The following is a 288,358-nucleotide window of genomic DNA, read 5'->3' as shown; positions in this document are numbered from 1 at the left end:
TAGTACAAGACTGTCAGCATCACTTTGAGGTCATTTGAAACTTTCACTCAATTATTGTTAGCATCATTTCGAGTTCATTAGCAATTCTTATTACATCACTGTCGCATCATTTTGAGAACATCAGCAATTCTTACGACATCATTGTCGCATCATTTTGAGATCATTAGCAATTCTTACGACATCACTGTCACATTTTTTTGGGATCATTAGCAATTCTTCCGACATCACTTTCGCGTTATTTTGAGGTTTGTAGCAACTCTAACTAAATGACTGTCAGCATCACTTGTGGTTATTATAAACTTTCACGACATTACTGTTCGCATCATTTTGAGTTTATTTGCAATTCTTCCAACTGTATTTCAAATCATAAGCAATTCTTACTACATCACTGTCAAATCATTTTGAAGTTCGTAGTAACTCTTACTACATTAGTGTTGCATTATTTTAAGGTTCGTAGCAACTCTTCCTACATGACTGTCAGCATCACTTTGAGGTTATTCGAAACTTTCACTACATTACAGTTAGTATCATTTTGAGTTCATTACAATTCTTACTACGTCACTGTCGCATCATTTTGAGTTCATTAGCAATTCTTACGACATCACTGTCGCATCATGTTGACATCATTACCGAGTCTTCTGAAATCACTCTCGCACTATTTTGAGGTTCATAGAAACTCTTACTACATTACTGTTGCATTATTTTTAGGTTCATAGCAACTCCTACTACATTACTGTCAGCATCACTTTGAGGTTATTCGAAACTTTCACTTCCATACTGTTAGCATCATTTTGAGTTCATTAGCAATTCTTACGACATCACTGTCGCATCATTTTTAGATGATTAGCAATTCTTACGACATCACTGTAGCATTATTTTGAGGTTCGTAGCAACTCTTACTACATTACTGTCAGCATCATTTTTAGGTTACTCGCAACTCTGACCACATGACTGTCAGCATCACTTTGAGGTTGTTCAAAACACTTACTACATTACTGTAAGCATCACTGAGTTTATTAGGAACTATCTCTACATTACCGTCAGCATCATTTAGAGTTTATTAGCAATTCTTACGAAATAACTGTCGCATTATTTTGAGGTTCGTAGCAACTCTTCCTACATGACTGTCAGCATCACTCTGAGGTTATTCGAAACTTTCACTCCATTACTGTTAGCATCATTTTGAGTTCATTAGCAATTCTTACTACATCACTGTCACATCATTTTGAGATCATTAGCAATTCTTCAGACATCACTGTCGCATTATTCGGAGGTTCGGAGCAACTCTTCCTACATTACTGTTGCATTATTTTGAGGTTTGTAGCAACTCTTACTACATGACTGTCAGCATCATTTTGAGGTTGTTCGAAACACTGACTACATTACTGTAAGCATCACAGAGTTGATTAGCAACTATCACTACATTACTGTTAGCATCATTTTGAGTTCATTAGCAACTCTTACGACATCACTGTAGCATCATTTTGAGGTTAGTTTCAACTCTTCCTACATTACCGTTAGCATAATTTTTAGTTTATTAGCAATTCTTACGACATCACTGTCGCATCATTTTTAGATCATTAGCAATTCTTCTGACATCACTGTCGCATTATTTGGAGGTTCGTAGCAACTCTTACTACATGACTGTCAGCATCACTTTGAGTTTATTGGCAACTTTCACTACATTACTGTTACTATCATTTTGAGTTCATGAGCAATTCTTACTAAATCACTGTCGCATCAATTTGATATCATTATCAAGTCTTTGGACATCACTGTAGCATTATTTTGAGTTCATTAGCAAATCTTACTACATTACGTTTGCATTATTTTGAGGTTAGTAACAACTCTGACTACATGACTGTCAGAATCACTTTGAGGTTATTCGAAACTCTTACTACATTACTGTAAGCATCACTGAGTTTATTAAGAACTATCACTACATTACTTTTAGCATCATTTTGAGTTCATTAGCAATTCTTACTAAATCACTGTAGCATCATTTTGAGATCATTAGCAATTCTTCTGACATCACTGTAGCATCATTTTTAAGTTCTTAGTAACTATCACTACGTTACTGTCAGCATCATTTTAAGTTCATTAGCAATTCTTTCAACATCACTGTCAGCATCATTTTGAGTTCATTAGCAATTCTTCTGACATCACTGTCGCAATATTATGAGGTTCGTCGCAACTTTTCCTACATTACTGTCGCATTTTTTTGAGGTTCGTAGCAACTTTTACTACATTACTGTCACATTATTTTGAGGTTCGTAGCAACTCTTACTATTTGACTGTCAGCATCACTTTGAGGTTATTCGAAAGTTTCACTCCATTACTGTTAGCATCATTTTGAGTTCATTAGCAATTCTTACTACATCACTGTCGCATCATTTTGAGATCATTCGCAATTCTTCCGACATCACTGTCGCAATATTTTGAGGTTCGTAGCAACTCTTACTACATTATTGTTGCATTATTTTAAGGTTCGTAGCAACTCTTACTACATTACTTTCAGCATCACTTTGAGTTTATTAGCAACTATCACTACATTGCTGTAAGCATCATTTTGAGTTGTTGAGCAATTCTCACGACATCACTGTAGCATTAAATTGAGTTCATTAGCAATTCTTACTAAATTACTGTCAGCATCACTTTGAGGTTGTTCGAAACTCTTACTACATTACTTTAAGCATCACTGAGTTTCTTTGCAACTATCACTACATTACTGTTAGCATCATCTTGAGTTCATTAGCAATTCTTCCGACATCACTGTCGCATTATTTTGAGGTTCGTAGCAACTCTTAGTACAAGACTGTCAGCATCACTTTGAGGTTGTTCGAAACGTTCACTCCATCACTGTCGCATCATTTTAAGATCTTTAGCAATTCTTCTGACATCACTGTCACATTGTTTTGAGGTTCGTAGCAACTCTTACTACATGACTGTCACCATCACTTTGAGGTTTTTCGAAACACTAACTACATTACTGTAAGCATCACTGACCTGATTAGCAACTATCACTACATTACTGTTATCATCATTTTGAGTTCATTAGCAATTCTTACTACATCACTGTCGCATCATTTTGTCATCATTAGCAATTCTTCCGACATCACTGTCACATTGTTTTGAGGTTCGTAGCAACTCTTACTACATTATTGTTGCATTATTTTAAGGTTCGTAGCAACTCTTACTACATTACTGTCAGCATCACTTTGAGTTTATTTGCAACTATCACTACATTACTGTTAGCATCATTTTGAGTTTTTGAGCAATTCTCACGAAATCACTGTAGCACTGAACTGAGTTCATTAGCAACTCTTACTAAATGACTGTCAGCATCACTTTGAGGTTGTTCGAAACTCTTACTACATTACTGTAAGCATCATTGAGTTTCTTAGCAACTATCACAACATTCCTGTTAGCATCATCTTAAGTTCATTAGCAATTCTTCCGAAATCACTGTCGCAATATTTTGAGGTTCGTAGCAACTTTTACTACATTACTGTCGCATTATTTTGAGGTTTGTAGCAACACTTACTACATGACTGTCAGCATCACTTTGAAGTTATTTGAAACACTTACTACATTACTGTAAGCATCACTGAGTTGATTAGCAACTATCACTACATTACTGTTAGCATCATTTTGAGTTCATTAGCATTTCTTCCGACATCACTGTCGCAATATTTTGAGGTTCATAGCAACTTTTCCTACATGACTGTCGCATTTTTTTTAAGGTTCGTAGCAACTTTTACTACATGACTGTCAGCATCACTTTGAGGTTGTTCGAAAGTTTCACTCCATTACTGTTAGCATCATTTTGAGTTCATTAGCAATTCTTACTACATCACTGTCGCATCATTTTGAGATCATTAGCATTTCTTCCGACATCACTGTAGCAATATTTTGAGGTTCGTAGCAACTCTTACTACATTATTGTTGCATTTTTTTAAGGTTCGTAGCAACTCTTACTACATTACTGTCAGCATCACTTTGAGTTTATTAGCAACTATCACTACATTGCTGTTAGCATCATTTTGAGTTGTTGAGCAATTCTCACGACATCACTGTAGCATTAAATTGAGTTCATTAGCAATTCTTACTAAATTACTGTCAGCATCACTTTGAGGTTGTTCGAAACTTTTACTACATTACTTTAAGCATCACTGAGTTTCTTAGCAACTATCACTACATTACTGTTAGCATCATTTTGAGTTCATGAGCAATTCTTCCGACATCACTGTCGCAATATTTTGAGGTTCGTAGCAACTTTTACTACATTACTTTTGCATTATTTTGAGGTTTGTAGCAACACTTACTACATGACTGTAAGCATCACTTTGAGGTTATTCGAAACACTTACTACATTACTGTAAGCATCACTGAGTTGATTAGCAACTATCATTACATTACTGTTAGCATCATTTTGAGTTCACTCGCATTTCTTCCGACATCACTGTCGCAATATTTTGAGGTTCGTAGCAACTTTTCCTACATTAGTCGCATTTTTTTGAGGTTCGTAGCAACTTTTACTACATTACTGTCACATTATTTTGAGGTTCGTAGCAACTCTTACTACATGACTGTCAGCATCACTTTGAGGTTATTCGAAAGTTTCACTCCATTACTGTTAGCATCATTTTGAGTTCATTAGCAATTCTTACTACATCACTGTCGCATCATTTTGAGTTTATGAGCAATTCTCACGACATCACTGTAGCATTGAATTGAGTTCATTAGCAACTCTTACTAAATGACTGTCAGCATCACTTTGAGGTTGTTCGAAACTCTTCCTACATTGCTGTAACCATCACTGAGTTGATTAGCAACAATCACTACATTACTGTTTGCATCATTTTGAGTTCATTAGCAATTCTTCCGACATCACTGTCGCAATATTTTGAGGTTCGTAGCAACTTTTACTACATTACTGTCAGCATCACTTTGAGTTTTTTAGCAACTATCACTACATTACTGTTAGCATCATTTTGAGTTCATTAGCATTTCTTCCGACATCACTGTCGCAATATTTTGAGGTTCGTAGCAACTTTTCCTACATTACTGTCGCATTTTTTTTAAGGTACGTAGCAAATTTTACTACATTACTGTCACATTATTTTGAGGTTCGTAGCAACTCTTACTACATGACTGTCAGCATCACTTTGAGGTTATTCGAAAGTTTGACTCCATTACTGTTCGCATCATTTTGAGTTCATTAGCAATTCTTACTACATTACTGTCGCATTATTTTGAGGTTCGTAGCAACATTTCCTACATTACTGTCACATTATTTTGAGGTTCGTAGCAACTCTTACTACATTACTGTTGAATTATTTTAAGTTTCGTAGCAACTCTTACTACATTATTGTTGCATTATTTTAAGGTTCGTACCAACTCTTACTACATTACTGTCAGCATCACTTTGAGTTTTTTAGCAGCAATCACTACATTACTGTTAGCATCATTTTGAGTTGTTGAGCAATTCTCACGACATCACTGTCGCACTAAATTGAGTTCATTAGCAACTCTTACTAAATGACTGTCGGCATCACTTTGAGGTTGTTCGAAACTCTTCCTACATTACTGTAAGCATCACTGAGTTGATTAGCAACTATCACTACATTACTGTCAGCATCATTTTGAGTTAATTAGCAATTCTTCCGACATCACTGTCGCAATATTTTGAGGTTCGTAGCAACACTTACTACATAACTGTAAGTATCACTTTGAGGTTATTGGAAACTTTCACTCCATTACTTTTAGCATCATTTTGACTTCATTTGCAACTCTTACTAAATGACTGTCAGCATCACTTTGAGGTTGTTCGAAACTCTTCCTACATTACTGTAAGCATCACTGAGTTGATTAGCAACTATCACTACATTACTGTCAGCATCATTTTGAGTTAATTAGCAATTCTTCCGACATCACTGTCGCAATATTTTGAGGTTCGTAGCAACACTTACTACATAACTGTAAGTATCACTTTGAGGTTATTGGAAACTTTCACTCCATTACTTTTAGCATCATTTTGACTTCATTTGCAACTCTTACTAAATGACTGTCAGCATCACTTTGAGGTTTTTCGAAACTCTTAAGACATTACTGTAAGCATCACTGAGTTTCTTAGCAACTATCACTACATTACGGTTAGCATCATCTTGAGTTCATTAGCAATTCTTCCGACATCACTGTCGCATTATTTTGAGGTTCGTAGCAACTCTTAGTACAAGACTGTCAGCATCACTTTGAGGTTATTCGAAACGTTCACTCCATTACTGTTAGCATCATTTTGAGTTCATGAGCAATTCTTCCGACATCACTGTCGCAATATTTTGAGGTTCGTGGCAACTTTTACTACATAACTGTCGCATTGTTTTGAGGTTCGTAGCAACTCTTACTACATGACTGTCAGCATCACTTTGAGGTTATTGGAAACTTTCACTCCATTACTTTTAGCATCATTTTGAGTTCATTAGCAATTCTTACTACATCACTGTCGCATCATTTTTAGATCATCAGCAATTCTTCTGACATCACTGTCACATTATTTTGAGGTACGTAGCATCTCTTAGTACATGACTGTCAGCATCACATTGAGTCTTTTAGCAACTATCACTACATTACTGTTAGCATCATTTTGAGTTGTTGAGCAATTCTCACGACATCACTGTAGCATTAAATTGAGTTCATTAGCAACTCTTACTAAATGACTATCAGCATCACTTTGAGGTTTTTCGAAACTCTTACTACATTACTGTAAGCATCACTGAGTTGAATAGCAACTATCACTACATTACTGTTAGCATCATTTTGAGTTCATTAGCAATTCTTCCGACATCACTGTCGCAATATTTTGAGGTTCGTAGCAACTTTTACTACATTACTGTCGCATTATTTTGAGGTTCGTAGCAACTCTTAGTACATGACTGTCAGCATCACTTTGAGGTTATTGGAAACTTTCACTCCATTACTGTTAGCATCATTTTCAGTTCATTAGCAATTCTTACTACATCACTGTCGCATCATTTTGAGATCATTAGCAACTCTTACGACATCACTGTCGCATCATTTTGAGATCATTACCAATTCTTCCGACATCACTGTCGCAATATTTTGAGGTTCGTAGCAACTTTTACTACATTACTGTCGCATTATTTTGAGGTTCGTAGCAACACTTACTACATGACTGTAAGCATCACTTTGAGGTTATTCGAAAGTTTCACTCCATTAATGTTAGCATCATCTTGAGTTCATGAGCAATTCTTCCGACATCACTGTCGCAATATTTTGAGGTTGTAGCAACTTTTACGACATTACTGTCGCATTATTTTGAGATTCGTAGCAACTCTTAGTACATGACTGTCAGCATCACTTTCAGGCTATTCGAAACTTTCACTCCATTACTGTTAGCATCATTTTCAGTTCATTAGCAATTCTTACTACATCACTGTCGCATCATTTTGAGATCATTAGCAATTCTTACGACATCACTGTCGCATCATTTTGAGATCATTACCAATTCTTCCGACATCACTGTCGCAATATTTTGAGGTTCGTAGCAACTTTTACTACATTACTGTCGCATTATTTTGAGGTTCGTAGCAACACTTACTACATGACTGTAAGCATCACTTTGAGGTTATTCGAAAGTTTCACTCCATTACTGTTAGCATCATCTTGAGTTCATGAGCAATTCTTCCGACATCACTGTCGCAATATTTTGGGGTTGTAGCAACTTTTACGACATTACTGTCGCATTATTTTGAGATTCGTAGCAACTCTTAGTACATGACTGTCAGCATCACTTTCAGGTTATTCGAAACGTTCACTCCATTACTGTTAGCATCATTTTGAGATCATTACCAATTCTTCTGACATCACTGTCGCATCATTTCGAGATCTTTAGCAATTCTTCCGACATCACTGTCGCATTATTTTGAGGTTCGTAGCAACTCTTACTACATGACTGTCAGCATCACTTTGAGGTTGTTCGAAACACTTACTACATTACTGTAAGCATCACTGACTTGATTAGCAACTACCACTACATTACTGTTAGCATCATCTTGAGTTCATCAGCAATTCTTCCGACATCACTGTCGCAATATTTTTAGGTCTGTAGCAACTTTTACTACATTACTGTCGCATGATTTTGAGGTTCGTAGCAACACTTACTACATGACTGTCAGCATCACTTTGAGGTTATTCGAAAGTATCACTCCATTACTGTTTGCATCATTTTGAGATCTTTAGCAATTCTTCTGACGTCACTGTCACATTATTTTGAGGTTCGTAGCAACTCTTACTACATTATTGTTGCATTATTTTAAGGTTCGTAGCAACTCTTACTACATTACTGTCAGCATTACTTTGAGTTTATTAGCAACTATCACTACATTACTGTTAGCATCATTTTGAGTTCATGAGCAATTCTCACGACATCACTGTAGCATTGAATTGAGTTCATTAGCAACTCTTACTAATTGACTGTCAGCATCACTTTGAGGTTGTTCGAAACTCTTACTACATTACTGTTAGCATCACTGAGTTTCTTAGCAACTATCACGACATTACTGTTAGCATCATTTTGAGTTTATTAGCAATTCTTCCGACATCACTGTCGCAATATTTTGAGGTTTGTAGCAACTCTTACTACATTACTGTTGAATTATTTTAAGGTTCGTAGCAACTCCTACTACATTATTGTTGCATTATTTTAAGGTTCGTAGCAACTCTTACTACATGACTGTCAGCATCACTTTGAGGTTATTCGAAACACTTACTACATTACTGTAAGCATGACTGAGTTGATTAGCAACTATCACTACATTACTGTTAGCATCATTTTGAGTTCATTAGCAATTCTTCCGACATCACTGTCGCAATATTTTGAGGTTCGTAGCAACTCTAACTACATTACTGTAAGCATCACTGAGTTGATTAGCAAGTGTCACTACATTACTGTTAGCATCATTTTGAGTTCATTAGCAATTCTTCCGACATCACTGTCGCAATATTTTGAGGTTTGTAGCAACTCTTACTACATTACTGTTGAATTATTTTAAGGTTCGTAGCAACTCCTACTACATTACAGTCAGCATCACTTTGAGTTTATTAGCAACTATCACTACATTACTGTTAGCATCATTTTGAGTTTTTGAGCAATTCTCACGACATCATTGTAGCATTAAATTGAGTTCATTAGCAACTCTTACTAAATGACTGTCAGCATCACTTTGAGGTTGTTCGAAACTCTTACTACATTACTGTAAGCATCACTGAGTTTCTTAGCAACTATCACTACATTACTGTTAGCATCATCTTTAATTCATTAGCAATTCTTCCGACATCACTGTCGCATTATTTTGAGGTTCGAAGCAACACTTACTACATGACTGTCAGCATCAGTTTGAGGTTATTCGAAAGTTTCACTCCATTACTGTTAGCATCATTTTGAGTTCATTAGCAATTCTTTCTAGATCACTGTCGCATCATTTTGAGATCATCAGCAATGCTTCCGACACCACTGTCGCATTATTTTGAGGTTCGTAGCAACTCTTCCTACATGACTGTCACCATCACTTTGAGGTTATTCGAAACACTTACTACATTACTGGAAGCATCACTGAGTTGATTAGCAACTATCACTACATTACTGTTAGCATCATTTTAAGTTCATTAGCAATTCTTCCGACATCACTGTCGCAATATTTTGAGGTTCGTAGCAACTTTTACTATATAACTGTCGCATTATTTTGAGGTTCGTAGCAACTCTTACTACATGACTGTCAGCATCACTTAGAGGTTATTCGAAACAATTACTACATTACTGTAAGCATCACTGACTTGATTAGCAACTATCACTACATTACTGTTAGCATCATTTTAAGTTCATGAGCAATTCTTACTACATTACTGTCGCATCATTTTAAGATCTTTAGTAATTCTTCTGACATAACTGTCGCATTATTTTGAGGTTCGTAGCAACTCTTCCTCATGACTGTCACCATCACTTTGAGGTTATTCAAAACACTTACTACATTACTGTAAGCATCACTGAGTTTCTTAGCAACTATCACTACATGACTGTTAGCATCATTTTGAGTTCATTAGCAATTCTTCCGACATAAATGTCGCAATATTTTGAGGTTCGTAGCAACTCTAACTACATTACTGTAAGCATCACTGAGTTTATTAGCAAGTATCACTACATTACTGTTAGCATCATTTTGAGTTCATTAGCAATTCTTCCGACATCACTGTCACATTATTTTGAGGTTCGTAGCAACTTTTACTACATTACTGTTGCATTATTTTAAGGTTCGTAGCAACTCCTACTACATTACTGTCAGCATCACTTTGAGTTTATTAGCAACTATCACTACATTACTGTTAGCATCATTTTGAGTTGTTGAGCAATTCTCATGACATCACTGTAGCATTAAATTGAGTTCATTAGCAACTCTTACTAAATGACTGTCAGCATCACTTTGAGGTTGTTCGAAACTCTTACTACATTACTGTAAGCATCACTGAGTTTCTGAGCAACTATCACTACATTACTTTAAGCATCCTCTTGAGTTTATTAGCAATTCTTCCGACATAGCTGTCGCATTACTTTGAGGTTCGAAGCAACACTTACTACATGACTGTCAGCATCACTTTGAGGTTATTCGAAAGTTTCACTCCATTACTGTTAGCATCATCTTGAGTTCATTAGCAATTCTTCCGACATCACTGTCGCATAATTTTGAGATCATCAGCAATGCTTCCGACACCACTGTCGCATTATTTTGAGGTTCGTAGCAACTCTTCCTACATGACTGTCACCATCACTTTGAGGTTATTCGAAACACTTACTACATTACTGGAAGCATCACTGAGTTGATTAGCAACTATCACTACATTACTGTTAGCATCATATTAAGTTCATTAGCAATTCTTCCGACATCACTGTCGCAATATTTTGAGGTTCGTAGCAACTTTTACTATATTACTGTCGCATTATTTTGAGGTTCGTAGCAACTCTTACTACATGAGTGTCAGCATCACTTAGAGGTTATTCGAAACAATTACTACATTACTGTAAGCATCACTGACTTGATTAGCAACTATCACTACATTACTGTTAGCATCATTTTTAGTTCATGAGCAATTCTTACTACATCACTGTCGCATCATTTTAAGATCTTTAGCAATTCTTCTGACATCACTGTCGCATTATTTTGAGGTTCGTAGCACCTCTTCCTTATGACTGTCACCATCACTTTGAGGTTATTCAAAACACTTACTACATTACTGTAAGCATCACTGAGTTTCTTAGCAACTATCACTACATTACTGTTAGCATCATCTTGAGTTCATTAGCAATTCTTTCTAAATCACTGTCGCATCATTTTGAGATCATCAGCAATGCTTCCGACATCACTGTCGCATTATTTTGAGGTTCGTAGCAACTCTTACTACATTATTGTTGCATTATTTTAAGGTTCGTAGCAACTCTTACTACATTACTGTCAGCATTACTTTGAGTTTATTAGCAACTATCACTACATTACTGTTAGCATCATTTTGAGTTCATTAGCAATTCTTTCTACATCACTGTCGCAACATTTTGAGATCATTAGCAATTCTTCTGACATCACTGTCACATTATTTTGAGGTTCGCAGCAACTCTTAGTACATGACTGTCAACATCACTTTGAGGTTATTCGAAACACTTACTACATTACTGTTAGCATCATCTTAGCATTAGCAATTCTTCCGACATCACAGTCACATTATTTTGAGGTTCGTAGTAACTCTTACTACATTATTGTTGCATTATTTTAAGGTTCGTAGCAACTCTTACTACATGACTGTCAGCATCACTTTGAGGTTATTCGAAACACTTACTACATTACTGTAAGCATGACTTAGTTGATTAGCAATTATCACTACATTACTGTTAGCATCATTTTGAGTTAATTAGCAATTCTTCCAACATCACTGTCGCAATATTTTGAGGTTCGTAGCAACTCTTACTACATTACTGTTGCATTATTTTAAGGTTCGTAGCAACTCCTACTACATTACTGTCAGCATCACTTTGAGTTTATTAGCAACTATCACTACATTACTGTTAGCATCATTTTGAGTTGTTGAGCAATTATCACGACATCACTGTAGCATTAAATTGAGTTCATTAGCAACTCTTACTAAATGACTGTCAGCATCACTTTGAGGTTGTTCGAAACTCTTACTACATTACTGTAAGCATCATTGAGTTTCTGAGCAACTATCACTACATTACTTTTAGCATCCTCTTGAATTTATTAGCAATTCTTCCGACACCACTGTCGCATTACTTTCAGGTTCGTAGCAACTCTTCCTACATGACTGTCACCATCACTTTGAGGTTATTCAAAACACTTACTACATTACTGTAAGCATCACTGAGTTTCTTAGCAACTATCACTACATTACTGTTAGCATCATTTTAAGTTCATTAGCAATTCTTCCGACATCACTGTCGCAATATTTTGAGGTTCGTAGCAACTTTTACTATATTACTGTCGCATTATTTTGAGGTTCGTAGCAACTCTTACTACATGACTGTCAGCATCACTTAGAGGTTATTCGAAACAATTACTACATTACTGTAAGCATCACTGACTTGATTAGCAACTATCACTACATTACTGTTAGCATCATTTTTAGTTCATGAGCAATTCTTACTACATCACTGTCGCATCATTTTAAGATCTTTAGCAATTCTTCTGACATCACTGTCGCATTATTTTGAGGTTCGTAGCAACACTTACTACATGACTGTAAGCATCACTTTGAGGTTATTCGAAACGTTCACTCCATTACTGTTAGCATCGTTTTGAGTTTATTAGCAATTCTTACTAAATCACTGTCGCATCATTTTGAGATCATTAGCAATTCTTCTGACATCACTGTCATATTATTTTGAGGTTCGTAGCAACTCTTACAACATTATTGTTGCATTATTTTGAGGTTCGTAGCAACTCTTACTACATTATTGTTGCATTATTTTAAGGTTCGTAGCAACTCTTACTACATGACTGTCAGCATCACTTTGAGGTTATTCGAAAGTTTCACTCCATTACTCTTAGCATCATCTTGAGTTCATTAGCAATTCTTACTACATCACTGTCGCATCATTTTGAGATCTTTAGCAATTCTTCTGACATCACTGTCACATTATTTTGAAGTTCGTAGCAACTCTTACTACATTATTGTTGCATTATTTAAAGGTTCGTAGCAACTCTTACTACATTACTGTCAGCATGACTTTGAGTTTATTAGCAACTATCACTACATTACTGTTGGCATCATTTTGAGTTTATTAGCAATTCTCACGACATCACTGTAGCATTGAATTGAGTTCATTCGCAACTCTTACTAAATGACTGTCAGCATCACTTTGAGGTTGTTCGAAACACTTACTACATTACTGTAAGCATCACTGAGTTGATTAGCAACTACCACTACATTACTGTTAGCATCATCTTGAGTTCATTAGCAATTCTTCCGACGTCACTGTCGCAATATTTTGAGGTTCGTTGCAACTTTTACTATATTACTTTCGCATTATTTTGAGGTTCGTAGCAACTCTTACTACATGACTGTCAGCATCACTTTGAGGTTATTCGAAAGTTTCACTGCATTACTGTTAGCATCATCTTGAGTTCATTAGCAATTCTTCCGACATCACTGTCGCATCATTTTGAGATCATTAGCAATTCTTCTGACATCTTGTTCACATTATTTTGAGGTTCGTAGCAACTCTTAGTACATTATTGTTGCCTTATTTTGAGGTTATTCGAAACACTTACTACATTACTGTAAGCATCACTTTGAGGTTATTTGAAAGTTTCACTGCATTACTGTTAGCATCATTTTGAGTTCATTAGCAATTCTTACTACATCACTGTCGCAACATTTTGAGATCATTAGCAATTCTTCTGACATCACTGTTACATTATTTTGAGGTTCGTAGCAACTCTTAGTACATTATTGTTGCATTATTTTAAGGTTCGTAGCAACTCTTACTACATTACTGTCAGCATCACTTTGAGGTTATTTGAAACATTCACTCTATTACTGTTAGCATCATTTTGAGTTCATTAGCAATTCTTACTACATCACTGTCACCTTATATTGAGGTTCGTAGCAACTCTTACTATATTATTGTTGCATTATTTTAAGGTTCGTAGCAACTCTTACTAGATTACTGTCAGCATCATTTTGAGTTCATGAGCAATTCTCACGACATCACTGTAGCATTGAATTGAGTTCATTAGCAACTCTTACTAAATGACTGTCAGCATCACTTTGAGGTTGTTCGAAACTCTTACTACATTACTGTAAGCATCACTGAGTTTCTTAGCAACTATAACTACATGACTGTTAGCATCATCTTGAGTTCATTTGCAATTCTTCCGACATCACTGTCGCAATATTTTTAGGTTCGTAGCAACTTTAACTACATCACTGTCGCAATATTTTGAGGTTCGTAGCAACTCTAACTACATTACTGTAAGCATCACTGAGTTGATTAGCAAGTATCACTACATTACTGTTCGCATCATTTTGAGTTAATTAGCAATTCTTCCGACATCACTGTCGCAATATTTTGAGGTTCGTAGCAACTCTTACTACATTACTGTTGCATTATTTTAAGGTTCGTAGCAACTCCTACTACATTACTGTCAGCATCACTTTGAGTTTATTGGCAACTATCACTACATTACTGTTAGCATCATTTTGAGTTGTTGAGCAATTCTCACGACATCACTGTAGCATTAAATTGAGTTCATTAGCAACTCTTACTAAATGACTGTCAGCATCACTTTGAGGTTGTTCGAAACTCTTACTACATTACTGTAAGCATCACTGAGTTTCTCAGCAACTATCACTACATTACTGTTAGCATCATCTTGAGTTCATTAGCAATTTTTCCAACATCACTGTCGCAATATTTTGAGGTTCGTAGCAACTTTTACTACATTACTGTCGCATTATTTTGAGGTTCGTAGCAACTCTTACTACATGACTGTCAGCATCACTTTGAGGTTATTCGAAAGTTTCACTCCATTACTGTTAGCATCATCTTGAGTTCATTAGCAATTCTTCCGACATCACTGTCGCATCATTTTTAGATCATCAGCAATTCTTCCGACATCACTGTCGCATTATTTTGAGGTTCGTAGCAACTCTTCCTACATGACTGTCACCATCACTTTGAGGTTATTCGAAACACTTACTACATTACTGTAAGCATCACTTTGAGGTTATTTGAAAGTTTCACTGCATTACTGTTAGCATCATTTTGAGTTCATTAGCAATTCTTACTACATCACTGTTGCAACATTTTGAGATCATTAGCAATTCTTCTGACATCACTGTCACATTATTTTGAGGTTCGTAGCAAGTCTTAGTACATTATTGTTGCATTATTTTAAGGTTCGTAGCAACTCTTACTACATTACTGTCAGCATCACTTTGAGGTTATTCGAAACATTCACTCCATTACTTTTAGCATCATTGTGAGTTCATTAGCAATTCTTACTACATCACTGTCACCTTATATTGAGGTTCGTAGCAACTCTTACTACATTATTGTTGCATTATTTTAAGGTTCGTAGCAACTCTTACTAGATTACTGTCAGCATCATTTTGAGTTCATGAGCAATTCTCACGACATCACTGTAGCATTGAATTGAGTTCATTAGCAACTCTTACTAAATGACTGTCAGCATCACTTTGAGGTTGTTCGAAACTCTTACTACATTACTGTAAGCATCACTGAGTTTCTTAGCAACTATCACTACATGACTGTTAGCATCATCTTGAGTTCATGAGCAATTCTTCCGACATCACTGTCGCAATATTTTGAGGTTCGTAGCAACTTTAACTACATTACTGTCGCATTATTTTGAGGTTCGTAGAACTCTTTGTACATGACTGTCAGCATGACTTTGAGGTTATTCGAAACGTTCACTCCATTACTGTTAGCATCATTTTGAGTTCATTAGCAATTCTTACTAAATCACTGTCGCATCATTTTGAGTTCATTAGCAATTCTTCTGACATCACTGTCACATTATTTTGGGGTTCGTAGCAACTCTTACTACATGATTGTTTCATTATTTTAAGGTTCGTAGCAACTCTTACTACATTACTGTCAGCATCACTTTGAGTTTATTAGCAACTATCACTACATTACTGTTTGCATCATTTTGAGTTTATCAGCAATTCTCACGACATCACATTAGCATTGAATTGAGTTCATTAGCAACTCTTACTCAATGACTGTCAGCATCACTTTGAGGTTGTTCGAAACTCTTACTACATTACTGTAAGCATCACTGAGTTTCTTCGCAACTATCACTACATTACTGTTAGCATCATCTTGAGTTCATTAGCAATTCTTCCGACATCACTGTCGCAATATTTTGAGGTTCGTAGCAACTTTTACTACATTATTGTTGCATTATTTTAAGGTTCGTAGCAACTCTTACTACAAGACTGTCAGCATCACTTTGAGGTTATTGGAAACTTTCACTCCATTACTTTTAGCATCATTTTGACTTCATTTGCAACTCTTACTAAATGACTGTCAGCATCACTTTGAGGTTGTTCGAAACTCTTAAGACATTACTGTAAGCATCACTGAGTTTCTTAGCAACTATCACTACATTACGGTTAGCATCATCTTGAGTTCATTAGCAATTCTTCCGACATCACTGTCGCATTATTTTGAGGTTCGTAGCAACTCTTACTACATGACTGTCAGCATCACTTTGAGGTTATTGGAAACTTTCACTCCATTACTTTTAGCATCGTTTTGAGTTCATTAGCAATTCTTACTACATCACTGTCGCATCATTTTTAGATCATTAGCAATTCTTCTGACATCACTGTCACATTATTTTGAGGTTCGTAGCATTTCTTAGTACATGACTGTCAGCATCACATTGAGTCTTTTAGCAACTATCACTACATTACTGTTAGCATCATTTTGAGTTGTTGAGCAATTCTCACGACATCACTGTAGCATTAAATTGAGTTCATTAGCAACTCTTACTAAATGACTATCAGCATCACTTTGAGGTTTTTCGAAACTCTTACTACATTACTGTAAGCATCACTGAGTTGAATAGCAACTATCACTACATTACTGTTAGCATCATTTTGAGTTCATTAGCAATTCTTCCGACATCACTGTCGCAATATTTTGAGGTTCGTAGCAACTTTTACTACATTACTGTCGCATTATTTTGAGGTTCGTAGCAACTCTTAGTACATGACTGTCAGCATCACTTTGAGGTTATTGGAAACTTTCACTCCATTACTGTTAGCATCATTTTCAGTTCATTAGCAATTCTTACTACATCACTGTCGCATCATTTTGAGATCATTAGCAATTCTTACGACATCACTGTCGCATCATTTTGAGATCATTACCAATTCTTCCGACATCACTGTCGCAATATTTTGAGGTTCGTAGCAACTTTTACTACATTACTGTCGCATTATTTTGAGGTTCGTAGCAACACTTACTACATGACTGTAAGCATCACTTTGAGGTTATTCGAAAGTTTCACTCCATTACTGTTAGCATCATCTTGAGTTCATGAGCAATTCTTCCGACATCACTGTCGCAATATTTTGAGGTTGTAGCAACTTTTACGACATTACTGTCGCATTATTTTGAGATTCGTAGCAACTCTTAGTACATGACTGTCAGCATCACTTTCAGGTTATTCGAAACGTTCACTCCATTACTGTTAGCATCATTTTGAGATCATTACCAATTCTTCTGACATCACTGTCGCATCATTTCGAGATCTTTAGCAATTCTTCCGACATCACTGTCGCATTATTTTGAGGTTCGTAGCAACTCTTACTACATGACTGTCAGCATCACTTTGTGGTTGTTCGAAACACTTACTACATTACTGTAAGCATCACTGACTTGATTAGCAACTACCACTACATTACTGTTAGCATCATCTTGAGTTCATCAGCAATTCTTCCGACATCACTGTCGCAATATTTTTAGGTCTGTAGCAACTTTTACTACATTACTGTCGCATGATTTTGAGGTTCGTAGCAACACTTACTACATGACTGTCAGCATCACTTTGAGGTTATTCGAAACACTTACTACATTACTGTAAGCATCACTGAGTTGATTAGCAAAAATCACTACATTACTGTTAGCATCATTTTGAGTTTATTAGCAATTCTTCCGACATCACTGTCGCAATATTTTGACGTTCATAGCAACTTTTACTACATTACTGTCGCATTATTTTGAGGTTCGTAGCAACTCTTAGTACATGACTGTCAGCATCACTTTGAGGTTATTCGAAAAACTTACTACATTAGTGTTAGCATCATCTTGAGTTCATTAGCAATTCTTCCGACATCACTGTCAGCATCATTTTGGGATCTTTAGCTATTCTTCTGAAATCACTGTCACATTATTTTAAGGTTCGTAGCAACTCTTACTACATGACTGTCAGCATTACTTTGAGTTTATTAGCAACTATCACTACATTACTGTTAGCATCATTTTGAGTTTATTAGCAACTATCACTACATTACTTTTAGCATCATTTTGAGTTCATGAGCAATTCTTACTAAATCACTGTCGCATCATTTTGAGATCATTAGCAATTCTTCTGACATCACTGTCGCATTATTTTGAGGTTCGTAGCAACTCTTACTACATTATTGTTACATTATTTTAAGATTCGAAGCAACTCTTACTACATTACTGTCAGCATCACTTTGATTTTTATAGCAACTATCACTACATTACTGTTAGCATCATTTTGAGTTCATTAGCAATTCTTCCGACATCACTGTCGCAATATTTTGAGGTTCGTAGCAACTTTTACTACATTACCGTCGCATTATTTTGAGGTTCGTAGCAACACTTCCTACATGACTGTCAGCATCACTTTGAGGTTATTCGAAAGTTTCACTCCATTACTGTTAGCATCATTTTGAGTTCATTAACAATTCTTACTACATCACTGTTGCATCATTTGGAGATCATTAGCAATTCTTCTGACATCACTGTCACTTTATTTTGAGGTTCGTAGCAACTCTTAGTACATTATTGTTGCATTATTTTAAGGTTTGTAGCAACTCTTAGTACATTACTGTCAGCATCACTTTGAGGTTATCTGAAACATTCACTCCATTACTGTTAGCATCATTTTGAGTTCATTAGCAATTCTTACTACATCACTGTCACATTATTTTGAGGTTCGTAGCAACTCTTACTACATTATTGTTGCATTATTTTAAGGTTCGTAGCAACTCTTACTACATTATTGTTGCATTATTTTAAGATTCGAAGCAACTCTTCCTACATTACTGTCAGCATCACTTTGAGTTTATTAGCAACTATCACAACATTACTGTTTGCATCATTTTGAGTTGTTGAGCAATTCTCACGACATCACAGTAGCATTAACTGAGTTAATTAGCGACTCTTACTAAATGACTGTCAGCATCACTTTGAGGTTGTTCGAAACTCTTACTACATTACTGTAAGCATCACTGAGTTTCTTAGCAACTATCACTACATTACTGTTAGCATCATCTTGAGTTCATTAGCAATTCTTACTACATCACTGTCGCATCATTTTAAGATCTTTAGCAATTCTTCTGACATCACTGTCGCATTATTTTGAGGTTCGTAGCAACTCTTACTACATTACTGTAAGCATCACTTTGAGGTTATTCGAAAAACTTACTACATTACCTTTAGCATCATCTTGAGTTCATTAGCAATTCTTCCGACATCACTGTCGCATCATTTTGAGATCTTTAGCAATTCTTCCGACATCACTGTCGCATCATTTTTAGATCATCAGCAATTCTTCCGACATCACTGTCGCATTATTTTGAGGTTCGTAGCAACTCTTCCTACATGACTGTCACCATCACTTTGAGGTTTTTCGAAACACTTACTACATTACTGTAAGCATCACTTTGAGGTTATTTGAAAGTTTCACTGCATTACTGTTAGCATCATTTTGAGTTCATTAGCAATTCTTACTACATCACTGTCGCAACATTTTGAGATCATTAGCAATTCTTCTGACATCACTGTCACATTATTTTGAGGTTCGTAGCAACTCTTAGTACATTATTGTTGCATTATTTTAAGGTTCGTAGCAACTCTTACTACATTACTGTCAGCATCACTTTGAGGTTATTCGAAACATTCACTCCATTACTGTTAGCATCATTGTGAGTTCATTAGCAATTCTAACTACATCACTGTCACCTTATATTGAGGTTCGTAGCAACTCTTACTGCATTATTGTTGCATTATTTTAAGGTTCGTAGCAACTCTTACTAGATTACTGTCAGCATCATTTTGAGTTCATGAGCAATTCTCACGACATCACTGTAGCATTGAATTGAGTTCATTAGCAACTCTTACTAAATGACTGTCAGCATCACTTTGAGGTTGTTCGAAACTCTTACTACATTACTGTAAGCATCACTGAGTTTCTTAGCAACTATCACTACATGACTGTTAGCATCATTTTGAGTTCATTAGCAATTCTTCCGACATCACTGTCGCAATATTTTGAGGTTCGTAGCAACTTTAACTACATTACTGTCGCATTATTTTGAGGTTCGTAGCAACTCTTTGTACATGACTGTCAGCATCACTTTGAGGTTATTCGAAACGTTCACTCCATTACTGTTAGCATCATTTTGAGTTCATTAGCAATTCTTACTAAATCACTGTCGCATCATTTTGAGTTCATTAGCAATTCTTCTGACATCACTGTCACATTATTTTGGGGTTCGTAGCAACTCTTACTACATTATTGTTGCATTATTTTAAGGTTCGTAGCAACTCTTACTACATTACTGTCAGCATCATTTTGAGTTTATCAGCAATTCTCACGACATCACATTAGCATTGAATTGAGTTCATTAGCAACTCTTACTAAATGACTGTCAGCATCACTTTGAGGTTGTTCGAAACTCTTACTACATTACTGTAAGCATCACTGAGTTTCTTAGCAACTATCACTACATTACTGTTAGCATCATTTTTACTTTATTAGCAATTCTTTCGACATCAATGTCGCATCATTTTGAGATCATTAGCAATTCTTCTGACATCACTGTCACATTATTTTGAGGTTCGTAGCAACTCTTCCTACATGACTGTCACCATCACTTTGAGGTTATTCGAAACACTTACTACATTACTGTAAGCATCACTGAGTTGATTAACAACTATCACTACATTACTGTTCGCATCATTTTGAGTTTATTAGCAATTCTTCCGACATCACTGTAGCAATATTTTGACGTTCGTAGCAACTTTTACTACATTACTGTCGCATTATTTTGAGGTTCGTAGCAACTCTTACTACATGACTGTCAGCATCACTTTGAGGTTATTTGAAAGTTTCACTGCATTACTTTTAGCATCATTTTGAGTTCATTAGCAATTCTTACTACATCACTGTCGCAACATTTTGAGATCATTAGCAATTCTTCTGACATCACTTTCACATTATTTTGAGGTTCGTAGCAACTCTTACTACATGACTGTCAGCATCACTTTGAGGTTATTCGAAAAACTTACTACATTACTGTTAGCATCATCTTGAGTTCATTAGCAATTCTTCCGACATCACAGTCAGCATCATTTTGGGATCTTTAGCTATTCTTCTGAAATCACTGTCACATTATTTTAAGGTTCGTAGCAAGTCTTACTACATGACTGTCAGCATTACTTTGAGTTTATTAGCAACTATCACTACATTACTGTTAGCATCATTTTGAGTTTATTAGCAACTATCACTACATTACTTTTAGCATCATTTTGAGTTCATGAGCAATTCTTACTAAATCACTGTCGCATCATTTTGAGATCATGAGCAATTCTTCCGACATCACTGTAGCATTATTTTGAGGTTTTGAGGTACCTTTGTTTGTAACCTCGTCCCCACTGATCCTGGATCTGCTCGACGTTCCTGCCTGTTAAAAGGAAGGTTTTTATCACCACTGTTGCAGGATGTGCTTGCTGATGGAGAATTGTTGGCTATGAACTCATTGAACTCAGTCCAAGTCATTAGTTTTGAGCAAACTCATGACTCCTGATGTTTAACTCAATTGTTTGTTAAACACAGAGATCCAGGTGTAGTCCCTCTATGTTCATCCACTAAACTAGAATAGAGTTCTCCTCTTTCCATGGTGGAACAAAGAAGGGGGAGGGTCAATAAGAATATGATCTTTGGACGTTACAGCATCTAAAGACTCAAATCCATATTTCAGGATACATATTTGAGAGGGAGGAAACAGTGATGGGAGGCTGGAGGCTTGAAGGGCTTGATTTCTAGCGGCCAGTGAAGACACCTTTTGCTGGCTGAGTCCCAGAGACTCATGGAGGCTCTTTGTGGAGGATTTCCACGAGAGTCCAGCATCGAAACTTGTTAGTTTCCTGTCAACCGAGTCCAGGATGTCCCCGAGGTCCTTATTGGGTGATGAGGGTGGGCTGGACGGTCGGCTTCTTTTGGGAAGTGGGGTCGCCACGTTACCGGTCCTCCCCACGACGGGTCGGTGGCAGCACTCGTCTACGTTCTCCTGCAGACTTTCTGAGGTTCCTTCTTCCAGATTTTATTGATGAGGATTGTTGTGGATGAAAGAATTGAAAATTCTTACTTCAGTTTGAGGTTTTGATGATTCAAACTGTGTAGATTGGTGTTAAGAAGTTAGCTAGTTTGGATAAATTCAGGTGTGAGCCACCACACTGAATCAGGCACAGGTAGGACGTTCACCCTGACATAGAACATCAACAGTTTAACGTTGCTGCAGGACTCCAACCTGAGCAGGGACACCCCAATGGATTTCTAGTCCATCGCCTTCACCACTCAGCCACAACGACCACATTCACACACACATTTGAAGAGGATGGATATTCACAAAATGATCTTAATTTCTGTCACAAGCCCATTTGTGTGAGGTCCTATTTTCTCTTTTTCAGCATTCCTTTGTTTCCAGGTCTCTAATAAGACAAGCAAGCTGGATCCATCCTGGGCAGGTGATAGGAGCCATTGACCACTGGCCAGAGACCCTGGCACAGACGTTGGGGGTGGTGAGAGAGAGCATTTCTACAATTATATTCTACATTTATAGAATTCTACAATCCTACAATTTCATTGAGCAGACGCTTTTGTCCACAGCCACGTACGTACATCACATGTATAGAATATATATGTTCCTCTTTCATCGACTGATTAACCACAAAATGCAGTCAAATGCCAGTAAATTCTGAGTATTTATTCATTATTCATGATTATTCATTATTTTTGAATCCATTTTCACTGTCACTCTTCTGTTCATTTTCAGTTTGATTCATAAAAATGAACAAACTTTGACGTGTTTTCTTCTCTTGTGTGTCAACAACTTTGGATTGGGAATCTCCTGACAAACAGACCACATGACCAGGAGGAAGTGTTGTTGGTGAGTTTGGCCCCTGAGCTCAAGACAGTTGGGACCAATAAAGGACAGCTTCAAATGCAGCTGTGAAGCCTCATTGTCAGCTGGGAGGAACGACAGGTGTCTCCCTCTAGTGGCTCCTCACAGCAACACCAGCCTCATTTCAAACACATGCATCCACCACCTCACTACCAAATGCCAGTTGGGCCTGGACAGACAGGAGAGTTTCAAGTGTTGGACAAAGGTCTTTAAGATGTTCTTATTAATTCTATAACATCTGAGATTAAAATCTATGGAATTACAACCAACAAGCAGCCAAACACCTGATCAGATGCTCCTTCATGAGGCTGAGAAGAATCAATCTAAACTGGGATGAAGAAAATTAACTGAGAGGAGAAACCTCCTGATTGGCTGACATGGACCCACCTGATCCATGTCAGCCTTGTTGGAGCAGAAAGAGGTGGATCAGAGGAATCAGTGGATCAAGACTCAGGTGGCAGATGAAGAGTCTCTTTATTCACAATGGAGTCAGAGAAATCTTCCAACGTGAGAGAACGTGACAGACCATTTTATACTGAAGACAGGCTGTGTGTGTGTGTGTGTGTGCGTGTGCGTGTGTGTGTGTGTGTGTGTGTGTGTGTTTATGTGCAGACTTTTCCCTGGAACAACGTTTTTTATTTGAAGCAAGAAAGCAAGAGCCTCCAGATCAAAGTCAGAATTGATGATGATGTCATCAGGGCTTTGATAGTGTATTTATTTGTACCTAGAATTCTGTCTTTGATCTCAGGAGGACATGAAAGGAACTCAACTTTAAAAAGTATATGAGAGCATTCAGCTTGGTTAGAAAACATTTTGACTGTTGAACAGCAGAGTTTGTTAGAAACAGTTTCCAACACTTTGAATTAAATTGAAGACAAAAACCTTCCACACTTAAATCCTGTCTCTAACTTCAAACTGGGGATGAACATTTTTATAATCAATCTGTCTCTATGTGTTGGCCCTGCCATGGACTGGTGACCTGTCCAGGATAAACCCCGCCCCTCACCTGAGGGCTGCTGGGATAGGCTCCACCCCCACGAACCATTGCAGATCATCAATAACCAAAGCTACTAAGGAGGATTACAGAGTTTGGGAGTCAGTGACTTAATAGAGTCTAACAAAGGGTTGAACCTGAATGAGACAGTCACCCTTCAACATGGGGCCATGGCAGAGTGAACCAAGAACACTACAATGGGGGTGAGAGTGGAGCCATGATGGATTCACAGTTCATCACCTCCACCATCATGTGGACCACCTGACCACCTCTCCCTCAACCTCTAAATAACTCATTCCCTGACCGGGAATCGAACCCGGTCCGCAGCGGTGAGAGCGCCGAATCCTAGCCACTAGACCATCAGGGACCACACTGAGCTCTCCAACAACAGAGACTATAGACAATGACTCAAGAACACAGGACTCTGTGGTCTCAGCTTGAGATGCAGAGGGTCCACCAAGACCACCAGACACCTCAGCCCCCTAAAGACAGTCCACCCCCAGGATCCTACCCCTCTGCTCCAACTCAGCCCTCCATTCATAACGTGACTTTCGCTACATCCAAATTGCCAAGCGGAAACCTACGTCCTCCTGCTACGACCTAAACATGGCGGCACCACTCAGACACCCTAGAAGATTGGTGGTGAAGCACGACCTCTGCTGGCAGAGCACAGACACCGCAATTAGGTAGACAGCACCAAAGAAAGCCCCACCTGCTGGCCTGACTGTGGTACTGCACTCCACTCTGAACGCACCCTTCATTCATTCTCTATTATTAAGCACGTTAACGCACCTGTACAGGTGTGTTCACATTATATACATATTATATATTTATGCTTGGCCGTTTTTGATGAACTTGGGCGGTACTCTGGTGCAGGGATGAGGTCATGGAGCTGATCTGGGAGCAGTCCTGATGTTAAATGCTGTGATGAAGGACAGTGTGGAGGAAAAATGAGTCAAATTTAAATTGTCAACAGTTCAACGTTGTTGGCAGGACTCCAACCTGAGCAGGGAGACCCCAATGGATTTCTAGTCCATCGCCTTCACCACTCGGCCACAACGACCACATTCACACACTTTTGTAGGAGACTGAAATTAGACAATGAAAGTTCATGTCAGCACAGTCAAATATTTTTTGTCCTCTCTCAAAGACAAACTATTTGTGTGTGTGTGTGTGTGTGTGTGTGTGTGTGTGTGTGTGTGTGTGTGTGTGTGTGTGTGTGTGTGTCAGTGTTGTGACTGAGCGGTGAAGAAGACGACCTTCTGACTCCATTTTCTTTGTTGCTCTTCTATCAGTTCCTCAGTTTCTCTCATCAAGTGAAGCAGCTTTGACAGGTTTACTTCTCTGTGTGTTCACAACTTTGGTCTTTAAACTCCTGACAAACTCACCACGTCACACATTTGGTGAATTAAAGCAACAAATAATGACATCATGATGATTCAGGTTCGGGGGGCACGGCCTGGAGGCAGAGTGGCCGTCTAGCAGAGTTGCTGGTTCAGTTCTCACTTCAGCTGGTGACCATGTTGAAGTGTCCTTGAGCAAGACACTGAGCCCCTCATTGCTCCTGATGACCAGCATCCAAGACCAACAAGCTTCTGATTGGCTCTGATTCTCTGAGCCAAAGTCCAACACAGGAAACAGAAACTCTTGAGGTTGTCTCACTTTTTTTTAAAGAAACTCAGCACAGGACAGTGATAGGAGGCTGGTTTCCTTGATGTGGGCTTCACCTCCACTGTTGTCCACATTTAAATGCTGGCTGATGCTGGTCCCCTGTTGAAACCTGGACCAGACCAGGGACCTTCAGACCTTCAGTCTAACGCTGTTCCAGCATTGGATGAAAGAGACTGGTGCTCTCATCTTCTTCAACATTGACTTGTTCTACCAGGACAAGAGAATCTGAGCTTGGATGTCATTTAGCAGTCAAAGGCTTGTTAAACTGGTCAACATCAGCTGGTGTTCACTCTGATGATGTAGCGATGGTCTGGATTCTTCCTTCTGGAGCACCAAGCTGCTGGGAAGAAGCCTGATGATGTCAGAGTTGTGTTCAGTGGCTCCTGCTGGGTCCATTTCTGACAAATGGGCTCCAAAGAGTTCAGCTGTTTCAAAGGCTCAGAGAAAGCAGCACATCATGGTGGTCAGGAGACGAGGTGGCCGAGTGGTTAAGGTGATGGACTGCTGATCCATTGAGCTCTGCAGGCGTGGGTTCCAATCCCATCCTTGTCGTAGGAGACTTTGGTTTCTGCTCCTAGATTCTGGAACGACTCTGAACTGTGAGGCTTTTCAAGAGGAGATCCTGCAGCACCAGAGAGCTGCAGTTCCAGGACCCCACAGCAGCACCAGAGAGCTGCAGTTCCAGGACCCCACAGCACCCCCTACTGAATTGGATGATAAAATGCATTTGTTGGACTTTTGTTTTTTGGTGACAGCGCCACCTATCGAATTAGATGATAGCAAATGACTCCTTTCTCACTGTAGTATTAAAGGTTTATTCCACCAAAATACTACCTCCTGTCCTTTAATTTCTGACAACTGTATAAAAGGTTTATTCCAATTCCTCCTAAATACTTTTTTTTATAGTTTTAAAGGTTCATTCCGCCAAAATACTTTCTAATTTATAGTTTTAAAGGTTCGTTCCACCAAAATACTTTCTAATTTATAGTTTTAAAGGTTCATTCCACCAAAATACTTTCTAATTTATAGTTTTAAAGGTTCATTCCACCAAAATACTTTATAATTTATAGTTTTAAAGGTTCGTTCCACCAAAATACTTTCTAATTTATAGTTTTAAAGGTTCATTCCACCAAAATACTTTCTAATTTATAGTTTTAAAGGTTCGTTCCACCAAAATACTGCTTTCTGTCCAACTTCTCAGTTTTAAAGGTTCCTTCAGTTGAGGGCTCCTGGTTCTGTGTGAGGGGTTGAGGGTCGATATGGGATGATGAGAAAGATTTCATGTCCCGATGGTCCTGCTAAAGTAACTGTGAGTCATGACATCAAACAATGTCATCAAAATATGCTTGAACTCTTAAAATGGCAATAAAATCTACTGGAATCATTTCACCACAAACACTTTTATTGTGTTTTTGTGAGCATCATTTTTCAAACATTATAACATAAACTTTAAAAAGGGTCCATTCACTAACACTCTTACTTGAAGGTAGTCACTGATATCAGTAAACAGCTGATAAAGATTTGTGTTCATGTTTTAATTCTCTACTCTGACCTGTGCTGAGACACTGGACCAGAGAGGAAGACCTGCTCAGCCTCCTGCATGGACCAATTCTGCAGCTCAGTGATGACGACGAGGGATTCAGCATTGAGTTCAATTTAAACTTTTTGGAGGAAACACCTGTAAATTAACCAGCAGTTACTGGTGATGCTTCACAGTTTCCAAGCTCAAACGGCCTCCTGCTTGTTGGACTCACAATTTCAAAAAAATGTAGACATCAAAAGTCAAATCATGTTTTTGTTTGGTTTTGTGTTGTTTTGTTTTTACTGGAGGAAAACTTCAAATTGTGATGATGTGTCTGACTTAGAAACTGAACCCCCAAAAATCAAAAAGTCTCCTTCTTCTGTGCCGTGATCTCTGAGCTGATCATGATTGATCTCATCAATAATCCTTGGCAGCTGACCAGTCTCACACACACAGCCCCCCCCCACACACACACACTGAGACATGCAGCAGCTCACAGTAACTGCCTCAGTCACACAGCAGATAGACTCCTTTCTATAACAAGATAAGCAGTAGAAAATGGATGGAAGTGATGATGAACTGATGAACAGGTGATTTGTCCAAAAGTCAACATCAGATTCATTTCCAGTCTGTGGAAGCAGTTTCATCTTGAGGTTCCAGGTAAGAACAGACAGCTGTGGGCTGACACACATCTCTTCAGGAGCACTTCTATGCTCCAAACTTGCCAGGTTGAATTGTGTCTGTATTCTGAGGGCAGCAGGAGGACGGAGGAGTTAGGACACACACTTTTGGAACTGAGAGCAGCTGTGTGTGGGATTTCCCCAGCAAAGATGAAAACCAGCTCCTTCATGCTGGCTATGAAGGCTCACAGTCACACTGAGCCTGCTACAAATACTTTGATATGCAACAGACTGGTTTCTCTTCTGGTAGTTTGTTATCAACTGTTGTCACATTTATGTGATCAATTTAGCTGGTAAGATGAAGGCTCCAAAGGACCAGCTGGAGATGCCGGGGACTGAACCCGGGGCCTCATACATGCAAAGCATGCGCTCTACCACTGAGCTACATCCCCTCTGTCAGAGTCACTGTTTAACTGATGCAGCAACACAAACACAGACACAACATTTTTATTCTTCATTTTAGGGATAAAAAGGAAGTCAGCCTGTGATCTCAAAGGCTCTGTGATCTCAGTAGTTTCACTGTGATGTCAGCCCACACAACCTTAGACCACAGAGGCAAGTCAGGCTCCAGGAAGCTGAGGCTGCTCCGTTCTCAGTCCTGTCCAGAGTGAAGGTTTTCCTCTCAGAAGCTATCCAATCCAGCCCAGATCCTCTCTGACTAGCAGGAGTCTTTAACCAGGAAATGAGAATTATATTGAACGTCTGCTCATCCTCAGAATGAAGTAAAAGTATTTGTGTTCCTAAAATAATCTCCAGATGCTAACATCAATTATTAACATTGATTGACAGCTCTAAACTGAGCCACCATCACTATACAGTTGCAACTGAAATATTTAGAAATATTTCAAGGAAGCAGCAGGCCCTCATCCGCCCCGGTCCACCCGACTGTGTCCCCTGAGACAGATGACAGCTCACTTCTGGCAGAGGCAGTTAGGTTGAGGACCGTTGCTGATGTCATCAACTGATGTCTCCATCACCAAAGGTGACAGACAGGATGGTCATGGACATAAAACAGAGGTCGAAGAATGAGAAAGAATGGTTGTCCTGACTGAAGTTTAGCTTGAGCTTTTTAATTTGTTACTAAAGAAAGTATTGGTACAAGTAAAGGCAGGCGAACTTTCCACAAATATTCAGAATTGACTTTGACAACCAAAACATGAACCAAGACGACAAAATAGTGAACATGAAAAAGGAACCAGTCCCACCTTCTTGTGTGTTCCTGCTGAAGTAAATGTTTATGAAGATTTGTTGTGTTCTTTTTCCAAAGGTCCAGCCAGCATTGCAGGTCTCAGGAGAAGGAGCCACTTCAGCAGGATCTGTGGGACAAATCCCCCCACGGTGAGACCTGTCCAGCTCCCTGCAGCTCTGCAAGTGTTACCAACTCTTCATTCCAGCTGTTTGGTTGAATCCCATTTTTTCACCTTTGAACCTTTTGAACACTGATGAGGAGGTGAGGCTGGAGGCAAAACCACAACCTCACGTCATCTCACAGGATGAACCAAAATGCCAGACACTTCCTGTCACTGCTCCAGCACCACCTGTCTCCCCTCCATGTCTTTACCATCTGTGCAGCTTCCTGCTGTCCCTGGACCCTCACAGGTGATCGCTCCACCTGGAGCCTCACAGATGGGTTCAAACCTCCCAATACCTGCAGCCCAGCCTCGACCCACTCAGACACAGTCACCCGTTCAAGCTGGGCCTGGTACCACACTCCAGTACAGACAGAGAGAAAGAAGACACACGGGATCCTTTGAAGAAAATGTAATAAAGACAGGAAGCCCCCATCACATTGTCAGTGTTTCAGTGACTGGCATTGGGAAGAGACTGAGACAAAGTCAGTTATGAATGGAGGGCTGAGTTGGAGCAGAGGGGGACAGGATCCTTGGGGTGGACTGTCTTTAGGAGGCTGAGGTGTCTGGTGGTCTTGGTGGACCCTCTGCATCTCAAGCTGAGACAACAGAGTCCTGTGTTCTTGAGTCATTGTCTATAGTCTCTGTTGTTGGAGAGCTCAGTGTGGTCCCTGGTGGTCTAGTGGCTAGGATTCGGCGCTTTCACCGCCGCAGCCCGCGTTCGATTCCCGGTCAGGGAATGAGTTATTTAGAGGTTGAGGGAGAGGTGATCAGGTGGTCCACATGATGGTGGAGGTGATGAACTGTGAATCCATCATGGCTCCACTCTCACCCCCATTGTAGTGTTCTTGGTTCACTCTGCCATGGCCCCATGTTGAAGGGTGACTGTCTCATTCAGGTTCAACCCTTTGTTAGACTCTATTAAGTCACTGACTCCCAAACTCTGTAATCCTCCTTAGTAGCTTTGGTTCCTTGCAGCACAGAAAGTCTGTTCACTGATGTAGGAACTGAAAATCTTAGAGCTCCGGTCCTTCGTTCCTTCCTCCACTGAGCAGAAGAAACACAGAATAGTGGGCAGTTCCTCCTACAGTTCTCAGAAAGTCTGAGGGCACCAAAGAAAGGAGGGAAATGCAATCAATGTTGAATTATTTTACATTTCTTATATTTGATCAAAGATAGAACTTAATAAGCGTCCATCAACCTGCAGGACAAACTCCTTCACTGTGTGGGAGGTTCAGAGTCCCTGGTTTGATTGCAGCTTTGACCTGAGCAGGTGTTCATCCTCATCTCAGTAACAGGGGACACTTTATCACAGCAGTGGACAAACATCAGCATTCATCACCCAGCAGCTCCTCTGATCAACAGAACAAGCTGAAGTAATCTGGAGAATGAGGGCATCGATCCCTCTACCTCCCACATGCTAAGCTAGCACTCTACCATTGGAGCTCAGTCCCCTTTTGAGCTTCCATTTGAGTTTTCTGTTCCCATCTCTATGGTAACGATCAGTTTTGACCCACATCTTCAATCAGCTGTAAAATTCACTAAAAACAATTTTCTATCATCCAAGTTGTTTCCATCTCTTGGTTTCCTTGGTAGGCTTCCTTATCCATGGAAATATTGATTTGAATATTTTGTTGTGGGCCTCTGGACCTTTTTTTAGTCAGTAAACCCTCAATTTCAATTAAAAAAATGATAAAATGAACCTTTGGGTTTGGCATAAAAGTCTTTTTTTCAGCAACAGAACTTTAATATAAACACTAAATGAAAAGCAGAACAGGCCAGAACACAAACTCTGCTCTGCCGTCCTTCCTGGTGACTGGGCATGGACTGCTGGAAGGGGCATTTTCCTCAGAAAGGGACAAGACGTTCATCCACTCTCACCTCTGGCCCTGGGTTGAATGTTGGTGCAAGGAGCTGCACCCATCTTTCCCAGACATCCCCAATGGGGGCAAGCTTGTCAGTTCTTGCTCCGGTGTCTCTGTCGTCAAATCTGAGGACTCTTGATGTTCGTTGAAAGTTCTGAAGTGGCCTTGTGGCCCGGAAAATATTTCTGCCTGTCGATGCGTCCCAGAGACGATCAGTGGCCTCACTGCAGGATCTGAACACTCCAGGAAGAAGAAGAACACCAATAGAAGCATCCAGGTGTCCCTCATCAATGTCTTTCCACTTGTCACCATGGACTTTTTTTCCTTTGAGGTTTGTCACAGCAATGCTGACTCTTTTTAGTGACAGTGGCATGAACAGAACCATCAACCATAAACAGCTCCAAACATGTCTTGATGTCACTGCCTCTCGTCACAGCAAACCTTGTGATTCCAGGGCTCATTTTGATGACATCAGCAGCAGCTGCCCTGCCATGTACATCAGGAGACACTGAGCTCCAGCCAATGTTCCCTCTAGTTTTTCATGTGTCTGGTTATCCTCACAAGCTCCCTGAGCTCACTGAGGACCACTGTGAGCACTGAAACTGGGAGACGGTTCCACAGGAGGGGAGCCTGATAGCTGAAGGCTCTGGCTCCATTCTACTTTTAGAACTCTAGGAACCACCAGTAACCCTGCATCCTGGGAGCGAAGGGTTCTAGCTGGATAATAGGGGACTAGGAGCTCTGTCAGGGATGAAGGAGCCTGACTGTTGAGGACTTTGATGGTAGAAGGAGAATTTAGAATTCTATTCTGAATGTGACAGGGAGCCATGCAGAGAAGCCAGTACAGGAGAGACATGGTCTCTTCTACTAGTTCTAGTCAGGCAGCAGCGTTCTGGACCAGCTGGAGAGTTTTCAGGACCCACTTCTTCTTTTGGTCACAGGTTTGAAGATACCTGTGGAAGTGAAAGGAAAGGCTGCGAGAGACCTGCCACACCTCTCCAGTGACATGATGGCAGTGGTGGGATTTGAACCCACACCTCCTCAGAGACTGGAGCCTTAATCCAGCGCCTTAGACCGCTCGGCCACACTACCTCACTGAGCTGTTCTCTGAGTTGGTCTGCTAAAGGCATGTTGAAGAGGAAGTAACATAATGATATCAAACTTATTCTGAAGGGGGACCCCTTTCCTCCCACGGTCACAGGAAGTGACGACAGCGCTGCTAGAAGCAGGAAAGAAATGGTAAAAGGACTCAGTTTGTACAGAGCCTTTCTACCTCAGCAGCACTCGAGGAGCTGAACAATGTCCTCTCATTCACACACACTCACACACTGATGCTGAAGGCTGCCATGCAAGGAGCCAACCTACTCATCAGAAGTATTTAGGGGTTCAGTCTCTTACTCAAGGACACTTTGACATGGTCACTGGAGAAAGTGAGGATCAAACCAGCCACCCTTTGGTTGCCAGACGGCCACGCTACTCCTGAGTCATGTGACCTGGATAAGATGGTGAACTACAGCTGATCGCCATGCTAGCAAACCCCCTTTTGTTTGGTTTGGTTGTTGTTTAGTGACTGTGGATGAATACACAGGAGAAGTTGAGCATAAATTTGTGTTCCCTGTTCACTTGAATATCTGCAGGAGTGTGAGGTGGAAATACTACTTGGAGGAGAATGAGAGTTCAGTCTCAGCGCTATGACCTGTGCTGACACTAAAACATGTCAGCCCACAGAACAAAGATGGCAGTCCTCTGGGAAAGCAGGTACACCACACATACATGAAGAAACCCTACAGGAAACAAATATGTTGCCAGAGACTTTTACTCTGTTTTTGTTGTTTACCCAAGTACAGGATTGGAGGGAGACTGATGGTCGCTGTTTGGGTCATGTGACTGAAGTCATCCATTCATGTCAGTGATTTCACTTGGCAGGACTCTCATTACCAAATCGGCCGCTCTGCAGCACAATACACAATCATTAGCTCAGTGCTACGTGAGCCAAGAGCAGCAGGTGAGCAGACAAGCCGCGTTACCTGTCCGAAGCAAAACATCCGGCGCGGAAATGACGTCACCCGTCAGGAGCAGCGAGAGAGAGAGAGAGAGAGAGATGGGGCAGGGAGGGAATCGCCCCTCTTATGAGTGAGGGCGCCTCCGGTGGTTGGCTGTGCAATTGCCAATTAGGCATGACAGCTCACAGCTGTCTGTGCTGCCACACACCGATTCAGGCCTGGACTCCTGTCTCGCTGCCAAACTCCGCCTGACTCCGTAGAGCTGGTCAGCCTCCACTCAGTCCTCTTCATTTGGTTGGAGGTCACCATCGTTCATCCTACACACCTTTCCACCTGCCTCTTTGACGTCTACTTGAAGCTCAGATAAATCCAGGCTAATTCATACCTGCTACTCAATATGGGCCTTAATTACTCTGCTGGAATTATCACTCTGTCTTAAGGGTTTTCTTAATTGTATTAAATCCTCTTTAATTTCCAAGAAGTCTTCCAACTCATTCATTCATGCAAGCCACTGATCCACAAGACCTCATTGATGAGCTTCAACCTGAGACTGAGTGTTTCTCGTTGGACGAGACACCCATTCAATGAGACTCATTGTCAGTCCATTGAAATCTACTGGTGTTCCTGGTGAGTTGATTTAACAACATGAGCTGACAGAATCTACGTTCAGGTAGGAACCACCACATCCAGGGGTCTGGACCTTTGAGCAGGCAGAGCCATCAAAGTAGCAGACTAAGCTAGCAGACATTAGCATTGAGAAGAAACTGATACCTGAGCCTACTTTTGGGTCTGGTCAGGTGATGACACAATAATATGACATCATTGTCAGACTGACGCCTGCTCAACACTGACCAAACACTATGGCATTGTGGGAAATTTCTGCTTGGCTCGCGTCCATCAATACATATGAAGAAATTTCTCCAGAATCAGGATTGACAGTGGATACAATTGATTCCAAACTGGTTTTTCATTCTGAGTCGGGTGCAGGTGTGGAACTTCAGACACAGTCTGTGTTTGTGTTGTTCATTCAGTGATTTTTCTTACAATTCCCAATCACAGCTGCAGAAAGTGAGAGGACAAGCAGGGATGTTCAAGATGAACGCCCAACGTGGGGCTTGAACCCACGACCCTGAGTTTAAGAGTCTCATGCTCTACCGACTGAGCTAGTCAGGCTACATCAGAGTAGCTTCAATAGCCTGAAGTGATCAGAGTGAGAGACGCTACAAGCTCTCCATCAGACTCACAGTCACATGAGCCATCACATGATTGATGAATGACCACAAACACCTTCATCTTTGACAAAGAAGTCAAATAAAAGGTGAACCACAGATGAGACACCAGTGGTAAAAACACTAAAGTGCTGTCAAGGAGAAACAGGATACGAGCAAACACACACACAAGTTACAGAGAGAGAACTCTCCCAGAGGGAAACACTCAAAGGAGAACCTAGACATCATCAGGCTGGATGACCTCATCAACATGAGACAGGTGGATAGGAAACAAGCTCAGAGATGTCAGGAACATGAGATCCAAGTGGTGAGAGAGCAAGAACTGGTGAGGTTCCAGAACCAGGAGTGAGGTGGAGCCTGCATCACCTACTGGGAGCTTTTAGTCTAAGGTTCAACTTGGACTTGAATGATTTCTGGAGAGACAACGTGCAGGGAGGGAATTTGGAGATGAAGAACAAGTTCCTCTCAGGCTTTCATGGAGTTTCCAGGAGTCAAACAGACCCTCCTCTGATTGGTTGTCAGATGTGTTCTCATTGCACCACAGCCTCCAGGTTGAGGGTTCTGGTCCGAGTCAGACACATTGACACTGATGCTGCTGAGCCTGAAGGGAGGATGAAGAAAGGAGTGTCTGAGAGAGCTTCACCAGACCAACTGTCCAGTTGAACAACAAACACTAGTCAGTAGGAATGTTGCTGCTGGGACCCTGATTCAAACCAGGGTTGCTGCAGCCACAACACAGAGGACTGACCACTAGAGGATCAGGGCCTCCTGGAGGCTGAGGTTGGAGCTGCTCTGTCTTTGTCTCACTGAGAGATCAGAGACAATTGGAGTCCACAAAGAAATCATTGAGAAATCAAGGAGAGATCAAAGAAAGAATTCTAAGATTAAAAACAGAACTCTGAGATCAAAGGTTGAAGTTCCCCAAGGTTCAGTTTTAGCTCAGACCCTCTTTAATATCTCTGTACTGCCACTTGTCGTCAGGAGACTCAGTATAAACCTCCACAGTCCTGCTGATGTCACTCAGCTGGACATCGCCTTGTCTCCTGGTGACTCAGGACCAGTTGATGTCCATTAACCTGTCATGGAGGCAGAGAACAAAACTGAGGTCTTAATTAAAGCTGGAGGCAGTGTAGTTTGGGCCTGAGCCTCCTTCTGTCCACTGCAGAAAAGTAGCAGGAGTCGTCCTGAATCCAAGGATGTATTTTATGAGAGCGGTGGGACTTGTAGTTTAGGAGGTAGAAGCCTCAGTGTGACACCAAGTGAGAATCAGAGCTGAGCCTATAAGAGTCCCTCCCCCGCTGCTCTCTGTCAGAGTGGAGAGGAGAGAGGATTTTTGGAGAGTTTGTTGTTTGAAAAAGGCTCATCAATCCCCAGATTGTGGTCAAAAGTTGAATGTAACATATTTTAGTAGGCATTTTTGTCAGGAATGTAGTGAAGTTATTTGTGAAGTGGAGAGAGTTACAGTGTAGACGAGAGAAGCGTCAGTTTGAGGCTATGTGTGTCTGAGGAGACAGCCTCCCATTGGTTTACATTGTAGGGTGAAAAGTGGGCCCTGGACTTTGTCATGACTCAAACAATTTGTAGTTGGTTTCTGTTGGTTTGGTTTGCTTGACTGGTTGTTGTTTGTTGACCTTGCAAATCCATATTTTGGGTTCTGGCTTGTTCTGCTTTTCATTTTGTGTTTGTATTAAAGTTCTGTTGCTGAAAAAATAAATCCAGGGTTTAGTGACTAAAAAAAGGTCCAGAGGCCCACAACTAAATCTTCAAACCAATATTTCCATGGATAAGGAAGCCTAACAAGGTCACCAAGAGATGGAAACAACTTGGAGGATAGAAAACTGTTTTAGTTTATTTGACAGCTGATTGAAGACGTGGGTCAAAACCGACCGTTACCATAGAGATGGGAACAGAAAGCTGACACAAGAGGAAGGTTCCAGCTCTGAAAAAGGAGTTTGATCAAAATCTTCAACTGCCAGTAGAAATATCCTTTTGTATGTTGACCTTTGTTGACAGAAGTCACTTTAGCTTGGCAGTGACAAGAATGGCTGCTAGCTTGACAAAGAACTGCACAAACCAGGTTCAAGCTGGACTTTGGACCCTGGTATCTGCAACGACTCCATCAACTCCTAATCTAGCAGCTCTGCTGGGTCCAACTATTTTACAGAACATTTGACAGACCTGTGGAGCAGTGAGGACACACATGAGTGGACCTTTGCTATCTGGGTGTCCTCCAGATGTCCTCCTGACTGGTAGGCACCAGTGTGCACTGTTTGGCACTGAAGTCATGTGACTGAAGTCATCCAGTCATGTGACTGAAGTCATCCAGTCATGTGACTGAAGTCATCCAGTCACATGACTGAAGTCATCCAGTCACGTGACTGAAGTCATCCTGTCATGTCAGTGATGTCACTTGGCAGGACTGTCACTGCCGTCTCATTCTAGAAAAGAACCCAGACTCCACCTGTGGCTCCATGATAACTGATGGACCTCTGGTTGGAGGCTGGACGATGATGTTTGGACTTGAAGGAAAACTCCTTGTCCAAATTCCATTGTGTTCAAATTTAAAGTCCCACAATCAGAAGTAGCTGAATCTGACAGGTGGAGGTTTGGAACTACAAGATGGTGATGTTTTCTTGACTTGATGCTCTGACTGTCAGGGTGGATGACAGCTTCTTCTGCTGCTGCATCTGAGTGGCTAGGATTGGAGGTTTTACCCTCCAAGGTTGTCTGGTTCCAGGGGAAATTTTAGAATTCCAGTCCCCAACCTGGGCTGTTCTGAAACTCTTCTCCTGAATCACTCCTGAGCTGCAGCAAGAACAAATACCAGTGCCAACCAGATCAACTTAATGGCTGCTAACAGCCTCAGACACTTGTTTTCCATCAATCTGGAGCCAAGAAGGCCCTCACCTGTGGTTCTCCTCCAGGAGGGTCCAGGTTCTGCCATTGTGGCTCCTGGTGCCACTGCCAGAGAGCCTCAGCTGCACACTGCAACATTTCAACAGGAGATTGACATTCCTTCAAATGTCCTGACATCTGATTCCAATGGTTCTGTTCCATATTTATATTTTAAAATCAATCACACAATGAAAGCTGCCTCAGCTGGTTTAAGAGAGAGAACAAGCTAAGAGATCTGAAACCAGTAAAATATGCTTTTCTGTGTGCAAACTAGTGAGGGGCATGGAAGGATATTTTACCACCACTACAGAACCCAGACTTTAGTCATGTGATGAGATGGTGACTCTGATTATGAAGTTAATGGACAAAATGTGACTTGAAAGAAAACACATTAAAAAATACGAACTAAACTAAATAAATAAATAAAGAAGCAGCACAAATAACGTTTTCTTCTGCACAAATTTACTGGAATTAGACTGTATTTTTGGTTAATGAGTAGATGAAAGAGTGTCACATATATATTATATACATGTGATACATGCACGTGGCTTTGGACAAAAGCTCAATGAAACTGTAGGATTATTTAAACGTTCCAAGTGGACTGTTTCAGGTTTCTAGAAGACGCTTCAGCTCTCATCCAAGAGGTGTCTTCAGTTTTCTTCACTGATGGGAGGATTTATGGCTCTAAGGGGGCGGGACCTTCTCCAGAGGTGATTGACACATGTGAGCTCTGGGTGTCAGAGTTGTTTTGGTCAGGTTGTGAAAGGGAAGTTGACTCAACTGGTATCTGTGTCAGTTAAAAGCCTCACAGCAATTCCATAATCTAGGGGTAGAAACCAAAGTCTCCTGCAACGAGGATGGGATTGGAACCCACGCCTGCAGAGCTCAATGGATCAGCAGTCCATCACCTTAACCACTCGGCCACCTCGTCTCCTGACCACCATGATGTGCTGCTTTCTCTGAGCCTTTTAAACAGTGAACTCTTTGGAGCCCAGTTGTCAGAAATGGACCCAGCAGGAGCCACTGAACACAACTCTGACATCATCAGGCTTCTTCCCAGCAGCTTGGTGCTCCAGAAGGAAGAATCCAGACCATCGCTACATCATCAGAGTGAACACCAGCTGATGTTGACCAGTTTAACAAGCCTTTGACTGCTAAATGACATCCAAGCTCAGATTCTCTTGTCCTGGTAGAACAAGTCAATGTTGAAGAAGATGAGAGCACCAGTCTCTTTCATCCAATGCTGGAACAGCGTTAGACTGAAGGTCTGAAGGTCCCTGGTCTGGTCCAGGTTTCAACAGGGGACCAGCATCAGCCAGCATTTAAATGTGGACAGCAGTGGAGGTGAAGCCCACATCAAGGAAACCAGCCTCCTATCACTGTCCTGTGCTGAGTTTCTTTAAAAAATGTGAGACAACCTCAAGAGTTTCTGTTTCCTGTGTTGGACTTTGGCTCAGAGAATCAGAGCCAATCAGAAGCTTGTTGGTCTTGGATGCTGGTCATCAGGAGCAATGAGGGGCTCAGTGTCTTGCTCAAGGACACTTCAACATGGTCACCAGCTGAAGTGAGAACTGAACCAGCAACTCTGCTAGACGGCCACTCTTCCTCCAGGCCGTGCCCCCCTAACCTGAATCATCATGATGTCATTATTTGTTGCTTTAATTCACCAAATGTGTGACGTGGTGAGTTTGTCAGGAGTTTAAAGACCAAAGTTGTGAACACACAGAGAAGTAAACCTGTCAAAGCTGCTTCACTTGATGAGTGAAACTGAGGAACTGATAGAAGAGCAACAAAGAAAATGGAGTCAGAAGGTCGTCTTCTTCACTGCTCAGTCACAACACTGACACACACACACACACACACACACACACACACACACACACACAAATAGTTTGTCTTTGAGAGAGGACAAAAAAATATTTGACTGTGCTGACATGAACTTTCATTGTCTAATTTCAGTCTCCTACAAAAGTGTGTGAATGTGGTCGTTATGGCCGAGTGGTGAAGGCGATGGACTAGAAATCCATTGGGGTCTCCCTGCTCAGGTTGGAGTCCTGCCAACAACGTTAAACTGTTGACAATTTAAATTTGACTCATTTTTCCTCCACACTGTCCTTCATCACAGCATTTAACATCAGGACTGCTCCCAGATCAGCTCCATGACCTCATCCCTGCACCAGAGTCCCACCCAAGTTCATCAAAAACGGCCAAGCATAAATATATAATATGTATATAATGTGAACACACCTGTACAGGTGCGTTAATGTCCTTAATAATAGAGAATGAGTGAAGGGTTTGTTCAGAGTGGAGTGCAGTACCACAGTCAGGCCAGCAGGTGGGGCTTTCGTTGGTGCTGTCTACCTAATTGCGGTATCTGTGCTCTGCCAGCAGAGGTCGTGCTTCACCACCAATCTTCTAGGGTGTCTGAGTGGTGCCGCCATGTTTAGGTCGTAGCAGGAGGACATAGGTTGGTACTTGGCAGTTCGGACGTAGCGAAAGTCATGTTATGAATGGAGGGCTGAGTTGGAGCAGAGGGGGCAGGATCCTGGGGGTGGACTGTCTTTAGGAGGCTGAGGTGTCTGGTGGTCTTGGTGGACCCTCTGCATCTCAAGCTGAGACCACAGAGTCCTGTGTTCTTGAGTCATTGTCTATAGTCTCTGTTGTTGAAGAGCTCAGTGTGGTCCCTGATGGTCTAGTGGCTAGGATTTGGCGCTTTCACCGCTGCGGCCCGGGTTCGATTCACGGTCAGGGAATGAGTTATTTAGAGGTTGAGGGAGAGGTGATCAGGTGGTCCACATGATGGTGGAGGTGATGAACTGTGAATCCATCATGGCTCCACTCTCACCCCCATTGTAGTGTTCTTGGTTCACTCTGCCATGGCCCCATGTTGTAGGGTGACTGTCTCATTCAGGTCCAACCCTTTGTTAGACTCTATTAAGTCACTGACTCTCAAACTCTGTCATCCTCCTTAGTAGCTTTGGTCATTGATGATCTGCAATGGTTCGTGGGGGTGGAGCCTATCCCTCAGGTGAGGGGCGGGGTTTATCCTGGACAGGTCACCAGTCCATGGCAGGGCCAACACATAGAGACAGATTGATTATAAAAATGTTCATCCCCAGTTTGAAGTTAGAGACAGGATTTAAGTGTGGAAGGTTTTTGTATCTTCAATTTAATTCTGAGTGTTGTGAACTGTTTCTAACAAACTCTACTGTTCAACAGTCAAAATGTTTTCTAACCAAGCTGAATGCTCTCATATACTTTTTAAAGTTGAGTTTCTTTCATGTCCTCCTGAGATCAAAGAGAGAATTCTAGGTACAAATAAATACACTATCAAAGCCCTGATGACATCATCATCAATTCTGACTTTGATCTGGAGGCTCTTGCTTCAAATAAAAACCGTTGTTCCATGGAAAGATTTGCATATAAACACAGACACACACACACACACACACACACACACACACACACACACACACACACACACTCCCAGTCACTAACCCATATTGTCACCACTTAAGCACCACTGGAGTATTGAAAGAGATTCCACATGTTGGTCAACCAGAGGAGCTCCAACTGGTGACGGTCATCCAACCCTGCATGAAGGTCAACCTCCACCATCTGCTGCTCCTTAGCAGGGACTGAGCTCCAATGGTAGAGTGCTAGCTTAGCATGTGAGAGGTAGAGTGATCCATGCCCTCATTCTCCAGAATACTTCAGCTTGTTCTGTTGATCAGAGGAGCTGCTGGGTGATGAATGCTGATGTTTGTCCACTGCTGTGATAAAGTGTCCCCTGTTACTGAGATGTGGATGAACACCTGCTCAGGTCAAAGCTGCAATCAAACCAGGGACTCTGAACCACACACAGTGAAGGAGTTTGTCCTGCAGGTTGATGGACGCTTTGGAATTCCTTCAACATTGATTACTTTCCTGTCTCCTGCTGAGTCAGCATCCAGAACCTGGTCAAGAGGAGGCTGAGAGCTCAGGAGGTGATGTGACGGCTGGTTGGACAACTCAGCAGCCAGAGCTTCCAGTCTGAGACCCCAGCTCCACACCATGGAGAGCCTCCTGGATGATGTCCTCAAGCAGCGTCCCTGTTTGTCTCCTTGCTGCAGCTGGACGCCCCTCCCAGCTCTGAGAGTCCAGCAGTGTTGCTCTCTGTCCAGCTGATGTCCGTCCTCTCCTGTGTCTGTCCGTTGAGGAGAAGGGGAGACGGATTTCTCTTCCTCTCTTCTCTCCAGACGACCTTCTTCCTATGTCAAACTACTTTGTGCTGCTCAAAGATCAAACTGATCCAGTGGCTCCAGGTGCCTGGACCTCTCTGGACCAGCCGGTCCTGAGTGAACACCTGCTCAGGTCAAAGCTGCAATGAAGTCAATTCATAACCCTAATTTTTTGAAGTACTGCAGTTACTACAAGATAAGAAGTACATGGATGATGAAGCCTCTTCAAAACATTCAAGCAAGTCCAGTTGCTTTTATCCTTTCAACACAAATCTGATCCAGGATCAGTGAGCTCATTGATCTGAGGACTTCACTTTGAAAACCTCTGTTTCAGACAGGCTGTCGTCTTCCTCCTCAGATGCTGAAACTGTCAGACCTAAAAAATGTCTGGACAATCATGGATGAGATTCACCTCCAGTGGGCATTGAACAAAACACCTCTGTGTTGTTAAATGCAGTTGACATGAAAGGAGTTCAGTGGTCAGGCTTGTTTATGAAGTAGGTGTGGTTTGATGTGAGGGAACAGGGGATGAGCACTGGTTACCTGATAACCACTGGTTACCTGATAACCACTGGTTACCTGATAACCACTGGTTACTTCAAAAAATTGTGGCAACAAAGTGACACGTGAAATAATTGAATAGATTTGAAGTACTACAATTTTAATTAAAAAGTATTGAAAACATGAACTAAACTTAAACAAAAAAATAAGTTCATGCTCATAAAAACAACAGTTAAAATGTGTTGGATTTAGTAATCACATGCCACATGATGATTTATATCACCAAAGATTATTGAGTAAATCCTAGTCAATCTCACAAGATGAGCTGATTAATATTTACTAAGTATCTGAAGTATTTTAGATTAACTAAATATCAGGGGAACTGATTCATATTTACTGATAATCTAGGTGGAATTGACTTATATTTATTAATTATCTGGGTGAAATTGAAATAAGGTGACTAAATATCTGAATAAAAATGATTTGGACTCACTAAAATAAAAGAAGTCATATCAACTCATATTCAAGTACATTGCGACTTAAATTCAACACATTTACACTGTTCTTCATATTTATCTTTACCTCAACTCATTTAGTAATTTGGGGTTTTAATTTGTATCAAAGGACTTAAAATCTATTCAATAATATTGAATGTCACTTTGTTGCCACAATTTTTTTTCATCTTCTGCTTATTCCTACACATCAAGGGTCGCGGGGGGGCTGGAGCCTATCCCAGCGTCAACGGGTGAGAGGCAGGATTCACCCTGGACAGGTCACCAGTCCTTGGCAGGGCCGACATAGAGAGACGAACAACCATTCACACTCACAGTCACACCTACGGTCAATTTAGAGTATCAATCAGCCTCGTCCTCTCTTGATGTCTTTGGACTGTGGGAGGAAGCTGGAGTACCAGAGAGGACCCACGCAGACACGGGTTTTTTTTGTGTCCAATTTACCCAATATTGTGACAAAACGTATGTACATGTTTGAACAAGCATGAACGTAAAAGTTGACTATAAAGCACCTCAACCTCTCCATGACCCACATGGCACGACCACTTCTGTTGTCTTTGTGTCATTGTGATGCCGCATGATGTCAATGAATATTGACTCCCTGAGACACTTCTTTTCATATTTTAATAACATGAAAGACAGAATGTATAATAGATCCTAAGTCTTCAGTCGTGCAGTTGGCATGAACAACAAAAAGTCACAGTTACACAAGGGTCATGTGACAGGTCTCTGAAGATGCAAAAGCCGTGTAAAAGGCTACATCACCACAAATGACAACAACTGGATCTGTCCTTGGAAAGGGGGGCTCTTGGACAGTGCCATCCCATGGCACAGAAGCATTCACAACCTTGTATTGTCAACACAGACAAAAAACAACGTATTAACAGTTATTATGCACTGCAAGAAAAAATACGCTGTGGAAATTCAAACTTTTTGACATTTTACCTTAATGACTACCTTCACTGAAACTCCAGCATTGAACAAAGTCTTGTTGATCAATTTTGACAGTAAGAGTGAGAGTCCTTTGTTGACCTGCAATGGTCCTTCTTGTTAAGCCAGTAGCTTACTCCTGAGGCGGTCCACTTTTGGGGACAGCTTTGAACTATCCCGCTCGAGGAGAAGCTTCTGGAATACTTCAAACGTGTACCTGAGCTCCTTTGGATAGGCAAGATTCACAGCAAATGCCAACCCAACGAGCAGGGAACAAGCCCTTGGAAAGTTACCCAGATCAGTCAGAACTCTCACACCCTCGACCACAATACCGATGTCCTCAGGACCCTCGGACATATTGGTCTTGAGGTTGTAGATCTTCAGGCTTTTAACAGCAAGGCCCAGCGACACAGTGTCACCATCAGCATCCTGTCATAGAGACAGCATTGTGTATATCAGACAGTCCAGCCAAAGGAGAAGGTCCCATCTCTCAAATTGCCTCCAGCAGTTCGGTTTGTCATGGCTGTTGCTTGTGATGCACCCTATTTACATAAAATAAATCTGAGCTAATGTACTTACAAAACGTGCATAAAAAATACACCAGGTAAGTTGAATAGGATCCAATCAGTTCACCAACAAATCTAAACAATTCACTAACACCAGAAACTATGGTTACAGTTGTAAATATCTGTCAATGAAATCAATCCATTGCTACATCATTTCTGCCAGGCACTGTACTGATGAATATCTTATTCTACCTTCGCTAGCACAGGCTGGTCACCTGACAACCAATCTCTATGTGTCACTGAAAGTTCATTCCTGAAGCTTGAAGTCATCCACAGCAACTGGTTCAACTCTACTTTCCATGACTTATTTAAGAAGTTGCCCGAATCTACGTAAAAATGTCTGTGTATTCACAAAGCAGCTCTTTGGCTAGTTTTTAGGGACAAACTATTAAAAGTAAATAAGACTGATAAAATACAGTTGTTAGTTAAAGCATTTCTTGGGAAAAAGAACAAGTAAACTACTGATAACTTTTCAATTCTGCCAGTTGGTGGAATCAGATTGAGATAGAAAGCTCTTAACAGTTAACACCTCCTATTTCTGCAGTAGTGCTTAAAAACATCCTTGATGGAAAACAAAAAGTTAGCACACGTACACCGAGGACTTGAACTTGAAAGACTACATAGAACTACAAAAACTCATTAGCTTACCGAGAATAAGTGGGAGAAATATAGTTATGACTATTTTGTGATTTGACCTTTCCAAGACGTACCAGGAGAGGGAGGTGAGAGCGATCACATTCTTTATATTTCAACGTGTACTTCAACTTACAACATCCTACTCTTTAAAGAGCCGATCTGTAGACTCCCCGAGGTACAGCATCAAACTTCGAATGACAACATCTCTGGTCATGTTGATGTCGGGGTTGCTTGGAGCCTGAAATGACAAAAATAAACATTATTCAGGTCCATGGTTTAAAAAAGAACCCACTGACATAAAAGCTGTTAAAGCTGCATTGTTTTTAACACCAAGTGGTTTATTTTACTGTCAGACAAGCCCCTGTCAAGGATCCGTCTCAGGCACCAGTCTACTGAAACACTAAAAAAACACTCATTCTTACTCCATTTGTACAGACAATCACAGGCTAGCATTACCTCCTATAGATCCAAGTAACGATATTTAAGATCACAAAATTCCCAAAATAGAATATTAGCAAATGTAATACTCACTGAAGAACACCTGGAGTAGGATAGCCTGCAACCTCAAACCCATGCTTCCGCCCTTGGACTGGAAGAGGTTCATAAGTCGGGGAGTTTATTCATCCAGCTTGGACATGAACTTCGGTTCAAGGTGGACCACTGTGATTCTGTGACACTCTTCCTGGATCTGAAAGACAAATCATGAAATTGGCTTTAAAACCACACATATTACAAACATACATACTGTTCTTACGACATTTTTCAAAAGCAAGCAGAAAAACTATTCTGATAATCATTTTACATCATTTATGGCCTCCATGTTTTCTGATTGTTTACCTTCTGGGTTAAATTGTCAGATTATACAGTTCAACGGGTCATATTATGAAAAATTCTCTTTTCCAGTGCTTGTGTTTACATATTTGGGTCTGCAACACAGAGACTGATAGAACAACTCTGTCAGTTTGGTATGGTTGCTCTGTACTCTTGTGATTAACAGAGCCATTCAGATTTGAGGCTCCACTTGCCGTCATGAGGGGCTTCGTAGAATTTGTAACCACAACTCCATATTTTGTTCCTGGCAGGAAGCAGCCTGAAATGGGTGGAGGAACATTGCTGAACTCTGGTTAAGGTAAGAGGTTTGACATTTCCGATGCACCGTATTTTCCGCACTATAAGGATTATAAGACGCACCTTCAATGAATGGCCTGTTTTACAACTGTTTTCAAATACAGGGCACACCGCATTATAAGAGCATAGAATATCAACGACTGTCGTGGCTGGGGATGCGTTATGCATCCAGTAGATGGAGCTGTGCTCCAAGGGAATGTCAACAAAACAGTCAGCTAAGTCAGTCAGTCAAACTTTATTAATAGAATACAAAGCAACGTTCTGACAACTGCGTTCACTCCCAAAACAAGTCAGTGCATTCACAACACGGTACCGTGCGTACCGGTAGCTGCTGACTGGTAGCCTTGAGTTTGAACTCTGCGTCGTAAGCGCGTCTCTTGAAAGGTGCCATTTTGGGGTCTTTATACACACACAAGTGGTGTGAGACCAGAATTCTCCTGTACTGTTTTTACCACTGTTACTTCGGCCACGCCCCCTGACTACGGTATCCATAATTAACCAATGTTGATCCATAAATAAGACGCGTCAGATAATAAGGCGCACTGTCGGTTTTTGAGAAAATTAAGGGCTTTTAGGTGCGCCTTATAGTGCGGAAAATACGGTACTCTAAGCAGCTGCCAATCACAGAAGAGTGGGCTTCTCAACGAATGTTAGTTAATGCATCGTGAATACATCAATATTAAACTGGGAAAGGAACATAATATGACCCTTTTAATTAAATGTTTTGGTTAGCATACTGTAATCTTCAGTGTTCCTCTACTATTTACATTTTTCCAAGTAATACATTGAAAAATATTTTATTTATTTCAAAATTTGATCTTGAAAATGTAATTTAGAAAATAGATGACAGTAATGCAACGTACATTTTGTATCCAAGAGCCAAAAGCAGAACCACAAGTGCAATCCTTCACGATGGGCAAGGAATATTTCTGATTAGCATGCACTTGTAACTCACTTGAGGTGGCTCAAATAGAGCCCGCCATCTGGCTTTGATGTCCTCTATGCTGGGTGACAGGTTGATGATTTCATTTCTTCTGTGTGCAAATGCTTTGGCCATTTTTTCTTTTACCAATGCGTTATTGTCCTTTTTCTTTACTTCAGTAAGCAACTGAATCCTCTCTTGCCCTTGGCTTTCTTCATCTTCTCCGGCTGGGTAAGGAGGGAGGTAGTTAACCTCTGCCTTTCGAGGCTTTTTTACATTTTTTGCAGACTTCTGGTCTGCGGGAGCCTTGCGTTTCTGTGCACTGCACAACACCTCAGGAACACCATAGCCTCGGAGTTTGGTGCGATAATTTGCCATCTTATATTTGATGCTTTGTTGCCAGCCACAGTAACCTCCAAAGGAGCCGGGTTCCTTGAGACAAGGATATTTCTTAACAAGTGCTTCAGCAACATCCCCTATGTGTGACCCTGATGGACAGGCTGTATATCTATAGACAGTTTCAGCCAGCTTCTCAATTGTGTCAGACTTGATCCTCGAGGTAGTCAGAAGTGTTCCATCCTTCTTGAAGAATTCAGTGGCTCTTTCAAGGTACATCTCAGTTTCGTACGCAAACTGTGGAATGGGCAACTGTTTTGGCCATGGTTGACAACGTTCTGGTGTACTTCGCCCTGACAGTTGACAGGCTAATGGTGTCCTGTGAAGATGATGTTCCAGGAGATGACACTGCATCAGCTGCAGTTGACTCTGCATAGCATGCAGACTCAGAGTCAGTTAACTGCTGAACAAAGGAACTGTTCAAACTTTCCTCAACTGGAAGCAAGTTCAGAACAAGGGGGGCAGTGTGAACAACCTTTATGGTGTCTTTGTGTTTAATCTGACCACTGTTATGGAGAGTAAAGTAATCTTCAAATTCCAAGTCCAAATACTGAAGACTGAAAGGTCTCCTTCACAATAGTTTGCAGCTCATTCACAGTGGGTGGGATTCCTGATGGAAGGACCAACTTCTCAGTTCGATCATTGATGATTACTCAGAGCTTTGCCTCCATCTCTGCCGTCCTGACAATAATAGACAAAAGTTCAGTGGCATTCCAAGCAGAAGCTTATACAGTGGATGAACCCAAACATAGAGTGAACTATGTCATGAAGAAGCTGGAGAGTTCCACCAGAATAAATAGAGTTCAAAATATTTACATAATTGATGCCAAGAGAATTGTAGTGGTAAATAATTTAGAATTGATTTTCAAATTATTAGATATTTTCTATTCTCTTTTTAATTTGTAATTAAAAATTATAATTACATCCTTTATATAATCACTTTAAATGTATGTCTAACTTTACTTTTAATCATTTATGCTCATCATATTCAATGTCACAATGCATTTGTTTCCTGCAATACACTGGTTTTCCATCATGATTAATGAGATTTAAAGACAACTCCCTTGAATGAAAGGTTGTCAGCAGGACGCCAAAATGAAGTCCAGCCACCAATGAGGAAAAACTGTCGACCTTTCGTGTTGCCGTAAATGTTGAGTCGTGTGTCCAATCAGAATTCATACTGCTACAGTGTGTGTTGGACTGATTTAAGCAACCAACGGCCATATTTTCCTAATATTCTACCTCTAGAACAATGAATCTTAAGATTTTTCTCACAGTTGCTCCTGTTATGTAGAAGATCTCTGTCCCCACATCTGAGCAGCAGCATCCAATGGAAGTAGTGGTTCTACCACTGTTTAATGTATTTACATCTCAAACCACAGACAACAGCAAACAGTTACTCAAATATGCAACCAGGTGTTTGTTTAGCTGGAGGAGGCAGACATCTTGGAGAAATGAGTAAAAATAACCGCAGTGTAGTTTGATAGTCTTGAGGTGTGTTCAAGTACCAGAAAAGGCTCCGCCAAAAACATGTTCCTGCTAGATGTCGAAGTCCACGGACATTTGTTCTTACGAAGAAGTCGTTTATCAAACTTTGAAAGAAAAAATGTTTGTCGCACAGCCTTTTCTGGTAGCGTTTTCTTTTTTAACATTATTTCTTTATTGAGGAGAAGCAAACTCAGTCTTACAGAACAGAAATTCGTCAAATAATTTAAACATCTTCACGTCATCCCCCCCTTTTTTTTTCAAACACAGTAGTGAGTAGTTCTTAAGCTCCACTGCATTTTCCAAGAACAGAAAAGAAAAATAAACAAAAACAATAACAAAACCAAGAACTATTTACAGATGTGCTGAGGGTAACAGATAAGACAAAGAAACATAACCAGTGGGGAGAGGAGTGCCCAAATCTAAAACCTTGAACTTGCGCTCCACTTCAGCGCAGAGGAGCCAGCCAAGTCACACAAAATCTGACGTTAGTGGGGCGATGTGTGTTATCCACTTATTCCAAATAGTATAAAATTTTTCTTCTTGTGTTCGAATCTGATAGGTGATTTTTTCCATTTTGAAAATTTCCAATATAATCCCATGCCATTCTCCCAGCTTGGGCGGAATTGCGTTTAGCCATCTCCTGGTAATTGATTTTTTGGTGGCTGCCAATAAGATTTGTATCAGTTTGATGTCACTCGACTGGCTCAAGCATTCAACCCTTCCAAAAAACATTGTCATAAAATCAAATGGTATACGGTTGTTAAATACTGAACATATCGATCTATGAACACTTTCCCAAAAAACTGCTAATTTTAGGGCATTCCCAAAAAATGTGGAAGTGGCCAGCCCTTCCCGCGCCACATTGTCTCCAGCATGGCCCTTCTTGGCCTCTATACGTCTCTTGATATGGAGTCCTGAAATATCTAACAACATTCTTCCAGCAGTGTTCTCTCCAGTCCGCAGAGCTTGTCGTGGTAGACTGAAATTTCCAGATCCCCTCCCACATCTCTTCTGAGATCACTATCCCAGCGTCCTTTTCCCACCTTTCTTTAACATATAATGTAGAGCCATTCTCAGCCTTTAAAAAGGCATTATACAATGCAGATATAGACTTACATGGTAGTGACGTCTGTGATGATTTTAATAGGCGATAAAACTCAGATTCAGCTTCTGTCAAGTTATTGTAATTACATTCTTGATTGATATAGTGACGCACTTGGAGATATCGGAAAAATTCAGACCTTTCCAGGCCACATTTTTCCTGTAGCAACTGAAAACTGTTGAAAACTGTTGAAAACTGAAAACTCAGAATGTTGTTTTTATCTAAGCATGTGACATAGTTAGTGAACCCTTTCCCTATCCAGGTTTGAAACCTAATGTCTCCTCTGTTAGGGATAAAGTCTGTGTCGTAGGCAGGCCATCTGAAAAGTCTTACCAATTTTTGAATTTTGCATGAGTTAATTATCCTTTCCCATACTCCTAGCGTGCAACCTATCCAGGGATTGTCAAACCAGTCTGCTTTAAGCACCAAATTTGGATCTCCAATAACGGCCTGCAGAGGATACCCCCTAACCATACAGGATTCCAATTCCTTCCATCTAGATCTGTACCCCTCGTTGCTCCAGTATAGTAAGGGCGTTAGTTGTGCAGCATCATGGTATTTCCTCCAGTTTGGAAGAGCCAAGCGCCCCTTATCTTTTCTCAACTGAAGAGTGCTAAATTTGATTCTCGGTTTTTTCCCTTGCCATATAAGATCAATTTATCCCATTCCCTAAATTGGTTCTCCTCCACTTTTATTGGCAAATTTCTAAATAAGAAGAGCAAGCGGGGAAGTACATTCATTTTAATTGCACTTATTCTCGAAATCAAGCTTAAGAAGGGAATTAAGTTCCACCTGTGTAAGTCTGATTTAATTTTTATTGATATAGGGTCAAAATTTGCCTGGGATAACTTTGATGGGTCCTTTGATACGTTTATACCCAAATATTTAATGTGATCATTCTCCCATAATAATTCGTATTCCTCCCGCATCGCCTGTGGAGCCTGAAAAGCCAGGTACTTGGCTGATTTGCCACCTGCTTCGTAATACTTTTGCCTTAAGAAAAGAAAATTCTTCTGTGTTTCCTGGGAGTAAATGTTATTAATTTCAGCCTGAATTTTTTTAATTTCTTGCTTTAGAGTATGATTAGTACCACCTCCGCCAACTGTAAATGTTTTAATTTGTCTTCTAAAGTCAATAGCTTCTGTCGTTTAACTTTTTTCAAATGAGCAGTCAAAGATATAAGTTTCCCTCTCATCACTGCCTTTAAAGTGTCCCATAATATTGCTGGGGATATTTCCTCAGAATTGTTTAATTCCATAAATTCTTGAATATCTTTCTTTATCTTCGCCACTATTGTTGGTTTGTTCAATATATATGAATTTAATCGCCAGAGGCTTGCTCTTTTCTTTCTCCCGAGGTGTATTGACATAGAAACTGGGCTATGATCAGACAAGTCTATTGTTTCAATATCGCAGCTCCGTACTCTGAACCCATCGACTGTAAACATAACAAAATAGTCCAACCGTATGCAGCGTGAGGGCAACTATAAAGTGTATACTCTCTGTCGTCAGGATGCAGCTCTCTCCACACATCGATCAATCCCAGTTCTCCCATGAGCGCGTTCACCTTCCTACTAATAGGATTATTCAAACCCGTCGTGGCAGAAGAGTCCATGTTGGACAATTTTATGTTAAAGTCTCCCCCACAAATGACCACTCCCTGTGAATTCACCATTAAGTCTAGAATACGTCTGTATAAGGGCCAATCGCTTCCCGGTGGTATATACACATTTATAATGGTCACCAATGTACCCTCTATCTTGCCTGTATTACTCACAAACCTCCCCTCTCCATCCATCACTTCAGAAATGTGTTCGTAATTGATTGCACTTGAAATTAGGGTTGCAACTCCTTTTTTATGACTGGTCCCATCAGCTGACGAGAACACGTGTTGAACTCCCATCCTTTTAAGTTTCAGATGCTCAGCTTGACTCATATGTGTCTCTTGAAGCAGAGCAAACTGCGCCTTCTCCCTTTTCAACTTTGTTTGTATTTTATGTCTTTTAATAGGATTCAAAACCCCATTTACATTGAAAGTAATTATTTTGACTGGATCCCCCTGCATGTTATATACAGTAGGCATTTTATGGCACCCCTTCTCCTCATACATGTAAACCAAAACCCCTCAGCACCTGGGGAAGCAGAAACAAACTCAAAATTATTAACAATAGTGCAATCAAACACTAACAACGTCACCCTGATGAACTTGTGTTCCGGCTGTGGTCTTCCCCAGCCGACCAGCCTCCCATCCGAGGGATAGCCTCCATTACCTAACCGTGTTAGAGGGCCCTCCATACCGATGACAACCTAAAGAAAAGTCTCGATCTCTCTTTAAACATGATAGCATATTAGCGTCTGTGTCGGTGCAAAAACCTCCTTTTTGCCTTCCTCGCTGTCCAATTCAGAAGAGATGCTCCTTTTCACTCCACGTCGCATCTTCTAAACGCCTGCAGTTTTTCTTTATATCCCGGAGCTCCGCTTTGCCGTGTGGTCTGCCTTCCACCTCTCGCCTTCTGCCACGACCCCCTCTGGATCCTCTCCCACAGTGATGCTGGTTCCTTGAAAACCTTGACCGGGAGCCCCCGGTTCGCCAGGTCTGCCGTCGCCTCTTCCACCGTAGTGTAGATCCTCACCCCGTCGGCATGGTGGATTTTCAAGCGGGCTGGATACAATGTCTGGAACCGAATGTCATTCTCCTTCAGGACCCTGCGCGACTCCGCATACTCCTTCCTCTTGACAAGAATTTCAGGTGGATAGTCATGGTCAATATTGACTTTCTGGTTCTGCCACACAAAACCTCTCTTCTGCTAGGCAAGCTTCACCACTTCTTCTTTATCCGTAAAGTTGAGGAAATTGACCACTATGGATCTCGGTGGTCTATCTTTGTCGGGCAGTGGCGCCAACGCACGATGAGCTCTCTGTATTTGTAAGACTCTTCCGTCAGGGATGCCCAGATTTTCCCGCAGCAGTTTCTCAACAAACGGAATCATAGGGCCCGGAGGCTCCGAACCCTCCTTCATGCCGTAAATGCGGATGTTTGATCTTCTCCCGTAGCCCTCCAGAGCCGTTATTCTCTGCTGGAGAGCACCTCGTTCACCTGCTGCAGCCCATCCTCGTTAGTCCTTATCCTAGCCTCGGCATCAGTTAGCCTGGAGTTCGTTTTATCAAGTTCTCCTTTAATTTCCTGCAACTGATGTTTGTTGTCTTGCCTGAAGTCACGTAGTTCTCTCAGGATCGTGGCGAGACCAACCGTCTCCTCCTCCTCCCTGTCCTCCTCAGCCCAGGCGGTCGTAGCAGGCGGCGGCGAACGGACTGCTTCCTTGACTGCGGCTCCCACAGTAGCTTTAGCGGTAGCTCCCGGCTGCCGCTGCTTGCTTTCTCCAACGGCAGGCTTGTTAGACGTCGGCTTCACCGCTCTAGTTTTCCTGTCTTTGGCTGCACCAGACGCCATCCTCACCCCGCGATGACTTTAATTGGCTTAACTTCTCAGTTTTATACTTCTTAGGGGCAAAAGTTTAGTTCGTAATCGAGCAAGCTTTCCTAAAGCGGCCATCTCCGGCTCTGACTGGAACTTCCGCTCCGAGAGTTGCTACTAATTTCATAATGATGCTGAAGTTATGTAAGGACAGTTGCAACGAACCTAAGAAATGATGCTACAGTGATGTAATGAGAGTTGCTACGAAACTCGAAATGATGCTACAGTGATGTGGTGAGAGTTGCGACGAACCTAAAAAATGATGCTACAGTGATGTAATGAGAGTTGCTACGAACCCAAGAAATGATGCGATAGTGATGAGGTGAGAGTTGCTACTAATCAAAGAAATGATGCCACAGTGATGTGGTGACAGTTGCTACTAATCTCAAAATGATGCTCAAGTGATGTAATGAGAGTTGCTACTAACCTAAGAAATGATGCTACGGTGATGTGATGAGAGTTGCTACGATGCTCAAAATCATGCTAAAGTGATGTAATGAGAGTTGCTACAAACTAAAGAAATGATGCTACAGTGATGTGGTGAGAGTTGTTTAAAACCTCAAAATGATGCTACAGTAATGTCGTAAGAGTTGCTACTAACCTAAGAAATGATGCTCCAGTGATGTGGTGAGAGTTGCTTAAAACCTGAAAATGATGCTAAAATGATGTAATGAGAGTTGCTACTAACCTCAAAATGATGCTACAGTGATGTAATGAGAGTTGCTACTAACCTCAAAATGATGCTGAAAGTAATGTAGTGAGAGTTACTACTAATTTCAAAATGATGCTAAAGTAATGTAATGAATGTCGCTACTAACCTAAGAAATGATGCTACAGTGATGTAATGAGAGTTGCTACGAACCTCAAAATGATGCTACAGTGATGTAGTGAGAGTTGCGACTAACCTCAAAATGATGGTCCAGTGATGTCGTAAGGTTTGCTACTAACCTAAGAAATTATGCTCCAGTGATGTGGTGAGAGTTGCTTAAAACCTGAAAATGATGCTAAAATGATGTAATGAGAGTTGCTACAAACCTAAGAAAATAAAACTACAGTGATGTGATGAGAGTTGCTACTCACATAAGAAATGATGCTACAGTGATGTGATGAGAGTTGCTACTAACATAAGAAATGATGATACAGTGATGTAGTGAGAGTTGCTACGAACTTCAAAATGATGCTAAAGTCATGTAGTGAGAGTTGCTGCTCACCTCAAAATGATGCTACAGTGATGTAGTGAGAGTTGCTACTCATCTCAAAATGATGCTTACAGTGATGCAATGAGAGTTTCTTCAAACCTAAGAAATTATGCTACAGTGATGTAATGAGAGTTTCTTCAAACCTAAGAAATGATGCTACAGTGATGTGGTGAGAGTTGCTACGATGCTCAAAATCATGCCAAGGTGATGTAATGAGAGTTGCTACAAACCAAAGAAATGATGCTACAGTGATGTGGTGAGAGTTGCTTAAAACCTGAAAATGATGCTAAAATGATGTAATGAGAGTTGCTACGAACCTAAAAATGATGGTGCAGTGATGTCGTAAGAGTTGCTACGAACCTGAGAAATGATGCTGACAGTAATGTAGTGAGAGTTGCTACTAACCTCAAAATGATGCTGACAGTAATGTATTCAGAGTTTCTGCTTACCTCATAATAAGGCTGCAGTGATGTAGTGACAGATTCTACTCCTCTCAAAATGATGCTACAGTGATGTAATGAGAGTTGCTACTGATTTCAAACTGATGCGAAAGTGATGTAATGAGAGTTGCTCCTAATTTCAAACTGATGCGAAAGTGATGAAATGAGAGTTGCTATTAACCTCAAAATGAAGACACAGTCATGTAGTGAGAGTTGCTACTAACCTCAAAATGATGCTGACAGTAATGTAGTGAGAGTTACTACTAATTTCAAAATGATGCTAAAGTAATGTAATGAATGTCGCTACTAACCTAAGAAATGATGCTACGGTGATGTAGTGAGAGTTGCTACTAATTGCATTACGATGCTAAAGTTATGGAAGGACAGTTGCTACGAACCTAATAAATGATGCTACAATGATGTAGTGAGAGTTGCTACTAATCTCAAAATGATACTGAGGTGATATAATGGGTTTCTTCTAACCTAAGAAATTATGCTACAGTGATGTGGTGAGAGCTGCTACTATGCTAAAATGATGTTGACAGTATTATAGTGAGAGTTGCGACTAACCTCAAAATGATGCTACAGTGATGTAGTGAGAGTTGCGACTAACCTCAAAATGATGCTGAATGTGATGTAGTGAGAGCTGCTAAGAACCTCAAAATGATGCTACAGTGATGTAGTGAGAGTTGCTACGAACCTCAAAATGATGCTACAGTGATGTAGTGAGAGTTGCGACAAACCTCAAAATGATGGTCCAGTGATGTGGTGAGAGTTGCTACGATGCTCAAAATGATGCTAAAGTGATGTAATGAAAGTTGCTACTAACCTAAGAAATAATGCTCCAGTTATGTGGTGAGAGTTGCTTAAAACCTCAAAATGATGTTACAGTCATGTAGTGAGAGTTGCTACTCACCTCAAAATGATGCTTACAGTGATGTAATGAGAGTTGCTACAAACCTAATAAATGATGCTCCAGTGATGTAATGAGAGTTGCTACGAACCCAAGAAATGATGCGAAAGTGATGAGGTGAGAGTTGCTACTAATCTCAAAATAATGCCAAAGTGATGTAATCACATTTGCAACGAATCTCAAAATGATGCTAAAGTGATGTAATGAGAGTTGCTACGAACCTAAGAAATGGTGCTACAGTGATGTAGTGAGAGTTGCTACTCATCTCAAAATGATGCTAAAATTAATGTAGTGAGAGTTGCAACGAAACTCAAAATCATGCCACAGTGATGTGGTGATATTTGCTACGAACCTAAAAAAGATGCTGACAGTGATGTAGTGAGAGTTGCTACGAACCTCAAAATGATGTTCCAGTGATGTGGTGACAGCTGCTACTAATCTCAAAATGATGCTAAAGTGATGTGGTGAGAGTTGTTTAAAACCTCAAAATGATGCTACAGTGATGTAGTGAGAGTTGCTACGAACCTAAAAATGATGGTGCAGTGATGTCGTAAGAGTTGCTACTAACCTCAGAAATGATGCTACAGTGATGTAGTGAGAGTTGCTACTAATTTCAAAATGATGCTAAAGTGATTTAATGAGAGTTGCTCCGAACTTAAGAAATGATACTACAGTGATGTGGTGAGAGTTGCTACGAACCTGAGAAATGATGCTGACAGTAATGTAGTGAGAGTTGCGACTAACCTGAAAATGATGCTGAAGTGATGTAATGAGAGTTGCTCCTAATTTCAAAGTGATGCGAAAGTGATGAAATGAAAGTTGCTACGAACCTCAAAATGATGCTACAGTGACTTCATGGGAGTTGCTCCTTACCTAAGAAATGATGGTCCAGTGATGTGGTGAGAGTTGCTTAAAACCTGAAAATGATGCTAAACTGATGTAATGAGAGTTGCTACGAACCTAAGAAAATAAAACTACAGTGATGTGATGAGAGTAGCTACTAACATAAGAAATGATGCTCCAGTGATGTGATGAGAGTTGCTACTAACATAAGAATTGATGCTACAGTGATGTGATGAGAGTTGCTACTAACATAAGAAATGATGATACAGTGATGTAGTGAGAGTTGCTACGAACTTCAAAATGATGCAAAAGTCATGTAGTGAGAGTTGCTGCTCACCTCAAAAAGATGGTGCAGTGATGTCGTAAGAGTTGCTACTAACCTCAGAAATGATGCTACAGTGATGTAATGAGAGTTGCTACTAACCTCAGAAATGATGCTACAGTGATGTAGTGAGAGTTGCTACTCATCTCAAAATGATGCTTGCAGTGATGCAATGAGAGTTTCTTCAAACCTAAGAAATTATGCTACAGTGATGTGGTGAGAGTTGCTACGATGCTCAAAATCATGCCAAAGTGATGTAATGAGAGTTGCTACAAACCAAAGAAATGATGCTACAGTGATGTAATGAGAGTTGCTACAAACCAAAGAAATGATACTACAGTGATGTGGTGAGAGTTGCTTAAAACCTGAAAATGATGCTAAAATGATGTAATGAGAGTTGCTACGAACCTAAAAATGATGGTGCAGTGATGTCGTAAGAGTTGCTACTAACCTCAGAAATGATGCTACAGTGATGTAGTGAGAGTTGCTACTAATTTCAAAATGATGCTAAAGTGATTTAATGAGAGTTGCTACGAACTTAAGAAATGATACTACAGTGATGTGATGAGAGTTGCTACGAACCTGAGAAATGATGCTGACAGTAATGTAGTGAGAGTTGCTACTAACCTCAAAATGATGCTGACAGTAATGTATTCAGAGTTTCTGCTTACCTCATAATAAGGCTGCAGTGATGTAGTGACAGATTCTACTCCTCTCAAAATGATGCTACAGTGATGTAATGAGAGTTGCTACTAATTTCAACATGATGCTGACAGCGATGTTGTGACAGTTGCGACTAACCTCAAAATGATGCTGAAGTGATGTAATGAGAGTTGCTCCTAATTTCAAACTGATGCGAAAGTGATGTAATGAGAGTTGCTCCTAATTTCAAACTGATGCGAAAGTGATGAAATGAGAGTTGCTATTAACCTCAAAATGAAGACACAGTCATGTAGTGAGAGTTGCTACTAACCTCAAAATGATGCTGACAGTAATGTAGTGAGAGTTACTACTAATTTCAAAATGATGCTAAAGTAATGTAATGAATGTCGCTACTAACCTAATAAATGATGCCACAGTGATGTGGTGATATTTGCTACGAACCTAAAAAAGATGCTGACAGTGATGTAGTGAGAGTTGCTACGAACCTCAAAATGATGCTAAAGTGATGTGGTGAGAGTTGTTTAAAACCTCAAAATGATGCTACAGTGATGTAGTGAGAGTTGCTACGAACCTAAAAATGATGGTGCAGTGATGTCGTAAGAGTTGCTACTAACCTCAGAAATGATGCTACAGTGATGTAGTGAGAGTTGCTATTAATTTCAAAATGATGCTAAAGTGATTTAATGAGAGTTGCTACGAACTTAAGAAATGATACTACAGTGATGTGATGAGAGTTGCTACGAACCTCAAAATGATGCTACAGTGATGTAATGAGAGTTGCTCCTAATTTCAAACTGAAGCGAAAGTGATGAAATGAGAGTTGCTACGAACCTCAAAATGATGCGACAGTGACTTCATGAGAGTTGCTCCTTCCCTAAGAAATGATGGTCCAGTGATGTGGTGAGAGTTGCTTAAAACCTGAAAATGATGCTAAAATTATGTAATGAGAGTTGCTACGAACCTAAGAAAACAAAACTACAGTGATGTGATGAGAGTTGCTACTAACATAAGAAATGATGATACAGTGATGGAATGAGAGTTGCTACGAACCAAAGAAATGATGCGAAAGTGATGAGGTGAGAGTTGCTACTATTCTCAAAATGATGCTAAAGTGATGTAATGAGAGTTGCTACGAACCGAAGAAATGATGCTACAGTGATGTGATGAGAGTTGCTACGATGCTCAAAATCATGCCAAAGTGATGTAATGAGAGTTGCTACAAACCAAAGAAATGGTGCTACAGTGATGTAGTGAGAGTTGCTACGAATCTCAAAATGATGCGAAAGTGTTGTAATAAGAGCTGCAACAAACCTAAGACATGATGCTACAGTGATGTGATGAGAGTTGCTACAATGCTCTAAATGATGCTAAAGTCATGTAGTGAGAGTTGCTACGAATCTCAAAATGATGCTAAAGTGATGTAATGAGAGTTGCTACGAACCAAAGAAATGATGCTACAGTGATGTGGTGAGAGTTGTTTAAAACCTCAAAATGATGCTACAGTGATGTAGTGAGAGTTGCTAATAAACTCAGTGATACTTACAGTAATGTAGTAAGAGTTTCGAACAACCTCAGAGTGATGCTGATAGTCATGTAGTAAGTGTTTCGAACAACTTCAAAGTGATGCTGACAGTCATGTAGTAAGAATTGCTAATGAACTCAATTTAATGCTACAGTGATGTCGTAAGAATTGCTAATAAACTCAAAATGATGCGAACAGTAATGTAGTCATAGTTGCTAATAAACTCAAAGTGATGCTGACAGTAATGTAGTAAGAGTTGCTATGAACCTTCAAATAATGCAACAATAATGTAGGAAGAGTTGCGACGAAACTTAAAATAATGTGACAGTGATGTCAAAAGTATTGCTCATGATCTCAAAATGATGCGACACTGATGTAGTAAGAATTGCTAATGAACTCAAATGATGCTAAAAGTAATGGAGTGAAAGTTTCGAATAACCTCAAAGTGATGCTGACAGTCATGTAGTAAGAGTTGCTACGAACCTTAAAATATTGTGACAGTGATGTCGGAAGAATTGCCATTAAACTCAAAATGATGCTAACAGTAATGTAGTGATAGTTGCCTATCAACTCAGTGATGCTTACAGTAATGTAGTAAGTGTTTCGAATAACCTCAAAGTGAAGCTGACAGTCATGTAGTAAGAGTTGCTACGAACCTCAAGATAATGCGACAGTGATGTCGTAAGAATTGCTAATAAACTCAAAATGATGCTAACAGTAATGTAGTGATAGTTGCTAATAAACTCAAAGTGATGCTGACAGTAATGTAGTAAGAGTTGATATGAACCTTTAAATGATGCAACAATAATGTAGTAAGAGTGGCTAGGGAACCTCAAAACAATGTGACAGTGTGGCATAAGAATTTTTAATGATTTCAAAATGATGCTAACAGTAATGTAGTGATAGTTGTTAATCAACTCAGTGATGCTTACAGTAATGTAGTAAGTGTTTCCAACAACCTCAAAGTGATGCTGACAGTCATGTAGTAAGAGTTGCTACTAACCTCAAAATAATGCGACAGTGATGTCGGAAGAATTGCTAATGATCTCAAAAGGATGCGACAGTGATGTCGTAAGAATTGCTAATGAATTCTAAATGATGCTAACAGTAATGTAGTGAAAGTTTCGAATAACCTCAAAGTGATGCTGACAGTCATTTAGTAACAGTTGCTTCTAACCTCAAAATGATGCTAACAGTAATGTAGTGATAGTTGCTAATAAACTCAGTGATGCTTACAGTAATGTAGTAAGAGTTTCGAACAACTTCAAAGTGATGCTGACAGTCATGTCGTAAGAATTGCTAATGAACTCAATTTAATGCTACAGTGATGTCGTAAGAATTGCTAATGAACTCAAAATGATGCGAACAGTAATGTAGTCATAGTTGCAAATAAACTCAGTGACGCTTACAGTAATGTAGTAAGAGTTTCGAACAACCTCAAAGTGATGCTGACAGTCATTTAGTAACAGTTGCTTCTAACCTCAAAATGATGCTAACAGTAATGTAGTGATAGTTGCTAATAAACTCAGTGATGCTTACAGTAATGTAGTAAGAGTTTCGAACAACCTCAAAGTGATGCTGACAGTCATGTAGTAATGGTTGCTACGAACCTTAAAAAATACAACAGTAAAGTAGAAAGAGTTGCTTCGAACCTCAAAATAAAGCGACAGTGATGTCAGAAGAATTGGTAATGATCTCAAACTGATGGGGCAGTGATGTCGTGAGAATTGCTAATGAACTCAAGATGATGCTAACAGTAATGTAGTGATAGTTGTTAATAAACTCAGTGATGCTTACAGTAATGTAGTAAGTGTTTCGAACAACCTCAAAGTGATGCTGACAGTCATGTAGTAAGAGTTGCTACGAACCTAAAAATAATGCGACATTGATGTCGGAAGAATTGCTAATGATCTCAAAAGGATGCGACAGTGATGTCGTAAGAATTGCTAATGAATTCTAAATGATGCTAACAGTAATGTAGTGAAAGTTTCGAAAAACCTCAAAGTGATGCTGACAGTCATGTAGTAAGTGTTGCTACCAACCTCAAAATATTGGGACAGTGATGTCGGAAGAATTGCTAATGAACTCAAAATGATGCTAACAGTAATGTAGTGATAGTTGCTAATAAACTCAGTGACTCTTACAGCAATGTAGTAAGAGTTTCGAAATACTTCAAAGTGATGCTGACAGTCATGTAGTAAGAATTGCTAATGAACTCAATTTAATGCTACAGTGATGTCGTAAGAATTGCTAATAAACTCAAAATGATGCTAACAGTAATGTAGTGATAGTTGCTAATAAACTCAAAGTGATGCTGACAGTAATGTAGTAAGAGTTGCTACGAACCTAAAAATAATGCGACAGTAATGTAGTAAAAGTTGCTACGAACCTCAAAATATTGCGACAGTGATTTGGGAAGAATTGCTAATGAACTCAAAATGATGCTAACAGTAATGTAGTGATAGTTGTTAATCAACTCAGTGATGCCTACAGTAATGTAGTAAGTGTTTCGAATAACCTCAAAGTGATGCTGAAAGTCATGTAGTAAGAGTTGCTACGAACCTCAAAATAATGCGACAGTGATGTCGGAAGAATTGCTAATGAACTCAAAATGATGCTCACAGTAATGGAGTGAAAGTTTCGAATAACCTCAAAGTGATGCTGACAGTCATGTAATAAGAGTTGCTAATGAACTCAATTTAATGCTACAGTGATGTCGTAAGAATTGCTCATAAACTCAAAATGATGCTAACAGTAATGTAGTGATAGTTGCTAATAAACTCAAAGTGATGCTGACAGTAATGTAGTAAGAGTTGCTATGAACCTTTAAATAATGCAACAATAATGTAGTAAGAGTTGCTATGAACCTCAAAATAACGCGACAGTGATGTCAGAAGTATTGCTAATGATCTCAAAATGATGCGACAGTGATGTAGTAAGAATTGCTAATGAACTCAAAATGATGCTAACATTAATGGAGTGAAAGTTTCGAAAAACCTCAAAGTGATGCTGACAGTCATGCAGTAAGAGTTGCTACGAACCTCAAAATAATGCGACAGTAATGTAGTGATAGTTGCCAATCAACTCAGTGATGCTTCCAGTAATGTAGTAAGTGTTTCAAATAACCTCAAAGTGATGCTGACAGTCATGCAGTAAGAGTTGCTACGAACCTCAAGATAATGCGACAGTGATGTCGTAAGAATTGCAAATAAACTCAAAATGATGCTAACAGTAATTTAGTGATAGTTGCTAATAAACTCAAAGTGATGCTGACAGTAATGTAGTAAGAGTTGCTATGAACCTTTAAATGATGCAACAATAATATAGTAAGAGTTGCTACGAACCTCAAAATAATGCGACAGTGATGTCGTAAGAATTGCTAATGAATTCAAAATGATGCTAACAGTAATGTACTGAAAGTTTCGAATAACCTCAAAGTGATGCTGACAGTCATGTAGTAAGTGTTGCTACGAACCTCAAAATATTGCGACAGTGATGTCGGAAGAATTGCTTCTGAACTCAAAATGATGCTAACAGTAATGTAGTGATAGTTGCTAATAAACTCAGTGACTCTTACAGTAATGTAGTAAGAGTTTCGAACAACCTCAAAGTGATGCTGACAGTCATGTAGTAAGTGTTTCGAACAACTTCAAAGTGATGCTGACGTTCATGTAGTAAGAATTGCTAATGAACTCAATTTAATGCTACAGTGATGTCGTAAGAATTGCCAATAAACTCAAAATGATGCTCACAGTAATGCAGTGATAGTTGCGAATAAACTCAAAGTGATGCTGACAGTAATGTAGTAAGAGTTGCTATGAACCTCAAAATAATGCGACAGTAATGTCGTAAAAGTTGCTACGAACCTCAAAATATTGCAACAGTGATGTCGGAAGAATTGCTAATGAACTCAAAATGATGCTAAAAGTAATGTAGTGATAGTTGTTAATCAACTCAGTGATGCTTACAGTAATGTAGTAAGTGTTTCGAATAACCTCAAACTGATGCTGACAGTCATGGAGTAAGAGTTGCTACGAACCTCAAAATAATACGACAGGGATGTCAGAAGAATTGCTCATGATCTCAAAATGATGCGACAGTGATGTAGTAAGAATTGCTAATGAACTTAAAATGATGCTAACAGTAATGTAGTGATAGTTGCAAATCAACTCAGTGATGCTTCCAGTAATGTATTCAGTTTTTCGAACAACCTCAAAGTGATGCTGACAGTCATGTCATAAGTGTTGCTACGAACCTCAAAATATTGCGACAGTGATGTCGGAAGAATTGCTTCTAACCTCAAAATGATGCTAACAGTAATGTAGTGATAGTTGCTAATCAACTCAGTGATGCTTCCAGTAATGTAGTAAGAGTTTCGAACAACCTCAAAGTGATGCTGAAAGTCATTTAGTAACAGTTGCTTCTAACCTCAAAATGATGCTAACAGTAATGTAGAGATAGTTGCAAATAAACTCAGTGATGCTTACAGTAATGTAGTAAGAGTTTCGAACAACCTCAAAGTGATGCTGACAGTCATGTAGTAATGGTTGCTACGAACCTCAAAATATTGCGACAGTGATGTCGTGAGAATTGCTAATGAACTCAAAATGATGGTAACAATAATTTAGTGATAGTTGCTAATAAACTCAAAGGGATGCTGACAGTAATGTAGTAAGTGTTGCTACGAACCTTTAAATAATGCAACAATAATGTAGTAAGAGTTTCTACGAACCTCAAAATAATGTGACAGTGATGTCAGAAGAATTGCGAATGATCTCAAAATGATGCGACCGTGATGTAGTAAGAATTGCTAATGAACTCAAAATGATGCTAACAGTAATGGAGTGAAAGTTTCGAATAACCTCAAAGTGATGCTGACAGTCATGTACTAAGAGTTGCTACGAACCTCAAAATAATGCGACAGTAATGTAGTAAAAGTTGCTACGAACCTCAAAATATTGCGACAGTGATGTCGGAAGAATTGCTAATGAACTCAAAATGATGCTAACAGTAATGTAGTGATAGTTGCTAATAAACTCAGTGATGCTTATAGTAATGTAGTAAGTGTTTCGAACAACCTCAAAGTGATGCTGACAGTCATGTAGTAACAGTTGCTACGAACCTCAAAATAATGCAACAGTGATATCAGAAGAATTGCTAAAGATCTCAAAATGATGCGACAGTGATTTAGAAAGTGTTACTAATGAACTCAAAATGATGCTAACAGTAATGGAATGAAAGTTTCGAATAACCTCAAAGTGATGCTGACAGTCATGTAGTAAGAGTTGCTACGAACTTCAAGATAATGCGACAGTGATGTAGTAAGAATTGCTAATAAACTCAAAATGATGCTAACAGTAATGTAGTGATAGTTGCTAATAAACTCAAAGTGATGCTGAATGTAATGTAGTAAAAATTGCTATGACCCTTTAAATGATGCAACAATAACGTAGTAAGAGTTGCTACGAACCTCAAAATAATGTGCCAGTGATGTCATAAGAATTGCTATTGATCTCAAAATGATGCGACCGTGATGTCGTAAGAATTGCTAATGAATTCAAAATGATGCTAAATGTAATGTACTGAAAGTTTCGAATAACCTCAAAGTGATGCTGACAGTCATGTAGTAAGTGTTGCAACGAACCTCAATATGTTGCGACAGTGATGTCGGAAGAATTGCTTCTAACCTCAAAATGATGCTAACAGTAATGTAGTGATAGTTGCTAATAAACTCAGTGACGCTTACAGTAATGTAGTAAGAGTTTCGAACAACCTCAAAGTGATGCTGACAGTCATGTAGTAAGTGTTTCAAACAACTTCAAAGTGATGCTGACAGTCATGTAGTAAGAATTGCTAATGAACTCAATTTAATGCTACAGTGATGTCGTAAGAATTGCAAATAAACTCAAAATGATGCTAACAGTAATGTAGTGATAGTTGCTAATAAACTCAAAGTGATGCTGAATGTAATGTAGTAAGAATGGCTACGAACCTCAAAATAATGCGACAGTAATGTAGTAAAAGTTGCTACGAACCTCAAAATATTGCGACAGTGATGTCGGAAGAATTGCCAATGAACTCAAAATGATGCTAACAGTAATGGAGTGAGTGTTTCGAACAACCTCAAAGTGATGCTGACAGTCATGTAGTAAGAGTTGCTACAAACCTCAAAATAATGCGACAGTGATGTCGGAAGAATTGCTAATGTTCTCAAAATGATGCGACAGTGATGTAGTAAGAATTGCTAATGAACTAAAAATGATGCTAACAGTAATGTAGTGGTAGGTGCGAATCAACTCAGTGATGCTTCCAGTAATGTTGTAAGAGTTGCTATGAACCTTTAAATAATGCAAGAATAATGTAGTAAGAGTTGCGAAGAACCTCAAAATAATGTGACAGTGATGTCAGAAGAATTGCTAATGATCTCAAAATGATGCGACCGTGATGTAGTAAGAATTGCTAATGAACTCAAAATGATGCTAACAGTAATGTAGTGATAGTTGCTAATAAACTCAGTGATGCTTATAGTAATGTAGTAAATGTTTCGAACAACCTCAAAGTGATGCTGACAGTCATGTAGTAAGAGTTGCTACGAACCTCAAAATAATGCAACAGTGATATCAGAAGAATTGCTAATGAACTCAAAATGATGCTAACAGTAATGGAATGAAAGTTTCGAATAACCTCAAAGTGATGCTGACAGTCATGTAGTAAGAGTTGCTACGAACTTCAAGATAATGCGACAGTGATGTAGTAAGAATTGCTAATAAACTCAAAATGATGCTAACAGTAATGTAGTGATAGTTGCTAATAAACTCAAAATGATGCTGAATGTAATGTAGTAAAAATTGCTATGACCCTTTAAATGATGCAACAATAACGTAGTAAGAGTTGCTACGAACCTCAAAATAATGTGACAGTGATGTCATAAGAATTGCTATTGATCTCAAAATGATGCGACCGTGATGTCGTAAGAATTGCTAATGAATTCAAAATGATGCTAACAGTAATGTACTGAAAGTTTCGAATAACCTCAAAGTGATGCTGACAGTCATGTAGTAAGTGTTGCTACGAACCTAAATATGTTGCGACAGTGATGTCGGAAGAATTGCTTCTAACCTCAAAATGATGCTAACAGTAATGTAGTGATAGTTGCTAATAAACTCAGTGACGCTTACAGTAATGTAGTAAGAGTTTCGAACAACCTCAAAGTGATGCTGACAGTCATGTAGTAAGTGTTTCAAACAACTTCAAAGTGATGCTGACAGTCATGTAGTAAGAATTGCTAATGAACTCAATTTAATGCTACAGTGATGTCGTAAGAATTGCAAATAAACTCAAAATGATGCGAACAGTAATGTAGTGATAGTTGCTAATAAACTCAAAGTGATGCTGAATGTAATGTAGTAAGAATGGCTACGAACCTCAAAATAATGCGACAGTAATGTAGTAAAAGTTGCTACGAACCTCAAAATATTGCGACAGTGATGTCGGAAGAATTGCCAATGAACTCAAAATGATGCTAACTGTAATGTAGTGATAGTTGTTAATCAACTCAGTGATGCTTCCAGTAATGTTGTAAGAGTTGCTATGAACCTTTAAATAATGCAAGAATAATGTAGTAAGAGTTGCTACGAACCTCAAAATATTGCAACAGTGACGTCAGAAGAATTGCTAAAGATCTCAAAATGATGCGACAGTGATGTCAGAAGAATTGACAATGATCTCAAATGATGCTAACAGTAATGGAGTGAAACTTTCGAATAACCTCAAAGTGATGCTGACAGTCATGTAGTAAGTGTTGCTACAAACCTCAAAATAATGCGACAGTGATGTCGGAAGAATTGCTAATGATCTCAAAATGATGCGACAGTGATGTAGTTAGAATTGCTAATGAACTCAAAATGATGCTAACAGTAATGGAGTGAAACTTTCGAATTACCTCAAAGTGATGCTGACAGTCATGTAGTAAGTGTTGCTACAAACCTCAAAATAATACGAAAGTAATGTAGTAAGAGTTGCTAATGAACTCAATTCAATGCTACAGTGATGTCGTGAGAATTGTTCATAAACTCAAAATGATGCGAACAGTAATGTAGTGATAGTTGCTAAGAAACTCAGTGATGCTTACAGTAATGTAGTAAGAGTTTCGAACAACCTCAAAGTGATGCTGACAGTCATTTAGTAAGAGTTGCTAATGAACTCAATTCAATGCTACAGTGATGTCGTGAGAATTGCTCATGAACTCAAAATGATGCTAACAGTAATGTAGTGATAGTTGCTAATAAACTCAAAGTGATGCTGACAGTAATGTAGTAAGAGTTGCAAGGAACCTTAAAATAATGCAACAATAATGTAGTAAGAGTTGCTAATGAACTCAATTCAATGCTACAGTGATGTCGTGAGAATTGTTCATAAACTCAAAATGATGCGAAAAGTAATGTAGTGATAGTTGCTAATCAACTCAGTTATGCTTACAGTAATGTAGTAAGTGTTTCGAACAACCTCAAAGTGATGCTGACAGTCATGTACTAAGAGTTGCTACGAACCTCAAAATAATGCGACAGTAATGTAGTAAAAGTTGCTACGAACCTCAAAATATTGCGACAGTGATGTCGGAAGAATTGCTAATGAACTCAAAATGATGCTAAAAGTAATGTAGTGATAGTTGCTAATCAAGTCAGTAATGCTTTCAGTAATGTAGTAAGTGTTTCGAAGAACCTCAAAGTGATGCTGACAGTCATGTAGTAAGAGTTGCTACGAACCTCAAAATACTGCGACAGTGATGTCAGAAGAATTGCTAAAGATCTCAAAATGATAAGACAGTGATGTCAGAAGAATTGCTAATGAACTCAAAATGATGCTCACAGTAATGTAGTGATAGTTGCTAATCAAGTCAGTGATGCTTCCAGTAATGTCGTAAGTGTTTCAAAAAACCTCAAAGCGATGCTGACAGTCATGTAGAAAGAGTTGCTACGAACCTCAATATAATGTGACAGTGATGTCTGAAGAATTGCTAAAGATCTCAAAATGATGCAACAGTGATGTTAGAATAATTGCTAATGATCTCAAAATGATGCTAACAGTAATGTAGTGATAGTTGCTCATCAAGTCAGTGATGCTTACAGTAATGTAGTAAATGTTTCGAACAACCTCAAAGTGATGCTGTCAGTCATGTAGTAAGTGTTGCTACGAACCTCAAACTATTGCGACAGTGATGTCGGAAGAATTGCTAATGAACTCAAAATGATGCTAACAGTAATGTAGTGATAGTTGCTAATTAACTCAGTGATGCTTACAGTAATGTAGTAAGTGTTTCAAACAACCTCAAAGTGATGCTGACAGTCATGTAGTAAGAGTTGCTACTAACCTCAATTTAATGCTACAGTGATGTCTATGAATTGCTAATAAACTCAAAATGAAGCGAACAGTAATGGAGTGATAGTTGCAAATAAACTCAAAATGATGCTAAAAGTAATGTAGTGATAGTTGCTAATCAACTCAGTAATGCTTACAGTAATGTAGTAAGAGTTTCGAACAACCTCAAAGTGATGCTGACAGTCATTTAGTAAGAGTTGCTAATGAACTCAATTCAATGCTACAGTGATGTCGTGAGAATTGCTCATGAACTCAAAATGAAGCTAACAGTAATGGAGTGATAGTTGCAAATAAACTCAAAATGATGCTAAAAGTAATGTAGTGACAGTTGCTAATCAACTCAGTAATGCTTACAGTAATGTAGTAAGAGTTTCGAACAACCTCAAAGTGATGCTGACAGTCATTTAGTAAGAGTTGCTAATGAACTCAATTCAATGCTACAGTGATGTCGTGAGAATTGCTCATGAACTCAAAATGATGCGAACAGTAATGTAGTGATAGTTGCTCATAAACTCAAAGTGATGCTGACAGTAATGTAATAAGAGTTGCTACGAACCTTAAAATAATGCAGCAATAATGTAGTAAGAGTTGCTAATGAACTCAATTCAATGCTACAGTGATGTCGTGAGAATTGCTCATAAACTCAAAATGATGCCAACAGTAATGTAGTGATAGTTGCTAATAAACTCAAAGTGATGCTGACAGTCATGTAGTAAGAGTTGCTACGAACCTCAAAATAATGTGACGGTGATGTCAAAAGAATTGCTAATGATCTCAAAATGATGCGACAGTGATTTAGTAAGAATTGCTAATGAAATCAAAATGATGCTAACAGTAATGGAGTGAAACTTACGAATAACCTCAAAGTGATGCTTACAGTCATGTAGTAAGTGTTGCTACGAACCTCAAAATAATGCGACAGTAATGTAGTAAAAGTTGCTACGAACCTCAATATATTGCGACAGTGATGTCGGAAGAATTGCTAATGAACTCAAGATGATGCTAACAGTAATGTAGTGATAGTTGCTCATCAAGTCAGTGATGCTTACAGTAATGGAGTGAACGTTTCGAATAACCTCAAAGTGATGCTGACAGTCATGTAGTAAGTGTTGCTACGAACCTCAAAATAATGCGACAGTTATGTAGTAAAAGTTGCTACGAACCTCAAAATATTGCGACAGTGATGTCGGAAGAATCGCTAATGAACTTAAAATGATGCTAACAGTAATGTAGTGATAGTTGCGAATCAAGTCAGTGATGCTTACAGTAATGTAGTAAGAGTTGCTACGAACCTCAAAATAATGCTACAGTAATGTAGTAAAAGTTGCTACGAACCTCAAAATATTACGACAGTGATGTCGGAAGAATTGCTAATGAACTCAAAATCATGCTAACAGTAATGTAGTGATAGTTGCTCATCAAGTCAGTGATGCTTCCAGTAATGTAGTAAGTGTTTCGAAAAACCTCAAAGTGATGCTGACAGTCATGTAGTAAGAGTTGCTACGAACCTCAATATAATGCGACAGTGATGTCTGAAGAATTGCTAAAGATCTCAAAATGATGCAACAGTGATGTTAGAAGAATTGCTAATGATCTCAAAATGATGCTAACAGTAATGTAGTGATAGTTGCTAATCAGGTCAGTGATGCTTACAGTAATGTAGTAAATGTTTCGAACAACCTCAAAGTGATGCTGTCAGTCATGTAGTAAGTGTTGCTACGAACCTCAAAATATTGCGACAGTGATGTCAGAAGAATTGCTAATGAACTCAAAATGATGCGAACAGTAATGTAGTGATAGTTGCTAATTAACTCAGTGATGCTTACAGTAATGTAGTAAGTGTTTCGAACAACCTAAAAGTGATGCTGTCAGTCATGTAGTAACAGTTGCTTCTAACCTCAAAATGATGCTAACAGTAATGTAGTGATAGTTGCTAATAAACTCAGTGATGCTTACAGTAATGTAGTAAGTGTTTCAAACAACCTCAAAGTGATGCTGACAGTCATGTAGTAAGAGTTGCTACTAACCTCAATTTAATGCTACAGTGATGTCTCTGAATTGCTAATAAACTCAAAATGATGCTAAAAGTAATGTAGTGATAGTTGCAAATAAACTCAAAATGATGCTAAAAGTAATGTAGTGATAGTTGCTAATCAACTCAGTAATGCATACAGTAATGTAGTAAGAGTTTCGAACAACCTCAAAGTGACGCTGACAGTCATGTGGTAAGTTTTGCTACGAACCTCAAAATATTGCGACAGTGATGTCGGAAGAATTGCTAATGAACTCAAAATGATGCTAACAGTAATGTAGTGATAGTTGCTAATATACTCAGTGATGCTTACAGTAATGTAGTAAGTGTTTCAAAATACCTCAAAGTGATGCTGACAGTCATGTAGTAAGAGTTGCTACTAACCTCAATTTAATGCTACAGTGATGTCTATGAATTGCTAATAAACTCAAAATGACGCTAACAGTAATGTAGTGATAGTTGCTAATACACTAAAAATGATGCTAAAAGTAATGTAGTGATAGTTGCTAATAAACTCAAAGTAATGCTGACAGTAATGTAGAAAGAGTTGCTACGAACCTTAAAATAATGCAACAATAATGTAGTAAGAGTTGCTACGAACCTCAAAATAATGTGACGGTGATGTCAGAAGAATTGCTAATGATCTCAAAATGATGCGACAGTGATTTAGTAAGAATTGCTAATGAAATCGAAATTATGCTAACAGTAATGCAGTGAACGTTTCGAATAACCTCAAAGTGATGCTGACAGTCATGTACAAAGAGTTGCTACGAACCTCAAAATAATGCGACAGTACTGTAGTAAAAGTTGCTACGAACCTCAAAATATTGCGACAGTGATGTCGGAAGAATTGCGAATGAACTCAAAATGATGCTAACAGTAATGTAGTGATAGTTGCTAATCAACTCAGTGATGCTTACAGTGATGTAGTAAGTGTTTCAAACAACCTCAAAGTGATGCTGACACTCATGTAGTAAGAGTTGCTACTAACCTCAATTTAATGCTACAGTGATGTCTATGAATTGCTAATCAACTCAAAATGACGCTAACAGTAATGTAGTGATAGTTGCTAATGAACTCAAAATGATGCTAAAAGTAATGTAGTGATCGTTGCTAATCAACTCAGTGATGCTTACAGTAATGTAGTAAGTGTTTCGAACAACCTCAAAGTGACGCTGACAGTCATGTAGTAAGAGTTGCTACGAACCTCAAAATAATGTGAAAGTGATGTCAGAAGAATTGCAAAAGATCTCAAAATGATGCGACAGTGATGTAGTAAGAATTGCTAATGAACTCAAAATGATGCTCACAGTAATGGAGTAAAAGCATCGAATAACCTCAAAGTGATGCTGACAGTCATGTAGTAAGAGTTGCTACAAACCTCAAAATAATGCGACAGTAATGTAGTAAAAGTTGCTACGAACCTCAAAACATTGCGACAGTGATTTCAGAAGAATTGCTAATGAACTCAAAATGATGCTAACAGTAATGTCGTGATAGTTGCTAATCAACTCAGTGATGCTTACAGTAATGTAGTAAGTGTTTCGAACAACCTCAAAGTGATGCTGATAGTCATATAGTAAGAGTTGCTACGAACCTCAAAATAATGCGACAGTGATGTCAGTAGAATTGCTAAAGATCTCAAAAAGATGCGACAGTGATTTAGTAAGAATTGCTCAACAACTCAAAATGATGCTAACAGTAATGTAGTGATAGTTGCTAATAAACTCAAAGTGATGCGGACAGTAATGTAGTAAGAGTTGCTATGAACCTTAAAATAATGCAACAGTAATGCAGTAAGAGTTGCTACGAACCTCAAAATATTGCGACAGTGATGTCGGAAGAATTGCTCATGATCTCAAAATGATGCGACAGGGATGTAGTAAGAATTGCTAATGAACTCAAAATGATGCTAACAGTAATGGAGTGAAACTTTCGATTAACCTCAAAGTGATGCTTACAGTCATGTAGTAAGTGTTGCTACGAACCTCAAAATAATGCGACAGTTATGTAGTAAAAGTTGCTACGAACCTCAAAATATTGCGACAGTGATTTCAGAAGAATTGCTAATGATCTCAAAATGATGCGACAGTGATGTCGGAAGAATTGCTAATGAACTTAAAATGATGCTAACAGTAATGTAGTGATAGTTGCTAATCAACTCAGTGATGCTTACAGTAATGTAGTTAGAGTTTCGAACAACCTCAAAGTGATGGTGACAGTCATTTAGTAACAGTTGCTATGAACCTCAAACTGATGCGACAGTGATGTCGGAAGAATTGCTAATGAACTTAAAATGATGCTAACAGTAATGTAGTGATAGTTGCTAATAAACTCAGTGATGCTTACAGTAATGTAGTTAGAGTTTCGAACAACCTCAAAGTGATGGTGACAGTCATTTAATAACAGTTGCTACGAACCTCAAAATAATGCGACAGTAATGTAGTAAGAGTTGCTACGAACCTCAAAATAATGCGACAGTGATGTCGGAAGAATTGCTAATGATCTCAAAATGATGCGACAGTGATGTAGTAAGAATTGCTAATGAACTCAAAAGGATGCTAACAGTAATGGAGTGAAACTTTCGAATAACCTCAAAGTGATGCTGACAGTCTTGTACAAAGGGTTGCTACGAACCTCAAAATAATGTGACAGTGATGTCGGAAGAATTGCTAATGAACTCAAAATGATGCTAACAGTAATGTAGTGATAATTGCTAATCAACTCAGTGATGCTTACAGTAATGTAGTGAGTGTTTCGAATAACCTCAAAGTGATGCTGACAGTCATGTAGTAAGAGTTGCTACGAACCTCAAAATAATGCGACAGTGATGTCGGAAGAATTGCTAATGATCTCAAAATGATGCGACAGTGATGTAGTAAGAATTGCTCATGAACTCAAAATGATGCTAACAGTAATGGAGTGAATGATTCGAATAACCTCAAAGTGATGCTGACAGTCATGTACTAAGAGTTGCTACGAACCTCAAAATATTGCGACAGTGATGTCAGAAGAATTGCTAATGAACTCAAGATGATGCAAACAGTAATGTAGTGATAGTTGCTAAGAAACTCAGTGATGCTTACAGTAATGTAGTAAGAGTTTCGAACAACCTCAAAGTGACGCTGAAAGTCATTTAGTAAGAGTTGCTCATGAACTCAATTTAATGCTACAGTGATGTCGTGAGAATTGCTCATGAACTCAAAATGATGCTAATAGTAATGTAGTGATAGTTGCTAATAAACTTATATGATGCTGACAGTAATGTAGTAAGAGTTGCTACGAACCTTAAAATAATGCAACAATAATGTAGTAAGAGTTGCTACGAACCTCAAAATATTGCGACAGTGATGTCGGAAAAAATGCTAATGATCTCAAAAATGATGTGAAAGTGATGTAGTAAGAATTGCTAATGAACTCAAAATGATGCTAACAGTAATGGAGTGAAAGTTTCGAATAACCTCAAAGTGATGCTGACAGTCATGTAGTAAGTGTTGCTACGAACCTCAAAATAATGCGACAGTAATGTAGTAAAAGTTGCTACGAACCTCAAAATATTGCGACAGTGATGTAGTAAGAATTGCTAATGAACTCAAAATGATGCTAACAGTAATGGAGTGAAAGTTTCGAATAACCTCAAAGTGATTCTGACAGTCATGTAGTAAGAGTTGCTACTAACCTCAATTTAATGCTACAGTGATGTCGTAAGTCTTGCTAATAAACTCAAAATGATGCGAACAGTAATGTAGTGAAAGTTTCCAATAAACTCAAAGTGATGCTGACAGTCATGTAATAAGAGTTGCTACGAACCTCAGAATAATGCGACAGTGATCTCGGAAGAATTGCGAATGATCTCAAAATGATGTGACAGTGATGTAGTAAGAATTGCTAATGAACTCAAAATGATGCTAACAGTAATGGAGTGAAAGTTTCGAATAACCTCAGAGTGATGCTGACAGTCATGAAGGAAGAGTTGCTACGAACCTCAAAATAATGCGACAGTTATTTCGTAAGAATTGCTAGTAAACTCTAAATGATGCTGACGGTAATGGAGGAAGAGTTGAAACTAACCTCAGAATAATGCTACAGTGATGTCGTAAGAATTGCTAATCATCTAAAAATGATGCGACAGTGATGTCGTAAGAATTGCTAATGAACTCAAAATGATGGTAACTGTAATGTAGTGAAAGTTGCCAATGAACTCAAATTGATGCTGACAGTAATGCAGTAGGAGTTGCTATGAACCTAAAAATAATGCAACATTAATGTAGTAAGAGTTTCTATGAACCTCAAAATAGTGCAAGAGTGATGTCAGAAGACTCGGTAATGATGTCAACATGATGCGACAGTGATGTCGTAAGAATTGCTAATGAACTCAAAATGATGCGACAGTGACGTAGTAAGAATTGTAATGAACTCAAAATGATGCTAACTGTAATGTAGTGAAAGTTTCGAATAACCTCAAAGTGATGCTGACAGTCATGTAGGAAGAGTTGCTACGAACCTCAAAATAATGCAACAGTGATGTAGTAAGAGTTACTACGAACTTCAAAATGATGTGACAGTGATGTAGTAAGAATTGCTTATGATTTGAAATGATGGGACAGTGATGTAGTAACAATTGCAAATGAACTCAAAATGATGCTAACAGTAATGTAGTGAATGTTTCGAATAACCTCAAAGTGATGCTGACAGTCATGTAGTCAGAGTTGCTACGAACCTCAAAATGATGCGACAGTGATTGAGTAAGAATTGCTAATGAACTCAAAATGATGCTAACAGTAATGGAGTGAAAGTTTCGAACAACCTCAAAGTGATGCTGACAGTCATGTAGTAAGAGTTGCAACGAACCTCAAAATGATGCGACAGTGATGGAGTAAGAATTGCTAATGAACTCAAAATAATGCTAACAGTAATGTAGTGAAAGTTGCCAATAAACTCAAAATGTACTGACAGTCATGGAGGAAGAGTTGCTACAAACCTTAAAATAATGCAACAGTAATGTAGTAAGAGTTACTACGAACTTCAAAATGATGTGACAGTGATGTAGTAAGAATTGCTTATGATCTGAAATGATGGGACAGTGATGTCGGAAGAATTGCAAATAAACTCAAAATGATGCGAACAGTAATGTAGTGAAAGTTTTGAATAACCTCAAAGTGATGCTGACAGTCATGTAGTAAGAGTTGCTACGAACCTCAAAATAATGCAACAGTGATGTCGGAAGAATTGCTAATGATCCAAAAAATGTGACAGTGATGTCGTAACAATTGCTAATGATCTCAAAATGATGCGACAATGATGTCATCAGAATTGCTAATGAACTCGAAATGATGCTAACAATAATTGAGTGAAAGTTTCAAATGACCTCAAAGTGATGCTTACAGTCATGTAGTAAGAGTTGCTACGAACCTCAAAATGATGCTAAAAGTAATGTAGTGAAAGTTGCGAGTTACCTAAAAATGATGCTGAGAATCATGTAGTAAGAGTTGAAACTCGAACAACAAACTGTCCTCTGATGGTTGGACAGGTTGGTTTGGTCCGTCCTCTCACTCATCATTAAAAGCCCTTAAAACTCATCATTCATCCATTCTGACACTCACGTCTGCAATGGGGAATCCCCAGCAGCCCGCGGCCCACATGTAGCAGTCTCGGCCAATCACGTGGGGCCTGCAGCGACACCGACCACCAAATGACTCGCAGGTTTCACTCTCAGCTCCAACCTCATGGCAGGCACAAGGCAGGGCGCCGTTGTTGAGTTTGGAGTTTGGAAACCTGAGGGGACACAGGAGGAGCTTCAGGGGGAGGGAAGGTGGATCAGAACCCTTCTAACAAGAGCGCTGAGGGGACACAGGAGGAGCTACAGGGGGAGGAAAGGTGGATCAGAACCCTTCGAACAAGAGCGCTGAGGGGACACAGGAGGAGCTACAGGGGAGGGAAGGTGGATCAGAACCGTTCGAACAAGAGCGCTGAGGGGACACAGGAGGAGCTACAGGGGGAGGGAAGGTGGATCAGAACCGTTCTAACAAGAGCGCTGAGGGGACACAGGAGGAGCTACAGGGGGAGGGAAGGTGGATCAGAACCCTTCTAACAAGAGCGCTGAGGGGACACAGGTGGAGCTACAGGGGGAGGGAAGGTGGATCAGAACCCTTCGAACAAGAGCGCTGAGGGGACACAGGAGGAGCTACAGGGGAGGGAAGGTGGATCAGAACCGTTCGAACAAGAGCGCTGAGGGGACACAGGAGGAGCTACAGGGGGAGGGAAGGTGGATCAGAACCCTTCTAACAAGAGCGCTGAGGGGACACAGGAGGAGCTACAGGGGGAGGGAAGGTGGATCAGAACCCTTCTAACAAGAGCGCTGAGGGGACACAGGTGGAGCTACAGGGGGAGGGAAGGTGGATCAGAACCGTTCTAACAAGAGCGCTGAGGGGACACAGGAGGAGCTACAGGGGGAGGGAAGGTGGATCAGAACCCTTCTAACAAGAGCGCTGAGGGGACACAGGAGGAGCTACAGGGGGAGGGAAGGTGGATCAGAACCCTTCTAACAAGAGCGCTGTCCCACTAATGTTCCTCACCAGAATCCATCTGTCAGGGGGGAACCGTCCATGGGTGCTGATGCAGCGGACTGAAGGTTCAACGTAGTCCATGCTGAACTGGTCTTTAGGCACCAGGTGGACTTTGTGCTAAAAACAGCAGAAAAAAAAGACAAAAAGGGGAGAATTTCAACAAAAGTATGCACATGAGCTGAAGATCAAAATACAAAAAGTAAATCAAGGGTTTTTTTTTCAAATAATTGCCAGCTATTTAGCTAAGAGAAGGACAAATGTCAATCAAGATGTCAGAATGGAACGATCCCACTGGCTTCTGGTCAAGGGAACCATGGAGATGCTAACTTCCTGTTGGACTATCAGGGTGTCTCATCCCTGACATGCTAACTTCCTGTTGGACGATCAGGGTGTCTCATCCCTGACATGCTAACTTCCTGTTGGACGATAAGCGCGTCTCATCCCTGACATGCTAACTTCCTGTTGGACGATAAGCGTGTCTCATCCCTTACATGCTGACCTCCTGTTGGACGATAAGCGTGTCTCATCCCTGACATGCTAACTTCCTGTTGGACGATAAGCGTGTCTCATCCCTGACATGCTAACTTCCTGTTGGACGATGAGGGTGTCTCATCCCTGACATGCTAACTTCCTGTTGGACGATAAGCGTGTCTCATCCCTGACATGCTAACTTCCTGTTGGACGATAAGCATGTCTCATCCCTGACATGCTAACTTCCTGTTGGACGATGAGGGTGTCTCATCCCTGACATGCTAACTTCCTGTTGGACGATGAGCGTGTCTCATCCCTGACATGCTAACTTCCTGTTGGACGATGAGGGTGTCTCATCCCTGACATGCTAACTTCCTTTTGGACTATCAGGGTGTCTCATCCCTGACATGCTAACTTCCTGTTGGACTATAAAGCCTGATTAAAGCCTGATTTATGCTTCTGTGTCGAGTAGTATTCGTACCTACGCCGTCGACGCAGACCGTAAGCCGTAGCCTGAGACGCGCCTCCAAAAAATCCTGTTTACGCGTCGCGTCGACGCGTGGTGACGTCAACGTCGAGGACTGCGATTGGTCCGCTCAGAACGTTATTTCCGGTTCAGTCGCAGCACAACCCCGCCATTTTCAAAGTTTCTGTGGTGAAGGCTCCAAGAAAAAATGGACCAAGCTGAAGAAAGGATTATCGAGGAGGTGCTCAAGTACGACCACCTCTACAACGCCTCTTCGCGGCACTACAGAGACTGACAAATGGCCAACAATTGTTGTCTGTGACCGGAAGAAAACCAAGGAATCCGACAAGAGCCCGTCAACAATACAAAGACAAAGCCACACCCCCTAGTGGCTTGGCGGTGAATTGCAGAGCAACGCGTTCCCTCGACGCAGAATAAACCAGGCTTTCCAGTCTCACCTGTTTTACGCCCCCGTGCCAGATAAGGACCCCCATCGGGCTGTGCCACTCTGGAGGGAGCGCGTCTCACAGTCAGTCAGCGGAACCATGCGGATCCGGGCCGGAGCTGTGGGAAGGAGCGCCAATTGTATCGGGTTGTTGTTTTCTGGACTGCAGCAGAACAGGAGCAGCCGGGACTGGAATGTAGAAGTAGGTAATCTTGAAGTTGACTAAGTTATGGTGAACGATATTGTGGTTCAACACTTTAATGAGCTTTAAGGCAAACATATTTCATGAGGAAACAACGCCGGAATTGGACGGATTTCAGCGGCACACAACAACGTATCCGATACACCTCATTGGAAACCTGGTGGTCTAAGACTAAGAAACACCAGTCACCATGAAGAAAGGAACTTTTAGCTGAGTACTCATGTTCTTTTCTGCAGGTTGAATGTGGCATTTGTTGGACAGAAGCGTCTCATCTCAACAAAAGCACCTCTTCAGTGCTGAGGCATGATGGGGCCAGGCATGAGAATGAAGTCCCAGATCCACCAGGATGAACTCAGGTATACAGCCACTCTCCAACTGACTCACAGTTGCTTCATTGATCATTAATTCCTATTCATTTCTTCTCTCCTTCATCTTTAACCATCCAGCTTCCAGGAAGCAGATGCTGGATGAGGCTCTGCTGAATTTGATCCTGAAGGACTGCCAGCCCCTCAGCACTGTTGAGAGGGAAGGGTTCAGGGAACTGGTTCAGGTCCTTGAGCCTCATATGTTTGCCAACCAGAAAGGTTTGTGTGGAAATGATCTAAAGCAGTCGTTGATATCTCCAGTTTATTTCATCTTGAATTTCAATGTATTGATTTACTCTGGGTGTCATTTTCAGACCATCAAACAAACGGTGGCTAAAAAGTACCAGGAGGAACGGGAAGGAGTGAAAAAGGAAGTCCAGCTGCCATGTGGACATCTGTGGACATGGAGGCTCCCTTTGCTCTGACCTGTCACTGCATTAGTGAGAATGATTGTGTTGGGAGTGCAAGACTTTCCACAAAGTCACCCTGCATCATTTTGAGGTTCGTAGCAACTCTCACTACATCACTTTAGCATCATTTCTTTGGTTAGTAGCAATTCTTATGACATCACTGTAGCATCGTTTTGAGGTTTTTAGCAACTCTCACTACATCACTTTCAACATCATTTTGAGGTTTTAAGCAACTCTCAATACATCACTGTAGTTTCATTATGAGCTTCATCGCAATTATCGCATCACTGTCGCATCATTTTTAGGATAGTAGCAACTCTCACAACATTGCTGTAGCATCATTTTGAGATTCGTAGCAAGTCTCACTACATCACTGTAGCATCATTTCTTCGGTTAATAGAAACTCTCATTACATCACTGTTGCAACATTTTGAGGTTCGTCGCAACTCTCACTATATCACTGTAGCATAATTTCTTAGGTTTGTAGCAACTCTCATTACATCACTTTAGCATCATTTTGAGGATCGTAGCAACTCTCACTACATCACTGTAGCATCATTTTGAGATTCGTAGCAACTCCCATGACATCACTGTAGCATCATTTTGAGGTTTGTAGCAACTCTCATTACATCACTTTAGCATCATTTTGAGGATCGTAGCAACTCTCACTACATCACTGTAGCATCATTTTGAGGTTTGTAGCAACTCTCACTACATTACTGGAAGCATCAGTTTGAGCATCGTAGCAACTCTGCCTACATCACTGTAGCATCATTTCTTCGGTTAGAAGCAACTCTCATGACATCACTTTAGCATGATTTTGAAATTACTATCAACTCTCACCACATCACTGTCAGTATAATTTCTTAGGTTAGTATCAACTCTCATGACATCACTGTAGCATCATTTTGAGGATTGTAGCAACTCTCACCACATCACTGTAGCATCATTTTGAGGATCGTAGCAACTCTCAATACATCATTGTCGCATCATTTTGAGGATAGTCGCAACTCTCACGACATTACTGTAGCATCATTTTGAGATTCGTAGCAACTCTCATTACATCACTGTAGCATAATTTTGAGGATAGTCGCAACTCTCACCACATCACTGTAGCATCATTTCTTAGGTAAGTAGCAACTCTCATTACATCACTTTAGCGTGATTTTGAGATTAGTATCAACTCTCACTACATCACTGCCACCTCATTTTGAGGATCGGAGCAGCTCTCATTACATCACTGTCGCATCATTTTGAGATTAGTAGCAACTCTCAATACATCACTGTCGCATCATTTTTAGGATTGTAGCAATTCTCACGTCATTACTGTAGCATCATTTTGAGATTCGTAGCAACTCTCACTACATCACTGTAGCATCATTTCTTCGGTTAGGAGCAACTCTCATTACATCACTGTCGCATCATTTTGAGATTCGTAGCAACTCTCATTACATCACTGTAGCATCATTTTGAGGTTCGTAGCAACTCTCACCACATCACTGTAGCATCATTTCTTAGGTATGTAGCAACTTTCATTACATCACTTTAGCATGATTTTGAAATTACTATCAACTCTCACCACATCAGTCGCACCATTTTGGCATTCGTAGCAACTCTCATTTCATCACTGTAGCATCATTTCTTAGGTCAGTAGCAACTCCCATGACATCACTGTAGCATCATTTTGAGGTTTGTAGCAACTCTTACAGCATTACTGGAAGCATCAGTTTGAGCATCGTAGCAACTCTGCCTACATCACTGTAGCATCATTTCTTAGGTAAATAGCAACTCTCATTACATCACTTTCGCATGATTTTGAAATTACTATCAACTCTCACCACATCACGGTAGCATCATTTCTTAGGTAAATAGCAACCCTCATTACATAATTGTAGCATCATTTTGCGGTTCGTAGCAAACGTCACTACATCACTGTAGCATCATTTCTTAGGGAAGTAGCAACTCTCATTACACCGCTTTAGCATTATTTTGAAATTACTATCAACTCTCACTGCATCACTGTAGCATCACTTCTTAGATTTGTAGCAACTCTCATTACATCACTTTAGCATCATTTTGAGATTAGTATCAACTCTCACTACATCACTGTCAGCATCATTTTGAGATTAGTTTCAGCTCTCACTACATCATTGCCAACTCATTTTGAGGATCGTAGCAACTCTCACCACATCACTTTCGCATCATTTTGAGGATCGTAGCAACTCTCACTACTTCACTGTCGCATCATTTTGAGGATAGTCGCAACTCTCGCGACATTACTGCAGCATCATTTTGAGATTCGTAGGAACTCTCATTACATCACTGTAGCATCATTTTGAGGTTCGTAGCAACTCTCACCACATCACTGTAACATCATTTCTTAGGTAAGTAGCAACTCTCATTACATCACTGTAGCATCATTTTGAAGTTCGTAGCAACTCTCACCACATCACTGTCGCATCATTTCTCAGGTAAGTAGCAACTCTCATTACATCAATTTAGCATGATTTTGAAATTACTATCAACTCTCAGCACATGTCTGTAGCATAATTTCATAGGTTTGTAGCAACTCTCATTACATCACTCTAGCATCATTTGGTCATTTGTAGCAACTCTCATTACATCACTGTAGCATCATTTCTTCGGTTTGTAGCCACTCTCATTACATCACTTAAGCATCATTTGGACATTTGTAGCAACTCTCACTACATCACTGTCGCATCATTTCTTAGGTTAGTAGCAACTCTCACTACATCACTGTCGCATCATTTCTTAGGTTCGTAGCAACTCTCACCACATCACTGTAGCATCATTTTGAGGATCGTAGCAACTCTCACCACATCACTGGAGCATCATTTTGAGGATCGTAGCAACTCTCAATACATCATTGTCGCATCATTTTGAGGATAGTCGCAACTCTCACGACATTACTGTAGCATCATTTCTTAGGTTTGTAGCAAATCTCGTTACATCACTCTAGCATCATTTCTGAGGTTAGTAGCAACTCCCATGACATCACTGTAGCATCATTTTGAGGTTTGTAGCAACTCTCACTACATTACTGGAAGCATCAGTTTGAGCATCGTACCAACTCTGCCTACATCACTGCAGCATCATTTCTTCGGTTAGAAGCAACTCTCATGACATCACTTTAGCATGATTTTGAAATTACTATATACTCTCACCACAACACTGTCAGTATAATTTCTTAGGTTAGTAGCAACTTTCATAACATCACTGTAGCATCATTTTGAGGATCGTAGCAACTCTCACCACATCACTGTAGCATCATTTTGAGGATAGTCGCAACTCTCACGACATTACTGTAGCATCATTTCTTAGGTTTGTAGCAAATCTCGTTACATCACTCTAGCATCATTTTGAGATTCGTAGCAACTCTCATTATATCACTGTAGCATCATTTTGCGGTTTGTAGCAAATCTCACTACATTACTGGAAGCATCAGTTTGAGCATCGTAGCAACTCTGCCTACATCACTGTAGCATCATTTCTTCGGTTAGAAGCAACTCTCATGACATCACTTTAGCATGATTTTGAAATTACTATCAACTCTCACCACATCACTGTCAGTATAATTTCTTAGGTTAGTATCAACTCTCATGACATCACTGTAGCATCATTTTGAGGATTGTAGCAACTCTCACCACATCACTGTAGCATCATTTTGAGGATCGTAGCAACTCTCAATACATCATTGTCGCATCATTTTGAGGATAGTCGCAACTCTCACGACATTACTGTAGCATCATTTTGAGATTCGTAGCAACTCTCATTACATCACTGTAGCATAATTTTGAGGATAGTCGCAACTCTCACCACATCACTGTAGCATCATTTCTTAGGTAAGTAGCAACTCTCATTACATCACTTTAGCGTGATTTTGAGATTAGTATCAACTCTCACTACATCACTGCCACCTCATTTTGAGGATCGGAGCAGCTCTCATTACATCACTGTCGCATCATTTTGAGATTAGTAGCAACTCTCAATACATCACTGTCGCATCATTTTTAGGATTGTAGCAATTCTCACGTCATTACTGTAGCATCATTTTGAGATTCGTAGCAACTCTCACTACATCACTGTAGCATCATTTCTTCGGTTAGGAGCAACTCTCATTACATCACTGTCGCATCATTTTGAGATTCGTAGCAACTCTCATTACATCACTGTAGCATCATTTTGAGGTTCGTAGCAACTCTCACCACATCACTGTAGCATCATTTCTTAGGTATGTAGCAACTTTCATTACATCACTTTAGCATGATTTTGAAATTACTATCAACTCTCACCACATCAGTCGCACCATTTTGGCATTCGTAGCAACTCTCATTTCATCACTGTAGCATCATTTCTTAGGTCAGTAGCAACTCCCATGACATCACTGTAGCATCATTTTGAGGTTTGTAGCAACTCTTACAGCATTACTGGAAGCATCAGTTTGAGCATCGTAGCAACTCTGCCTACATCACTGTAGCATCATTTCTTAGGTAAATAGCAACTCTCATTACATCACTTTCGCATGATTTTGAAATTACTATCAACTCTCACCACATCACGGTAGCATCATTTCTTAGGTAAATAGCAACCCTCATTACATAATTGTAGCATCATTTTGCGGTTCGTAGCAAACGTCACTACATCACTGTAGCATCATTTCTTAGGGAAGTAGCAACTCTCATTACACCGCTTTAGCATTATTTTGAAATTACTATCAACTCTCACTGCATCACTGTAGCATCACTTCTTAGATTTGTAGCAACTCTCATTACATCACTTTAGCATCATTTTGAGATTAGTATCAACTCTCACTACATCACTGTCAGCATCATTTTGAGATTAGTTTCAGCTCTCACTACATCATTGCCAACTCATTTTGAGGATCGTAGCAACTCTCACCACATCACTTTCGCATCATTTTGAGGATCGTAGCAACTCTCACTACTTCACTGTCGCATCATTTTGAGGATAGTCGCAACTCTCGCGACATTACTGCAGCATCATTTTGAGATTCGTAGGAACTCTCATTACATCACTGTAGCATCATTTTGAGGTTCGTAGCAACTCTCACCACATCACTGTAACATCATTTCTTAGGTAAGTAGCAACTCTCATTACATCACTGTAGCATCATTTTGAAGTTCGTAGCAACTCTCACCACATCACTGTCGCATCATTTCTCAGGTAAGTAGCAACTCTCATTACATCAATTTAGCATGATTTTGAAATTACTATCAACTCTCAGCACATGTCTGTAGCATAATTTCATAGGTTTGTAGCAACTCTCATTACATCACTCTAGCATCATTTGGTCATTTGTAGCAACTCTCATTACATCACTGTAGCATCATTTCTTCGGTTTGTAGCCACTCTCATTACATCACTTAAGCATCATTTGGACATTTGTAGCAACTCTCACTACATCACTGTCGCATCATTTCTTAGGTTAGTAGCAACTCTCACTACATCACTGTCGCATCATTTCTTAGGTTCGTAGCAACTCTCACCACATCACTGTAGCATCATTTTGAGGATCGTAGCAACTCTCACCACATCACTGGAGCATCATTTTGAGGATCGTAGCAACTCTCAATACATCATTGTCGCATCATTTTGAGGATAGTCGCAACTCTCACGACATTACTGTAGCATCATTTCTTAGGTTTGTAGCAAATCTCGTTACATCACTCTAGCATCATTTCTGAGGTTAGTAGCAACTCCCATGACATCACTGTAGCATCATTTTGAGGTTTGTAGCAACTCTCACTACATTACTGGAAGCATCAGTTTGAGCATCGTACCAACTCTGCCTACATCACTGCAGCATCATTTCTTCGGTTAGAAGCAACTCTCATGACATCACTTTAGCATGATTTTGAAATTACTATATACTCTCACCACAACACTGTCAGTATAATTTCTTAGGTTAGTAGCAACTTTCATAACATCACTGTAGCATCATTTTGAGGATCGTAGCAACTCTCACCACATCACTGTAGCATCATTTTGAGGATAGTCGCAACTCTCACGACATTACTGTAGCATCATTTCTTAGGTTTGTAGCAAATCTCGTTACATCACTCTAGCATCATTTTGAGATTCGTAGCAACTCTCATTATATCACTGTAGCATCATTTTGCGGTTTGTAGCAAATCTCACTACATCACTGTAGCATCATTTTGAGGATCGTAGCAACTCTCAATACATCATTGTCGCATCATTTTGAGGATAGTCGTAACTCTCACGACATTACTGTAGCATCATTTCTTAGGTTTGTAGCAAATCTCGTTACATCACTGTAGCATCATTTTACGGTTCGTGGCAAACCTCACTACATTATTGTAGCATCATTTCTTAGGGAAGTATCAACTGTCATTACACCGCTTTAGCTTTATTTTGAAATTACTATCAACTCTCACCACAACACTGTCAGTATAATTTCTTAGGTTAGTAGCAGCTGTCATAACATCACTGTAGCATCATTTTGAGGATCGTAGCAACTCTCACCACATCACTGTCGCATCATTTTGAAGATCGTAGCAACTCTCACTATATCACTGTTGCATCATTTTGAGGATAGTCGCAACTCTCGCGAAATTACTGTAGCATCATTTCTCAGGTAAGTAGCAACTCTCATTTCATCACTGTAGCATCATTTTGAGGTTCGTAGCAACTCTCACCACATCACTGTCGCATCATTTCTTAGGGAAGTAGCAACTCTCATTACATCACTTTAGCATGATTTTGAAAGTACTATCAACTCTCACCACATCACTGTAGCATCACTTCTTAGGTTTGTAGCAACTCTCATTACATCACTTAAGCATCATTTTGAGGATCGGAGCAACTCTCACGACATCACTGTCGCATCATTTTGAGGATAGTCGCAACTCTCACGACATTACTGTTGCATCATTTTGAGATTCGTAACAACTCTCATTACTCATTGTAGCATCATTTTGAGGATCGTAGCAACTCTCACTACATCACTGTCGCATCTTTTTGAGGGAAGTAGCAACTCTCATTTCATCACTGTAGCATCATTTTGAGGATAGTCGCAACTCTCGCGAAATTACTGAAGCATCATTTTGAGGTTCGTAGCAACTCTCACCACATCACTGTAGCATCATTTCTTAGGTAAGTAGCAACTCTCATTACATCACTGTAGCATCATTTTGAGGTTCGTAGCAACTCTCATCACATCACTGTAGTATCATTTTGAGGTTCGTAGCAACTCTCACCACATCACTGTCGCATCATTTCTGAGGTAAGTAGCAACTCTCATTACATCACTTTAGCATGATTTTGAAATTACTATCAACTCTCAGCACATGACTGTCGCATCATTTCTTAGGTTTTTAGCAACTCTCATTACATCACTCTAGCATCATTTGGACATTTGTAGCAACTCTCATTACATCACTGTAGCATCATTTTGCGGTTCGTAGCAACTCTCACTACACCACTTTAGCATTATTTTAAATTAGTATCAACTCTCACCACATCACTGTAGCATCACTTCTTAGGTTTGTCGCAACTCTCATTACATCACTTAACATCATTTAGAGGATCGTAGCAACTCTCACTACACCACTTTAGCATTATTTTGAAATTAGTATCAACTCTCACCACATCACTGTAGCATCACTTCTTAGGTTTGTCGCAACTCTCATTACATCACTTTAACATCATTTTGAGGATCGTAGCAACTCTCACTACATCACTGTCGCATCATTTTGAGGATAGTCGAAACTCTCACGACATTACTGTAGCATCATTTTGAGATTCGTAGCAACTCTCATTCCATCACTGTAGCATCATTTTGAGGATCGTAGCAACTCTCACTACATCACTTTAGTATCATTTTGAGGACAGTCGCAATTCTCACGACATAACTGTAGCATCATTTTGAGATTTGTAGCAACTCTCATTACATCACTGTAGCATCATTTTGAGGATCGTAGCAACTCTCACTACATCACTTTAGCATGATTTTGAAATTACTATCAACACTCACCACATCACTGTGGCATAACTTCTTAGGTTAGTAGCAACTCTCATTACATCACTGTAGCATCATTTTGAGATTCGTAACAACTCTCACCACATCACTGTAGCATCATTTCTTTGGTTAGTAGATATTCTTATGACATCACTTTCAGCATCATTTTGAGGTTCGTAGCAACTCTCACGACGTTACTGTAAGCATCGTTTTGAGCATCGTCGCAACTCTCACTACATCACTGTAACCATCATTTTGAGATTAGTCGCAACTCTCACTACATCACGGTCGCATCATTTCTTAGGTTAGTAGCAACTCTCACCACATCACTGTAGCATCATTTCTTAGGTAAATAGCAACCCTCATTACATCACTGTAGCATAATTTTGCGGTTCGTAGCAACTCTCACTACATCACTGTAGCATCATTTCTTAGGAAAGTATCAACTCTCATTACACCGCTTTAGCTTTATTTTGAAATTACTATCAACTCTCACTGCATCACTGTAGCATCATTTCTTAGGTTAGTAGCAACTCCCATGACATCACTGTAGCATTATTTTGAGGTTTGTAGCAACTCTCACTACAATACTGGAAGCATCATTTTGACATTTTTAGCAACTCTCACCACAACACTGTCAGTATAATTTCTTAGGTTAGTAGCAACTGTCATAACATCACTGTAGCATCATTTTGAGGATTGTAGCAACTCTCACCACATCACTGTATTATCATTTTGAGGATCGTAGCAACTCTCAATACATCATTGTCGCATCATTTTGAGGATAGTCGCAACTCTCACGACATTACTGTAGCATCATTTCTTAGGTTTGTAGCATATCTCATTACATCACTCTAGCATCATTTTGAGATTCGTAGCAACTCTCATTACATCACTGTTTCATCATTTTGAGGTTCGTAGCAACTCTCACCACATCACTGTAGCATCATTTCTTCGGTTAGTAGCAACTCTCGTTACACCGCTTTAGCATTATTTTGAAATTACTATCAACTCTCACCACATCACTGTAGCATCACTTCTTAGGTTTGTAGCTACTCTCATTACATCACTTTAGCATCATTTTGAGATTAGTATCAATTGTCACTACATCACTGCCACCTCATTTTGAGGATCGTAGCAGCTCTCACCACATCACTGTAGCATCATTTTGAGAATTGTAGCAACTCTCACTACATCACTGTCGTATCATTTTGAGGATAGTCGCAACTCTCGCGACATTACTGTAGCATCATTTTGAGATTCGTGGCAACTCTCATTACATCACTGGAGCATAATTTTGAGGTTCGTAGCAACTATCACCACATCACTGTAGCATCATTTCTTAGGTAAGAGGCAACTCTCATTACATAACTGTTGCATCATTTTGAGGTTCGTAGAAACTCTCACCACATCACTGTACCATCATTTCTAAGGTAAGTAGCAACTCTCATTACATCACTTTAGCATGATTTTGAAATGACTATCAACTCTCACCACATTACTGTAGCATCATTTTGAGGTTCGTAGCAACTCTCACCACATCACTGTACCATCATTTCTAAGGTAAGCAGTAACTCTCATTACATCACTTTAGCATGATTTTTAAATTACTATCAACTCTCACCACATCACTGTAGCATCATTTCTTAGGTTTTTAGCAACTCTCATTACATCACTCTAGCATCATTTGGACATTTTTAGCAACTCTCATTACATCACTGTAGCATCATTTCTTAGGTTTGTAGCAACTCTCATTACATCACTCTAGCATCATTTGGACATTTGTAGCAACTCTCATTACATCTCTGTAGCATCATTTTGAGGTTCGTAGCAACTCTCACCACATCACTGTAACATCATTTCTTAGGTAAGTAGCAACTCTCATTACATCACTGTAGCATCATTTTGAGGATCGTAGCAACTCTCACTTCATCACTTTAGCATGATTTTGAAATTACTATCAACACTCACCACATCACTGTGGCATAACTTCTTAGGTTAGTAGCAACTCTCATTACATCACTGTAGCATCATTTTGAGATTCGTAACAACTCTCACCACATCACTGTAGCATCATTTTGAAGTTCGTAGCAACTCTCACCACATCACTGTAGCATCATTTCTTTGGTTAGTAGATATTCTTATGACATCACTTTCAGCATCATTTTGAGGTTCGTAGCAACTCTCACGACGTTACTGTAAGCATCGTTTTGAGCATCGTCGCAACTCTCACTACATCACTGTAACCATCATTTTGAGATTAGTCGCAACTCTCACTACATCACGGTCGCATCATTTCTTAGGTTAGTAGCAACTCTCACCACATCACTGTAGCATCATTTCTTAGGTAAATAGCAACCCTCATTACATCACTGTAGCATAATTTTGCGGTTCGTAGCAACTCTCACTACATCACTGTAGCATCATTTCTTAGGAAAGTATCAACTCTCATTACATCACTTTAGCTTTATTTTGAAATTACTATCAACTCTCACTGCATCACTGTAGCATCATTTCTTAGGTTAGTAGCAACTCCCATGACATCACTGTAGCATTATTTTGAGGTTTGTAGCAACTCTCACTACAATACTGGAAGCATCATTTTGACATTTTTAGCAACTCTCATTTCATCACTGTAGCATCATTTCTTAGGTTAGTAGCAACTCCCATGACATCACTGAAGCATCATTTTGAGGTTTGTAGCAACTCTCACTACATTACTGGAAGCATCATTTTGATATTCGTAGCAACTCTCATTACATCACTGTTGCATCATTTTGAGGATCGTAGCAACTCTCATGACATCACTTTAGCATGATTTTGAAATTACTATCAACTCTCACCACAACACTGTCAGTATAATTTCTTAGGTTAGTAGCAACTGTCATAACATCACTGTAGCATCATTTTGAGGATTGTAGCAACTCTCACCACATCACTGTATTATCATTTTGAGGATCGTAGCAACTCTCAATACATCATTGTCGCATCATTTTGAGGATAGTCGCAACTCTCACGACATTACTGTAGCATCATTTCTTAGGTTTGTAGCATATCTCATTACATCACTCTAGCATCATTTTGAGATTCGTAGCAACTCTCATTACATCACTGTTGCATCATTTTGAGGTTCGTAGCAACTCTCACCACATCACTGTAGCATCATTTCTTCGGTTAGTAGCAACTCTCGTTACACCGCTTTAGCATTATTTTGAAATTACTATCAACTCTCACCACATCACTGTAGCATCACTTCTTAGGTTTGTAGCTACTCTCATTACATCACTTTAGCATCATTTTGAGATTAGTATCAATTGTCACTACATCACTGCCACCTCATTTTGAGGATCGTAGCAGCTCTCACCACATCACTGTAGCATCATTTTGAGAATCGTAGCAACTCTCACTACATCACTGTCGTATCATTTTGAGGATAGTCGCAACTCTCGCGACATTACTGTAGCATCATTTTGAGATTCGTGGCAACTCTCATTACATCACTGGAGCATAATTTTGAGGTTCGTAGCAACTATCACCACATCACTGTAGCATCATTTCTTAGGTAAGAGGCAACTCTCATTACATAACTGTTGCATCATTTTGAGGTTCGTAGAAACTCTCACCACATCACTGTACCATCATTTCTAAGGTAAGTAGCAACTCTCATTACATCACTTTAGCATGATTTTGAAATGACTATCAACTCTCACCACATTACTGTAGCATCATTTTGAGGTTCGTAGCAACTCTCACCTCATCACTGTACCATCATTTCTAAGGTAAGCAGTAACTCTCATTACATCACTTTAGCATGATTTTTAAATTACTATCAACTCTCACCACATCACTGTAGCATCATTTCTTAGGTTTTTAGCAACTCTCATTACATCACTCTAGCATCATTTGGACATTTTTAGCAACTCTCATTACATCACTGTAGCATCATTTCTTAGGTTTGTAGCAACTCTCATTACATCACTCTAGCATCATTTGGACATTTGTAGCAACTCTCATTACATCTCTGTAGCATCATTTTGAGGTTCGTAGCAACTCTCACCACATCACTGTAACATCATTTCTTAGGTAAGTAGCAACTCTCATTACATCACTGTAGCATCATTTTGCAGTTCGTAGCAACTCTCACTTCACCACTTTAGCATTATTTTGAAATTAGTATCAACTCTCACCACATCACTGTAGCATCACTTCTTAGGTTATTCGCAACTCTCATTACATCACTTTAGCATCATTTTGAGGATCGTAGCAACTCTCACTACATCACTGTTGCATCATTTTGACATTTGTAGCAACTCTCATTATATCACTGTAGCATCATTTCTTAGGTTAGTAGCAACTCCCATGACATCACTGTAGCATCATTTTGAGGTTTGTAGCAACTCTCACGACATTTCTGGAAGTATCAGTTTGAGGTTCGTAGCAAATCTCACCACATCACTGTAGCATCATTTGTTTGGTTAGAAGCAACTCTCATGACATCACTTTAGCATGATTTTGAAATGACTATCAACTGTCACCACAACACTGTCAGCATAATTTCTTAGGTTAGTAGCAACTGTCATAACATCACTGTAGCATCATTTTGAGGATCGTAGCAACTCTCACCACATCACTGTAGCATCATTTATTAGGTATATAGCAACTCTCATTACATCACTTTAGCGTGATTTTGAAATTACTATCAACTCTCACCACATCACTGTCGCATTAAATTGAGGTTAGTAGCAACTCTTACTACACCACTGTCACATCATTTTGAGATCATTAGCAATTCTTCCGACATCACTGTCGCATTATTTTGAGGTTCGTAGCAACTCTTACTACGTGACTGTCAGCATCACTTTGAGGTTATTCGAAACACTGACAACATTACTGTAAGCATCATTGAGTTTATTACCAACTTTCACTACATTACTTTTAGCATCATTTTGCGTTCATTAGCAATTCTTACGACATCACTGTCCCATCAGTTTGAGATCATTACCAATTCTTCTGACATCACTGTCGCATTATTTTGATGTTCGTAGCAACTTTTAAATAAATTGCCTTGCCTTTTACTACATTACCGTTGCATTATTTAAAGGTTCGTAGCAACTCGTACTACATTACTGTCAGCATCACTTTGAGTTTATTCGAAACTATCACTACATTACAGTTAGCATCATTTTGAGTTTATTAGCAATTCTTCCAACATCACTGTCGCAATATTTTGAGATTCGTAGCAACTTTTACTACATCACTTTCGAATTTTTTTTGAGGTGCGCAGCAACTCTTACTATATGACTGACAGTATCACTTTGAGGTTATTCGAAATGTTCACTCCATTACTGTTAGCATCATTTTGAGTTCATTAGCAATTCTTACTAAATCACTGTCGCATCATTTTGAGATCGTTAGCAATTCTTCCGACATCACTGTCGCATTATTTTGAGGTTCGTAGAAACCCTTACTACATGACTGTCAGCATCACTTTGAGGTTGTTCGAAACACTTAGTACATTACTGTAAGCATCACTGAGTTGATTAGCAACTATCACTACATTACTGTTAGCATCATTTTAAGGTTAGTAGCAACTCTTACTACATGACTGACAGCATCATTTTTAATTGACTCGCAAATCAAACCACATGACTGTCAGCATCACTTTGAGGTTATTCGAAACTTTCACTCCATTACTGTTAGCATAATTTTGAGTTCATTAGCAATTATTACTACATCACTGTCGCATCATTTTGAGATCATTAGCAATTCTTCCGACATCACTTTCACATTTTTTTTGAGGTTCGTAGCAACTCTTACTACATTACTGTCAGCATCACTTTGAGTTTATTAGCAACTATCACTACATTACTGTTAGCATTATTTTGAGGTTCGTAGCAACTCTTACTACATGACTGTCAGCATCACTTTGAGGTTGTTTGAAACACTTACTACATTACTGTAAGCATCACTGAGTTGATTAGCAATTATCACTACATTAGTGTTAGCATCATTTTGAGTTCATTAGCAATTCTTCCGACATGACTGTCGCAATATTTTGAGGTTCGTAGCCACTTTTACTAAATTACTGTTGCATTATTTTGAGGTTCTTAGCAACTCTTACTACATTACTTTTACATCATTTTGAGATCATTTGCAATCTTCTGACATCACTGTCACATTATTTTGAGGTTCGTAGCAACTTTTACTGCATTATTGTTGCATTATTTTAAGGTTCGTAGCAACTCTTACTACATTAATGTTAGCATCATTTTGAGTTTATTAGCAATTCTTACGACATCACTGTAGCATTAAATTGAGTTCATTAGCAACTCTGACTACATGACTGTCAGCATCACTTTGAGGTTGTTCGAAACTCTTACAACATTACTGTAAGCATCACTGAGTTTATATCAACTATCACTACATTACTGTTAGCATCATTTTGAGTTCATTAGCAATTTTTACGACACTCACTGTCCCATCAGTTTGAGATCATTAACAATTCTTTTGAAATCACTGTTGCATTACTTTGAGGTTCGAAGCAACTCTTACTACTTTACTGTTGCATTATTTTGAGGTTCGTTGCAACTCTTACTACATGACTGTCAGCATCACTTTGAGATCATTTGCAATCTTCTGACATCACTGTCACATTATTTTGAGGTTCGTAGCAACTTTTACTGCATTATTGTTGCATTATTTTAAGGTTCGTAGCAACTCTTACTACATTAATGTTAGCATCATTTTGAGTTTATTAGCAATTCTTACGACATCACTGTAGCATTAAATTGAGTTCATTAGCAACTCTGACTACAAGACTGTCAGCATCACTTTGAAGTTGTTCAAAACACTTACTACATGACTGTCAGCATCACTTTGAGGTTGTTCGAAACTCTTACAACATTACTGTAAGCATCACTGAGTTTATATCAACTATCACTACATTACTGTTAGCATCATTTTGAGTTCATTAGCAATTTTTACGACACTCACTGTCCCATCAGTTTGAGATCATTAACAATTCTTTTGAAATCACTGTTGCATTACTTTGAGGTTCGAAGCAATTCTTACTACTTTACTGTTGCATTATTTTGAGGTTCGTTGCAACTCTTACTACATGACTGTCAGCATCACTTTGAGGTTGTTCCAAACTCTTACTACATTACTGTAAGCATCACTGAGTTTTTTAGCAACTATCACGACATTACTGTAAGCATCATTTTGAGTTCATTAGCAATTCTTCCGACATCACTGTCGCAATATTTTGAGGTTCGTAGCAACTTTTACTCCATTAGTTTCGCATTATTTTGAGGTTCGTAGCAACACTTACAACATGACTGTCAGCATCACTTTGAGGTTATTCGAAACTTTCACTCCATTACTGTTTGCATAATTTTGAGTTCATTAGCAATTCTTACTACATCACTGTCGCATCATTTTGAGATCATTAGCAATTCTTCCGACATCACTTTCGCATTTTTTTTGAGGTTCGTAGCAACTTTTACTACATTACTGTCGCATTATTTTCAGGTTCTTAGCAACTCTTACTACATTACTATTGCATCATTTTGAGATCATTAGCAATCTTCTGACATCACTGTCACATTATTTTGAGGTTCGTAGCAACTCTTACTACATTATTGTTGCATTATTTTAAGGTTCGTAGGAACCCTTACTACATGACTGTCATAATCACTTTGAGGTTGTTCGAAACACTTACTACATTACTGTAAGCATCACTGAGTTAATTAGCAACTATCACTACATTACTGTTCGCATCATTTTGAGTTCATTAGCTATTCTTCCGACATCACTGTCGCATTATTTTGAGGTTCTGAGCAACTCTTAGTACATGACTGTCAGCATCACTTTGAGGTTATTTGAAAGTTTCACTCCATTACTGTTAGCATCATTTTGAGTTCATTAGCAATTCTTACTACATCACTGTCGCATCATTTTGAGATCATTAGCAATTCTTCTGACATCACTGTCGCATTATTTTGAGGTTCGTAGCAACTCTTACTACATTATTGTTGCATTATTTTAAGGTTCCTAGCAACTCTTACTACATTACTGTCAGAATCACTTTGAGGTTTTTCGAAACACTTACTACATTACTGTCAGCATCACTTTGAGTTTATTAGCAACTATCACTACATTGCTGTTAGCATCATTTTTAGGTTTGTAGCAACTCTTACTACATGACTGTCAACATCACTTTGAGGTTATTCGAAATGTTCACTCCATTACTGTTGGCATCATTTTGAGTTCATTAGCAATTCTTCCGACATCACTGTCGCAATATTTTAAGATTTGTAGCAACTTTTACTACATTACTGTCGCATTATTTTGAGGTTCGTAGCAACTCTTACTGCATTATTGTTGCATTATTTTAAGGTTCTTAGCAACTCTTACTACATTAATGTTAGCATCATTTTAAGTTCATTAGCAATTCTTCCGACATCACTGTCGCAATATTTTGAGGTTCGTAGCAACTTTTACTACATTACTGTCGCATTTTATTGAGTTTCGTGGCAACTCTTACTACATTATTGTTGCATTATTTTAAGGTTCGTAGCAACCCTTACTACATTACTGTCAGCATCACTGAGTTTCTTCGCAACTATCACTACATTACTGTTCGCATCATGTTGAGTTCATTAGCAATTCTTACGACATCACTGTCCCATCAGTTTGAGATCATTACCAATTCTTCTGACATTACTGTCGCATTATTTTGATGTTCAAAGCAACTCTTAGTACATGACTGTCAGCATCACTTTGAGGTTATTCGAAACTTTCACTCCATTACTTTTAGCATCATTTTGAGTTCATTAGCAATTCTTCCGACATCACTGTCGCAATATTTTGAGGTTCGTAACAACTCTTACTACATTACTGTCACATTACATTATTGTTGCATTATTTTAAGGTTCGTAGCAACTCTTACTACATTATTGTTGCATTATTTTAAGGTTCCTAGCAACTCTTCCTACATTACTGTCAGCATCACTTTGAGTTTATTAGCAACTATCACTACATTACTTGAGCATCCTTTTGAGTTTATTAGCAATTCTTACGACATCACTGTAGCATTAAATTGAGTTCATAAGCAACTCTTACTAAATGACTGTCAGCATCACTGTGAGGTTGTTCGAAACTCTTACTACATTACTGTAAGCATCACTGAGTTGATTAGCAACTATCACTACATTACTGTTAGCATCATGTTGAGTTCATGAGCAATTCTTACGACATCACTGTCCCATCAGTTTGAGATCATTACCAATTCTCCTGACATCACTGTCGCATTATTTTGAGGTTCAAAGCAACTCTTACTACTTTACTGTTGCATTATTTTAAGTTTCGTAGCAACTCTTACTACATGACTGTCAGCATCACTTTGAGTTTGTTCGAAACACTTACTACATTACTGTCAGCATCACTTTAACTTTATTAGCAACTATCACTACATTACTATTAGCATCATTTTGAGGTTAGTTGCAACTCTTAGTACATGACTGTCAGCATCACTTTGAGGTTATTCGAAACGTTCACTGCATTACTGTTAGCATCATTTTCAGTTCATTAGCAATTCTTACTAAATCACTGTCGCATCATTTTGAGATCTTTAGCAATACTTCTGACATCACTGTCGCATTATTTTGAAGTTCGTAGCAACTCTTACTATATGACTGTCAGCATCACTTTGAGGTTGTTCGAAACACTCACTACATTACTGTAAGCATCACTGAGTTGATTAGCAACTATCACTACATTATTGTTAGCATCAGTTTGAGTTTGTTCGAAACACTTACTACATTACTGTCAGCATCACTTTAACTTTATTAGCAACTATCACTACATTACTATGAGCATCATTTTGAGGTTAGTTGCAACTCTTACTACATTACTGTAAGCATCACTGAGTTTATTAGCATCTATCACTACGTTACTGTTAGCATCATTTTGAGATCATTACCAATTCTTCTGACATCACTGTCGCATCATTTTGAGATTTTTAGCAATTCTTCTGACATCACTGTCGCATTATTTTGAGGTTCGTAGCAACTCTTACTACATGACTGTCGGCATCACTTTGAGGTTGTTCGAAACACTTACGACATTACTGTAAGCATCACTGACTTGATTAATAACTATCACTACATTTCGTTTGCATCATTTTGAGATCATTAGCGATTCTTCTGACATCACTGTCGCATCATTTTCAGGTTCGTAGCAACTCTTACTACATTATTGTTGCATTATTTTAAGGTTCGTAGCAACTCTTACTACATTACTGTCAGCATCACTTTGAGTTTATGAGCAACTATCACTACATTAGTGTTAGCATCATTTTGAGATCATTACCAATTCTTCTGATATCACTGTTGCATCATTTTGAGACCTTAACAATTCTTCTGACATCACTGTCGAATTATTTTGAGGTTCGTAGCAACTCCTACTACATGACTGTCAGCATCACTTTGAGGTTGTTGGAAAGTTTCACTCCATTACTGTTAGCATCATTTTGAGTTCATCAGCAATTCTTCCGACATCACTTTCACAATATTTTGAGGTTCGGAGCAACTCTTAGTACATCACTGTCAGCATCACTTTGAGGTTATTCGAAACGTTCACTCCATTACTGTTAGCATCATTTTGAGATCATTACCAATTCTTCTGATATCACTGTAGCATCATTTTGAGATCATTAGCAATTCTTCTGACATCACTGTCGCATTATTTTGAGGTTCGTAGCAACTCTTACTACATTATTGTTGCATTATTTTAAGGTTCCTAGCAACTCTTACTACATTACTGTCAGAATCACTTTGAGGTTTTTCGAAACACTTACTACATTACTGTCAGCATCACTTTGAGTTTATTAGCAACTATCACTACATTGCTGTTAGCATCATTTTTAGGTTTGTAGCAACTCTTACTACATGACTGTCAACATCACTTTGAGGTTATTCGAAATGTTCACTCCATTACTGTTGGCATCATTTTGAGTTCATTAGCAATTCTTCCGACATCACTGTCGCAATATTTTAAGATTTGTAGCAACTTTTACTACATTACTGTCGCATTATTTTGAGGTTCGTAGCAACTCTTACTGCATTATTGTTGCATTATTTTAAGGTTCTTAGCAACTCTTACTACATTAATGTTAGCATCATTTTAAGTTCATTAGCAATTCTTCCGACATCACTGTCGCAATATTTTGAGGTTCGTAGCAACTTTTACTACATTACTGTCGCATTTTATTGAGTTTCGTGGCAACTCTTACTACATTATTGTTGCATTATTTTAAGGTTCGTAGCAACCCTTACTACATTACTGTCAGCATCACTGAGTTTCTTCGCAACTATCACTACATTACTGTTCGCATCATGTTGAGTTCATTAGCAATTCTTACGACATCACTGTCCCATCAGTTTGAGATCATTACCAATTCTTCTGACATTACTGTCGCATTATTTTGATGTTCAAAGCAACTCTTAGTACATGACTGTCAGCATCACTTTGAGGTTATTCGAAACTTTCACTCCATTACTTTTAGCATCATTTTGAGTTCATTAGCAATTCTTCCGACATCACTGTCGCAATATTTTGAGGTTCGTAACAACTCTTACTACATTACTGTCACATTACATTATTGTTGCATTATTTTAAGGTTCGTAGCAACTCTTACTACATTATTGTTGCATTATTTTAAGGTTCCTAGCAACTCTTCCTACATTACTGTCAGCATCACTTTGAGTTTATTAGCAACTATCACTACATTACTTGAGCATCCTTTTGAGTTTATTAGCAATTCTTACGACATCACTGTAGCATTAAATTGAGTTCATAAGCAACTCTTACTAAATGACTGTCAGCATCACTGTGAGGTTGTTCGAAACTCTTACTACATTACTGTAAGCATCACTGAGTTGATTAGCAACTATCACTACATTACTGTTAGCATCATGTTGAGTTCATGAGCAATTCTTACGACATCACTGTCCCATCAGTTTGAGATCATTACCAATTCTCCTGACATCACTGTCGCATTATTTTGAGGTTCAAAGCAACTCTTACTACTTTACTGTTGCATTATTTTAAGTTTCGTAGCAACTCTTACTACATGACTGTCAGCATCACTTTGAGTTTGTTCGAAACACTTACTACATTACTGTCAGCATCACTTTAACTTTATTAGCAACTATCACTACATTACTATTAGCATCATTTTGAGGTTAGTTGCAACTCTTAGTACATGACTGTCAGCATCACTTTGAGGTTATTCGAAACGTTCACTGCATTACTGTTAGCATCATTTTCAGTTCATTAGCAATTCTTACTAAATCACTGTCGCATCATTTTGAGATCTTTAGCAATACTTCTGACATCACTGTCGCATTATTTTGAAGTTCGTAGCAACTCTTACTATATGACTGTCAGCATCACTTTGAGGTTGTTCGAAACACTCACTACATTACTGTAAGCATCACTGAGTTGATTAGCAACTATCACTACATTATTGTTAGCATCAGTTTGAGTTTGTTCGAAACACTTACTACATTACTGTCAGCATCACTTTAACTTTATTAGCAACTATCACTACATTACTATGAGCATCATTTTGAGGTTAGTTGCAACTCTTACTACATTACTGTAAGCATCACTGAGTTTATTAGCATCTATCACTACGTTACTGTTAGCATCATTTTGAGATCATTACCAATTCTTCTGACATCACTGTCGCATCATTTTGAGATTTTTAGCAATTCTTCTGACATCACTGTCGCATTATTTTGAGGTTCGTAGCAACTCTTACTACATGACTGTCGGCATCACTTTGAGGTTGTTCGAAACACTTACGACATTACTGTAAGCATCACTGACTTGATTAATAACTATCACTACATTTCGTTTGCATCATTTTGAGATCATTAGCGATTCTTCTGACATCACTGTCGCATCATTTTCAGGTTCGTAGCAACTCTTACTACATTATTGTTGCATTATTTTAAGGTTCGTAGCAACTCTTACTACATTACTGTCAGCATCACTTTGAGTTTATGAGCAACTATCACTACATTAGTGTTAGCATCATTTTGAGATCATTACCAATTCTTCTGATATCACTGTTGCATCATTTTGAGACCTTAACAATTCTTCTGACATCACTGTCGAATTATTTTGAGGTTCGTAGCAACTCCTACTACATGACTGTCAGCATCACTTTGAGGTTGTTGGAAAGTTTCACTCCATTACTGTTAGCATCATTTTGAGTTCATCAGCAATTCTTCCGACATCACTTTCACAATATTTTGAGGTTCGGAGCAACTCTTAGTACATCACTGTCAGCATCACTTTGAGGTTATTCGAAACGTTCACTCCATTACTGTTAGCATCATTTTGAGATCATTACCAATTCTTCTGATATCACTGTAGCATCATTTTGAGATCTTTAGCAATTCTTCTGACATCACTGTCGTATTATTTTGAGGTTCGTAGCAACTCTTACTACATGACTGTCACCATCACTTTGAGGTTATTCGAAAGTTTCACTCCATTACTGTTAGCATCATTTTGAGTTCATTAGCAATTCTTCCGACATCAATGTCGCAATATTTTGAGGTTCGTTGCAACTCTTACTACATTATTGTTGCATTATTTTAAGGTTCGTAGCAACTCTTACTACATTCCTGTCATCATCACTTTGAGTTTATTAGCAACTATCACTACATTACTTTTAGCATCATTTTGAGTTGTTGAGCAATTCTCACGACATCACTGTGGCATTAAATTGAGTTCATTAGCAACTCTTACTAAATGACTGTCAGCATCACTTTTAGGTTGTTCGAAACACTTTCTACATTACTGTAAGCATCACTGAGTTAATCAGCAACTATCACTACATTACTGTTAGCATCATTTTAAGTTCATAAGCAATTCTTCCAACATCACTGTCGCAATATTTTGAGGTTCGTAGCAACTTTTACGACATTACTGTCGCATTATTTTTAGGTTTGTAGCAACTCTTAGTACATGACTGTCAGCATCACTTTGAGGTTATTCGAAACGTTCACTCCATTACTGTTAGCATCATTTTGAGATCATTACCAATTCTTCTGACATCACTATTGCATCATTTTGATACCTTAACAATTCTTCTGACATCACTGTCGAATTATTTTGAGGTTCGTAGCAACTCCTACTACATGACTGTCAGCATCACTTTGAGGTTGTTCGAAACTTTCACTCCATTACTGTTCGCATCATTTTGAGATCATGAGCAATTCTTCCGACATCACTGTCGCATTATATTGAGGTTCATAGCAACTCTTACTACATGACTGTCAGCATCACTTTGAGGTTATTCGAAACACTTACTACATTACTGTAAGCATCACTGACTTGATTAGCAACTATCACTCCATTACTGTTAGCATCTTTTTGAGATCATTACCAATTCTTCTGACATCACTGTAGCATCATTTTAAGTTCATTAGCAATTCTTCCGACATCACTGTCGCAATATTTTGAGGTTCGTAGCAACTTTTACTACATTACTGTCGCATTATTTTGAGGTTCGTAGCAACTCTTAGTACATGACTGTCAGCATCACTTTGAGGTTATTCAAAACGTTCACTCCATTACTGTTCGAATCATTTTGAGATCATTACCAATTCTTCTGACATCACTGTCGCATTATTTTGAGGTTCGTACTAACTTAAGTACATGACTGTCGCATTATTTTGAGGTTTGTAGCAACACTTACGACATGACTTTCAGCATCACTTTGAGGTTATTCGAAAGTTTCACTCCATTACATTTAGCATCATTTTGAGTTCATTAGCGATTCTTACTACATCACTGTCGCATTATTTTGAGGTTCGTAGCAACTCTTGCTACATGTCTGTCAGCATCACTTTGAGGTTATTCGAAACACTTACTACATTACTGCAAGCATCACTGAGTTGATAAGCAACTATCACTACATTACTGTTAGCATCATTTTAAGTTCATTAGCAATTCTTCCGACATCACTGTCGCAATATTACTGTCGCATTATTTTGAGGTTCGTAGCAACTCTTCGTACATGACTGTCAGCATCACTTTGAGGTTATTCAAAGTTTCACTCCATTACTTTTAGCATCATTTTGAGTTCATTAGCAATTCTTACTACATCACTGTCGCATCAGTTTGAGATTATTAGCAATTCTTCCGACATCACTGTCGCAATATTTTAAGGTTCGTAGCAACTCTTACTACATTACTGTCGCATTATTTTAAGGTTCGTAGCAGCTCTTAGTACATGACTGTCAGCATCACTGAGGTTATTCGAAACACTTACTACATTACTGTAAGCATCACTGAGTTGATTAGCAACTATCACTACATTACTGTTAGCATCATTTTGAGTTCATTAGGAATTCTTCCTACATCACTGTCGCAATATTTTGAGGTTCGTAGCAACTTTTACTACATTACTGTCGCAATATTTTGAGGTTCGTAGCAACTTTTACGACATTACTGTCGCATTATTTTTAGGTTTTTAGCAACTCTTAGTACATGACTGTCAGCATCACTTTGAGGTTATTCGAAACGTTCACTCCATTACTGTTAGCATCATTTTGAGATCATTACCAATTCTTCTGACATCACTATTGCATCATTTTGATACCTTAACAATTCTTCTGACATCACTGTCGAATTATTTTGAGGTTCGTAGCAACTCCTACTACATGACTGTCAGCATCACTTTGAGGTTGTTCGAAACTTTCACTCCATTACTGTTAGCATCATTTTGAGATCATGAGCAATTCTTCCGACATCACTGTCGCATTATATTGAGGTTCATAGCAACTCTTACTACATGACTGTCAGCATCACTTTGAGGTTATTCGAAACACTTACTACATTACTGTAAGCATCACTGACTTGATTAGCAACTATCACTCCATTACTGTTAGCATCTTTTTGAGATCATTACCAATTCTTCTGACATCACTGTAGCATCATTTTAAGTTCATTAGCAATTCTTCCGACATCACTGTCGCAATATTTTGAGGTTCGTAGCAACTTTTACTACATTACTGTCGCATTATTTTGAGGTTCGTAGCAACTCTTAGTACATGACTGTCAGCATCACTTTGAGGTTATTCAAAACGTTCACTCCATTACTGTTCGAATCATTTTGAGATCATTACCAATTCTTCTGACATCACTGTCGCATTATTTTGAGGTTCGTACTAACTTAAGTACATGACTGTCGCATTATTTTGAGGTTTGTAGCAACACTTACGACATGACTTTCAGCATCACTTTGAGGTTATTCGAAAGTTTCACTCCATTACATTTAGCATCATTTTGAGTTCATTAGCGATTCTTACTACATCACTGTCGCATTATTTTGAGGTTCGTAGCAACTCTTGCTACATGTCTGTCAGCATCACTTTGAGGTTATTCGAAACACTTACTACATTACTGCAAGCATCACTGAGTTGATAAGCAACTATCACTACATTACTGTTAGCATCATTTTAAGTTCATTAGCAATTCTTCCGACATCACTGTCGCAATATTACTGTCGCATTATTTTGAGGTTCGTAGCAACTCTTCGTACATGACTGTCAGCATCACTTTGAGGTTATTCAAAGTTTCACTCCATTACTTTTAGCATCATTTTGAGTTCATTAGCAATTCTTACTACATCACTGTCGCATCAGTTTGAGATTATTAGCAATTCTTCCGACATCACTGTCGCAATATTTTAAGGTTCGTAGCAACTCTTACTACATTACTGTCGCATTATTTTAAGGTTCGTAGCAGCTCTTAGTACATGACTGTCAGCATCACTGAGGTTATTCGAAACACTTACTACATTACTGTAAGCATCACTGAGTTGATTAGCAACTATCACTACATTACTGTTAGCATCATTTTGAGTTCATTAGGAATTCTTCCTACATCACTGTCGCAATATTTTGAGGTTCGTAGCAACTTTTACTACATTACTGTCGCATTATTTTGAGGTTCGTAGCAACTCTTAGTACATGACTGTCAGCATCACTTTGAGGTTATTCGAAAGTTTCGCTCCATTACATTTAGCATCATTTTGAGTTCATTAGCGATTCTTACTACATCACTGTCGCATTATTTTGAGGTTCGTAGCAGCTCTTGCTACATGACTGTCAGCATCACTTTGAGGTTATTCGAAACACTTACTACATTACTGCAAGCATCACTGAGTTGATAAGCAACTATCACTACATTACTGTTAGCATCATTTTAAGTTCATTAGCAATTCTTCCGACATCACTGTCGTAATATTACTGTCGCATTATTTTGAGGTTCGTAGCAACTCTTACTACATTACTGTCAGCATCACTTTGAGTTTATTAGCAACTATCACTACATTACTGTTCGCATCATTTTGCGTTGTTGAGCAATTCTCACGACATCACCGTAGCATTAAATTGAGTTCATAAGCAACTCTTACTAAATGACTGTCAGCATGACTTTGAGGTTGTTCGAAACTCTTACTACATTACTGTAAGCATCACTGAGTTTCTTAGCTACTATCACTGCATTACTGTTAGCATCATTTTAAGTTCATTAGCAATTCTTACGACATCACTTTTGCAATATTTTGAGGTTCGTAGCAACACTTACTACATGACTGTCAGCATCACTTTGAGGTTATTCGAAACTTTCACTCCATTACTGTTAGCATCATTTTGAGTTCATTAGCAATTCTTACTACATCACTGTTGCATCAGTTTGAGATCATTAACAATTCTTTTGACATTACTGTCGCATTATTTTGAGGTTCGAAGCAACTCTTACTACATTACTGTCAGCATCACTTTGAGTTCATTAGCAACTATCACTGCATTACTTTTAGCATCATTTTGAGGTTAGAAGCAACTCTCACTACATGACTGTCAGCATCACTTTGAGTTTATTAGCAACTATCCCTACATTACTGTTAGCATCATTTTGAGTTCATGAGCAATTCTCACGACATCACTGCAGCATTGAATTGAGTTCATTAGCAAGTCTTACTAAATCACTGTCAGCATCACTTTGAGGTTGTTCGAAACTCTTACTACATTACTCTAAGCATCACTGAGTTTCTTAGCAACTTTCACTACATTACGGTTAGCATCATCTTGAGTTCGTGAGCGATTCTTCCGACATCACTGTCGCAATATTTTGAGGTTCGTAGCAACTTTTACTACATTACTGTCGCATTTTTTTGAGGTTCGTACCAACTCTTAGTACATGACTGTCAGCATCACTTTGAGGTTTTTCGAAACTTTCACGCCATTACTGTTAGCATCATTTTGAGTTCATTAGCAATTCTTACTACATCACTGTCGCATCAGTTTGAGATCATTCGCAATTCTTCCGACATCACTGTCGCATCATTTTGAGGTTCGTAGCAACTCTTAGTACAAGACTGTCAGCATCACTTTGAGGTTATTCGAAACACTTACTACATTACTGTAAGCATCACTGAGTTGATTAGCAACTATCACTACATTACTGTTAGCATCATTTTGAGTTCATTAGCAATTCTTCCGACATCACTGTCGCAATATTTTGAGGTTCGTAGCAACTTTTACGACATTACTGTCGCATTATTTTGAGGTTCGTAGCAACTCTTAGTACATGACTGTCAACATCACTTTGAGGTTATTCGAAACTTTCACTCCATTACTGTTAGCATCATTTTGAGTTCATTAGCAATTCTTACTACATCACTGTCGCATCATTTTGAGATCATTAGCAATTCTTACTACATCACTGTCGCATTATTTTGAGGTTCGAAGCAACTCTTACTACATTACTGTCAGCATCACTTTGAGTTCATTAGCAACTATCACTGCATTACTTTTAGCATCATTTTGAGGTTAGAAGCAACTCTCACTACATGACTGTCAGCATCACTTTGAGTTTATTAGCAATTCTTACGACATCACTGTCGCATCATTTTGAGATCATTAGCGATTCTTCCGACATCACTGTCGCATCATTTTGAGGTTCGTAGGAACTCTTACTACATTATTGTTGCATTATTTTATGGTTCGTAGCAACTCTTACTACATTACTGTCATCATCACTTTGAGTTTATTAGCAACTATCACTACATTACTGTTAGCATCACTTTGAGGTTGTTCGAAACTCTTACTACATGACTGTCAGCATCACTTTGAAGTTGTTCGAAACACTTACTACATGACTGTCAGCATCACTTTGAGGTTGTTCGAAACTCTTACTACATTACTGTAAGCATCACTGAGTTTATTAGCAACTATCACTACATTACTGTTAGCATCATCTTGAGTTCATTGGCAATTCTTACGACATCACTGTCGCATGATTTTGAGATCATTAGCTATTCTTCTGACATCACTGTCGCATTTTTTTGAGGTTCGTAGCAACTATTACTACATTACTGTCAGCATCACTTTGAGGTTGTTCGAAACGTTCACTCCATTACTGTTAGCATCATTTTGAGATCTTTAGCAATTCATCTGACATCACTGTCGCAATACTTTGAGGTTCGTAGCAACTTTTTCTACATTACTGTCGCATTATTTTGAGGTTCATAGCAACTCTTACTACATGACCGTCAGCATCACTTTGAGGTTATTCGAAACTTTCACTCCATTACTGTTAGCATCATTTTGAGTTCATTAGCAATTCTTCCGACATCACTGTCGCATTATTTTGAGGTTCGTAGAAACTCTTACTACATGACTGTCAGCATCACTTTGAGGTTATTCGAAACTTTCACTCCATCACTGTTAGGATCATTTTGAGTTCATTAGCAATTCTTACTAAATCACTGTCGCATCATTTTGAGATCATTTGCAATTCTTCCGACATCACTGTTGCATTATTTTGAGGTTCGTAGAAACTCTTACTACATGAGGTTGAGGTTATTTGAAACGTTCACTCCATTACTGTTAGCATCATTTTGAGTTCATTAGCAATTCTTACGACATCACTGTCGCTTCATTTTGAGATCATTAGCAATTCTTACGACATCACTGTCGCATTATTTTGAGGTTCGTAGAAACTCTTACTGCATGACTTTCAGCATCACTTTGAGGTTGTGCGAAACACTTAGTACATTACTGTAAGCATCACTGAGTTGATTAGCAACTATCACTACATTACTGTTAGCATCATTTTGAGTTCATTAGCAATTCTTCCGACATCACTGTCGCAATATTTTGAGGTTCGTATTAACTCTTACTACATGACTGTCAGCATCACTTTGAGGTTATTCGAAACTTTCACTCCATGAATGTTAGCATAATTTTGAGTTCATTAGCAATTCTTACTAAATCACTGTCGCATCATTTTGAGATCATTAGCAATTCTTCTGACATCACTGTTGCATTATTTTGAGGTTCGTAGCAACTCTTACTACATCACTGTAGCATTATTTTGAGGTTCATAGCAACTCTTACTACATGACTGTCAGCATCACTTTGAGGTTGTTCGAAACACTTACTACATTACTGTAAGCATCACTGAGTTGATTAGCAACTATCACTACATTACTGTTTGCATCATCTTGAGTTCATCAAAAATTCCTCCGACCTCACTGTCGAAATATTTTGAGGTTCGTAGCAACTTTTACTACATTACTGTCAGCATCACTTTGAGGTTATTTGAAACGTTCACTCCATTACTGTACGCATCATTTTGAGTTCATTAGCAATTCTTACTACATAACTGTCGCATCATTTTGAGATCATTAGCAATTCTTCCGACATCACTGTTGCATTATTTTGAGGTTCGTAGAAACTCTTACTACATGACTGTCAATATCACTTTGAGGTTATTTGAAACGTTCACTCCATTACTGTTAGCATCATTTTGAGTTCATTAGCAATTCTTACGACATCACTGTCGAAATATTTTGAGGTTCGTATTAACTCTAACTACATGTCTGTCAGCATCACTTTGAGGTTATTCGAAACTTTCACTCCATTAATGTTAGCATCATTTTGAGTTCATTAGCAATTCTTACGACATCACTGTAGCATCATTTTGAGATCATTAGCAATTCTTACTAAATCACTGTAGCATCATTTTGAGATCATTAGCAACTCTTCTGACAGCACTGTCGCATTATTTTTTAGGTTCGTAGCAACTCTTACTACATGACTGTTGCATTATTTAAAGGTTCGTAGCAACTCTTACTAAATGACTGTCAGTATCACTTTGAGGTTGTTCGAAACTTTCACTCCATTACTGTTAGCACCCTTTTGAGTTCATTAGCAATTCTTACTACATCACTGTCGCATCATTTTGAGATCATTAGCAATTCTTCCGACATCACTGTCGCAACATTTTGAGGTTCGTATTAACTCTTACTACATGACTGTCAGCATCACTTTGAGGTTATTCGAAACACTTACTACATTACTGTAAGCATCACTGACTTGATTAGCAACTATCACTCCATTACTGTTAGCATCTTTTTGAGATCATTACCAATTCTTCTGACATCACTGTAGCATCATTTTAAGTTCATTAGCAATTCTTCCGACATCACTGTCGCAATATTTTGAGGTTCGTAGCAACTTTTACTACATTACTGTCGCATTATTTTGAGGTTCGTAGCAACTCTTAGTACATGACTGTCAGCATCACTTTGAGGTTATTCAAAACGTTCACTCCATTACTGTTCGAATCATTTTGAGATCATTACCAATTCTTCTGACATGACTGTCGCATTATTTTGAGGTTCGTACTAACTTAAGTACATGACTGTCGCATTATTTTGAGGTTTGTAGCAACACTTACGACATGACTTTCAGCATCACTTTGAGGTTATTCGAAAGTTTCACTCCATTACATTTAGCATCATTTTGAGTTCATTAGCGATTCTTACTACATCACTGTCGCATTATTTTGAGGTTCGTAGCAACTCTTGCTACATGTCTGTCAGCATCACTTTGAGGTTATTCGAAACACTTACTACATTACTGCAAGCATCACTGAGTTGATAAGCAACTATCACTACATTACTGTTAGCATCATTTTAAGTTCATTAGCAATTCTTCCGACATCACTGTCGCAATATTACTGTCGCATTATTTTGAGGTTCGTAGCAACTCTTCGTACATGACTGTCAGCATCACTTTGAGGTTATTCAAAGTTTCACTCCATTACTTTTAGCATCATTTTGAGTTCATTAGCAATTCTTACTACATCACTGTCGCATCAGTTTGAGATTATTAGCAATTCTTCCGACATCACTGTCGCAATATTTTAAGGTTCGTAGCAACTCTTACTACATTACTGTCGCATTATTTTAAGGTTCGTAGCAGCTCTTAGTACATGACTGTCAGCATCACTGAGGTTATTCGAAACACTTACTACATTACTGTAAGCATCACTGAGTTGATTAGCAACTATCACTACATTACTGTTAGCATCATTTTGAGTTCATTAGGAATTCTTCCTACATCACTGTCGCAATATTTTGAGGTTCGTAGCAACTTTTACTACATTACTGTCGCATTATTTTGAGGTTCGTAGCAACTCTTAGTACATGACTGTCAGCATCACTTTGAGGTTATTCGAAAGTTTCGCTCCATTACATTTAGCATCATTTTGAGTTCATTAGCGATTCTTACTACATCACTGTCGCATTATTTTGAGGTTCGTAGCAGCTCTTGCTACATGACTGTCAGCATCACTTTGAGGTTATTCGAAACACTTACTACATTACTGCAAGCATCACTGAGTTGATAAGCAACTATCACTACATTACTGTTAGCATCATTTTAAGTTCATTAGCAATTCTTCCGACATCACTGTCGTAATATTACTGTCGCATTATTTTGAGGTTCGTAGCAACTCTTACTACATTACTGTCAGCATCACTTTGAGTTTATTAGCAACTATCACTACATTACTGTTCGCATCATTTTGCGTTGTTGAGCAATTCTCACGACATCACCGTAGCATTAAATTGAGTTCATTAGCAACTCTTACTAAATGACTGTCAGCATGACTTTGAGGTTGTTCGAAACTCTTACTACATTACTGTAAGCATCACTGAGTTTCTTAGCTACTATCACTGCATTACTGTTAGCATCATTTTAAGTTCATTAGCAATTCTTACGACATCACTTTTGCAATATTTTGAGGTTCGTAGCAACACTTACTACATGACTGTCAGCATCACTTTGAGGTTATTCGAAACTTTCACTCCATTACTGTTAGCATCATTTTGAGTTCATTAGCAATTCTTACTACATCACTGTTGCATCAGTTTGAGATCATGAACAATTCTTTTGACATTACTGTCGCATTATTTTGAGGTTCGAAGCAACTCTTACTACATTACTGTCAGCATCACTTTGAGTTCATTAGCAACTATCACTGCATTACTTTTAGCATCATTTTGAGGTTAGAAGCAACTCTCACTACATGACTGTCAGCATCACTTTGAGTTTATTAGCAACTATCCCTACATTACTGTTAGCATCATTTTGAGTTCATGAGCAATTCTCACGACATCACTGCAGCATTGAATTGAGTTCATTAGCAAGTCTTACTAAATCACTGTCAGCATCACTTTGAGGTTGTTCGAAACTCTTACTACATTACTCTAAGCATCACTGAGTTTCTTAGCAACTTTCACTACATTACGGTTAGCATCATCTTGAGTTCGTGAGCGATTCTTCCGACATCACTGTCGCAATATTTTGAGGTTCGTAGCAACTTTTACTACATTACTGTCGCATTTTTTTGAGGTTCGTACCAACTCTTAGTACATGACTGTCAGCATCACTTTGAGGTTTTTCGAAACTTTCACGCCATTACTGTTAGCATCATTTTGAGTTCATTAGCAATTCTTACTACATCACTGTCGCATCAGTTTGAGATCATTCGCAATTCTTCCGACATCACTGTCGCATCATTTTGAGGTTCGTAGCAACTCTTAGTACAAGACTGTCAGCATCACTTTGAGGTTATTCGAAACACTTACTACATTACTGTAAGCATCACTGAGTTGATTAGCAACTATCACTACATTACTGTTAGCATCATTTTGAGTTCATTAGCAATTCTTCCGACATCACTGTCGCAATATTTTGAGGTTCGTAGCAACTTTTACGACATTACTGTCGCATTATTTTGAGGTTCGTAGCAACTCTTAGTACATGACTGTCAACATCACTTTGAGGTTATTCGAAACTTTCACTCCATTACTGTTAGCATCATTTTGAGTTCATTAGCAATTCTTACTACATCACTGTCGCATCATTTTGAGATCATTAGCAATTCTTACTACATCACTGTCGCATTATTTTGAGGTTCGAAGCAACTCTTACTACATTACTGTCAGCATCACTTTGAGTTCATTAGCAACTATCACTGCATTACTTTTAGCATCATTTTGAGGTTAGAAGCAACTCTCACTACATGACTGTCAGCATCACTTTGAGTTTATTAGCAATTCTTACGACATCACTGTCGCATCATTTTGAGATCATTAGCGATTCTTCCGACATCACTGTCGCATCATTTTGAGGTTCGTAGGAACTCTTACTACATTATTGTTGCATTATTTTATGGTTCGTAGCAACTCTTACTACATTACTGTCATCATCACTTTGAGTTTATTAGCAACTATCACTACATTACTGTTAGCATCACTTTGAGGTTGTTCGAAACTCTTATTACATGACTGTCAGCATCACTTTGAAGTTGTTCGAAACACTACATGACTGTCAGCATCACTTTGAGGTTGTTCGAAACTCTTACTACATTACTGTAAGCATCACTGAGTTTATTAGCAACTATCACTACATTACTGTTAGCATCATCTTGAGTTCATTGGCAATTCTTACGACATCACTGTCGCATGATTTTGAGATCATTAGCTATTCTTCTGACATCACTGTCGCATTTTTTTGAGGTTCGTAGCAACTATTACTACATTACTGTCAGCATCACTTTGAGGTTGTTCGAAACGTTCACTCCATTACTGTTAGCATCATTTTGAGATCTTTAGCAATTCATCTGACATCACTGTCGCAATATTTTGAGGTTCGTAGCAACTTTTTCTACATTACTGTCGCATTATTTTGAGGTTCATAGCAACTCTTACTACATGACCGTCAGCATCACTTTGAGGTTATTCGAAACTTTCACTCCATTACTGTTAGCATCATTTTGAGTTCATTAGCAATTCTTCCGACATCACTGTCGCATTATTTTGAGGTTCGTAGAAACTCTTACTACATGACTGTCAGCATCACTTTGAGGTTATTCGAAACTTTCACTCCATCACTGTAAGGATCATTTTGAGTTCATTAGCAATTCTTACTAAATCACTGTCGCATCATTTTGAGATCATTTGCAATTCTTCCGACATCACTGTTGCATTATTTTGAGGTTCGTAGAAACTCTAACTACATGAGGTTGAGGTTATTTGAAACGTTCACTCCATTACTGTTAGCATCATTTTGAGTTCATTAGCAATTCTTACGACATCACTGTCGCTTCATTTTGAGATCATTAGCAATTCTTACGACATCACTGTCGCATTATTTTGAGGTTCGTAGAAACTCTTACTGCATGACTTTCAGCATCACTTTGAGGTTGTGCGAAACACTTAGTACATTACTGTAAGCATCACTGAGTTGATTAGCAACTATCACTACATTACTGTTAGCATCATTTTGAGTTCATTAGCAATTCTTCCGACATCACTGTCGCAATATTTTGAGGTTCGTATTAACTCTTACTACATGACTGTCAGCATCACTTTGAGGTTATTCGAAACTTTCACTCCATGAATGTTAGCATAATTTTGAGTTCATTAGCAATTCTTACTAAATCACTGTCGCATCATTTTGAGATCATTAGCAATTCTTCTGACATCACTGTTGCATTATTTTGAGGTTCGTAGCAACTCTTACTACATCACTGTAGCATTATTTTGAGGTTCATAGCAACTCTTACTACATGACTGTCAGCATCACTTTGAGGTTGTTCGAAACACTTACTACATTACTGTAAGCATCACTGAGTTGATTAGCAACTATCACTACATTACTGTTTGCATCATCTTGAGTTCATCAAAAATTCCTCCGACCTCACTGTCGAAATATTTTGAGGTTCGTAGCAACTTTTACTACATTACTGTCGCATTATTTTGAGGTTCGTTGCAACTCTTACTACATGACTGTCAGCATCACTTTGAGGTTATTTGAAACGTTCACTCCATTACTGTACGCATCATTTTGAGTTCATTAGCAATTCTTACTACATAACTGTCGCATCATTTTGAGATCATTAGCAATTCTTCCGACATCACTGTTGCATTATTTTGAGGTTCGTAGAAACTCTTACTACATGACTGTCAATATCACTTTGAGGTTATTTGAAACGTTCACTCCATTACTGTTAGCATCATTTTGAGTTCATTAGCAATTCTTACGACATCACTGTCGAAATATTTTGAGGTTCGTATTAACTCTAACTACATGTCTGTCAGCATCACTTTGAGGTTATTCGAAACTTTCACTCCATTAATGTTAGCATCATTTTGAGTTCATTAGCAATTCTTACGACATCACTGTAGCATCATTTTGAGATCATTAGCAATTCTTACTAAATCACTGTAGCATCATTTTGAGATCATTAGCAACTCTTCTGACAGCACTGTCGCATTATTTTTTAGGTTCGTAGCAACTCTTACTACATGACTGTTGCATTATTTAAAGGTTCGTAGCAACTCTTACTAAATGACTGTCAGTATCACTTTGAGGTTGTTCGAAACTTTCACTCCATTACTGTTAGCACCCTTTTGAGTTCATTAGCAATTCTTACTACATCACTGTCGCATCATTTTGAGATCATTAGCAATTCTTCCGACATCACTGTCGCAATATTTTGAGGTTCGTATTAACTCTTACTACATGTCTGTCAGCATCACTTTGAGGTTATTCTAAACTTTCACTCCATTAATGTTAGCATCATTTTGAGTTCATTAGCAATTCTTACTAAATCACTGTGGCATCATTTTGAGATCATAAGAAATTCTTACTAAATCACTGTAGCATCATTTTGAGATCATTACCAATTCTTCCGACATCACTGTTGCATTATTTTGAGGTTCGTAGAAACTCTTACTACATGAGGTTGAGGTTATTTGAAACGTTCACTCCATTACTGTGAGCATCATTTTGAGTTCATTAGCAGTTCTTACGACATCACTGTCGCTTCATTTTGAGATCATTAGCAATTCTTCCGACATCACTGTCGCATTATTTTGAGGTTCGTAGAAACTCTTACTGCATGACTGTCAGCATCACTTTGAGGTTGTTCGAAACACTTAGTACATTACTGTAAGTATCACTGAGTTGATTAGCAACTATCACTACATTACTGTTAGCATCATTTTGAGTTCATTAGCAATTCTTCCGACATCACTGTCGCAATATTTTGAGGTTCGTATTAACTCTTACTTCATGACTGTCAGCATCACTTTGAGGTTATTCGAAACTTTCACTCCATGAATGTTAGCATAATTTTGAGTTCATTAGCAATTCTGACTAAATCACTGTCGCATCATTTTGAGATCATTAGCAATTCTTCTGACATCACTGTCGCATTATTTTGAGGTTTGTAGCAACTCTTACTACATCACTGTAGCATTATTTTGAGGTTCATAGCAACTCTTACTACATGACTGTCAGCATCACTTTGAGGTTGTTCGAAACACTTACTACATTACTGTAAGCATCACTGAGTTGATTAGCAACTATCACTACATTACTGTTAGCATCATCTTGAGTTCATTAAAAATTCCTCCGACCTCACTGTCGAAATATTTTGAGGTTCGTAGCAACTTTTACTACATTACTGTCGCATTATTTTGAGGTTCGTTGCAACTCTTACTACATGACTGTCAGCATTACTTTGAGGTTATTTGAAACGTTCACTCCATTACTGTACGCATCATTTTGAGTTCATTAGCAATTCTTACTACATAACTGTCGCATCATTTTTAGATCATTAGCAATTCTTACTACATCACTGTCGCATTATTTTTTTAGGTTCGTAGCAACTCTTACTACATGACTGTCAGCATCACTTTGAGGTTGTTCGAAATGTTCACTCCATTACTGTTAGCATCATTTTGAGATCATAAGCAATTCTTACTTAATCACTGTCGCATCATTTTGAGATCTTTAGCAATTCTTCCGACATCACTGTCGCAATATTTTGAGGTTCGTATTAACTCTTACTACATGACTGTCAGTATCACTTTGAGGTTGTTCGAAACTTTCACTCCATTAATTTTAGCATCATTTTGAGTTCAGTAGCAATTCTTACTAAGTCACTGTAGCATAATTTTGAGATCATTAGCAATTCTTACGAAATCACTGTCGCATCATTTTGAGATCTTTAGCAATTCTTCTGACATCACTGTCGCATTATTTTGAGGTTCGTAGCAACTCTTACTGCATGACTGTCAGCATCACTTTGAGGTTGTTCGAAACACTTAGTACATTACTGTAAGCATCACTGAGTTGATTAGCAACTATCACTACATTACTGTTCGCATCATTTTGAGTTCATTAGCAATTCTTACGAAATCACTGTAGCATAATTTTTAGATCATTAGCAAATCTTACTAAATCACTGTAGCATCATTTTGAGATCATTAGCAATTCTTCTGACATCACTGTCGCATTATTTTTTAGGTTCGTAGCAACTCTTACTACATGACTGTCAGCATCACTTTGAGGTTGTTCGAAATGTTCACTCCATTACTGTTAGCATCATTTTGAGTTCATTAGCAATTCTTACTAAATCACTGTCGCATCATTTTGAGATCTTTTGCAATTCTTCTGACATCACTGTCGCATTATTTTGAGATTCATAGCAACTCTTACTACATGACTGTCAGCGTCACTTTGAGGTTATTCGAAACACTTACTACATTACTGTAAGCATCACTGAGTTGATTACCAACTATCACTACATTACTGTTAGCATCGTTTTGAGTTCAATAGCAATTCTTACGACATCACTGTCAGCATCATTTTTTATTCACTCGCAACTCAAACCACATGACTGTCAGCATCACTTTGAGGTTATTCGAAACTTTCACTCCATTACTGTTCGCACCCTTTTGAGTTCATTAGCAATTCTTACTACATCACTGTCGCATCATTTTGAGATCATTAGCAATTCTTCCGACATCACTGTCGCAATATTTTGATGTTCGTATTAACTCTTACTAAATGACTGTCAGCATCACTTTGAGGTTATTCGAAACTTTCGCTCCATTAAAGTTAGCATCATTTTGAGTTCATTAGCAATTCTTCTGACATCACTGTCGCAATATTTTGAGGTTTGTCGCAACTTTTACTACATTACTGTCGCATTATTTTGAGGTTCGTAGCAACTCTTACTACATGACTGTCAGCATCACTTTGAGTTTATTAGCAACTATCACGACATTACTGTTAGCATCATTTTGAGTTAATGAGCAATTCTCACGACATCACTGTAGCATTGAATTGAGTTCATTAGCAACTCTTACTACATGACTGTCAGCATCACTTTGAGGTTGTTCGAAACACTTACTACATTACTGTAAGCATCACTGAGTTGATTAGCAACTGTCACTACATTACTGTTAGCATCATTTTGAGTTCATTAGGAATTCTTCCGACATCACTTTTGCAATATTTTGAGGTTCGTAGCAACACTTACTACATGACTGTCAGCATCACTTTGAGGTTATTCGAAACTTTCACTCCATTACTGTTAGCATCATTTTGAGTTCATTAGCAATTCTTACTACATCACTGTCGCATCATTTTGAGATCATTAGCAATTCTTCCGACATCACTGTTGCATTATTTTGAGGTTCGTAGAAACTCTTACTACATGAGGTTGAGGTTATTTGAAACGTTCACTCCATTACTGTTAGCATCATTTTGAGTTCATTAGCAGTTCTTACGACATCACTGTCGCTTCATTTTGAGATCATTAGCAATTCTTCCGACATCACTTGCGCATTATTTTGAGGTTCGTAGAAACTCTGACTGCATGACTGTCAGCATCACTTTGAGGTTGTTCGAAACACTTAGTACATTACTGTAAGTATCACTGAGTTGATTAGCAACTATCACTACATTACTGTTAGCATCATTTTGAGTTCATTAGCAATTCTTCCGACATCACTGTCGCAATATTTTGAGGTTCGTATTAACTCTTACTACATGACTGTCAGCATCACTTTGAGGTTATTCGAAACTTTCACTCCATGAATGTTAGCATAATTTTGAGTTCATTAGCAATTCTGACTAAATCACTGTCGCATCATTTTGAGATCATTAGCAATTCTTCTGACATCACTGTCGCATTATTTTGAGGTTCGTAGCAACTCTTACTACATCACTGTAGCATTATTTTGAGGTTCATAGCAACTCTTACTACATGACTGTCAGCATCACTTTGAGGTTGTTCGAAACACTTACTACATTACTGTAAGCATCACTGAGTTGATTAGCAACTGTCACTACATTACTGTTAGCATCATCTTGAGGTCATTAAAAATTCCTCCGACCTCACTGTCGAAATATTTTGAGGTTCGTAGCAACTTTTACTACATTACTGTCGCATTATTTTGAGGTTCGTTGCAACTCTTACTACATGACTGTCAGCATCACTTTGAGGTTATTTGAAACGTTCACTCCATTACTGTTAGCATCATTTTGAGTTCATTAGCAATTCTTACGACATCACTGTCGCATCATTTTGAGATCATTAGCAATTCTTCCGACATCACTGTCGCAATATTTTGAGGTTCGTATTAACTCTTACTACATGTCTGTCAGCATCACTTTGAGGTTATTCGAAACTTTCACTCCATTAATGTTAGCATCATTTTGAGTTCATTAGCAATTCTTACTAAATCACTGTAGCATAATTTTTAGATCATTAGCAATTCTTACTAAATCCCTGTAGCATCATTTTGAGATCATTAGCAACTCTTCTGACATCACTGTGGCATTATTTTTTAGGTTCGTAGCAACTCTTACTAAATGACTGTCAGCATCACTTTGAGGTTATTCGAAACTTTCACTCCATTACTGTTAGCACCCTTTTGAGTTCATTAGCAATTCTTACTACATCACTGTCGCATCATTTTGAGATCATTCGCAATTCTTCCGACATCACTGTCGCAATATTTTGAGGTTCGTATTAACTCTTACTAAATGACTGTCAGCATCACTTTGAGGTTATTCGAAACTTTCACTCCATTAAAGTTAGCATCATTTTGAGATCATTAGCAATTCTTACTAAATCACTGTCGCATCATTTTGAGATCATTAGCAATTCTTCTGACATCACTGTCGCAATATTTTGAGGTTTGTCGCAACTTTTACTACATTACTGTCGCATTATTTTGAGGTTCGTAGCAACTCTTACTACATGACTGTCAGCATCACTTTGAGTTTATTAGCAATTATCACTACATAACTGTTAGCATCATTTTGAGTTAATGAGCAATTCTCACGACATCACTGTAGCATTGAATTGAGTTCATTAGCAACTATTAGTACGTGACTGTCAGCATCACTTTGAGGTTATTCGAAAGTTTCACTCCATTACTGTTAGCATCATTTTGAGTTCATTAGCGATTCTTACTACATCACTGTCGCATCATTTTGAGATCATTAGCAATTCTTCCGACATCACTGTCGCATTATTTTGAGGTTCGTAGCAACTCTTGCTACATGACTGTCAGCATCACTTTGAGGTTATTGGAAACTCTTACTACATTACTTTAAGCATCACTGAGTTTCTTAGCAACTATCGCTACATTACTGTTAGCATCATCTTGAGTTCATTAGCAATTCTTCCGACATCACTGTCGCAATATTTTGAGGTTCGTAGCAACTTAAATACATGATTGTCGCATTATTTTGAGGTTTGTAGCACCTTTTACTACATTACTGTCGCATTATTTTGAGGTTCGTAGCAACTCTTACTAAATGACTGTCAGCATCACTTTGAGGTTATTCGAAACTTTCACTCCATTAAAGTTAGCATCATTTTGAGATCATTAGCAATTCTTACTAAATCACTGTCGCATCATTTTGAGATCATTAGCAATTCTTCTGACATCACTGTCGCAATATTTTGAGGTTTGTCGCAACTTTTACTACATTACTGTCGCATTATTTTGAGGTTCGTAGCAACTCTTACTACATGACTGTCAGCATCACTTTGAGTTTATTAGCAACTATCACTACATTACTGTTAGCATCATTTTGAGTTAATGATCAATTCTCACGACATCACTGTAGCATTGAATTGAGTTCATTAGCAACTCTTAGTACGTGACTGTCAGCATCACTTTGAGGTTATTCGAAAGTTTCACTCCATTACTGTTAGCATCATTTTGAGTTCATTAGCGATTCTTACTACATCACTGTCGCATCATTTTGAGATCATTAGCAATTCTTCCGACATCACTGTCGCATTATTTTGAGGTTCGTAGCAACTCTTGCTACATGACTGTCAGCATCACTTTGAGGTTATTCGAACCTCTTACTTCATTACTTTAAGCATCACTGAGTTTCTTAGCAACTATCGCTACATTACTGTTAGCATCATCTTGAGTTCATTCGCAACTCTTCCGACATCACTGTCGCAATATTTTGAGGTTCGTAGCAACTTAAATACATGATTGTCGCATTATTTTGAGGTTTGTAGCAACTTTTACTACATTACTGTCGCATTATTTTGAGGTTCGTAGCAACTCTTAGTACATGACTGTCAGCATCACTTTGAGGTTATTCGAAACTTTCACTCCATGAATGTTAGCATAATTTTGAGTTCATTAGCAATTCTGACTAAATCACTGTCGCATCATTTTGAGATCATTAGCAATTCTTCTGACATCACTGTCGCATTATTTTGAGGTTCGTAGCAACTCTTACTACATCACTGTAGCATTATTTTGAGGTTCATAGCAACTCTTACTACATGACTGTCAGCATCACTTTGAGGTTGTTCGAAACACTTACTACATTACTGTAAGCATCACTGAGTTGATTAGCAACTGTCACTACATTACTGTTAGCATCATCTTGAGGTCATTAAAAATTCCTCCGACCTCACTGTCGAAATATTTTGAGGTTCGTAGCAACTTTTACTACATTACTGTCGCATTATTTTGAGGTTCGTTGCAACTCTTACTACATGACTGTCAGCATCACTTTGAGGTTATTTGAAACGTTCACTCCATTACTGTTAGCATCATTTTGAGTTCATTAGCAATTCTTACGACATCACTGTCGCATCATTTTGAGATCATTAGCAATTCTTCCGACATCACTGTCGCAATATTTTGAGGTTCGTATTAACTCTTACTACATGTCTGTCAGCATCACTTTGAGGTTATTCGAAACTTTCACTCCATTAATGTTAGCATCATTTTGAGTTCATTAGCAATTCTTACTAAATCACTGTAGCATAATTTTTAGATCATTAGCAATTCTTACTAAATCCCTGTAGCATCATTTTGAGATCATTAGCAACTCTTCTGACATCACTGTGGCATTATTTTTTAGGTTCGTAGCAACTCTTACTAAATGACTGTCAGCATCACTTTGAGGTTATTCGAAACTTTCACTCCATTACTGTTAGCACCCTTTTGAGTTCATTAGCAATTCTTACTACATCACTGTCGCATCATTTTGAGATCATTCGCAATTCTTCCGACATCACTGTCGCAATATTTTGAGGTTCGTATTAACTCTTACTAAATGACTGTCAGCATCACTTTGAGGTTATTCGAAACTTTCACTCCATTAAAGTTAGCATCATTTTGAGATCATTAGCAATTCTTACTAAATCACTGTCGCATCATTTTGAGATCATTAGCAATTCTTCTGACATCACTGTCGCAATATTTTGAGGTTTGTCGCAACTTTTACTACATTACTGTCGCATTATTTTGAGGTTCGTAGCAACTCTTACTACATGACTGTCAGCATCACTTTGAGTTTATTAGCAATTATCACTACATAACTGTTAGCATCATTTTGAGTTAATGAGCAATTCTCACGACATCACTGTAGCATTGAATTGAGTTCATTAGCAACTCTTAGTACGTGACTGTCAGCATCACTTTGAGGTTATTCGAAAGTTTCACTCCATTACTGTTAGCATCATTTTGAGTTCATTAGCGATTCTTACTACATCACTGTCGCATCATTTTGAGATCATTAGCAATTCTTCCGACATCACTGTCGCATTATTTTGAGGTTCGTAGCAACTCTTGCTACATGACTGTCAGCATCACTTTGAGGTTATTGGAAACTCTTACTACATTACTTTAAGCATCACTGAGTTTCTTAGCAACTATCGCTACATTACTGTTAGCATCATCTTGAGTTCATTAGCAATTCTTCCGACATCACTGTCGCAATATTTTGAGGTTCGTAGCAACTTAAATACATGATTGTCGCATTATTTTGAGGTTTGTAGCAACTTTTACTACATTACTGTCGCATTATTTTGAGGTTCGTAGCAACTCTTACTAAATGACTGTCAGCATCACTTTGAGGTTATTCGAAACTTTCACTCCATTAAAGTTAGCATCATTTTGAGATCATTAGCAATTCTTACTAAATCACTGTCGCATCATTTTGAGATCATTAGCAATTCTTCTGACATCACTGTCGCAATATTTTGAGGTTTGTCGCAACTTTTACTACATTACTGTCGCATTATTTTGAGGTTCGTAGCAACTCTTACTACATGACTGTCAGCATCACTTTGAGTTTATTAGCAACTATCACTACATTACTGTTAGCATCATTTTGAGTTAATGATCAATTCTCACGACATCACTGTAGCATTGAATTGAGTTCATTAGCAACTCTTAGTACGTGACTGTCAGCATCACTTTGAGGTTATTCGAAAGTTTCACTCCATTACTGTTAGCATCATTTTGAGTTCATTAGCGATTCTTACTACATCACTGTCGCATCATTTTGAGATCATTAGCAATTCTTCCGACATCACTGTCGCATTATTTTGAGGTTCGTAGCAACTCTTGCTACATGACTGTCAGCATCACTTTGAGGTTATTCGAACCTCTTACTTCATTACTTTAAGCATCACTGAGTTTCTTAGCAACTATCGCTACATTACTGTTAGCATCATCTTGAGTTCATTCGCAACTCTTCCGACATCACTGTCGCAATATTTTGAGGTTCGTAGCAACTTAAATACATGATTGTCGCATTATTTTGAGGTTTGTAGCAACTTTTACTACATTACTGTCGCATTATTTTGAGGTTCGTAGCAACTCTTAGTACATGACTGTCAGCATCACTTTGAGGTTATTCGAAACGTTCACTCCATTACTGTTAGCATCATTTTGAGATCATTACCAATTCTTCTGACATCACTGTCGCATTATTTTGAGGTTCGAAGCAGCTCTTAGTACATGACTGTCAGCATCACTTTGAGGTTATTCGAAACACTTACTACATTACTGTAAGCATCACTGAGTTGATTAGCAACTATCACTACATTACTGTTAGCATCATTTTGAGTTCATTAGGAATTCTTCCGACATCACTTTTGCAATATTTTGAGGTTCGTAGCAACACTTACTACATGACTGTCAGCATCACTTTGAGGTTATTCGAAACTTTCACTCCATTACTGTTAGCATCATTTTGAGTTCATTAGCAATTCTTACTACATCACTGTCGCATCAGTTTGAGATCATGAACAATTCTTTTGACATCACTGTCGCATTATTTTGAGGTTCGAAGCAGCTCTTACTACATTACTGTCAGCATCACTTTGAGTTCATTGGCAACTATCACTACATTACTGTTAGCATCATTTTGAGTTCATGAGCAATTCTCACGACATCACTGCAGCATTGAATTGAGTTCATTAGCAAGTCTTACTAAATGACAATCAGCATCACTTTGAGGTTGTTCGAAACTCTTACTACATTACTGTAAGCATCACTTAGTTTCTTAGCAACTTTCACTCCATTACTGTTCGCATCATCTTGACTTCGTTAGCGATTCTTCCGACATCACTGTCGCAATATTTTGAGGTTCGTAGCAACTTTTACTACATTACTGTCGCATTTTTTTGAGGTTCGTAGAAACTCTTACTACATGACTGTCAGCATCACTTTGAGGTTATTTGAAACGTTCACTCCATTACTGTTAGCATCATTTTGAGATCATTAGCAATTCTTACTAAATCACTGTCGCATCATTTTGAGATGTTTAGCAATTCTTCTGACATCACTGTCGCATTATTTTGAGGTTCATAGAAACTCTGACTGCATGACTGTCAGCATCACTTTGAGGTTGTTCGAAACACTTAGTACATTACTGTAAGCATCACTGAGTTGATTAGCAACTATCACTACATTACTGTTAGCATCATTTTGAGTTCAATAGCAATTCTTACGACATCACTGTCAGCATCATTTTTTATTTACTCCCAACTCAAACCACATGACTGTCAGCATCACTTTGAGGTTATTTGAAACGTTCACTCCATTACTGTTAGGATCATTTTGAGTTCATTAGCAATTCTTCCGACATCACTGTCGCAATATTTTGAGGTTCGTAGCAACTCTTACTACATGTCTGTCAGCATCACTTTGAGGTTATTCGAAACTTTCACTCCATTAATGTTAGCATCATTTTGAGTTCATTAGCAATTCTTCCGACATCACTGTCGCAATATTTTGAGGTTCGTATTAACTCTTACTACATGACTGTCAGCATCACTTTGAGGTTATTCGAAACTTTCACTCCATGAATGTTAGCATAATTTTGAGTTCATTAGCAATTCTTACTAAATCACTGTCGCATCATTTTGAGATCATTAGCAATTCTTCTGACATCACTGTCGCATTATTTTGAGGTTCGTAGCAACTCTTACTACATAACTGTAGCATTATTTTGAGGTTCATAGCAACTCTTACTACATGACTGTCAGCATCACTTTGAGGTTGTTCGAAACAATTACTACATTACTGTAAGCATCACTGAGTTGATTAGCAACTATCACTACATTACTGTTAGCATCATCTTGAGTTCATTAAAAATTCCTCCGACATCTCTGTCGAAATATTTTGAGGTTCGTAGCAACTTTTACTACATGTCTGTCAGCATCACTTTGAGGTTATTCTAAACTTTCACTCCATTAATGTTAGCATCATTTTGAGTTCATTAGCAATTCTTACTAAATCACTGTAGCATCATTTTGAGATCATAAGAAATGCTTACTAAATCACTGTAGCATCATTTTGAGATCATTAGCAATTCTTCTGACATCACTGTCGCATTATTTTTGAGGTTCGTAGCAACTCTTACCACATGACTGTCAGCATCACTTTGAGGTTGTTCGAAACTCTTACTACATTACTGTAAGCATCACTGAGTTGATGAGCAACTATCACTACATTACTGTTAGCATCGTTTTGAGTTCAATAGCAATTCTTACGACATCACTTTCAGCATCATTTTTGATTTACTCGCAACTCAAACCACATGACTGTCAGCATCACTTTGAGGTTATTCGAAACTTTCACTCCATTACTGTTAGCACCCTTATGAGTTCATGAGCAATTCTTACTACATCACTGTCGCATCATTTTGAGTTCATTTGCAATTCTTCCGACATCACTGTCGCAATATTTTGAGGTTCGTATTAACTCTTACTACATGACTGTCAGCATCACTTTGAGGTTATTCGAAACTTTCACTCCATGAATGTTAGCATAATTTTGAGTTCATTAGCAATTCTTACAAAATCACTGTCACATCATTTTGAGATCATTAGCAATTCTTCTGACATCACTGTCGCATTATTTTGAGGTTCGTAGCAACTCTTACTACATAACTGTAGCATTATTTTGAGGTTCATAGCAACTCTTACTACATGACTGTCAGCATCACTTTGAGGTTGTTCGAAACACTTACTACATTACTGTAAGCATCACTGAGTTGATTAGCAACTATCACTACATTACTGTTAGCATCATCTTGAGTTCATTAAAAATTCCTCCGACATCACTGTCGAAATATTTTGAGGTTCGTAGCAACTTTTACTACATTACTGTCGCATTATTTTGAGGTTCGTTGCAACTCTTACTACATGACTGTCAGCATCACTTTGAGGTTATTTGAAACGTTCACTCCATTACTGTTAGCATCATTTTGAGTTCATTAGCAATTCTTACTACATCACTGTCGCATCATTTTGAGATCATTAGCAATTCTTCCGACATCACTGTTGCATCATTTTGAGGTTCGTAGAAACTCTTACTACATGACTGTCAGTATCACTTTGAGGTTATTTGAAACGTTCACTGCATTACTGTTAGCATCATTTTGAGTTCATTAGCAATTCTTACAAAATCACTGTAGCATCATTTTGAGATCATTAGCAATTCTTACTAAATCCCTGTAGCATCATTTTGAGATCATTAGCAACTCTTCTGACATCACTGTGGCATTATTTTTTAGGTTCGTAGCAACTCTTACTAAATGACTGTCAGCATCACTTTGAGGTTATTCGAAACTTTCACTCCATTACTGTTAGCACCCTTTTGAGTTCATTAGCAATTCTTACTACATCACTGTCGCATCATTTTGAGATCATTAGCAATTCTTCCGACATCACTGTCGCAATATTTTGATGTTCGTATTAACTCTTACTAAATGACTGTCAGCATCACTTTGAGGTTATTCGAAACTTTCACTCCATTAAAGTTAGCATCATTTTGAGATCATTAGCAATTCTTACTAAATCACTGTCGCATCAGTTTGAGATCATTAACAATTCTTTTGACATCACTGTCGCATTATTTTGAGGTTCGAAGCAGCTCTTACTACATTACTGTCAGCATCACTTTGAGTTCATTAGCAACTATCACTACATTACTGTTAGCATCATTTTGAGTTCATGAGCAATTCTCACGACATCACTGCAGCATTGAATTGAGTTCATTAGCAAGTCTTACTAAATGACAATCAGCATCACTTTGAGGTTGTTCGAAACTCTTACTACATTACTGTAAGCATCACTTAGTTTCTTAGCAACTTTCACTACATTACTGTTAGCATAATCTTGACTTCGTTAGCGATTCTTCCGACATCACTGTCGCAATATTTTGAGGTTCGTAGCAACTTTTACTACATTACTGTCGCATTTTTTTGAGGTTCGTAGAAACTCTTACTACATGACTGTCAGCATCACTTTGAGGTTATTTGAAACGTTCACTCCATTACTGTTAGCATCATTTTGAGATCATTAGCAATTCTTACTAAATCACTGTCGCATCATTTTGAGATCTTTAGCAATTCTTCTGACATCACTGTCGCATTATTTTGAGGTTCATAGAAACTCTTACTGCATGACTGTCAGCATCACTTTGAGGTTGTTCGAAACACTTAGTACATTACTGTAAGCATCACTGAGTTGATTAGCAACTATCACTCCATTACTGTTAGGATCATTTTGACTTCATTAGCAATTCTTTCGACATCACTGTCGCATCATTTTGAGATCATTAGCAATTCTTCCGACATCACTGTCGCAATATTTTGAGGTTCGTAGCAACTCTTACTACATGTCTGTCAGCATCACTTTGAGGTTATTCGAAACTTTCACTCCATTAATGTTAGCATCATTTTGAGTTCATTAGCAATTCTTACTAAATCACTGTAGAATCATTTTGAGATCATTAGCAATTCTTACTAAATCACTGTAGAATCATTTTGAGAACATTAGCAATTCTTCCGACATCACTGTCGCAATATTTTGAGGTTCGTAGCAACTTTTACTACATTACTGTCGCATTATTTTGAGGTTCGTAGCAACTCTTACTACACGACTGTCAGCATCACTTTGAGGTTATTCGAAACTTTCACTCCATTACTGTTAGCATCATTTTGAGTTCATTCGCAATTCTTACGACATCACAGTAGCATTAAATTGAGTTCATTAGCAACTCTAACTACATGACTGTCAGTATCACTTTGAGGTTGTTCGAAACTCTTACTACATTACTGTAAGCATCACTGAGTTTATTAGCAACTATCACTACATTACTGTAAGAATCATCTTGAGTTCATTGGCAATTCTTACGACATCACTGTTGCATGATTTTGAGATCATTAGCTATTCTTCTGACATCACTGTCGCATTTTTTTGAGGTTCGTAGCAACTATTACTACATTACTGTCAGCATCACTTTGAGGTTGTTCGAAACGTTCACTCCATTACTGTTAGCATCATTTTGAGTTTATTAGCAATTCTTACTAAATCAATGTCGCATCATTTTGAGATCTTTAGCAATTCATCTGACATCACTGTCGCAATAATTTGAGGTTCGTAGCAACTTTTTCTATATTACTGTCGCATTATTTTGAGGTTCGTAGCAACTCTTACTACATGACCGTCAGCATCACTTTGAGGTTATTCGAAACTTTCACTCCATTACTGTTAGCATCATTTTGAGTTCATTAGCAATTCTTCCGACATCACTGTCGCATTATTTTGAGGTTCGTCGCAACTCTTACTACATGACTGTCAGCATCACTTTGAGGTTATTTGAAATGTTCACTCCATTACTGTTAGCATCATTTTGAGATCATTAGCAATTCTTACTAAATCACTGTCGCATCATTTTGAGATCTTTAGCAATTCTTCTGACATCACTGTCGCATTATTTTGAGGTTCATAGAAACTCTTACTGCATGACTGTCAGCATCACTTTGAGGTTGTTCGAAACACTTAGTACATTACTGTAAGCATCACTGAGTTGATTAGCAACTATCACTACATTACTGTTAGCATCATTTTGAGTTCATGAGCAATTCTTCTGACATCACTGTCGCATTATTTTGAGGTTCATAGAAACTCTTACTGCATGACTGTCAGCATCACTTTGAGGTTTTTCGAAACACTTAGTACATTACTGTAAGCATCACTGAGTTGATTAGCAACTATCACTACATTACTGTTAGCATCATTTTGAGTTCATTAGCAATTCTTACGACATCACTGTCGCATCATTTTGAGATCATTAGCAATTCTTCCGACATCACTGTCGCAATATTTTGAGGTTCGTAGCAACTCTTACTACTTGTCTGTCAGCATCACTTTGAGGTTATTCGAAACTTTCACTCCATTAATGTTAGCATCATTTTGAGTTCATTGGCAATTCTTACTAAATCACTGTAGCATCATTTTGAGATCATTAGCAATTCTTACTAAATCACTGTCGCATCATTTTGAGATCTTTAGCAATTCTTCTGACATCACTGTCGCATTATTTTGAGGTTCGTAGCAACTCTTACTACATTATTGTTGCATTATTTTAAGGTTCGTAGCAACTCTTACTACATTACTGTCATCATCACTTTGAGTTTATTAGCAACTATCACTACATGACTGTCAGCATCACTTTGAAGTTGTTCGAAACACTTACTACATGACTGTCAGCATCACTTTGAGGTTATTCGAAACTCTTACTACATTACTGTAAGCATCACGCAGTTTATTAGCAACTATTACTACATTACTGTTAGCATCATTTTGAGTTCATTAGCAATTCTTACTACATCACTGTCGCATCATTTTGAGATCATTATTAATTCTTCCGACATCACTGTCGCATTATTTTGAGGTTCGTAGAAACTCTTACTACATGACTGTCAGCATCACTTTGAGGTTATTCGAAACTTTCACTCCATTAATGTTAGCATCATTTTGAGTTCATTAGCAATTCTTCCGACATCACTGTCGCAATATTTTGAGGTTCGTATTAACTCTTACTACATGACTGTCAGCATCACTTTGAGGTTATTCGAAACTTTCACTCCATGAATGTTAGCATAATTTTGAGTTCATTAGCAATTCTTACTAAATCACTGTCGCATCATTTTGAGATCATTAGCAATTCTTCTGACATCACTGTTGCATTATTTTGAGGTTCGTAGCAACTCTTACTACATAACTGTAGCATTATTTTGAGGTTCATAGCAACTCTTACTACATGACTGTCAGCATCACTTTGAGGTTGTTCGAAACAATTACTACATTACTGTAAGCATCACTGAGTTGATTAGCAACTATCACTACATTACTGTTAGCATCATCTTGAGTTCATTCAAAATTCCTCCGACATCTCTGTCGAAATATTTTGAGGTTCGTAGCAACTTTTACTACATGTCTGTCAGCATCACTTTGAGGTTATTCTAAACTTTCACTCCATTAATGTTAGCATCATTTTGAGTTCATTAGCAATTCTTACTAAATCACTGTAGCATCATTTTGAGATCATAAGAAATGCTTACTAAATCACTTTAGCATCATTTTGAGATCATTAGCAATTCTTCTGACATCACTGTCGCATTATTTTTGAGGTTCGTAGCAACTTTTACTACATTACTGTCGCATTTTTTTGAGGTTCGTAGAAACTCTTACTACATGACTGTCAGCATCACTTTGAGGTTATTTGAAACGTTCACTCCATTACTGTTAGCATCATTTTGAGATCATTAGCAATTCTTACTAAATCACTGTCGCATCATTTTGAGATGTTTAGCAATTCTTCTGACATAACTGTCGCATTATTTTGAGGTCCATAGAAACTCTGACTGCATGACTGTCAGCATCACTTTGAGGTTGTTCGAAACACTTAGTACATTACTGTAAGCATCACTGAGTTGATTAGCAACTATCACTACATTACTGTTAGCATCATTTTGAGTTCAATAGCAATTCTTACGACATCACTGTCAGCATCATTTTTTATTTACTCCCAACTCAAACCACATGACTGTCAGCATCACTTTGAGGTTATTTGAAACGTTCACTCCATTACTGTTAGGATCATTTTGAGTTCATTAGCAATTCTTCCGACATCACTGTCGCAATATTTTGAGGTTCGTAGCAACTCTTACTACATGTCTGTCAGCATCACTTTGAGGTTATTCGAAACTTTCACTCCATTAATGTTAGCATCATTTTGAGTTCATTAGCAATTCTTCCGACATCACTGTCGCAATATTTTGAGGTTCGTATTAACTCTTACTACATGACTGTCAGCATCACTTTGAGGTTATTCGAAACTTTCACTCCATGAATGTTAGCATAATTTTGAGTTCATTAGCAATTCTTACTAAATCACTGTCGCATCATTTTGAGATCATTAGCAATTCTTCTGACATCACTGTCGCATTATTTTGAGGTTCGTTGCAACTCTTACTACATGACTGTCAGCATCACTTTGAGGTTGTTCGAAACACTTAGTACATTACTGTAAGCATCACTGAGTTGATTAGCAACTATCACTACATTACTGTTAGCATCGTTTTGAGTTCATTAGCAATTCTTACTAAATCACTGTCACATCATTTTGAGATCTTTTGCAATTCTTTCGACATCACTGTCAGCATCATTTTTTATTTACTCGCAACTCAAACAACATGACTGTCAGCATCACTTTGAGGTTATTCGAAACTTTCACTCCATTACTGTTAGCACCCTTTTGAGTTCATTAGCAATTCTTACTAAATCACTGTCGCATCATTTTGAGATCATTAGCAATTCTTCCGACATCACTGTCGCAACATTTTGAGGTTCGTATTAACTCTTACTACATGACTGTCAACATCACTTTGAGGTAATTCGAAACTTTCACTCCATTAATGTTAGCATCATTTTGAGTTCATTAGCAATTCTTACTAAATCACTGTCGCATCATTTTGAGATCATTAGCAATTCTTCTGACATCACTGTCGCATTATTTTGAGGTTCGTAGCAACTCTTACTACATTAATGTAAGCATCACTTTGAGGTTGTTCGAAACGTTCACTCCATTGCTGTTAGCATCATTTTGAGTTCATTAGCAATTCTTACTACATCACTGTCGCATCATTTTCAGATCATTAGCAATTCTTCCGACATCACTGTCGCAATATTTTGAGGTTCGTAGCAACTTTTACTACATTACTGTCGCATTGTTTTGAGGTTCGTTGCAACACTTACTACATGACTGTCAGCATCACTTTGAAGTTATTCGAAACGTTCACTCCATTAATGTTAGCATCATTTTGAGTTCATTAGCAATTCTTACGAAATCACTGTCGCATCATTTTGAGATCTTTTGCAATTCTTCTGACATCACTGTCTCATTATTTTGAGGTTCGTAGCAACTCTTACTACATGACTGTCAGCATCACTTTGAGGTTGTTCGAAACACTTAGTACATTACTGTAAGCATCACTGAGTTGATTAGCAACTATCACTACATTACTGTTAGCATCATTTTGAGTTCATTAGCAATTCTTCCTAAATCACTGTAGCATCATTTTGAGATCATTAGCAATTGTTACTAAATTACTGTAGCATCATTTTCACATCATTAGCAATTCTTCTGACATCACTGTCGCATTATTTTGAGGTTCATAGCAACTCTTACTACATGACTGTCAACATCACTTTGAGGTTGTTCGAAACTCTTACTGCATTACTGTAAGCATCACTGAGTTGATTAGCAACTATCACTACATTACTGTTAGCATCGTTTTGAGTTCAATAGCAATTTTTACGACATCACTGTCAGCATCATTTTTTATTTACTCGCAACTCAAACCACATGACTGTCAGCATCACTTTGAGGTTATTCGAAACTTTCACTCCATTACTGTTAGCATCATTTTGAGTTTATTAGCAATTCTTACTAAATCACTGTCGCATCATTTTGAGATCTTTAGAAATTTTTCCGACATCACTGTCGCATTATTTTGAGGTTCGTAGCAACTTCTACGACATGACTGTCGCATGATTTTGCGGTTCGTTGCAACACTTACTACATGACTGTCAGCATCACTTTGAGGTTATTTGAAATGTTCACTCCATTACTGTTAGCATCATTTTGAGATCATTAGCAATTCTTACTAAATCACTGTCGCATCATTTTGAGATCTTTAGCAATTCTTCTGACATCACTGTTGCATTATTTTGAGGTTCATAGAAACTCTTACTGCATGACTGTCAGCATCACTTTGAGGTTGTTCGAAACACTTAGTACATTACTTTAAGCATCACTGAGTTGATTAGCAACTATCACTACATTACTGTTAGCATCATTTTGAGTTCATTAGCAATTCTTCTGACATCACTGTCGCATTATTTTGAGGTTCATAGAAACTCTTACTGCATGACTGTCAGCATCACTTTGAGGTTTTTCGAAACACTTAGTACATTACTGTAAGCATCACTGAGTTGATTAGCAACTATCACTACATTACTGTTAGCATCATTTTGAGTTCATTAGCAATTCTTCCGACATCATTGTCGCAATATTTTGAGGTTCGTAGCAACTTTTACTACATTACTGTCGCATTATTTTGGGGTTCGTAGCAACTCTTACTCCATGACTGTCAGCATCACTTTGAGGTTATTCGAAACTTTCACTCCATCACTGTTAGGATCATTTTGAGTTCATTAGCAATTCTTACTAAATCACTGTCGCATCATTTTGAGATCATTAGCAATTCTTCCGACATCACTGTTGCATTATTTTGAGGTTCGTAGAAACTCTTACTACATGAGGTTAAGGTTATTTGAAACGTTCACTCCATTACTGTTAGGATCATTTTGAGTTCATTAGCAATTCTTACGACATCACTGTCGCATCATTTTGAGATCATTAGCAATTCTTCCGACATCACTGTCGCAATATTTTGAGGTTCGTAGCAACTCTTACTACATGTCTGTCAGCATCACTTTGAGGTTATTCGAAACTTTCACTCCATTAATGTTAGCATCATTTTGAGTTCATTAGCAATTCTTACTAAATCACTGTAGCATCATTTTGAGATCATTAGCAATTCTTACTAAATCACTGTAGAATCATTTTGAGAACATTAGCAATTCTTCCGACATCACTGTCGCAATATTTTGAGGTTCGTATCAACTTTTACTACATTACTGTCGCATTATTTTGAGGTTCGTAGCAACTCCTACTACATGACCGTCAGCATCACTTTGAGGTTATTCGAAACTTTCACTCCATTACTGTTAGCATCATTTTGAGTTCATTAGCAATTCTTACGACATCACAGTAGCATTAAATTGAGTTCATTAGCAACTCTTACTACATGACTGTCAGTATCACTTTGAAGTTGTTCGAAACGCTTACTACATGACTGTCAGCATCACTTTGAGGTTGTTCGAAACTCTTACTTCATAACTGTAAGCATCACTGAGTTTTTTAGCAACTATCACTACATTACTGTTTGCAACATCTTGAGTTCATTAGCAATTCTTACGACATCACTTTCGCATCATTTTGAGATCATTAGCAATTCTTACGACATCACTATCGCAATATTTTGAGGTTCGTATTAACTCTTACTACATGTCTGTCAGCATCACTTTGAGGTTATTCTAAACTTTCACTCCATTAATGTTCGCATCATTTTGAGTTCATTAGCAATTCTTACTAAATCACTGTAGCATCATTTTGAGATCATAAGAAATTCTTCTGACATCACTGTCGCATTATTTTGAGGTTCGTGGCAACTCTTACTACATCACTGTAGCATTATTTTGAGGTTCATAGCAACTCTTACTACATCACTGTCAGCATCACTTTGAGGTTGTTCGAAACACTTACTACATTTCTGTAAGCATCACTGAGTTGATTAGCAACTATCACTACATTACTGTTAGCATCATCTTGAGTTCATTAAAAATTCCTCCGACATCACTGTCGAAATATTTTGAGGTTCCTAGCAACTTTTACTACATTACTGTCGCATTATTTTGAGGTTCGTTGCAACTCTTACTACATGACTGTCAGCATCACTTTGAGGTTATTTGAAACGTTCACTCCATTACTGTTAGCATCATTTTGAGTTCATTAGCAATTCTTACGACATCACTGTCGCATCATTTTTAGATCATTAGCAATTCTTCCGACATCAATGTTGCATTATTTTGAGGTTCGTAGAAACTCTTACTACATGACTGTCAGCATCACTTTGAGGTTTTTCGAAACACTTACTACATTACTGTAAGCATCACTGAGTTGATTAGCAACTATCACTACATTACTGTTAGCATCATCTTGAGTTCATTAAAAATTCCTCCGACATCACTGTCGAAATATTTTGAGGTTCGTAGCAACTTTTACTACATTACTGTCGCATTATTTTGAGGTTCGTTGCAACTCTTACTACATGACTGTCAGCATCACTTTGAGGTTATTTGAAACGTTCACTCCATTACTGTTAGCATCATTTTGAGTTCATTCGCAATTCTTACTACATCACTGTCGCATCATTTTGAGATCTTTAGCAATTCTTCCGACATCACTGTAACATTATTTAGAGGTTCGTAGCAACTCTTACTGCATGACTGTCAGCGTCACTTTGAGGTTATTCGAAACACTTAATACATGACTGTAAGCATCACTGAGTTGATTAGCAACTATCACTACATTACTGTTAGCATCATTTTGAGTTCATTAGCAATTCTTACTAAATCACTGTAGCATCATTTTGAAATCATTAGCAATTCTTACTAAATCACTGTAGCATCATTTTGACATCATTAGCAATACTTCTGACATCACTGTCGCATTATTTTTTTAGGTTCGTAGCAACTCTTACTACATGACTGTCAGCATCACTTTGAGGTTGTTCGAAATGTTCACTCCATTACTGTTAGCATCATTTTGAGATCATTAGCAATTCTTACTAAATCACTGTCGCATCATTTTGAGATCTTAAGCAATTCTTCCGACATCACTGTCGCAATATTTTGAGGTTTTTATTAACTCTTACTACATGACTGTCAGTATCACTTTGAGGTTATTCGAAACTTTCACTCCATTAATTTTTGCATCATTTTGAGTTCATTAGCAATTCTTACTAAATCACTGTAGCATCATTTTGAGATCATTAGCAATTCTTACTAAATCACTGTAGCATCATTTTGAGATCATTCGCAATTCTTACTAAATCACTGTCGCATTATTTTTTAGGTTCGTAGCAACTCTTACTACATGACAGTCAGCATCACTTTGAGGTTGTTCGAAATGTTCACTCCATTACTGTTAGCATCATTTTGAGTTCATTAGCAATTCTTACTAAATCACTGTCGCATCATTTTGAGATCTTTTGCAATTCTTCTGACATCACTGTCGCATCATTTTGAGTTTCGTAGCAACTCTTACGACATGACTGTCAGATTCACTTTGAGGTTGTTCGAAACTCTTACTGCATTACTGTAAGCATCACTGAGTTGATTAGCAACTATCACTACATTACTGTTAGCATCGTTTTGAGTTCAATAGCAATTTTTACGACATCACTGTCAGCATCATTTTTTATTTACTCGCAACTCAAACCACATGACTGTCAGCATCACTTTGAGGTTATTCGAAACTTTCACTCCATTACTGTTTGCACCTTTTTGAGTTCATTAGCAATTCTTACTAAATCACTGTCGCATCATTTTGAGATCTTTAGCAATTCTTCTGACATCACTGTCGCATTATTTTGAGGTTCATAGAAACTCTTACTACATGACTGTCAGCATCACTTTGAGGTTTTTCGAAACACTTACTACATTACTGTAAGCATCACTGAGTTGATTAGCAACTATCACTACATTACTGTTAGCATCATCTTGAGTTCATTAAAAATTCCTCCGACATCACTGTCGAAATATTTTGAGGTTCGTAGCAACTTTTACTACATTACTGTCGCATTATTTTGAGGTTCATTGCAACTCTTACTACATGACTGTCAGCATCACTTTGAGGTTATTTGAAACGTTCACTCCATTACTGTTAGCATCATTTTGAGTTCATTCGCAATTCTTACTACATCACTGTCGCATCATTTTGAGATCTTGAGCAATTCTTCCGACATCACTGTAACATTATTTAGAGGTTCGTAGCAACTCTTACTGCATGACTGTCAGCGTCACTTTGAGGTTATTCGAAACACTTAATACATGACTGTAAGCATCACTGAGTTGATTAGCAACTATCACTACATTACTGTTAGCATCATTTTGAGTTCATTAGCAATTCTTACTAAATCACTGTAGCATCATTTTGAAATCATTAGCAATTCTTACTAAATCACTGTAGCATCATTTTGACATCATTAGCAATTCTTACTAAATCACTGTAGCATCATTTTGAGATCATTCGCAATTCTTACTAAATCACTGTCGCATTATTTTTTAGGTTCGTAGCAACTCTTACTACATGACAGTCAGCATCACTTTGAGGTTGTTCGAAATGTTCACTCCATTACTGTTAGCATCATTTTGAGTTCATTAGCAATTCTTACTAAATCACTGTCGCATCATTTTGAGATCTTTTGCAATTCTTCTGACATCACTGTCGCATCATTTTGAGTTTCGTAGCAACTCTTACTACATGACTGTCAGATTCACTTTGAGGTTTTTCGAAACTCTTACTGCATTACTGTAAGCATCACTGAGTTGATTAGCAACTATCACTACATTACTGTTAGCATCGTTTTGAGTTCAATAGCAATTTTTACGACATCACTGTCAGCATCATTTTTTATTTACTCGCAACTCAAACCACATGACTGTCAGCATCACTTTGAGGTTATTCGAAACTTTCACTCCATTACTGTTTGCACCTTTTTGAGTTCATTAGCAATTCTTACTAAATCACTGTCGCATCATTTTGAGATCTTTAGCAATTCTTCTGACATCACTGTCGCATTATTTTGAGGTTCGTAGCAACTCTTACTACATGACTGTCAGCATCACTTTGAGGTTATTTGAAATGTTCACTCCATTACTGTTAGCATCATTTTGAGATCATTAGCAATTCTTACTAAATCACTGTCGCATCATTTTGAGATCTTTAGCAATTCTTCTGACATCACTGTCGCATTATTTTGAGGTTCATAGAAACTCTTACTGCATGACGGTCAGCATCACTTTGAGGTTTTTCGAAACACTTAGTACATGACTGTAAGCATCACTGAGTTGATTAGCAACTATCACTACATTACTGTTAGCATCATTTTGAGTTCATTCGCAATTCTTCTGACATCACTGTCGCATTATTTTGAGGTTTATAGAAACTCTTACTGCATGACTGTCAGCATCACTTTGAGGTTGTTCGAAACACTTAGTACATTACTGTAAGCATCACTGAGTTCATTAGCAACTATCACTACATTACTGTTAGCATCATTTTGAGTTCATTGGCAATTCTTACAACATCACTGTCGCATGATTTTGAGATCATTAGCTATTCTTCTGACATCACTGTCGCAATATTTTGAGGTTCGTAGCAACTTTTTCTACATTACTGTCGCATTATTTTGAGGTTCGTAGCAACTCTTACTACATGACCGTCAGCATCACTTTGAGGTTTTTCGAAACGTTCACTCCATTACTGTTAGCATCATTTTGAGTTTATTAGCAATTCTTACTAAATCAATGTCGCATCATTTTGAGATCTTTAGCAATTCATCTGACATCACTGTCGCAATATTTTGAGGTTCGTAGCAACTTTTTCTACATTACTGTCGCATTATTTTGAGGTTCGTAGCAACTCTTACTACATGACCGTCAGCATCACTTTGAGGTTATTCGAAACTTTCACTCCATTACTGTTAGCATCATTTTGAGTTCATTAGCAATTCTTAGGACATCACTGTCGCATCATTTTGAGATCATTAGCAATTCTTCCGACATCACTGTCGCAATATTTTGAGGTTCGTAGCAACTCTTACTACATGTCTGTCAGCATCACTTTGAGGTTATTCGAAACTTTCACTCCATTAATGTTAGCATCATTTTGAGTTCATTAGCAATTCTTACTAAATCACTGTAGCATCATTTTGAGATCATTAGCAATTCTTCCGACATCACTGTCGCAATATTTTGAGGTTCGTATCAACTTTTACTACATTACTGTCGCATTATTTTGAGGTTCGTAGCAGCTCCTACTACATGACCGTCAGCATCACTTTGAGGTTATTCGAAACTTTCACTCCATTACTGTTAGCATCATTTTGAGTTCATTAGCAATTCTTACGACATCACAGTAGCATTAAATTGAGTTCATTAGCAACTCTTACTACATGACTGTCAGTATCACTTTGAAGTTGTTCGAAACACTTACTACATGATTGTCAGCATCACTTTGAGGTTGTTCGAAACTCTTACTTCATAACTGTAAGCATCACTGAGTTTTTTAGCAACTATCACTACATTACTGTTTGCAACATCTTGAGTTCATTAGCAATTCTTCTGACATCACTGTCGCATCATTTTGAGATCATTAGCAATTCTTCCGACATCACTATCGCAATATTATGAGGTTCGTATTAACTCTTACTACATGTCCGTCAGCATCACTTTGAGGTTATTCTAAACTTTCACTCCATTAATGTTAGCATCATTTTGAGTTCATTAGCAATTCTTACTAAATCACTGTAGCATCATTTTGAGATCATAAGAAATTCTTACTAAATCACTGTAGCATCATTTTGAGATCATTAGCAATTCTTCTGATATCACTGTCGCATTATTTTTGAGGTTCGTAGCAACTCTTACTACATGACTGTCAGCATCACTTTGAGGTTGTTCGAAACTCTTACTACATTACTGTAAGCATCACTGAGTTGATGAGCAACTATCACTACATTACTGTTAGCATCGTTTTGAGTTCAATAGCAATTCTTACGACATCACTTTCAGCATCATTTTTTATTTACTCGCAACTCAAACCACATGACTGTCAGCATCACTTTGAGGTTATTCGAAACTTTCACTCCATTACTGTTAGCACCCTTATGAGTTCATGAGCAATTCTTACAACATCACTGACGCATCATTTTGAGTTCATTAGCAATTCTTCCGACATCACTGTCGCAATATTTTGAGGTTCGTATTAACTCTTACTACACGACTGTCAGCATCACTTTGAGGTTATTCGAAACTTTCACTCCATGAATGTTAGCATAATTTTGAGTTCATTAGCAATTCTTACTAAATTACTGTCGCATCATTTTGAGATCATTAGCAATTCTTCTGACATCACTGTAGCATTATTTTGAGGTTCATAGCAACTCTTACTACATGACTGTCAGCATCACTTTGAGATTGTTCGAAACTTTCACTCCATTACTGTTAGCACCCTTTTGAGTTCATTAGCAATTCTTACTACATCACTGTCGCATCATTTTGAGATCATTAGCAATTCTTCTGACATCACTGTCGCAATATTTTGAGGTTCGTAATAACTCTGACTACATGACTGTCAGCATCACTTTGAGGTTATTCGAAACTTTCACTCCATTAATGTTAGCATCATTTTGAGTTCATTAGCAATTCTTACTAAATCACAGTCGCATCATTTTGAGATCATGAGCAATTCTTCTGACATCACTGTCGCATTATTTTGAGGTTCGTAGCAACTCTTACTACATTAATGTCAGCATCAGTTTGAGGTTATTCGAAACGCTCACTCCATTACTGTTAGCATTATTTTGAGTTCATTAGCAATTCTTACTACATCACTGTCGCATCATTTTGAGATCATTAGAAATTCTTACGACATCACTGTAACATTATTTTGAGGTTCGTAGCAAGTTTTACTACATTACTGTCGCATTATTTTGAGGTTCGTATTAACTCTTACTACATGACTGTCAGTATCACTTTGAGGTTATTCGAAACTTTCACTCCATTAATTTTAGCATCATTTTGAGTTCATTAGCAATTCTTACTAAATCACTGTAGCATCATTTTGACATCATTAGCAATTCTTCTGACATCACTGTCGCATTATTTTTTTAGGTTCGTAGCAACTCTGACTACATGACTGTCAGCATCACTTTGAGGTTGTTCGAAATGTTCACTCCATTACTGTTAGCATCATTTTGAGATCATTAGCAATTCTTACTAAATCACTGTCGCATCATTTTGAGATCTTTAGCAATTCTTCCAACATCACTGTCGCAATATTTTGAGGTTTTTATCAACTCTTACTAAATGACTGTCAGTATCACTTTGAGGTTATTCGAAACTTTCACTCCATTAATTTTAGCATCATTTTGAGTTCATTAGCAATTCTTACTAAATCACTGTAGCATCATTTTGAGATCATTAGCAATTCTTACTAAATCACTGTAGCATCATTTTGAGATCATTAGCAATTCTTACTAAATCACTGTCGCATTATTTTTTAGGTTCGTAGCAACTCTTACTACATGACTGTCAGCATCACTTTGAGGTTGTTCGAAATGTTCACTCCATTACTGTTAGCATCATTTTGAGTTCATTAGCAATTCTTACTAAATCACTGTCGCATCATTTTGAGATATTTTGCAATTCTTCTGACATCACTTTCGCATTATTTTGATTTTCGTAGCAACTCTTACTACATGACTGTCAGATTCACTTTGAGGTTTTTCGAAACTCTTACTGCATGACTGTAAGCATCACTGAGTTGATTAGCAACTATCAGTACATTACTTTTAGCATCGTTTTGAGTTCAATAGCAATTTTTACGACTTCACTGTCAGCATCATTTTTTATTTACTCGCAACTCAAACCACATGACTGTCAGCATCACTTTGAGGTTATTCGAAAATTTCACTCCATTACTGTTAGCACCTTTTTGAGTTCATTAGCAATTCTTACTAAATCACTGTCGCATCATTTTGAGATCATTAGCAATTCTTCCGACATCACTGTCGCAACATTTTGAGGTTCGTATTAACTCTTACTACATGACTGTCAGCATCACTTTGAGGTTATTCGAAACTTTCACTCCATTAATGTTAGCATCATTTTGAGTTCATTAGCAATTCTTACTAAATCACTGTCGCATCATTTTGAGATCATTAGCAATTCTTCTGACATCGCTGTCGCATTATTTTGAGGTTCGTAGCAACTCTTACTACATTAATGTAAGCATCACTTTGAGGTTGTTCGAAACGTTCACTCCATTACTGTTAGCATCATTTTGAGTTCATTAGCAATTCTTACTACATCACTGTCGCATCATTTTGAGATCATTAGCAATTTTTCTGACATCACTGTCGCATTATTTTGAGGTTCGGAGAAACTTTTTCTACATCGCTGTCGTATTATTTTGAGGTTCTTAGCAACTCTTACTACATGACCGTCAGCATTACTTTGAGGTTATTCGAAACTTTCACCTCATTACTGTTAGCATCATTTTGAATTCATTAGCAATTCTTACTACATGACTGTCGCATCATTTTGACAGCATTAGCAATTCTTCTGACATCACTGTCGCATTATTTTGAGGTTCGTAGCAACTCTTACTACATGACAGTCAGCATCACTTTGAGGTTGTTCGAAACACTTACTACATTACTTTCAGCATCACTGAGTTTCTTAGCAACTATCACTACATTACTGTTAGCATCATCTTGAGTTCATTAGCAATTCTTCCGACATCACTGTCGCAATATTTTGAGGTTCGTAGCAACTCTTAGTACATGACTGTCAGCATCACTTTGAGGTTATTCGATACGTTCACTCCATTACTGTTAGCATCATTTTGAGTTCATTAGCAATTCTTACTAAATCACTGTCGCATCATTTTGAGATCATTAGCAATTCTTCTGACATCACTGTCACATTATTTTGAGGTTCGTAGCAACTCTTACTACATTATTGTTGCATTATTTTAAGGTTCGTAGCAACTCTTATTACATTACTGTCAGCATCACTTTGAGTTTATTAGCAACTATCACTACATTACTGTCGCATCATTTTGAGTTTATGAGCAATTCTCACGACATCACTGTAGCATTGAATTGAGTTCATTAGCAACTCTTACGAAATGACTGTCAGCATCACTTTGAGGTTGTTCGAAACTCTTCCTACATTACTGTAAGCATCACTGAGTGAATTAGCAACTATCACTACATTACTGTTAGCATCATTTTGAGTTCAATAGCAATTCTTCCGACATCACTGTCGCAATATTTTGAGGTTCGTAGCAACTTTTACTACATTACTTTCGCATTATTTTGTGGTTCGTAGCAACATTTACTACATGACTGTAAGTATCACTTTGAGTTTATTCGAAAGTTTCACTCCATTACTGTTAGCATCATTTTGAGTTCATTAGCAATTCTTACTACATCACTGTCGCATCATTTTGAGATCATTAGCAATTCTTCCGACATCACTGTCGCAATATTTTGAGGTTCGTAGCAACTCTTACTACATTATTGTTGCATTATTTTAAGGTTCCTAGCAACTCTTACTACATTACTGTCATCATTACTTTGAGTTTATTAGCAACTATCACTACATTACTGTCGCATCATTTTTAGTTTATGAGCAATTCTCACGACATCACTGTAGCATTGAATTGAGTTCATTAGCAACTCTTACTAAATGACTGTCAGCATCACTTTGAGGTTGTTCGAAACTCTTCCTACATTACTGTAAGCATCACTGAGTTGATTAGCAACTATCACTACATTACTGTAAGCATCATTTTGAGTTCATTAGCAATTCTTCCGACATCACTGTCGCAATATTTTGAGGTTCGTAGCAACTTTTACTACATTACTTTCGCATTATTTTGAGGTTCGTAGCAACACTTACTACATGACTGTAAGTATCATTTTGAGGTTATTCGAAAGTTTCACTCCATTACTGTTTGCATCATTTTGAGTTCATTAGCAATTCTTACTACATCACTGTCGCATCATTTTGAGATCATTAGCAATTCTTCCGACATCACTGTCGCAATATTTTGAGGTTCGTAGCAACTCTTACTACATTATTGTTGCATTATTTTAAGGTTCGTAGCAACTCTTAATACGTTACTGTCAGCATCACTTTGAGTTTATGAGCAGCTATCACTACATCACTGTTAGCATCATTTTGAGTTGTTGAGCAATTCTCACGACATCACTGTAGCACTAAATTGAGTTCATTGGCAACTCTTACTACATGACTGTCAGCATCACTTTGAGGTTGTTCGAAACTCTTACTACATTACTGTAAGCATTACTGAGTTTCTTAGCCACCATCACTACATTACTGTTAGCATCATCTTAAGTTCATTTGCAATTCTTCCGACATCACTGTCGCAATATTTTGAGGTTCGTAGCAACTTTTACTACATTACTGTCGCATTATTTTGAGGTTCGTAGCAACTCTTACTACATGACTGTCAGCATCACTTTGAGGTTATTCGAAACTTTCACTCCATTACTGTTAGCATCATTTTGAGTTCATTAGCAATTCTTACGATATCACAGTAGCATTAAATTGAGTTCATTAGCAACTCTTACTACATGACTGTCAGTATCACTTTGAGGTTTTTCGAAACTCTTACTACATTACTGTAAGCATCACTGAGTTTATTAGCAACTATCACTACATTACTGTTAGCATCATCTTGAGTTCATTGGCAATTCTTCCGACATCACTGTCGCATGATTTTGAGATCATTAGCTATTCTTCTGACATCACTGTCGCAATAATTTCAGGTTCGTAGCAACTTTTTCTACATTACTGTCGCATTATTTTGAGGTTCGTAGCAACTCTTACTACATGACCGTCAGCATCACTTTGAGGTTATTCGAAACTTTCACTCCATTACTGTAAGCATCTTTTTGAGTTCATTAGCAATTCTTACAACATCACTGTCGCATTATTTTGAGGTTCGTAGCAACTCTTACTACATGACTGTCAGCATCACTTTGAGGTTATTTGAAATGTTCACTCCATTACTGTTAGCATCATTTTGAGTTCATTAGCAATTCTAACTAAATCACTGTCGCATCATTTTGAGATCTTTAGCAATTCTTCTGACATCACTGTCGCATTATTTTGAGGTTCATAGAAACTCTTACTGCATGACTGTCAGCATCACTTTGAGGTTGTTCGAAACACTTAGTACATTACTGTAAGCATCACTGAGTTGATTAGCAACTATCACTACATTACTGTTAGCATCATTTTGAGTTCATTAGCAATTCTTCCGACATCACTGTCGCAATATTTTGAGGTTTGTAGCAACTTTTACTACATTACTGTCGCATTATTTTGAGGTTCGTAGCAACTCTTACTACATGACTGTCAGCATCACTTTGAGGTTATTCGAAACTTTCACTCCATCACTGTTAGGATCATTTTGAGTTCATTAGCAATTCTTACTAAATCACTGTCGCATCATTTTGAGATCATTAGCAATTCTTCCGACATCACTGTTGCATTATTTTGAGGTTCGTAGAAACTCTGACTACATGAGGTTTAGGTTATTTGAAACGTTCACTCCATTACTGTTAGGATCATTTTGAGTTCATTAGCAATTCTTCCGACATCACTGTCGCAATATTTTGAGGTTCGTATTAACTCTTACTACATGACTGTCAGCATCACTTTGAGGTTATTCGAAACTTTCACTCCATGAATGTTAGCATAATTTTGAGTTCATTAGCAATTCTTACTAAATCACTGTCGCATCATTTTGAGATCATTAGCAATTCTTTTGACATCACTGTCGCATTATTTTGAGGTTCGTAGCAACTCTTACTACATGACTGTCAGCATCACTTTGAGGTTTTTCGAAACACTTACTACATTGCTGTAAGCATCACTGAGTTGATTAGCAACTATCACTACATTACTGTTAGCATCATCTTGAGTTCATTAAAAATTCCTCCGACATCACTGTCGAAATATTTTGAGGTTCGTAGCAACTTTTACTACATTACTGTCGCATTATTTTGAGGTTCGTTGCAACTCTTACTACATGACTGTCAGCATCACTTTGAGGTTATTTGAAACGTTCACTCCATTACTGTTAGTATCATTTTGAGTTCATTAGCAATTCTTACGACATCACTGTCGCATCATTTTGAGATCATTAGCAATTCTTACGACATCACTGTCGCAATATTTTGAGGTTCGTATTAACTCTTACAAATGTCTGTCAGCATCACTTTGAGGTTATTCGAAACTTATACTCCATTAATGTTAGCATCATTTTGAGTTCATTAGCAATTCTGACTAAATCACTGTAGCATCATTTTGAGATCATAAGAAATTCTTACTAAATCACTGTAGCATCATTTTGAGATCATTAGCAATTCTTCTGACATCACTGTCGCATTATTTTTGAGGTTCGTAGCAACTCTTACTACATGACTGTCAGCATCACTTTGAGGTTGTTCGAAACTCTTACTACATTACTGTAAGCATCACTGAGTTGATGAGCAACTATCACTACATTACTGTTAGCATCGTTTTGAGTTCAATAGCAATTCTTACGCCATCACTTTCAGCATCATTTTTTATTCACTCGCAACTCAAACCACATGACTGTCAGCATCACTTTGAGGTTATTCGAAACTTTCACTCCATTACTGTTCGCATCATTTTGAGTTCATTAGCAATTCTTACTAAATCACTGTAGCATCATTTTGAGATCATTAGCAATTCTTCTGACATCACTGTCGCATTATTTTGAGGTTCGTAGCAACTCTTACTGCATGACTGTCAGCATCACTTTGAGGTTGTTCGAAACACTTAGTTCATTACTGTAAGCATCACTGAGTTGATTAGCAACTATCACTACATTACTGTTAGCATCATTTTGAGTTCATTAGCAATTCTTACGAAATCACTGTAGCATCATTTTGAGATCATTAGCAATTCTTACTAAATCACTGTAGCATCATTTTGAGATCATTAGCAATTCTTCTGACATCACTGTCGCATTATTTTTTAGGTTCGTAGCATCTCTTACTACATGACTCTCAGCATCACTTTGAGGTTGTTCGAAATGTTCACTCCATTACTGTTAGCATCATTTTGAGTTCATTAGCAATTCTGACTAAATCACTGTCGCATCATTTTGAGATCTTTTGCAATTCTTCTGACATCACTGTTGCATTATTTTGAGGTTCATAGCAACTCTTACTACATGACTGTCAGCATCACTTTGAGGTTGTTCGAAACTCTTACTGCATTACTGTAAGCATCACTGAGTTGATTAGCAACTATCACTACATTACTGTTAGCATCGTTTTGAGTTCATTAGCAATTCTTACTAAATCACTGTCGCATCATTTTGAGATCTTTTGCAATTCTTTCGACATCACTGTCAGCATCATTTTTTTTTTACTCGCAACTCAAACAACATGACTGTCAGCATCACTTTGAGGTTATTCGAAACTTGCACTCCATTACTGTTAGCACCCTTTTGAGTTCATCAGCAATTCTTACTAAATCACTGTCGCATCATTTTGAGATCATTAGCAATTCTTCCGACATCACTGTCGCAATATTTTGAGGTTCGTATTAACTCTTACTACATGACTGTCAACATCACTTTGAGGTTATTCGAAACTTTCACTCCATTAATGTTAGCATCATTTTGAGTTCATTAGCAATTCTTACTAAATCACTGTCGCATCATTTTGAGATCATTAGCAATTCTTCTGACATCACAGTCGCATTATTTTGAGGTTCGTAGCAACTCTTACTACATTGATGTAAGCATCACTTTGAGGTTGTTCGAAACGTTCACTCCATAGCTTTTAGCATCATCTTGAGTTCATTAGCAATTCTTACTACATCACAGTCGCATCATTTTGAGATCATTAGCAATTCTTCCGACATCACTGTCGCAATATTTTGAGGTTCGTAGCAACTTTTACTACATTACTGTCGCATGATTTTGAGGTTCGTAGAAACTCTGACTACATGACTGTCAGCATCACTTTGAAGTTATTCGAAACGTTCACTCCATTAATGTTAGCATCATTTTGAGTTCATTAGCAATTCTTACGAAATCACTGTCGCATCATTTTGAGATCTTTTTCAATTCTTCTGACATCACTGTCGCATTATTTTGAGGTTCGTAGCAACTCTTACTACATTACTGTAAGCATCACTGAGTTGATTAGCAACTATCACTACATTACTGTTAGCATCATTTTGAGTTCAATAGCAATTCTTACGACATCACTGTCAGCATCATTTTTTATTTACTCCCAACTCAAACCACATGACTGTCAGCATCACTTTGAGGTTATTCGAAACTTTCACTCCATTACTGTTAGCGCCCTTTTGAGTTCATTAGCAATTCTTACTACATCACTGTCGCATCATTTTGAGATCATTAGCATTTCTTACTACATCACTGTCGCATTATTTTGAGGTTCGTAGCAACTCTTACTACATTACTGTCAGCATCACTTTGAGTTTGTTCGAAACGTTCACTCCATTACTGTTAGCATCATTTTGAGTTTATTAGCAATTCTAACTAAATCACTGTCGCATCATTTTGAGATCTTTAGAAATTCTTCGGACATCACTGTCGCAATATTTTGAGGTTCCTAGCAACTTTTACGACATTACTGTCGCATTATTTTGAGGTTCGTTGCAACACTAACTACATGACTGCTAGCATCACTTTGAGGTTAATCGAAACTTTCACTCCATTACTGTTAGCATCATTTTGAGTTCAATTGCAATTCTTACGACATCACTGTCAGCATCATTTTTTATTTACTCGCAACTCAAACCACATGTCTGTCAGAATCACTTTGGGGTTATTCGAAACTTTCACTCCATTACTGTTAGCACCCTTTTGAGTTCATTAGCAATTCTTACAACATCACTGTCGCATCATTTTGAGATCATTAGCAATTCTTCCAAAAATCACTGTCGCATTATTTTAAGGTTCGTAGCAACACTTACTACATGACTGTCAGCATCATTATTAGATCATTAGCAATTCTTCTGACGTCACTGTCGCATTATTTTGAGGTTCGTAGCAACTCTTACTACATTACTGTCAGCATCACTTTGAGGTTATTCGAAACGTTCACTCCGTTACTGTTAGCATCATTTTGAGTTCATTAGCAATTCTTACTACATCACTGTTGCAATATTTTGAGGTTCGTAGCAACTTTTACGACACTACTGTCGCATTATTTTGAGGTTCGTAGCAACTCTTACTACATGACTGTCAGCATCATTTTGAGGTTATTCGAAACACTTACTAAATTACTGTAAGCATCACTGAGTTGATTAGCCACTATCACTACATTATTGTTAGCATCGTTTTGAGTTCAAGAGCAATTCTTACGACATCACTGTCAGCATCATTTTTTATTTACTCGCAACTCAAACCACATCTCTTTCAGAATCACTTTGAGGTTATTCAAAACTTTCACTCCATTACTGTTAGCACCCTTTTGAGTTCATTAGCAATTCTTACTACATCACTGTCGCATCATTTTGAGATCATTAGCAATTCTTCCAAAAATCACTGTCGCATTATTTTAAGGTTCGTAGCAACACTTACTACATGACTGTCAGCATCATTATTAGATCATTAGCAATTCTTCTGACGTCACTGTCACATTATTTTGAGGTTCGTAGCAACTCTTACTACATTATTGTTGCATTATTTTAAGGTTCGCAGCAAGTCAAACTACATTACTGTCAGCATCACTTTGAGTTTATTAGCAACTATCACTACATTACTGTTAGCATCATTTTGAGTTCATTAGCAATTCTTACGACATCACTGTAGCATGAAATTCAGTTCATTTGCAACTCTTACTAAATGACAGCATCACTTTGAGGTTGTTCGAAATTCTTACTACATTACTGTAAGTATCACTGAGATTATAGCAACTATCGCTACATTACTTTTAGCATCATTTTGAGTTCATTAGCAATTCTTACAACATCACTGTCCCATCAGTTTGAGATCATTACCAATTCTTCTGACATCACTGTCGCATTATTTTAAGGTTCGTAGCAACTCTTACTACATGACTGTCAGAATCACTTTGAGGTTGTTCGAAACACTTACTACATTACCGTCAGCATCACTGAGTTGATGAGCAACTATCACTACATTACTGTTTGCATCATTTTGAGTTCATTAGCAATTCTTACTACATCACTGTCGCATCATTTTCAGTTAATTAGCAATTCTTCTGACATCACTGTCGCATTATTTTGAGGTTCGTAGCAACTTTTACTACATTACTGTTGCATTATTAAAAGGTTCGTAGCAACTCTGACTACAATACATTCAGCATCACTTTGAGTTTTTTAGCTATTTAAAGACATCACTGTAGCATTAAATTGAGGTTAGTAGCAACTCTTACTGCATGACTTTCAGCATCACTTTGAGGTTGTTCGAAACACTTATTACATTACTGTAAGCATCACTTGAGTTTATAGCAACTATCACTACATTACTGTTAGCATCGTTTTGAGTTCAATAGCAAATCTTACGACATCACTGTCAGCATCATTTTTAATTTACTCGCAACTCAAACCACATGACTGTCAGCATCACTTTGAGGTTATTCGAAACTTTCACTACATTACTGTTAGCATCATTTTGAGTTCATTAGCAATTCTTACTACATCACTGTCACATCATTTTGAGATCATTTGCAATTCTTCCGACATCACTGTCGCATTATTTTGAGGTTCGTAGCAACTCTTACTACATGACTATCAGCATCACTTTGAGGTTATTCGAAACGTTCAATCCATTACTGTTAGCATCATTTTGAGTTCATTAGCAATTCTTACTAAATCACTGTCGCATCATTTTGAGATCTTTAGCAATTCTTCTGACATCACTGTCGCATTATTTTGAGGTTCGTAGCAACTCTTACTACATGACTATCAGCATCACTTTGAGGTTTTTCGAAACTTTCACTCCATTACTGTTAGCATCATTTTGAGTTCATGAGCAATTCTTACTAAATCAGTGTCGCATCATTTTGAGATCTTTAGCAATTCTTCTGACATCACTGTCGCATTATTTTGAGGTTCGTAGCAACTCTTACGACATGACTGTCAGCATCACTTTGAGGTTATTCGAAACTTTCACTCCATTACTGTTAGCATCATTTTGAGTTCATTAGCAATTCTTACTACATGACTGTCGCATCATTTTGACATCATTAGCAATTCTTCTGACATCACTGTCGCATTATTTTCAGGTTCGTAGCAACTTTTACTACATCACTGTCGCATCATTTTGAGATCATTAGCAATTCTTCCGACATCACTGTCGCATTATTTTGAGGTCCGTAGCAAACCTTACTACATGACCGTCAGCATTACTTTGAGGTAATTTGAAACTTTCACTCCATTACTGTTAGCATCATTTTGAGTTCATTAGCAATTCTTACTACATGACTGTCGCATCATTTTGACATCATTAGCAATTCTTCTGACATCACTGTCGCATTATTTTGAGTTTCGTAGCAACTTTTACTACATCACTGTCGCATCATTTTGAGATCATGAGCACTTCTTCTGACATCACTGTCACATTATTTTGAGGTTCGTCGCAACTTTTACTACATTACTGTTGCATTATTTAAAGGTTCGTAGCAACTCTTACTACATTACTTTCAGCATCACTTTGACTTTATTAGCAACTATCACTACATTACTGTTAGCATTATTTTGAGGTTAGTAGCAACTCTTACTACATTACTGTAAGCATCACTTTGAGGTTGTTTGAAACACTTACTACATTACTGTAAGCATCACTGAGTTTATTAGCAACTATCACTACGTTACTGTTAGCATCTTTTTGAGTTCAATAGCAATTCTTACGACATCACAGTCAGCATCATTTTTAATTTACTCGCAACTCAAACCACATGACTATCAGCATCACTTTGAGGTTATTCGAAACTTTCACTCCATTACTGTTAGCATCATTTTGAGTTCATTAGCAATTCTTACTACATCACTGTCGCATCATTTTGAGGTCATTAGCAGTTCTTCCGACATTACTGTCGCATTATTTTGAGGTTCGTAGCAACTCTTACTACATGTCTGTCAGCATCACTTTGAGGTTATTCGAAACTTTCACTCCATTAATGTTAGCATCATTTTGAGATCATTAGCAATTCTTCCAAAAATCACTGTCGAATTATTTTAAGGTTCGTAGCAACACTTACTACATCACTGTCAGCATCATTTTGAGATCATTAGCAATTCTTCTGACGTCACTGTCACATTATTTTGAGGTTCGTAGCAACTCTTACTACATTATTGTTGCATTATTTTAAGGTTCGTAGCAACTCAAACTACATTACTGTCAGCATCATTTTGAGTTTATTAGCAACTATCACTACATTACTGTTAGCATCATTTTGTGTTATTAGCAATTCTTACGACATCACTGTAGCATTAAATTCATTTCATTAGCAACTCTTACTACATGACTGTCAGCATCACTTTGAGGTTGTTCGAAACTCTTACTACATTACTGTAAGTATCACTGAGATTATAGCAACTATCGCTACATTACTTTAAGCATCATTTTGAGTTCATTAGCAATTCTTACAACATCACTGTCCCATCAGTTTGAGATCATTACCAATTCTTCTGAAACCACTGTCGCATTATTTTGAGGTTCGAAGCAACTCTTACAACTTTACTGTTGCATTATTTTAAGGTTAGTAGCAACCCTTACCACATGACTGTCAGAATCACTTTGAGGTTGTTCGAAACACTTACTTCATTACTGTCAGCATCACTGAGTTGATTAGCAACTATCACTACATTACTGTTAGCATCATTTTGAGTTCATTAGCAATTCTTACTACATCACTGTCGCATCATTTTTAGTTCATTAGCAATTCTTCTGACATCACTGTCGCATTATTTTGAGGTTCGTAGCAACTTTTACTACATTACTGTTGCATTATTTAAAGGTTCGTAGCAACTCTTACTACATTACTGTCAGCATCACTTTCAGTTTATTAGCTATTTGTAGACATCACTGTCGCATTAAATTGAGGTTAGTAGCAACTCTTACTGCATGACTTTCAGCATCACTTTTAGGTTGTTCGAAACACTTATTACATTACTGTAAGCATCACTTGAGTTTATAGCAACTATCACTACATTACTGTTAGCATCGTTCTGAGTTCGATAGCAATTCTTACGACATCACTGTCAGCATCATTTTTAATTTACTCGCAACTCAAACCACATGACTGTCAGCATCACTTTGAGGTTATTCGAAACTTTCACTCCATTACTGTTAGCATCATTTTGAGTTCATTAGCAATTCTTACTACATCACTGTGGCATTATTTTGAGGTTCGTAGCAACTCTTATTACATGACCGTCAGCATCACTTTGAGGTTATTCGAAATGTTCACTCCATTACTGTTAGCATCACTGAGTTGATTAGTAACTATCACTACATTACTTTTAGCATCATTTTGAGTTCATTAGCAATTCTTCCGACATCACTGTCGCAATATTTTGAGGTTCGTAGCAACACTTACTACATGACTGTAAGCATCACTTTGAGGTTATTCGAAAGTTTCACTCCATTACTGTTAGCATCATTTTGAGTTCATTAGCAATTCTTACTACATCACTGTCGCATCATTTTGAGTTAATTAGCAATTCTTCTGACATCACTGTCGCATTATGTTGAGGTTCGTAGCAACTTTTACTACATTACTGTTGCATTATTTAAACGTTCGTAGCAAATCTTACTACATTACTGTCAGCATCACTTTGAGTTCATTAGCAACTATCAATACATTACTTTTAGCATCATTTTGAGTTTATTAGCAATATATAGACATCACTGTAGCATTAAATTGAGGTTAGTAGCAACTCTTACTACATGACTGTCAGCATCACTTTGAGGTTGTTCCAAACACTTACTACATTACTTTACGCATCACTGAGTTGATTAGCAATTATCACTACATTACTTTTAGCATAATTTTGAGTTCATTAGAAATTCATCCGACATCACTGTCGCAAAATTTTGAGGTTCGTAGCAACTCTTACTAAATGACCGTCAGCATCACTTTGAGGTTATTAGCAACTATCACTACATTACTGTTAGCATCATTTTGAGTTTATTAGCAATTCATAGACATCACTGTAGCATTAAATTGAGGTGAGTAGCAACCCTTACTACATGACTGTCATAATCACTTTGAGGTTGTTCGAAACACTTAACACTTTTATTAGCAACTATCACTACATTACTTTTAGCATCATTTTGAGTTCATTAGCAATTCTTACTACATCACTGTCGCATCATTTTGAGTTCATTAGCAATTCTTATGACATCACTGTCACATTATGTTGAGGTTCCTAGCAACTTTTACTACATTACTGTTGCATTATTTAAAGGTTTGTAGCAACTCTTACTACATTACTGTCACCATCACTTTGAGGTTGTTCGAAACACTTACTACATTACTGTAAGCATCACTGAGTATATTAGCAACTATCACTACGTGACTGTTAGCATCGTTTTAAATTCAATAGCAATTCTTACGACATCACTGTCAGCATCATTTTTAATTTACTCGCAACTCAAACCACATTACTGTCAGCATCACTTTGAGGTTATTCGAAACTTTCACTCCATTACTGTTAGCATCATTTTGAGTTCATTAGCAATTCTTACTACATCACTGTCGCATCATTTTGAGGTCATTAGCAGTTCTTCCGACATAACTGTCGCATTATTTTGAGGTTCATAGCAACTCTTACTACATGACTGTCAGCATCACTTTGAGGTTATTCGAAACGTTCACTCCATTACTTTTAGCATCATTTTGAGTTCATTAGCAACTCTTCCTCCATGACTGTCAGCATCACTTTTAGGTTGTTCGAAACAGTTACTACATTACTGTAAGCATCACTGAGTTGATTAGCAACTATCACTACATTACTTTTAGCATCATTTTGAGTTCATTAGCAATTCTTACTACATCACTGTCGCATCATTTTGAGTTCATTAGCAATTCTTACTAAATCAGTATCGCATCATTTTGAGATCTTTAGCAATTCTTCTGACATCACTGTCGCATTATTTTGAGGTTCGTAGTAACTCTTACTACATGACTGTCAGCATCACTTTGAGGTTATTCAAAACGTTCACTCCATTACTGTTAGCATCATTTTGAGTTCATTAGCAATTCTTACTAAATCACTGTCGCATCATTTTGAGATCATCAGCAATTCTTCTGACATCTCTGCCGCAATATTTTGAGGTTCGTAGCAACTCTTACTACATTATTTTTGCATTATTTTAAGGTTCCTAGCAACTCTTACTACATTACTGTCAGCATCACTTTGAGTTTATTAGCAACTATCACTACATTACTGTTAGCATCATTTTGAGTTTATGAGCAATTCCCACGACATCACTGTAGCATTGAATTGAGTTCAATAGCAACTCTTACTAAATGACTGTCAGCATCACCTTTAGGTTGTTCGAAGCAACACTTACTACAGGACTGTCAGCATCACTTTGAGGTTACTCGAAACTTTCACTCCATATCTGTTAGCATTATTTTGAGTTCATTAGCAATTCTTACTACATCACTGTCGCATCATTTTGAGATCTTTAGCAATTCTTCTGACATCACTGTCGCATTATTTTGAGGTTCATAGCAACTCTTTCTACATGACTGTCATCATCACTTTGAGGTTATTCGAAACACTTACTACATCACTGTCAGCATCACTGAGTTGATGAGCAACTATCACTACATTACTGTTAGCATCATTTTGAGTTAATGAGCAATTCTTACTAAATCACTGTCGCATTATTTTGAGATTCGTAGCAACTTTTACTACATTACTGTTACCATCATTTTACGTTCATTAGCAATTCTTCCGACATCACTGTCGCAATATTTTGAGGTTCGTAGCAACTTTTACTTCATTACCGTTGCATTATATTGAGGTTCGTAGCAACTCTTAGTACATGACTGTCAGCATCACTTTGAGGTTATTCGAAACACTTCCTACATTACTGTAAGCATCACTGAATTGATTAGCAACTATCACTACATTACTGTTAGCATCATTTTGAGTTCATTAGCAATTCTTCCGACATCAATGTCGCAATATTTTGAGGTTCGTAGCAACATTTACTACATTACTGTCGCATTATTTTGAGGTTCGTAGCAACACTTACTTCATGACTGTAAGCATCACTTTGAGGTTATTCGAAAGTTTCACTCCATTACTGTTAGCATCATTTTGAGTTCATTAGCAATTCTTACTACATCACTGTCGCATCATTTTGAAGTCATTAGCATTTCTTCTGACATCACTGTCACATTACTTTGAGGTTCGTAGCAACTCTTACTACATTATCTTTGCATTATTTTAAGATTCGTAGCAAATCTTACTACATTACTGTCAGCATCACTTTGAGTTTATTCGCAACTATCACAACATTACTGTTAGCATCATTTTGAGTTTATGAGCAATTCTCACGACATCACTTTAGCATTAAATTGAGTTCATTCGCAACTCTTACTAAATGACTGTCAGCATCACTTTGAGGTTTTTCGATACTCTTTCTACATTACTGTAAGCATCACTGAGTTTCTTAGCAACTATCACTACATTACTGTTAGCATAATCTTGAGTTCACAAGCAATTCTTCCGACATCACTTTCGCAATATTTTGAGGTTCGTAGCAACTTTTACTACATTTCTGTCGCATTATTTTGAGGTTCGTAGCAACTCTTAGTTCATGACTATCAGCATCACTTTGAGGTTTTCGAAAGTTTCACTCCATTACTGTTAGCATCATCTTGAGTTCATTAGCAATTCTTCCGACATGACTGTCGCAATATTTTGAGGTTCGTAGCAACTTTTACTACATTACTGTCGCATTATTTTGAGTTTCGGAGCAACACTTACTCCATGACTGTAAGCATCACTTTGAGGTTATTCGAAAGTTTCACTCCATTGCTGTTAGCATCATTTTGAGTTCATTAGCAATTCTTACTACATCACTGTCGCATCATTTTTAGGTCATTAGCATTTCTTCTGACATCACTGTCACATTATTTTGAGGTTTGTAGCAACTCTTACGTCATTATTGTTGCATTAATTTAAGGTTCGTAGCAACTCTTACTACATGACTGTCAGCATCACTTTGAGGTTGTTCAAAACACTTACTACATCACTGTCAGCATCACTGAGTTGATTAGCAACTATCACTACATTACTGTTAGCATCATTTTGAGTTCATGAGCAATTCTTCTGACATCACTGTCGCATTATTTTGAGATTCGTAGCAACTCTTACTACATTATCTTTGCATTATTTTAAGGTTCGTAGAAACTCTTACTACATTACTGTCAGCATCACTTTGAGTTTATTAGCAACTATCACTAAATTACTGTTAGCATCATTTTGAGTTTATGAGCAATTCTCACGACATCACTTTAGCATTAAATTGAGTTCATTAGCAACTCTTACTAAATGACTGTCAGTATCACTTTGAGGTTTTTCGAAACTCTTACTACATTACTGTAAGCATCACTGAGTTTCTTAGCAACTATCTCTACATTACTGTTAGCATAATCTTGAGTTCATTAGCAATTCTTCCGACATCACTGTCGCATTATTTTGAGGTTCGTAGCAACTCTTACTACATGACTGTCAGCATCACTTTGAGGTTATTCTAAACGTTCACTCCATTACTGTTAGCATCATTTTGAGTTCATTAGCAATTCTTACTAAATCACTGTCGCATCATTTTGAGATCATCAGCAATTCTTCTGACATCTCTGCCGCAATATTTTGAGGTTCGTAGCAACTCTTACTACATTATTTTTGCATTATTTTAAGGTTCCTAGCAACTCTTACTACATTACTGTCAGCATCACTTTGAGTTTATTAGCAACTATCACTACATTACTGTTAGCATCATTTTGAGTTTATGAGCAATTCCCACGACATCACTGTAGCATTGAATTGAGTTCAATAGCAACTCTTACTAAATGACTGTCAGCATCACCTTTAGGTTGTTCGAAGCAACACTTACGACAGGACTGTTAGCATCACTTTGAGGTTACTCGAAACTTTCACTCCATATCTGTTAGCATTATTTTGAGTTCATTAGCAATTCTTACTACATCACTGTCGCATCATTTTGAGATCTTTAGCAATTCTTCTGACATCACTGTCGCATTATTTTGAGGTTCATAGCAACTCTTTCTACATGACTGTCATCATCACTTTGAGGTTATTCGAAACACTTACTACATCACTGTCAGCATCACTGAGTTGATGAGCAACTATCACTACATTACTTTTAGCATCATTTTGAGTTAATGAGCAATTCTTACTAAATCACTGTCGCATTATTTTGAGATTCGTAGCAACTTTTACTACATTACTGTTACCATCATTTTACGTTCATTAGCAATTCTTCCGACATCACTGTCGCAATATTTTGAGGTTCGTAGCAACTTTTACTTCATTACCGTTGCATTATATTGAGGTTCGTAGCAACTCTTAGTACATGACTGTCAGCATCACTTTGAGGTTATTCGAAACACTTCCTACATTACTGTAAGCATCACTGAATTGATTAGCAACTATCACTACATTACTGTTAGCATCATTTTGAGTTCATTAGCAATTCTTCCGACATCAATGTCGCAATATTTTGAGGTTCGTAGCAACTTTTACTACATTACTGTCGCATTATTTTGAGGTTCGTAGCAACACTTACTTCATGACTGTAAGCATCACTTTGAGGTTATTCGAAAGTTTCACTCCATTACTGTTAGCATCATTTTGAGTTCATTAGCAATTCTTACTACATCACTGTCGCATCATTTTGAGGTCATTAGCATTTCTTCTGACATCACTGTCACATTATTTTGAGGTTCGTAGCAACTCTTACTACATTATCTTTGCATTATTTTAAGATTCGTAGCAAATCTTACTACATTACTGTCAGCATCACTTTGAGTTTATTCGCAACTATCACTACATTACTGTTAGCATCATTTTGAGTTCATTCGCAATTCTCACGACATCACTTTAGCATTAAATTGAGTTCATTAGCAACTCTTACTAAATGACTGTCAGCATCACTTTGAGGTTGTTCAAAACACTTACTACATCACTGTCAGCATCACTGAGTTGATTAGCAACTATCACTACATTACTGTTAGCATCATTTTGAGTTCATGAGCAATTCTTCTGACATCACTGTCGCATTATTTTGAGATTCGTAGCAACTCTTACTACATTATCTTTGCATTATTTTAAGGTTCGTAGAAACTCTTACTACATTACTGTCAGCATCACTTTGAGTTTATTAGCAACTATCACTAAATTACTGTTAGCATCATTTTGAGTTTATGAGCAATTCTCACGACATCACTTTAGCATTAAATTGAGTTCATTAGCAACTCTTACTAAATGACTGTCAGTATCACTTTGAGGTTTTTCGAAACTCTTACTACATTACTGTAAGCATCACTGAGTTTCTTAGCAACTATCTCTACATTACTGTTAGCATAATCTTGAGTTCATTAGCAATTCTTCCGACATCACTGTCGCATTATTTTGAGGTTCGTAGCAACTCTTACTACATAACTGTCAGCATCACTTTGAGGTTATTCTAAACGTTCACTCCATTACTATTAGCATCATTTTGAGTTCATTAGCAATTATTACTAAATCACTGTCGCATCATTTTGAGATCATCAGCAATTCTTCTGACATCTCTGCCGCAATATTTTGAGGTTCGTAGCAACTCTTACTACATTATTTTTGCATTATTTTAAGGTTCCTAGCAACTCTTACTACATTACTGTCAGCATCACTTTGAGTTTATTAGCAACTATCACTACATTACTGTTAGCATCATTTTGAGTTTATGAGCAATTCCCACGACATCACTGTAGCATTGAATTGAGTTCAATAGCAACTCTTACTAAATGACTGTCAGCATCACCTTTAGGTTGTTCGAAGCAACACTTACTACAGGACTGTCAGCATCACTTTGAGGTTACTCGAAACTTTCACTCCATATCTGTTAGCATCATTTTGAGTTCATTAGCAATTCTTACTACATCACTGTCGCATCATTTTGAGATCTTTAGCAATTCTTCTGACATCACTGTCGCATTATTTTGAGGTTCATAGCAACTCTTTCTACATGACTGTCAGCATCACTTTGACGTTATTCGAAACGTTCACTCCATTACTGTTAGCATCATTTTGAGTTCATTAGCAATTCTTCCGACATCACTGTCACATTATTTTGAGGTTCGTAGCAACTCTTACTACATTATTGTTGCATTATTTTAAGGTTCGTAGCAACTCTTACTACATGACTGTCAGCATCACTTTGAGGTTGTTCAAAACACTTACTACATCACTGTCAGCATCACTGAGTTGATTAGCAACTATCACTATATTACTGTTAGCATCATTTTGAGTTCATGAGCAATTCTTCTGACATCACTGTCGTAATATTTTGAGGTTCGTAGCAACTCTTAGTACATGAGTGTCAGCATCACTTTGAGTTTATTAGCAACTATCACTACATTACTGTTAGCATCATTTTGAGTTTATGAGCAATTCTTCCGACATCACTGTAGCATTGAATTGAGTTCATTAGCAACTCTTACTAAATGACTGTCAGCATCACTTTGAGGTTGTTCGAAACTCTTACTACATTACTGTAAGCATTACTGAGTTTCTTAGCAACTATCACTACATTGCCGTTAGCATCATCTTGAGTTCATGAGCAATTCTTCCGACATCACTGTCGCAATATTTTGAGGTTCGTAGCAACTTTTACTACATTACTTTCGCATTATTTTGAGGTTTGTAGCAACACTTACTACAGGACTGTCAGCATCACTTTGAGGTTATTCAAAACATGTTCCACATTACTCTCAGCATCACTTTGAGGTTATTCGAAACTTTCACTACATTATTGTTCGCATCATTTTTGAGTTAATTAACAATTTATCCTACCTCACTGGAGCATTATTTTGAGGTTATTAGCAGCTCTTACTACATCACTGTCAGCATCATTTTTAGGTTACTCGCATCTCGAACCACATGACTGTCAGCATCACTTTGAGGTCATTCGAAACTTTCACTCCATTACTGTTAGCATCATTTTGAGTTCATTAGCAATTCTTACGACATCACTGTCACATCATTTTGAGATCAATAGAAATTCTTCCTTCATCACTGTCGCATTATTTTGAGGTTCGTAGCAACTCTCACTACATGACTGTCAGCATCACTTTGAGGTTGTTCGAAACACTTACTACATCACTGTCAGCATCACTGAGTTGATTAGCAACTATCACTACATTACTGTTAGCATCATTTTGAGATCAATACCAATTCTTCCGACATCACTGTCGCATTATTTTGAGCTTCGTAGCAACTCTTACTACATTACTTTCAGCATCATTTTTAGGTGACTCGCAACTTTAATCACATGACTATCAGCCTCACTTTGAGGTTGTTCGAAACACTTAGTACATTACTGAAAGCATCACTGATTTTATTAGCAGCTATCACTACATTACTGTTAGCATCGTTTTGAGTTCATTAGCAATTCTTACAAAATAACTGTGGCATTATTTTTAGGTTCGTAGCAACTCTTACTACATGACTGTCAGCATCACTTTGAGGATATTTGCAACTTTCACTACATTACTGTTAGCATCATTTTGAGTGCATAAGCAATTTTTACTCCATCACTGTCGAATCATTTTGAGATGTTTATCAATTCTTCCGACATTACAGTCGCATTATTTTAAGGTTCGTAGCAACTCTAACCACATGACGGTCAGCATCACTGAGTTTATTTGCAACTGTCACAAAATTACTGTAAGCATCATTTTGAGATCATTAGCAATTCTTACGACATCACTGTAGCATTATTTTGAGGTTATTAGCAACTCTTACTACAGTACTGTCAGCATCATTTTTAGGTTATTCGCAACTTTCACTACATTACTGTTAGCATCATTTTGAGTTCAATAGCAATTCTTACTACATCACTGTCGCATCATTTTGAGATCATTTGCCATTCTTTCGACATCACTGTCGCATTTTTTTGAGGTTCGTATCAACTCTTACTAAATTACTTTTGCGTTAGTTTGAGGTGAGTAGTAACTCTTACTACATGACTGTCAGCATCACTTTGAGGTTGTTCGAAACACTTACTACATTACTGTCGGCATCACTGAGTTCATTAGTAACCATCACTACATTACTGTTAGCATCATTTTGAGTTCATGAGCAATTCTTACTACATCACTGTCGCATTATTTTTAGCTTCGTAGCAACTCTTACTACAGTACTGTCAGCATCATTTTTAGGTGACTCGCAACTTTAATCACATGACTGTCAGCCTCACTTTGAGGTTATTCGAAACACTTTGTACATTACTGAAAGCATCACTGATTTTATTAGCAGCTATCACTACATTACTCTTCGCATCATTTTGAGTTCATTAGCAATTCTTGCGAAATAACTGTGGCATTATTTTGAGGTTCGTTGCAACTCTTACTACATGACTGTCAGCATCACTCTGAGGTAGTTCAAAACACTTACTACATTACTGTAAGCATCACTGAGTTTATTATCAACTATCACTACGTTACTGTTCGCATCATTTTGAGTTTAATAGTATTTCTTACGACATCACTGTCAGCTTCATTTTTAGGTTATTAGAAACTTTCACTCCATTATTGTTAGCATCATTTTGAGTTCATTAGAAATTCATGCGACATCACTGTCACATTATTTTGAGGTTCGTAGCAACTCTTACTACATTATTGTTGCATTATTTTAAGGTTCGTAGCAACTCTTACTACATTACTGTCATCATCACTTTGAGGTTGTTCGAAACAGTTACTACATTACGGTCAGCATCACTGAGTTTTTCAGCAACTCTCACTACATTACTGTTAGCATCATTTTGAGTTCATTAGCAATTCTTACGACATCACTGTAGCATTATTTTGAGGTTTGTAGCAACTCTTACTACATGACTGTCAGCATCACTTTGAGGTTGTTTGAAACACTTAATACATTACTGTAAGCATCACTGAGTTTATTAGCAACTATCACTACGTTACTGTTAGCATCTTTTTGAGTTTAATAGCAGTTCTTATGACATCACTGTCAGCATCACTTTGAGGTTATTCGAAACTTTCACTCCATTACTATTCGCATCATTTTGAGTACATTCGCAATTCTTACTACATCACTGTCGCATCATTTTGAGATCATTAGCAATTCTTCCGACATCACTGTCGCATTATTTTGAGGTTCGGAGCAACTCTTACTACATCACTGTAGCATTATTTTGAGGTTATTAATAACTCTAACTACATTACTTTCAGCATCATTTTTAGGTTACTCGCAACTCAAACCACATGACTTTCAGCATTACTTTGAGGTTATTCGAATTTTTCACTACATTACTGTTAGCATCATTTTGAGTACATTAGCAATTCTTACTCCATCACTGTCGCATCATTTTGAGATCATTAGCAATTCTTCTGACATCACTGTCGCATTATTTTGAGGTTCGTAGCAACTCTTAATACGTTACTGTTGCATTATTTTAAGGTTAGTAGCAACTCTTACTACATGACTGTCAGCATCATTTTGAGATGATTAGCAATTCTTTCGACATCACGGTCGCATTATTTTAAGGTTCGTAGCAACTCTAACCACATGACTGTCAGCATCACTTTGAGGTTGTTCGAAACACTTACTACATTACTTTCAGCATCACTGAGTTTATTAGCAACTCTCACTACATTACTGTTAGCATCATTTTGAGTTCATTAGCAATTCTTACGACTTCACTGTAGCATTATTTTGAGGTTTGTAGCAACTCTTACTACATCACTGTAGTATTATTTTGAGGTTTGTTGCAACTCTTACTACATGACTGTCAGCATCACTTTGAGGTTGTTTGAAACACTTACTACATTACTGTAAGCATCACTGAGTTTATTAGCAACTATCACTACGATACTGTTAGCATCTTTTTGAGTTTAATAGTAGTTCTTAAGACATCACTGTCAGCATCATTTTTAGGTTACTTGCAACTCCAACAGCATGACTGTCAGCATCACTTTGAGGTTATTCGAAACTTTCACTCCATTATTATTCGCATCATTTTGAGAACATTAGCAATTCTTACTACATCACCGTCGCATCATTTTGAGATCATTAGCAATTCTTCCGACATCACTGTCGCATTATTTTGAGGTTCGTAGCAACTCTTACTACATCACTGTAGCATTATTTTGAGGTTATTAGCAACTCTTACTACATCACTGTCAGCATCATTTTTAGGTTACTCGCAACTCAAACCACATGACTGTCAGCATCACTTTGAGGTTATTCGAAACTTTCACTACATTACAGTTAGCATCATTTTGAGATAATTATCAATTCTTCTGACATCACTGTCGCATTATTTTGAGGTTCGTAGCAACTCTTACTACATCACTGTAGCATTATTTTGAGGTTTGTAGCAACTCTTACTACATGACTGTCAGCATCACTTTGAGGTTATTCGAAACTTTACTCCATTACTGTTAGCATCATTTTGAGTTCATTAGCAATATTTACTACATCACTGTCGCATCATTTTGGGATCATTAGCAATTCTTCCGACATCACTGTCGCATTATTTTAAGGTTCGTAGCAACTCTAACCACATGACTGTCAGCATCACTTTGAGGTTGTTTGAAACACTTACTGCATTACTGCAAGCATCACTGAGTTTATTAGCAACTCTCACTACATTACTGTTAGCATCATTTTGAGTTCATTCGCAATTCTTACGACATCACTGTAGCATCATTTTGAGATCATTACCAATTCTTCCGATGTCACTTTCGCATTATTTTGAGGTTCGTAGCAACCCTTACTACATGACTTTCAGCATCACTTTGAGGTTATTCGAAACTTTCACTCCATTACTGTTGGCATCATTTTGAGTTCATTAGCAATTCTTACTAGATCACTGTCGCATCATTTTGAGATCATTAGCAATTCTTAAGACATCACTGTAGCATTATTTTGAGGTTATTAGCAACTCTTACTATATTACTGTCAGCATCATTTTTAGGTTACTCGCAACTCTAACCGCATGAGTGTCAACATCACTTTGAGGTTATTCAAAACTTTCACTACATTACTGTTACCATCATTTTGAGTTCATTAGCAATTCTTCTGACATCACTGTCGCATTATTTTGATATTCGTAGCAACTCTTACTACATTATTTTTGCATTATTTTAAGGTTCGTACCAACTGTTACTACGTGACTGTCAGCATCACTTTGAGGTTGTTGTAAACACTTTCTACATTACTGTAAGCATCCCTGAGTTTATTAGCAACTCTCAATACATTACTTTTAGCGTCATTTTTAGTTCATTAGCAATTCTTACGACATCACTGTTGCATTATTTTGAGATTGGTATCAATTCTTACTACATCACTGTCGCATCATTTTGAGAGCTTTAGCAATTTTTCCGACATCACTGTCACATTATTTTGAGGTTCGTACCAACTCTTACTACATGACTGTCAGCATCACTTTGAGGTTGTTCGAAACACTTAGTACATTACTGTAAGCATCACTGAGTTTATTAGTAACCATCACTACATGACTGTTAGCATCATTTTGAGTTCATTAGCAACACTTACTACATGACTGTCAGCATCACTCTGAGGTTTTTCGAAACACTTACTACATTACTGTAAGCTTCACTGAGTTTATCAACTATCACTACGTCATTGTTAACATCATTTTGAGTTCATTAGCAATTCTTACTACATGACTGTCAGCATCATTTTGAGGTTCGTAGCAACTCTTACTACATGACTGTCAGCATCACTTTGAGGTTATTCGAAACTTTCACTACATTACAGTTAGCATCCTTTTGAGATGATAAGCAATTCTTACTACATCACTGTCAGCATAATTTTTAGGTTACTCGCAACTCAAACCACATGACTGTCAGCATCACTTTGAGGTTATTCGAAACTTTCACTACATTACAGTTAGCATCATTTTGAGATAATTATCAATTCTTCTGACATCACTGTCGCATTATTTTGAGGTTCGTAGCAACTCTTACTACATCACTGTAGCATTATTTTGAGGTTTTTAGCAACTCTTACTACATGACTGTCAGCATCACTTTGAGGTTATTCGAAACTTTACTCCATTACTGTTAGCATCATTTTGAGTTCATTAGCAATATTTACTACATCACTGTCGCATCATTTTGGGATCATTAGCAATTCTTCCGACATCACTGTCGCATTATTTTAAGGTTCGGAGCAACTCTAACCACATTACTGTCAGCATCACTGAGTTTTTTAGCAACTATCACTTCGTTACTGTTAGCATCGTTTTGAGTTTAATAGCAATTCTTACGACATCACTGTCAGCATCATTTTTAGGTTACTCGCAACTCAAACCACATGACTGTCAGCATCACTTTGAGGTTATTCGAAACTTTCACTACATTACAGTTAGCATCATTTTGAGATAATTATCAATTCTTCTGACATCACTGTCGCATTATTTTGAGGTTCGTAGCAACTCTTACTACATCACTGTAGCATTATTTTGAGGTTTTTAGCAACTCTTACTACATGACTGTCAGCATCACTTTGAGGTTATTCGAAACTTTACTCCATTACTGTTAGCATCATTTTGAGTTCATTAGCAATATTTACTACATCACTGTCGCATCATTTTGGGATCATTAGCAATTCTTCCGACATCACTGTCGCATTATTTTAAGGTTCGGAGCAACTCTAACCACATTACTGTCAGCATCACTGAGTTTTTTAGCAACTATCACTTCGTTACTGTTAGCATCGTTTTGAGTTTAATAGCAATTCTTACGACATCACTGTCAGCATCATTTTTAGGTTACTCGCAACTCTAACCACATGACTGTCAGCATCACTTTGAGGTTATTCGAAACTTTCACTACATTACTGTTAGCATCATTTTGAGTTCATTAACAATTCTTACTACATCACTGTCGCATCATTTTGAGATCATTAGCAATTCTTCTGACATCACTTTCGCATTTTTTGAGGTTCGTAGCAACTCTTACTACATTACTGTTGCATTATTTTGAGTTTAGTAGCAACTCTTACTACATCACTGTCAGCATCACTTTGAGGTTGTTCGAAACACTTACTACATTATTGTAAGCATCACTGAGTTCATTAGCAATTCTTACAACACCACTGTCGCATCATTTTGAGGTCATTCGCAATTCTTACGACATCACTGTAGCATCATTTTGAGATCATTACCTATTCTTCCGATGTCACTTTCGCATTATTTTGAGGTTCGTAGCAACCCTTACTACATGACTTTCAGCATCACTTTGAGGTTATTCGAAACTTTCACTCCATTACTGTTGGCATCATTTTGAGTTCATTAGCAATTCTTACTAGATCACTGTCGCATCATTTTGAGATCATTAGCAATTCTTTAGACATCACTGTAGCATTATTTTGAGGTTATTAGCAACTCTTACTATCTTACTGTCAGCATCATTTTTAGGTTACTCGCAACTCTAACCGCATGAGTGTCAACATCACTTTGAGGTTATTCAAAACTTTCACTACATTACTGTTAGCATCATTTTGAGTTCATCAGCAATTCTTCTGACATCACTGTCGCATTATTTTGATATTCGTAGCAACTCTTACTACATTATTGTTGCATTATTTTAAGGTTCGTACCAACTCTTACTACGTGACTGTCAGCATCACTTTGAGGTTGTTGTAAACACTTACTACATTACTGTAAGCATCCCTGAGTTTATTAGCAACTCTCACTACATTACTTTTAGCCTCATTTTTAGTTCATTAGCAATTCTTACGACATCACTGTTGCATTATTTTGAGATTGGTATCAATTCTTACTACATCACTGTCGCATCATTTTGAGAGCTTTCGCAATTCTTCCGACATCACTGTCGCATTATTTTGAGGTTCGTAGCAACTCTTACTACATGACTGTCAGCATCACTTTGAGGTTGTTCGAAACACTTACTACATTACTGTAAGCATCACTGAGTTTATTAGCAACTATCACTACATTACCGTCAGTACCATTTTGAGTTTATTAGCAAGTCTTAAGAATATCACTGTCACCTCATTTTGAGATCATTAGCAATTCTTCTGACATCACTGTCGCATTATTTTGAGGTTCGTAGCAACTCTTACCACATTACTGTGTCATTATTTCAAGGTTTGTTGCAACCCTTACTACATTACTATCAGCATCACTGAGTTTATTAGCAACTATCACTCCATTACTGTTAGCATCATTTTGAGTTTATTAGCAATTCTTACTACAGCACTGTCGCATCATTTTGAGATCATTAGCAATTCTTCCCACATCACTGTCGCATTTTTAGGTTTGTTTCAACTCTTACTACATTACATTCAGCATCACTGAGTTTATTAGCAACTATCACTACATTACTGTTAGCATCATTTTGAGTTCATTAGCAATTCTTACTACATCACTGTAGCATCATTTGGAGATCATTAGCAATTCTTACGACATCACTGTAGCATCATTTTGAGGTTATTAGCAACTCTTACTACATCACTGTCAGCATCATTTTTAGGTTACTCGCAACTCTAACCACATGACTGTCAACATCACTTTGAGGTTATTCGAAACTTTCACTACATTACTGTTAGCATCATTTCGAGATCATTAGCAATTCTTCCGACATCACTGTCGCATTATTTTGAGGTTCGTAGCAACTCTTACTACAATACTGTTGCATTATTTTAAGTTTAGTAGAAACTCTCACTACATCACTGTAGCATCATTTTGAGGTTTGTAGCAACTCTCACTACATCACTGTAGCGTAATTTTATCCTTGAGATTGGGGACCAATAATTTTATTTTCCATTTTTGGGACATGTACTGTACACAGACACACAGATTTATGAAAGTCACTTTCAGGTGCCTGAAATTCCTTTGGGGACTAAAGTCTAGAAAAGTAATTTGAACATTTGTGTGTACTTTGTTTTGTGATGATAAGATTTACACCGACCAAGTCAGCCATATTGGCACCACAATCCAATTGGCATGTCAATAAACATCACCCAATAAACCAGGTCTTCTGTCTCAATGTATGTCACTGAAACATACTGTATTGTATTGCCTCACACTTACAGCATACAAGGATGTATGGCGTGGGTGGAACTGCCTGAATCTCTTCTGCAATGGAAGTTTGGTCAACCGTGTGGAACATTCCTGCACGATCCCCTTTGAGTGGGAAAGTAGCATCAACACAGCACCACGTGGTCCACCAGCAGCTTGGATTTCTGCTCCTTGTCTTGTAGTTCCACTTGACTTCTCCAAGGGAAGAGACTGCAAATAGTCAAGAACTCTGGGAAATTTTGTGGCTGTGGCCTCCTCAAATTCCACATTGATGTGGACACCAGTTCAAAGTTTGAAGTGCAGTTATCAACTCTGCACTGAAGTTGTTTCGTTAAAGGATAAATGATTTCCATTGTCCAATGATTATTTTACATTCCAATCCTCTAAAGTGATGGAGTGATACTGTAAATATGTAGAAATTCTCTATTGTTCCAAGTACAGATTCTGTGTTTATACATTGTTGTAGTTTTTATACTTGGAGAAACCAGAATCTAACAGGAAATCACTGTAGAAAGTTGGCTCAGTTTCATAAAGTAACAACTAAATAGCTTCAATTGACAGTGATTGACCTTAAACTTGGCAATTTTAATCACTATGCTTGCTTTTCCACTGTCAAATGAACTTTTTAATGGGAAATTCCTGCTCATAGACTGGTTTGTTTCATACATGAACCAGTAAGAGCCCTGAACTTAGAGAAGAACCTGAAAGGTCCTTGTTCTTCATGTGTTTTTACGTGATGGGCCTTTTTTCCTGCAGTTTAATTCACATTTATCAACAATTAAAGGGCACCTAGAATGAAAATCATTGTTTTTGTGTTTTTGGTGTTTCTTCAACGTCCCCCAGCTGTGGGGAACACACACCAAGTGTGAGGCAGTGTCATAACCTCTGTTTGAAGGATCTCCCCTTTTTTGAATCGCCGTGGGAAAATGGACCAATGCGATTTTGGCTGAAGTGTTACGTCACAGTTCAGTCAGTGCCCCCCCCCCCCCCACTCACACACACCCCTTTGACATATTTCGGGGGGGGGGGGCGATTATGCGAGCGAGCCGAGTGAGTGCAGCGCTCTTGTGTCGCAACTGGAGCCTGCAGCAGCAGCACTGACTGAGCAGATTGATTGAAGGAATGGCCTCGATAGAATTGAGACCGTTGTTTTATCTGCGCTGTCTGTCGCTAGCTGGCCTGGCCTGGCTTGAGGGGGAAGGAATCTCGCCAGCCAGGCAGGCTACCAAGGGGCCAGGCCACCAGGAAAACTCCCAGTTGTCCCGACGGTCACCCCGCCGCTGCATATACGGCTGGATCTGCGAATGGGCCGTGGCTACTTGGTATCTTATCTTACAAATGTTGTTGTATGATATGGAATGTTGTCAATTGACAGTAGCCGTCACACTTAGCACTGGCGACAGTTAGCCGAGAAAGTGGGAGTACTTTCTTTTCAGTGACAGTGAGGGCAGCCAATCACCGAGTAGTAGTTAAATGAGGTTGCCAGATAAACAACGGCAACTGATCGCCGTCAACTCATGCACTTGCATAAATAATGAGGTTGCCAGATGAGGTCAGAAACGACCCCAATAGGGACAAATGAGGCATTCTAAACCCAACATGGTAACATAGCGGTTTCAGAGAGCCTTTTAGGAAGCTTCTGAGCCATCACAGACCCAACCATTTTTTGTGGGGTTACATATCACACCACAGAACAAGAATTAATATCCCTTCAACCTCTCTATGGCACCTTTAATGTACTGTAATTTAATGAGTTGGGACTGTGAAAGCTGCTGTGTATTTTTACAGTTTATTCCATGTAATTTTGTGGAACAGTTCATCACTGTAATTTGACGGTATTCGTCTGGAAACTCTGCTGCCAGACTTTTTACCGTTTTTTTTATAGTTTTTTTTCTTGACAGTGTACACAGAGGTCTCGTGGTTGAGCCGGGGCACACAGAGTCCCGCCCCCACACAGCTGAGAAACGCAGCTCTGAGCAGCTGCCTCAGTCACACAGAAGATAGACGCGTTTCCTGGTTGGCGAGTGCAGACACAACTTCTCTGAGTGCAGGGTTCACTTCTCTCATTGCTGTGTGTTCACTGTTGAGGTTTTATTCCTCCACCAACCTGCTTCTGTCTGGAAAGAAACAAATAACTGGAGTGCTGCACATCAACAGACTTGGTGTTTGGACACGGACGAATGAAGTTTGGCTTTTTGTTTCTTCCATCAGATCAGAGCTGATAGGAAAAACAATCAGGTGGTTTTATTAAACCAGCAGTGAGCTGGACTTCAGCCCAGGTCCTCAGTCCCACTGTCAGTTCACTTCAACATGGACGAACAAAATCCAACCCTCACCTGGCCTGGAAATCAATAACAATTACATAACAACTCCTTTATTTCTCTCCTGTTCAGGTCCAGTTGGACTCCATCCATCATCATCTTCCGCTTATTCCTTACTATTAAGGGTCGCGGGGGGGCTGGAGCCTATCCCAGCATCTACGGGCAAGAGGCGGGGTACACCCTGGACAGGTCGCCAGTCCCAGTTGGACTCATTCATCTCTATATGGTAGGATTTCACTTCATGAGTTCAGAAGCATCTTCACATGAGATGCTGGTTCCTCAAATTGATTGATTGTTGAATTCTGTGTTTGATGTCTGAATTCTGTCTTTGATCTCTGGGTTCTGTGCATTGAATTCCTGCTCCAGTCTTTGATCTCTGACTGATTCTAAACTCATCAAAGGATCACATCAGCATCTTGGTCCAGACTCCAGATGGTGATTTTACCAAGTGCACCACAGTCCTTGTTGCTGTCTGCTGTTGGGTCACAGCAAAGTAAGGAAACAGCCTGACGGTCCTCAGGAGGAAATCCAACAACCTCCAAAGATGGAGGTGAATCTAGACCCTCTCATGTTGGCCATCCTTGATGAACTTGGGCGGTACTGTGGTGCTGGGATGAGGTCATGGAGCTGATCTGGGAGCAGTCCTGATGTTAAATGATGAGATGAAGGACAGTGTGGAGGCAAAATGGACAAAATGTGTTAACATAAAATAAAATTGTAAACCTGTTTGAAGTCTTATTTTGTGTTTGATGGACATTTTTAAAATCACTAATGATTTTTTGACTGAACGTCCTGGATCCTGTGGTGCCTGATGAGGAGACAACTTGAGTACAGAGTTGGAGAAGAGGGTTTTTGGAGGGGAGATGATTTTTGCAGTGCTACAAGTCAATAAAATGTCATCATTTTTCAAAATGTCCTCACTAAGATGGTTATTAATTCTCTCTCTCCCTCATTCTCAGCTGCTACAGCCTTTAAAGAAAACCTTTGACTGGTGGATCTAACAAAGATCAGATGTTGTCTCCTCTAGAACATCAACAGCTTAACGTTGTGGGCAGGACTCCTACCTGAGCAGGGAGACCCCAATGGATTTCTAGTCCTGATAGGGAGAGGGAGCCTCCTGGGTCACGGAGTGGGGAACCTGATAGGGAGTGGGATGACCCGCCCATTGTGGGTGATTGACAGGGCAGGTTTGATCTATGTTTTCATTTTCAAAAGTAATTTTGAATATTTGTGGAAAGTTAGCCCAACTTGAACATGGAGAAGATGTCTTCTGATAGTGAATCGACTGTTGTCACATTTAAGGATCACTTGAGCTGATAAGATGAAGGCTACACAGGACCAGCTGGAGATTCCAGGGATTGAACCCAGGGCCTCATACATGCTCAGCATGCGCTCTACCACTGAGCTACACCCCCTCTGGTAGAGTCACTGTTTAACTGATGCAGGAACACAAACACAGACACAACATTTATTTTCTTCATTTTAGGGATGTCTGTGTAGGTTCTCATTCATCCAGGTCATCGTAGATCGAAGCGAAGTAAAATCTGGTCAAATGGACGTAAGTTTATCTTGAAGACGTTTCACCTCTCATCCGAGAGGCTTCTTCAGTTCTAGTGAAGAGTGTGGAAACTCCAGCTTATAAACCTATGTGGGAGTGGTCAGTGCTATTGTGGTGGAAACGACCCTCCCGAGACTCACCTGGCCTCCCCAAACGACAGTCGTTGTGCGGTGTCAGGGAGTTTCACCGACCACTCAGATGCTAATGGACTGTGCTGGCAGCAGCAACTCAGTCGCGTTTTAAGGTCTCATATGTGTGAATGTCACTGAGAAGAGAACTGATCTTGTCCTGGTAGTCAGTTGTGTCAAGGACCACCATGCATCTTCCTTTGTCAGCCGGAAGGATGGTGATGTTCTCATCTTTGCTCAGTGCATTCAAGGCCTTCCTTTCCTGGACCGAGAGGTTGGCAGAGGGGACCTTCGCTTCGGAGAGGGCCGCTGTGACCTTGAGTCGTAGTTCATCTGCTTTTGTGGTGGAGAGGTTGTTCTTCTTGATGGCGGATTCTGTGGCAGTGATGAGGTCCACCGTCGGGAGATGTTTCGGGGTGACAGCAAAGTTCATTCCTTTGGCAAGGACGCGTTTCTCAGGACTGGTGAGCTCCCTGTTGGATAAGTTCCTTATCCACCTGTCCTGCGAGTCCGCTGGGGTTGGGCCTTCTGCTTCTCGTTCCCGGTCGAGGCGAGACTGGAGGCGAGCGAATGTCCTTTTCTGCCTCTCCTTGCTCTTCTGATGTTGAGATAGTTGGGCTGTCCCAACGAAGGAGGTGACCTTGTCCAAGATGGCGGGTGGCAAAAATGGCGATAACTCTTGATTAAGGTGATCTAGCTTGGTCTTTAGTCCCTCGATGGTGAAATGGACCTGTCTCACTCTCTCGTTGAGAAGCTGATTTTGTGCCCGTTCCAAAATCTTGCTGGCCCTGTGGCCCCTCACGGTGGATCCTAGTAGTAGGCTAGTGGGAATGAGGTTGTGTTGGCGGCATCGGAGGTTGGAACGTAGATGGTTCCTGTAGTCTGCGATTTTCCTTGCAGTCCTTTCGCATTCCCGCACCACACTAAGGATGTCCTTCCCATAGTGTTCGGCAAGATGTCTGTGTAGGTTCTCATTCATCCAGGTCATCGTAGATCGAAGCGAAGTAAAATCTGGTCAACTGGACGTAACTGAGCCTGTGATCTCAAAGGCTCTGTGATCTCTGTCATTTCACTGTGATGTCAGCCCTCACAGTCTGAAGGCGTGTTCACATCAATCGTGACACAAATTTTCGTGCAACAAGTTCACATGTAAAGTCCATGTAGAGAGCTGAACTGGTGTGTGTACTCGCCGGCAACGTGAGTGACGCGTATTCATGCATTTGAAAGTATTCAACTTTTGTGACAAATTCTCATGACAAGGAGTCCAGAGAGCCTGTCAGCGTTGAGATTCCCCTGGCGTCAGGGAAGTCATGTCAACGGTCCTGGAGCCTGGAGTTGGTGTTGGACCTTGATATCCTGGCACCGATCCTCACAAACAGGTCATCGAACAGGAACCTCGTCAGCCTGAAGTAGCGCTGGAAACGGCCGTCGTCCAGGCGCAGTTCTTGGAGAAAGAGAGTTAAGAAGTTTAGAGGTCCAAGAAGCTTCTTCAGTTCAAAACTTGCCTTTAACCTTCAGTCTAACGCTGTTCCAGCATTGGATGAAAGAGACTGGTGCTCTCATCTTCTTCAACACTGACTTGTTCTACCAGGACAAGAGAATCTGAGCTTGGATGTCATTTAGCAGTCAAAGGCTTGTTAAACTGGTCAACATCAGCTGGTGTTCACTCTGATGATGTAGCGATGGTCTGGATTCTTCCTTCTGGAGCACCAAGCTGCTGGGAAGAAGCCTGATGATGTCAGAGTTGTGTTCAGTGGCTCCTGCTGGGTCCATTTCTGACAAATGGGCTCCAAAGAGTTCAGCTGTTTCAAAGGTCAGGGTTGCTGTTAGCAGACGAGGTGGCCGAGTGGTTAAGGCGATGGACTGCTAATCCATTGTGCTCTGCACGCGTGGGTTCGAATCCCATCCTCGTCGCAAGTGTCTCTAGTTTCTGCTCCTAGATTATGGAAAGACTCTGAACTGTGAGGCTTTTAACTGACACAGATACCAGTTGAGTCAACTTCCCTTTCACAACCTGACCAAAACAACTCTGACACCCAGAGCTCACATGTGTCAATCACCTCTGGAGAAGGTCCCGCCCCCTTAGAGCCATAAATCCTCCCATCAGTGAAGAAAACTGAAGACACCTCTTGGATGAGAGCTGAAGCGTCTTCTAGAAACCTGAAAAAGTCCACTTGGAACGTTTAAATAATTCTACAATCCTACAGTTTCATTGAGCTTTTGTCCAAAGCCATGTTCATGTATCACATGTATATAATATATATGTGACACTCTTTCATCTACTCATTAACCAAAAATACAGTCTCATACCAGTAAATTTGTGCAGAAGAAAACGTTATTTGTGCTGCTTCTTTATTCATTTATTTAGTTTAGTTAGTATTTTTTAATGTGTTTTCTTTCAAGTCACATTTTGTCCATTAACTTCATAATCAGAGTCGCCATCTCATCACATGACTAAAGTCTGGGTTCTGTATTGGTGGTAAAATATCCTTCCATGCCCCTCACTAGTTTGCACACAGAAAAGCATATTTTACTGGTTTCAGATCTCTTAGCTTGTTCTCTCTCTTAAACCAGCTGAGGCAGCTTTCATTGTGTGATTGATTTTAAAATATAAATATGGAACAGAACCATTGGAATCAGATGTCAGGACATTTGAAGGAATGTCAATCTCCTGTTGAAATGTTGCAGTGTGCAGCTGAGGCTCTCTGGCAGTGGCACCAGGAGCCACAATGGCAGAACCTGGACCCTCCTGGAGGAGAACCACAGGTGAGGGCCTTCTTGGCTCCAGATTGATGGAAATCAAGTGTCTGAGGCTGTTAGCAGCCATGAAGTTGATCTGGTTGGCACTGGTATTTGTTCTTGCTGCAGCTCAGGAGTGATTCAGGAGAAGAGTTTCAGAACAGCCCAGGTTGGGGACTGGAATTTTAAAATTTCCCCTGGAACCAAACAACCTTGGGAGGTAAAACCTCCAATCATAGCCACTCAGATGCAGCAGCAGAAAGAAGCTGTCATCCACCCTGACAGTCAGAGCATCAAGTCAAGAAAACATCACCATCTTGTAGTTCCAAACCTCCACCTGTCAGATTCAGCTACTTCTTATTGTGGGACTTTAAACTTGAACACCATGGAATTTGGACAAGGAGTTTTCCTTCAAGTCCAAACATCATCGTCCAGCCTCCAACCAGAGGTCCATCAGTTATCATGGAGCCACAGGTGGAGTCTGGATTCTTTTCAGGAATGAGACGGCAATGAGAGTCCTGCCAAGTGACATCACTGACATGAATGGATGACTTCAGTCATGTGACTGGATGACTTCAGTCACGTGACTGGAGGACACCAAGATAGCAAAGGTCCACTCATGTGTGTCCTCACTGCTCCACAGGTCTGTCAAATGTTCTGTAAAATAGTTGGACCCAGCAGAGCTGCTAGATTAGGAGTTGATGGAGTCGTTGCAGATACCAGGGTCCAAAGTCCAGCTTGAACCTGGTTTGTGCAGTTCTTTGTCAAGCTAGCAGCCATTCTTGTCACTGCCAAGCTAAAGTGACTTCTGTCAACAAAGGTCAACATACAAAAGGATATTTCTACTGGCAGTTCAAGATTTTGATCAAACTCCTTTTTCAGAGCTGGAACCTTCCTCTTGTGTCAGCTTTCTGTTCCCATCTCCATGGTAACGGTCAGTTTTGACCCACGTCTTCAATCAGCTGTCAAATAAACTAAAACAGTTTTCTATCCTTCAAGTTGTTTCCATCTCTTGGTGACCTTGTTAGGCTTCCTTATCCATGGAAATATTGGTTTGAAGATTTAGTTGTGGGCCTCTGGACCTTTTTTTGGTCACTAAACCCTGGATTTATTTTTTCAGCAACAGAACTTTAATACAAACACAAAATGAAAAGCAGAACAAGCCAGAACCCAAAATATGGATTTGCAAGGTCAACAAACAACAACCAGTCAAGCAAACCAAACCAACAGAAACCAACTACAAATTGTTTGAGTCATGACAAAGTCCAGGACCCACTTTTCACCCTACAATGTAAACCAATGGGAGGCTGTCTCCTCAGACACACATAGCCTCAAACTGACGCTTCTCTCGTCTACACTGTAACTCTCTCCACTTCACAAATAACTTCACTACATTCCTGACAAAAATGCCTACTAAAATATGTTACATTCAACTTTTGACCACAATCTGGGGATTGATGAGCCTTTTTCAAACAACAAACTCTCCAAAAATCCTCTCTCCTCTCCACTCTGACAGAGAGCAGCGGGGGAGGGGCTCTTGGAGGCTCAGCTCTGATTCTCACTTGGTGTCACACTGAGGCTTCTACCTCCTAAACTACAAGTCCCACCGCTCTCATAAAATACATCCTTGGATTCAGGACGACTCCTGCTACTTTTCTGCAGTGGACAGAAGGAGGCTCAGGCCCAAACTACACTGCCTCCAGCTTTAATTAAGACCTCAGTTTTGTTCTCTGCCTCCATGACAGGTTAATGGACATCAACTGGTCCTGAGTCACCAGGAGACAAGGCGATGTCCAGCTGAGTGACATCAGCAGGACTGTGGAGGTTTATACTGAGTCTCCTGACGACAAGTGGCAGTACAGAGATATTAAAGAGGGTCTGAGCTAAAACTGAACCTTGGGGAACTTCAACCTTTGATCTCAGAGTTCTGTTTTTAATCTTAGAATTCTTTCTTTGATCTCTCCTTGATTTCTCAATGATTTCTTTGTGGACTCCAATTGTCTCTGATCTCTCAGTGAGACAAAGACAGAGCAGCTCCAACCTCAGCCTCCAGGAGGCCCTGATCCTCTAGTGGTCAGTCCTCTGTGTTGTGGCTGCAGCAACCCTGGTTTGAATCAGGGTCCCAGCAGCAACATTCCTACTGACTAGTGTTTGTTGTTCAACTGGACAGTTGGTCTGGTGAAGCTCTCTCAGACACTCCTTTCTTCATCCTCCCTTCAGGCTCAGCAGCATCAGTGTCAATGTGTCTGACTCGGACCAGAACCCTCAACCTGGAGGCTGTGGTGCAATGAGAACACATCTGACAACCAATCAGAGGAGGGTCTGTTTGACTCCTGGAAACTCCATGAAAGCCTGAGAGGAACTTGTTCTTCATCTCCAAATTCCCTCCCTGCACGTTGTCTCTCCAGAAATCATTCAAGTCCAAGTTGAACCTTAGACTAAAAGCTCCCAGTAGGTGATGCAGGCTCCACCTCACTCCTGGTTCTGGAACCTCACCAGTTCTTGCTCTCTCACCACTTGGATCTCATGTTCCTGACATCTCTGAGCTTGTTTCCTATCCACCTGTCTCATGTTGATGAGGTCATCCAGCCTGATGATGTCTAGGTTCTCCTTTGAGTGTTTCCCTCTGGGAGAGTTCTCTCTCTGTAACTTGTGTGTGTGTTTGCTCGTATCCTGTTTCTCCTTGACAGCACTTTAGTGTTTTTACCACTGGTGTCTCATCTGTGGTTCACCTTTTATTTGACTTCTTTGTCAAAGATGAAGGTGTTTGTGGTCATTCATCAATCATGTGATGGCTCATGTGACTGTGAGTCTGATGGAGAGCTTGTAGCGTCTCTCACTCTGATCACTTCAGGCTATTGAAGCTACTCTGATGTAGCCTGACTAGCTCAGTCGGTAGAGCATGAGACTCTTAAACTCAGGGTCGTGGGTTCAAGCCCCATGTTGGGCGTTCATCTTGAACATCCCTGCTTGTCCTCTCACTTTCTGCAGCTGTGATTGGGAATTGTAAGAAAAATCACTGAATGAACAACACAAACACAGACTGTGTCTGAAGTTCCACACCTGCACCCGACTCAGAATGAAAAACCAGTTTGGAATCAATTGTATCCACTGTCAATCCTGATTCTGGAGAAATTTCTTCATATGTATTGATGGACGCGAGCCAAGCAGAAATTTCCCACAATGCCATAGTGTTTGGTCAGTGTTGAGCAGGCGTCAGTCTGACAATGATGTCATATTATTGTGTCATCACCTGACCAGACCCAAAAGTAGGCTCAGGTATCAGTTTCTTCTCAATGCTAATGTCTGCTAGCTTAGTCTGCTACTTTGATGGCTCTGCCTGCTCAAAGGTCCAGACCCCTGGATGTGGTGGTTCCTACCTGAACGTAGATTCTGTCAGCTCATGTTGTTAAATCAACTCACCAGGAACACCAGTAGATTTCAATGGACTGACAATGAGTCTCATTGAATGGGTGTCTCGTCCAACGAGAAACACTCAGTCTCAGGTTGAAGCTCATCAATGAGGTCTTGTGGATCAGTGGCTTGCATGAATGAATGAGTTGGAAGACTTCTTGGAAATTAAAGAGGATTTAATACAATTAAGAAAACCCTTAAGACAGAGTGATAATTCCAGCAGAGTAATTAAGGCCCATATTGAGTAGCAGGTATGAATTAGCCTGGATTTATCTGAGCTTCAAGTAGACGTCAAAGAGGCAGGTGGAAAGGTGTGTAGGATGAACGATGGTGACCTCCAACCAAATGAAGAGGACTGAGTGGAGGCTGACCAGCTCTACGGAGTCAGGCGGAGTTTGGCAGCGAGACAGGAGTCCAGGCCTGAATCGGTGTGTGGCAGCACAGACAGCTGTGAGCTGTCATGCCTAATTGGCAATTGCACAGCCAACCACCGGAGGCGCCCTCACTCATAAGAGGGGCGATTCCCTCCCTGCCCCATCTCTCTCTCTCTCTCTCTCTCTCGCTGCTCCTGACGGGTGACGTCATTTCCGCGCCGGATGTTTTGCTTCGGACAGGTAACGCGGCTTGTCTGCTCACCTGCTGCTCTTGGCTCACGTAGCACTGAGCTAATGATTGTGTATTGTGCTGCAGAGCGGCCGATTTGGTAATGAGAGTCCTGCCAAGTGAAATCACTGACATGAATGGATGACTTCAGTCACATGACCCAAACAGCGACCATCAGTCTCCCTCCAATCCTGTACTTGGGTAAACAACAAAAACAGAGTAAAAGTCTCTGGCAACATATTTGTTTCCTGTAGGGTTTCTTCATGTATGTGTGGTGTACCTGCTTTCCCAGAGGACTGCCATCTTTGTTCTGTGGGCTGACATGTTTTAGTGTCAGCACAGGTCATAGCGCTGAGACTGAACTCTCATTCTCCTCCAAGTAGTATTTCCACCTCACACTCCTGCAGATATTCAAGTGAACAGGGAACACAAATTTATGCTCAACTTCTCCTGTGTATTCATCCACAGTCACTAAACAACAACCAAACCAAACAAAAGGGGGTTTGCTAGCATGGCGATCAGCTGTAGTTCACCATCTTATCCAGGTCACATGACTCAGGAGTAGCGTGGCCGTCTGGCAACCAAAGGGTGGCTGGTTTGATCCTCACTTTCTCCAGTGACCATGTCAAAGTGTCCTTGAGTAAGAGACTGAACCCCTAAATACTTCTGATGAGTAGGTTGGCTCCTTGCATGGCAGCCTTCAGCATCAGTGTGTGAGTGTGTGAATGAGAGGACATTGTTCAGCTCCTCGAGTGCTGCTGAGGTAGAAAGGCTCTGTACAAACTGAGTCCTTTTACCATTTCTTTCCTGCTTCTAGCAGCGCTGTCGTCACTTCCTGTGACCGTGGGAGGAAAGGGGTCCCCCTTCAGAATAAGTTTGATATCATTATGTTACTTCCTCTTCAACATGCCTTTAGCAGACCAACTCAGAGAACAGCTCAGTGAGGTAGTGTGGCCGAGCGGTCTAAGGCGCTGGATTAAGGCTCCAGTCTCTGAGGAGGTGTGGGTTCAAATCCCACCACTGCCATCATGTCACTGGAGAGGTGTGGCAGGTCTCTCGCAGCCTTTCCTTTCACTTCCACAGGTATCTTCAAACCTGTGACCAAAAGAAGAAGTGGGTCCTGAAAACTCTCCAGCTGGTCCAGAACGCTGCTGCCTGACTAGAACTAGTAGAAGAGACCATGTCTCTCCTGTACTGGCTTCTCTGCATGGCTCCCTGTCACATTCAGAATAGAATTCTAAATTCTCCTTCTACCATCAAAGTCCTCAACAGTCAGGCTCCTTCATCCCTGACAGAGCTCCTAGTCCCCTATTATCCAGCTAGAACCCTTCGCTCCCAGGATGCAGGGTTACTGGTGGTTCCTAGAGTTCTAAAAGTAGAATGGAGCCAGAGCCTTCAGCTATCAGGCTCCCCTCCTGTGGAACCGTCTCCCAGTTTCAGTGCTCACAGTGGTCCTCAGTGAGCTCAGGGAGCTTGTGAGGATAACCAGACACATGAAAAACTAGAGGGAACATTGGCTGGAGCTCAGTGTCTCCTGATGTACATGGCAGGGCAGCTGCTGCTGATGTCATCAAAATGAGCCCTGGAATCACAAGGTTTGCTGTGACGAGAGGCAGTGACATCAAGACATGTTTGGAGCTGTTTATGGTTGATGGTTCTGTTCATGCCACTGTCACTAAAAAGAGTCAGCATTGCTGTGACAAACCTCAAAGGAAAAAAAGTCCATGGTGACAAGTGGAAAGACATTGATGAGGGACACCTGGATGCTTCTATTGGTGTTCTTCTTCTTCCTGGAGTGTTCAGATCCTGCAGTGAGGCCACTGATCGTCTCTGGGACGCATCGACAGGCAGAAATATTTTCCGGGCCACAAGGCCACTTCAGAACTTTCAACGAACATCAAGAGTCCTCAGATTTGACGACAGAGACACCGGAGCAAGAACTGACAAGCTTGCCCCCATTGGGGATGTCTGGGAAAGATGGGTGCAGCTCCTTGCACCAACATTCAACCCAGGGCCAGAGGTGAGAGTGGATGAACGTCTTGTCCCTTTCTGAGGAAAATGCCCCTTCCAGCAGTCCATGCCCAGTCACCAGGAAGGACGGCAGAGCAGAGTTTGTGTTCTGGCCTGTTCTGCTTTTCATTTAGTGTTTATATTAAAGTTCTGTTGCTGAAAAAAAGACTTTTATGCCAAACCCAAAGGTTCATTTTATCATTTTTTTAATTGAAATTGAGGGTTTACTGACTAAAAAAAGGTCCAGAGGCCCACAACAAAATATTCAAATCAATATTTCCATGGATAAGGAAGCCTACCAAGGAAACCAAGAGATGGAAACAACTTGGATGATAGAAAATTGTTTTTAGTGAATTTTACAGCTGATTGAAGATGTGGGTCAAAACTGATCGTTACCATAGAGATGGGAACAGAAAACTCAAATGGAAGCTCAAAAGGGGACTGAGCTCCAATGGTAGAGTGCTAGCTTAGCATGTGGGAGGTAGAGGGATCGATGCCCTCATTCTCCAGATTACTTCAGCTTGTTCTGTTGATCAGAGGAGCTGCTGGGTGATGAATGCTGATGTTTGTCCACTGGTGTGATAAAGTGTCCCCTGTTACTGAGATGTGGATGAACACCTGCTCAGGTCAAAGCTGCAATCAAACCAGGGACTCTGAACCTCCCACACAGTGAAGGAGTTTGTCCTGCAGGTTGATGGACGCTTATTAAGTTCTATCTTTGATCAAATATAAGAAATGTAAAATAATTCAACATTGATTGCATTTCCCTCCTTTCTTTGGTGCCCTCAGACTTTCTGAGAACTGTAGGAGGAACTGCCCACTATTCTGTGTTTCTTCTGCTCAGTGGAGGAAGGAACGAAGGACCGGAGCTCTAAGATTTTCAGTTCCTACATCAGTGAACAGACTTTCTGTGCTGCAAGGAACCAAAGCTACTAAGGAGGATTACAGAGTTTGGGAGTCAGTGACTTAATAGAGTCTAACAAAGGGTTGAACCTGAATGAGACAGTCACCCTTCAACATGGGGCCATGGCAGAGTGAACCAAGAACACTACAATGGGGGTGAGAGTGGAGCCATGATGGATTCACAGTTCATCACCTCCACCATCATGTGGACCACCTGATCACCTCTCCCTCAACCTCTAAATAACTCATTCCCTGACCGGGAATCAAACGCGGGCTGCGGCGGTGAAAGCGCCGAATCCTAGCCACTAGACCACCAGGGACCACACTGAGCTCTCCAACAACAGAGACTATAGACAATGACTCAAGAACACAGGACTCTGTTGTCTCAGCTTGAGATGCAGAGGGTCCACCAAGACCACCAGACACCTCAGCCTCCTAAAGACAGTCCACCCCAAGGATCCTGTCCCCCTCTGCTCCAACTCAGCCCTCCATTCATAACTGACTTTGTCTCAGTCTCTTCCCAATGCCAGTCACTGAAACACTGACAATGTGATGGGGGCTTCCTGTCTTTATTACATTTTCTTCAAAGGATCCCGTGTGTCTTCTTTCTCTCTGTCTGTACTGGAGTGTGGTACCAGGCCCAGCTTGAACGGGTGACTGTGTCTGAGTGGGTCGAGGCTGGGCTGCAGGTATTGGGAGGTTTGAACCCATCTGTGAGGCTCCAGGTGGAGCGATCACCTGTGAGGGTCCAGGGACAGCAGGAAGCTGCACAGATGGTAAAGACATGGAGGGGAGACAGGTGGTGCTGGAGCAGTGACAGGAAGTGTCTGGCATTTTGGTTCATCCTGTGAGATGACGTGAGGTTGTGGTTTTGCCTCCAGCCTCACCTCCTCATCAGTGTTCAAAAGGTTCAAAGGTGAAAAAATGGGATTCAACCAAACAGCTGGAATGAAGAGTTGGTAACACTTGCAGAGCTGCAGGGAGCTGGACAGGTCTCACCGTGGGGGGATTTGTCCCACAGATCCTGCTGAAGTGGCTCCTTCTCCTGAGACCTGCAATGCTGGCTGGACCTTTGGAAAAAGAACACAACAAATCTTCATAAACATTTACTTCAGCAGGAACACACAAGAAGGTGGGACTGGTTCCTTTTTCATGTTCACTATTTTGTCGTCTTGGTTCATGTTTTGGTTGTCAAAGTCAATTCTGAATATTTGTGGAAAGTTCGCCTGCCTTTACTTGTACCAATACTTTCTTTAGTAACAAATTAAAAAGCTCAAGCTAAACTTCAGTCAGGACAACCATTCTTTCTCATTCTTCGACCTCTGTTTTATGTCCATGACCATCCTGTCTGTCACCTTTGGTGATGGAGACATCAGTTGATGACATCAGCAACGGTCCTCAACCTAACTGCCTCTGCCAGAAGTGAGCTGTCATCTGTCTCAGGGGACACAGTCGGGTGGACCGGGGCGGATGAGGGCCTGCTGCTTCCTTGAAATATTTCTAAATATTTCAGTTGCAACTGTATAGTGATGGTGGCTCAGTTTAGAGCTGTCAATCAATGTTAATAACTGATCTTAGCATCTGGAGATTATTTTAGGAACACAAATACTTTTACTTCATTCTGAGGATGAGCAGATGTTCAATATAATTCTCATTTCCTGGTCAAAGACTCCTGCTAGTCAGAGAGGATCTGGGCTGGATTGGAAAGCTTCTGAGAGGAAAACCTTCACTCTGGACTGGACTGAGAACGGAGCAGCCTCAGCTTCCTGGAGCCTGACTTGCCTCTGTGGTCTAAGGCTGTGTGGGCTGACATCACAGTGAAACTACTGAGATCACAGAGCCTTTGAGATCACAGGCTGACTTCCTTTTTATCCCTAAAATGAAGAATAAAAATGTTGTGTCTGTGTTTGTGTTGCTGCATCAGTTAAACAGTGACTCTGACAGAGGGGGTGTAGCTCAGTGGTAGAGCGCATGCTTCGCATGTATGAGGCCCCGGGTTCAATCCCCGGCATCTCCAGCTGGTCCTTTGGAGCCTTCATCTTATCAGCTAAATTGATCCATAAATGTGACAACAGTTGATAACAAACTACCAGAAGAGAAACCAGTCTGTTGCATATCAAAGTATTTGTAGCTGGGTCAGTGTGACTGTGAGCCTTCATAGCCAGCATGAAGGAGCTGGTTTTATCTTTGCTGGGGAAATCCCACACACAGCTGCTCTCAGTTCCAAATGTGTGTGTCCTCACTCCTCCGTCCTCCTGCTGCCCTCAGAATACAGACACAATTCAACCTGGCAAGTTTGGAGCATAGAAGTGCTCCTGAAGAGATGTGTGTCAGCCCACAGCTGGCTGTTCTTACCTGGAACCTCAAGATGAAACTGCTTCCACAGATTGGAAATGAATCTGATGTTGACTTTTGGACAAATCACCTGTTCATCAGTTCATCATCACTTCCATCCATTTCTACTGCTTATCTTGTTATAGAAAGGAGTCTATCTGCTGTGTGACTGAGGCAGTTACTGTGAGCTGCTGCATGTCTCAGTGTGTGTGTGGGGGGGGGGGCTGTGTGTGACTGGTCGGCTGCCAAGGATTATTGATGAGATCAATCATGATCAGCTCTGAGATCACGGCACAGAAGAAGGAGACTTTTTGATTTTTGGGGGTTCAGTTTCTAAGTCAGACACATCATCACAATTTGAAGTTTTCCTCCAGTAAAAAACAAAACCAAACAAAAACATGATTTGACTTTTGATGTCTCCATTTTTTGGAAATTGTGAGTCCAACAAGCAGGAGGCCGTTTGAGCTTGGAAACTGTGAAGCATCACCAGTAACTGCTGGTTAATTTACAGGTGTTTCCTCCAAAAAGTTTAAAAATGAACTCAATGCTGAATCCCTCGTCGTCATCACTGAGCTGCAGAACTGGTCCATGCAGGAGGCTGAGCAGGTCTTCCTCTCTGGTCCAGTGTCTCAGCACAGGTCAGAGTAGAGAATTAAAACATGAACACAAATCTTTATCAGCTATTTACTGATATCAGTGACTACCTTCAAGTAAGAGTGTTAGTGAATGGACCCTTTTTAAAGTTTATGTTATAATGTGTGAAAAATGATGCTCACAAAAACACTATAAAAGTGTTTGTGCTAAAATGATTCCGTAGATTTTATTGCCATTTTAAGAGTTCAAGCGTATTTTGGTGACATTGTTTGATATCATGACTCTCAGTTCCTTTAGCAGGACCATCGTGACATGAAATCTTTCTCATCATCCCATATCGACCCTCAACCCCTCACACAGAACCAGGAGCCCTCAATTGAAGGAACCTTTAAAACTGAGAAGTTGGACAGAAAGCAGTATTTTGGTGGAACGAACCTTTAAAACTATAAATTAGAAAGTATTTTGGTGGAACGAACCTTTAAAACTATAAATTAGAAAGTATTTTGGTGGAACAAACCTTTAAAACTATAAATTAGAAAGTATTTTGTTGGGATTGGAATAAACCTTTTATACTATAGTTAGAAACTAAAGGACAGGAAGTAGTATTTTGGTGGAATAAACCTTTAATACTACAGTTAGAAAGTAGTATTTTGCTATCATCTAATTCGATAGGTGGCGCTGTCACCAAAAAACAAAAGTTCCAGAAGTGCATTTTATCATCCAATTCAGTAGGTGGTGCTGTGGGGTCCTGGAACTGCAGCTCTCTGGTGCTGCAGGATCTCCTCTTGGAAAGCCTCACAGTTCAGAGTCGTTCCAGAATCTAGGAGCAGAAACCAAAGTCTCCTACGACGAGGATGGGATTGGAACCCACGCCTGCAGAGCTCAATGGATCAGCAGTCCATCACCTTAACCACTCGGCCACCTCGTCTCCTGACCACCATGATGTGCTGCTTTCTCTGAGCCTTTGAAACAGCTGAACTCTTTGGAGCCCATTTGTCAGAAATGGACCCAGCAGGAGCCACTGAACACAACTCTGACATCATCAGGCTTCTTCCCAGCAGCTTGGTGCTCCAGAAGGAAGAATCCAGACCATCGCTACATCATCAGAGTGAACACCAGCTGATGTTGACCAGTTTAACAAGCCTTTGACTGCTAAATGACATCCAAGCTCAGATTCTCTTGTCCTGGTAGAACAAGTCAGTGTTGAAGAAGATGAGAGCACCAGTCTCTTTCATCCAATGCTGGAACAGCGTTAGACTGAAGGTCTGAAGGTCCCTGGTCTGGTCCAGGTTTCAACAGGGGACCAGCATCAGCCAGCATTTAAATGTGGACAGCAGTGGAGGTGAAGCCCACATCAAGGAAACAAGCCTCCTATCACTGTCCTGTGCTGAGTTTCTTTAAAAAAAAAGTGAGACAAACTCAAGAGTTTCTGTTTCCTGTGTTGGACTTTGGCTCAGAGAATCAGAGCCAATCAGAAGCTTGTTGGTCTTGGATGCTGGTGATCAGGAGCAATGAGGGGCTCAGTGTCTTGCTCAAGGACACTTCAACATGGTCACCAGCTGAAGTGAGAACTGAACCAGCAACTCTGCTAGACGGCCACTCTTCGTCCAGGCCGTGCCCCCCTAACCTGAATCATCATGATGTCATTATTTGTTGCTTTAATTCACCAAATGTGTGACGTGGTGAGTTTGTCAGGAGTTTAAAGACCAAAGTTGTGAACACACAGAGAAGTAAACCTGTCAAAGCTGCTTCACTTGATGAGTGAAACTGAGGAACTGATAGAAGAGCAACAAAGAAAATGGAGTCAGAAGGTCGTCTTCTTCACTGCTCAGTCACAACACTGACACACACACACACACACACACACACACACACACACACACACACAAATAGTTTGTCTTTGAGAGAGGCCAAAAAATATTTGACTGTGCTGACATGAACTTTCATTGTCTAATTTCAGTCTCCTACAAAAGTGTGTGAATGTGGTCGTTGTGGCCGAGTGGTGAAGGCGATGGACTAGAAATCCATTGGGGTCTCCCTGCTCAGGTTGGAGTCCTGCCAACAACGTTGAACTGTTGACAATTTAAATTTGACTCATTTTTCCTCCACACTGTCCTTCATCACAGCATTTAACATCAGGACTGCTCCCAGATCAGCTCCATGACCTCATCCCTGCACCAGAGTACCGCCCAAGTTCATCAAAAACGGCCAAGCATAAATATATAATATGTATATAATGTGAACACACCTGTACAGGTGCGTTAACGTGCTTAATAATAGAGAATGAGTGAAGGGTGTGTTCAGAGTGGAGTGCAGTACCACAGTCAGGCCAGCAGGTGGGGCTTTCGTTGGTGCTGTCTACCTAATTGCGGTATCTGTGCTCTGCCAGCAGAGGTCGTGCTTCACCACCAATCTTCTCGGGTGTCTGAGTGGTGCCGCCATGTTTAGGTCGTAGCAGGAGGACGTAGGTTGGTACTTGGCAGTTCGGACGTAGCGAAAGTCACGTTATGAATGGAGGGCTGAGTTGGAGCAGAGGGGGGCAGGATCCTGGGGGTGGACTGTCTTTAGGGGGCTGAGGTGTCTGGTGGTCTTGGTGGACCCTCTGCATCTCAAGCTGAGACCACAGAGTCCTGTGTTCTTGAGTCATTGTCTATAGTCTCTGTTGTTGGAGAGCTCAGTGTGGTCCCTGATGGTCTAGTGGCTAGGATTTGGCGCTCTCACCGCCGCAGCCTAGGTTCGATTCCCGGTCAAGGAATGAGTTATTTAGAGGTTGAGGGAGAGGTGATCAGGTGGTCCACATGATGGTGGAGGTGACGAACTGTGAATCCATCATGGCTCCACTCTCACCCTCATTGTAGTGTTCTTGGTTCACTCTGCCATGGCCCCATGTTGAAGGGTGACTGTCTCATTCAGGTCCAACCCTTTGTTAGACTCTATTAAGTCACTGACTCCCAAACTCTGTAATCCTCCTTAGTAGCTTTGGTTATTGATGATCTGCAATGGTTCGTGGGGGGTGGAGCCTATCCCAGCAGCCTTCAGGTGAGGGGCGGGGTTTATCCTGGACAGGTCACCAGTCCATGGCAGGGCCAACACATAGAGACAGATTGCTTATAAAAATGTTCATCCCCAGTTTGAAGTTAGAGACAGGATTTAAGTGTAGAAGGTTTTTGTGTCTTCAATTTAATTCAAAGCGTTGTAAACTGTTTCTAACAAACTCTACTGTTCAACAGTCAAAATGTTTTCTAACCAAGCTGAATGCTCTCATATACTTTTTAAAGTTGAGTTTCTTTCATGTCCTCCTGAGATCAAAGACAGAATTCTAGGTACAAATAAATAAACAATAAAAGCCCCCTGATGACATCATCATCAATTCTGACTTTGATCTGGAGGCTCTTGCTTCAAATAAAAAACGTTGTTCCATGGAAAGATTTGCATATAAACACACAAACAAACACAGACACAGACACAGACACACACACACACACACACACACACACACACACACACACCCTCCCAGTCACTAACCCATATTGTCACCACTTAAACACCACTGGAGTATTGAAAGAGATTCCACAAGATTATGTGCAATGACAAGATTATGTGCCTTTGAGTGCCTCTAAAATTCTCCTACCAGAGAAAAGTTTTCCATACTTTCACACACATTTTTTTAAGACTTTCCAGACCTGTGCCAGCACCCTGTACAGGTGCCTCCACCTCTGGAGCAGCCTGTCCTGAGTGGATCCAACAGTTTCCCATGGGTGACTCTGTCATGGTCTCTTTCCTCCTGCTGTCTCCAATTCTCAGAGCGCTTCTACTGGTTTCTCCCCATCGTCCCTGTTGCTAGGCAGAGCACTGGTGAGGACTGAGGCCAGTGATGTCATCACCTCCAGCTGAGACCTGCCAGGTGGTCCTGCTTCATTCAACTCTGCTGCCTCTGCCACTGCCCTGACTGGTGAGGCTGACAGCAGGTTCTCTCTCATCTAAACTCTCTGTTTACAATGGAGGCTGAAATCCTTGTGATTGGTGGTTCAATCATCAGGTCTGTTGAACTCCCAGGTGCCATCACCTGCTGTCTTCCTGGTGCCAAATTTGTGGACATTATTGAACGTCTCCAGGACTCATCGATCTCCACCCCTCCTGCAGGTTCTCCCTGTCTCTGTGGTGGTTCTCTCTGGTACTCCAGCTTCCTCCCACAGTCCAAAGACATCAAGAGGGTAGTGGTTACCTGGACACTCTAAATGACTGTGAGTGTGAATGGTTGTCTGTCTGTGTGTGTTGGTCCTGGGATGGACTGGCGACCCATCAAGGGTGAACCCCCTCCTCACCTGATGTCAGCTGTGATAGACTCCACCCCCACGAACCATTGCAGACAATCAGTATAGAAATGGAAACTTAGCTGCTATGTTGAATCACTAAAACCTTCTGAAGTCTACTTTTGCTTCAGTGGAAAAGTAGAATGTTATTAACTCTCCCAATGGTTTGAATTCTGATTTCCACCTCTTTTTAACAGATTCACATTTAAAAAAAAAACTACTTTCTTTTACCAGAGGACAGTTTTGATCCATCAACCTCTGGGTTCTGGTCCCAGCACGCTTCCTCTGCACCACCATTTATTAAATAGGCCTTGATTTAGTATTATTTATTTCTTCTTTTATTATTATTATTAATTATTTTATTGACTTCACCCTGATAACCAGGAGGTAACCTGGTAGTCAGAGCAGCGGTGCTCAGGTCTGTGGACTCAGAGGAGGATTATGTCTGGATCTTTTCTTTTGATGTCCTGCTGTCTGCTCTTGCTTTTGGAGCTTCCTTCAACAACTACCAGGCCTCCTGGGTACTGTAGGAAACATGGTCAAGTTCTTCTGACTTCTCCAGGAACGTCCTGCTCACATTGGTCTGTCTTCATTTTGACTCCTCCCACTGCCACAATGTCCAGCCTTTATACTCTTGGTGACTGGGGCCCTGGTTGCTGCAGGCCTCAACACCAGCCTGTGGTTGTGAGCAGGGCAGAACAGAACTGACAGTATCTCCCGTGCAGGACCTGGGTCAGCGCCTGGTGCCAGCTGGCCAACGTCCTGGAGTTCATTCAGCCTGGAGAACCAGATGCTGGTTCCTTCTTTTACCAGGCAGGAACGGGCAGCAGATCCAAGATCAGTAGGTGTGGATGAAAAAATGAAGAAAAAATAAAAACGAGAAAAAGCAGTTTGGTTTGGAGTGCATTCCTGCCTGATGTTCTTGATTGGTACAACTCTCCTTCAAGTGTGGGGAAAACAGCAAAAAGAATAAAACACTTGACATTGAGAGAACAAAGACTTCTAAGATCAAACACAAAACTCTGAGATCAAAGGTTGAAGTTCCCCAAGGTTCAGTTTTAGCTCAGACCCTCTTCAAGCTGGAACCAGCAGAGGAGCTCAGTAGAGACAACTGGACAGCAGCAGGACAGAACAGAGGCTCTCCACAATGGCAGGAGACAGGAAACAGGTTTGGACCATCTGGGCTTCTGTCCACTTTGATGTTTTTCAAACATTGAAGGAAATTGTAAAAATCAACATTGTGGGAAACGTTGGTTTGCCAGTGTGTTTACATCAGGATTTATATTTGAGAGTGTTTGCTCATCTGTTCCAGAAGCTTCTTCTAGAGTTGAGCCTGGATGAGTGGAGGGACCTTTTTGACCATCAGGACTGGTTTTTGATGGCCTGATGGTGCATCGGGGTCATCATGGTCCTCCACCATCTGCAGGGGTTCCAGGACTGTTGTGGTGTTTGTGGGAACTGCAGGGGGGAGCCCTCAGACCTGGAGAGGAAGTCCTGACACCAGCAGACCCCTCACCACCTGCAGCCTTTTTCCAGCTCCACCAAACCCACCATTCACTGCCTCCTCATCATCTGGGCATCAAAAGCAGCTCAGACCTGCTGCAGCTCAGAGACCTCAGCCATTTTTAGGATGTCTCCATGATTCTCCTTCACAGGATTTTCATTCAGAAACAAGAGAACTGTCAAAGACCACAACAGTTTTCAGCTTGCTGCTAAACAGTACTTCAACTACCATTCCACTGTGTAATGGCAGTGACTGATGTGTACTATATGCAGTACTAATCAAGTACAAGGCAAGGCAAGGCAAGGCAATTTTATTTGTAGAGCCCGTTTTCACCAACAGTTTGTCTCAAAGGGCTTCACATGGCATCATAACAACATCCTCTGCCCTTAGACCCTCACATCGACTGAGGAAAAACTCCATAGAAAACCCTACCCTACAGCCCTGACTGCTACTTTATCTCCAGTGATAGGAAGGATAAGAATGTTGAAATGGACCCAGCAGGAAGAGAATCTCAAGTCATGGCAACTTTACTGAGCAGCACTCTAAACCTGCTTTGTGAAACGGGCCCCTGGTCTCTTTTAAACGCCCGGGCTACAAATTGATCATTTACGGTACATGTAACATGTGTGTGTGCCTCTAATTTACATAAACTGTTAATACCAAGACAAATGCTACCTTCAATTAATCATTCATGTCATGGAACCCTTGGTCTCCATTACATTGGTCAACCAGAGAAGCTTCAACTGGTGACGCTCATTCAACCATGGTGAAGGTCAACTTCCATTATCTGCTGTGCTCCTGAACAGGGGAATAAGCTCAAATGGTAGAGTGCTCGCTTAGCATGTGAGAGGTAGAGGGATCAATGCCCTCATTCTCCAGAATACTTTAACTTGTTCTGTTGATCAGAGGAGCTGCTGGGTGATGAATGCTGATGTTTGTCCACTGCTGTGATAAAGTGTCCCCTGTTACTGAGATGTGGATGAACACCTGCTCAGGTCAAAGCTGCAATGAAGTCAAGTCATCACCCTGTAAAGCAACAAATAACAACAGTAACACTTTACAAGTAGAACAGGTCCAGTTCCACACTCCTTAAATGAATTTACACCCAACTATTCTTCATGAGCAAGCACATCCTAGCTTAGGCCCAACTTTTCTTGGCGCTCTCCCAGATGCTTGGGAGCTGCTGGGGGAGCGCTAGTTGGGCCTAAGCTAGGAGCTAAGCTAAGGTGGTCTGCACCAGCTAATGAGGGCTGGCTAGCTCTCGCAGCGTTGGTGCAGAGCCGCTGCAGGTCCAATTCAACATCGCTAAGCCTCACCTCCAACACAACAAGAAAACTACATTTAACACACTTATCAGTATCACTACAGGAGGCAGAGGAGGAACAAAACATGTGGCACTCTGAGCAGGAGAGAGGAGGACAAGAGGGAGAAGCCATCGTTAGCTTAGCGTGTTTACAAGGCAGAAAGACTGTTGCTACCAGAATGATGGTCTTTTAAACTTCAGCCAAATAAAGCAATTAGGTATTAATTTTTGGTGGGTAATTAGTCAACGAAATAAGGAATGAGCAGGGAGGATCACACTTTAGCGAGCACAATGAAGCAAGGCTCTGCGTTCAGCAACACAGAAAAAGGAGTTGAGGTCACAGGCTTCCTGCAACCAGAGTCAAAAATCCAGGACGGACGAAGGGGAGGACGACAAAGACAAAGACACAAGAAACAGAGATAATAACCTTAAACTACATAACAACCATAACACATATTGCCCACACACACACACACGCGCACACACACACACACATTTTGTGAAACAACTCAGGAGTCATCAGGTGTTTTACTCAGAGGGATTCATTCATGATAAATGAGCATGGAGGAGACCCAGTAATCATCAACACAAGCGTCACATGAGCAGGTCACCACCCACTTTTATTGATTGGTTCTTGTAAGAATCACTCCTAACGCCATCAGGATGTCATTTTTTGTCCTGCCCTGTCTCAACTGTTGGAGCACAGCTACAGCCTGAACTCTGCCACTACCTTATCCCTCCCTAACATCCTCATACAGACCCACTATCTGGACTAGCCTGACCCCCCCTGACCCTCATCAGTCACTCGTTGTGCCTCACACTGGAGGGAATAGGAGCGTCTGTGAGCTCTGACTGTTGGGATGCACATCCATGCGATGGAAGAGCTGTTTTAAACAGGGAATCATTTGACCTCTTGATCTGTGTGGGCAGGTACAGAGGGACGATTCCATGAACAATAATATTACAAAACAAATGGGTCTTTAGCGTCTTTCTAAAGGTGTCCACAGCGTCCTCATGTCCAGTGGGAGAGCGTTCCAGAGTCTAGAAGCTGCAACCTGGAAGGTTCCCTCTCCTTCAGTGAGGCTGAATCCCTGTGGTCAGGGAGGATAAGGGACCCCACAGGTGTCACTAAAGTGCTTTAGACTGCAAAGCACTCAGCTAATCAAGCTGGGATCAACTGCTGTGGTGATCAAGGTATCATCATATAGAACAAACAAAGAAAACAAAGTTGAGGAAAAGCACACAAAGAAAAAACTATGAACATGAACAGAGCATCTTCAACACCAGATGTCACACGGCTCAGTAGACCTCTGGTTTGACCCCTAGCAGGTCCAGTCTCCAGGGTGCCCCCATCATTCTGCTCTTCAGTCACAGGACATGCAGCAGAATCCCGTCGCTCCTCTGCAGAAGAACATGTGAGAGCGTCTGCTTGCTCTTCTCTGGCTGGACGTTGGGGAGAGTCTGTTTGCTCTTCTCTGGCTGGACGTAGGGGAGAGTCTGCTTGCTCTTCTCTGGCTGGACGTAGGGGAGAGTCTGTTTGCTCTTCTCTGGCTGGACGTAGGGGAGAGTCTGCTTGCTCTTCTCTGGCTGGACGCAGGGGAGAGTCTGCTTGCTCTTCTCTGGCTGGACGTAGGGGAGAGTCTGCTTGCTCATCTCTGACTGGACGTAGGGGAGAGTCTGCTTGCTCTTCTCTGGCTGGACGTAGGGGAGAGTCTGCTTGCTCTTCTCTGGCTGGACGTAGAGGAGAGTCTGTTTGCTCTTCTCTGGCTGGACGTAGGGGAGAGTCTGCTTGCTCTTCTCTGGCTGGACGTAGGGGAGAGTCTGCTTGCTCTTCTCTGGCTGGACGTAGGGGAGTGTCTGTTTGCTCTTCAGAAGTTTGCTGGACCTTCACTTGAAGGTCATGATTTTCCTCTTTCAAACAGCTTTTTAAATCATGAAGATTTCCCAGGATTTCCCACTGAGCACTGCTCCTTTTCTTCTTTTGTGTTCTCACTGCACATAGAAGACTCTGAACTTCACCGTTCAGACTGCCAGTCTTTGTGGGGTCCTGGTCCTTCCTTGATTCAAGGTGGGCCAACTCAGCAGTGAAGGTCTCTGTCTCCTGAGATGCAGTAGAAACTCGTCTCCTCAAACATCCATTTTCTGCCTCTCTCTCCTCACTCTGGGACCTCAGCTGTTCAAGAGTCGTCTTCTTCTCAGTGAGTTCTTCCCTCATTTTGTTCTTCTCTGCCTGGATGGAGTTGAGCTCACACTTGAGGTCACACTTCTCCTTGCAAACCATCTTCACCTCAAGCTGAAGATTGTGGACTTGTGTGTTCAGGTCTCTGATCTGAGTCTGGTTCTCCTCCCTCACAGATTCAAGGTTGCCCACCATGGCAGACATGTTCTCTACCAGCTGATATGCAATGATCTTCTCTTGTCCAAGACTAGAAACCTGTCCCCACAAATTCTGGTTTTCTGTCCATCTCTTGTCACACAGAGACTGAAGCTGATCAAGTGCACTTTTCTTCTCAGTCAGGTCTTCCTCAAGACATTTCATCTCCACCTGTTCACTCTCCCTCAGAGACTGAACCTGGGTCAGCTCTTTTCTGAGCTCATTGTTCTCTCCATCAACCTTCCTCCCCTCACACTGAAGACTGTGGACTGTTGCGTTCAGATCTTCTATCTGAGTCTGGTTCTTGTCCTGGACCGTTTGGAGGTTGGCCACCACAGCAGTGAGGTTCTGTAGCTCCTGGATTGCTCTTTTATTCTCACGTTCAAGAGTAGAAACTTGTTCCCTCAAATTCTGGTTTTCTGCCTGTGTGTTGTCACTCAGAGACTGAAGCTGCTCAAGGGCAGCTTTCTTCTCAGTCAGGTCCTCCTGCTCTGTCAGCCTGAGAGATGGAGGAGCAGGATCACATTGACCAGGATCATTCAGTGGATAAATACAGCTCCTACTGAGATCCACCAGATCTCTGAATGCTCCAACGATACAATCCAATGGAGTCATAGCCTTCTGTCCTGGGTTGATCTGAAGATCTTGAGCCAGACTAAATCTCCTGGAACTGTCAAGTCTTTAAAGACCAAAACTGCCCCAGAAATGAGGAGTCTGGATTCTTTTCTATAATGTGATGGCAATGACAGTCCTGCAGAGTGACATCACTGACATGACTGATGACTTCAGTCACATGACTGGATGACAGTGTAGATTCCAATGTAGAGGTTGGGGAAATAGTCTCTGAGAATCCAGCTTGAAGCCACGCCCTCTTTGTTCTTCAAAAACCCAAACAGCGACCATCAGTCTCCCTCCAATCCTGTACTTGGTTCAATGTTGCTGTTCCATTTTGCAGCAGTAGGTGTCGCTGTGATACCAGGTTCAGTTCAAGAGTCCCAACTCCAGCTCATGTTGGTGACCTCAGTACCAGGGTAAAATGGCGCTTCAGTGGATCATGTGATCAACTCATGTGTGTCCTCACTGCTCCACAGGTCTGTCAAATGTTCTGTAAAATAGTTGGACCCAGCAGAGCTGCTAGATTAGGAGTTGATGGAGTCGTTGCAGATACCAGGGTCCAAAGTCCAGCTTGAACCTGGTTTGTGCAGTTCTTTGTCAAGCTAGCAGCCATTCTTGTCACTGCCAAGCTAAAGTGACTTCTGTCAACAAAGGTCAACATACAAAAGGATATTTCTACTGGCAGTTCAAGATTTTGATCAAACTCCTTTTTCAGAGCTGGAACCTTCCTCTTGTGTCAGCTTTCTGTTCCCATCTCTATGGTAACGGTCAGTTTTGACCCACGTCTTCAATCAGCTGTCAAATAAACTAAAACAATTTTCTATCCTCCAAGTTGTTTCCATCTCTTGGTGACCTTGTTAGGCTTCCTTATCCATGGAAATATTGATTGATTGTGTGTGTTTAGATTCATGTGTGACACTTCTGTGTGTTCTCTGCAGAGATGTTTCCTGCAGTTGAAGCACAATCCATTTGTCCTGCTGTCCTGACTGCTTGGGCAGTCCTGACACCTCTTTCTTCTGGAACCAGATCCTGAGTGGGGTTGTGGCTGTGGCTGTTCTGGTTGGTGTTGAGGCAGGGCTGCTGAGGAGGACGCTGTTGCACTCTTGGTGGATGTGGGTCCACAACACAAATGCATTCTATGCAGACACATCAAGGATGGTCTTTGTTTGTTGTGTTGTTGTGCAGGTCGATGGGAGAACGAGGCTGATGAGAGTCCCTGAAGCTCCCATGACTGGGAGAGGAGCTGCTGGCAGTGTTGCTGACAGTGCACTTCTGACTTCAGGTTTGGCTCTGATTGTTGCTTTATCATCTTATTTTGATAACTGGTCCAGACAGACCCTCACTATTTGGTCATTCAGTGAAAAACATTTGTTGGTTTTATTTTGTTGAACTAGAGGTTCCTGACAAAGTCAAAAATCCTTGATACAATAAACAAATTGATGTGGTTCTTTGATGCATTTAAATCCTAAAACAGGTCCCACAGGAGGAAGGTTAAATCATGTGACCATCATCATAACAGCTGTTGACCTTGTTTAACTAGTTGGTGGTGCTAAATATCACCAGCTTGCTAACGTTAACTAGCTAATGTTGCTAGCTAGCTAATATTATTTTCAAACTTCAGGCCTAAATTTTGGATTGACTGTTAAAATTGTTCCCCTCACCTTTGTAACACCATGTTTTGTCTTGATGATGTCACTGTCACTGCCTTTCTGATTCTAAAATATAAATGCATCCAAGAATAAAAATTCAAACTGCCCCTCCATGGAAACATCATATTTAATATACTGCAATATTCTTTTCCAGTGTACTACACTATATTTTTGTTTTATCAGAGAGACTTTAATGTCCGTCTTTGATCTCTAAACTCTGACTCTGATGTCATTGGTGCTGACTGAATTCTACCCCCTGACAGACTGGGAAGGCTCATATTGGTGATGTCATCATAAATATATGAAGGTCTTGTTTCAGTGAATTGAAGTGAAATAACTTGTTATTTTGTTTGTTGTTGTCATGGTGATTCGTGGTATCAGGGCTCCATTGATGATGTCATTTTGTCATGGTTGTACACATGTGACACTCAAGGTGAACGTACTCACAGCTGATTGAGTATCAGGTTCAGAAAAGCTGATCTGACTTGGTCCAGAGTTTCCATCTCAGTGTCAACTCAGGAGTGACTGAGGAGAAGAGTTTCAGAACAGCCACAGTTGGGGGACTTCCATCCAGCAGCCATTTTCTATCCCTGTAAGGGAGTGAAGGGATCTGGAGCTGCTGGGTTCAGGTGGATCCAGAACACAAGATGGAGGTCAGTCAGGACCCCAGAAGGAGACCAGCATCTGGAAGGTGGCGATGCTTTAATCTGACACCGTTGTGTCAACAGTTCTGAAATCAGAACAAAAATAAACAGTAGTATTTCCACCTCACACTCCTGCATGTATTCAAGTGAACAGGAACACAGATTCATGCTCAACTTCTCCTGTGTGTTCATCCACAGTCACCAAACAACAACCAGACTGAAGACCTCCTTCATCTCCCGAGCCATTAAACTGTTAAACTCCTCACTGGAGGGGGGGAGGGCCAACAGAAGGACTGTTGGAGAGGGCTGAGCACCATTAGCTTGCCCCAATAACAACCGGACACTCGTGCAATATAAGAGACTGTACATTATTATTCTTATTCTTATTATTGTTATTATGATTATTATTATAACTATTATATTTTTATTATATTATATCATCATCACCATTATTATATGATATCATCATCATTATTAGTGTTATTAGTATTATTATTGTTATAATAACAATGAAGAACAATTAATATTATGATTATTCCTGTCACTATGCATATATACATAACCATCCAGGTACACACAGGCACGTGTATATATGCATATATATATCTATATATATATATATATATATATATATATATATATATATAGATATAGATAGATAGATAGATAGATAGATATATCTAGATATATCTATCTATCTATATATATCTATAGATATAGATATATCTATCTATCTATATATATCTATAGATATAGATATATCTATCTATATATATCTATAGATATAGATATATCTATCTATCTATATATATCTATAGATATAGATATATCTATCTATCTATCTATATCTATAGATATAGATATATCTATCTATCTATATATCTATCTATCTATCTATATATATATATATATATACATATATATATATAGTCTTTGTTTTCTCTTCTTTGCTATTTTTAGTCTAATCTATTGTAACAGTGCTGTGAATGTATGTTGAGGAGAGTGGAATTTCCCTCGCGGAACGTCCAAAAGGGATTAATAAAGTAGTCTGTCTGTCTGTCTGTCTGTCCAAACCAGACAAAAGGGGGTTTGCTAGCATGGCTGCTGAAGTAGAAAGGCTCTGTTTAAATTGAGTCCTTTTTCCATTTCTTTCCTGGCTTCTTCTAGCGGCGCTGTCGTCACTTCCTGTGACCGTGGAGGGAAGGGGTCCCCCTTCAGAATAAGTTTGAAATCATTGTTACTTCCTCTTCAACATGCCTTTAGCAGACCAACTCACTAAACAGCTCAGTGAGGTAGTGTGGCTGAGCGGTCTAAGGCGCTGGATTAAGGCTCCATTCTCTGAGGAGGTGTGGGCTCAAATCCCACCACTGCCATCATGTCCCAGGTCTCTGGAGAGGTGTGGCAGGTCTCTCCTCCCTGTGCTGGAGGTGTTGGCTGTTTTTGTCACTCAACAATGTGCAGTAACGCTGAGCTGCCTTCAAGCCAACAACATGGGCACAGTGTACCCAGAGCCACAGGCTCCTCCCAGTATATACAGCACTGCCAGTGACCTCTGCTTCAGTGTAACAGTGACTCTCCAAACTGAAGCTGATCCAGGACCAGCTCAGGAGGAGCCATGGAGCAGACAGGCTCTCTGATTTAATGCTGCTGTCTGTTGAGAGGAACATCCCAGTTGACTCAAACAAGGCTGCTGATGTCTTCAAACCCAGGACCAGAAGAAGAACCCTCCTCTGAGTCCACAGACCTGAGCACCGCTGCTCTGACTACCAGGTTACCTCCTGGTTATCAGGGTGAAGTCATGGTGAGGTGGTCAGTTGTTCCTTGGGTTTTATTCCAGAGGCCTGGGAGTTAAACACTGAAGTAAATCATTTTAATTCTTTACATGAAGTTTCCTGCTGTTTAGCTGGAAATGTAAGACAACTTCCTCCGTGCTGGTGCCCCATCACACACAACAGGTGCACTTGTCCTCTTTTCACCTCTGACCCTCAAACATTCCACCAGTGAACGTCCAGAAACTGAAGCATCAACAGTTCAGCAACAATGGATTCTTCAAATCACCTCTGAAATAAGAGATGAATCTTTACCTGCTGAGGCTTCAGAGCCAAATTGTGAACCTTAAACTCTCACATTCCTGTTCTTGTCTCAGTCCTGCTCTCCTAAATCAAGACCTGTTTAATAGATGGTAGAGCAGAGAGGAGCAGAGGAAGAGAGCTGGGCCAGAACCAGAGGCTGATGGATCAAAACTGTCCTCTGCTCAAAGAAAGGAGAAAAATAAACCTGGTTGTTTTGAAATGTGGATCTGTTAAAGAGGGGTGGAAATCCGAATTCAAACCATTGGGAGAGTTAATAACATTCTACTTTACCACTGAAGCAAAAGTAGACTTCAGAAGGTTTTAGTGATTCAACATAGCAGCTAAGTTTCCATTTCTATACTGATTGTCTGCAATGGTTCGTGGGGGTGGAGCCTATCACAGCTGACATCAGGTGAGGAGGGGGTTCACCTTTGATGGGTCGCCAGTCCATCCCAGGACCAACACACACAGACAGACAACCATTCACACTCACAGTCATTTAGAGTGTTCAGGTAACCACTACCCTCTTGATGTCTTTGGACTGTGGGAGGAAGCTGGAGTACCAGAGAGAACCCACACAGAGACAGGGAGAACCTGCAGGAGGGGTGGAGATCGATGAGTCCTGGAGACGTTCAATAATGTCCACAACTTTGGCACCAGGAAGACAGCAGGTGATGGCACCTGGGAGTTCCACAGACCATAATGATTGAACCACCTATCACAAGGATTTCAGCCTCCATTGTAAACAGAGAGTTTAGATGAGAGAGAACCTGCTGTCAGCCTCACCAGTCAGGGCAGTGGCAGAGGCAGCAGAGTTGAATGAAGCAGGACCACCTGGCAGGTCTCAGCTGGAGGTGATGACATCACTGGCCTCAGTCCTCACCAGTGCTCTGCCTAGCAACAGGGACGATGGGGAGAAACCAGTAGAAGCGCTCTGAGAGTTGGAGACAGCAGGAGGAGAGAGACCATGACAGAGTCACCCATGGGAAACTGTTGGATCCACTCAGGACCGGCTGGACAGACACAGATCAAAGACAGAATTGATGATGATGTCATCACGAGGCTTTGATAGTGTCTTTATTTGTACCTAGAATTCTGTCTTTGATGTCAGGAGGACATGAAAGAAACACAACTGAGGAAAGTAGAGGAGAACATTCAGCTTCATTCGAAACACTTGAACTGTTGAACAGTAGAATTTGTTTGAAACAGTTTACAACACTGAGTGACAGGATTGAAGAGGGAAGAGTTTTGTATTTTCAGTTTAATTCTAACTTTAAACTGGAGATTAACATTTTTAGTCGTTCATATTCTAACATACAGAGGAAGTCATGTCATTCCCTTTTTAAGAAAAGAAAAAACATGTGAAGCTCCTCCCCCCAGCTCCAGATGGACAGACAGACATGAGAGTGGCCAGGAAGCAAAGAAGTGTTGTGCTCCTCTCCAGTGCTCTGGTGTTGTTGTGTTCTTCTCAGCTCCATCATGAAGACCTGCTGGCACTGGGCGCTGGTGGAAGTTTGCAGCTCTCACTGGAAAGTCCTGAGGCTCCTCCCACTCTGAAGCAGGCAGTTGCTCCCAGCCAGCCCTCACTTTCACTCTCTGGTGTAGGAGTGAAGAACAAAATCAGAATCAAGAACCATCACTCTTTCATTGGGGCTCCTTTCTCCTTGTTCTGATCCAGAAATTCAACAGCTTCTATCATTGATTGACAGGAAATGTTGATGACACACTGGGATTTTTGTTCTCCTGCTGTCACTGTCAAGTGCCAGTTCAGATGTACTTGATGTTACAGAAAATCCAGCACGGTGGTGCAGTGGTCAGCACTGTCTCCTCACAGCAAGAAGGTTCCAGGTTCTAGTCCTGGCTCCATCACAGGATCTTTCTGTGGAGTCTCCGTGTTCTCCTGTTCCTGTGTGGGTTCTCTCTGGTACTCCAGCTTCCTCCCACAGTCCAAAGACATCAAGAGGGGATGAGGCTGATTGATACTCTAAATTGACTGTAGGTGTGACTGTGAGTGTGAATGGTTGTCTGTCTCTATGTGTTGGTCCTGTGATGGACTGATCACCTGTCCAGGGTGAACCCCGCCCCTCGACCAATGTCAGCTGTGATAGGCTCCACCCCCCACGAACCTTAACAAATAATCAGTGGAGAAATGGAAATTTAGCTGCTATGTTGAATCAGAAAAACCTTTTGAAGTCTACTTTTGCTTCAGTCAGAAAGTGGACTGTTGTTAACTCTCACAATGGTTGGTGATTGTGGAGGAAGACAAAATCCTTATGAACCTCTTTTTAACAGACACACATTTCTATAGATGCAGGTTCATTTTATTTTTCTTCTTTTAGCAGAGGATGGTTTTGATCCATCAACCTCTGGTTCTGGTCCCAGCTCTCTTCCTCTGCTCCTCTCTGCTCTACCATTGACTGAACAGTCCTTGATTTAGGAGAGCAGGATTGTGACAAGAACAGGATTTTGAGTTTCAAATGTTTCCCAGTTTGGCTCTGCAGCAGGAGGTCTTGTAGAAACAGGGACTGACCTGACACCAGCTCCCTCTGGAACAATGGTTCATTCATTCATCGGTGCCAGGAGGCCTAAAAACACAAAACACCAATGAAACCCAGCATCTTGGATCCTAAACTGAAGCTCCAGACCACACGGTGGCTCTGCTGGGGCTCCCACAGGTGAGTGAGGCTGAGCTCCAGTCTGCTCTGAGGAGGCAGCAGACATCTGCACCACTCAGAGGTTTGGTTGGTGGCTTTGACAAAATCCCAACAAACTCAAATCCTGTTGAATCAGGAAGTTCTAGTTGAACTCTCATCCACGTCACATGACCAAGAAAACCTCCTCTTTCATTCAGACCAGAACAGACAAACATAGAAACATTGTTTCAGCTTCTGATCAAACAATAACATGTTCTTGATTGTTTGCCATGTTCTATTAATCAGACTGATGATCTCTGGATGTTCTAGGAGGGGGGTCTGTTTCTGATGAAGCCTGTTTGGTCTGGGGGGGTTAAGATGGTGGGGCTGTTTCAGTTCTAGTGCTGAAGGCTTTCACCATGACAGTCAGACTCTCCTCTGTCCTTCATGGTCCCTCAAATGTGCAGTGTGGACCTCACACACTGAAATTTAGCCTGAAAAGTCTTCATGAAAAGCGGTGACTCAGAGTCTCTGTGGCGCAATCGGTCAGCGCGCTCAGCTGTTAACCGAGAGGCTGGTGGTTCGAGCCCACCCAGGGACGATGAACAGGCTCTACTGGTGCTTAGGAGTCGCTGTGTTAATGATCTGAATGTGGACAGACAGACTGACCCTCCACAGCAGACTCATGTCACAGATCTCTGGATGAGACGCTTCAGTGTTGAATTTAGTCGTCGTGTGTCATGCAGTGTTGAGGAGGCCTGCTGGCTGTGGGTAAAGTGGGGGCTCAGAGTTTGTGGAGTCGGCTCTGGAATGAAGGGGGTCACTGTTTGGTTCTCAGATGCTCCAGCTCAGGTTAGCGAGGTGGTGGAGAAACCAGTGAGAGCTCTGCCAGCTGGAGCCTCTTGGGTCCTGGGAGGCTTCACTCCTGGAGGTGGAAATGATGAGGAGTCTGTGTAGGTTCTCATTCATCCAGGTCATCATAGATCGAAGCGAAGTAAAATCTGGTCAACTGGACGTAAGTTTATCTTGAAGACGTTTCACCTCTCATCCGAGAGGCTTCTTCAGTTCTAGTGAAGAGTGTGGAAACTCCAGCTTATAAACCTATGTGGGAGTGGTCAGTGCTATTGTGGTGGAAACGACCCTCCCGAGACTCACCTGGCCTCTCCAAACGACAGTCGTTGTGCGGTGTCAGGGAGTTTCAGGGGTGGAGTGGCTTTCCTCCTTGAGGTGGAGGAAAACCGCTGAGTCCTGTCCTCCAGAGTTGGCTCTTCTATGTTGGGCCATGCGCTTGTTGAGGGGCTGTTTGGTTTCCCCTATGTAGAGATCTGCACGGATCTCTACATAGAAGAGCCAACTCTGGAGGACAGGACTCAGCGGTTTTCCTCCACCTCAAGGAGGAAAGCCACTCCTTCCAGGACGACCATGTCCAAATTCTCGACAGAGAGGACAGATGGTTTGAAAGAGGAGTTAAAGAAGCCATCCACGTCAGGATAGAGAAACCATCTTTGAACAGAGGAGGTGGACTGCGACATTTCCTTTCACCTATTTACAACCAAGTCCTTTCAAAGCTTCCCCAAAGAGTTCAGCTGAAAGACCCATGTGGAACGGCTGATGCCAGCACAGCCCATTAGCATCTGAGTGGTCGGTGAAACCCCCTAACGACCACCCCTGAAACTCCCTGACACCGCACAACGACTGTCGTTTGGAGAGGCCAGGTGAGTCTCGGGAGGGTCGTTTCCACCACAATAGCACTGACCACTCCCACATAGGTTTATAAGCTGGAGTTTCCACACTCTTCACTAGAACTGAAGAAGCCTCTCGGATGAGAGGTGAAACGTCTTCAAGATAAACTTACGTCCAGTTGACCAGATTTTACTTCGCTTCGATAAATGATGAGGAGTTTTAAAATCTGCTCCTCTTTCACGCTGACTTGTTTTCTTGGGTTCCCTCTTTTATTCATGTGTGATTTTAGTCTCAGCTCTCTAAACCTGAATGGAGCCAGAACCCATTTTAAAAGAGCTGCTCTTTTAAACTCCTGGAGATCAAGAGGATCCTGCCATGTTTGTCCAGGAGACCCACAGCACAACAGTCAGTGAATGGGGATGCAGGCAGGCTTTTAATGGGGGTCATTTGAAGTCCCAAGTCCAGTTGGAGCAGAGGGTGGAGTTTGATTCTCCAGGAGTTTTTGTTGTTGTTTTTTTTACCAGTTTCTTTTGATTTGGAGGAAATCATTCCAGGTGTTTGAAAGAAGGTGAGAGCAACTTTGGAAAATGTTCAACTGGTGTTTTTAAATGTCTTTGCACCAACAAATGGTGGACAGGACAGCTTTTGAGACATTTTAATGCCACCGTTCAACAGTGAATCTGCTGGTTTCCTGTTTTTAGGAGCTGATGGGAGCTGCACAGAGAAGCTCTTTGAGACAGGAACCATTCAGAGCTCCATCCTGCTTCTTCCAGCAGGATCCACAGATCCACCAACACACCAGCTGTTTGATGAGTGGAGGCTTTTGACCAGGATTCCTAGACAGCACAGCTGGACTCACGCAACAGCTAACTTGTTAGCACCGACTAGACAGGAGTGCTTCTATGGTTTTACTCAGTGGTTCAATATTTTTAAGAGATGTCCCATTCAGCCTGTGGGTTTGAGTGATCACTCTTCAGTCTCCTGTTCTGTTTTATTAAAATATTCATTTAAAAGCTCCTGAGAGAGAGAGAGGGAGAGGGAGGGAGAGAGAGAGAGGGAGAGAGAGAGATAGAGGGAGGGAGAGAGAGAGGGAGAGAGAGAGAGAGAGAGGGAGGGAGGGAGAGAGAGAGGGAGAGAGAGAGGGAGAGAGAGAGAGAGAGGATCAAACTGATCTCAAACTTGACTTCAAAATTCTGATTATAATCATTTTTACTCCTTGATAGATTCATCACTACAGTGTCATAGAGGGTCCATTACTATTGCAGTATATTAAAGAATATAAGAACGAGGTTACCATCCATGGAAATATAGTATTTCATGTATTGCAGTATATTTTCAAAGATATAACACTTTAATTTTTTTTAATAAGAGAGGCTTTAATGTCTGTCTTTGATGTCTAAACTCTGACTCTGATGTCATTGGTGGTGACTGAATTCTACCCCCTGACAGACTGGGAAGGCTCCTATTGGTGATGTCATCATAAATACATGAAGGTCTTGTTTCAATGTTTTAACATTAAAGCTCATCTTGGTAAAACAATCAAGTTACCTGAACTAAGTTCTTGAAAAAAATGACTGTCACTGACTTAAATAAATCAAATCTACTTCAAAGTTCCTTCTGTTGTCATAAGTCGGCCATTTTAAGTGTACTTGTAGTTCCAGAACATTCCAAGAGGAGATGATATGAATCATGTTGTTAGATGAACTCTGTTCCTCTGCTTTGATGTTGGTGGACTGAGGGGAGTTTGCCTGAACCTGCTTGGACCTGCTGGCTCCTGCTCAGTCCCTCACTCAGCCTCACTCAGCCTCAGCAGCACGGCTCCACTGAGGACTGATTCAGGTTCCTAGCAACCAAATAGGAGGAGAGCTGAACCTTCTTGCTGTGAGGCCACAGTGCTGACCACTGCACCATTGTGTCCCCTGAAAATGCCACCACCTTGTTGGGCTTTTCTGTAACAGCAAGCACACATGAACATAGCAGCTTCTTCACAGGGCTGGTGGCGCAATGGATAACGCGTCTGACTACGGATCAGAAGATTCTCGGTTCAACTCCTGGCCAGCTCGCTTTGAACTTTATACTGAGAAGATGAAGTGAGAACCACTGATCAAAGTCAGTGAAGTCCTCCCAGGTTCCCTCCTTGTCTGCTGGAAACATGAACACATGAATGATCCTGCTACCTCTCATGTTAAGCTGCACTTGACAGTGACAGCAGGAGAACAAAAATCCCAGTGTGTCATCAACATTTCCTGTCAAATCAATGATAGAAGCTGTTGAATTTCTGGATCAGAACAAGGAGAAACCCACCCCTCACAGCCAGAAAAGCAATCTGCATCTGACAGCGTATACCAGTGAGGCCTGCATGGATCTCTAGATAAGGGAAACCAAACAGCCCCTCAACAAGCGCATGGCCCAACATAGAAGAGCCAACTCTGGAGGACAGGACTCAGCGGTTTTCCCCCACCTCAAGGAGGAAAGCCACTCCTTCCAGGACGACCATGTCCAAATACTCGACAGAGAGGACAGATGGTTTGAAAGAGGAGTTAAAGAAGCCATCCACGTCAGGATAGAGAAACCATCTTTGAACAGAGGAGGTGGACTGCGACATTTCCTTTCACCTATTTACAACCAAGTCCTTTCAAAACTTCCCCAAAGAGCTCAGCTGAAAGACCCATGTGGAACGGCTGATGCCAGCACAGCCCATTAGCATCTGAGTGGTCGGTGAAACTCCCTAACGACCACCCCTGAAACTCCCTGACACTGCACCACGACTGTCGTTTGGAGAGGCCAGGTGAGTCTCGGGAGGGTCGTTTCCACCACAATAGCACTGACCACTCCCACATAGGTTTATAAGCTGGAGCTTCCACACTCTCCACTAGAACTGATGAAGCCTCTCGGATGAGAGGTGAAACGTCTTCAAGATAACTTACGTCCAGTTGACCAGATTTTACTTCGCTTCGATCTACGATGACCTGGATGAATGAGAACCTACACATACATTACTGTCAGCATCACTTTGAGTTTATTAGCAACTATCACTCATAACTGTTAGCATCATTTTGAGTTCATGAGCAATTCTTACGACATCACTTTAGCATTAAATTGAGTTCATTAGCAACTCTTACTAAATGACTGCCAGCATCACTGTGAGGTTGTTCGAAACTCTTACTACATTACTGTAAGCATCACTGAGTTGATTAGCAACTATCACTACATTACTGTTAGCATCATCTTGAGTTCATTAGCAATTCTTCCGACATCACTGTCCCATCAGTTTGAGATCATAACCAATTCTTCTGACATCACTGTCGCATTATTTTGAGGTTCAAAGCAACTCTTACTACAATACTGTCAGCATCACTTTGAGTTTGTTCGAAACACTTACTACATTACTGTCAGCATCACTTTAACTTTATTAGCAAATATCACTACATTACTATTAGCATCATTTTGAGGTTAGTAGCAACTCTTACTACATGACTGTCAGCATCACTTTGAGGTTGTTCGAAACTCTTACTACATTACTGTAAGCATCACTGAGTTAATTAGCAACTATCACTACATTACTGTTAGCATCATTTTGAGTTCATTAGCAATTCTTCCGACATCACTGTAGCAATATTTTGAGGTTCGTAGCAACTTTTACTACATTACTGTCGCATTATTTTGAGGTTCGTAGCAACTCTTACTACATGACTGTCAGCATCACTTTGAGGTTATTCGAAACTTTCACTCCATTACTGTTAGCATCATTTTGAGTTCATGAGCAATTCTTACTACATCACTGTCGCATCATTTTGAGATCATTAGCAATTCTTCTGACATCACTGTCACATTATTTTGAGGTTCGTAGCAACTCTTACTACATTACTGTAAGCATCACTGAGTTAATTAGCAACTATCACTAAATTACTGTTAGCATTTTTTTGAGTTCATTAGCAATTCGTACGACATCACTGTCCCATCAGTTTGAGATCATTACCAATTCTTCTGACATCACTGTCGCATTATTTTGAGGTTCGAAGCAACTCTTACTACTTTACTGTTGCATTATTTTAAGTTTCGTAGTAACTCTTACTACATTACTGTCAGCATCACTTTGAGTTTGTTCGAAACACTTACTACATTACTGTCAGCATCACTTTAACTTTATTAGCAAATATCACTACATTACTATTAGCATCATTTTGAGGTTAGTAGCAACTCTTACTACATGACTGTCAGCATCACTTTGAGGTTGTTCGAAACTCTTACTACATTACTGTAAGCATCACTGACTTGATTAGCAACTATCACTACATTACTGTTAGCATCATTTTGAGTTCATTAGCAATTCTTCCGACATCACTGTCGCAATATTTTGAGGTTCGTAGCAACTTTTACTACATTACTGTCGCATTATTTTGAGGTTCGTAGCAACTCTTACTACATGACTGTCAGCATCACTTTGAGGTTATTCGAAACTTTCACTCCATTACTGTTAGCATCATTTTGAGTTCATTAGCAATTCTTACTACATCACTGTCGCATCATTTTGAGATCATTAGCAATTCTTCTGACATCACTGTCACATTATTTTGAGGTTCGTAGCAACTCTTACTACATTACTGTAAGCATCACTGAGTTAATTAGCAACTATCACTAAATTACTGTTAGCATTTTTTTGAGTTCATTAGCAATTCGTACGACATCACTGTCCCATCAGTTTGAGATCATTACCAATTCTTCTGACATCACTGTCGCATTATTTTGAGGTTCGAAGCAACTCTTACTACATGACTGTCAGCATCACTGAGTTTATTAGAAACTATCACTACATTACTGTTAGCATCATTTTGAGGTTAGAAGCAACTGTCACTACATGAGTGTCAGCATCACTTTGAGGTTGTTCGAAACTCTTACTACGAATCTAACAGTAATGGAGTGAAACTTTCGAATAACCTCAAAGTGATGCTGACAGTCATGTCGTAAGTGTTGCTACAAACCTCAAAATAATGCGACAGTAATGGAGTACAAGTTGCTTCGAACCTCAAAATATTGCGACAGTGATGTCGGAAGAATTGCTAATGAACTCAAGATGATGCTAACAGTAATGTAGTGATAGTTGCTAATCAACTCAGTGATGCTTACAGTAATGTAGTAAGTGTTTTGAATAACCTCAAAGTGATGCTGACAGTCATGTAGTAAGAGTTGCTACGAACCTCAAAATAATGCGACAGTAATGTAGTAAAAGTTGCTACGAACCTCAAAATATTGCGACAGTGATGTCGGAAGAATTGCTAATGAACTCAAAATGATGCTAACAGTAATGTAGTGATAGTTGCTAATCAAGTCAGTGATGCTTACAGTAATGTAGTAAGAGTTTCGAACAACCTCAAAGTGATGCTGACAGTCATGTAGTAAGAGTTTCTACGAACCTCAAAATAATGCGACAGTGATGTCAGAAGAATTGCTAATGATCTCAAAATGATGCGACAGTGATGTCGGAAGAATTGCTAATGAACTCAAAATGAGGCTAACAGTAATGTAGTGATAGTTACGAATCAACTCGGTGATGCTTAATGTAATGTAGTAAGTGTTTCAAATAACCTCAAAGTGATGGTGACAGTCATGTAGTAAGAGTTTCTACGAACCTCAAAATAATGCGACAGTGATGTCAGAAGAATTGCTAAAGATCTCAAAATGATGCGACAGTGATTTAGTAAGAATTGCTCATGAACTCAAAATGATGCTAACACTAATGGAGTGAACGTTTCGAATAACCTAAAAGTGATGCTGACAGTCTTGTACTAAGAGTTGCTATGAACCTCAAAATAATGCGACAGTGATGTCGGAAGAATTGCTAATGATCTCAAAATGATGCGACAGTGATGGAGTAAGAATTGCTAATGAACTCAAAATGATGCTACAGTGATGTCGTGAGAATTGCTCATCAACTCAAATAATGCAAACACTAATGTAGTGATAGTTGCTAATAAACTCAAAGTGATGCTGACAGTAATGTAGTAAGAGTTGCTACGAACCTTAAAATAATGCAACAGTAATGTAGTAAGAGTTGCTACGAACCTTAAAATAATGCAACAATAATGTAGTAAGAGTTGCTACGAACCTCAAAATAATGTGACAGTGATGTCAGAAGAATTGCTAATGATCTCAAAATGATTCGAAAGTGATTTAGTAAGAATTGCTAATGAACTCAAAATGATGCTAACAGTAATGGAGTGAACGTTTCGAATAACCTCAAAGTGATGCTGACAGTCATGTACTAAGAGTTGCTACAAACCTCAAAATAATGCGACAGTAATGGAGTAAAAGATGCTACGAACCTCAAAATATTGCGACAGTGATGTCGGAAGAATTGCTAATGAACTCAAGATGATGCTAACAGTAATGTAGTGATAGTTGCTAAGAAACTCAGTGATGCTTAAAGTAATGTAGTAAGAGTTTCGAACAACCTCAAAGTGATGCTGACAGTCATTTAGTAAGAGTTGCTAATGAACTCAATTTAATGCTACAGTGATGTCGTGAGAATTGCTCAACAACTCAAAATGATGCTAACAGTAATGTAGTGATAGTTGCTAATAAACTCAAAGTGATGCTGAAAGTCATGTAGTAAAAGTTGCTACGAACCTCAAAATATTGCGACAGTGATGTCGGAAGAATTGCTAATGAACTCAAAATGATGCTAACAGTAATGTAGTGATAGTTGCTAAGCAACTCAGTGATGCTTACAGTAATGTAGTAAGTGTTTCGAATAACCTCAAAGTGATGTTGACAGTCATGTAGTAAGAGTCTTTACGAACCTCAAAATAATGCGACAGTTATGTAGTAAAAGTTGCTACGAACCTCAAAATATTGCGACAGTGATGTCGGAAGAATTGCTAAAGATCTCAAAATGATTCGAAAGTGATTTAGTAAGACTTGCTAATGAACTCAAAATGATGCTAACAGTAATGGAGTGAACGTTTCGAATAACCTCAAAGTGATGCTGACAGTCATGTACTAAGAGTTGCTACAAACCTCAAAATAATGCGACAGTAATGGAGTAAAAGATGCTACGAACCTCCAAATATTGCGACAGTGATGTCGGAAGAATTGCTAATGAACTCAAGATGATGCTAACAGTAATGTAGTGATAGTTGCTAATCAAGTCAGTGATGCTTACAGTAATGTAGTAAGTGTTCCGAATAACCTCAAAGTGATGCTGAAAGTCATGTAGTAAGAGTTGCTACGAACCTTAAAATAATGCGACAGTAATGTAGTAAAAGTTGCTCCGAACCTCAAAATATTGCGACAGTGATGTCGGAAGAATTGCTAATGAACTCAAAATGATGCTAACAGTAATGGAGTGAACGTTTCGAATAACCTCAAAGTGATGCTGACAGCCATGTACTAAGAGTTGCTACGAACCTTAAAATAATGCGACAGTAATGTCAGAAGAATTGCTAATGATCTCAAAATGATGCGACAGTGATGTAGTAAGACTTGCTAATGAACTCAAAATGATGCTAACAGTAATGGAGTGAACCTTTCGAATAACCTCAAAGTGATGCTTACAGTCATGTAGCAAGTGTTGCTACGAACCTCAAAATAATGCGACAGTGATGTCGGAAGAATTGCTAATGAACTCAAATGATGCTAACAGTAATGTAGTGATAGTTGCTTATCAACTCAGTGATGCTTACAGTAATGTAGTAAGTGTTTCGAATAACCTCAAAGTGATGCTGACAGTCATGTACTAAGAGTTGCTACGAACCTCAAAATAATGCGACAGTGATGTCGGAAGAATTGCTAAAGTTCTCAAAATGATAGAACAGTGATTTAGTAAGAATTGCTCATGAACTCAAAATGATGCTAACAGTAATGTAGTAAGAGTTTCGAATAACCTCAAAGTGATGCTGACAGTAATGTAGTAAGTGTTGCTACGAACCTTAAAATAATGCAACAACAATGTAGTAAGAGTTGCTACAAACCTCAAAATAATGTGAAAGTAATGTAGTAAAAGTTGCTACGAACCTCAAAATATTGCGACAGTGATGTTGGAAGAATGGCTAATGAACTCAAGATGATGCTAACAGTAATGTAGTGGTAGTTGCTAAACAAGTCAGTGATGCTTACAGTAATGTAGTAAGTGTTTCGAACAACCTCAAAGTGATGCTGACAGTCATGTAGTAAGACTTGCTACGAACCTCAAAATAATGCGACAGTGATGTCGGAAGAATTGCTAATGAACTCAAGATGATGCTAACAGTAATGTAGTAAGAGTTTCGAACACCCTCAAAGTGATGCTGACAGTCATTTAGTAAGAGTTGCGAATGAACTCAATTCAATGCTACAGTGATGTCGTGAGAATTGCTCATAAACTCAAAATGATGCTAACAGCAATGTAGTGATAGTTGCTCAAAAACTCAAAGTGAGACTGACAGTAATGTAGTAAGAGTTGCTACGAACCTCAAAATAATGTGACAGTGATGTCAGAAGAATTGCTAATGAACTCAAAATGATGCGACAGTGATTTAGTAAGAATTGCTAATGAACTCAAAATGATGCTAACAGTAATGGAGTGAACGTTTCGAATAACCTCAAAGTGATGCTGACAGTCAAGTACTAAGAGTTGCTACGAACCTCAAAATAATGCGACAGTAATGTACTAAGAGTTGCTACGAACCTCAAAATATTGCGACAGTGATGTCGGAAGAATTGCTAATGAACTCAAAATGATGCGACAGTAATGTAGTGGTAGTTGCTAAACAAGTCAGTGATGCTTACAGTAATGTAGTAAGTGTTTCGAACAACCTCAAAGTGATGGTGACCGTCATGTAGGAAGAGTTGCTGCGAACCTCAAAATAATGCGACAGTAATGTAGTAAGAGTTGCTACGAACCTCAAAATAATGCGACAGTGATGTCAGAAGAATTGCTAAAGATCTCAAAATGATGCGACAGTGATGTAGTAAGAATTGCTAATGAACTCAAAATGATGCTAACAGTAATGGAGTGAAACTTTCGAATAACCTCAAAGTGATGCTTACAGTCATGTAGTAAGTGTTGCTACGAACCTCAAAATAATGCGACAGTAATGTAGTAAATGTTGCTACGAACCTCAAAATATTGCGACAGTGATGTCGGAAGAATTGCTAAAGATCTCAAAATGATAGAACAGTGATTTAGTAAGAATTGCTCATGAACTCAAAATGATGCTAACAGTAATGTAGTAAGAGTTTCGAATAACCTCAAAGTGATGCTGACAGTAATGTAGTAAGTGTTGCTACGAACCTTAAAATAATGCAACAACAATGTAGTAAGAGTTGCTACAAACCTCAAAATAATGTGAAAGTAATGTAGTAAAAGTTGCTACGAACCTCAAAATATTGCGACAGTGATGTTGGAAGAATTGCTAATGAACTCAAGATGATGCTAACAGTAATGTAGTGGTAGTTGCTAAACAAGTCAGTGATGCTTACAGTAATGTAGTAAGTGTTTCGAACAACCTCAAAGTGATGCTGACAGTCATGTAGTAAGACTTGCTACGAACCTCAAAATAATGCGACAGTGATGTCGGAAGAATTGCTAATGAACTCAAGATGATGCTAACAGTAATGTAGTAAGAGTTTCGAACACCCTCAAAGTGATGCTGACAGTCATTTAGTAAGAGTTGCAAATGAACTCAATTCAATGCTACAGTGATGTCGTGAGAATTGCTCATAAACTCAAAATGATGCTAACAGCAATGTAGTGATAGTTGCTCAAAAACTCAAAGTGAGACTGACAGTAATGTAGTAAGAGTTGCTACGAACCTCAAAATAATGTGACAGTGATGTCAGAAGAATTGCTAATGATCTCAAAATGATGCGACAGTGATTTAGTAAGAATTGCTAATGAACTCAAAATGATGCTAACAGTAATGGAGTGAACGTTTCGAATAACCTCAAAGTGATGCTGACAGTCATGTACTAAGAGTTGCTACGAACCTCAAAATAATGCGACACTAATGTAGTAAAAGTTGCTACGAACCTCAAAATATTGCGACAGTGATGTCGGAAGAATTGCTCATGAACTTAAAATGATGCGACAGTAATGTAGTGATAGTTGCTAATCAAGTCAGTGATGCTTACAGTAATGTAGTAAGTGTTTCGAATAACCTCAAAGTGATGGTGACAGTCATGTAGTAAGAGTTGCTACGAACCTCAAAATAATGCGACAGTGATGTCAGAAGAATTGCCAAAGATCTCAAAATGATGCGACAGTGATGTATTAAGAATTGCTAATGAACTCAAAAAGATGCTAACAGTAATGGAGTGAAAGTTTCGAATAACCTCAAAGTGATGCTTACAGTCATGTAGTAAGTGTTGCTACGAACCTCAAAATAATGCGACAGTAATGTAGTAAATGTTGCTACGAACCTCAAAATATTGCGACAGTGATGTCGGAAGAATTGCTAAAGATCTCAAAATGATAGAACAGTGATTTAGTAAGAATTGCTCATGAACTCAAAATGATGCTAACAGTAATGTAGTAAGAGTTTCGAATAACCTCAAAGTGATGCTGACAGTAATGTAGTAAGTGTTGCTACGAACCTTAAAATAATGCAACAACAATGTAGTAAGAGTTGCTACAAACCTCAAAATAATGTGAAAGTAATGTAGTAAAAGTTGCCACGAACCTCAAAATATTGCGACAGTGATGTCGTAAGAATTGTTATTAAACTCAAAATCATGCTAACAGTAATGTAGTGATAGTTGCTAATAAACTCAGTGATGCTTACAGTAATGTAGTAAGAGTTTCGAACAACCTCAAAGTGATGCTGACAGTCATTTAGTAAGAATTGCTAATGAACTCAATTTAATGCTACAGTGATGTCGTGAGAATTGCTCAACAACTCAAAATGATGCTAACAGTAATGTAGTGATAGTTGCTAATAAACTCAAAGTGATGCTGAAAGTCATGTAGTAAAAGTTGCTACGAACCTCAAAATATTGCGACAGTGATGTCGGAAGAATTGCTAATGAACTCAAAATGATGCTAACAGTAATGTAGTGATAGTTGCTAAGCAACTCAGTGATGCTTACAGTAATGTAGCAAGTGTTTCGAATAACCTCAAAGTGATGCTGACAGTCATTTAGTAAGAGTTGCGAATGAACTCAATTCAATGCTACAGTGATGTCGTGAGAATTGCTCATAAACTTAAAATGATGCTAGTGATGCGCCCGCTAGTCTCCCTACTTGCTGGAAGCCTGCTGACCCGATACCGGTGAGCGTGTTACGTCATTTCCTGCCTGTAATACTATCGCTGTGTTGTTCGACTTTCTCAATCCTCCCTCAGGTGTACTGCTAACTTAATCGCTTTAAGCACCACTTTATACGACGTTTTGGTGTAATACATAGGTTTCTGTCACTTAACTCTTTAGCAGGACTTTGTTCTGAAATTCCTCGTTCTATTTGTTATATTTGCCACAGGTCCGCTAGCTCACCTTAGCACACTAGCTATGGCCGCTCTCTCTCTTTCCGCCTCTCCCCCCACCTCTCCTTCCCTCTCCTGCTCCATGTGCCAGATGTTTAGCTACTCCTCTGCCTCCTTTAGTGATAATGGTACGTGTAAAAAGTGTAGTTTGTTTGTAGTCCTGGAGGCGAGGCTTAGTGAGTTAGAAACTCGGCTCCGCACCATGGAAGCTAGCGGTAGTCCTTTACCTTCAGGAGCTACTCAGTCCACCTTAGTGGGTGCGGAGCCACCTAGCCTAGCCACCGCTAGCAGCTCCCCCGCAGCTCCCGAGCAGCCGGGAACTAGCCAGTCCCGCTGGGTGACATCACGAGGGAAACCTAGACGCAGTAAGCCCGTGTTTGCCCACCAACCCCTTCATGTTTCCAACCGCTTTTCCCCACTCAGCGACACACCCGCTGAGAGTGAAACTCTTCATGTCGGCTCTGTTGCTCGCAGCCCCGCTGTGAAGCCGACATTAGTTATTGGCAGTTCTGTTCTTCGCAACGTGAAGGTGGAGACTCCAGCGAGCATAAAGTGCATCCCAGGGGCCAGAGCGGGCGACGTTGAGGCAAATCTAAAGCTGCTGGCAAAACGTAAGGTTAAATACAGTAAGATTGTAATACATGTCGGCGCTAATGACACCCGGCTTCGCCAGTCGGAATTAACTAAAGTTAACATGGCTTCGGTGTGCAACTACGCAAAAACAATGTCGGACTCCGTAATTTTCTCTGGCCCGCTGCCCAATTTAGCGAGTGACGACATGTTTAGCCGCATGCGTTCATTCCATCGCTGGATGTCCAGGTGGTGCTTAGATAACAACGTGGCTTACATAGACAATTGGAGCTCCTTCTGGGGAAAGCCTGGTCTGATTCGGAGAGATGGCGTCCATCCCACTTTGGATGGTGCATCTCTCTTATCTAGGAACATAGGCCAATTTATTAGCAATACTAATCCCTGACAAGCAACCAGAGTTCAGACCAGCAGGCAGAGCTGCAGTTTAACACGCCCCTCTGCTGGTTCCTTCGTGTTGTCACCCACCCAGCCTATAGAAACTGTGTCTGCCCCGAGGCTTTATAAGCCTGCACCCAAATCTGGAGGAGTAATTTATAGCAACTTAGTTAAAATTAAAACCACTGCTCCAGCAAACCAACCCAGTAAAACTATTAAATGTGGTTTGCTTAATATTCGATCTCTTGCATCCAAGTCTCTCCTAGTGAACGATTTAATTACTAATTATCAGATTGGTGTATTAGCACTCACTGAAACCTGGGTGCAGCAAGATGAGTATGTTAGTTTAAATGAATCTTCCCCTCCTGGTTACATTAACTACCATGTACCTCGCACCACTGGCAGAGGAGGAGGAATAGCTGCAATCTATCAGTCAAATTTGGTGCTTAACCCTCGACCTAACAGTTCATTTAACTCATTTGAGAGCCTTATTGTCAGCTTTTCCCACCCAGACTGGAAAGCAGAGAAACCACTCTTACTTGCTGTGGTGTACCGTCCTCCTGCACCTTATTCTGAGTTCTTAGAAGAATTCCCTGACTTTCTGTCAAACTTGGCATTGAACTCAGACAAAGTCATTATAGTGGGTGACTTTAACATCCATGTGGACGTCAATGATGATTCTCTGGCCACTGCGTTTAAGTCGCTTCTTGATTCTGTTGGCTTCTGTCAGAGGGTAAACAAACCCACTCACACTTTTAATCACATCCTTGATTTAGTACTCACTTATGGAATAGAAGCTGACCGAATCACAGTTCTTCCTCAGAACCCCGTCTTGTCTGATCACTCCTTAATTACATTTGAATTTACTTTAACAAATTATATTCTACCTGGGAAAAAGTCCCGCTTCAGTAGATGTCTATCTGACACTGCTGTTTCTAGATTTAAGGAGCTTATTCCAGCAGAGCTTGCTGCCACATCTTGTAATAATATATTGGCCAGTTATGCTGATTTCACCCCCTCGCAGGTAGACTATCTTGTGGACAGCACTGCAGCAGCACTCCTTGGGACACTTGATGCCGTAGCTCCCCTGAAGAAGAAGGTTATCAACCAGAAAAGAATAGTTCCCTGGTACAGCCCAGAGCTGCGTGCCTTAAAACAGAAGACCAGACAACTGGAAAGGAAGACACATTCCAGCCAGCACGAGGAAGTCCACCAAGCCTGGAAGGAGAGTTTATTAATATATAAAAAAGAACTCCGTAATGCCAGAAGCGCTTACTACTCGTCCCTGATAGAAAAGAATAAGAACAACCCCAGGTTCCTCTTCAGCACCGTGGGCAGGCTCACCAAGAACCATAGTGCTGTTGAGCCATGCATCCCCCCAACTCTCAGCAGTAACGACTTCCTTTCTTTCTTTACTGAAAAGATTGTGAATATTAGAACGAAGATTGCCAGTAATGGAGGACAGACTACAGTCCCCATAGAAGCACCTCCCAGACTTGGTGCATACTTGGACAGCTTCACCCCCATTGACCTGTCAGAATTAACTTCTGCAGTCGGTTCCTCCAAGTCAGCCACTTGTCTGCTGGATCCCATCCCGACAAGCCTCCTTAAGGATGCCTTCCCTCTAGTCAACACTTCTATATTAAATCAAATTAATCTTTCCTTAGTCACAGGTTATGTGCCACAGGCCTTTAAGGTGGCTGTCATCAACCCTTTACTTAAAAAACCTTCTCTTGACCCAGATGTGTTAGCCAACTATAGGCCAATATCCAACCTCCCCTACATCTCCAAGATCCTTGAGAAGGTTGTCCTGGAGCAGTTACATGAACATCTGCACAGCAACGAGCTCTTTGAAGCCTTCCAGTCTGGATTCAGGGAACACCATAGCACTGAAACAGCACTGGTCAGAGTCTCGAATGATCTTCTTATAGCTTCAGACAGAGGTCTTGTCTCTGTGCTTGTCCTTTTGGACCTCAGTGCTGCATTTGACACCATCGACCACAGCATCCTGCTACAGAGACTAGACCATGACATTGGGATTAAAGGAACTGCCCTAAAATGGTTTAAGTCCTACTTATCTGACAGGTTTCAGTTTGTTAATGTTAATAATGACCATTCGGAGTATAGCAGAGTTACATATGGTGTACCACAGGGTTCAGTTTTAGGACCGATTCTCTTCACTCTTTACATGCTCCCATTAGGTGACATAATCCGGAAGCACTCGATCAACTTCCACTGTTATGCAGATGACACACAACTTTACTTGTCGATGGAGCCAGACGACACAAGCCAGTTTACTCATCTGCAAGACTGCCTGAAAGACATTAAATCCTGGATGTCTTCTAACTTCTTAATGCTCAATTCAGATAAAACTGAGGTAATCATTTTTGGACCTAAACACCACAGGGACACACTCTTGAATCGGATCTCTACTCTAGATGGCATCACCCTAACTTCGAGTACAACTGCAAGGAACCTTGGGGTCATTTTTGACCAGGACCTTTCCTTCAGCTCCCACATAAAGCATGTGACTAGGACCGCCTTCTTCCATCTTCGAAGTATCGCTAAGATTAGGAATATCCTTTCCCAGAGTGATGCTGGAAAACTGGTGCATGCATTTATCACTTCTCGGCTGGACTACTGCAACTCTCTCTTGTCAGGATGTCCTAAATACTCTCTAAAGAGTCTCCAGCTGGTCCAGAACGCTGCAGCGAGGGTTTTGACGGGAGTTAAGAAGAGAGAACACATCTCTCCCACTTTAGCTTCTCTCCACTGGCTTCCTGTAGGATCTAGAATCGACTTCAAAGTCCTTCTGCGAACTTATAAGGCTCTCAATGATAAAGCTCCATCCTATTTGAAAGAGCTCATTAGTCCCTACTGTCCGACCAGAGCACTCCGCTCCCAGAATGCAGGTCTTTTAGTGACTCCCAGTATCAATACAAACAGACTGGGAGGTAGAGCTTTTAGTTACCGGGCTCCTTTACTGTGGAACCAGCTCTCTCCATGGGTCAGAGAGGCAGACACTTTAACTACGTTTAAGTCCAGGCTTAAGACCTTCCTCTATGACAGAGCCTTCAGTTAGGACTGGTTCAGGTAGCTCTGAACCATTGATAGCTATGCTGCTATAGGCTTAGACTGCTGGGGGACACATCAGGTTACATTGAGCCCTTCCCTCCTCTCCTCTCCTCTCCCCCTCTCTCCTCCTCTCCTCCCTGCACATTTTACTTGTTGCACTTTGTAGTTTGGCCTTGGTGTCTCGCAGTCTCTCTGTGTTTCCACAGATCCACCGGAGCCCCAACCGCCGCCTGCATCGCCCCCCCCCCCTTATTCCCTACTGTTACACCGGCCTGCGCTCCCCTTCCATGAACAAGTCTGCCATCCAGTCCCCCATCAAGCTGGCTTGCTCTCCCTGCCTCCCCTACCAGAAGCTTCCTTCTTCAGCTGTTATTAACATTTCCGTGTTTCCCACATTTTGTATTGTAAACTGTTTTCTTGTCTGTAACAACATCTACTGCACGTCTGTCCGTCCTGGGTGAGGGATCCCTCCTCTGTTGCTCACCCTGAGGTTTCTCAGATTTTTCCCTGTTAAAAGGGTTTTCTATGGAGTTTTTCCTCAGTCGATGTGAGGGTCTAAGGGCAGAGGATGTTGTTATGATGCCATGTGAAGCCCTTTGAGACAAACTGTTTGTGAAAACGGGCTATACAAATAAAATTGCCTTGCCTTGCCTTGCCTTGCCTAACAGCAATGTAGTGATAGTTGCTCAAAAACTCAAAGTGAGACTGACAGTAATGTAGTAAGAGTTGCTACGAACCTCAAAATATTGCGACAGTGATGTCGGAAGAATTGCTAATGAACTCAAAATGATGCTAACAGTAATGTAGTGATAGTTGCTAAGCAACTCAGTGATGCTTACAGTAATGTAGCAAGTGTTTCGAACACCCTCAAAGTGATGCTGACAGTCATTTAGTAAGAGTTGCGAATGAACTCAATTCAATGCTACAGTGATGTTGTGAGAATTGCTCATAAACTCAAAATGATGCTAACAGCAATGTAGTGATAGTTGCTCAAAAACTCAAAGTGAGACTGACAGTAATGTAGTAAGAGTTGCTACGAACCTCAAAATAATGTGACAGTGATGTCAGAAGAATTGCTAATGATCTCAAAATGATGCGACAGTGATTTAGTAAGAATTGCTAATGAACTCAAAATGATGCTAACAGTAATGGAGTGAACGTTTCGAATAACCTCAAAGTGATGCTGACAGTCATGTACTAAGAGTTGCTACGAACCTCAAAATAATGCGACAGTAATGTAGTAAAAGGTGCTACGAACCTCAAAATATTGCGACAGTGATGTCGGAAGAATTGCTCATGAACTTAAAATGATGCGACAGTAATGTAGTGATAGTTGCTAATCAAGTCAGTGATGCTTACAGTAATGTAGTAAGTGTTTCGAATAACCTCAAAGTGATGGTGACAGTCATGTAGTAAGAGTTGCTACGAACCTCAAAATAATGCGACAGTGATGTCAGAAGAATTGCCAAAGATCTCAAAATGATGCGACAGTGATGTATTAAGAATTGCTAATGAACTCAAAAAGATGCTAACAGTAATGGAGTGAAAGTTTCGAATAACCTCAAAGTGATGCTGACAGTCATGTAGTAAGTGTTGCTACGAACCTTAAAATAATGCAACAATAATGTAGTAAGAGTTGCTAAAAACCTCAAAATAATGCGAAAGTAATGTAGTAAAAGTTGCCACGAACCTCAAAATATTGCGACAGTGATGTCGTAAGAATTGTTATTAAACTCAAAATCATGCTAACAGTAATGTAGTGATAGTTGCTAATAAACTCAGTGATGCTTACAGTAATGTAGTAAGAGTTTCGAACAACCTCAAAGTGATGCTGACAGTCATTTAGTAAGAGTTGCTAATGAACTCAATTTAATGCTACAGTGATGTCGTGAGAATTGCTCAACAACTCAAAATGATGCTAACAGTAATGTAGTGATAGTTGCTAATAAACTCAAAGTGATGCTGAAAGTCATGTAGTAAAAGTTGCTACGAACCTCAAAATATTGCGACAGTGATGTCGGAAGAATTGCTAATGAACTCAAAATGATGCTAACAGTAATGTAGTGATAGTTGCTAAGCAACTCAGTGATGCTTACAGTAATGTAGCAAGTGTTTCGAATAACCTCAAAGTGATGTTGACAGTCATGTAGTAAGAGTCTTTACGAACCTCAAAATAATGCGACAGTTATGAAGTAAAAGTTGCTACGAGCCTCAAAATATTGCGACAGTGATGTCGGAAGAATTGCTAAAGATCTCAAAATGATTCGAAAGTGATTTAGTAAGACTTGCTAATGAACTCAAAATGATGCTAACAGTAATGGAGTGAACGTTTCGAATAACCTCAAAGTGATGCTGATAGTCATGTACTAAGAGTTGCTACAAACCTCAAAATAATGCGACAGTAATGGAGTAAAAGATGCTACGAACCTCCAAATATTGCGACAGTGATGTCGGAAGAATTGCTAATGAACTCAAATGATGCTAACAGTAATGTAGTGATAGTTGCTGATCAACTCAGTGATGCTTACAGTAATGTAGTAAGTGTTTCGAATAACCTCAAAGTGATGCTGACAGTCATGTACTAAGAGTTGCTACGAACCTCAAAATAATGCGACAGTGATGTCGGAAGAATTGCTAAAGTTCTCAAAATGATAGAACAGTGATTTAGAAAGAATTGCTCATGAACTCAAAATGATGCTAACAGTAATGTAGTAAGAGTTTCGAATAACCTCAAAGTGATGCTGACAGTAATGTAGTAAGTGTTGCTACGAACCTTAAAATAATGCAACAACAATGTAGTAAGAGTTGCTACAAACCTCAAAATAATGTGAAAGTAATGTAGTAAAAGTTGCTACGAACCTCAAAATATTGCGACAGTGATGTTGGAAGAATGGCTAATGAACTCAAGATGATGCTAACAGTAATGTAGTGGTAGTTGCTAAACAAGTCAGTGATGCTTACAGTAATGTAGTAAGTGTTTCGAACAACCTCAAAGTGATGCTGACAGTCATGTAGTAAGACTTGCTACGAACCTCAAAATAATGCGACAGTGATGTCGGAAGAATTGCTAATGAACTCAAGATGATGCTAACAGTAATGTAGTAAGAGTTTCGAACACCCTCAAAGTGATGCTGACAGTCATTTAGTAAGAGTTGCGAATGAACTCAATTCAATGCTACAGTGATGTCGTGAGAATTGCTCATAAACTAAAAATGATGCTAACAGCAATGTAGTGATAGTTGCTCAAAAACTCAAAGTGAGACTGACAGTCATGTACTAAGAGTTGCTACGAACCTCAAAATAATGCGACAGTAATGTACTAAGAGTTGCTACGAACCTCAAAATATTGCGACAGTGATGTCGGAAGAATTGCTCATGAATTTAAAATGATGCGACAGTAATGTAGTGGTAGTTGCTAAACAAGTCAGTGATGCTTACAGTAATGTAGTAAGTGTTTCGAACAACCTCAAAGTGATGGTGACAGTCATGTAGGAAGAGTTGCTACGAACCTCAAAATAATGCGACAGTAATGTAGTAAGAGTTGCTACGAACCTCAAAATAATGCGACAGTGATGTCAGAAGAATTGCTAAAGATCTCAAAATGATGCGACAGTGATGTAGTAAGAATTGCTAATGAACTCAAAATGATGCTAACAGTAATGGAGTGAAACTTTCGAATAACCTCAAAGTGATGCTTACAGTCATGTAGTAAGTGTTGCTACGAACCTCAAAATAATGCGACAGTAATGTAGTAAATGTTGCTACGAACCTCAAAATATTGCGACAGTGATGTCGGAAGAATTGCTAAAGATCTCAAAATGATAGAACAGTGATTTAGTAAGAATTGCTCATGAACTCAAAATGATGCTAACAGTAATGTAGTAAGAGTTTCGAATAACCTCAAATTGATGCTGACAGTAATGTAGTAAGTGTTGCTACGAACCTTAAAATAATGCAACAACAATGTAGTAAGAGTTGCTACAAACCTCAAAATAATGTGAAAGTAATGTAGTAAAAGTTGCTACGAACCTCAAAATATTGCGACAGTGATGTTGGAAGAATTGCTAATGAACTCAAGATGATGCTAACAGTAATGTAGTGGTAGTTGCTAAACAAGTCAGTGATGCTTACAGTAATGTAGTAAGTGTTTCGAACAACCTCAAAGTGATGCTGACAGTCATGTAGTAAGACTTGCTACGAACCTCAAAATAATGCGACAGTGATGTCGGAAGAATTGCTAATGAACTCAAGATGATGCTAACAGTAATGTAGTAAGAGTTTCGAACACCCTCAAAGTGATGCTGACAGTCATTTAGTAAGAGTTGCGAATGAACTCAATTCAATGCTACAGTGATGTCGTGAGAATTGCTCATAAACTCAAAATGATGCTAACAGCAATGTAGTGATAGTTGCTCAAAAACTCAAAGTGAGACTGACAGTAATGTAGTAAGAGTTGCTACGAACCTCAAAATAATGTGACAGTGATGTCAGAAGAATTGCTAATGATCTCAAAATGATGCGACAGTGATTTAGTAAGAATTGCTAATGAACTCAAAATGATGCTAACAGTAATGGAGTGAACGTTTCGAATAACCTCAAAGTGATGCTGACAGTCATGTACTAAGAGTTGCTACGAACCTCAAAATAATGCGACAGTAATGTAGTAAAAGTTGCTACGAACCTCAAAATATTGCGACAGTGATGTCGGAAGAATTGCTCATGAACTTAAAATGATGCGACAGTAATGTAGTGATAGTTGCTAATCAAGTCAGTGATGCTTACAGTAATGTAGTAAGTGTTTCGAATAACCTCAAAGTGATGGTGACAGTCATGTACTAAGAGTTGCTACAAACCTCAAAATAATGCGAAAGTAATGTAGTAAAAGTTGCCACGAACCTCAAAATATTGCGACAGTGATGTCGTAAGAATTGTTATTAAACTCAAAATCATGCTAACAGTAATGTAGTGATAGTTGCTAATAAACTCAGTGATGCTTACAGTAATGTAGTAAGTGTTTCGAACAACCTCAAAGTGATGCTGACTGTCATGTAGTAAGAGTCGCTACTAACCTCCAAATAATGCTACAGTGATGTCGGAAGAAATGCTAATGATCTCAAAATGATGCGACAGTGATGTAGTAAGAATTGCTAATGAACTCAAAATGATGCTAACAGTAATGGAGTGAAAGTTTCGAATAACCTCAAAGTGATGCTGACAGTCATGTGGTTAGAGTTGCGAGTAACCTAAAAATGATGCTGACGGTGATGTCGTAAGAATTGCTATTAAAATCAAAATGATGCTAACAGTAATTTAGTGATAGTTGCTAATAAACTCAGTGATGCTTACAGTAATGTAGTAAGTGTTTCGAACAACCTCAAAGTGATGCTGACAGTAATGTAGTAAGAGTTGCTACGATCCGTAAATAATGCAACAGTCATGTAGTAAGAGTTGCTATGAACCTCAAAGTAATGCGACAGTGATTTCAGAAGAATTGGTAATGATCTCAAAATGATGCGACAGTGATGTTGTAAGAATTGCAATTAAACTCAAAATGATTCCAACAGTAATGTAGTGATAGTTGCTAATAATCTCAGTGATGCTTAAAGTAATGTAGTAAGTGTTTCGAACAACCTCAAAGTGATGCTGACAGTCATGTAGTAAGAGTTGCTACGAACCTCCAAATAATGAGACAGTGATTTAGTAAGAATTGCTAATAAACTCAACATGATGCTAACAGTAATGTAGAAATAGTTGCTAATAAACTCAAAGTGATGCTGACAGTAATGTACTAAGAGTTGCTATGAACCTTAAAATAATGCTCTAGTGATGTCAGATGAATTGGTAATGATCTCAAAATGATGCGACAGTGATGTCCTAAGAATTGCGAATGAACTCAAAATGATGCTAACAGTAATGGAGTGATAGTTGCTCATAAAGTCAGTGATGCTTACAGTAATGTAGTAAGAGTTTCGAACAACCTCTAAGTGATGCTGACAGTCTTGTAGTAAGAGTTGCTACTACCCTCAAAATAATGCTACAGTGATGTAGTGGGAGTTTCAACTATTCTCAAAAGGATGCTTCAGTGATGTAGTGAGATTTGCTACTAACCTCAAAATGATGCTGCAGTAATGCAATGAGAGTTGCTATTGACCTAACAAATGATGCTACTGTGATGTGGTGAGAGTTGCGAAAAACCTCAAACATGCTGACAATAATGTAGAAAGAGTTGCTAAAAATCTCAAAATGATGCCACAGAAATGTAGTGAGAGTTGCTACTAATTTAAAAATGATGCTTACAGTAATGTAGTGAGAGTTGCTACGAACCTCAAAATGATGCTACAGTGATGTGGTGAGAGTTGCGACTAACATTAAAATGATGCTCCAGTGATGTTGTGAGAGTTTCAAAAAACCTCAAAATGATGCTACAGTAATGTCGTGAGAATTCTCCTCACCTCAAAATAATGCTGACAGTAATGTAGTGAGAATTGCTAGGAACCTTCAAATGATTCGACAGTGGTGTAGTAAGAGTTACTACTATCCTCAAAACGATGCTCCAGTGATGTAGTAAGAGTTGCTACTACCCTCAGAAATGATGCTCTAGTGATGTGGTGAGAGTTGCTAAAAACCTCAAAATGATGCTACACTGATGTGGTGAGAGTTCTACGAACCTCAAAATGATGCTAAAGTGATGTGAGAGTTGCTACTAATTTAAAAATGATGCTAAAGTGATGTAATGAGAGTTGCTACGAACCTAAGAAATTATGTGACAGTGATGTCAGAAGAATTGCTAATGATCTCAAAATGATGCGACAGTGATGTAGTGAAAGTTTCGAATAACCTCAAAGATATGCTGACAGTCATGTAGTAAGAGTTGCTACGAACCTCAAAATAATGCAACAGTGATGTCGGAAAAATTGCTAATGATCTCAAAATGATGCTAAAAGTCCTGTAGTAAGAGTTGCTACGAACCTCAAAATAATGCAACAGTGATGTCGGAAGAATTGCTAATGATCTCAAAATGATGCTAACAGTAATGTAGTGAAAGTTGCGAAGAAACTCAAAGTGATGCTTACAGTAATGTAGTAAGTGTTTCGAACAACCTCAAAGTGATGCTGACAGTCATGTAGGATGTGTTGCTACGAACCTCAAAATAATGCGACAGTGATGTCAGAAGAATTGCTAATAAACTCAAAATGATGCTAACAGTAATGTAGTGATAGTTGCTAATAAACTCAGTGATGCTTCCAGTAATGTAGTAAGTGTTTCGAACAACCTCAAAGTGATGCTGATAGTCATGTAGTAAGAGTTGCCACTAATCTCAAAATAATGCAACAGTAATGTAGTAAGAGTTGCTACGAACCTCAAAATAATGCGACAGTGATGTCAGAAGAATTGCTAATAAACTCAAAATGATGCTAACAGTAATGTAGTGATAGTTGCTAATAAACTCAGTGATGCTTCCAGTAATGTAGTAAGTGTTTCGAACAACCTCAAAGTGATGCTGATAGTCATGTAGTAAGAGTTGCCACTAATCTCAAAATAATGCAACAGTAATGTAGTAAGAGTTGCTACGAAACTCCAAATAATGCGACAGTGATTTAGTAAGAATTGCTAATAAACTCAAAATGATGCTAACAGTAATGTAGAGATAGTTGCTAATAAACTCAAAGTGATGCTGACAGTCATGTAGTAAGAGTTGCGATGAACCTTAAAATAATGCAACAGTGATGTCAGATGAATTGTTAATGATCTCAAAATGATGCGACAGTGATGTCGTAAGAATTGCGAATGAACTCAAAATGATGCTAACAGTAATGGAGTGATAGTTGCTCATAAACTCAGTGATGCTTACAGTAATGTAGTAAGAGTTTAGAACAACCTCAAAGTGATGCTGACAGTCATGTAGTAAGAGTTGCTACGAACCTCAAAATGAGTCTGACAGGAATGTAGTAAGTCTGCTAATAACCTTAAAATAATGCTACAGTGATGTAGGAAGAATTGCTAATGAACTCAAAATGATGCTTACAGTAATGTAGTGATAGTTGCTAATAAACTCAGTGATGCTTACAGTAATGTTGTAAGTGTTTCAAACATCCTCAAAGTGATGCTGAAAGTCATGTAGTGAGAGTTGCGACGAACCTCAAAATAATGCGACAGTGATGTCAGAAGAATTGCTGAAGATCTCAAAATGATGTGACAGCGATTTAATAAGAATTGCTAATGAACTCAAAATGATGCTAACAGTAATGGAGTCAACGTTTCGAACAACCTCAAAGGGATGCTGACAGTAATGTAGTAAGAGTTGCTACAAACCTCAAAATAATGCGAAAGTGATGTCGGAAGAATTGCTAATGATCTCAAAATGATGCGACAGTGATGTCGTAAGAATTGTTATTAAACTCAAAATCATGCTAACAGTAATGTAGTGATAGTTGCTAATAAACTCAGTGATGCTTACAGTAATGTAGTAAGTGTTTCGAACAACCTCAAAGTGATGCTGACAGTCATGTAGGAAGAGTTGCTACTAACCTCCAAATAATGCTACAGTGATGTCGGAAGAAATGCTAATGATCTCAAAATGATGCGACAGTGATGTAGTAAGAATTGCTAATGAACTCAAAATGATGCTAACAGTAATGGAGTGAAAGTTTCGAATAACCTCAAAGTGATGCTGACAGTCATGTGGTTAGAGTTGCGAGTAACCTAAAAATGATGCTGACGGTGATGTCGTAAGAATTGCTATTAAAATCAAAATGATGCTAACAGTAATTTAGTGATAGTTGCTAATAAACTCAGTGATGCTTACAGTAATGTAGTAAGTGTTTCGAACAACCTCAAAGTGATGCTGACAGTCATGTAGTAAGAGTTGCAACGAACCTCCAAATAATGCGACAGTGATTTAGTAAGAATTGCTAATAAACTCAACATGATGCTAACAGTAATGTAGAGATAGTTGCTAATAAACTCAAAGTGATGCTGACAGTCATGTAGTAAGAGTTGCTATGAACCTTAAAATAATGCGACAGTGATGTCAGATGAATTGGTAATGATCTCAAAATGATGCGACAGTGATGTCCTAAGAATTGCAAATGAACTCAAAATGATGCTAACAGTAATGGAGTGATAGTTGCTCATAAAGTCAGTGATGCTTACAGTAATGTAGTAAGAGTTTCGAACAACCTCAAAGTGATGCTGACAGTCATGTAGGATGAGTTGCTACTCCCCTCAAAATAATGCTACAGTGATGTAGTGGGAGTTTCAACTGTTCTCAAAAGGATGCTTCAGTGATGTAGTGAGATTTGCTACTAACCTCAAAATGATGCTACAGTAATGCAATGAGAGTTGCTATTGACCTAACAAATGATGCTACTGTGATGTGGTGAGAGTTGCGAAAAACCTCAAACATGCTGACAATAATGTAGAAAGAGTTGCTAAAAATCTCAAAATGATGCCACAGAAATGTAGTGAGAGTTGCTACTAATTTAAAAATGATGCTTACAGTAATGTAGTGAGAGTTTCTACTATCATCAGATTGATGCTACAGTAATGTCGTGAGAGTTCTCCTCACCTCAAAATAATGCTGACAGAAATGTAGTGAGAATTGCTAGGAACCTTTAAATGATTCGACAGTGGTGTAGTAAGAGTTACTACTATCCTCAAAACGATGCTCCAGTGATGTAGTAAGAGTTGCTACTACCCTCAGAAATGATGCTCTAGTGATGTGGTGAGAGTTGCTAAAAACCTCAAAATGATGCTACACTGATGTGGTGAGAGTTCTACGAACCTCAAAATGATGCTAGAGTGATGTGAGAGTTGCTACTAATTTAAAAATGATGCTAAAATGATGTAATGAGAGTTGCTACGAACCTAAGAAATTATGCGACAGTGATGTAGTGAGAGTTGCTACTAATGTTAAAATGATGCTGACAGTGATGTAATGAGAGTTGCGACGAACCTCAAAATGATGCTTACAGTGATGTAGTGAAACTGCGACTAACATCAAAATGATGCTTGCAGTGATATAATGAGAGTTGTTACGAACCTCAAAATGATGCTCCAGTGATGCAGTAAGAGTTGCTTAAAACCTTAAAATGATGCCACAGTGATGTAATGAGAGTTGCTATTAACCTAAGAAATGATGCGACAGTGATGTCGTGAGATTCGCTACGAATCTCAAAATGATGCTACAGTGATGCAATGAGAGTTGCTACGAACCTAAGAATGATTTTACACTGATGTAGTGAGAGTTGCTCCTATTTTCAAAGTGATGCTTCAGTGATGTAATGAGGGTCGCTACTAACCTAAGAAATGATGCTACAGTGATGTGAGAGTTGCTCCTAACCTTAAAATGATGTTACAGTCATGTGGTGAGAGTTGCTACTAATCTCAAAATGATGCTAAAGTGATGTCATTAGAGTTGCTACTAACCTAAGAAATGATGCGACAGTGATGGAGTGAGAGTTGCTGGGATGCTCAAAATGATGCTGACAGTCATGGAGTGAGAGTTACTACGAACCTCAAAATGATGCTGCAGTGATGAAGTAAGAGTTGACACTATCCTCAAAATGATGCTTACAGTCATGTCGTGAGAGTTTCTGCTTAACTGAAAATAGAGCAACAGTGATGTAGTGAGAGTTGCTACTCATCTAAAAATTATGCGACAGTCATGTAATAAGAGTTTCTTCTCAAATAAGAAATGATAATCAAGTAATGCAATGAGAGCTGCTACTAACCTAAGAAATTATGCTACAGTGATGTAGTGAGAGTTGCTACTAATGTCAAAATGATGCTGACAGTGATGTAATGAGATTTGATACTCACCTAAGAAATGATGCTACATTAATGTAGTGGCAGTTGCTACGAATCTCAAAATGATGCAAAAGTGATGGAATGAGAGTTGCGACAAACCTCAAAATGATGATTACAGTGATGTAGTGAGAGTTGCTACTAATCTCAAAATGATGCTAGAGTTATGCAATAAAAATTGCTACTAATCTAAGAAATGATGCTACAGTGATGTAGTGAGAGTTGCTCCTAATGTCAAAATGATGCTGACAGTGATGTAATGAAAGTTGCGACAAACCTCAAAATGATGATTACAGTGATGTAGTGAGAGTTGCTACTAATCTAAGAAATGATGCTACAGTGATATAGTGAGAGTTTCTACGAATCTCAAAATGATGCAGACAGAACAATAGTGAGAGTTTATGCTGACGTCAAAATGATGCTACAGTGATGTAGTGAGAGTTTCAATTAATCTCAAAATGATGCTTCAGTGATGTGAGAGTTGCTACTAACCTAAAATGATTTTACAGTCATGTGGAAACAGTTGCTAAAAATCTAAAAATGATGCTACAGTAATGTAGTGAGAGTTGCGACGAATCTCAAAATGATGCTGACAGTGATGTAGTGAGATTTGCTACGAATCTCAAAATGATGCTGACAGTGATGTAACGAGAGTTGCTACTAATGTCAAAATGATGCTTAAGTGATGTAGTGAGAGTTGCTACGAATCTCAAAATGATGCTACAGTAATGTAGTGAGAGTTGCTACTAATGTCAAAATGATGCTGACAGTGATGCAATGACAGTTGCTACTAATTTCAAAATGATGCTAAAGTGATGTAATGAGAGTAATGAGAGTTGCTACTAATTTCAAATTGATGCTACAGTGATGTAGTGAGAGTTGCTTGCAACCTCAAAATGATGCTAACAGTCTTGTGAGCTTCATCAAGACACAGGCCACTATTTGTGGTCATGCATCATTGTGGCTGACCAATGGTCCAACTTCATCAGTCAGTCAGTCAGAGACATTCGCATTTGTCGGCCTGGCCTGCTGCCAAAGACTAACTCTGCTATAGTTGATTTACCTGTGCAGCCATGTCACGCTCCTCTCGGCCACCTCCACGGTCAGACGCCAGGTTAAACCAGCCAATGGCGTAAGAATCACTCTCAGAATCTGAAGCGCTCGTAGCTGCAGGGTTTTTCCACACAGCTTCTGTTGAGAGACAAAGTCCATCACTTGATTAACTCTCACCAACAGAAATGTGCAGTTTTCCACTCAGGACAGCTGCTGCATGCTGCTGTTTGTAAAAAGAAGGTCCAGTGGATCCGTTCAGTTCTACATTATTCAGCAGAGAGATGTCACCATTGAATAATGACCATATTTCCTAAAATTATAGCTCAACCACAGAGGGACCAGGCTACTAGAATGACCTCTGTTTACTAGAAGTGCTTCTCCTATGGTGGTGAACTCCTCAGCTGTCAGTGGAGTCAAATCTGTCTTAGAGAGGCCAGAGGTTCCCACACTGGTTCCCTCTCATCATGCAGCCCTGACAGCTGTGTGTGCTGTTCCAGCGTGTTGGCACCTCACTGATGAGTTTCAGGGTTGGCCCTCCCATCTGTTGCTGCACCTGAGCCAGCTTCTCCTTGGCTGTAGTGCTGATCTGAAGGATGTGTCAGTGTTCCTGGCTTTGTGTCTGATGATGGAAGTGGGGATCTGATCACAGGATTTTCTGACTCCTAGATTCAGACGATGTGCAGTGCAGACTGAGTGGTGAATTTGGAGCTGTCTAGTGGATGCTGTCATGTTTGGTGCTGCGTCGCTCACAAGACACTTCACTTTGTTGGTGATGGCCCAGTCCTCCATCAGGCCTCTTTGGACTGGGGCCAAACTGTCAGCAGGGTGACTTTGTGGAAAGTCTTGCACTCCCAACACATTCATTCTCACGAATGCAGTGACAGGTCAGAGCCAAGGGAGCCTCCATGTCCACAGATGTCCACATGGCAGCTGGACTTCCTTTTTCACTCCTTCCCGTTCCTCCTGGTTCATTTTGGCCACCGTTTGTTTGATGGTCTGAAAATGACACCCAGAGTAAATCAATACATTGAAATTAGAGATGAAATAAACTGGAGATATCAACGACTGCTTTAGATCATTTCCACACAAACCTTCCTGGTTGGCAAACATATGAGGCTCAAGGACCTGAACCAATTCCCTGAACCCTTCCCTCTCAACAGTGCTGAGGGGCTGGCAGTCCTTCAGGATCAAATTCAGCAGAGCCTCATCCAGCATCTGCTTCCTGGAAGCTGGATGGTTAAAGATGAAGGAGAGAAGAAATGAAGAGGAATTAATGATCAATGAAGCAACTGTGAGTCAGTTGGAGAGTGGCTGTACACCTGAGTTCATCCTGGTGGATCTGGGACTTCATTCTCATGCCTGGCCCCATCATGCCTCAGCACTGAAGAGGTGCTTTTGTTGAGATGAGACGCTTCTGTCCAACAAATGCCACATTCAACCTGCAGTAAAGAACATGAGTACTCAGCTAAAAGTTCCTTTCTTCATGGTGACTGGTGTTTCTTAGTCTTAGACCACCAGGTTTCCAATGAGGTGTATCGGATACGTTGTTGTGTGCCGCTGAAATCCGTCCAATTCCGGCGTTGTTTCCTCATGAAATATGTTTGCCTTAAAGCTCATTAAAGTGTTGAACCACAATATCGTTCACCATAACTGAGTCAACTTCAAGATAACCTACTTCTACATTCCAGTCCCGGCTGCTCCTGTTCTGCTGCAGTCCAGAAAACAACAACCCGATACAATTGGCGCTCCTTCCCACAGCTCCGGCCCAGATCCGCATGGTTCCGCTGACTGACTGTGAGACGCGCTCCCTCCAGGGTGGCACAGCCCGATGGGGGTCCTTATCTGGCACGGGGGCGTAAAACAGGTGCGACTGGAAAACCTGGTTTATTCTGCGTCGGGGGAACGCGTTGCTCTGCAATACACCGCCAAGCCGCTAGGGGGTGTGGCTTTGTCTTTATTGTTTACGGGCTCTTGTCGGATTCCTCGGTTTTCTTCCGGTCACAGACAACAATTGTTGGCCATTTGTCAGTCTTTGTAGTGCCGCGAAGAGGAGTTGTAGAGGTGGTCGTACTTGAGCACCTCCTCGATAATCCTCTCTTCGGCTTGGTCCATTTTTTCTTGGAGCTTTCACCACAGAAACTTTGAAAATGGCGGTGTTGCTTTGCCGCGACTCAACCGGAAATAACGTTCTGAGCGGGACCAATCACAGTCCTCGACGTTGACGTCACCACGCGTCGACGCGATGCGTAAGCAGGATTTTTTGGAGGCGCGTTTCAGGCTACGGCGTACGGTCTGCGTCGACGGCGTAGGTACGAATACTACTCGAAACAGAAGCATAAATCAGGCTTAAATCAGGCTTTATAGTCCAACAGGAAGTTAGCATGTCAGGGATGAGACACCCTGATAGTCCAAAAGGAAGTTAGCATGTCAGGGATGAGACACCCTGATAGTCCAACAGGAAGTTAGCATGTCAGGGATGAGACACGCTTATCGTCCAACAGGAAGTTAGCATGTCATGGATGAGACACGCTTATCGTCCAACAGGAAGTTAGCATGTCAGGGATGAGACACGCTGATAGTCCAACAGGAAGTTAGCATGTCAGGGATGAGACACGCTTATCGTCCAACAGGAAGTTAGCATGTCAGGGATGAGACACGCTTATCGTCCAACAGGAAGTTAGCATGTCAGGGATGAGACACGCTTATCGTCCAACAGGAAGTTAGCATGTCAGGGATGAGACACCCTGATAGTCCAACAGGAGGTTAGCATGTCAGGGATGAGACACGCTTATCGTCCAACAGGAAGTTAGCATGTCAGGGATGAGACACCCTGATAGTCCAAAAGGAAGTTAGCATCTCCATGGTTCCCTTGACCAGAAGCCAGTGGGATCGTTCCATTCTGACATCTTGATTGACATTTGTCTTTCTCTTAGCTAAATAGCTGGCAATCATTTGAAAAAAACCTTGATTTACTTTTTGTATTTTGATCTTCAGCTCATTTGCATACTTTTGTTAAAATTCTCCGCTTTTTGTCTTTTTTTTCTGCTGTTTTTAGCACAAAGTCCACCTGGTGCCTAAAGACCAGTTCAGCATGGACTACGTTGAACCTTCAGTCCGCTGCATCAGCACCCATGGACGGTTCCCCCCTGACAGGAGGATTCTGGTGAGGAACATTAGTGGGACAGCGCTCTTGTTAGAACGGTTCTGATCCACCTCCCCCCCCCCCCGTAGCTCCTCCTGTGTCCCCTCAGCGCTCTTGTTAGAAGGGTTCTGATCCACCTTCCCTCCCCCTGTAGCTCCTCCTGTGTCCCCTCAGCGCTCTTGTTAGAACGGTTCTGATCCACCTTCCCTCCCCCTGTAGCTCCTCCTGTGTCCCCTCAGCGCTCTTGTTAGAACGGTTCTGATCCACCTTCCCTCCCCCTGTAGCTCCTCCTGTGTCCCCTCAGCGCTCTTGTTCGAACGGTTCTGATCCACCTTCCCTCCCCTTCCCACCTTCCCACCACTGCTGCTGGATTGATTTAACACATCTGGAATATTTAGATTTATTCTGGGTCAACATCTGCATCTGTTGAAGTCCTCAGTCTCCATGCAGGTGGTGTTGTTCCAGATAAAAGGTCTCAATAACAGCATCACTCCAGGTGAAACCATTCCAAAGAAGGCTAAGTGGAGCTGGCATATCAGCCCCCAATGGAAGCCTGCTGCTGCTGCCAAGCTCTCCATGTCATCATGGAAAAGTTGATTGTTCAACTCAATGTTTTTCCCATTGGGAGGAGATTTGTTGTTCCACCATGAAGTCTTTTCTGGTGATGAGTTTGTGTGTTGTAGTAGCATGAAGATATCTTGTTATCATGATCAACTCATCTGGCCTGGTGGAAGAACGCTGCTGTGTTTGGATTCAGACGAGTCAAATCTGAACCAGGGACTTGTAGTTTTATCCTCGGTCTCTGGACTCATAAAATGGAGACCGGCCCAGTTTGACACTTTTGAACTCCTCCATGATGTTCAAATCTCATGACTGAGATTCGTGATTGGAAACATCGGCGGTTCAGGAAAGAAAACATGTACCATTGAACATCGCTCTCATCCTTCTACTCAGAACGCTGCGGTGGACTCCACCGTGTCCAGGCTTTGGGCAGATACGTCTTCATCCTCCACCACCGCCAGCCGCTCCACCCCACCCACCCTGTGCAGGTCTACATTACCAGGGTCGGATCTGGCAGGGTGGAGGATCTTTGATTCATCTTAGCTTTCCTGCTCCGGCTGTTTGAGAAACATTCAAATGGAGATGGTTGTTTGTGTCTTTCAGGCCACGCCAACGCCTCCTTCTGTCCCCACGCTTACGGCTGCCGAAACGTGCCGGTGTCTGAAAACCAGATCATTGTGGATGTGCCGGACCACCAGGTCCTCCTCACCTGCAGGTTCCTGCAGGCAGAGCCCTGTGGTGGTAGGTTTCCTGCTCCTCTGCTGGACTGATACCCTCTCCCTTTCCCCACACGTATCTGCTGTTTCTACTCTGTGCCTCCTTCTCCTCTGTCAGGCCTGGACTTCTTCCTTCTGTCTCTCCAGGATTACGTCCTGGTGGTGCCTGAGAGCAGCTCCAGCTCCAGCTCCCTGAACCAAGAACCACTGGAGAAATCTGACCACTTCATTAGCAACTGTGGCCTCAATAGCTTTCATGTCAAGTCAGTGTCTCCAAGCCTGAGTTGGTCCCTGTTCTGTATCCCTGAATGTTCTAGAGGAACTAAACTGGGCCTGACTGGGACGCTTCTGTCTGCTCAGATTTGGGTTGTGAATGCATTCAGATGTCATTTACAAGCATTGGAACTAAAGACCTGAGCCTCAAGAATATTTAGTTCTTGATTTACTTTCTCTTGCAGGATTTCATTTTGTGCTAATTTTCTTTTGAAGATCTTTGTTTTTTTGTTGTCCTTCCATTTAGCAAGTTTGGCTAAGAACCTTTTCCCCACTAAACTAATTTTCCTAAAATGTCTCGCTAACGTTTCCTTTTTCTCTGTCGTCCCTCCTGTCCTTCGTCTCCATTCTGTCTCAGCTCAGCTGTGTCTCTTGGGCTCTCTTCACCAACAGCGCCCTGCCTTGTGCCTGCCATGAGGTTGGAGCTGAGAGTGACACCTGCGAGCCATTTGGTGGTCGGTGCCGCTGCAGGCCCCACGTGATTGGCCGAGACTGCTCCATGTGTGCCGCGGGCTGCTGGGGATTCCCCACTGCAGACGTGAGTGTCAGATTGGATGAATGATGAGTAATAAGGGCTTTTAATGAGTGAGAGGACGGACCAAACCAACCTGTCCAACCATCAGAGGACAGTTTGTTGTTCTAGTTTCAACTCTTACTACATTACTGTAAGCATCATTTCGAGGTTATTAGCAACTATCACAACATTACTGTTAGCATCATTTCGAGGTTATTAGCAACTATCACTACATTACTGTTAGCATCATTTCGAGGTTATTAGCAACTCTTCCGACATCACTGTCGCATCATTTTGAGTTTATTATCAGTTCTTACTACATCACTGTAGCATTATTTTGAGGTTTTTAGCAGCTCTTACTAAATTACTGTCATCATTTTGAGGTTTTTAGCAGCTCTTAATAGATTACTGTTAGCATCATTTTGAGTTCATTAGCAATTCTTACGACATCACTGTTAGCATCATTTTGAGTTCATTAGGAATTCTTCCAACATCACTGTAGCATTATTTTGAGGTTATTAGCAACTCTTACTACATTACTGTCAGCATAATTTTTAGGTTACTCGCAACTTTCACTACATTACTGTTAGCATCATTTTGAGTTCATTAGCAATTCTTCTGACATTACTGTCGCATTATTTTGAGGTTCGTAGGAACAGTCGTACCTGACTGTCAGCATCAATTTGAGGTTATTCGAAACTTTCACTCCATTACTGTTAGCATCATTTTGAGTTCATTAATGAGTTCATTAGCAATTCTTACGACATCACTAGCATTATTTTGAGGTTATTAGCAATTCGCAGTACATCACTGTCGCATTATTTTGAGTTCATTCGCAGCTCTTACTACATGACTGTAAGCATCACTTTGAGGTTACTCGCATCTTTCACTACATTACTGTTAGCATCATTTTAAGTTCATTAGCAATTCTTACGACATCACTGTAGCATTATTTTGACGTTAGTAGCAACTCTGACTACATGACTGTCAGCATCATTTTGAGTTTATTAGCAATTCTTACGACATCACTGTACCATCATTTTCAGGTTAGTTTCAACTCTTCTTACATTACGGTCAGCATCATTTTGAGGTTCGTAGCAACTCTTCGTACATTACTGTTGCATTATTTTAAGGTTCGTAGCAACTCTTACTACATTACTGTCAGCATCACTTTGAGGTTGTTCAAAACACTTACTACATTACTGTAAGCATCACTGAGTTGATTAGCAACTATCACTACGTTACTGTTAGCATCATTTTGAGTTCAATAGCAATTCTTACGACATTACTGTCCCATCAGTTTGAGATCATTAACAATTCTTTTGACATCACTGTCGCATTACTTTGAGGTTCGAAGCAACTCTTACTACTTTACTGTTGCATTATTTTAAGGTTCGTAGCAACCCTTACTACATGACTGTCATAATCACTTTGAGGTCGTTCGGAACACTTACTACATTACTGTAAGCATCACTTTGAGTTTATTAGCAACTATCACTACATTACTTTTAGCATCATTTTGAGGTTAGTAGCAACTCTTACCACATGACTGTCTGTAAGCATCACTGAGTTTATTAGCAACTATTACTATGTTACTGTTAGCATCGTTTTGAGTTCATTAGCAATTCTTACTAAATAACTGTCGCATATTTTTGAGATCTTTAGCAATTCTTCTGACATCACTGTCGCATTATTTTTAGGTTCATAGCAACTCTTACTACATTTCTGTTGCAATATTTAAAGGTTCGTAGCAACTCTTACTACATTACTGTCAGCATCACTTTGAGTTTATTAGCAGCTATCACAACATTACTGTTGGCATCATTTTGAGTTTATGAGCAATTCATTGACAAGAGGTTAGTAGCAACTCTTACTACATGACTGTCGGCATCACTTTGAGGTTGTTCGAAACACTTACTAAATTACTGTAAGCATCACTGAGTTTATAGCAACTATCACTACATTACTGTTAGCATCATTTTGAGTTCATTAGCAATTCTTCCGACATCACTGTCCCATCATTTTGAGATCATAAACAATTCTTTTGACATCACTGTCGCATTACTTTGAGGTTCGAAGCAACTCTTACTACTTTACTGTTGCATTATTTTAAGGTTCGTAGCAACCCTTACTACATGACTGTCATAATGACTTTGAGGTTGTTCGAAACTCTTACTACATTACTGTCAGCATCACTTTGAGTTTATTAGCAACTATCACTACGTTACTGTCAGCATCGTTTTGAGTTCAATAGCAATTCTTACGACATCACTGTCAGCATCATTTTTAATTTACTCGCAACTCTTACTACATTACTGTCAGCATCACTTTGAGTTTATTCGCAACTATCACTACATTACTGTGAGCATCATTTTGAGTTTATTAGCAATTCAGAGACATCACTGTAGCATTATTTCGAGGTTCGTAGCAACTCTGACTACGTGACTGTCAGCATCACTTTGAGGTTGTTCGAAACACTTACTACAGTACTGTAAGCATCACTGAGTTTATTAGCAACTATCACTACATTACTGTTAGCATCATTTTGAGTTCATTAGCAATTCTTACGACATCACTGTCCCTTCAGTTTGAGATCATTAACAATTCTTTTGACATCACTGTCGCATTACTTTGAGGTTCGAAGAAACTCTTACTACTTCACTGTTGCATTATTTTAAGGTTCGTAGCAACCCTTACTACATGACTGTCATAATCTCTTTGAGGTTGTTTGAAACACTTACTACATTACTGTAAGCATCACTGAGTTCATTAGCAACTATCACTACATTACTGTTAGCATCATTTTGAGATCATTAGCAATTCTTTCGACATCACTGTCGCATTATTTTGAGGTTCGTAGCAACTCTTACTACGTGACTGTCAGCATCACTTTGAGGTTATTCGAAACGTTCACTCCATTACTGTTCGCATCATTTTGAATTCATTAGCAATTCTTACTACATCAGTGTCACATCATTTCGAGATCATTTGCAATTCTTCCGACATCACTTTCGCATTATTTTGAGGTTCGTAGCAACTCTTACTACATGACTGTCACCGTCACATTGAGGTTATTCGAAACTTTCACTACATTACTCTCAGCATCATTTTGATTTCATTAGCTATTCTTACTACATCACTGTAGCATCATTTTGAGTTCATTAGCAATTCTTACGACATCACTTTCAGCATCATTTTTATTTACTCTCAACTCAAACCACATGACTGTCAGCATCACTTTGAGGTTATTCGAAACTTTCACTCCATTACTGTTAGCATCATTTTGAGTTCATTAGCAATTCTTACTACATCACTGTCGCATCATTTTTAGATCATTAGCAATTCTTCTGACATCACTGTCACATTATTTTGAGGTTCGTAGCAACTCTTACTACTTTATTGTTGCAGTATTGAAAGGTTCGTAGCAACTCTTACGACATTACTGTCAGCATCATTTTGAGTTTATTAGCAATTCTTACGACATCACTGTAGCATTAAATTGAGTTCATTAACAACTCTTACTACGTGACTGTCAGCATCACTTTGAAGTTGTTCGAAACACTTACTACATGACTGTCAGCATCACTTTGAGGTTGTTCGAAACTCTTACTACATTAGTGTAAGCATCACTGAGTTTATTAGCAACTATCACTACATTACTGTTAGCATCATCTTGAGTTCATTAGCAATTCTCACGACATCACTGTCCCATCAGTTTGAGATCATTTGCAATTCTTCTGACATCACTGTCACATTATTTTGAGGTTCGAAGCAACTCTTACTACATGACTGTCAGCATCACTCTGAGGTTGTTCGAAACTCTTACTACATTACTGTAAGCATCACTGAGTTTATTTGCAACTATCACTGCATTACTTTTAGCATCATTTTGAGTTCATGAGCAATTCTTCCTGAATCCCCGTCGCATCATTTTGAGATCTTTCGCAATTCTTCCGACATCACTGTCGCAATATTTTGAGGTTCGTAGCAACTCTTACTACATGATTGTCAGCATCACTTTGAGGTTGTTCGAAACACTTACTACATTACTGTAAGCATCACTGACTTGATCAGCAACTATCACTACATTACTGTTAGCATCATCTTGAGTTCATTAGCAATTCTTCCGACATCACTGTCGCAATATTTTGAGGTTCGGAGCAACTTTTACTGCATTACTGTCGCATTATTTTGAGGTTCGTAGCAACTCTTAGTACATGACTGTCAGCATCACTTTGAGGTTATTCGAAAGTTTCACTCCATTACTGGTAGCATCATTTTGAGTACATTAGCAATTCTTACTAAATCACTGTCGCATCATTTTGAGATCTTTAGCAATTCTTCCGACATCACTGTCGCAATATTTTGAGGTTCGTAGCAACTTTTACGACATTACTGTTGCATTATTTTGAGGTTCTTAGCAACTCTTACTACATGACTGTCAGCATCACTTTGAGGTTGTTCGAAACACTTACTTCATTACTGTCAGCATCACTGAGTTTATTAGCATCTATCACTACGTTACTGTTAGCATCGTTTTGAGTTCAGTAGCAATTCTTACTACATCACTGTCGCATCATTTTGAGATCATAGCAATTCTTCTGACATCACTGTCACATTATTTTGAGGTTCGTAGCAACTCTTACGACTTTATTGTTGCAGTATTTAAAGGTTCGTCGCAACTCTTACGACATTACTGTCAGCATCACTTTGAGTTTATTAGCAACTATCACTACATTACTGTTAGCATCATTTTGAGTTCATGAGCAATTCTTCCGACATCACTGTAGCATTAAATTGAGTTCATTAACAACTCTTACTACATGACTGTCAGCATCACTTTCAGGTTGTTCGAAACTCTTACTACATTAGTGTAAGCATCACTGAGTTTATTAGCAACTATCACTACATTACTGTTAGCATCATCTTGAGTTCATTAGCAATTCTTCTGACATCACTGTCGCATTATTTTGAGGTTCGAAGCAACTCTTACTACTTTACTGTTGCATTTTTTAAGGTTCGTAGCAACTCTTACTACATGACTGTCAGCATCACTTTAAGGTTGTTCGAAACTCTTACTACATTACTGTAATTATCAGAGTTTATTAGCAACTATCACTACATTACTGTTAGCATCAATTTGAATTTATTAGCAATTCTTACGACATCACTGTAGCATTAAATTGAGTTCATTTGCAACTCTTACTACATGACTATCAGCATCACTTTGAAGTTGTTCGAAACACTTACTACATTACTGTTGCATTATTTTGAGGTTCGTAGCAACACTTACTACATGACTGTCAGCATCACTTTGAGGTTATTCGAAACTTTCACTCCATTACTGTTAGCATCATTTTGAGTTCATTAGCAATTCTTACTTAATCACTGTCACAATATTTTGAGGTTCGTAGCAACTTTTACTACATTACTGTCGCATTATTTTGAGGTTCGTAGCAACTCTAAGTACATGACTGTCAGCATCACTTTGAGGTTATTCGAAATGTTCACTCCATTACTTTTAGCATTATTTTGAGTTCATTTGCAATTCTTACTAAATCACTGTTGCATCATTTTGAGATCTTGAGCAATTCTTCCAACATCACTGTTGCATTATTTTGAGGTTCATAGCAACTCTTCCTACATGACTGTCAGCATCACTTTGAGGTTATTCGAAACTTTCACTACATTACTTTTCGCATCATTATGAGTACATTAGCAATTTTTAATCCATTACTGTCACATCATTTTGAGATCATTAGCAATTCTTACGACATCACTGTCGCATCATTTTGAGATCATTAGCAATTCTTAAGACATCACTGTAGCATCATTTTGAGGTTACTCGCAACTCTTACTACATTACTGTAAGCATCACTGAGTTTATTAGCAACTATCACTACATTACTGTTATCATCATTTTGAGATCATTAGCAATTTTTACAACATCATTGTAGCATTATTTTGAGGTTATTAGCAACTCTTACTCCATCACTGTCGCATCATTTTGATATCATGAGCAATTCTTCTGACATCACTGTCGCATTATTTTGAGGATCGTAGCAACTCTTACTACATTTCTGTCAGCATCAATTTGAGTTTATTAGCAACTATCACTACATTACTGTCAGCATCATTTTTGTATTCATTAACAATTCTTCCTACATCACTGTCGCATCATTTTGAGATCATTAGCAATTCTTCTGACATCACTGTCGCATCATTTTAAGTTTATTATCAATTCTTACGACATCACTGTCGCATCATTTTGAGATCATTAGCAATTCTCACTACATTACTGTTAGCATCATTTTGAGATCATTACCAATTCTTCTGACATCACTGTCGCATTATTTGGAGGTTATTAGCAACTCTTACTACATTACTGTCAGATTCATTTTTAGGTTATTCGAAACTTTCACTCCATTACTGTTAGCATCATTTTGAGTTCATTAGCAATTCTTACTACATCAATGTAGCATTATTTTGAGGTTATTAGCAACTCTTACTACATTACTGTAGCATTATTTTGTGTTCATTAGCAATTCTTACGACATCAGTGTCGTATTATTTTGAGGTTCGTAGTGTGGCAAGGCGAGTGGTGGGGAACAGTTGCCGACAACGCCACCTGGGGGCTTTCACCCCAGGATATAAACAAAATTTCAAAATGACCAGGCTTCCATTTGAACAAAGGCACACAGTTCGAGAGATACAACAGGACAGGACCGTGATTTCCAATAATAAAAATACTTTTATTAGAAAAATAGTTTAAAATGAGCAACAGACTAAATGAATACCAATGGATATAATAAGGAGTGCAAGACGAATTACCGAAAGGAAAAGGGGACAGGGCTGGGGCTTACCACGACAGCGGTAACGAAAAGGGGAGGGATCCAAAAAACTACACTGCGCCCGTGACACAGCAACCCAAAAAAACAGGAATAAGGAACCACCACCAGGGGGACCGCTGCCGCTCTGGGCCCTCAACACCTGTCAAAGAAAAGAAAAGAACACCATCAAAAACATGAAATCAAGGCAACCCTCACACACGAACTAAATATCACTACCACAAATACCCCAACAGAAACTATTTTAAATCCAAATGATCAAAATGGGGAGCAAAAGGCAAAATAATAATAATAATAATAAGCGTTCTAAACAATAAATCAAATGTAACCCACAAAAATTAACAGTAATAATTCAAAGAAAGAAATAACAAATAGAAAAGGAATAAACTCAAGTAATTAAGGAAATTTCTGCCCCTCTAATTAAAACCAGTCTCCAAGGGGGATGGCTCAGCGCCGATGAGGGTCGGGATGCCCTCTCTTTGCCCATGTTGAGGCTCTTTTTAAGGCCGTCGTGCACGGCTTTAACCGCCGTTACTGGGATCAGAGCCGTTATGAGCCGAATCAGCAAGAATCCAGACTGAAGAAGAAGAGGAGAAGAGGAAGAACCAAAACAGCAGCGAGGCTCACAGCAGCAATTGACGGCTGCGCACTGCAAAATAAACAAGTTAACCTAATTAAAATGTGGATGAAGGTCATTACAGAATAACAAAAGCTAAGAATAAACATTTCCTCCCGGAGAGCAGAATCATGGCGTCAGACGAGGCAGGAGGAGGAAGTCCGCAGCCCAGACTACACAAACGATGGCCGGGAGAGGATAATCAGAACACCACAGATCATCGGCAGCTTGATATGAAAGGCAGACAACTACGCGTCTTACCCACAGAAAGCGCACCACGCACACACTGGCCCAAGGGAGACAGCCCAGCTCCCAGTAACACCACACCGCTGGACGGAGCAAAACTGGAGTAAACAGGGGGCCCATGACACTGAATAATGGAGCAGAGCAAGCATGCATACCTTTGTTTGTAACCGATCTGCTGACCAGCGAGACGCCACCACGCACGGCTGTCGGCTCCGTAAAGGAGGGAGAGGAAGTGGAAAGGACGGAGAAGGGTCGGACCAGGTCTACTTCTAGGTGACCACTCACTATCGTCTGCCACACTGCCCCTCACGGTGGGGAGTGTGGCGCTATCCTGCCACAACACACACACTCACACACACACACACACACACACACACACACACACTGAGACATGCAGCAGCTCACAGTAACTGCCTCAGTCACACAGCAGATAGACTCCTTTCTATAACAAGATAAGCAGTAGAAATGGATGGAAGTGATGATGAACTGATGAACAGGTGATTTGTCCAAAAGTCAACATCAGATTCATTTCCAATCTGTGGAAGCAGTTTCATCTTGAGGTTCCAGGTAAGGCCAGCCAGCTGTGGGCTGACACACATCTCTTCAGGAGCACTTCTATGCTCCAAACTTGCCAGGTTGAATTGTGTCTGTATTCTGAGGGCAGCAGGAGGACGGAGGAGTGAGGACACACACATTTGGAACTGAGAGCAGCTGTGTGTGGGATTTCCCCAGCAAAGATAAAACCAGCTCCTTCATGCTGGCTATGAAGGCTCACAGTCACACTGACCCAGCTACAAATACTTTGATACGCAACAGACTGGTTTCTCTTCTGGTAGTTTGTTATCAACTGTTGTCACATTTATGGATCAATTTAGCTGATAAGATGAAGGCTCCAAAGGACCAGCTGGAGATGCCGGGGATTGAACCCGGGGCCTCATACATGCAAAGCATGCGCTCTACCACTGAGCTACACCCCCTCTGTCAGAGTCACTGTTTAACTGATGCAGCAACACAAACACAGACAACATTTTTCTTCTTCATTTTAGGGATAAAAAGGAAGTCAGCCTGTGATCTTAAAGGCTCTGTGATCTCAGTAGTTTCACTGTGATGTCAGCCCACACAGCCTTAGACCACAGAGGCAAGTCAGGCTCCAGGAAGCTGAGGCTGCTCCGTTCTCAGTCCAGTCCAGAGTGAAGGTTTTCCTCTCTGAAGCTTTCCAATCCAGCCCAGATCCTCTCTGACTAGCAGGAGTCTTTGACCAGGAAATGAGAATTATATTGAACGTCTGCTCATCCTCAGAATGAAGTAAAAGTATTTGTGCTCCTAAAATAATGTACAGATGTTAAGATCAATTATTAACATTGATTGACAGCTCTAAACTGACCCATCATCACGATACAGTTGCAAACTGAGGACTGGAATATTTAGAAATCCACAGATGCTCATAACAACTGGTAGTACAAGTACACAGTAGAGACGACTGTAGGAAGTAGCAGTAGTGAGCCTTGAAGAAAATGCAGTAAAGACAGGAAGCCCCCATCACATTGTCAGTGTTTCAGTGACTGGCATTGAGAAGAGACTGAGACAAAGTCAGTTATGAATGGATGGCTGAGTTGGAGCAGAGGGGGGCAGGATCCTGGGGGTGGACTGTCTTTAGGGGGCTGAGGTGTCTGGTGGTCTTGGAGGACCCTCTGCATCTCAAGCTGAGACCACAGAGTCCTGTGTTCTTGAGTCATTGTGTATAGTCTCTGTTGTTGGAGAGCTCAGTGTGGTCCCTGATGGTCTAGTGGCTAGGATTTGGCGCTTTCACCGCCGCAGCCCGGGTTCAATTCCTGGTCAGGGAATGAGTTATTTAGAGGTTGAGGGAGAGGTGATCAGGTGGTCCACATGATGGTGGAGGTGATGAACTGCGAATCCATCATGGCTCCACTCTCACCCCCATTGTAGTGTCCTTGGTTCACTCTGCCATGGCCCCATGTTGAAGGGTGACTGTCTCATTCAGGTTCAACCCTTTGTTAGACTCTATTAAGTCACTGACTGCTGCAAGGACAAACTCTGTAAAGTATATCCATGGTGAGGCCTCCCTCAGGAACTAGAACACCAAAGATGAACTGCACTTCATCGGTCAAGCTCAGTTGTGTTGGTGTTCTATGAAGTACTGCCTTCAGAAAGGCACCAAGGATGTCTTGTTGGTCCTCACTGTCCAGGTAGACAGGCTCAGGAAGAGGATCACACAACTAAAATACAGTACAAATAAATACATCCATCCATCCATTGTCTTCCACTTATTCCTACACAACGGGCGAGAGGCAAGGTTCACCCTGGACAGGTCGCCAGTCCATCGCAGGGCCAACACACAGAGACGAACAACCATTCACATTCACATTCATACCTACGGTCTGTTTAGAGTAGTCAAAGTACAAATACATATTTATTTTTAAGAATCAATGTATTACAAGTACTTTCAGGAAAAAACTAACCAAAATGTTGTTAAAAAAACAAAACAAAAATGTTCTTAAAGAAACAAAACAAAAATGTTCTTAGCAAAAACCTCTTCACCGTGTGTGTACCGCACATCTGTAAAGTGAGTGTGTGAGAGTGTGTGAGCGTCAGTGTGTAACAGTCAGTGAGCGTGACAAGAACTCCTGAAACGCTTCATCAAAGTGCTTTCAAATCTTGTTCAACTGCAACATCGTCCATTCAAACTTGACCTCATCGGTTTGGCATTGTGAAGTTTGTCACTTCAAATCTTCATTCAAGACAATTTCACCTTTAATGCGTGGACTTTGGGGGACAGTTGAAGTCCATCCAGATCCAAGAGAAGTTTTTGAAACACTTCAGAAGTGTAGCACAGTCGTGGGGGACATGCAAGGTTGAGGGCACCCATCAGTCCCATTAGCAGTGCACAGGCCTGGGCAGCATTCCTGCATGTAGGCAAAGTCAGAGTAGTCAAAAAAGTACATCCAACTCTGTAGCGCCACCTAAGTAGAATACCAATGTTTGAGATCCTGCTTGTTCAGCATGAATGTTCCAGCAGTGGTCACCTACCTGTGTACTTTCCAACAGTCACCAGTCGCTCTTGGTGCCACCCCTGCTTGCGCCAGTGTCTCCAACAGTGTCTCCAACAGTGTCTCAGCAGCGCCTGTGATCTTAGCAGGACTGATGAGCCTGTGGTTCAGGAACAGGTCCTTTCTAATTGTGCAGATGAGGTTTCTGTTCCAAAGCCTGGATCGTATGTTTTCATGATCTCTTTCAAAATAGTCATCAGGTATTTCCTCCCCACGTGTGGTTGCTCTCACATGAATGCTTCATCACCAGTCATCAGTCCACTGTGTGTTCATGGCAGCATTGAGCAGCAGTCAGACAACAGTTCTTAGACGCTCCATGAGTTTGGCTGAAAGTTCCCGATCCATGAACCCGTCTTCATGATCCAGGTATGGTCCTGCACACCCTGAAGCTTCCTCTGGTGGAGATTCCAGCTGCCTGGCCTCCATCTCTGAATACACTCGCTGGCCCTCAGCTTGTTTTGTTCCATACAGTCAAAGAGAAGCAGAAATAACATCACCATTAAACAGAGGTCAAACAGCCAGAGCAGCTCAAAGGCAGGGTTGGGGTTCCTCACCCCTCCTCCCCTAAAACAGAAGGCACGTGGTCAATCTGGGTGTTTGAAAGCAAAGGTCATGGGCTAGAAGTTTTAGTGGTTTACTCAATCAAATATTTATTTGTTAATGATATGATCATACAGAGAGGCTCACCGGACTTTTCCTCAACAAAAAAAGGTTTCAAATGTTGAAAAGCACTCTAGTAATTTATCATCGCATCAGTTAAAGACAACAATACATAAAGAAATTGCTTACCGTTGCAATCGGCCATTTTCCAAAAAACAAAGACTTCTCTCCTGGTGAAAAGAAAAGAAGAGTCGTACGGTCCTCTGAGGTCCTGTTGTGTCTTTTGGTCAGAGACAAACAAAGTGTGTGCCAAGTCGGCTGTGATGAATCTACCAGTAAACCAGGGGTTGGGTTCCCCACACCTTCCTCCCCTCAAACAGAAGGCCAGACGTGTGACTTGGAACACCAAACAGGACCAATGGTCTGTTTGAGGCTTGAGGGAGGACATGTCTGTCTTCTTGCAGTAGTTACTTTCCCTGGTGAGTAGTTACTTTCAGAGTGGAGGAACTCAGGTACTATCTCAGTTACATTTTGGCAGAAGTAACTAGTAACTATAACTACCTACTTTTGCAAAGTCCCGTGCCAGACACTGAACATGAGACACTTGCGGTCTCTTGGTGTGACAATCAGCCGCTCTGTGACAGCAGTGGAGACACCAGCAGACAGGGCGGAACCAACTGGAGCAGAGGAAGAGGAAGTAGCCCCACTAGAGCCCTCCCTCCCTCTCAATCTTTCTCTCTCTCTCTCTCTTTTGTCTTTTCTTCTATTTATTTGCCTTCTGTTGTCTGTCCTTTCCTGCTCTCGTTTAAAAACCAACCGCAGCAGACGTGCGTTCCCATGATGAAAATTATTATAAAAGATAGATTTGTTTTCCTCTTAAATTTCGAAGCATTTTCAGATTCATGAAAAGATCATCAATCAGTGCAGTATTTCAGACAGACTTCTGGTCCGTGAGGACGAGGAATCCAGGACAGACCCACAGAACTCCAACTGCCATCTTTGATGGTTCCTTCTCAGTCTGTAGGGTGGAGAGATCCTCCTGAGTCAACGAGCCCTTTTAGGATCCACCTCCATTTATGGATGGAATTTATACAGCATCCACTCACCAGTGGAGTCTGATATTCAACAATAAAGATTCCCAAGTCACCGTCCAACACTGGCTGGAGCAGCAGAGCTGGCAAAATGTCATCTTTTCTGTCATTGTTTCAAAATGTCCTCACTAAGATGGTTATTAATTCCTCATTCTCAGCTGCTGCAGCCTTTAAAGAAAACCTTTGACTGGTGGCTCTAACAAAGATCAGATGTTGTCTCCTCTAGAACATCAAAATGATAATAATAAAGATAAGAATAAAGATAATTTGGTGAATTTCAGTCTCCTACAAATGCGTGTGAATGTGGTTGTTGTGGCCGAGTGGTTAAGGCGATGGACTTGAAATCCATTGGGGTCTCCCTGCGTAGGTTCGAGTCCTGCCAACAACGTTCAACTGTTGATGTTCCATATCAGACCTCTTCCCCTACTTTGTGCTCCAGTTGTCTCCTCATCAGGCACCACAGGATCCAGGAGTCAAAGCAAATCATTAGTGACTTTAAAAATGGCCATCAAACACAAAATAAAGCTTGGAATAAGTTTCAAATTTAATTTTATGTTGACATGTTTCATCCATTTCACCACCACACTGTCCTTCATCACAGCATTTAACATCAGGACTGCTCCCAGATCAGCTCCAAGATCAGAGATCAAAGACTGAAGCAGGAGATCAATGCTCAGAACCCCGAGATCAAAGACTGAATTCAGAGATCAAACACAGAATTCAGAGATCAAACACATAACCTATGGAGGCTACACCCCCCCCCCAACAGTTTCCATTTCAGTCAAATCAATTTTATTTTTTTAGTGCCAAATCACAACAAAAGTGATCTCATGACACTCTACAAGTAGAGCAGGTCCAGCACCTCAGTCCTTCCATCAGTTAACACCCAACAATTCTCCATCAGCAAGCACATCCTGCAACAGTAGTGACTAAAACCTTCTTTTACCAGGCAGGAATGTAGACCAGATCCAGGATCAGTGGGAACTGATGTCTGCTTTGACCCCCTGGTGAAAGAATATGTCCTGTCTTGTCTCCTGTCTTCCTCCAGAAAGGTGGCAACCTGACAGCAAACAAACCCATCCTCTGAACTAGGAGTCTCAGTTGAGGCTCCATCTGAAACCAAAGACTTTGGATGAATGACTATCAACCTCCATTCTTTGTTGGACTAAACATTCATTAGTTAGCAGTTAGCTAAGCTACCTGTGGTCAAACCTGCAGCTGATGGAACACAGTAAGAGCAGGCTAGCTAACATTCAGGTTTGATTTATGAATGGAAAGAACCAGAGACAAATAGAATGACATCATCAATACAAAACCTGGTGTTACAAAGGTGAGGTGAACAATTTTAACAGTCAATCCCAAATTTAGGCCTGAAGTTAGAAAATAATATTAGCTAGTTAGCAACGTTAGCGTATTCTGCCCAAGTAGAAAACATGATTTGTTTATCTGGATGAAATAAAAATGGATGAAAACGTCCAGAACTTCCCTCCCAAATCTGATTTCTTCAACTGAAAGAACTCTAACATTTCTAGATTCATTCCCTCCAGTAAGGTCTCATTTCCAGCTCTGCTCTCCCTCCACTACTGTTCAGTGTAGTATTTATTTTACTGACTACTTCATTGACAGGTGGTAAAAATGTCTGGTGTTTCCTGAACTTAACTGAGTGCTGCTCAGTAAAGTTGCCATGACTTGAGATTCTCTTCCTGCTGGGTCCATTTCAACATTCTTATCCTTCCTAGCATTGGAGATAAAGTAGCAGTCAGGGCTGTACTTGATTAGTACTGCATATAGTACACATCAGTCACTGCCATTACACAGTGGAATGGTAGTTGAAGTACTGTTTAGCAGCAAGCTGAAAACTGTTGTGGTCTTTGACAGTTCTCTTGTTTCTGAATGAAAATCCTGTGAAGGAGAATCATGGAGACATCCTAAAAATGGCTGAGGTCTCTGAGCTGCAGCAGGTCTGAGCTGCTTTTGATGCCCAGATGATGAGGAGGCAGTGAATGGTGGGTTTGGTGGAGCTGGAAAAAGGCTGCAGGTGGGGAGGGGTCTGCTGGTGTCAGGACCTGAGTCGTTGGGTCACAGTCCAAATCCATCTTTGTCGTCATGACAGCTGGACTGCCACAACATTCGGAGGATGATAGTGGCCTGGGTCTGTCCCTGACTCAAGATGTTTTGTGTCTGACCTGAGCAACAGACTGCAACGTGGTAAGTACAGCCTAAAGATTTGCACAACAGAAGTCAATTGTCTCCCTCCTTTAATCCACTCTCAGGTATCCATTATACATTACAGGAGAGTTTGATGGCCTTCTGCTGGGTGACAGGGGTTCCCCATGCCAACGTAGGCTGCTGACCCCTTACCTGCACCCTGAACCAGGCCCCCAACAGAACTTCAACTGGGCTCACTGCAGGACCAGAGCCCGGGTGGAGATGACCACAGGCCTGCTAAAAGCCCGTTTCCAGTGCCTACGTCACCTCAGGGTGACCCCTGAGAGGGCCTGTGATATTCTTGTGGCATGTGTTCTTCATAATATTGCCACTATTAGAGGAGAGCAACACCCTGCCCTACAAATAGAAGAGCCTGATGACGACCCCATCCACCTGCCAGCTATCCAGGACAGCAGAGCCGTCAGAGACACCATATGTCAGAATCACTTTGGCATTTAATTAGCAATCATCCTCCCCACCACAGTCCAATAAAGGAACAATACACATTTCATTTGGTCTTCTTTATTTCCTAGCAATAAAAAAGCTCGTTCAGTTCACATTCCACTAGTTAACATATTCACCTGGAGCCATGCACCCCCCTCTAACTTGGGCTCCAGTCGTTCTGTTTCCAGATCTGCTTTCCTAATCTGGCGGTCCAAGGACTGCATTTCTTTGTCACTTTTTTACATTTTTCTCAGCAGGTGGACTCTGTAAAGTTCCTTTACTGGTAACTGAGAACATGAGGATTAGACAGTTGGACATGAATCTGTTGACTGAACATCTCACTGTGTCAGTGTGTGCACTGGAGGTCGAGGGACCCTCCTGCCCAGCCATGCTCTGTTAAAGAGGACAAGACTGTCTTCATACTTCAGTGTAGGCTGATGTCTCTATATTCCACCAGAATGGTAAGAAATATGAATGGGAGAAGAATCAGGAATGTATCAAGATGTGACTTCTACAGGCCTTTCTGGATCCCCCACTGTAAAGGCAGCAGACAGCGTTTGTCCATCCTCTTCGTCCTGGAGGAGAGATGTTTCAGTGACTTAAAATAACATTGAGAAAATCTTTACTGACAGTTACTGTGTCTGTTGTGGCACAAGGCAAATGGCACCAGCAGAACCTGTTGGGAAATAAAGTCATGGGTGCATATCTATATCTATATCTCTATATATCTATATATATATATAGAGAGAGAGAGAGAGCCATATTACATTTTATGAAGGCACTGGTGTCTTGGGGGTTGGGTTCTAAGGATGAACTCCCTCAGCCACTGGCCTTCCTAAACTCTGGCTCCTGTGCCTGTTAGAGGTGGTGGTGCTGGACCACCACCCGTTTTACGGGCGTCTGCCTTCTTTCTGTTGTCACACATTGACCCGAGCAGCAAAGTTCCTCCACGCCATCTCTCTCTCTTTTGCAGCTGCAGCGGTGTTGCACTTCTTTTTAACGCGTGTTGGAACTCTTCACATGATCGCATCAAGATTTCCAACTCCACTGACGTGAAAAACAAAGCTCTCCTCTTCTCCGTCGCCATGGTGACTCGGTGCATCGGGGCTCCATTTATGCTGGCTTTTTAGAGTTGTCGTGATCGCGCTTTACCCCAGGTGGACCTACTCAGAGTTGATCAAACTGATTCAAATCCGCTGTTCTGAAACCAAAAACTCAGAGTTTTCTATCTCAGGGAAGATCAACTCAGAGATCAGGATGAAACTCAGGGTTTGATGAACCTGCTTTGTGAAACGGGCCCCTCAAGTCCCAGTCTTCAAGAGTTTCTCCCCAAACTGTCAACCTGCTGTGACTCATACGACAACCGACACACAAACATCTGTTAAAATGACTCATCATTTCAAATGCTTTTATTGTGAAGCCCTGGATGGAACACATTCCCATGAAAATGCTGCTTTTATTGTGAGGCTTGGCCTCCAAATCAGTCCACACATTCAACTCTGATGTCATCAGATCAGAAGGTGGCAGTGTTGTGTCTGTTTGTGTGTCTCTGGTTCCTCTGCCTGCCTCTGCTGTCTTCTTTCAGGTCTTCTTGATGGTCTGGCTTCTTCTCCTCCATCGAGGGGTTGCTCTCACAGAGTGGAAGCCTTGTAAACCTGGTGATTCCAAGATGGCTGCTGCGTTCATTCCTCGTTACTGTTATGGTGTTGATTCACTACACGCCCACATTGTTGTGCTGATTAGAGAAAAAGGTTATGTTTCCATCCAAGTGTCCTGCATAACTCTCAGCTAGTAACTTAACATAAGAGGTAACTTGGTTTGTAGAGTAGAAAATACTTGAAGTGGGAAAATACTTGAAGTGGGAAGACTGAGAATACTTCAATATGTGGGCCTGTGTACTTGAGCTTTGGCCTTGTTTCAGTGTCAGGAACCAATCAGAGCAGCCTCCTCCTGACTAAACAGCTCTACTCATCAAGCCCCTGACCCCAGACTCTTCTTGGTGAACTGATCAGAGATCAGATTAGTAGAGAAGCAGTGACACAAAGGGAAACTTCCTCATTCCCTGAACGCAGCTCCATCAAACAGAGCAATGCTAACTGTTCACCTGCAGTAGTGATGTCATCAGGACAGGAAGTTGATCAGACATGGGAACTTTGACTCAGATCAACCAGGGAGGGAGGAGTTCTCAGAGTTTGATTGTGCTGATGAATCATCAGAACTCTCCATCACGCCGTGGTCTCAGCGTTTGACCTGAAGTCCCAGGCTTCAAGGGTTCTCCCCAAACTCTCAGGGTGGGTCTGACCACATCTGAAGGAAGTCATTCCACCTGTGTTACACTCAATGCCATGTCTCCCTACTACAGAGATCCCTGATTCTGAATTGAGTCATTGGAGGTGGACCTCATAGCAGATAAAACTGCAGGTTCACTACCAACAACTCCAGACTCCATTGCTCCTTAAAAAAAAGATCCTTAAACAACAGAGAACAGCTGTGTGGTAGAATTCCATCACCAGGCAACTAAACAAGAGGCAGACAAGTCTTCAAATGGATAAGAAGGTCCTCAGTAGAGCCAGAGCCTCCTATTATTCATCACTAACAGAGGAACAGAAAACAGTCCAGGTTTCTTTCCAGCACTGAGCTAAACTGACAGAGTCCTGACTCTGTAGACCCTGGATTCCTTCAGGTCTCAGTAGAGACGACTTTAGGAGCTTCTTTGAGGACAACATAGGAACTATTAGGATCAAATTAATCAGCTCCTGTCCTCAAGAGATTCTAATTGACCTGTAAACTCAGTCAACACAGAAACTGCTGTTGAACCAGATGTTTCTTTAGACCACTTTTATCAAATTAACAGTCCAGAACTTCATTCAATGATGACCTCATCAAAACCTTCAACCTGTCTCTTAGATTCAAGACCTTCTAGGCTGCTGGATGAAGTCTTTCCCTCTGTGAGTCGATTAGAGTTTGTACTCATTTATGATAAATCTTAGATCTAACCAAAATTTAAACATGGTGGTCCTCAAGGTTCAGTGCTGGGGCCGATACTCTTCATTTTATATATGCTTCCTTTAGGTCATGTTATTCAAAAACACTCCATCCATTTCCACTGTTACACAAATGATACCCAGTTTATTTCTCAATAAAGCTGGATGAAGGCCAACAGTTGTCTAAACTACAAGCATGCATTCCAGACATGAAGGCCTGGATGACTTATAACTTTTCACTGTTCAACTCTGATAAGACAGAAGTTCCTGTGCTTGGCCCCAAACCCTTCGAGACACATTATCTAGTGATGTCACTGCTCTATTGTGACTCTTTATTATCAGGCTGTACTAACAAGTGTTTGAAGACTCTGCAGCTGGTCCACAATGCAGCTGCATGCAAATTGACAGGAACTAAGAAGCAAGACCCCCAAGTCTTAACTTCGCTGCACTGGCCTCCAGTAAAATCCAGCGTGGAGTTTAAAATCCTTCTCCCCGCTTGTGAAGCTCTTCAAGGACAATTCCAGTGCAAAACAAACCTAATGTGTGTTCTTGTGTTATTAATTATTTTGAAGAATTGCAGGGATGTATTTTTGCAGCATCCAAATGTAACCAAGTTTGTGCGCATACCGCAAATTAGCTCCCAACACAGGTTGAACTGAAAAGTCAAGCGGAATCTCATGTCTTTCATGATGTTTCTGGTGTTGAAGCAGGTATGTGGAGGGTGGGGAGCTGATCAGTCCTCCGAGTTGGAAGCACCTGGGCCCATTTTTGATTTACTGTTGTGTTTTAATAGTTAGATACATTCATTATTTGACTTTCAACCTGCTTCTCCCACTCTTTTCTCACAGCTTCAGTGCCATGTTTAGACAAATGGTTTCTCCCCAGTGTGCGTTCTTATGTGTTTTTTCAGATTTCCCTTGTCTGACCATCTTTTGCCACAAACTGAGCAGGGGAATGGTTTCTCCCCAGTGTGTGTTCTCATGTGTCTTTTCAGATGTCCCTGTTCTGAGAATATTTTGCCACAAACTGAGCAGGGGAACGGCTTCTCTCCAGTGTGCGTTCTCATGTGTCTTATCAGTGGTCCGTTTTCTGAGAATCTTTTGCCACAAACAGAGCAGGGAAATGGTTTCTCCCCAGTGTGGGTGCTCATGTGTCTTTTCAGTTGTCCCTTTATTGAGAATCTTTTAGCGCAAACTGAGCAGGGGAATGGCTTCTCCCCTGTGTGAGTTCTCATGTGCTTTTTCAGACATCCATTTTCTGAAAATCTCGTGCCACACACTGAGCAGGGAAACGGTTTCTCCCCAGTGTGTGTTCTCATGTGTGATTTAAGATGTCCCTGTTCTGAGAATCTTTGGCCACAAACTGAGCAGGGGAACGGCTTCTCTCCAGTGTGCGTTCTCATGTGTCTTATCAGTGGTCCGTTTTCTGAGAATCTTTTGCCACAAACAGAGCAGGGGAATGGTTTCTCCCCAGTGTGGGTGCTCATGTGTCTTTTCAGTTGTCCCTTTACCGAGAATCTTTTAGCGCAAACTGAGCAGGGGAATGGCTTCTCCCCTGCGTGAGTTCTCATGTGCTTTTTCAGACATCCATTTTCTGAAAATCTTTTGCCACAAACTGAGCAGGGGAACGGTTTCTCCCCAGTGTGAGTTCTAATGTGTCTGTTCAGACATCCCTTTTCTGAAAATCTTCTGCCACAAACTGAGCATGAGAATGGTTTCTCCCCAGTGTGTGTTCTCATGTGTCTTTTCAGATATCCCTTTTCTGAAAACCTTCCTCCACAAACTGAGCATGAGAATGGTTTCTCCCCAGTGTGTGTTCTCATGTGTACATCCAACTTCCTTCTGTTTCTAAAACCTTTACTGCATGCTGAGCACCTGAAGGGACGATCATCCTCACTGACTTCTGTCTGAGATTCAGAAGGACCAAAGGTCACGTTCCTGATGATCTCTGATTCTCTTTCAGTCTTTACTTTTTGCTCTTTTGAGCTGCAATGAGTCACTTCCTGTCCTGGGCTCAATTTCTGAAGCAAATTCTTCCTTGAGCCAAAGGGTTCCTTGTGCTCAGAGGAGGCTGTGTTATCAGGTCTGACCCAATCATCCTCACTGACTGCTGTCTCGGATTCAGAAGAGTCTGACATCTGGTCTTCAGTCTGGGGTTGTTCAAGTGGATCTGGATCTACCTTGCTGGCTGGTTCTGGTTCTGGTCCTCCACACTCTTCTCCATCAGCTTCTGTTTTCAGAGGATGAATTGGGCTGCTGCTCAGAGACTCTTCTTTCAAGTTCTCCTCAGTTAGACTCTGATGAAGCTGTGGGAACTGAGGTTTCTCTTTGTCCCCTTCACTCTTCACAGGGACCAGAGTGAAGGGGAACGTGGTGATATCAGCCTCCTGCTGCCCTTGAAGCTGCCCTCCCTCCTCACTGGTCCAGAGCTCCTCCCACTCCTCTTTAATGTGGGGGGGCTCTGGGTCCTGCAGCTCAGGGGGAACCTCTTCTTTAATCACCAGCAGCTGCTCCACATCTGCAGGACACAAACAGCAACATCAGAAATCTCTTCATTTTACTCTGAAACAGTGGAGCAACAGACAGAAACAGAAATCAACTCAATGAAAAGAGACGTCCTGCTACTGACGACCAGTCAGCAAACTGGGAACAGAAACACTGGCTTCAGATGCTTGGATCAACGTTGTGTCACCCAGGTCAAAGGTCATAGTTCCCATCATATCTGCCAGTTGATTCATCAGTAATTTCTAGAATGAGATCCTGCAGGAGAATGAGAGTTAAAGTGCTGTACAAAAGTATTTGCCCACTAACCAATTTCTGATATTTCTTGCACATTTGTAACGATCATCCATTTCAGATCCAGCAAACCTAAATATTATGCGAAGATAAAACACAAGAAAGTTATAAAGTTAGTTGTTATTTAATAAGGTAAAAAACATCTGAGCCTAGAAAGGCCCATGTGAATAAATGATTGCCCCCCTGCCTCTAACAGCTGGTTGCACCACCTTTTGCAGCAATAACTGCAGTCAAGTGTGAGCGATAAGAGGCGATGAGTCTTTCACATCGCTGTGGTGGGATTTTGGCCCACTGGGTTGCACTCAGAATGACGTTTCTCTTTCTCTCTCTCTCCCTTCAGAAAGTAACAGATGAGCCACAAACTGAATGTGGACCAGATTGACTGCAGAAGCTGAAGAATCCACTGGAAAAGGCAGCAATGAGAGGACAGGTTCACCTCCTCTCTTTCCCTCCGTGCCCTGTCATTGATGCGTCTCAGCATCTTCTACAATTCTACAATTTCATTTAGCAGACGCTTTTGTCCAAAGCGACGTACAACACAAGCAAGAATTTAGACCTAATTAAGGAAAAGTCCATAGGAAGCGCAAAAGTGCTTCAGTTGTGATTTGGTCACAGGTACTGCCATCTAGTGGCAGAAGAAGTGTCGCCCCCCCCCTTTTTTTTAAAAATATAATATAACAGACATACAACATCACACAACACAGTTAGTGCTACATAATCACTAAGGGCTGGGTCTTGGACCCTCTGACTTATTCTACCCCACAGGACAAAGAGGAGAAGAGTCAGGTTAAGTGCATCGGTGCACTCTGAACAATTGAGTCTTCAATTGTCTCTTGGGAGAGTTCCTTCTCTACTTTGTCATGGATCTGAACCCCCTACCATCAAACCATGTTCCATCAAAGAAAGAGGACTTTGGTCAACTTGGGCCATGAGAAGTCCAGAACAAATGACTTGGATATGGAGGTTTGTTAGAGTTTGCGGAGGGAAACAGGAGGCTGTTGTTGAGGAGTGGATTGGTGAGAAAGGAGAGTGGAGCTGTTCAGGTGCAAACACAGAGTTCAGGTGCTCCAAACAAGAAGCTGAGAACAGGACAAGAAGACAAACAAGAGGTTTAACAACGCCAACCCTTCAGTTTGGTAAATATCGGCTACATTGAGAGCTCTTATAATTCTGACTTTATTTTGTAAGTTGATCTCAGAATTGGAACCAGAAATGTTTTTGTAGTTTTCTTTTTTAATTTGGCCCCGAGGGACTGCCACCTGCTCCTGGTCAGGGCTTTGGGGCCTCAGGGACCCTCAGAGTTCCACCAGCAGAAGCTCAAGCCCTGTTCAAACTACGCTACTTTTGTTAGCGACAGGCCCTGCTGTTCACACCGTCGACGCTCAATCAGGCTGCTGTTCACACGACAAGATTTGTCGGCGCACAGGAGCGTTCATTAATGCCTCAGCCTGATGGGGAGGGAAGTCACTGACGCCTAAAATCTTGCAGTGTGAACTGAGCTTTAGCCTTCATGTGGGACCAGGTTGGACCGGTCTGAGGGTGAAGGTCTGACAAAGTGCAATCCAATTACATGACAACAGTGATCCAGAGAACCACCTTACCCCCCCCCCCCAAAACCACCACATCCTTTCCGGCCTCAAGCTTGATTTATGCTTCTGCGTCGTGGCGACGCCGTACCTACGCCGTCAACGCAGACCCCTACGCCGTAGCCCGACGTGCACCTCCAAAAAATCCTGACTACGCGTCGCGTCGACGCATAGTGACGTGAACGTCAACGGACTGTGATTGGTCCGCTCACATGACGTTTCCGGTTCAGCACAACAACACCGCTATTTTTTAAGTTTCTGTGGTGAGAGCAACACGCAAAAATAAAAATGGACCAAGCCGAAGAAAGAGTTATCGAGGAGGTTCGCAGGTATGACCACCTTTACAACTTCCATTGTTGTCTCTGTCTCTGACCCATGTGCTTTGACCGGAAGAAAACTAAGGAATTCGACAAGAGTCCCCCAAAACCATACGAAGATAAAGCCACACCCCTCTAGTGGCTTGGCGGTGAATTACAGAGCAACGCGTTCCCTCGACGCAGAACTATAAATGCACAATGACGACGTAGGGGCTACGGCGTCGCCACGATGCAGAAGCATAAATCAGGCTTCAGTCACCACCATGTGCCCCCTTCACATTCCTGTCTGCCCCCTTACAAATGCCTGTCTAGAACCGGCCCTGCTGCAGCTCCACTTCCTGGACTGAATGAGGGGCCCAGCAGGTCCCTGCGGGGACTCACCTGCTCTGTCCAGCCTGACTCGGGGCTTCAGCACGGCATCGAGCAGCAACCTCTGCCGGCGGTTCTCCCGCTCGTACTCCGCCACGGTTTCCTCCAGCAGAGCCACGATCTGCTCCGCGGCCGCCGCCAGCCGCTCGGTGAGCAGCGCTCTCAGCACCGGGACTCCAGCCGCTGAGTCTCCTTCTCCCAGCTGCAGCAGGAAGTCTTCAGCGGCGGCGAGGATCCGCTCCTGGACCGACACCCGCAGCAGCTGCGCGGCGCACATGTTGAGGCTCTACCGGCGCCACTCAGCCTTCAGGAGACAAAGACCGAGGCCGAGGCTTCACGGACTTCTCCTTCTTTCCTTGTTGTGTTCAAAGCTTCCCGCGTCTTCTTCTCGTTTTGTGAAGCGCGTATTGATGACGTATGTGGTGACGTCCAAAGCCTCGCCAGCCAGCAGTGACCACGTGACTGATTCAGGCCCTGCTTCTCCGGCTTGGCGTGAGATTCTAAATGTAAAGCAGTGAAACGCCGTGGTTTCCTCCCTCTGGTTCGCGCGTCTGTTGCAGCTTCGTTTCCATCACAGCTCTCTCAGCCCCATCAGCCATGTTGTTCATCATCGTGTTGGTTTTTGGAAATTGTACTAAAAGGACGGTTTGTTTGTTTGTTTGTTTTTTCTTTAAATGACCTGTGGCAGCACTTGGATGATGAAGTGGGGAGACTTGGAAGAAGTGGAACTCCAGCGAGTACATCAAGTACAGCGAGTACATCAAGTACATCAAGTACAGCGATACTAGCAGATACTGGACGGACTCAAGATCCTCTGGTGCACTGAAGAGCCAGCAGACTGCCTGTCCCAGCCTCTTCCTGCTGGCCACAGACTTCCTGTGCAGGCCGTCATCATCAGGGCCATGTGAGCGTGTGTTCTCCACGGCAGGAGAAATCGCTTCAAGAAACCCAACAGACTTGATTTGAAAACGTTGGAAAAACTTCTTTTTTAATAAAAAATTGTAAAAACAAAGCGTCCTCATTCCCATCACTTTCACTGAGACTTTAACATCATGGTCCCATTGTTCAAAGACATGGAACGATCCAGTATGAACGCAAAGACTTCAATGATCTCATTGTGTTCACGGGTCATCAAATCAGTGTCAGTTCAGTCGGTCAAGCCTGCAGGGAAGTTTACAGTCCAGCAGGTGTCAGTATTCAGTGACAGTAACACAGTGTCATGGCGTCCACAGGCTTCATGACGCCTCATCCACCCTTCACTCCTGTCTCGTCCTTGTGTGCTCACTCCAGCCCGTTGATCCACAGTTCCTGCCACAGCCTCTACCTTGTTAATGCAGCCGTGCCTGTCTTGTGTTCTTCAGCCTCTGAGAGTTTTTGAAAGTTTTATCCGATAGTCTAGATTTAGTGGATACGTTTGCAGCCGTTTGGTTTCTCTGCTCGGAGTACAAGAACATCAACGTCCCTTGCCGTGAACCCTGCTTCTGTCCTGTGTCTGAGCCTGGTCCTGTCAATCACAATGATCCAATTTTTGGAACTGACCATATCTTTCTTTCAAAAACAAAAGAAATCAAGAGAGCGATTCCTCCGTGATGGCATGAAAAGATCTTCCTCACAAACGTGGACGATACAAAGCTCTCTTCCTCTTCATCTCCAATTATTTGACCAAATTTGGCCGTCAAACTGGAGAGAAAACTCAGCCCTGTTGAACTCTGGCAGCTTTCCATTTACAAATAACACGTGTCCACGTGACAAAGTGTGTGAGCAGGAAGGAAGGGAGAAGGGGGGCTGAGAAAATAACAGCAGATCCCTGGATGGAGACCCCGTGCTCTTCTCTCCACCTCTCTTCCTCCCTGCTCTCTCCACCCCTCTTGAACAACACTGCAGGTGAACAGTTAGCATTGCTCTGTTTGATGAAGCTGCGTTCAGGAATGAGGAAGTTTCCCTTTGTGTCACTGCTTCTCTACTAATCTGATCTCTGATCAGTTCACCAAGAAGAGTCTGGGGTCAGGGGCTTGATGAGTAGAGCTGTTTAGTCAGGAGGAGGCTGCTCTGATTGGTTCCTGACACTGAAACAAGGCCAAAGCTCAAGTACACAGGCTCACATATTGTAGTATTCTCAGTCTTCCCACTTCAAGTATTTTCTCACTTCAAGTATTTTCTAATCTGCACACCAAGTTACCTCTTATGTTAAGTTACTAGCTGAGAGTTATGCAGGACACTTGGATGGAAACATAACCTTTTTCTCTAATCAGCACAACAATGTGGGCGTGGAGTGAATCAACACCATAACAGTAACGAGGAATGAACGCAGCAGCCATCTTGGAATCACCAGGTTTACAAGGCTTCCACTCGGTGAGAGCAACCCCTCGATGGAGGAGAAGAAGCCGGACCATCAAGAAGACCTGAAAGAAGACAGCAGAGGCAGGAAGAGGAACCAGAGACACACAAACAGACACAACACTGCCACCTTCTGATCTGATGACATCAGAGTTGAATGTGTGGACTATTTGGAGGCCAAGCCTCACAATAAAAGCAGCATTTTCATGGGAATGTGTCCCATCCAGGGCTGCACGGTGGTGCAGTGGTCAGCACTGTCTCCTCACAGCAAGAAGGTTCCTGGTTCCAGTCCCGGCTCCAGCACAGGATCTCTCTGTGTGAGTCTCCATGTTCTCCTGTTCCTGTGTGGGTTCTCTCTGGTACTCCAGCTTCCTCCCACAGTCCAAAGACATCAAGAGGGGACCAGGTTAATCCAGACTCTAAATTGACTGTAGGTGTGACTGTGAGAGCGAATGGTTGTCTGTCTCTATGTGTTGGACCTGCGATGGACTGGTGACCTGTCCAGGGTGAACCCTGCCTCTCGCCTGAAGATACTGGCATAGGCTATGGACATCAGGCAGCTGGTGTGTTGGTGGATCTGTGGATCCTGCTGGAAGAAGCAGGGTGGAGCTCTGAATGGTTCCTGTCTCAAAGAGCTTCTCTGTGCAGCTCCCATCAGCTCCTAAAAACAGGAAACCAGCAGATTCACTGTTGAACAGTGGCATTAAAATGATGCCAGTGCTGGTTGTCTCTGTCTAAGGGTTTTGAGGGCATCCAGCTGCAGTCAGGAGACAAACAGGGATGCTGCTTGAGGACATCATCCAGGAGGCTGTCCATGGGGTGGAGCTGGGGTCTCAGACTGGGGACATTGGACAAGAACTTCTCAGAGGAAACTCATCATGGTGGCTCAGTGAAGAAAACTAGACCTGAGCTGCCTGCTGGAACCTAGCAGGTGAAGGACAGAGCTCCACCTCTTTGGAGACACCACCACTGTGGGCTCATGTTGGCAAAAGAAGTGGGTCAGTATTTGACACACACACACACACACACACACACACACACACACACACACACACACATGCATGTTCTTACACACAGAGACTTTTCCTCTGTTTTTGTTTTTTACTGGTTTTGAACCAGTAACTGGTTTCTGTTGGTTTGATTTGCTTGACTGGTTGTTGTTTGTTGACCTTCCAAATCCACATTTTGGGTTCTGGCTTGTTCTGCTTTTCATTTTGTGTTTGTATTAAAGTTCTGTTACTGAAAAAGAGACTTCTTTCTCTTTTTCTTGAAGTAAATATATGAGGGTCTAAACTGACCCATAACACCATGGATGTTCCAATAGTGAATGATATTAAAATGAATACTAAATCAAACCAGTCCATGTCAGAGATGTGTTCTAACACCCTCAGTAACGGTCAGGAAACACAACAACCTTTGGTTCATTTCTAGGATTTTCTTGAGGTTCATTTTACCATTTTTTAAACTGAAATCGAGGGTTTAGTGACTATAAAAAGGTCCAGAGGCCCACAACTAAATCTTCAAACCAATATTTCCATGGATAAGGAAGCCTGACAAGGTCACCAAGAGATGGAAACAACTTGGAGGATAGAAAATTGTTTTTAGTTTATTTGACAGCTGATTGAAGACGTGGGTCAAAACTGACCGTGACCATAGAGATGGGAACAGAAAGCTGACACAGAGGAAGGTTCCAGCTCTGAAAAAGGAGTTTGATCAAAATCTTGAACTGCCAGTAGAAATATCCTTTTGTATGTTGACCTTTGTTGACAGAAGTCACTTTAGCTTGGCAGTGAAAAGAATGGCTGCTAGCTTGACAAAGAGCTGCACAAACCAGGTTCAAGCTGGACTTTGGACCCTGGTATCTGCAACGACTCCATCAGCTCCTAATCTAGCAGCTCTGCTGGGTCCAACTATTTTACAGAACATTTGACAGACCTGTGGAGCAGTGAGGACACACATGAGTTGATCACATGATCCACTGAAGCGCCATTTTACCCTGGTACTGAGGTCACCAACATGAGCTGGAGTTGGGAATCTTGAACTGAACCTGGTATCACAGCGACACCTACTGCTGCAAAATGGAACAGCAACACTGAACCCAAGTACAGGATTGGAGGGAGACTGATGGTCGCTGTTTGGGTTTTTGAAGAACAAGGAGGGCGTGGCTTCAAGCTGGATTCTCAGAGACTATTTCCCCAACCTCTACATTGGTATCTACACTGTCCTCCAGTCATGTGACTGAAGTCATCCAGTCACGTGACTGAAGTCATCCAGTCATATCAGTGATGTCACTCTGCAGGACTGTCATTGCCGTCTCATTCTAGAAAAGAATCCAGACTCCACTTTTATGGGGCAGTTTTGGTCTTTAAAGACTTGACAGTTCCAGGAGATTTAGTCTGGCTCAAGATCTTCAGATCAACCCAGGACAGAAGGCTGTGACTCCATTGGATTGTGTAGTTGGAGCATTCAGAGATCTGGTGGATCTCAGTAGGAGCTGGATTTATCCACTGAATGATCCTGGTCAATGTGATCCTGCTCCTCCATCTCTCAGGCTGACAGAGCAGGAGGACCTGACTGAGAAGAAAGCTGCCCTTGAGCAGCTTCAGTCTCTGTGTGACAACACACAGGCAGAAAACCTGAATTTGAGGGAACAAGTTTCTACTCTTGAACATGAGAATAAAAGAGCAATCCAGGAGCTCCAGAACCTCACTGCTGTGGTGGCCAACCTCCAAACGGTCCAGGACAAGAACCAGACTCAGATAGAAGATCTGAACGCAACAGTCCACAGTCTTCAGTGTGAGGGGAGGAAGGTTGATGGAGAGAACAATGAGCTCAGAAAAGAGCTGACCCAGGTTCAGTGTCTGAGGGAGAGTGAACAGGTGGAGATGAAATGTCTTGAGGAAGACCTGACTGAGAAGAAAAGTGCACTTGATCAGCTTCAGTCTCTGTGTGACAAGAGATGGACAGAAAACCAGAATTTGTGGGGACAGGTTTCTAGTCTTGGACAAGAGAAGATTATTGCATATCAGCTGGTAGAGAACATGTCTGCCATGGTGGGCAACCTTGAATCTGTGAGGGAGGAGAACAAGACTCAGATCAGAGACCTGAACACACAAGTCCACAATCTTCAGCTTGAGGTGAAGATGGTTTACAAGGAGAAGTGTGACCTCAAGTGTGAGCTCAACTCCATCCAAGCAGAGAAGAAAAAAATGAGACAAGAACTCACTGAGAAGAAGGCGACTCTTGAACAGCTGAGGTCCCAGAGTGAGGAGAGAGAGGCAGAAAATGGATGTTTGAGGAGACGAGTTTCTACTGCATCTCAGGAGACAGAGACCTTCACTGCAGAGTTGGCCCACCTTGAATCAAGGAAGGACCAGGACCCCACAAAGAGTGACAGTCTGAACGGTGAAGTTCAGAGTCTTCTATGTGCAGTGAGAACACAAAAGAAGAAAAGGAGCAGTGCTCAGAGGGAAATCCTGGGAAATCTTCATGATTTAAAAAGCTGTTTGAAAGAGGAAAATCATAACCTTCAAGTGAAGGTCCAGCAAACTTCTGAAGAGCAAGCAGACTCTCCCCTACGTCCAGCCAGGGAAGAGCAAACAGACTCTCCCCTACGTCCAGCCAGAGAAGAGCAAGCAGACTCTCCCCTACGTCCAGCCAGAGAAGAGCAAACAGACTCTCCCCTACGTCCAGCCAGAGAAGAGCAAGCAGACTCTCCCCTACGTCCAGCCAGAGAAGAGCAAACAGACTCTCCCCTACGTCCAGCCAGAGAAGAGCAAGCAGACTCTCCCCTACGTCCAGCCAGAGAAGAGCAAGCAGACTCTCCCCTACGTCCAGCCAGAGAAGAGCAAGCAGACTCTCCCCTACGTCCTGCCAGAGAAGAGCAAGCAGACTCTCCCCTACGTCCAGCCAGAGAAGAGCAAACAGACTCTCCCCTACGTCCAGCCAGAGAAGAGCAAGCAGACTCTCCCCTACGTCCAGCCAGAGAAGAGCAAGCAGACTCTTCCCTACGTCCAGCCAGAGAAGAGCAAGCAGACTCTCCCCTACGTCCAGCCAGAGAAGAGCAAGCAGACTCTCCCCTACGTCCAGCCAGAGAAGAGCAAGCAGACTCTCCCCTACGTCCAGCCAGAGAAGAGCAAGCAGACTCTCTCCTACGTCCAGCCAGAGAAGAGCAAGCAGACTCTCCCCTACGTCCAGCCAGAGAAGAGCAAGCAGACTCTCCCCTACATCCAGCCTGAGAAGAGCAAGCAGACTCTCCCCTACGTCCAGCCAGAGAAGAGCAAACAGACTCTCCCCTACGTCCAGCCAGAGAAGAGCAAGCAGACTCTCCCCTACGTCCAGCCAGAGAAGAGCAAGCAGACTCTCCCCTACGTCCAGCCAGAGAAGAGCAAAAAGACTCTCCCCTACGTCCTGCCAGAGAAGAGCAAGCAGACTCTCCCCTACGTCCAGCCAGAGAAGAGCAAACAGACTCTCCCCTACGTCCAGCCAGAGAAGAGCAAGCAGACTCTCCCCTACGTCCAGCCAGAGAAGAGCAAGCAGACTCTCCCCTACGTCCAGCCAGAGAAGAGCAAACAGACTCTCCCCTACGTCCTGCCAGAGAAGAGCAAGCAGACTCTCCCCTACGTCCAGCCAGAGAAGAGCAAACAGACTCTCCCCTACGTCCTGCCAGAGAAGAGCAAGCAGACTCTCCCCTACGTCCAGCCAGAGAAGAGCAAGCAGACTCTCCCCTACGTCCAGCCAGAGAAGAGCAAGCAGACTCTCCCCTACGTCCAGCCAGAGAAGAGCAAGCAGACTCTCCCCTACGTCCAGCCAGAGAAGAGCAAACAGACTCTCCCCTACGTCCAGCCAGAGAAGAGCAAACAGACTCTCCCCTACGTCCAGCCAGAGAAGAGCAAGCAGACTCTCCCCTACGTCCAGCCAGAGAAGAGCAAGCAGACGCTCTCATATGTTCTTCTGCAGAGGAGCGACGGGATTCTGCTGCATATCCTGCAACTGAAAAGCAGAATGATGGGGGCACCCTGGAGACTGGACCTGCTAAGTGTCAAACCAGAGGTCTACTGAGCCGTGTGACATCTGGTGTAGAAGATGTTCTGTTTATGTTCATAGTTTTTTCTTTGTGTGCTTTTCCTCAACTTTGTTTTCTTTGTTTGTTCTATATGATGATACCTTGATCACCACAGCAGTTGATCCCAGCTTGATTAGCTGAGTGCTTTGCAGTCTAAAGCACTTTAGTGATACCTGTGGGGTCCCTTATCCTCCCTGACCACAGGGATTCAGCCTCACTGAAGGAGAGTGAACCTTCCAGTTTGCAGCTCCTAGACTCTGGAACGCTCTCCCACTGGACATGAGGACGCTGAGGACGCCTTCAGAAAGAAGCTAAAGACCCATTTGTTTAGTAATATTATTGTTCATGATGGAATCGTCCCTCTGTACTTGCCCACACAGGTCAAGAGGTCAACTGATTCCCTGTTTAAAACAGCTCTTCCATCACATGGATGTGCATCCCAACAGTCAGAGCTCACCGATGCTCCTATTCCCTCCGGTGGGAGGCGCTATGAGTGACTGAGGGTCAGGGGGGTCAGGCTAGTCCAGATAGTGGGTCTGTATGAGGTTGTTAGGGAGGGATAAGGTAGTGGCAGAGTTCAGGCTGTAGCTGTGCTCCAACAGTTGAGACAGGGCAGGACAAAAAATGACCTCCTGATGGCGTTAGGAGTGATTCTTACAAGAACCAATCAATAAAAGTGGGTGGTGACCTGCTCATGTGACGCTTGTGTTGATGATTACTGGGTCTCCTCCATGCTCATTTATCATGAATGAATCCCTCGAAGTAAAACACCTAATGTCTCCTGAGTTGTTTCACAAAATGTGTGTGTGTGTGTGTGTGTGTGTGTGTGTGTGTGTGTGTGTGTGTGTGTGAGTGTGTGGGAAATAACTACAAGTTATCTATGTATAGATCAAAAAATTATGAATCAGTTGGATACATTGACAGTGGAAGTTCAGGTTTCCTGTAATTCAGTTTGCAGACAACACAGAAAACTGCCCCTGACCCCTCCCCTCATTCTGGAGGCTTTAACATGAAAATGAAAATGCTGAGAGACACAAATGCAAATCAGAGTATTTGACCAGAGGTGACATTTTTTAATGCTTTTCTTGTTATATTTGTTATATATGTTCTGTATGGTTATATTTGTTATGGTTGTTATGGAGTTTATGGTTATTATCTCTGTTTCTTGTGTCTTTGTCTTTGTTGTCCTCCCCTTCGTCCGTCCTGGATTTTTGACCCTGGTTGCAGGAAGCGTGTGACCTCAACTCCTTTTTCTGTGTTGCTGAACGTAGAGCCTTGCTTCATTGTGTTAGCTAAAGTGTGATCCTCCCTGCTAATTCCTTATTTCGTTGACAAATTACCCACCAAAAATTAATACCTACTTGCTTTATTTGGCTGAAGTTTAAAAGACCATCATTCTTGTAGCAACAGTCTTTCTGCCTTGTAAACACGCTAAGCTAACGATGGCTTCTCCCTCTTGTCCTCCTCTCTCCTGCTCAGAGTGCCACATGTTTTGTTCCTCCTCTGCCTCCTTTAGTGATACTGATAAGTGTGTTAAATGTAGTTTTCTTGTTGTGTTGGAGGTGAGGCTTAGCGATGTTGAATTGGACCTGCAGCGGCTCTGCACCAAAAGCTGCAAGAGCTAGCCAACCCTCACTCGCTGGTGCAGACCAACTTAGCTTAGCTCCTGGCTTAGGCCCAACTAGCGCTCCCCCAGAAGCTCCCAAGCATCTGGGAGAGCGCCAAGAAAAGTTGGGCCTAAGCTAGGATGTGCTTGCTCATGAAGAATTGTTGGGTGTAAATTCATTTAAAGAGTGTGGAACTGGACCTGTTCTACTTGTAAAGTGTAACTTTTGTTATTTGGTGCTTTACAGGGTGATGACTTGACTTCATTGCAGCTTTGACCTGAGCAGGTGTTCATCCTCATCTCAGTAACAGGGGACACTTTATCACAGCAGTGGACAAACATCAGCATTCATCACCCAGCAGCTCTTCTGATCAACAGAACAAGTTAAAGTATACTGGAGAATGAGGGCATTGATCCCTCTACCTCTCACATGCTAAGCGAGCGCTCTACCATTTGAGCTAATTCCCCTGTTAAGGAGCACAGCAGATGATGCATGTTGACCTTCATGCATGGTTGAATGAGCGTCACCAGTTGAAGCTTCTCTGGTTGACCAATGTAATGGAGACCAAGGGTTCCATGACATAAATGATGAATTGAAGGTAGCATTTGTCTTGGTATTAACAGTTTATGTAAATTAGAGGCACACACACATGTTAATGGTCAGGTTTATTGAATCAGCAAACATGTGAAACATTTTCTATGCCATGTGTTCCAGGGAGGGACCTGGGAAGCACAGGGGGACCGGCCATCCTGCCTGTGGAAAATGAAGACCCCAGTGTCAGTCAGTGGGAATCACTGTGCAAGGCCTGGTATTTAGTGTTGATCTAGTTTGTCTTATGTAAATGTGGCAGTTTCAGTCGTCACGTCAGTCCTCACCTCTTCCTGGTGGTTTCCTTAAAGGGGGTGGAGCCAAAAGGGGAGAGTGGCCCAAGGAAGCTCCTTAAGAGCTGTAGGTGCAAACCTTTGCTCCCAGATGGGAGAGGGGGTACAATCACAGGCGAGGTTCATTGAATGATTATGTGGATGTATGATTGAGTTGGTGAAGTAGTCTGGAATCATGTATATATTTGGTCAGGTTAAGTTGTTGCTGGTTTGATGTAAATATTGATTGTAGAGCATGGTTGTGGTCTCACGTCCACTCTATGGGCCATCCATCGTCTTCTGCTTATTCCTTACTAGTAAGGGTCACGGGGGGGGGGGGGGGGCTGGAGCCTATCCCAGCATCTACGGGCGAGAGGCGGGGTTCACCCTGGACAGGTCACCAGTCCATCGCAGGTCCAACACACAGACGAACAACCATTCACGCTCACGCCTACGGTCAATTTAGAGTATCAATCAGCCTCGTCCCCTAATGTCCATGTCTTTGGACAGTGGGAGGAAGCCGGAGTACCTGGAGAGAACCCACGCAGGCCTGGGGAGAACATGCAAACTCCACACAGAAAGATCCCACGCCCGAGCCAGGACCCGAACCCGGAACCTTCTTGCTGTGAAGGCACAGTGCTGACCACTGCACCACCGTGCAGCCCCGCTATGGGCTGGTCTGTCTAATTTCCTGCAGCCAGGAGGGAATTAAAGGCAGTCAGGGGTTTTTAATGTAAGTTGATGGTGTCTCATGCAATCTCTTTCAATACTCCAGTGGTGGTTTAAGTGAAGAAAAACATGGGTTAGTCAGTAGGACTCTGTGTGTGTGTGTGTGTGTGTGTGTGTGTGTGTGTGTGTGTGTGTGTGTGTGTGTGTGTGTGTGTGTTTCCATGCAGACTTTCCTTGTGACAACCGATTTGATTTGGAAACCATCTCATCTAAATCTCCTCTCCAAAAACCCTCTTCTTCAACTTTGTACCCAAGTTGTCTCCTCATCAGGCACCACAGTATCCAGTAGGTTCAGTTAAAACAGTCATCAGTGATTAATGTTCATGTTCAATGATGAGGTTTTGATTTATTCTTCCAGAATCATCTGAACAAACCCTCCTCAACACAGTGAAGCCTTCATCTGACAGGAGGAGTTTCTTTCCCCAGTGATTCCACTGATATGAAAAGCTTCGTTCATCAGACTGGTCTGATAGGATCAACTACTGGTTGCTCTGGAGTGGAAACAGCAACCTGTCAGGAAACATTAGTCAGATCAAAGCCAAGATTAAAGCAAGAGCCTCCAGATCAAAGACAGAATTGATGATGATGTCATCAGGGGGGCTTTGATAGTGTCTTTATTTGTACCTGGAATTCTATATTTGATCTCAGGAGGACATGAAAGAAACACAACTGAGGAAAGCAGAGGAGAACATTCAGTTTCATTTGAAACACTCGAACTGTTGAACAGTAGAATTTGTTTGAAACAGTTTACAACACTGAGTGACAGGACTGAAGAGGGGAGATTTTGGTATTTTCAGTTTAATTCTAACTTAAAACTGGGCATGAACATTTTTAGTCGTTCACATTCTAACATACAGAGGAAGTCATGACATTCCCTTTTTTTTAACCTGTCCTGTTCAGGAAATGGAAATGGAAATTTAGCTGCTATGTTGAATCAGAAAAACCTTTTGAAGTCTACTTTTGCTTCAGTCAGAAAGTGGACTGTTGTTAACTCTTACAATGGTTGGTGATTGTGGAGGAAGACAAAATCCTCACGAACCTCTTTTTAACAGACACGCATTTCTAAAGACACTGGTTCATTTTATTTTTCTTCTTCTAGCAGAGGATGGTTTCGATCCATCGACCTCTGGGTTATGGGCCCAGCACGCTTCCTCTGCGCCACTCTGCTCTACCATTGATGGAACAGTCCTTGTTTTATGAGAGCATTCTCTGTCTTTGTCTCTGCCCTGCTCTCCTGCTCTCTTTCCCCTCATTTAGTCCTTGACATGATCCATGCTCTACAGCTCTGCGGGTGGAATGAAGACCTGCGTCTGCTCTGCCCGTGCCATCCTTCGTCTCAACCTAAATTGTTTGACCCACCTTTATAATGATCGGACTCGCTCCCGCTGAGCGTGCCAGGCGTGCTCTCGCTGCAGACAACACAACCAAACTGGCCCCGATCAGGATTTGACAGGCCGAACTCGCGCCGAAATCTTTACAAAAAATCCATTTTTGTCACCCACGTGAAGATGGGTGGGAACATGCCCTAAAAACACCAAGAATAATATTCACCACCTTCTGAACGGGTCCTGGCCCGTCTCCTGCATCAGGGGCCGCCGCAGTCGCCCATCAGCTGTTCAACAGCTGTTCGCCGCAACACTCAATGAGACAAAGACATAGAAGCTCAAACTGCTGTTGCGGAAGCCATGATCGTATAGTGGTCAGTACTCTGTGTTGTGGCCGCAGCAACCCTGGTTTGAATCCGCGTCACGGCAGCATGAGATAAATTTCTTTGTGTGTGTTGATGGACACAAGCCAAGCAGAAATTTCCCACGATGCAATAGGGCAGTGTTTGGTCAGTGTTGAGCAGGCGTCAGTCTGACAACAATGTCATATTATTGTGTCATCACTTCACCAGACCCAAAAGTAGGCTCAGGTATCAGTTTCTTCTCAATGCTAATGTCTGGTAGCTTAGTCTGCTACTTTGATGGCTCTGTCTGCTCAAAGGTCCAGACCCCTGGATGTGGTGGTTCCTACCTGAACATAGATTCTGTCAGCTCATGTTGTTAAATCAACTCACCAGGAACACCAGTAGATTTCAATGGACTGACAATGAGTCTCATTGAATGGTAAACATGTCAAATATGAAGTCATCACCTGAGGAGGTCTGCTGCTGGAATGAAGCTCCAGATATTCACAAGATATTCTAGATCTTAAAATAAAGCATTTTTATATTTGATTTATTGTTCATTAGCCTGCTTCACATTGTTTGATTTTATGTGTTGGATATAAATAGAACTTTGATCCACAACCTCCACAAACACTCTTGTCCAACTTTTGTGCCCAAATTTTCTCCTCATGAGGCACCAAATCAAGTCAAATCATTTTTATTTGTTTGAACCAAATCACAACAAAGTTCTCTCATGACTCTTCACTAGTAGAGCAGGTCCAGCACCAAACTGCTTCAATGAATCTACACCCAACAATTCTCCATCAGCAGCACATCCTGCAACAGTGGTGATGAACACCTTCCTTTTAAAAGGCAGGAACGTCGAGCAGATCCAGGATCAGTGGGGACGGCCTTCTGCTTTGACCGGTTGTATTTAAAGCTCCATCAGATTGGAACAACCTTTCCTCCTCACTTGGGTCTCTCTCTTCCTTTCTCATCTTCAAATCATCAAGCATTTTCAAACATCTGCTCTCGTTTCTGATGCACCTCCCCTTTTCTCTCCAGGATTCACTCTCTACTTGTTCTTGTTTGTTCTCTGTACTGTAAATATGTGGATATTTGTGTATGAATATGCATTGTGTACTTTAATGGTGCATGGAAGCAGTATTTATTTAGATGGGTGTTTAAATGTATGAGTATGTGAACACAGGCCCACTCTTATTCTGCAGTGGGATCTCTGATCATACTTTGTATAATACTGGATGGTGGTGGTGGTGGTGGGGGGGGGGGGCTTTGGGGAACATTGTTGGCCTGTACCTGGGTGTATGATGTGTGTGTCCTTGTGTTGAAAATAGAATCTACTTTTATTATTGTTGTATTGTTGGTCATTATTTGTCAGGACCCCTCCAAAATGAGATGGTGCATCTCAAGGGGCTGCCCTTGAAATCAAGAATCAAGAATGAAGGTGTCTGCTGGTCTTGGTGGACCCTCTGCTTCTCCAGTTGAGTCAACAGATTCCTGTGTTGCTTGAGTCATTGTGTATCCTGGCTGCATTCAGTGCTTTCACCGCTGCAGCCTAGCTTGATTGCCAGTCAGGACAGGTGTTATTAAGAATGGAAGAGGGGACAGTTTTGGCAGGACAAGTTGCTCCACATTCAGGAGATGGTGGGAAGTTTCAAAGCTGCCATAAATCTTGATGACAAACTCCTTCACTGTGTGGTTCAGAGTCCCTGGTTTGATTGCAGCTTTGACCTGAGCAGGTGTTCATCCACATCTCAGTAACAGGGGACACTTTATCACACCAGTGGACAAACATCAGCATTCATCACCCAGCAGCTCCTCTGATCAACAGAACAAGTTAAAGTATTCTCAGAAGGACGGCATGGATCCCTCTACCTCTCACATGCTAAGCTAGCACTCTACCATTGGAGCTAAGTCCCTGCTAATGAGCACAGCAGATAATGCAGGTTGACCTTCATGCAGGGTTTAATGAGCGTCACCACTTGAAGCTTCTCTGGTTCAACAAACCCTTGGGACCAAGACACGAATTGTAACCTGTGCAGGTCCAGACCCATACTGAAGTTGGTGGAGACAATTGTTTCAACCAGGGACTGAATGAAAAGACTTGCCCAGACTCCAGCTCACTCTTCTGAACAGACCCCTCATCTCTGTGTGGAGTAAACATCAGAGGTGGGGGGTGCAGGTTCTGCTTTGACCTCCTGACCTCCTGGGTAAAGCAGTGGAGATGTTGAGCTTGAAGGAGTTGACGGCCTCCTTCATCTTCTCATTGGTTTGCGAAACCCAGCATCATGAAGTGTTGCTGAAATTCAACATGTCAGCTGAGGCCAGAGATTCCTGCGTTCCCTGAGTCCTTGAGTGTCGTCTCTGTTGTTTGAAAGCACAAAGCTGTTCCTGATGGTCCAGTGTGTCAGATTCTGGGCTCTCACAGCTGTAACTGGGGTTTGAGCTCCGTTAAGGGACTGGTTTTGTGGAGAGAACCAAGCAGAAGAATTGACAGTTTCAGCAGGAAAGGTGACCATTGCTCCACAACCTCAGTCCCAGGATTCATTCCTGCTTCACCCAGCATGGCCCTATGATCAACAGAAATGAACTGCCAGTGGATGTCCTCAGTAATCCAGGTCATGGTTTCTCTAGATTGCTGTGTTGTAGTCAGGACACTTGCAAATATCAGCCTCTTTCCTCCATGATCTCTCATTCTTTCTGTTCTCTCCATTTCTCCTCTTCGTTTCTACTCCTTGCTGACTGTTGTTCCTCACTTGTGGCAGAGTTCAGTCAGTGGACCAGACATTTTGCCACTGCACTGTCCATCATCAGGGCATTTAACATCCAGGACTGGCTCCCAGATCATGGCCATGACCTCATCCCCTGCACCAGTGGACAGTTCATCAAGGATGGCAAACATGTGGGTCTCAATTCCCCTCCATCTTTGTAGGTTGGTTACATTTCCTCCTGGTCTTTAATCCATCTTTAGTTGACATTTTTCTGTTGAGCCCAGTTTGTTGACTGCCAGGCTGTCTTACTTTTCAATGGCACAACAGCAGACAGCAAGAGGGTTGCTATGGTGCAGTTGGTAAAATCCCTATCAATGGTCTGCAGAAATATGCTGGGAGTTCTTTTTTATTATGAACCAGAATTCAAAGACTGACCAAGGAAACCAAAGCACAGAATTTAGAGATCAAAGAAAGAAATCAAAGACAGAACCTGAAGATCAGGAAATGGCACAGATCAATGAGATCCATGGACTCATCAGTGAAGGTTTTCTTTTGGTTCATGGTCACTTGTTGTCGTACTGGTGTGATGATGTCAGACCCTTCACATTCAGTTCAAACAGACTCCAAAGTGTAGCTGTGATGCAGAGGGCAGCAGCCTTGTGCTTGGTACCGTCATGGTTCTCTGCATTGTTAGCAAACTCACCAAAGACCTCCCTGAAAGCAGGATCATTTTCCCACAGTGCTTTTTTAACCAAGTACCAATTTGTCCCCCTTTAAAAAAACAACAAAGATGAGATCAGACTGAGATGGACGAGATGATATGGATGTGATTTATGGCTTTCAAACTCCAAATATTCAATTTTTCTTCAGGGCTTTTGAGAGGTTCTGGGTAATGAATGAAAATTTAAGTTGGGCAAAAACGACATGCGGGGTCACTGTGTGTGTTTACACGTGTGTGTATTTCTTGTTTTATGGTGTTGGAGACCATTTCCATCAACAACACTGATCAGGAGTCCTCGTCCTCATGGGGACCAAAGACCGGCCCTGATGCAGCGCAATGCAGTTTGTGAGTTCTTTCAGAGTGAAGGTCTGGATTGAGTTTAGTTTCAAATAAAGATTAAGATTCAGTTGGTTAAGATTAAGATTAAGATTAAGGTTAGGCTGCACATAGAATGAAGTTGATCGAATGTTCTCATAAGAATAGCTGGGCACACCTGAGTGTGTTTACATGCAGACTTCCTCTTGTGACAACTGATGTCATTGGAAACCATCTTGAGGACATTTGGAGAAAGTTCAATCATTCAGCTGCAGGTACAGTGACTTACAACACTGCAACAACAACAAAAAATCACCCTCCACAAACACTCTTGTCCAACATTTGTGCCCAAATTTTCTCCTCATGAGGCATCAAATCACTACAAAAACAGCCATTAAGTTGATCTGGTTGGCACTGGTATTTGTTCTTGCTGCAGCTCAGGAGTGATTCAGGAGAAGAGTTTCAGAACAGCCCAGGTTGGGGACTGGAATTTTGAAGTTTCCCCTGGAACCAAACAACCTTGGGAGGTAAAACCTCCAATCCTAGCCACTCAGATGCAGCAGCAGAAGAAGCTGTCATCCACCCTGACAGTCAGAGCATCAAGTCAAGAAAACATCAACCATCTTGTATGTGGAGTCTGGATTCTTTTCTAGAATGAGACGGCAATGACAGTCCTGCCAAGTGACATCACTGACATGAATGGATGACTTCAGTCACGTGACTGGATGACTTCAGTCACATGACTGGATGACCTGAATGAATAAGAAATCAAATATAAAAATGCTTTGTTTTAAGATCTAGAATATCTTGTGAATATCTGGAGCTTCATTCCAGCAGCAGACCTCCTCAGGTGATGACTTCATATTTGACATGTTTACCATTCAATAAGACTCATTGTCAGTCCATTGAAATCTACTGGTGTTCCTGGTGAGTTGATTTAACAACATGAGCTGACAGAATCTACGTTCAGGTAGGAACCACCACATCCAGGGGTCTGGACCTTAGAGCAGGCAGAGCCATCGAAGTAGCAGACTAAGCTAGCAGACGTTAGCATTGAGAAGAAACTGATACCTGAGTCTACTTTTGGGTCTGGTCAAGTGATGACACAATAATATGACATCGTTTTCAGACTGACGCCTGCTCAGCACTGACCAAACACTGCCCTATTGCATTGTGGGAAATTTCTGCTTGGCTTGTGTCCATCAATACACACAAAGAAATTTATCTCATGCTGCCGTGACCCAGATTCGAACCGGGGTTGCTGCGGCCACAACGCAGAGTACTAACCACTATACGATCACGGCTTCCGCAACAGCAGCTTGAGCTTCGATGTCTTTGTCTCATTGAGTGTTGCGGCGAACAGCTGTTGAACAGCTGATGCGCGACTGCGGCGGCCCCTGATGCAGGAGACGGGCCAGGCCCCGTTCAGAAGGTGGTGGATATTATTCTTGGTGTTTTTAGGGCATGTTTCGGCCTGTCAAATCCTGATCGGGGCCAGTTTGGTTGTGTTGTCTGCAGCATTATAAAGGTGGGTCAAACAATTTAGGTTGAGACGAAGGACGGCACGGGCAGAGCAGACGCAGGTCTTCATTCCACCCGCAGAGCTGTAGAGCATGGATCATGTCAAGGACTAAATGAGGGGAAAGAGAGCAGGAGAGCAGGGCAGAGACAAACACAGAGAATGCTCTCCTAAAACAAGGACTGTTCTGTCAATGGTAGAGCAGAGTGGCGCAGAGGAAGCGTGCTGGGCCCATAACCCAGAGGTCGATGGATCGAAACCATTCTCTGCTAAAAGAAGAAAAATAAAATAGACCTGCATCTTCAGAAATATGTGTCTGTTAAAAAGAGGTTCATAAGGATATTTTCTTCCACCAGAGTCACCAACCATTGTGAGAGTTAACAACAGACCACTTTCTGACTGAAACAAAAGTAGACTTCAAAAGGTTTTTCTGATTCAACATAGCAGCTAAATTTCCATTTCCATTTCCTGAACAGGACAGGTTATAAAAAAGGGAATGTCATGACTTCCTCTGTATGTTAGAATATGAACGACTAAAAATGTTCATGCCCAGTTTAAAGTTAGAATTAAACTGAAAATACCAAAATCTCCCCTCTTCAGTCCTGTCACTCAGTGTTGTAAACTGTTTCAAACAAATTCTACTGTTCAAAGGGTTCAAGTGTTTCTAATGAAGCTGAATGTTCTCCTCTGCTTTCCTCAATTGGGTTTCTTTCATGTCCTCCTGAGATCAAAGACAGAATTCGAGGTACAAATAAATATACTATCAAAGCCCCCTGATGACATCATCATCAATTCTGTCTTTGATCTGGAGGCTCTTGCTTTAATCTTGGCTTTGATCTGACTAATGTTTCCTGACAGGTTGCTGTTTCCACTCCAGAGCAACCAGTAGTTGATCCTATCAGACCAGTCTGATGAACGTAGCTTTTCACTGTCAGTGGAATCACTGGGAAAAGAAACTCCTCCTGTCAGATGAAGGCTTCACTGTGTTGAGGAGGGTTTCTTCAGATGATTCTAGAAGAATAAATCAAAACCTCATCATTGAACATGAACATTAATCACTGATGACTGTTTTAACTGAACCTACTGGATACTGTGGTGCCTGATGAGGAGACAACTTGGGTACAAAGTTGCAGAATGGTTTCCAAATCAAATTGGTTGTTACAAGGGAAAGTCTGCATGGAAACACACACACACACACACACACAAACACACACACACACACACACACACACACACACACACACAGAGTCCTACTGACTAACCCATGTTTTTCTTCACTTAAACCACCACTGGAGTATTGAAAGAGATTGCATGAGACACCATCAACTTAAATTAAAAACCCCTGACTGCCTTTAATTCCCTCCTGGCTGCAGGAAATTAGACAGACCAGCCCCTAGAGCGGGCCTGCATGGTGGTGCAGTGGTTAGCACTGTGCCCTCATAGCAAGAAGGTTCCAGGTTCGAGTTTTGGCTCGGGCGCGGGATCTTTCTGTGTGGAGTCTCCATGTTCTCCCCGTGCCGGCGTGCGTCCTCTCTGATACTCCAGCTTCCTCCCATAGTCCAAAAACATGCAATTTGGGGACGAGGCTGATTGGATTCTTTAAATTGACCGTAGGTATGAGTGTGAATGGTTGTTTGTCTCTGTGTGTTGGCCCTGCGATGGACTGGCGACCTGTCCAGGGTGAACCCCGCCTCTCGCCCATAGATGCTGGGATAGGCTCTAGCCCCCCCGCGACCCTTACTAGTAAGGAATAAGCAGAAGATGACGATGGATGGCCCATAGAGTGGAGGTGAGACCACAACCATGCTCTACAATCAATATTTACATCAAACCAGCACCATCTCAACAACTTAACCTGACTAAATATATACATGATTCCAGACTACTACACCAACTCAGTCATACATCCACATAATCATTCAATGAACCTTGTCTGTGATTGTACCCCCTCCCCCATCTGGGAGCAAAGGTTTGCACCTACAGCTCTTAAGGAGCTTCCTTGGGCCGCTCTCCCCTTTTGGCTCCACCCCCTTTAAGGAAACCACCAGGAAGAGGTGAGGACTGACCGTGACGACTGAAACTGCCACATTTACATGAGACAAACTAGATCAACACTAAATACCAGGCCTTGCACAGTGATTCCCACTGACTGACACTGGGGTCTTCATTTTCCACAGGCAGGATGGCCGGTCCCCCTGTGCTTCCCAGGTCCCTCCCTGGAACACATGGCATAGAAAATGTTTCACTTGTTTGCTGATTCAATAAACCTCACCATTAACATGTGTGTGTGCCTCTAATTTACATAAACTGTTAATACCAAGACAAATGTTACCTTCAATTAATCATTGATGTCATGGAACCCTTGGTCTCCATTACATTGGTCAACCAGAGAAGCTTCAACTGGTGACGCTCATTAAACCATGCATGAAGGTCAAGGTGCATTATCTGCTGCGCTCTTTAACAGGGGAATTAGCTCCAATAGTAGAGCGCTAGCTTAGCATGTGAGCAGTAGAGGGATCGATGCCCTCCTTCTCAGAATACTTTAACTTGTTCTGTTGATCAGAGGAGCTGCTGGGTGTTGAATGCTGATGTTTGTCCACTGCTGTGATAAAGTGTCCCCAGCAAGTCATCACCCTGTAAAGCACCAAATAACAAAAGTTACACTTTACAAGTAGAACAGGTCCAGTTCAACACTCCTTAAATGAATTTACACCCAACAATTCTTCATGAGCAAGCACATCCTAGCTTAGGCCCAACTTTTCTTGGCGCTCTCCCAGATGCTTGGGAGCTTCTGGGGGAGCGCTAGTTGGGCCTAAGCCAGGAGCTAAGCTAAGTTGGTCTGCACCAGCTAGTGGGGGTTGGCTAGCTCTCGCAGCTTTTGGTGCAGAGCCGCTGCTGGTCCAATTCAACATCGCTAAGCCTCACCTCCAACACAACAAGAAAACTACATTTAACACACTTATCAGTATCACTAAAGGAGGCAGAGGAGGAACAAAACATGTGGCACCCTGAGCAGGAGAGAGGAGAACAAGAGGGAGAAGCCATCGTTAGCTTAGCGTGTTTACAAGGCAGAAAGACTGTTGCTACCAGAATGATGGTCTTTTAAACTTCAGCCAAATAAAGCAAGTAGGTATTTATTTTTGGTGGGTAATTAGTCAATGAAATAAGGAATTAGCAGGGAGGATCACACTTTAGCAAGCACAATGAAGCAAGGCTCTACGTTCAGCAACACAGAAAAAGGAGTTGAGGTCACACGCTTCCTGCAACCAGGGTCAAAAATCCAGGACGGACGAAGGGGAGGACAACAAAGACAAAGACACAAGAAACAGAGATAATAACCATAAACTCCATAACAACCATAACAAATATAACCATACAGAACATATATAACAAATATAACAAGAAAAGTATTAAAAGATGTGTCACCTCTGGTCAGATACCCTGATTTGCATTTATGTCTCTCAGCATTTGCATTTTCATGTTAAAGCCTCTAGAATGAGGGGATGAATGCTGCAAAATGGAACAGCAACATTGAACCCAAGTACAGGATTGGTGGGAGACTGATGGTCGCTGTTTGGGTTTTTGAAGAACAAGGAGGGCATGGCTTCAAGTTGGATTCTCAGAGACAATTTCCCCAACCTCTACATTGGAATCTGCACTGCCATCCAGTCACATGACTGAAGTCATCCAGTCACATGACTGAAGTCATCCTGTCATGTCAGTGATGTCACTTGGCAGGACTGTCATTGCCGTCTCATTCCAGAAAAGAATCCAGACTCCACCTGTGGCTCCATGATAACTGATGGACCTCTGGTTGGAGGCTGGACGATGATGTTTGGACTGGAAGGAAAACTCCTTGTCCAAATTCCATTGTGTTCAAATTTAAAGTCCCACAATCAGAAGTAGCTGAATCTGACAGGTGGAGGTTTGGAACTACAAGATGGTGATGTTTTCTTGACTTGATGCTCTGACTGTCAGGGTGGATGACAGCTTCTTCTGCTGCTGCATCTGAGTGGCTATGATTGGAGGTTTTACCTCCCAAGGTTGTCTGGTTCCAGGGGAAATTTTAGAATTCCAGTCCCCAACCTGGGCTGTTCTGAAACTCTTCTCCTGAATCACTCCTGAGCTGCAGCAAGAACAAATACCAGTGCCAACCAGATCAACTTCATGGCTGCTAACAGCCTCAGACACTTGATTTCCATCAATCTGGAGCCAAGAAGGCCCTCACCTGTGGTTCTCCTCCAGGAGGGTCCAGGTTCTGCCATTGTGGCTCCTGGTGCCACTGCCAGAGAGCCTCAGCTGCACACTGCAACATTTCAACAGGAGATTGACATTCCTTCAAATGTCCTGACATCTGATTCCAATGGTTCTGTTCCATCTTTATATTTTAAAATCAATCACACAATGAAAGCTGCCTCAGCTGCTTTAAGAGAGAGAACAAGCTAAGAGATCTGAAACCAGTAAAATATGCTTTTCTGTGTGCAAACTAGTGAGGGGCACGGAAGGATATTTTACCACCACTACAGAACCCAGACTTTAGTCATGTGATGAGATGGTGACTCTGATTATGAAGTTAATGGACAAAATGTGAATTGAAAGAAAACACATTTCTTCAGTAGACTTTGATCCAACATTGAAGTTAGAGTTTGGTGGCTGCTCCATGTTGGAGGAAACCAGGCAATGTTGGACCATCACAGGGAAGCTCCTTTGCATCCTCTGCTGCCAGTTCAACCACTCACTCCCATCAGTGGAGAGCAGCTTCAACTGGGTTTGGAATTTACCACTGTGGATGCATAGGAATGTGGAGATAATGTCCTTTGTCAGAAGTGGGATTTGAACCCACGCCTCCAGGAGAGACTGCGACCTGAACGCAGCGCCTTAGACCGCTCGGCCATCCTGACAGACACTGAAAGTTGCAGACTTCAATATCAAATGAATTCATTCACTGACAAAGTAGAATTTTTTCCACAGGAGCTACTGGCTCCTTAGTTGTTACATTTATTGTTAACATTAAACACACAGTCTGAGTTCATGGCAGTAAGAAATGAACCAGAACATTTGAACCACGTAACATCTCTTGATCAGTTTGTTACATGGGACACATTCCAGACAGGAAGGTCCTTCTGAGACTTGAACTGGGATCACTGGACGCAGAGTCCAGAGGGCTCACCATTCCACCATGGAACCAAACACAAAGAGGAGGTTCCTCTGAATACCACTTGACATCACCTGCAATCAACCTGTTGATATTTGGAGGTTCATCTTGCTCTTGTTCCAGACTACATTGGCAAAAGGATCATGAACCACAAGGAAATCATGGAACTCCAGATTGATTCAGGACTTTCTAACTCCATCGTATGACGTGGGAGCAAAGACTGGCCAGGCCTTCCTTAATTTATCAGTTAATTACTGCTTCAACAAACATGCCACTTAATTAAGTTACCAGAATTTCTCTCATTGAAAAACCCACCAGCCTGATTTCTTGACACGACATGAAAAATTCTCCAAGAACCCACAGTTGGGTGGAAAGATACCAGGTTAACCAGGAGGAGTCCTGTTCCTGAACCATGGATGGAACAAAGTCCACTGTAAAACTCAGCAGTTCCTGAGTGCCAGATCCATCCGGGAGCTTGGGTCTCCCCTTGACTGTGGTGATCCATGAGATCAAGGAGGACAGAGGAAAGAAGGATCCTGTTGGAGATCTCCTCCCTTCTTCCTCCACTTCACTACTACTTGGATGTCAGGAATATGAGGTACTTTACTCAAATGAGGTATTAGGAGTTTCCTGTTTGACAAGAAGGAAGTCAGAGGTTCATACCTCACTTGTTGGTGGTGCCCTCAACCTGCTGAGAGCATCACTTAGTTCTCTACAGAGAAACATGGCAGCTCTGCTGAAGGCTGCAGGAAACCTGCTGGAACTGAGACTTGGACTCAGATCACTGGATTCAAAGTCCTGGGTGCCAACAGGTCCACCAGGGCATCTGTGCTTTACTTACCGTGTAAAAAGGACCACAGTGGTCGTCTGGTTTTAATTTAACAAACAAATACGGTTGAAAACTTTGAGACAGAGACACAGGGCTCTTATTTGAAGGGCCATGGGATGGGAAATATCCCAGACCTCAGAGATCAGAGCTCTCACTTTGATCTCAGGGTCCTGACTTTGGGGGTTCTTCCTTTGGTCTTCAAATACTCGTGGTTTTTATTGGCAGAACTTTCAACTTGCATGCAAAGAGAATCACAGTCAATGGAAACCCAGCAGACAGTGTTTATTTCTAATAAATCAGACAATCGCACAAATGAGAATGAAAGGAAAAAACAATAAAAGGTTTTAAAATCCTTCTCCACTCTAAAGCTTTTTAAAGTTCATTTGAAGGTTCAAAGGTGGAGGTGAGGAGGTCACCCTGATCCTCCCTGTCGTCACTGCCAGGATTCTTTCTTCTGGTGCTGTGGTTCTTCTGATGAAGGGGGCGTGATGTTTGCTGTCTCAGGCTCCACCAAATGTCCTCTTTAGGACGCCACAATGTGGCCTCTTCACTGCTCCATCTTCCCTGCATCGGAGACACCAGGGTTCCTCCTGGTGCCGACCCCATCGTCCTTCTACCCAATGGTGCGGCCATGGATCCTCAGAGGAGGCTAGGATCCTTCTTCTCATCAGAGCCACAGTTTTTCCTGGAGGGAACAACAGGAGCTTTGTTGTAATGTTTTGCTCTGTGTTTCCTGCACAGACCGTCAGGATCTGTGACGCCATCTTGTGGTAGGGGGTCATCATCTTGTTGTGTGGTAGTGGATTCATTGATCTGCTGTTTCAACACATTCAAGTTCATTATCCTACAAGTCAAAGTACATTTGGTGTGGAGTTTTAGTTTCTGGCCTCAATCATAACGTGTGCCTTTCTTCTTCATGAACATTTCTCAGCTTTGTAAGTTTATTCTAGTTTTTCTTCCTCACTTTTCTATTCCATTGTTGTTGAAGATTCGACTGCAGGTTGGAGTTCCCTGTTGACTGAAGCAGAAACAGGAACAAAAAGCTGGAGGCTGTCAGAGCTCCAAGTTGGGGGCTGATATTAAAGTAGGAGATGAACACATCCAGGTTAGCATCCCTCTCAGAAGCTGCTACTTTAGCTCTTCAGAGTACAGCAGCCTAGCATAGCTTCATCTGGCCAGTTAGTGGCCCACTTTGATGTCTGGGATATCAGGTTCAAGGTTCTTCCCAGCTCTGAATGAAGGCTTTCTAAAGTGTTAACCAGTACTCCAGTTGTAAAAAACAATCAGGGGGATGGTAGATTTTGATGTTTAGGAACAGATCATTTGTGCTGATGACAGCGCATCAGGTGAGAGACCAACAGTGTACCCTTAGTCCTCTCAAACAACAAGCATGCTATGGATATTACCTGTCTGCTACTCCTGTCATTGATCTTGACCAAGCCCCCAGGCTGACACTGCTACCACTGCTCCTCCATAGTGAGAGTCAAATGCAGAGGACATTTTCCCACCGGGTGCAAGTGCAACTTCATACTCATGATACCTATAAATCTGGGAATTCTTCTATATTTTGAAACAAAACATTCTCAAGTCAAGTCCATTTTAATTAAAGTGCAAGAGCAAAAGAATGAAACAAATGTACCGTGGCAGGATAGCGCTACACTCCCCACCATGAGGGGCAGTATGGCAGACGATAGTGAGTGGTCACCTAGCAGTAGACCTGGTCCGACCCTTCTCCGTCCTTTCCACTTCCTCTCCCTCCTTCACGGAGCCGACAGCCGTGCGTGGTGGCGTCTCGCTGGTAAGCAGATCGGTTACAAACAAAGGTACCTCAAAACCTCAAAATAATGCTACAGTGATGTCGGAAGAATTGCTCATGATCTCAAAATGATGCTAACAGTAATGAAGTGATAGTTGCTAATAAACTCAAAGTGATGCTGACACGAATGTAGAAAGAGTTGCTACCAACCTCAAAATAATACGACAGTGATGTTTGAAGAATTGCTAATGATCTCAAAGTGATGTGACAGTAATGGATTAAGAATTGCTAATGAACTAAAAAAGATGCTAAATGTAATGTAGAAAGTGTTTCGAACAACCTCAAAGTAATGCTGACAGTCGTGTAGTAAGAGTTGCTACTAACAACAAAATAATGCTACAGTGATGTCGGAAGAATTGCAAATGAACTCAAAATGATGCTAACAGTAATGTAGTGAAAGTTTCGAATAACCTCAAAGTAATGCTGACAGTCATGTAGTAAGAGTTGCTTCGAACCTCAAAATAATGCGACAGTGATGTTGGAAACATTGCCAATGATCTCAAAATGATGCGACAGTGATGGAGTAAGAATTGCTAATAAACTCAAAATGATGCCAACAGTAATGGAGTGAACGTTTCGAATAACCTCAAAGTGATGCTGACAGTCATGTAGTAAGAGTTGCTACTAACCTCAAAACAATGCAATTGTAATGTAGTAAGAGTTGCTACGAACCTCCAAAAAATGCGACAGTGATGTCGGAAGAATTGCTAATGATCTCAAAATGATGTGACAGTGATGGAGTCAGAATTGCTAATGAACTCAAAATGATGCTAACAGTAATGTAGTGATAGTTGCGAATAAACTCAGTGAGGCTTACAGTAATGTCGGAAGTGTTTCGAACAATTTCAAATGATGCTGAAAGTCATGTAGTAAAAGTTGCTACGAACCTCAAAATATTGCAACAGTGATGTCGTAGGAATTGCTAATGAACTCAAGATGATGCTAACAGCAATGTAGTGATAGTTGCTAAGAAACTCAGTGATGCTTACAGTAATGTAGTAAGTGTTTCGAACAACCTCAAACTGATGCTGACAGTAATTTAGTAAGAGTTGCTAATGAACTCAATTTAATGCTACAGTGATGTCGTGAGAATTGCTCAACAACTCAAAATGATGCTAACAGTAATGTAGTGATAGTTGCTAATAAACTCAAAGTGATGCTGACAGTAATATAGTAAGAGTTGCTACGAACCTTAAAATAATGCAACAATAATGTAGTAAGAGTTGCTACGAACCTCAAAATATTGCGAAAGTGATGTCGGAAGAATTGCTAATGAACTCAAGATGATGCTAACAGGAATGTAGTGATAGTTGCTAAGAAACTCAGTAATGCTGACAGAAATGTAGTAAGAGTTTCGAACAACCTCAAAGTGATGCTGACAGTCATGTAGTAAGAGTTGCTACGAACCTTAAAATAATGCGACAGTGATGTCAGAAGAATTGCTAAAGATCTCAAAATGATGCGACAGTGATTTAGTAAGAATTGCTAATGAACTCAAAATGGTGCGAACAGAAATGGAGTGAAACTTTCGAACAACCTCAAAGTGATGCTGACAGGAATGTAGTAAGTGTTTCGAACAACCTCAAAGTGATGCTGACAATCATGTAGTAAGAGTTGCTACGAACCTCAAAATAATGCGACAGTAATGTAGTAAAAGTTGCTCCGAAGCTCAAAATAATGCGACAGTGATGTCAGAAGAATTGCTAATGATCTCAAACTGATGGGACAGTGATGTCCTAAGAATTGCTAATTAACTCAAAATGATGCTAACAGTAATGTAGTGATAGTTGCTAATAAACTCAGTGATGCTTACAGTAATGTCGTAAGAGTTGCTACGAACATTTAAATAATGCAACAGTAATGTAGTTAGAGTTGCTACGAACCTTTAAATAATGAGACAGTAATGTCGTAAGAGTTGCTACGAACCTCAAAATAATGCGACAGTGATGTCGGAAGAATTGCGAATGATCTAAAAATGATGCGACAGTGATGTAGTAAGAATTGCTAATGAAGTCAAAATGACGCTAACAGTGATGGACTTAAAGTTGCTAATCAACTCAGTGATGCTTACAGTAATGCAGTACGTGTTTCGAACAACCTCAAAGTGATCCTGACAGTCATGTAGTAAGAGTTGCTACGAACCTCAATTAATGCGACAGTGATGTCAGAAGAATTGCTAAAGATCTCAAAATGATGCTAAAGTGATGTCATAAGAATTGCTGATGAACTCAAAATGATGCTAACAGCAATGGAGTGAACGTTTCGAATAACCTCAACGTGATGCTGACAGTCATGTACTAAGAGTTGCTACGAACCTCAAAATTATGCGACAGTGATGTAGTAAAAATTGCTACGAACCTCAAAATATTGCGACAGTGATGTCGGAAGAATTGCTCATGAACTCAAGATGATGCTAACAGTAATGTAGTGATAGTTGCTCAGAAACTCAGTGATGCTTACAGTAATGTAGTAAGAGTTTTGAACAACCTCAAAGTGATGCTGACAGTCATTCAGTAAGAGTTGCTAATGAACTCAATTCAATGCTACAGTGATGTCGTGAGAATTGCTGATAAACTAAAAATGATGCGAACAGTAATGTAGTGATAGTTGCTAATAAACTCAAAGTGATGCTGACAGTAATGTAGTAAGAGTTGCTCCGAACCTCAAAATAATGCGACAGTGATGTCAGAAGAATTGCTAATGATCTCAAAATGATGCGACAGTGATGTAGTAAGAATTGCTAATGAACTCAAAATGATGCTAACAGTAATGGAGTGAAACTTTCGA

At 40.4% G+C, this 288,358-nt stretch overlaps 1 protein-coding gene and 9 non-coding genes across 10 annotated transcripts; 5 read left to right on the top strand and 5 right to left on the bottom strand.

The window, feature by feature from the left end:
* Positions 1-28,743: 28,743 nt before the first annotated feature.
* On the bottom strand, positions 28,744-28,815 carry trnaa-ugc (transfer RNA alanine (anticodon UGC)). The gene has a single exon. It is a non-coding gene; the product is annotated as a tRNA-Ala (tRNA).
* Positions 28,816-32,647: 3,832 nt separating this feature from the next.
* Positions 32,648-32,729, bottom strand: trnal-aag (transfer RNA leucine (anticodon AAG)). The gene has a single exon. It is a non-coding gene; the product is annotated as a tRNA-Leu (tRNA).
* A 2,011-nt stretch (positions 32,730-34,740) lies between these two features.
* Positions 34,741-34,813, bottom strand: trnak-cuu (transfer RNA lysine (anticodon CUU)). The gene has a single exon. It is a non-coding gene; the product is annotated as a tRNA-Lys (tRNA).
* A 45,012-nt stretch (positions 34,814-79,825) lies between these two features.
* On the top strand, positions 79,826-217,077 carry LOC147270537 (uncharacterized). The gene is made up of 2 exons (XM_086198406.1): positions 79,826-79,906; positions 215,733-217,077. Exon 2 carries the CDS (start codon positions 215,986-215,988, stop codon positions 216,934-216,936), a length of 951 nt encoding a protein of 316 aa, XP_086054532.1. The 5' UTR covers positions 79,826-79,906; positions 215,733-215,985; the 3' UTR covers positions 216,937-217,077.
* Positions 174,950-175,031, top strand: trnas-gcu (transfer RNA serine (anticodon GCU)). Its single transcript has one exon. It is a non-coding gene; the product is annotated as a tRNA-Ser (tRNA).
* trnal-aag (transfer RNA leucine (anticodon AAG)) lies at positions 180,818-180,899 on the top strand. Its single transcript has one exon. It is a non-coding gene; the product is annotated as a tRNA-Leu (tRNA).
* On the top strand, positions 184,732-184,803 carry trnaa-cgc (transfer RNA alanine (anticodon CGC)). Its single transcript has one exon. It is a non-coding gene; the product is annotated as a tRNA-Ala (tRNA).
* A 28,604-nt stretch (positions 217,078-245,681) lies between the features above and the next one.
* Positions 245,682-245,753, bottom strand: trnaa-ugc (transfer RNA alanine (anticodon UGC)). The gene has a single exon. It is a non-coding gene; the product is annotated as a tRNA-Ala (tRNA).
* A 4,088-nt stretch (positions 245,754-249,841) lies between these two features.
* Positions 249,842-249,923, top strand: trnas-uga (transfer RNA serine (anticodon UGA)). The gene has a single exon. It is a non-coding gene; the product is annotated as a tRNA-Ser (tRNA).
* A 32,666-nt stretch (positions 249,924-282,589) lies between these two features.
* On the bottom strand, positions 282,590-282,672 carry trnal-cag (transfer RNA leucine (anticodon CAG)). The gene has a single exon. It is a non-coding gene; the product is annotated as a tRNA-Leu (tRNA).
* Between the last annotated feature and the right edge of the window lie 5,686 nt (positions 282,673-288,358).

This window comes from Aulostomus chinensis, chromosome 1, assembly GCF_037954235.1.
Source record: "Aulostomus chinensis isolate RoL2024-O1b breed Wild chromosome 1, RoL_Achi_v1.0, whole genome shotgun sequence".
Taxonomy (NCBI): Eukaryota; Metazoa; Chordata; class Actinopteri; order Syngnathiformes; family Aulostomidae; genus Aulostomus; species Aulostomus chinensis.
Note: the sequence above shows the minus strand (reverse complement) of the source record. Positions and strands in the feature narration are given on the sequence as shown.

Coding starts and splice junctions, on each gene's coding strand:
- LOC147270537 (XM_086198406.1), top strand. CDS start 215,986: ATGGCCGCTCTCTCTCTTTCCGCCTCTCCCCCCACCTCTCCTTCCCTC.